At 37.7% G+C, this 280,657-nt stretch overlaps 36 protein-coding genes, 2 non-coding genes and 1 pseudogene across 43 annotated transcripts; 18 read left to right on the top strand and 21 right to left on the bottom strand.

The window, feature by feature from the left end:
- Nucleotides 1–5,121: 5,121 nt before the first annotated feature.
- Nucleotides 5,122–7,130, bottom strand: LOC125478546 (aspartic proteinase nepenthesin-1-like). The gene is made up of 2 exons (XM_048586805.1): nt 6,482–7,130; nt 5,122–5,942 (listed from the first exon to the last, which is right to left on the bottom strand). The coding sequence occupies exons 1-2, from the start codon at nt 7,128–7,130 to the stop codon at nt 5,122–5,124; spliced, it is 1,470 nt and encodes a 489-aa protein (XP_048442762.1).
- Nucleotides 7,131–11,303: 4,173 nt separating this feature from the next.
- LOC125478654 (bidirectional sugar transporter SWEET9-like) lies at nt 11,304–13,194 on the top strand. Its single transcript, XM_048587050.1, has 6 exons — nt 11,304–11,537; nt 11,704–11,740; nt 11,872–12,082; nt 12,203–12,364; nt 12,456–12,575; nt 12,681–13,194. Exons 1-6 carry the CDS (start codon nt 11,489–11,491, stop codon nt 13,038–13,040), a joined length of 939 nt encoding a protein of 312 aa, XP_048443007.1. The 5' UTR covers nt 11,304–11,488; the 3' UTR covers nt 13,041–13,194.
- A 1,683-nt stretch (nt 13,195–14,877) lies between these two features.
- LOC125478583 (rRNA-processing protein FYV7-like) lies at nt 14,878–16,213 on the top strand. Its single transcript, XM_048586887.1, has 3 exons — nt 14,878–15,178; nt 15,366–15,469; nt 15,616–16,213. Exons 1-3 carry the CDS (start codon nt 15,007–15,009, stop codon nt 16,027–16,029), a joined length of 690 nt encoding a protein of 229 aa, XP_048442844.1. The 5' UTR covers nt 14,878–15,006; the 3' UTR covers nt 16,030–16,213.
- Nucleotides 16,214–26,017: 9,804 nt separating this feature from the next.
- On the bottom strand, nt 26,018–29,326 carry LOC103967427 (protein TRANSPORT INHIBITOR RESPONSE 1-like). Its single transcript, XM_048586822.1, has 3 exons — nt 28,617–29,326; nt 27,020–27,512; nt 26,018–26,871 (listed from the first exon to the last, which is right to left on the bottom strand). Exons 1-3 carry the CDS (start codon nt 29,078–29,080, stop codon nt 26,074–26,076), a joined length of 1,755 nt encoding a protein of 584 aa, XP_048442779.1. The 5' UTR covers nt 29,081–29,326; the 3' UTR covers nt 26,018–26,073.
- Nucleotides 29,327–44,167: 14,841 nt separating this feature from the next.
- LOC103967375 (heterogeneous nuclear ribonucleoprotein A1-like) lies at nt 44,168–45,176 on the top strand. 2 transcript variants are annotated; one of them, XM_048586948.1, is made up of 3 exons: nt 44,170–44,427; nt 44,518–44,665; nt 44,947–45,176. In XM_048586948.1, the coding sequence occupies exons 1-3, from the start codon at nt 44,409–44,411 to the stop codon at nt 45,041–45,043; spliced, it is 264 nt and encodes an 87-aa protein (XP_048442905.1). In that variant the 5' UTR covers nt 44,170–44,408; the 3' UTR covers nt 45,044–45,176. The 2 variants fall into 2 exon arrangements, with proteins under 2 accessions (XP_009378899.2, XP_048442905.1); XM_009380624.3 differs by having other exon boundaries at nt 44,168–44,665.
- A 1,553-nt stretch (nt 45,177–46,729) lies between these two features.
- Nucleotides 46,730–50,536, bottom strand: LOC125478610 (sodium/hydrogen exchanger 2-like). The gene is made up of 12 exons (XM_048586947.1): nt 50,272–50,536; nt 49,685–49,803; nt 49,339–49,436; nt 49,176–49,235; nt 48,798–49,039; nt 48,568–48,681; nt 48,329–48,429; nt 48,078–48,179; nt 47,828–47,966; nt 47,683–47,745; nt 47,422–47,505; nt 46,730–47,322 (listed from the first exon to the last, which is right to left on the bottom strand). The coding sequence occupies exons 1-12, from the start codon at nt 50,434–50,436 to the stop codon at nt 46,972–46,974; spliced, it is 1,638 nt and encodes a 545-aa protein (XP_048442904.1). The 5' UTR covers nt 50,437–50,536; the 3' UTR covers nt 46,730–46,971.
- A 17,740-nt stretch (nt 50,537–68,276) lies between these two features.
- Nucleotides 68,277–71,167, top strand: LOC125478571 (tubby-like F-box protein 3). The gene is made up of 5 exons (XM_048586855.1): nt 68,277–69,190; nt 69,634–69,721; nt 69,949–70,078; nt 70,160–70,333; nt 70,497–71,167. Exons 1-5 carry the CDS (start codon nt 68,849–68,851, stop codon nt 70,969–70,971), a joined length of 1,209 nt encoding a protein of 402 aa, XP_048442812.1. The 5' UTR covers nt 68,277–68,848; the 3' UTR covers nt 70,972–71,167.
- Nucleotides 71,168–72,913: 1,746 nt separating this feature from the next.
- On the top strand, nt 72,914–74,497 carry LOC125478545 (aspartic proteinase nepenthesin-1-like). The gene is made up of 2 exons (XM_048586804.1): nt 72,914–73,520; nt 73,689–74,497. The coding sequence occupies exons 1-2, from the start codon at nt 72,914–72,916 to the stop codon at nt 74,495–74,497; spliced, it is 1,416 nt and encodes a 471-aa protein (XP_048442761.1).
- A 3,691-nt stretch (nt 74,498–78,188) lies between these two features.
- On the top strand, nt 78,189–81,396 carry LOC125478473 (protein NETWORKED 3A-like). Its single transcript, XM_048586651.1, has 2 exons — nt 78,189–78,344; nt 80,219–81,396. The coding sequence occupies exons 1-2, from the start codon at nt 78,257–78,259 to the stop codon at nt 81,169–81,171; spliced, it is 1,041 nt and encodes a 346-aa protein (XP_048442608.1). The 5' UTR covers nt 78,189–78,256; the 3' UTR covers nt 81,172–81,396.
- Nucleotides 81,397–82,336: 940 nt separating this feature from the next.
- On the bottom strand, nt 82,337–83,158 carry LOC125478620 (classical arabinogalactan protein 26-like). The gene has a single exon (XM_048586981.1). It carries the CDS (start codon nt 82,994–82,996, stop codon nt 82,592–82,594), a length of 405 nt encoding a protein of 134 aa, XP_048442938.1. The 5' UTR covers nt 82,997–83,158; the 3' UTR covers nt 82,337–82,591.
- Nucleotides 83,159–85,319: 2,161 nt separating this feature from the next.
- Nucleotides 85,320–85,400, top strand: TRNAL-AAG. Its single transcript has one exon. It is a non-coding gene; the product is annotated as a tRNA-Leu (tRNA).
- A 201-nt stretch (nt 85,401–85,601) lies between these two features.
- LOC125478602 (protease Do-like 2, chloroplastic) lies at nt 85,602–92,451 on the bottom strand. Its single transcript, XM_048586926.1, has 21 exons — nt 92,172–92,451; nt 91,948–92,082; nt 91,793–91,843; nt 91,307–91,380; nt 91,157–91,220; nt 90,797–90,841; nt 90,580–90,687; nt 89,911–89,988; nt 89,675–89,741; nt 89,475–89,533; nt 89,247–89,346; nt 88,505–88,584; nt 88,105–88,161; nt 87,564–87,667; nt 87,126–87,213; nt 86,928–87,013; nt 86,797–86,821; nt 86,605–86,676; nt 86,340–86,390; nt 86,198–86,258; nt 85,602–86,112 (listed from the first exon to the last, which is right to left on the bottom strand). Exons 1-21 carry the CDS (start codon nt 92,382–92,384, stop codon nt 85,868–85,870), a joined length of 1,863 nt encoding a protein of 620 aa, XP_048442883.1. The 5' UTR covers nt 92,385–92,451; the 3' UTR covers nt 85,602–85,867.
- A 4,660-nt stretch (nt 92,452–97,111) lies between these two features.
- Nucleotides 97,112–101,870, top strand: LOC125478438 (auxin response factor 23-like). The gene is made up of 14 exons (XM_048586599.1): nt 97,112–97,226; nt 97,608–97,720; nt 98,031–98,126; nt 98,236–98,292; nt 98,424–98,579; nt 98,834–98,918; nt 99,230–99,320; nt 99,431–99,595; nt 99,713–99,838; nt 99,926–100,001; nt 100,099–100,237; nt 100,366–100,985; nt 101,211–101,401; nt 101,503–101,870. Exons 1-14 carry the CDS (start codon nt 97,112–97,114, stop codon nt 101,594–101,596), a joined length of 2,124 nt encoding a protein of 707 aa, XP_048442556.1. The 3' UTR covers nt 101,597–101,870.
- A 1,974-nt stretch (nt 101,871–103,844) lies between these two features.
- Nucleotides 103,845–105,539, bottom strand: LOC125478501 (secoisolariciresinol dehydrogenase-like). The gene is made up of 3 exons (XM_048586686.1): nt 105,378–105,539; nt 105,213–105,287; nt 103,845–105,081 (listed from the first exon to the last, which is right to left on the bottom strand). The coding sequence occupies exons 1-3, from the start codon at nt 105,395–105,397 to the stop codon at nt 104,280–104,282; spliced, it is 897 nt and encodes a 298-aa protein (XP_048442643.1). The 5' UTR covers nt 105,398–105,539; the 3' UTR covers nt 103,845–104,279.
- Nucleotides 105,540–107,314: 1,775 nt separating this feature from the next.
- Nucleotides 107,315–108,289, bottom strand: LOC125478544 (F-box protein At3g56470-like). Its single transcript, XM_048586803.1, has one exon. The coding sequence runs from the start codon at nt 108,287–108,289 to the stop codon at nt 107,315–107,317; it is 975 nt and encodes a 324-aa protein (XP_048442760.1).
- A 2,993-nt stretch (nt 108,290–111,282) lies between these two features.
- On the bottom strand, nt 111,283–111,354 carry TRNAP-AGG. Its single transcript has one exon. It is a non-coding gene; the product is annotated as a tRNA-Pro (tRNA).
- Nucleotides 111,355–112,002: 648 nt separating this feature from the next.
- On the top strand, nt 112,003–116,181 carry LOC125478565. 2 transcript variants are annotated; one of them, XM_048586842.1, is made up of 7 exons: nt 112,003–112,206; nt 112,344–112,646; nt 113,017–114,908; nt 114,983–115,252; nt 115,347–115,620; nt 115,693–115,759; nt 115,927–116,181. In XM_048586842.1, the coding sequence occupies exons 1-5, from the start codon at nt 112,152–112,154 to the stop codon at nt 115,452–115,454; spliced, it is 2,628 nt and encodes an 875-aa protein (XP_048442799.1). In that variant the 5' UTR covers nt 112,003–112,151; the 3' UTR covers nt 115,455–115,620; nt 115,693–115,759; nt 115,927–116,181. The 2 variants fall into 2 exon arrangements, with proteins under 2 accessions (XP_048442799.1, XP_048442798.1); XM_048586841.1 differs by having other exon boundaries at nt 115,344–115,620.
- Nucleotides 116,182–116,274: 93 nt separating this feature from the next.
- LOC125478566 (U1 small nuclear ribonucleoprotein C-like) lies at nt 116,275–118,775 on the bottom strand. Its single transcript, XM_048586843.1, has 6 exons — nt 118,630–118,775; nt 118,484–118,526; nt 118,205–118,246; nt 117,879–118,119; nt 116,834–117,108; nt 116,275–116,525 (listed from the first exon to the last, which is right to left on the bottom strand). Exons 1-5 carry the CDS (start codon nt 118,635–118,637, stop codon nt 116,846–116,848), a joined length of 597 nt encoding a protein of 198 aa, XP_048442800.1. The 5' UTR covers nt 118,638–118,775; the 3' UTR covers nt 116,275–116,525; nt 116,834–116,845.
- Nucleotides 118,776–119,710: 935 nt separating this feature from the next.
- On the top strand, nt 119,711–123,012 carry LOC125478516 (mitochondrial substrate carrier family protein ucpB-like). 2 transcript variants are annotated; one of them, XM_048586716.1, is made up of 8 exons: nt 119,711–119,901; nt 120,646–120,707; nt 120,789–121,025; nt 121,118–121,279; nt 121,412–121,461; nt 121,580–121,634; nt 122,037–122,074; nt 122,249–123,012. In XM_048586716.1, exons 1-8 carry the CDS (start codon nt 119,784–119,786, stop codon nt 122,343–122,345), a joined length of 819 nt encoding a protein of 272 aa, XP_048442673.1. In that variant the 5' UTR covers nt 119,711–119,783; the 3' UTR covers nt 122,346–123,012. The 2 variants fall into 2 exon arrangements, with proteins under 2 accessions (XP_048442673.1, XP_048442672.1); XM_048586715.1 differs by having other exon boundaries at nt 121,580–121,712; nt 122,249–122,984.
- Nucleotides 123,013–126,848: 3,836 nt separating this feature from the next.
- LOC103938793 (RNA-binding protein BRN1) lies at nt 126,849–130,993 on the top strand. The gene is made up of 9 exons (XM_048586959.1): nt 126,849–127,116; nt 127,332–127,414; nt 128,634–128,685; nt 128,843–128,968; nt 129,070–129,149; nt 129,512–129,688; nt 129,892–130,222; nt 130,315–130,458; nt 130,540–130,993. Exons 1-9 carry the CDS (start codon nt 126,942–126,944, stop codon nt 130,665–130,667), a joined length of 1,296 nt encoding a protein of 431 aa, XP_048442916.1. The 5' UTR covers nt 126,849–126,941; the 3' UTR covers nt 130,668–130,993.
- An 11,173-nt stretch (nt 130,994–142,166) lies between these two features.
- Nucleotides 142,167–142,676, top strand: LOC108866549 (probable DNA-directed RNA polymerase subunit delta). The gene has a single exon (XM_018645358.2). The coding sequence runs from the start codon at nt 142,167–142,169 to the stop codon at nt 142,674–142,676; it is 510 nt and encodes a 169-aa protein (XP_018500874.2).
- A 4,755-nt stretch (nt 142,677–147,431) lies between these two features.
- Nucleotides 147,432–150,223, bottom strand: LOC103938782 (rho GTPase-activating protein 2). The gene is made up of 4 exons (XM_009348824.3): nt 149,690–150,223; nt 148,893–149,013; nt 148,455–148,805; nt 147,432–148,354 (listed from the first exon to the last, which is right to left on the bottom strand). The coding sequence occupies exons 1-4, from the start codon at nt 150,019–150,021 to the stop codon at nt 147,761–147,763; spliced, it is 1,398 nt and encodes a 465-aa protein (XP_009347099.2). The 5' UTR covers nt 150,022–150,223; the 3' UTR covers nt 147,432–147,760.
- Nucleotides 150,224–155,288: 5,065 nt separating this feature from the next.
- Nucleotides 155,289–158,876, top strand: LOC103938783 (NPL4-like protein 2). The gene is made up of 2 exons (XM_009348825.3): nt 155,289–156,542; nt 158,362–158,876. The coding sequence occupies exons 1-2, from the start codon at nt 155,550–155,552 to the stop codon at nt 158,614–158,616; spliced, it is 1,248 nt and encodes a 415-aa protein (XP_009347100.2). The 5' UTR covers nt 155,289–155,549; the 3' UTR covers nt 158,617–158,876.
- A 1,035-nt stretch (nt 158,877–159,911) lies between these two features.
- LOC103938784 (sister-chromatid cohesion protein 3) lies at nt 159,912–167,416 on the top strand. Its single transcript, XM_009348827.3, has 21 exons — nt 159,912–160,048; nt 160,142–160,340; nt 160,807–160,919; nt 161,123–161,215; nt 161,609–161,772; nt 161,865–162,101; nt 162,247–162,391; nt 162,483–162,661; nt 162,757–162,902; nt 163,007–163,134; nt 163,565–163,738; nt 164,164–164,325; nt 164,408–164,608; nt 164,691–164,828; nt 164,923–165,120; nt 165,237–165,381; nt 165,631–165,737; nt 165,963–166,100; nt 166,220–166,485; nt 166,587–166,711; nt 166,941–167,416. Exons 1-21 carry the CDS (start codon nt 159,995–159,997, stop codon nt 167,195–167,197), a joined length of 3,369 nt encoding a protein of 1,122 aa, XP_009347102.2. The 5' UTR covers nt 159,912–159,994; the 3' UTR covers nt 167,198–167,416.
- A 632-nt stretch (nt 167,417–168,048) lies between these two features.
- On the bottom strand, nt 168,049–169,959 carry LOC125478622 (protein SLOW WALKER 1-like). Its single transcript, XM_048586983.1, has one exon. It carries the CDS (start codon nt 169,870–169,872, stop codon nt 168,223–168,225), a length of 1,650 nt encoding a protein of 549 aa, XP_048442940.1. The 5' UTR covers nt 169,873–169,959; the 3' UTR covers nt 168,049–168,222.
- Nucleotides 169,960–170,840: 881 nt separating this feature from the next.
- LOC103938794 (pentatricopeptide repeat-containing protein At2g22410, mitochondrial-like) lies at nt 170,841–173,049 on the bottom strand. Its single transcript, XM_009348840.3, has one exon. The coding sequence runs from the start codon at nt 173,015–173,017 to the stop codon at nt 170,987–170,989; it is 2,031 nt and encodes a 676-aa protein (XP_009347115.2). The 5' UTR covers nt 173,018–173,049; the 3' UTR covers nt 170,841–170,986.
- An 832-nt stretch (nt 173,050–173,881) lies between these two features.
- Nucleotides 173,882–179,948, bottom strand: LOC103938786 (serine/threonine-protein phosphatase BSL1). The gene is made up of 21 exons (XM_009348829.3): nt 179,572–179,948; nt 179,416–179,476; nt 179,221–179,299; nt 178,951–179,030; nt 178,746–178,840; nt 178,523–178,622; nt 178,368–178,437; nt 178,138–178,239; nt 177,786–177,867; nt 177,516–177,686; nt 177,215–177,398; nt 176,921–177,122; nt 176,673–176,840; nt 176,303–176,541; nt 175,966–176,050; nt 175,777–175,875; nt 175,490–175,689; nt 175,330–175,405; nt 174,660–174,795; nt 174,450–174,589; nt 173,882–174,340 (listed from the first exon to the last, which is right to left on the bottom strand). Exons 1-21 carry the CDS (start codon nt 179,774–179,776, stop codon nt 174,257–174,259), a joined length of 2,658 nt encoding a protein of 885 aa, XP_009347104.2. The 5' UTR covers nt 179,777–179,948; the 3' UTR covers nt 173,882–174,256.
- A 519-nt stretch (nt 179,949–180,467) lies between these two features.
- Nucleotides 180,468–183,687, bottom strand: LOC103938787 (protein tas). Its single transcript, XM_048586781.1, has 11 exons — nt 183,542–183,687; nt 183,256–183,464; nt 183,070–183,158; nt 182,919–182,975; nt 182,566–182,674; nt 182,371–182,472; nt 182,211–182,275; nt 181,982–182,085; nt 181,815–181,879; nt 181,448–181,502; nt 180,468–181,115 (listed from the first exon to the last, which is right to left on the bottom strand). The coding sequence occupies exons 1-11, from the start codon at nt 183,597–183,599 to the stop codon at nt 180,901–180,903; spliced, it is 1,128 nt and encodes a 375-aa protein (XP_048442738.1). The 5' UTR covers nt 183,600–183,687; the 3' UTR covers nt 180,468–180,900.
- Nucleotides 183,688–185,171: 1,484 nt separating this feature from the next.
- Nucleotides 185,172–186,231, bottom strand: LOC103938788 (histone H2AX). The gene is made up of 2 exons (XM_009348833.3): nt 185,928–186,231; nt 185,172–185,483 (listed from the first exon to the last, which is right to left on the bottom strand). The coding sequence occupies exons 1-2, from the start codon at nt 186,120–186,122 to the stop codon at nt 185,262–185,264; spliced, it is 417 nt and encodes a 138-aa protein (XP_009347108.2). The 5' UTR covers nt 186,123–186,231; the 3' UTR covers nt 185,172–185,261.
- A 1,499-nt stretch (nt 186,232–187,730) lies between these two features.
- Nucleotides 187,731–189,235, bottom strand: LOC125478655 (protein VAPYRIN-LIKE-like). Its single transcript, XM_048587051.1, has one exon. It carries the CDS (start codon nt 189,218–189,220, stop codon nt 187,766–187,768), a length of 1,455 nt encoding a protein of 484 aa, XP_048443008.1. The 5' UTR covers nt 189,221–189,235; the 3' UTR covers nt 187,731–187,765.
- Nucleotides 189,236–219,568: 30,333 nt separating this feature from the next.
- LOC125478564 (gibberellin receptor GID1B-like) lies at nt 219,569–222,049 on the top strand. Its single transcript, XM_048586840.1, has 2 exons — nt 219,569–220,173; nt 220,504–222,049. Exons 1-2 carry the CDS (start codon nt 220,135–220,137, stop codon nt 221,503–221,505), a joined length of 1,041 nt encoding a protein of 346 aa, XP_048442797.1. The 5' UTR covers nt 219,569–220,134; the 3' UTR covers nt 221,506–222,049.
- A 4,865-nt stretch (nt 222,050–226,914) lies between these two features.
- On the bottom strand, nt 226,915–231,069 carry LOC125478505 (annotated as a pseudogene).
- Nucleotides 231,070–232,805: 1,736 nt separating this feature from the next.
- LOC103931519 (LEC14B protein-like) lies at nt 232,806–237,346 on the top strand. The gene is made up of 10 exons (XM_048586951.1): nt 232,806–233,135; nt 233,621–234,034; nt 234,266–234,385; nt 234,634–234,711; nt 235,317–235,496; nt 235,702–235,779; nt 235,936–236,111; nt 236,505–236,663; nt 236,866–236,926; nt 237,005–237,346. Exons 2-10 carry the CDS (start codon nt 233,639–233,641, stop codon nt 237,194–237,196), a joined length of 1,440 nt encoding a protein of 479 aa, XP_048442908.1. The 5' UTR covers nt 232,806–233,135; nt 233,621–233,638; the 3' UTR covers nt 237,197–237,346.
- A 2,632-nt stretch (nt 237,347–239,978) lies between these two features.
- On the bottom strand, nt 239,979–241,675 carry LOC125478506 (LRR receptor-like serine/threonine-protein kinase ER1). The gene has a single exon (XM_048586690.1). It carries the CDS (start codon nt 241,415–241,417, stop codon nt 240,200–240,202), a length of 1,218 nt encoding a protein of 405 aa, XP_048442647.1. The 5' UTR covers nt 241,418–241,675; the 3' UTR covers nt 239,979–240,199.
- Nucleotides 241,676–245,414: 3,739 nt separating this feature from the next.
- Nucleotides 245,415–247,784, bottom strand: LOC125478587 (histidine-containing phosphotransfer protein 1-like). 2 transcript variants are annotated; one of them, XM_048586894.1, is made up of 6 exons: nt 247,514–247,784; nt 246,910–247,040; nt 246,637–246,705; nt 246,390–246,461; nt 245,976–246,048; nt 245,415–245,828 (listed from the first exon to the last, which is right to left on the bottom strand). In XM_048586894.1, the coding sequence occupies exons 1-6, from the start codon at nt 247,574–247,576 to the stop codon at nt 245,577–245,579; spliced, it is 660 nt and encodes a 219-aa protein (XP_048442851.1). In that variant the 5' UTR covers nt 247,577–247,784; the 3' UTR covers nt 245,415–245,576. The 2 variants fall into 2 exon arrangements, with proteins under 2 accessions (XP_048442851.1, XP_048442852.1); XM_048586895.1 differs by having other exon boundaries at nt 245,415–245,725; nt 247,514–247,768.
- A 2,713-nt stretch (nt 247,785–250,497) lies between these two features.
- LOC125478522 (autophagy-related protein 18g-like) lies at nt 250,498–256,629 on the bottom strand. Its single transcript, XM_048586731.1, has 9 exons — nt 256,147–256,629; nt 255,015–255,479; nt 254,443–254,880; nt 253,593–253,838; nt 252,667–253,506; nt 252,424–252,581; nt 252,071–252,201; nt 250,981–251,547; nt 250,498–250,870 (listed from the first exon to the last, which is right to left on the bottom strand). Exons 1-9 carry the CDS (start codon nt 256,315–256,317, stop codon nt 250,866–250,868), a joined length of 3,021 nt encoding a protein of 1,006 aa, XP_048442688.1. The 5' UTR covers nt 256,318–256,629; the 3' UTR covers nt 250,498–250,865.
- A 3,506-nt stretch (nt 256,630–260,135) lies between these two features.
- LOC125478617 (receptor-like cytosolic serine/threonine-protein kinase RBK2) lies at nt 260,136–262,985 on the bottom strand. The gene is made up of 8 exons (XM_048586969.1): nt 262,807–262,985; nt 262,072–262,501; nt 261,698–261,949; nt 261,380–261,537; nt 261,180–261,259; nt 260,955–261,090; nt 260,679–260,828; nt 260,136–260,459 (listed from the first exon to the last, which is right to left on the bottom strand). The coding sequence occupies exons 2-8, from the start codon at nt 262,430–262,432 to the stop codon at nt 260,274–260,276; spliced, it is 1,323 nt and encodes a 440-aa protein (XP_048442926.1). The 5' UTR covers nt 262,433–262,501; nt 262,807–262,985; the 3' UTR covers nt 260,136–260,273.
- Nucleotides 262,986–270,347: 7,362 nt separating this feature from the next.
- On the top strand, nt 270,348–272,712 carry LOC125478635 (probable LRR receptor-like serine/threonine-protein kinase RKF3). The gene has a single exon (XM_048587006.1). The coding sequence runs from the start codon at nt 270,566–270,568 to the stop codon at nt 272,516–272,518; it is 1,953 nt and encodes a 650-aa protein (XP_048442963.1). The 5' UTR covers nt 270,348–270,565; the 3' UTR covers nt 272,519–272,712.
- Nucleotides 272,713–275,612: 2,900 nt separating this feature from the next.
- Nucleotides 275,613–279,295, top strand: LOC125478539 (sugar transporter ERD6-like 7). 2 transcript variants are annotated; one of them, XM_048586787.1, is made up of 18 exons: nt 275,850–275,928; nt 276,050–276,112; nt 276,198–276,404; nt 276,580–276,669; nt 276,778–276,837; nt 276,944–277,009; nt 277,101–277,166; nt 277,269–277,344; nt 277,436–277,500; nt 277,591–277,764; nt 277,864–277,948; nt 278,039–278,082; nt 278,167–278,229; nt 278,319–278,378; nt 278,464–278,517; nt 278,625–278,684; nt 278,775–278,889; nt 279,004–279,295. In XM_048586787.1, exons 4-18 carry the CDS (start codon nt 276,616–276,618, stop codon nt 279,117–279,119), a joined length of 1,158 nt encoding a protein of 385 aa, XP_048442744.1. In that variant the 5' UTR covers nt 275,850–275,928; nt 276,050–276,112; nt 276,198–276,404; nt 276,580–276,615; the 3' UTR covers nt 279,120–279,295. The 2 variants fall into 2 exon arrangements, with proteins under 2 accessions (XP_048442743.1, XP_048442744.1); XM_048586786.1 differs by lacking the exon at nt 276,198–276,404 and having other exon boundaries at nt 275,613–275,928.
- Nucleotides 279,296–280,657: the final 1,362 nt, after the last annotated feature.

Genomic DNA, 280,657 nt, shown 5'->3' with positions numbered 1-280,657 from the left:
TTCTTTTGCTTTAAACTTCGATTCCTCATATGGTGATAGGAGCATATTCATGCGACTTAAATGGCTTGTTCTCGTGCATTTACGTTATGTTTCTTTAGTTATTTTAGTACTTTAAGCTATTTTCGTGTGTTTATAGGTCCAAAGGGCTAAAGGAGCAAAAAGATGCATTTTGGAGACTTTTGGAGCACTTTTGGGCTAAGGATGGATAACTTATGCTTGGAGCCAAAGTGTTGGACGAAATTGAAGACCAAAATGTTGGAACCTTGTTCTCTTTAGTTTTAGGACATTTAAAACCTTTCCTAATCCCAATCATGCCATGCATAACACACATCCATTCTAACACATTGTCATTGCACATGCATTTCCTTCATTAGTTAATTCACATGCTCCATACTTATCATCACCACTCATTACTTATCACATATCATCACCACTTATCATTTATCATTCACCACTTATCATATCATACATTCATTTATCACTTATCATAATCATTCACTTATCACTTAACATATCATACACTTATCACTTATCACTCATAATCACCTACAACATCCACCTTCTTCACATACAACATCCACCTACTTCACCTACAACATCCACCTACTTCACCTACAACATCCACCTACTCACCTACAACATCCACCTACTTCACCTACAACATCCACCTACTTCACCTACAATATCCACCTACTCACCTACAACATCCACCTACTTCACCTACAACATCCACCTACTCACCTACAACATCCACCTACTTCACCTACAACATCCACCTACTTCACCTACAACATCCACCTACTCACCTACAACATCCACCTACTTCACCTACAACATCCACCTACTTCACCTACAACATCCACCTACTCACCTACAACATCCACCTACTTCACCTACAACATCCACCTACTTCACCTACAAATGACATAGTCATATGTTCCCTCCACTACTCCTATAAATACCCTTGCATTCATTCATTCAATTGACATCTCATTTTCATACACAACACATTACAAACACATTCTCCCTTCCCTTTCTCCTCCATTTCTTCCATTTCCATAATCCCCCAATCCATTCAACACACCAACAACATCCCTTAGACCTTGTGCTACAACAACGAGGAAGATAAGAGGGCCTAAACGTTCATACAATTCACGTTTGAGTTGTTGGAATGTTTACGCGTTTCTTTGATTTCAAAGTTATGAGGAACTAAACCCTTTTTGGCTAGGGGTGATTTCAATACCATGATTATTTATGTGATATGAATTGATGAATTCCGGTTATGAACTCTTGATTCGTGAATGCAATTGGTTTAACTATTTGATGATTAACTTATTTGTGTTTGTTGATTGAGGGTCGACACTTAATTAGCATGCATAAATATGTGGCTAAAGTTTAAGGAGGTTTCACATAATCGTTACTAACTTATACTTGAAAGTAGTAAAAGGTCGCTTGTCACGATCGCGTTAAGTTTAATTCTTAGCATGAGTAACATGATGTCATAGTTGCAAATGCTTTGTCAATGCTTATGGTTTTCATTATTCTTAATGATCTTCGATTGTATCTCTATTATGATGACATGTAGGGAACTTTTGAGAATGTTTTGGGTTGTCGAATGATGCCATCCAATCCAATAATATAAGGAAAATCTAAGGGTTAACTAGTGATGTCACGGTTAATTTGGGGCATTGTCATTCATAATTCAATGAAGGAATAACTGGAAATTGATTCATATGCATAAATATCATGTGTAGAGAAAGAACCCTTAGCTAGCTTCCCATCCATTCATTTCCGTCAAATACCATATTTACAATTGGTTTTGTTTCCAAGTATTCATTTTAGTTTAAATTCGTCCAAATCCAATTCCCCCCTATTTCGTTGAAGTCTTAGTCTTAATCTTTCTTATTTTTAGTTTTGCTTTCTTCGAGCATTAAATAGTGTTTTATATTGTGTTTTTATGTTTTTAAGTCAATTTAGAAGGTTTTAGCAAGCCCTCCTAATCCCCGGTCTAGAACGATCCCTCACTTATCCATTCTACTACAATTGTCAAACGAGGGTTTAATTTGTGCGCGTATAATTCTCGCATCATATGGCAATTGGTGTGCTTTACCATACTGGCATCCTGCATATACTGTGTCTGTTCACACGTCCAGTTGAGGAAGCCCCTTAAGCATCGACTTTTTCACCATCACACTTAGCTTGGAATAGCTAACGTGACCTGACCGCATGTGCCATAGATCTGATGTCTCATTTTTCCTTGTCCTGTCTACATATGCAGATTCTGCTGACATTACGTAGACTGACTCCAATCGTCGCCCCTCCATTGTTGGTGTTTCTGAGATTTTGAGGTCACGATACACCTTCACATCTCGTGAACCGAACAAGACATGGTGGCCTGATGATGTCAATTGAGCCACAGATAGCAAATTTTTCTTCATTCCTGGGACATGATAAACATCTTGAAGTGGCACCTGGTTAGAATTATATCGAGGCTTAACTATTGTCTTACCGATGTGAGTTATCGGTAACCTTGAGTTGTCGGCTGTCACCACTACACGACCTCCCTTGTATTCAGATAGATTTTGCAGCTTCTGTTTATCACCCGTCATATGATTTGAGCAGCCCGAATCTACGATCCAATCATTTTTGTAGTCCATGCGTTCTGGTGTTGTTACCGTGAGGGCTAATTCTTCTTCGAACTATCTGTAGCGAATAATGCTTCAGCATTCCAGCCATCTTCACTATTCTCCTTCGAACTGGAAGTAGCAGTATTACTTTCAACAGGCTCTTTCTTGGTCCAACAATCTTTCGCCATGTGGCCCATCTTCCCGCAGTTGTAACACTTGCCACTAAACTTTTTACTATTACCGCGATTCTTCCAAGCTCCCCCAGAACGAGAGCCTCCATTTCCTTAGTGACTTTGCACCTTTTCTCCATCCTTTTTAGATCCACTACCAGTGTACCGCTTGAAGGTGCCTTTGCTTTTGTTGGTGTAGAGCGCTTCCTCTTCACTCTTCAGTGAGACTCCTCCCATTTGCTTGGCCATAGCTTCTTGACCTGCAAGCAAATTTTCAAACTCAACAAGCGATGGTTGTGTCGGCCATCCTTGTATAGCAGCAATGAACCCTCGATATTCGGGTCTCAAACCATGGATAATTATTCTCTTCATCCTGGTTTCCCCAATAGGAGTTGTTGGATCTAATTCTGAAATTTTGCGGCATATTGACTTCACCTTGTGAAAGTACTGGGCAATCGTCATGTCGCGTTGTACCATCGATATCAGCTCATTCTCGAGAAGTTGCAATTTTGTATCGTTCCTCTTCGAAAAGAGTGTAACAAAAGTGTCTCATGCTTCCTTTGGCGTTTTAGCATCTCGAATGTGCTCCAACATTTCTTCTTCTATTGTGGTCTTTAAGGCAAACATTGATTTGTCTGCTTTAATTTTCCACTTCCGCAAGACGCCGTTAGCATCTTCCGCTGCCGGTTGTGTAACTTCACTACCACCGACAACCTCCCACAAGTCTTGACCTTGAAGGTAAGACTCTATACACGTTGCCCACGTGTTATAGTTTTGGTTGTTGAGCTTCTTGATTCCTCCAACAACTTGAAGATCACCCATCGTATCGGCAAGACTTTGACTACACCGAACAAGCTTGAGTGACTACCGTGCAGAGTTGAAGCAAAAGTGAAGGTTTCCTGTCCCATAATTCCACTCGCTAATAACCCTTGACCGTATGCTTTTCGGAATGTACAGGACTACGACCGCTGAGGATTGGCTTGAAAGTAGATGACTGACCGTTCGGGAAGATGGGTTGAGTCTGGTTGAAGCATTTGTGGCCCTGTTTTGCACAATCTTCACATTGTGTCCATACAAGATCATCGCCAGTATCAAAGGATAAGAAGTGTGGTACGTATTTTGGGGTCCTAGTTGCGATGTTGCCAATGCCTACCTCAACCAGGAAGGATCCAAGCAAAGCATGAATCTCAAACTCGGCTTTTGGGCGAAATTGTTGGGGACTTATGGTGGCATAGCTAATACTTTTGGAAGAACGAACGGTAGGAAGGTAGTACGCGCGAGCTTTGTTCGACAAACAAGTAGGTCAACGGTTTGAGCACGGGTAAGGTTGCCCAGGTAGAAGGGTGAGTCGGGCGAGTCGGGCGAGTCGGGCGAGTCACGGTGGACAGCCTCATGGTGAAGCCATTGGGTTTGTTTCCAAGTACAAGAGTACTGTAAAGTTATGTGAATGGCAATGTGTGACAATTGGTTTACTTGAGGAACAAATCACTTGATTATTCAGTGATGTGCAATTCAAGTAAATTAAGAGTCCTAGTTAGGTAAGAATTGTGGAGTCTTAAATCATTGCAATTAATCTAGGAGAATCATCTAGAGGTTCAAATACAAAGATATTGCATTATGATAGGACTCAATCAAGGTGATAGGGTTGACCTTCTTAGCTATTAATAGGCCGGCTAATAAGGAACCCTAATGGTATATAAACACTAGGTTAAGTCCCTGGTTCCACACATTGAATTTCTCATAATACTAAAAACCTATTCATATAGTAGTGGGATAGTTTGGAGTATTGGAAGGAGAAGACAACCTAGAGTTCATCAATGGCTTCACATAACCATGTCTCAGAATTCTACAGGTAAGTTTATTTCCTTTTCATGTCGATTTCGTTATTGTATTCGTGATCTTAATGTCTTGTTGTTGTTCTTATGATTTTAGAATATATCTTACAAGTAGTACTACTGATCAATAGGAACATGCTTGCACATAAAATGAAGCGAAGGCTTATTGCTTTGGCCATGGCTTCTATCTTTTGGGTGGTTGTTGCACCTCAATTTAGTGTGTGAATTGTCGATATATAGATGTAGCAATATGCTTATAATTAATATGAAAATCTTTACAGTATAAATTAAACTTAATTGATTAGCTTCCTGGATTTAATTTCTATCTTTTCCCCTTTTCTTTTCTCCCTTTCTTTAAATTTCAAATCACAACCATTTAAAGAGAATGAAATAGATCAACGAAGATTGTCTAATGATTATTATTATTATTGAACCAAAAGGTAAACAGAAGATGAAGAGACTGCATTTTAATCAAGCTCGATAGCTCGATCAAGAATTCTTATCACAATCCTCAGGGGTAAATTTTAGTTGCCTCCCATTAAGGTCATATATGAATCTGTAATTCGCTTGCTGCAACGATCCTATAATAGTACGAACATCATTCGGCATGATCGCCAAACACATAACTTCATTCCCGGGCGTATCACCGTCCAACTCAATAAATCCGTCCTCGTGTGCGATCTCAAGGTTAGCATTATTTTCGAAGTGAAAGGTAATAGGAGGCAGGTCCTCGAACCCCAAAGGTGGCGGCGGCGACCATTTATAGCACAAGTCGAGCTTAAGGTCAGAAGGACTGGGAGCCCTGACGAAGTCATGAATCTTCGAAAAATAATTCTCCAAGAACGCAATCACTGCATCATAAGCAGGCCTAATGAGAGAAGTAAATGTACTGCCATTGTCCATAACACAGCCTCCTTCTTGACCCTGCTTGCGTATAGCAAACACTGATGGATCGATTTGAAGCCTTTGTTCATCCACGCTTATGCCTTGCAAATTGACGTAGTAATAGGGAATGTCTTGAAGGAAGACTAATGGCGTGACACTGCCGCTGCCTGGTGGCGGTTGGGGGATGTCCGCACCAAATCGGAGATACGTTGTAGTGTGCAAATCACGACAGAGGCAGAATGAAAATGCTCCTTGAATAAGATTGGAAATTTGGACTGGAAACGAATTGGGAGCATATCCCAAACCCAAAACTCCCGAAACCTCCCAATCATATTGTGTGTTTTTTGCATCATATGCACAGCCGAACACTATGCCTTCAATGGGCTCCGTCTGCCCGCTGGTTGACAAAAAATGGAACGTTTCTCCTGCAATCAACCAATCAAGCAAAATCTTATGTTAATAGATACTCTAAAAGCATATGTTATGTAAAAAATAATAATCAGAGATCCTCTTCAAATCTCATTTTCTGGAGCCCAATGACTAAGCAATCTCTTCAAATCTCACTTTCCGAAGCCCAAGGAACAAGCAATCTAGATCACTCAAATTGAATCTGATAGTCTCCATTAACTCATTCCGCTGACCACCTCACACGAACCAAGGGGTCTGATTTCTTTTTCACACAAACCAAGGGCCCGTATTTCTTGGTCCTTGAGCTCTGGATACTAAGGTCTAAAGAGAATTCAAATCAGAAAATAATATTCATCCAAACACACAAAATTGACCTCTATGAGAGAGTGTCATCAACCGGGTTAGCTTTGAGTGTCTAAATAGTTTACTCTATAAAAGGGTTTGTATCTTAAATTGTTAAAAGCAGACAATCACTCTTGCACCGAGGTCCCAACATGTTATCTGTATCAAAAGAAGAACGTAATAAAAAATTAATATTGCGAGAGGATTATCATGCCTGCGAGAATGGTACGGATGGCGGAGCCACTCAGGTACGTAATGTCTTGGGAGCAGAAATCCCCGACGCATTGGCCTGGTTTGCAAAGGGGATGCCTACCGCAAGGGAGAGGCTTATAAGATTTGGACTGGCTGTTAGGGTAAGGGGGTGCCTTGGTATGAAAGCATTCGTTTGGAGGCTTTTGACAATCCTCACAGAGATTCCATACGAGGCTGCTCCCGGTGTCGATGTACAAGTAGAACGATTTGAATGGATCCGCAGGAAAAGCCGCATCGAAAGTGCCAAGGCCAACTTGTATAATGTAAGTTGCAATAAGCTGAAATTGGAGCTTCGGACGGATCAAATTGTTGGTGATCGTTTGATTTGTACTAATATATGTGTTGAGAGCCGATGAAATGGTAGAATCGAGGTGTTGAGCTCGGGCAGCGGATCGGTTTACGAGTCTCCGAATTTTTTCCGTATAAGAAATATTGCCAGGATAGAGAGGTGATGCTGGTGAATGAATGTGTATGAGTCCCATGGTCAAGCCATAGGGCTTGGCTTCAGCAGTAGTAGTAGTACTAGAGCCATCCCAAACTGAGAACAGCAAGAAGCTAGTAGATAGGAAGATGCAAACAACATCACGAACTGGTTTCATTATCTGCGTCATGGGATTTTGATTAGGGAGAACTTGGTAGAAGGCTTAATATAATTTTCTGCAACTCCAAAGCTGCTTAAATAGTATACGAATATTTAATAGCCATGGTTGGTAGGCTGCATATTTGTTAAGTTTCTTAAAACTTTTTTTAAGGAAAAATTATATACTTCTCCATATGAGCAGTTTTTTCCTTTAATTGCTTAAATTTCCTTATTAGGGTTTTATCAAATAAAGAAATATAACGTAGTTTTCCATATTAGCATAGCAATTAATTACCCTGCATAGTTTTTCCTTTTCTGTAAATACAGATGAGATGCATACGCATGTCTTTGAAAAGATGCATTGCAATACTGGTTTTGAGTTACATGTATATTGGTTGGTAAGACGCTTTATATGGAAAAATGAGGGCTTTTTTCCATACGAGCAGTTTTTGTCTTGCTTAAATTTTTTTGTCAGACAATTATCACCAAAGAAATATATATATTATTTAGGGACACTCGCTTGTGACACACACTTATTTTGACACATGTTTATGTGGGACTTACTCTATAATGTATTTCAATTATTCAACCGTCTATCTTTTATGTCCTCCCTCAAAGATCATGTCTACCAAAAATCACCCAAATTCAAAATCATATGACCGTTGGATTAAACTTAATGTTTTTTTACAGAACCGTATTCGTTCATTTTCTTTATTACAAATGAATGTCTTAATGTTTTGAATTTGTCTATTTTTTTAAGGATGATATATGAATGATGTGCTAAAATATAGACGCTTCAAATCATTAAAATACATTATAAAGTGGCCTTTTAAAAGCATGTATCCCCAAATCTTAACCCATATATATATAGTAGAATGCATGTATGTGCAATGAGGCAAATGACGAACCATTTTAGGATGCACGTCTCTAGTAAGTACATACCAAAGTGGCTTAGAAGTATTAATCAAAGGATAAACAACAGAAAACATTGAACTCAATATTTAAATTTTGTTTTTTTGTAAATTTATGAAAACTGCTAGCTAAGAATAGCAATATTATTGGTTTAGTGATTTTTATCAAATTGGAAGATGTCCCATGTTTGAATCCCTCTCTTCGGCCATATCAAAATAAAATATAAAAAAATTCTACTAAGAGAGTAAGAGCAACGGAGCCAGCTAGTGGCTGCCCTGAAATCTAGCAGACCCCAAATATGAAAAGATGATTTTAGTGTTAGAAAAAATATGTATTATGGAATATTAAGTCGATTGTTGCACAAAACAAAAATCTAGCCTACCCTTAATTAACACTTAAAATTTTTCTCCATCAAAGAGACTCATGAATCGAAAGAAATCAAGGTCCGAATTTCAAACCGGAAAATTTCGCTCCATACTACAAGGAAAATAAATTAGCCCACATACCCAATATAAATCCTAGCTACAACCTTGAGCAAGAGGGGTTTCTGTTTCCTTTTCCCACTCTGGTATGATTCATGTTCAATGACATGGTTATTAATCACATATTGCTTAGAGAAATAGAAGATTAAGCCTTGTAGGTATTTTCCAGCTTCATCATATTTGTCAGTTTTAATTTACCCAGAAGAAACTTTTCGTTCTTTTTATGGTCTCTTACTCGTACCAATATATTACTTGCAAGTAAACTTCTTTTCTTCTAAGAAAAATAGTTAATTGCTTTCTTGAGTAACATTTTTTTTCTACGTGGAGAAAGATTAGGCTAGAAAGATATACAGTAACTTGATTCTTCATACACTACCAAAAAAATAGATGTTTAGGGAGGAATTGTTTCGTCACTAGAAGTCCTCATTTCGTCCACGGAATGTTTTTAGCAAGAAGATTGAGCTCCTCACAAGATTCTCGTTGTAGCACCCTCAGGAAAAGTCTACGGTGAGGATCTACACCCGACACTGGTGAAGCTTTTCGTTCTTAAAGGCCTTCAAAGCGCCAGTGAAAGTAATTTCCTCATCGTAGGATAGAAAACGCAAGAAAATTGAAATTTATACAACAAAAAGGTTATTTCTTCGTTATATAGTAATTGTTTCAACCATATCAAAATAATAGGAATTTATTTACGAAGTTAAAATCCTATATAGTTTTAATTAGACTTTGCAGAGTATATTAATATATATATAGATATATATATATATATATATATAAAAGATAATATATAGATGATATACACACACGATAGTTCTAAAAGACTGCATTTTCTAACAAATTAAAAACATGACAAACAGAAAGACGTACACTTTCTAACCTCTACGCTGCAAGAGGCCCCTTCTGTTGTATTTATAGTTTGTTTCAGGGCCACTGCGGATGCACTAGATTACAAAGAAAATCCAGAAAGACCAACCAAAAAAGGAAAAAGTGTAAGATAAGTGTATTGGTATAAGTTAAATACCCACATACATGCATATATTTACATGGTTATATGATTATGAAAACTAATCATTGGGCTCGTTTGACATTTACTTTGTTTTGAAAACAAAAATATAGAGAAAACGAGGGATGAAGAATGAAAACAAATCTTGATAGTGAAAACACAACTGAAAATAGGTTTTGGTTCTTATTTTGTGAGCTTTTCTTTGTTCATTTATTATCTCTCGCATCGTCTTTTTTCTTTATTTTTCCGAAGATTCTGTAAAACCAAAAACTAAAATTGAAATAGTTTTAAACGCTGTCTTAACTTATATAGCGGTATAACAATTCTGAATGAAATATAAAGTAAGCCCTTATCTGAACAAGAAAGAAACCTAACAAGTTAAGTGGACATGCATTGCATGGCTGCTAAAAAAGGTTTATGCGAAAATCAAAACGTTGCAAAGTGGTATCTGGCATGCACTACGCTGCGCATAACACACACAATTCAAGAAATTGTGCTGGTTTTTCAACATTTGATGGATCAATATTAAATCTAGCCGCAAATTCTCTCTTTTCAATGTGGAAATCTAATTACCTAATTAAAGTTGCCATTCCATTATAAGCACGATTAAAGATTAAAGATATAGCTTTTGCAGATAAAATCTTAACTGGCATATGGCAATACTCACACTATTGGGTTAAATAAGTTGCCAACTTCTCACATGATGTGTTAAAAAAAGTAGCACACAGGACAATAATATCAAAGTTTTGGATTTCATTGTATGACAGATTAATAGTGTGATAGTTCGCAACCGGTACGTTACTGTTATTCATTCGCTTGTTTTGACATGAATAGACGACATGGTTAATATTTTATTAAAGAAAAATACTTATTTCACTAGAGCAAGATTAATAAAAGAAGCTTCCATGGCACAAGGATGGTACCATGGTGTTATTATGTGACAACGGAGGAAATCTTGACAGTAGTATCTCCAGTGTAAGTCAGCTTCTCTCATTTTGTAACTATGATATAGTATTGTACTAAAAAAAATAAAACAAAAACTATGATATAGAATTAATAACTTGTAATGTCATATAGCAATGTGACTGTCACACCAAAACTACAATCAAGACGCGCAAAATGGATATTTATTATGTTAGTGAATTGGAGCATACACATAATAAACTGCTTTAATTTGGTATCATACGCTAGTATATTGAGTTGACAAAAAGACCTCTTGTTCATGTAAGAATACAAAAGCTAAGCGTGCTCCAATTGACAATTGGCAAGCAAAAGTTATGAAGTGATCTACAACACACTGCATATATACAATACAACGAATACACATGACAATACATTTTGCATAAAGGCCTTGAAACGTAACCGCCAGTGGCCTATCAGGTATCCAATGTAAACCCTTTTGGTTTTGTTGTTGCTCAACGCTCAACTGTTTGCTTCACGAAACCTCATGGCTCAAGCTCCACGAAACTAAGGCCAATAACAAAATATTAAACTCCAAATTTATTAAACTCTAAATCTCTGTCACCTCATATTTTTGCACAATGTTTTATAATATTGATACGATAATTGATGTTAAACTATGAGGTGACAGATAATTTATGGAGAGTCCCATTTTTAAAAGAGTCCTCTTAGCATTTCTGTTCTCAAAGATTAATTAGTACGTCTAGTAATTAGCTAGCCGGCTATGAGTTTAATTTCCCAATTCACGATGGAGCTTTCCAAGCTCACTAATTCCTTGCCCAAAACCACAAGACACCCAATCAAACCACACAAATACAGTGTGTTCACAGCTAGCTCCCAAAACAGTCAGCTAACTTAACTCATCAAGTCGGTTTCTTTTTTCTTCTCTCTTCCTTTTCCTTTTCCCTTCTACTCTCTTGTATATAAGCGCATACTATGCAAGAGTTATAGCAAGCTCTGAGTGTTTGAGTTTTTGGAGAGCCCTCGGCCTCAAAACTCTCTCAGTCATTAAAGAGCTTCATCAAGCTAAGAATGGCAGCCCCTGATGCTCCTCTCTTGGCCTCAGTTTTTGGCATTCTAGGTAGCCCTGGCTACTAACCCTAACCCCTAGCTTATTAATTTCTAATTTTTCTATCTCCCTTTACCAAACTTCCCCAGTTAATCTGATTCTTTCTTCTATTTCGTCTTCGACTTGGTTTCAATTCTAAGTTCTCTCAATTTTCTTTTTTCTTTTTTCATTTCTACAGGTAACATTGTGTCCTTCATGGTGTTACTAGCTCCACTGTAATCCCTCTCCCTCTCTCTCTCTCTCTCTCTCTCTCTCTCTCTCTCTCTCTCACACATATATGCATATGGGATTTTCATGTATCATCTGTAATTGTTATCTAACTTTCTTTTTCCTTTTTTTTTTTTAGGCCAACATTTTATAGGATTTTCAAGAAAAAATCAACAGAGGGATTCCAATCTATACCTTATGCAGTGGCACTGTTTAGCGCCATGTTGATGCTCTACTATGCCTTCCTCAAGGGACATGCTTTCATGCTCATCACCATCAATTCCATCGCCTGCGTCATCGAAACAAGTTATCTTGTAATCTACATGATTTATGCACCAGCAAAAATCAGGGTACATAATAATAATACGCTCTATCTTGTAGGGTTAGGTGCGATCCGATTTGGCGTACCTATAAAACATTTCACGTTCAGCTTTTATTTATTCGCTTACAATTTTGTTCTGGTTTTGTAGATTTATACGGCTAAGCTACTTATCCTTTTCAATGTGGGGGCTTATGGTGTGATCTTATTTGCTACTTCCTTAATCCCAGATCCTTATCTGAGGATTAAAATCGTTGGGTGGACTAACGTTGTGTTTTCTGTATGTGTATTTGCTGCTCCTCTTAGTATAATGGTAAGAGAATTTATTCACACTAAGCCAAGTATTTTTGTTAATATATACGGATCAATTCACCTAATTTATCATCTCCTTTTACCATTTTCAGAGGCTAGTTATTAAAACAAGGAGTGTGGAATACATGTCCTTCCCTTTGTCGTTCTGCTTAACTCTATGCGCTGTAATGTGGTTCTTCTATGGCCTTCTACTAAGAGATTTATTCATAGCAGTACGAATTCTCGGTTCCTTGACCTCTAAGTAACATATGTGATGTTGCACTATAATACTGCCCCACTGTTTTAAATCTTTTTTGCGTTTTTTCTTCCATGTTTAGGCACCAAACATCCTAGGGTTCGGGTTCGGGATTGCGCAGATGATCATGTACCTAGTGTTCAAGAACTCAAAGAAAGCCGTCTTACCCCAATATATTCTCAAAGAGATACCAAATGGAAATGGGGTTGCAGAAAATGACAATCAGTCGAAGGAAGAAGACACAAATGACAGCCAGGTTGAAGATGTTTGGTCGGAGAGCATGACAAGCAAGGTTGAAAATGCTCGGTCAGAAAGCATGACAAGCGAGGTTGAAGATGCTCGGTCGGAAAGTATGACAAGCAAGGTCGAAGATGCTCGGTTGGAGAGCATGACAAGCAAGGTTGAAGATGCAACTACAGAAACAAATGAATCAGTTGTGTGATGACTTAGAGTGGATGAAATACCTAATTATCCAAATGAATACATTTTAAGACTGCCATTAGGGTTTAGATATCCTTAAGGCCACTATGGATATTGCAAATTGGAACAGCTGCTGTTCTTCTAGTTCTAGCTAGCCAGTTCCCCATTAATGTTTCTATCTTCTCTCTCTTTTTCTTTGCCAATACTGTTATTGGTTGGTTCTACCATGTGGCCTTTTCGTACCAAAGTAATTGCATACCGCAAATAGAATGGAGAAAACCTAATCTGATCACAAATGTAGCGATAAATCTAATCTAGTTAACAAATGCTGTCAACTTAATCTACTAAGTAGGCAGACACATACCCTTACAAAACATATTGCTCCAATAAAAAAAAAATGATGATAAAATGTTAACATCTTTCCTAATCTAATTAACAAACACTTTTCAAATTGAAAGTTCCGCTGGGAGAGACCATGCATCCAAATCATTCTTTATATTGTTGAGAGTATTGGAGTAAGGGAACTTTGGTCCAATTGGAGATTTGGTCTCAAAACTAAAAATTCGTGAATATTTGTTCACGAAGTTGTTATAAATGTGGAGCAATGATATTTTTGGCTAACTCTGTTAGAACTTTCATTTATTTTTTGCCCAACATTGTAAATGGTTTAAAGGGGCAAATACGAGCATAGCAACATGCTAAAGAATCCGTGGATGTACCCAAGGGGTTAAGCGGATGTGCTCCCTATGCACATGAGATCAAATCCTCTGTTGAGCATCTCCAACAACCTAGCTAATGAGACTTTTTGGCGACTAAAACTAAAAAAAAAAAAAAAAATGTGCTCCAACAGACTAGCTATCTTAACTTCGTAAATAGTAACTAACAAGATTAGCTAGGAGGGGAAAGAAAGTTAAATTTTTACTAAACATTAAAAACTATAAAATAGCTAGCAAGGGCGGATGCATTGAGGGGCAGGGGGTCAGCTGACCCCCTGAACTTTAGTGAATGTCCACGAATAACTTGAGTGCTGACCCTCTGAACTTCAATGAACATTTATAGATGACTTGGGTGCTGCCCCTTTAAAGGTTGGAGTTGCCCTTCATATATGTATGTTAACTGCTTGATAAAATGCATTAGAGAGGTGTTTCCCATTTACAATCTATTCCTAATATTATTTACCTCTGACTTGTTTGTTGGTTGTGATTACAATTGTAGGCAGAAAAATAAAAATAAAAATAAAAAAACAAGTAAAAAACTATCTAAAAATGCAAAGTAAATGAAATGTGATCTTAAAGAATAATAAAGCATCATTATTATTGGACAAATGTATTAATGGGATGCGATGATATCAAACATTGTTAGTGTGTTTCTTTGTTAAGCATTCACATGGGAGCAGCCTTGGAGCATGTTAGTTAACCATGCAAATGAGGCATTAACAGGTGTGCAATATACATTTCCAAATGACTTCAGGCCTACCAATACTCGATGAAATGACAATATGCATGCTATTTATGTTAAAAAAAAAAAATTGCGCGCTGTGCGCATTATTCTTACTGACCTTCCTAATATTATTTCCTAGATCCGCCACTGATAGCTAGTATTGTTGGATCATTTGGTTAGCTACAATAATAAAAATGAACTGTTATCAGCACTCCCAAATATCTCATTCTATACTTCTCACAAATGTATTTTTCTTTCTAATTATAGAAAATTTTGAATCCAAAATGAGATTTTAGAGTTCCAGTAACAATTGTCTAATCGAAATTTAACTAATATTGTTGTAGATTCTCTGACCAACAAATCATAGCCGTCGATGCAAATCCAGCGGCTTACAAATAAATTTGTGTTGCCTGGGCAAATCCTCTGCAAGTCTCTCCTTTGCACTTGCACTAGCTCACACTTTACGTACCCCTAATCCGCAAATTAGGGTTTCCAATTCGTCCTCTTTCCTCCCCAATTTGTCAATACTTCCCAAATTCCGCTCAACAATGAAGAATCAACACCCAAAACATGAAGGAAACGGAGAGAAATTCAGCGGCTCGAGATCGAATAGCATGAAGAAGAAGAAGAACATGAGGAGGATGGGCGGTCAAGGCCTTTCGCTCGAGGCCTTTGCGAATGCTAAATCGAACAGCAGCTACTTCAACCCAGCTTTGATTAGTATGAAAAACCCCTCTCTTTTGATTTCATTTCGATTTGTTTTTATTTTTCTTCAATTTTTATTTGTTTCTGATTCAATAATTTTTCTGTTTATATGATCTTCTTTTAATTTTTATTTATTTTTTGCTTGTTGGGTATGATTTATTGTGATTTTAATGAATTTGGTTGGTTCTGTTTATTGTATCAGAGAAGCAGAAGGAGTTCTACAAGAATTCCAAATATGTGAACAAGTATAAGAAGTCACTGAAACAACAGCAGAGCAATCCTCCGTTGGCGATAAGCCGCTTCGAGGTTTGATTTCTTTGGCTTATGTTTTGTTGGATTTTATTTGAAATTAGGGACAAGGATTGTGTGTGAAGAAAACCCAATTGAAATCTTGTTGTGAAAACATTATTTGGGGATTGAAGTCTCAAGTTGTGTATTGTTTCGGTGTACAGGAGGAGATGGAAACCGAAGATGGTAAAAAGGAGAGCGAAACGGGATATGTTAGTGAGAAGGAGAATGAGACTGAATGTGGTAGTAAAATGGAGAATGGAGCTGGAGATAGTAGTCAAAAGGAGAACGAAACTGGAGGTGGTAGTAAGATGAGGAAGAATGACAAGAAGAAAAAGAAGTACGGTGCTCGTAGTATAATGAAAATGTATAAGATGAAACATGAAGATGAACAGAAGGAGAGAATGGAGAGGGAGGCGATTATTCAGGCAAAGAAGGAAGAACGAGAAAAGGCGGAAGCGCGAAGGAAGTCTGCTAGGGAGAAGATGCTTAAGAAAACGCATAAAGGTCAGCCTGTTATGAAGTACAGAATTCAGCATCTTTTGGAGACTATTCAAGGTTCTTCGAAGCAAGCATAGTTTGTGTAAGTTTTCGAACTTGTTTTGATATTTGGATAATTGTAATGTTGCTGATTGAATTACTACTCGAGCAATGTAAAAACAGTTTTGATACCGTGAGGGTAGTGAATCGGTTCTCTACATGTTGTTGTGATAGATTTTTTCATCATTTTCTATGAACGTTTAGACGCTTATCTATTGTTTATTTACTCAGTATGAAAAACTCATCTAGCTTACATCCAGAATAAAACCCGTTTAGATGATATGTTACGACTGAACCAACCATATACCGAGCAGAACACCATTTCCATCATCTTATCACACACACAAGCACTCGGAAATGAACCGAGCCTGTGCCACAATGTTCGATTGAGAAGATTTCAGTGAATGTGATGCGCAGCAATTAGAGAGCGCTTCGGAGGTGGTTTGCAGATGAACATGAGTATAACTGTATGAGAGAAGTTGTTCGTTTCGGAGGCTCGCTGCTGGTTTGCAAACTTGCAATGCCAAAGCTTCCCCTCCATTGTGTTTTGCCAAAGTTGAATTTCCTCGATATCCATACAAAACATGCTCTCCAAAGTTGAATTCCTGGAAATTTCAGAAACTCAAAATTTGTGGATGCAGTCCCATCAGTTTCCAGTTCTACTTGGGTTTTTTTGTTGGTAGGATTAGGATGAGTCTTTGTATGGTGAAAATGACACGAAAATAGGTTCAATAAAATATGAAAATTGATTAAATATTGTGAATTAACATAAGTTCACGGCTTTGAAAATAGGTTTTATAATAATTTAGTAAAAATTGAAAATTGATCAAATATCATGTGTTAACAGAAGTTCACGGCTTTGTTAAAGATCTTGCTTATAATTCATCGCATACAGGTGAATGAAGGAAAATGTTATATGTTCTATCAAACCTATAGGCTTGCTATAATCTTGGTCGTCCGTTTAGGCCATTTTCAACTGAAGGAAAGCCAGAGGGCTCCCTTTAGCCCTATAGTCCTCCAAGAAATTAATATTTTAATGAACAGTGTCATGTCATATTTTTTACCATCTCCAACCGAGAGGGCGAAAGGATCATAGGACAAACATAGTCCTGTGACAAAAAACCATCTCCAACCAAGAGGGCCAAACGGCCATAGCCGAAACATAATTCATTATTTTAGTTGAATTAATATGGTTACTTAAATTAAACTACTTCAATAATTTTTCAAGATGTAATCTCAATAATTTTTCAGATAGGATTTCGAGTGACACGTGTCGCTAAAGTGAGTAACTTTCCAGATTTCTTGTCGATATGTATTCTCAATAAATTTTTTGATAGGATTTCAAGTACCATGTGTCGATATGTGAGTAACTCTCCAAATTTCTTATCGATATGTAATCTCAATAATTTTTCAGATAGGATTTCGAGTGTCACGTGTCGATATGTGAGTAACTCTCCAGATTTCTTGTCAATATGTAATCTTAATAATTTTTCAGATAGGATTTCAAGTGGCACATGTCGAGATGTAATTGGTTGTGCGAATTTTAGATAGGATTCTTATATGTGTGACACTTCTTACCTTCAGCTTCAAATGTCCATAAATAGGGTGGATATTGGGTTATAATTCATACACCTTCATCTTTGCCCTCTCTATTATCTCTTTCAATTCAATCTCCTTCAATTCAAGTTTGCAGTGAATTCCAACTTTGAATCCTTTTTGTATTCCAAACATTAAAGAAACGAAGCTATCAAAATGGATTAAACAACATTTTCTTCATAAACATGGCTGCAAAGCTGATATAAAAGTATCAATCCAAGCAAAACGTAACAACAAAATTCATCACCAAAACGATCTCACTCTAACTATTTCTTGTAATTTATTATATGAAACCAACTTTAAGCTTCCTTAGTCTTCTCCCTTTTGAATCTTCAAAAACCTGCAAAAAAGTCATCGTACAGTTTCGGTTCCGACAAATCCGCATTCCCACTTTTTGCTGCTCCATCACCGTTGGCTCCGCTGTTTCCATCCGACTTCCCACCGTTTTTGCTGCTAAAGTTCCCAATACCATTCTTGTTGTTGAACTTGTTGTGTGATGCTCCATCGCCATTGGACTTCCCAAAGTTGCCCTTCCCGTCGCCATTGACTCCACCATTTCCCTTCAACTTCCCACCATTCTTGCCGTCGCCATTAGCTCCGCCATTTCCCTCCTTCGACGGTGCTGGAGAACGGGGAGGAGGAGGAGGAGGACACCCCTTTGGGAGTGAGTGTTTTACAAGATGCTCTGCCACCTCTATAAGGTATTTAATCTTAAGTGAGTTTTTTCTAGATTCCACAAGAAGATATTCAAGGGGGTCATCCATCTTGAAAGAGGATGTATCACCCTTTAGAATGCCCTTCGGAGCTTCATTCACCCCATCTTGAAAGAGCTTGTGGGGTTGAATGAAGCTCTTTCAAGGTGAATGAAGCTTATGATATGGCCAAAAGTATTGACCATATCTACTTGTGAGGTGAATGAAGCTCTTTCAAGGTAGGGTAAATGAAGCTCTGAAGGGCATTTTGAAGGGTGATGCCTGCTCTTTCAAGGTGGATGACCGCCTTGAATATTTGCTTGTGGAATCTAGAAAAAACTCACATAAGATTAAACACCTCATAGAGGTGGTAGAGCATCTTGTAAAACACTCCATCTTAAAGGGGTGTCCTCCTCCTTATCCCTATCCTTCAGCACCGTCGAATGAGGAAAACGGCGAAGCCAATGGCGACAGGAAGGGCAACTCTGGGAAGTCCAACGGCAACGAAACATCACACAGTAAATCCAACGGCAAGAACGGTACTGGGAACTCCAACGGCAAGAATGGTGGGAAGTTAGATGAAAACGGCAGAGCCAACGGTGACAGAGCAGCAAACGGTGGGAATAGGGATCGGCCGGAACTAGAACTGTATGATGACTTTTCTGCAGGTTTATGAAGATTCAGAAGGGATGAGGCTGAGAAATGAAGCTTAAAGTTGGTAAAAGTTGGTAGTGTCGTATAATAAATTACAAGAAATAGTTAGAGGGAGATCGTTTTGGTGATGAATTTTATCGTTAGTTTTGCGTGGATTGATACTTTTATATCAGCTTTGCAGCCATGTTCATGAAGAAAAAACTGTTTGATCCATTTTGATAGCTTCGTTTCTTAGTTTTAATGTTTGTAAACGGACGGCCAAGATCATAGCAAGCCTATAGGTTTGATATAACATATAACATTTTCCTTCATTCACCTCTACGTGATGAATTATACGCGAGATTTTTAACAAAGCCATGAACTTATGTGAACTCATGATATTTGATCAATTTTCAATTTTTACTAAATTAATATAAAACCCATTTTCAAAGCCGTGAACTTATGTTAATTCACAATATTTGATCAATTTTCAAATTTTATTGAACATGTTTTCGTGTCATTTTCACCATACAAAGACTCGTCCTAATCCTACCAACAAAAAAACCCAAGTAGAAATTGGAAACTGATGAGACTGCATCCACAAATTTTGAGTTTCTGAAATTTCCAGGAATAATATAACTAAATTACCCAAGAACAATCCTCATATATCTTGCGCAACAAGAAAGTTTAAGCATGATTTTCTAATCTAAATACGTTCTAAACAGGGTACACAAATGAAGCTGGTAACCCGTTTAACGTTTTGCTTGAGAGTCCAAAGCTTTTGGGCTATACTACAAAGTCCAAGTTTAGAGCAATCAATTCGAAGCCCATACCTTAATCTTCATTACGTTTTCCTTTACAAAGTGATGAGTTGGGAGACGCAGACGTTGGCGTAGAGACGTACTGGCTAGAGTGGGTGTGCTTCCTATTATGCGCTTGAGTACGGATCATCGTCTCTCCCAACTTGATTAGTTTAAAATAGAATATCGATGTAGACGCGGATGTAGCTATATTGGCTAGATCATATGTACTCCCCTTGTAGACCCGATTTTAAAACCTCATTCCTGCAATTTATATTAGTTAAATTATAATACCGCTCGTACCAAAAGGTAAAATGTCGCTTTTATTGGAAGAGAAAAAGAAAAGGCTTTCAGTTGGGAGACTGATAAAGAGAAATGGAGCTAGGGATTGTCGTTCGGCCGATGAAATGGGCCTGCTAGAACCCAAGAGGCCAAAACCCAAACTATTTTACCCCGAAGTGACCTGATCCGAATCTGAAATTATATTTATTTATTTTTTTTAACAAACAATATCTACACTAAGAACATCTCCAACCCTTGGGCTAAAACCTAAAATTTTTAGCTCAGAAATAGTTTTTTTGCTCCAACTCTTATGGCCTAAATTTTTTAACCTGAGATTATTAAAGAATAAATTTAGGCTAATTTTTTCTTTTAAAGTAATTTAAAAAAAAAATTTATGTACACTATCATAATTTAATTTTATGAACATTTTAACCTAAAAATATTTAAATTCCAATAAATATTGAAAAGTCACTAAAATTGGGTGAATTTTGAGTTAAATAATTTTTTTAATTATTTTAGCTGTTGGATTTAAATTTGGGCCGTTAGATATTTTTCTTACCGTTAAATTTAATTATATTCGATCTCAGCCGTTAGATTCAATAAATCCTGAGTGACATGCCCATGTGGGTGGGGTCCCACTAGTGGTGCCCACACCATTTTCTGGGCTAAATCCTGGGGGAAATTTGACTTTTGTTTGGTTTTTAGCTTTTAGCCCACACATTTAGCATAAATTATGTACACTATCATAATTTAATTTTATGAACATTTTAACCTAAAAATATTTAAATTCCGATCAATATTGAAAAATCACTAATTTTGAGTTAAATAATTTTTTTAATTATTTTAGCCGTTAAATTCAATTTTAGGTCTTTAGATCTTTTTTTTTACCGTTAGATTTGATTATATTCGATCTCAGCCGTTAAATTCAACAAATCTTGAGAGACATGTCCATGTGGGTGGGGTCCCGCTGATGGTGCCCACACCATTTTCTGGACTAAATCCTGGGAGGAATTTGGCTTTTGTTTTGCTTTTAACTTTTAGCCCATACATTTAGCATGGGTTAGATTGTCACATCCCGGCCCTGGGCGAATCACTTCCCGGGCCCGACTCCACCACCGTAGCACGATATTGTCCGCTTTGGGCTTACCATTCCCTCACGGTTTTGTTTTTGGGAACTCACGAGCAACTTCCCAATGGGTCACCCATCATGGGATTGCTCTAGCCCCTTTCTCGCTTAACTTCGGAGTTCCTACGGAACCCGAAGCCAGTGAGCTCCCAAAAGGCCTCGTGCTAGGTAGAGATGAGAATATACATTTAAGGATCACTCCCCTGGGTGATGTGGGATGTTACAATCCACCCCCCCTTAGGGGCCCGACGTCCTCGTCAGCACACACGCGGCCAGGGATTGGCTCTGATACCAATTTGTCATATCCCGGCCCGGGGCCGAAATTGTCACATCCCGGCCCGGGGCGGATCACTTCCCGGCCTCGACTCCACTACCGTAGCACGATATTGTCCGCTTTGGGCTTACCATTCCCTCACGGTTTTGTTTTTGGGAACTCACGAGCAACTTCCCAGTGGGTCACCCATCATGGAATTGCTCTAGCCCCCTTCTCGCTTAACTTCGGAGTTCCTACGAAACCCGAAGCCAGTGAGCTCCCAAAAGACCTCGTGCTAGGTAAGGATGGGAATATACATTTAAGGATCGCTCCCCTGGACGATGTGGGATGTCACATAGATTGGGTTAGGTTTGTGGAGGGGGGAATAAAACCTAAAAAATAGCATTTAGCTTAGGGATGAGTTTGGTCTAAGGGAGTGAAGAAGTGGGCTAACCTTCACACGGAGCTAACCATAATAAAGTGGTTTAAATTTCTCTTTCGCGAAAATCAAATTTAAAACTTCTTACTTACAAATAAAGATGAATACCGCTATGGATTATTGTTGGCAGTGAAACGGACTGACTAGAATCAAGCGGGGCAAAACCTGAACTGTATTACCCAAATATGACATGATTCGAATCTGAAATTTTAACATACTTCGATTCCACAATATTCACTTTCATCCCCCTTTTTTTTTTAACCTTTCCACGACACTCACTTGATATTTTTTTTTTTTTTTTTGGTGGGAAACCGTCACTCACCTGATTTACGTTTTGGGCAGCAAAGGATCTGAGCTGTAGATTGCAGGTGCAGTAAATAATTTGGGTACAAACTTTAAAATCAATGGGGCCAAGCCACGTACTGAAAGCCTGAAGCATTGCAACTTTAACTGAGGGCATTTTACCACTTTACATCATGATACAACCAACGCTTACTTCGATGGATAATATCATGACAGGTAGGGTTGGTTGGGGGTGAAACAGTATAATCATAAGGTCAGAGTGTGACGAAATCACCAAAAGAATTGTGGTAAAAAAAAATAAAAAAAATAAAAAAGGAGGGGAATAAAAATGATGATCTTCAATCAATACCCTCAAACGTGCGGCCATCATCATCCAATAAAAATGCCTGCCAAAACTTTGATTGCCCCACATTCACTCACTCATCTCAAGAAATGAGGTTATTTTCGGATTTTTGTGTTAAGAATTGTGGGATTTTAAAAATCAGACCACTTAATTTAAATTATACGGTCTATATCAGCACATTTTAATGTGCCACTTGGGCCACTTCATAGAAACTAAGCCCTTGAACGGCCCAGATTTCTCTTGAACGATCCGAATTTTCGAATCCGTCGACTCAAGACACAAAAATCCAGCGGGAATCTCAACTATCATCTCATGATCTCAGTCGTTCACCAACTTCTTTTTTTTTTTTTTTTTTTTTTTTTTTTTTTGACAATATATGATTTTGTTCTATGAAGTTTCACTTTAATCACTGTGGTAGAGACTTAAATTTTTATTGTTTCTAAATCGTGTAATTCAAGGATAATGACTTGAGTTAGTCAATTTTCATAAGAAATATGAATTGAGAGGTATGCAAGTGAAATTTGTAAAGTTCTAAAAAGACTAAGCAACCGTTACGTCTCACGCGCATGTTAATCTAAGTAATTTTGGTAATAAAAATTTGACAAAGACAAGTGATCCATGAACTGTAACAATTTGTCAACTTCACTAAAATTATCGTGTCCCGATCTCGAGAATACACTCAAAACTCCTTATTGACGTCAAAACATTTAGTGAAACAACCTATACATAGAAATTCACCATAACTCAACGTCAAATATACACGAGAGAATCCGCAGGTAAACTAAACATCAAATTAAACTATGAAATAAAACAGGGTCAAAGAACCCTACTTTGTAAGCATATTGCCCACAACTACACCACTCCAAATCTCTCTTCTATGGTCATAATTTGTCACTTTGCTAAGTGAGGACCACACAGTAAAAAAATGTGCCGATTAAGAACTTGGATTCCGACAATTTAAACCACAAACGCTATCGTGAAACTTCTTCCAAATTATACATACCAAAATCAAACTTTGACCTTATTGTTTTTATTCTTTTGTTTTGTGTTCTGGCTTCGTTTTGTTCTTTTAAAACTTTAGGTCAGTCTTCAGTATGTGGTGGGGTTGAGGGTGTCTGTGTTATGTTGTTTTCAATCTATATGACCTTATTATCTCTACTGTGTATTATGAGGTAAAGAACTTCTCCAGATTTCTGTGTCCAGAACATGCAGATTCTAAAATTTGGACCACTCAATTTAAACATTGCATTTTCCATAGCTCATCCTATTAGTCTACTTCACATAAAACAAAGTCTTTAAATAGGCCAAATTTTTTAATCCAGATGTTCTAAACACAAAGATTCGGAGACAATTGCAACTCTTTAATATATATGCGCTCTCTCTCTCTTTCTCTCTCTCTCTCTCTCTTGTTAGATTATCATATTATTATATTATATTTGGAAATTTTGTTTTGTTTTTTTAGGGTAAACTGTCATTTGGCCCCTTGAAGTATTACTCCAATTGAAATTGACCCCTTGAACTATTTTTTTGGCAAATTAACCCCTTGAACTATTTAAATCAGTTAATTAACTGCTTGTCGGTAGATTCCATCCACTATTTCGTCAAATTCAAAGGAAAATTAGTGTTTGCTTCATCAATTCTTACTTGTCAACTATAACCACCAATGAACTTATGATATTTGAAAACAAAATAATGTGTAATGATAATGTGAGATGGTCTATTAGGTAAACGTTTGGTTTTTTTTATATTTTCTCATCATTCTATATGTTTTTGAATTTTTCTGTCTATTATGTCAAAATTTTATTATTAGTTATAGCTAACAAGTAACAATTGATTATAAAATGAAATTGATTCTGCAATTTAACAGTAATGAGTTAATTGACTGATTTAAATAATTCAAGATGTTAATTTATCAAAAAAATAGTTTAGAAGATCAATTTTAATTGAAATGATAGTTCATAAGTTCAAATCATAATTAGATAGCTGACAAGTAACAATTGATTATAAAATGAAATTGATTCTGCAATCTAACAGTAATGAGTTAATTGACTGATTTAAATAATTCAAGATGTTAATTTATCAAAAAAAAAATAGTTTAGAAGATCAATTTTAATTGAAATGATAGTTAATAAGTTCAAATCATAATTAATTCTTTTTTAAGTAATTGATATTAATTAGTGTGGCCAGGCGGGAGGGAGGGGACTCGGGGAGGGCTATCTGAGATTCTGATGTTCAAAGGAAAGGGAGGAGAGAGAGAGCGCGTGAATGAAGCAAAAAGTTGTGGACGCCATCCAATGTCACCGAATCTATCACGTGGCTCTACAGTCAAGTCCCTCTCTCTCCCCTCCCTTTCTCTCTCCTTTCTCTCTCCCTTCTTACCCAATAAGATAGGAGACAGATTGTCTGCCCTCCTGTTTGGATGCCCTTTCTATTCCTTCTTATTTGTGCGGTTACGGTTAAGCACGTCAACATTTTATATTTATATTATTTTTTGTCTTATTATCTTTATTAAAATAAATCAATATAAAATGTTGACGTGATTTAACCGTGGTCGTACAAAATAGAAAGAAATGAAAATGACACCCAAACATAGGGCAGACGATCTGCGAGAGCAGGTTGAAGAGACCATTTACCAAAGGAGCTTGCTTTTTCTTACCCAACTCCCTTTCTTCTAATTTTTCCATTTACACAAGAGAAGCTTACCAACATTAGGGTTTTCACTTTGTCAATTGGTTTGACATACCGTCACAACATTTCTTGTTTGAACGCTCTTCCAAGTTTACACTTACACCAGAGACATCACTTAACAATCCATTTGAGATATCTTTACAGTGACTAAATAAACCTTTGCAAGAGCACATACTTGGGGCAACTCTAACGTTGAGTAGTGTTTGCATGGAGTCGAATGCGATCAAAATAGGTTTATACTTTCTTGAAACGTTCCCTATGAACGACGTGATGAAAGCGTTGCTACCAAACTAACCTAAATTCAAAATGCTACTGTAACATTATCTCGATTGACAAGAGATAGCTCCCGAAATTAATCTCTCCCATCAAGGATAAGCTCCAAGAAAGAAACAAAGACGCATCAACATTACAAACAGTACAATGGATGAAAAAAGGTTATGCGCAAAAATATGAAGCTTTATTTGCTGAGAAGGCTAATATTGATACATTTGGGTCCGCATGGCAATTACTTCCTGTTGAAAAATAAAGAGCCACATAACAAAATGCATAAAAACATAAGCACAAGTCTGCATCTGCTAGCATACAAATGGTGGCTACGCAGAATCGAAGAAAAAAATGCACCTCTGTTCAGTTCAATACATTACAACAACAGGAGTTTCGAGTTTTGAATCTTTATTAATCGCTAACTGGTATCCCATAGCTCAGCCAATGGTAAAACGATGGCGATCGAGCTCTCGAGCCTCTGTATACCTCTCCTCCCTACCCCCGCTGCCTCACGCTCCAATCAGAGCTGCATCTATATTAAGCTACCGTACCAATGAAATTAAATGCGAAACAATTTAAGTACCAAATATTAAGCGTGTACCTGCCGCCATCCATCCAGTACATCCAAAAGGTTTGAATCGTGGGATTCGTCCATTTCAACATTCAAGTAATCCTCAATGTCGAATCTTTATCCATGGTCCATACAAAGCCAGGCATGTCAAACCTAGGCCCTGCAACCGACCTATAGATGTAGAGCTTCTCAACGGGAGAGTTCTCCGGCCTGGATTCTGGGTGTCCCCTCTCATCAATGACTTCCACATTAAGCCTCGGTAACTTCTGGCCTAGCAGCTTACATGCTCCATAACTCACTGAGCAAGAAGACATCCAAAGGGATCGCATTGTCTCCAGCTTTGCAGCATTGGCCAAAAGAGCCTTGTCACCAAACGGACAGTCCCTGATCTCCAGCTTACGAAGATTATCACACCCAGACAATATATGATGAAGCCCCAAGTCACTATCTCCGGCAAAGGCTACAGACAGCATCTCCAAATTTTTACCATAGGTTCCGATATAATCAAACACTCGATCAGTTAGTAGACCAGAGATGGACAATCGCCGGAGATTCTTGCAGTTCTCAACAATGGCCCCAAAACCCACATCAAGAGGCTGAAGGGTCTGGTAGTCAGGAATTTTGGGCTCAATTATACAAAGACGAAAACATGTAAAGTTCGGCTGATTCCTAGCAATGGTGATTAATGCATCATTGGACATTTGCCGGCAGAAGTACAGAACTGAGCGGAGCTTTGGACAGCCCTCAGAGACAGATACGAGGCCCTGCTCTGTCAAGGAAACATTTGGTTCCACCACAAATGGATCTGAAGGGAACACCCTTAACTCTCGTAGATCCTTGCAAGATTCCGCCAGGGCATTAAGGCCAACGTCTTCAATGTAATCCAATACCTGTAGTCATGTCCTTAATTAGCTACAAATCCGAATTACAATTAGAACATATTTGCATCTGTAAGCATCCAACCCTTTAACCCTCAGAAAAATTAAAATTTAATTAAACTGACAGGAGACTGAAAACATTACATAAAAAAGGACATACCCAGAGGCGCTGCAGATTCGGGCATTCGCTAACAAGCTTTACAAGATCCGGGCTTTGAATATTGGAATAACTCAAATTTAGTGATGTTAGCCCAGGGCAGATAGAATAAATAGCCGTAAGATACGGTGGTACCACATCCCAAAATCCAGATAGGCTCTTGAGTTCCTTGCATCTTGAGAAGGCACCTGATAGGATTGTGAAGATATCAGGCCGCAACTCAGCCGAGTACGCCCCTGTGCCTAACTGAGTCAGCCTAGGTGCCTGGCGAAGTAGATTGGCTAGCCTGTCAAGAGGCACAGAACGATTGAGCCGGAGACTCCTCAGGTTGGGACACCTACCCACCAGGCGCTCCAGGGCAGAGAAACTCAACTCAGACCCTAGACATGCAATGTTGAGGGAAACAAGTGATGTGTACGTATCAGGAAAATGGCTGAGCCAATGCCCACTCAGGTCCTCCACATCACTCTCATGCAAGTCCAGCTCCTGCAGATTCCTGCATCAGCAAAGCGAAAGAGTGCATCCATAAGACAAGGTATATCTCACAATTTAAGCCAAAAAAAAAATGAAGAAAAATTTACTAAATTAAGCAATTGAATAGAACAAAACAAGACTACCTACAAAAACTAGATTACCGATAATAATTAGCAACTCATCAAATGACGGCAACTAGACTTCTAAATTTGTTCAACTTTTCCACAAACTAAAGTTTACAAAAAAAGTAAGTTTTCTATTTTTCACTGAACCATCACCACCACACAAAAGTTCACACTTCTTTCCAAACCTAGCATTCTTACAAGTAAAAAACATCACCGCTACGAGTAATCTCCCAAAAGCAAAAGCAAAAAAAATGAGAAACTAGATCAAAAAAATCTTCGAGTAGCAAAGAAAAATAGAATCTAGTGGTAAGAAAACAAAAGTAATCCACACAACATCCAAAATTTTGAAAACAACCTCACATCCACGGTACTCCATATCAAACAAAGTAGCCCAGATAACAAGAAAGTAAAAAGTAACCCAATTGATCTTGACTGGATTTTGCAAATTAACCATTCACATAACAAGAAGTCCCCACTCAGATCTATCAGAACAAAAGCAGAAAATAAATAATTCGGATCCAAGTATGGTAACCAACTGGGACTACCCAAACCTGGGAAATCAAATCCTGCAAACCACCAATAAAGGCAACAATGTGCAGCTCAAAACCCACCAAATCAGATCTCTTTACACACATTTACAGACTCAACACTCCTCACAGAGCAAACATGTTCAAATACAAAATCGAGGGCAAGAAATTGAGCATTTTTAAATCATGGGTGTTCTACTATTCGAGCAATCCCAGTTCATGTGCTCGTGCTGTAAGAGTAGAGTCCAGAAATCTCACCCAACAAAACTCGAAAGATTCAAACTTTAATGCTTTCGAACTCTTAAATCATCCTCAGCAACCAAAAGGAACCCACAAATTGTTCAAATAAACAAAGTAAGATAGAAACTAATCGAACCCGAAATTTACAGCTAAAGTAACACAGAACAAGCAAAGCTCAAGCTTTCATTTCCCAAACACACTGCAAAGCAAAGATACAGAAGCAAAGCGAGAAACCTGCAATTGGCAGCAATGGCGGCGAGCCCGTCAGTACTGAACCCCTCACAGGACGAAAGCACGAGGAGCTTGAAATTCTTGAAGGACTTGGCAATCAGCTCCAAGGTCTCGTCGGTGACGACCATCCTCTTGAGCTTGATCTCTTCGAGCCAAGGGTAGGCGCTGGCCATGGCGGCGATCCAGGGGTACACGTACCCACCCCAGCCGTCGGGGACCAGATTGAAGTCGGCGAAGTGAGGCTTTCCCTTGAGCTCGATGGATCTAATGTCCGGGAACCGCCTGATCACCATCCTAGGGCTGACAGCGTAGCAGTTCCCGATGAAAATCCGCCGCCTGCACCACCGTTCGATCTCGTACCACGACTTGCACACCGTCGAGATCGAGTTCCGGTCCTGGTCCGTCTGTATGAATGAGAACACGTGCTCCAGCACCTCCTCGGGAAACGAGTTCGCCATTTTCGGCATTTCCCGCAGCTCAATCTGGTCCAAGAGCACTAAAACGACGTCGCTCTTCCGACTTCTCTGGATTCGAAGCACCTGGAGAAACAGCGAAACAGAGAAGGAGAGACGAAGCAGGGGGAGTGAAACTGCGTCGTTTAGATTAGATCTGAGACTCCATTAACGAGCTTATTCGTTGCAGAGTTGCAGAGGAGAGAGAAAGTATAGAGAAAGAGAAGTGAGAGAGAGAAAGAGAAAGAGGATAAGGATTTTATGTTGAGCTGGAGTGAGGTTAGATTTTAACCGGGGTTAAATATAGTGGTGGGGTTCTGTGCGACTGATGCTGGTTAACGGTTGAGATGACAATACCTGTGGGGTGGGAGTTGAGAGCCGTTGGATTGCGCGGTGGCAGTGGGGTGGTCTTATCCGCTGGGCGACCAAGTGCAGCCGCAGAAAACGGGTGTACGCAAAGGGGGTGGAGCCCGGGGGGTGTCTTAAGGCAAACGAAGATTTTGGAGTACAAATTATCTGTGGAAATAGGGCACAATTCCTTTAAATCTTATAAACGTCACGTTAATTAATAATTTTATCTTGTTTATTTGTTGATTGAACACGTGTTCATGTGGTTTTCAAAATGCGACAAATAATGTATGAAACCTACGTTAATTAACGGTTTCACTTTTTGTCAAACTGATTTTATTTCATTTGTTGTTTATTGAATTCATCACGCGTCACATCATGTGATATTGAATTGTAGTACAAATATGTTTAAGCCTAATGGTATTCGAGGGATTGAATTGGGTTGAATTATATAATAGATCAGTCTTTGTTATCTATCCATTACGTCTAACTTTTAAGTGGAGAACACCACTAATTTGTAATGCAATTGGTCGTTGCATGACTATTTAGAACTACAAAACTAATACGTTTGTCAACATATTATGTAATACATACTTGTCTCGAATGCAATACTAGGGTTCGCTCCAATTATCTCTTTTTCTTATACAAGGAGCAATGAAATGGTGGAATCGAACTCTTATAACATAAAATGTACAAGTATGAATACCACTCTTAACCAATCAGGTAACACTGTAACCAATTATCTAGGACAAGATGAAATAGGGTTGATTTTCTTTTTTTTCTGTAACATAACATGTTGTCTAGCTGGATAATCAAGCGCTCTACCAAATTAAATAGTACTAAGATAATTTAAAACCAACCCAAATTAATCTTCAATGGGAGGTAGGAACCATCATACAAAACCAATCTATGGAGTTGTGTTAATGGAAGCATATAGCACCAAACTTTGTTTTGCATGCAAAGATTAGATGGGTTATAAGCCATTTTTTCAATTTTTGGTACACGTCTTAACCTACTTTGATTTCTTAATTGGATTGTTTATGTCAACTATAGTTGAAAAAAGAGACAAAATTTGGGTTTTCTTTCTTCCGGAGATTATTAGACGAGACATGCTATTGGAAGTTCAAAAATACATCGTCGCCGTCAACTGTTTAATAGTCATACTATTATCACATGGAATTACTTATTTACGTGTTATGATAGAGGTGAAAAAGATGATTGATATATTAAGTAAAATAAATTCATGTGTTATAATATAAGTAAATTGGTAATCGATCATGTACTGGTGCAGAAAATGGACGGATGTATATTGGGGCCAAGGTGGTCCCAAGACCACCTGGAGTTTGAAAAATATACATATGAAGGTCTTCTGAGGACTCTGAATGTTTGGTAAAAGTCTGTTTTGTGCTAAACAAGTGTTTGATGTAATCTCTACTAACATATCTTGACAATTGCATTGACAATACTCAATAATACTCAACAATTGCATCGACAACACTAAATAGATGACTCATCAGATTGCTCCAATATATGAAAGATATTGGCATATGCACAATATAATTTGATTGACGACAACAAGTCCACCAAGTACTTGACAAAACTGTCTCAGTGAATAACTGAATCTATTTTTTGCGCTCTATTTATATCTAAAAATCTAAAATTTTTAACACTGATCCCCAAAATTTGAATCTTGAATCCGTCATTTGTGTAAAACACCAAAAATTCATTTGCTTTTAAGAATACCTACATATAAAATAATAATGCTAATAGTATCCTTACTTATTAGTGAACTTTATCGAAAAACTCCCGGTACTGTTTTTTTTAACGAAAAATCATATTTTTACATTAAAAAATCAATTATGATATTATTTATTTTACCATTTATTTTATCCTTATCGTTAAAACTTAAAATTTTCAAATTGTTTTCATTAATTTCCTTTACTTATTATCCAACCAATAGAATGGTCATGGGCAGAAAATTTGTTCAAATGTGCAACAAACAACTGCACGTTGCATCTTAATCAAGTCCGTACGATGTGGCCTTTTCCCAGTGTACTGTCCGATGGTAACATATAGTTATATAAATGAGTAACATTACTCACCTATAAAAGCATCTAGTTAATTTACTTTTTTACCCATAAACGGTGAGCACCCCTACAGGTTCACCCAGGGCCGCGTACGTACTTTTACATGGGCCTCCTCACAAAAATTTAAATTCTGAGTGTACGAAATTGCCCGCTTGAGAATGCCCCCCAATTACATTCGTTCCCATGTATACGAGGGGTACTATTGTCAGTATAAAAGGACATGGTATTATTTGGATCCACTGCCTCGGCATGAACTCAATGAGTCGTGTCCCTTTTAATGTCGACTTAAAATCGGGTGTATTTTAGTTCACTGGCCTTAGTAAAAATCTGATAAACGAAATGTGTTTATTGTGTTCATGTTAAACATGTTATTTTATCAGATTATATCGTATTAAATCTATTATCTTAATAGATTTTTAACAAATGACCAAATAATGATTTGATTCGTTAACGTGTCGTGTTGTTGGTACCATGCAAACAAATCATACAAGAAATTGTTATACCTAATGTCTAGATCTTACAAACGATATGCTATAAAGTGTTAATAGGTGCCTCAATAATGAACGGACTAGTTAACGAGTGATCTGATAACAATCCGATTCAATTAACGGTGACTTAATAACGATCCGACTATTTAACTGCGGATCCGAAACTTGTTATTTTTGTCTTGAGTTAACAAATCGTGCAAAAAATTATCATCTCTTCAAGCGGTGCTAATACTCATCATTCTACTTATTATTATTGGATGAATTTAAATTTTGAGATTTTGGTGTGTTTACTTAACATATCTCTAAATTTAAATTTATCTAATGATGATCAATATATTAGTGAGCATTACTATCACTTGAGATAAATAAGATAGTGAGCATCACCATAACTTCAAATTGATATGCGAAAATATTTCCTTTAAAATCGACGGCCCAGAATTGGTGCTTGCCAAGAGAAGATCTCAGCCCTTGGTTCGAGGTCGTGTTTATTCAAAATTATCTTATTAAAAAAAGGAAAAAAGCGTTTCGAAAAAATGTATATTTTGAAAATTCGCTCAGAAACTTAGGTCTCAATCAGTTAATTATTTTTTTAATCCAATAGTTTAATGGTGAGCTGGCCTGCACGTAAAGTTGATTTTCATTGGTGAAAAATCGTGAAAAATAATTAATTAGTTATAAAATCAAAGGAATTAATTATTAACCCCACGCATGGTTCTCCGAGAATCTCTCCTCTCCTCGAGTGTACTCAGCTGCATATATTTTTGCCCACTTATTCCACGATCATATTAATGTTGATATTTTATTCAAATTATATTACATAAATTTGATCTTTGAAAAAAAATAAATAAAAAAAGTTTAGTTGATGTCTTCACCACGGTATGCATTTTTTTTTAAAGCTAGGAAGACTTAAAAAAGGATTTCAACTGTCCTCTAACAACGATTATGTAATTCACCAGTATTGGAAGCTGAGTTTAAGACGTGTCGTGTGAAGTATTGACTTGAAATTCATCTTTAACCACTGAACCTCCACCATTTCGTTTCAAATAGTTTCTCTAAGACCAATTCTAAGATTCCTCAAAAAATAAATAAATAAACCAATTCTAAGAGATATAAATAATAGAACTTGTTTATTTTATAAAAAGAAAGATCAACTCTACACCTTCTTCGGTGCAGATGTAGAATTATAATATTCCGATCTTATGACTTTGTTTTAATGTTTCGGTCTCAATGGTTGATAGTATATTCTTCTGAACCACCATTAGGTGATCTAGTAATTTTGAAACGAAATTCAGACTCGTATTCCATACAGTATATTTAAGATGTAAATTCTAACATTGGTGAATCACACAAGAATGATTAGGAAAATGCTGAAATACTTCTGTAAGTCTTCCAAACTTCTAAGAGAATAAATTGTAGTAGCAAAAACATCATCTAATCCTTTTAAAAATATAAATATTTTTCTGTATTTTTTATTATCTCTACCTACTAAGATTACGATGCATTATTTTTTGTTTACACCCACAAATGAAGTTTGCAGTTCGATGTCGATGATTAATTAGAGAAGAACATTTAATGCAGAGGCAGTGGCAGTACTCGTATGAGCAAACCAAAATTTGTGACAGCGGAGCGAAAATATGCATGCCGGCACATAAAGCTACATACGAGTCATTGTTATTAGATAGCTTAACATGTTATACTTTTGAATTGTCCTAGTCAATGAGCATCAATCAAGGTTAATGACATAGTTTAAATGTTGGTTGGTAGATAACATGCACGTTAAATTATCGAAAGTTGGGTGAAAATTTGTCACATAAAGATAATACACATCGAACTATTAATTCTAATTGTGTTACTGTGAAACAAAAATATTTACATAGCAATTTGTCCTATTTAGATACTCAAGATCGAGAAGTATATTATGTATAGATATTGTTCATATATGAAACTTGTGCATTTTCTTGCAACAAGTTGGGTCATTCGTTTGTTTATACATTATAGGTTTAGAAGGTTATTATTGCATCAGATAGTCTAGCATATTACGTTATCAAACTATTGAAGTGAATCAAACAAGTTTTACGATATGGTTTAAATTGTTGATTGATAGATAATATGCATGCTAGATTGTCTAAGATCAAGTGAAAGATCGTCTAAATTAGTAAAATATTCAATTGATCGGTCTATTGATCCTCTATGTTGCTCTAAGCAAATATTTTCATTGAGCAGTTCATCTTATTCAAATATTCGCGACAAAAAAGTATTGTACATATAGTTTTGGTTCATATATATGAAACTTGTATATTTTCTTGTAGCACGTAGGGTCGAGTAGGGTTTTCAATATCCGAACTATGAGCATTTTCAATTACGTTCTTTACGATAAAAGGGGTATATAAAAATGTAGGCCCTTAGCTTACATGTATAAGTGTAGGTCCCTATCTATAGCTACGCACTTTTTTTTTTTTCCACTATCAACTTTATTATTGTCACGTGGGTCACAGATTTTTATCTCCTCTTCTACTGTTTTTTCATTTCCCTCGTTGGCAAAATTAACCTAGCACAAGAAATTATTTTTTTATCGTTATATCAAATGAATTAAAAAAAAATTAAATGACAAAAATTAACTAGGTATGTGTAAATGATAAAAAAGACGTGTAGATAGCACAATCCTAGATAAAACAATTAAATTAATCTAACAATAATGCAATATTTCAACATTTTTCTGATGTTCCAATCCACAATATTTGGAATCCGAGATATTTGAAGGTCGCACTAATCATTCACTTTTATTAATTAAAAAAAACCCCTTAACCGTAAACTTTGACGCTTCATTTTCAACTTTGGGATATGATTTGAAAAATGTAACACCAACTTGCAAAAGTAATTAAACACTAACTTGCAAATGATGAGATGTGTCAAGACTCAAGAGCAATCCCTAATGAAATTTAAGGAAACACTACTAGGGAATTAATGGCAATAATATTACCCAAGGCCATCATTTCATGTGCCATTATTTCAATGATATCTTGTTCCCATCAACTGATACTGATTCATATCATATATATTACCCTTCACTTGATGGAAACCCTAAGTTCGATTTGTTAATTAATCACCTTTGTGTATTAGCATTTCTTATTAATTAGTAACTAAAGATGAGTACTTTTTAATTAGCTAAAGCAAAAGCCACCTCTCTCTCTCTCTCTCTCTCTCTCTCTCTCTCTCTAATATTCCATGTGCAATTACTTGTACATGCAATTACCACCCAAAAGTCTAAACAGTATGCCTTATATGATTGATCACCTAATTGTGCCTTCGGTAGCTGAAAAATCAAGCATCTAGCTAGAGCGGTGGCTAGCAATTGGCCACCATATAGAAAATGAAGCAAACTTTTGTTGACTACAGTTTGAAAAAGAATAAAGGTTGATGTGTCCATTTCTCCGTTTAGATGGCGGGTGGTGGTTGTTATTTTATGTTGTACTCATGCTTATGATTTGACACTGTTTATTTGTAATAAACGTTTAATCCATTCACATGCGTTCTTTTACTTTGATTACTTCACTTTATGACTTTGTCACATTTCGAATCTGGGTATGGCTCCCACACTAAATCAGTGAGTATTAAAATTATTATGATTTTTGACTTCTTTTTGTTCATTAACATATATAAATAGTTACAAATTATATGAGTCGCACATTATTTATATCTTTTTTTTTTTTATTTGAAACTGAGAATGTGTGCATTTTTCATAATTTTAAAAAGTCGTACTCCATATTGTGGATCAAATAATACAAACAAATAAGACAGAAAAACTTATAAATTAATGTGAACAAATCAAGACTGCTAAAATGTGTCCAAAAATAAGGATGCCAATAGTTTCAAATGATGATTGTGTTCTTGTAGCCTTCAACATATTGGCATAAAATACGCTGATTGATTCTCTACAAAAAAAAAAAAAAAACAAAAAAAAAAAAAAAAGAAGAAGAAGAAGATGCAAAATCTGGTGCCCATTAAATCCTAAATCGACAAACCAGGCAAAAGAAGAAGCTCACATCATTAGTTTTCGTCTTGCTCATACCCAAGATTGAAGAACACATTCGGGTTAATCGGGAGTTGGCTCCTCACCGATATTCTGGTTTCACCTCACACCAAAAATATATTTTCAAAAAATGAACGTGAATAGTTGAACTCAGACAAATTTCTATTCTCTCCAAGTCCTCACTTTTCAATTCACGATCTTTTGATTGTTAAGAGACATATAAGGACCGCTACTATAAAGAGTACTGCACCCTTGGTTGTGAAATATTGATTACTTGTTAACCCTATAGATGTGAATTGCGTGAACGTAGGAAACTCCGAATTCAAGAGTCTAAGAGTTTTATAAAACGTTATTGTCTAAGGATTCGCCGTGATTCATTAGTATCCTTACACACTAGGCTACCCTTCTCCGAGAGCTCAACGGGACCACCTACCACTGGTCTTCGCCCGGAGGGGGTTTATTGCACAAAAACGCCGGGACGCGGGATGATTATACAACTTTGAAAAGGGTAGTTTGCCATTTAGAGAAAAGGCATATATAATTAATTTGAAGCTGCCATATAACCAGAGGATAAAGCTTTCTAATAGCATATATGCAAATATGGAAATGAAAATTGGCTGGAAGTAGTGCCTCCCTAGTCCCACTTTCCAAATTTGAAAGCAGTTCATAAGCTTCCACCATTTAATCAAATGAAAATATTTTCCTCATATTACAAAGTGTACCATATACAGTGTAGTCTCTCTGTCTGACCCCATGAATTTCATTAGTGGTAATATAACCTACACTTGTAAGGTAACCCAAAAAGCAAATGCCTAGTTACGGCACAGCAGACGCAACACGGAAGCATCCAAGCACAGAAGCCCAAGAATCGTGGGAAATTAACTTGGCTTCTCAATGGACGAAGAAGAGTTCTTTCTCAAGATGTTTGTTATCCATTCACGAAATTTTGTGTTTATAAACGAAATCGTTCATATTTTAAATCACTCTTTAAAGATCTTATGTGCAAAAAATCAATAAAAATAAGATCATTTAGTTCTCAAACAGAATAAAAACAAATGTTCAGATGCCATAAAAGTGTATGAACCGGATATTTATTTTCTATAATTGATTAATTAAACGATTTTATTTAAACTGATTATTTACAGAAAATTTTTTTATATAAATAATTTTTGTTATAGGCACAAAATTCCGTAACTCGCTAAAAATTGACTTTTATAGTGAAAAATCAAGGTAATTCTCTTATGGGTCCCTCATGAAAACAAAACATAGAGTTGTCTCTGGGAGAGAGTAGGGGGTGGCCAAAGTTCGGAAAAAAATTTAGTTGTGACAAGAACATAAATAGTACATTATGTGTTTTAATAGAAGTGGTAGTTAATTTTATTTTTTAAATTATTAAATTTTTAATGTACATATCTTATTATTCGTATAATAACATGTGATTTACTGTCTAATGTACTGTTAAAAATCTGTCCAAAGTCCGCCTGCGCTAGTGTGCCCGACCTGCGCTGTCCAATCAAAACTACAGTGGCTCTCTCTCTCTCTCTCTCCCTCTCTCTGTAACTTTTGTATCTTTCTACTGTCTCTGCATGGTTTTGACGCAAGAAAGAACTCACAAGGAAGCTTTGCAAAAGTGACGGTTTTTTAGTTTATCTGTTTATGCAACGTGAGATTCTCTTGCATAGTTACATGACATCGACTTAACGTCATGTTACGGTAAATTACGTCGCTTTAATGCAAGTTATTATCTTCTTGTTACTGAAAGAGAGTCTTAATAGCATTGTTTGTCTGATAAACGCTAACAGTTGGTGTTCAAAATGAATTACTTCTCTAATAAACGCTTGACAAGAGATATGAGGCAAATTAGTTTCCGACTTACAATTAACACCGGAGTAGTTACCCTCTAATCCTCTCCTCTTAGCTTTTCTATGTGTATTAGTACGTAGGTGGCGACACCTAATTGGCTTGCTTTTTTTTTCTCTTTTGTTTTTAACAAACTATAATATATACATAAAATGGATGGGGAAGTAGACTAAGTTCCACACTGGATCAACCATAATAATATGGTTCAATTTCGTCTTTTGCAAAAATCGAATTTAACTTTAAGACTTCTTACTTAGAAATAAAAAAAAAAAATTATTAAACCGTATTATTAAGTGGCAAACGGTTTTTTTTGTTGTTAACTTACATGGTTGACTGTGGTTTAGGTTAGGTATATTGCTCTTATCATTTCTGAGGGAAACGTGTTTTCTTCTTTTTCTTTATTTTCTATTACTCTTTTTCACAGTTACGAACTATGGAGTAGGCTTTTGAAAAAAGAAAAGAAAAAAGCTTGAATTTTACCTAATTTTTCGGCCTTACCGTGCGTGCTGCCACGTGGCGTAGTGGGTATCATTTGGCCTAATTTTGTACGTGTTTAATACACGATTAAAATGTGGTTTCGAGATTATCTTAAACAAAGATGATCAATTTGTCATTGTCAACTGCCATCCCTTTCTATGGAAAAATACTAACTCTTGATTTGTTAATCAAGATTTTGGCACGTCTGTATAAGTTAATTAAAATTTTAAACGAGTTTTTTATATACTTAATTTATGTAATAATTCAAAAATCAAAATACAGAAAGAATAGTAAAACCTCCAAACTATAATTTGTTACTAGTCGAGTGCATTTACAGTTGAGTTTAGGGCTTTTTTTTTTTATTTTTTATTTTTTTTATTATTATTTTTTTCAAAGTGTTGTTCCGTGTTTGTACTATGCAAGATAATTTGAAAATGTGTCAAATTATAAATTGCAAGTGAAATGTAGCAAATTACAAACAAAATCATTGTCTAATACGTACTCATTGCCAACGTTTTTCAGCCGACCGTTGAAAAAGACTGGATTTAGTGGTAAACCAAGCATATCTTAACTGCATGGGCTATTGAGTGTTTTCCACGACATAATTCAGGAGTGATTGCCACTTAATATTATGGTATAGTGATATTCATCTTCACTTATAAGTGAGAGGTCTTAAGTTCGATTCTGATCAAAGGTAAATTTGAATCACATTATTACTAGCATATTATGAGGTTAAGCTCATCCTGTTTTCTTTGTATAAATAATATAGTTTGTTAAAAAAAAAAAAAAAAAAAAAAAAAAACCAAATTCAAGGTTGATTGTGAGAATTCGAGTCTAGAATGACAAGCCTTCAATAACACAACGGATAAGCCCTATCTAAGAAGAGTCCCCCAACTTTACTTGACAATAACTACGTATATAAACGTCAATCAAAAACATGATTTTGACGAAGTACTTGGAGAGAAACGATTACAGTACGGAAGCTTATTTATAGAATTTGGGAGGAAAGGTCACCGCAATCTCTGGTTTACGTGCAAGTAGTTTTCGCTTTAGTGCACACATTTTTTTTCGAATACTACTTGATTGTTTCAAAAAGATGAACACGTGATTAAATAATTAAAATTATAAGCGTAAATTTTACATATGTTTATTTGTGGTTGGATAAAAACAGGAGGAGAGTTTTAACAAAATATTTTCAGTATGGTTCACTTTTAACGAAAAATCACATTTTTACCTTTTCTTGGTACTATTCATAATACTTTTATTTGTCATTTTTCTTTAAAACTAAATTTTTTTTTTTTTTTGAACATTTCGTTAATTTTCTTGAAAATTAAATAGTCATATCTGAGAAAATATACAAAAAGTAAAAAATGATTTACAAAAATCGCTTCCTAATTATAAACCTGTATCAATTAGTAAGGAGACAAGAGATGCACAAAATCCAATTGCATAGCAAAGAATCTTAAGATAGCTTTAGTTGACATGCACAATCAATCATATGTAGGGTGACGGTAAAAAAAAAATTATATATATATTGCAATAAAGTTGCTTAATACATGTAGGGTGATGTTGAATTAAAATCCTCTTGCAATTTTTGTGTCAAAGTCGATGGATTAGAAAATTTAAATTTTTCAAGAGAGAAAAAAAAGAGATTTAGATTGTTCGAAAGCTTAACTTTATATAAAATAGGCTAAAGGAATAGAATAAGAGGGATCGTAAAAATTAAATCAAGTCGTCTGAATTTTTTAGTCCGTCAACTCTGAACATAAAGATTCAGAAATGATCCGAATTCGAAGATGTTTTGATCTTACCAAAAAGTAGCGGCACCATGTTTTCCATCTCAGCAGAGCAGCCTTCCTAGAAACTTTCCCTGCTGCGTTTGTCTATGCAAGATGACAAACTAAGATTCGGCACCCACAGCACGCTTGAGCTGATGGTTTGGACTTCCGATTTCAAATCATTAGCCAATAGTCAATAGTCAAGGGATATTGCCTTGTGCAAATCTTGTTTTAATTACCCCTTATAATTTTTTTTCTACAATGCAACGGAACATTGGGTATCTCAAAATGAACAACGATAGTGGGGAAATAGATCATTTTCGAATCTCTTCTTTCTAATTCATCAAATTAGATAATCTAAACTATTGAAATTTGATTAAACAACTACAAATAGGGGGTCACTTTAAAAGTTATAATAACTTCAGCCACTGAATCAAATTTCAATAGCACGAATTTCCTAATTTGATGGATTGGGAGGAATGGATCCGGAGATGATCCCTTTCTCGATCCGGACCCCTTCCTCGATATTGGAATCTTAATATCTAACTACTACTACTACAAAAAAAAAAAAAAAAAAAAAAAAAAAAAAATTCATATAACTACAAGTTTAGAGCAATCAATTTCACGAGAAATTGTAGCCAACTAGTCACACCCTCTTAATTAGGACATAAACTAAGTACAACGATACTTAGCTCCTATATGTAAAGAGTTATTTCTCTTTACATGGCGACGTACATCATTTCGTTCTACATATGTCATAATCAGAATTGTTTATAATATAATCAAAGTGAATTAATGGTTTTGCTTATGACATTTGTATGGTCAAATATAACACGCCATTGTGTAAAAGAAATAATTCCTAACATATAAGAAGCTAAACAATGTCCAACCAATTATATACTACACAAAAAAAAAAAAAAAAAAAAAAAAGGGCAACATCACATAAATGGTGCATGATCATAAATGCGAGAAATTGTATTATACGGTAGGTGCATGAATTTCTTTTTACTTTAGTAATTTTAGGTTCTAGTAGGTGAAACCTCACACCAAAGATGTTTGTGATGATTTTTTTTTTTTTTTTTTTTTGTGAATGGACCAGCTAGTATTTTCACCTTGGTAGTCAATTTTTCTGGAGGCTAATAAGACTCACAAAGTAATTTAAGCCTTCACCTGATCACAATCGTGTGATTCATCAATATTAGAAATCGAACTCAAAACGTGTCTTGTAAAATATGGCCTGAAATATTTGTCTCTAATAACTGGACCACATATCTTCATATGTTGCCATGACACTTGAATTATCAATTCCATCTGTAGGTTTCGAGAAGTTTATGTCATGGACCAATTGCACTTTTTGGTTGGCTGAAAATAACTAGCTAGCTGTCGTGGTCCTAAATCTTAAGTCCTCAAATTAAACCTAATCAATTTATGAACTGACGGATCTAGTTCAATTGATTAAGCTAACGGACGTACCTTTTAACCATTAATTAAATGGTCCAACGAAAGATGGAGTGGACCACTAATCCTTTCTCTTTCCAGAGGATACTTTATGTCAAAGCTTTGATTTGTGACATTTTTGGGTTTGTTCTTCTTTATGTGCCCTATTGGGGTAAGGCCTCACATTCATATTTGAAGGCCCATCTCCACAACCCTCACATATCTTGGCCCCATAGCCCATTTCATACATGGGGATCTTATTTAACGTTGATTGCTTTCTAAAGCTCTTGAATACTACTACAACAACAAAGCCTGATCACACTAAATAAGGTCGGCCATATGAATTGTAAACGCCACTGCGCTCAATTTTGCGCCCTAAAACTCTTGATTACTAAACAAAAACATTGCAACTCAAAAAGAAAAGTAGATCAAGCTTGTAGACTTGTAGCATATATAGAACTTAACATAAACAGTTTTGAGGCATAAATTAAAACAAGGACAAGATAACTACGTGACGTAATAAAGTAATGAACAAATACGGTTCATTTATAGCAATTTAAGGTTCACCATTTTAAGTTTAAATTTTAAGTATTATGTTACAATGTAGGTGATCATATAACATCATGTCGTGCTTCGTAGTTTTCAGGAGTATAGACGCAAAGAATCAACCAAATTCGAGAGTTAAGAAACGAACCAATTAGCTCTTAACTTAATGATACTTTTTCAGTTGGTATCACAGATGGTGGGAGTCTCCAACTTGCTACCCCTTATCTTACGTATAATTTCTAGCAATACCCTTCTTTTATGCATTGCAGATGCTTAAGTTTTGTCATTTATAAATCAATCAATTTCCTCCTCCATGTTTTGACTTGCAATCAATATCGTCCTTACTGTTATGATACGTAAAACTTTTCGTTAGTGTGCTGATATGACACATGGGCATCATAGAGAATCTCTAATTAATTATCCTATATATATACCACCACCAAAGCTTCTGCCACGACAGTGTTAGATTAACCAAAACCCTAATCGGAGTTCACTCACTGTGTTTTCAATCTCTGCGTGTTCTGAATTTTCGAAAGGTCCGGTCTTTTACTTTTGTTCATAATTTTGTGACGATAAAAAGTCGTCGGTTTTGTTCGATTAGGGTTTCAGAAGTAGATTTTTGGATCAATCACTAGATCGTGGCCGATGATGAGAAGCATGAAGGCCACAAGCAACGACGACGTTTATGCGCATGTGTGCGGATTCATACTTCCTGCACATGGTCGTTCGTTGGGATGAGGAATGTGCCAGTATGCTAATCTGAGGACCCCCTTTAATTTCTCTTTCTTTTTTAACTCTGTTTTATCAAATCCTAATAGACTGTTTGGTTTCCGAGAAATTGCAAGAAAATAATTCAACTTTATTCTTCTGGTTGAAGAATTTAAACTCCATGATGTTTCAATATAACACATAAATCACTGAACTTTTTATCTTAAAACGGCTTTGTAGAGTCCAAATCTAGCATGAATTATACTCAAACTGATGTCCCTCCTGGCTAAGGGTGAGAGAGAGAAACTTACATGCGACGAGGACACTGTATTACAGTCTCATGTGTCTCAATTGCACGTAAGTTGTGACCACGTGAGATTTTGTAGTTTGTTACTATGAAGTGTCTAATATTTCAAATTTTGTTGCAATGATCCCAATGTGTTGAATTGATTTCATCGTGGTTGGGTTTCAATGTTTGGATTCTAATTTCTTTGCTCTATGGTTCAGCATACTTGGAGCTTCCAAGTCGCGCATGATGCGAGTTCACCCTTTTCATTGTTGTAAGTAACACTTGGATTAGATGTGAGTTCAACCTTTTCATTGTTGTAACTAACACGTCAATTAGTAACACTAAGTGATCATCATGCTTAAATAATCTCACCTCATCCAAGAACTGCAGTGATCTCATAGGCGGGGAATGATCAATCCCACTAATTTTGTGTGGCCAAAAGTATCATTGTTTAAAGAGTTGTTTGTGGTTTGTTACTTAAAGTGTCTAGAGGTTCAAATATCTTGCAATCAGGTCAATGTGTTGATTTCATTATGCTTATGTTTCAATGGGTGGATTCTAAATTATTGCTAGCTTCATTAGGGCTTGCAAACCGCGGACAATGCGAATTCACCCTTTTCATTCGTGTTAGTAACATATTTATTGGTAACACAACGTCGACAACGATAGGATACCCCCAATTCATTTTGGCCGGCTCTGGGTGGAGGATATCCAGATTATGATCCGTATGGGGCTTGTATCGAATCTATGTCTCGAACTGACTTCAGCATCGGAGATTGTGCTAGTATTCACTAAGGAAGCCCGATGCTGCTATCTAATCGTGTCTAGTTTATGAACCTGTCATGCGGATTGACATTTTGTTGAAATTGCTTGACAGGTCCGCATGACATGTCGATAAACTAGACACGATTACAATTGGCTCTATCGACTCGAATGACTTGATTGTAAGTTGTAAGTATAGAGCAGTGATTTAAGTTAGAATGGTAGGTAGAAAGATTGTGTGGTTTGACTTGCAGGTTTGGCTGTAAGAGTTGTTAGAAGTGTGTGCACATGAACTTAGAATATGCTTTGACTTCGGGGGTAAGTAAGCTCTCAAACCGCCTGCCGACCTGCATCCGTTCCCCATTTCTCACTTCCGACGTTGATTTTGTTTAAATATAGTCAGCTGAAAAACTTTTTTAGTTAGCTTTGGTATTCTATTCTCTATTAGGATTAGCTACATCTTTGCATTCTTACTTTGTTACCTTGATCGGGTGGTGGCTGCGGCGGTGCAACTGTGAGATAAAGCGTTAGTGATGGGGCCTGGAGGACCTGGTGGAGGAGGAGGACCGGGTGGTGGAGGTGGTTGGGGAGGCCCAGGTGGTGGCGGTCCGGGAGGAGGTGGATGGGGAGGCCCTGGCCCTGGAGGACCTGGCGGATGGGGCGGCCCTGGGCCTGGAGGACCTGGTGGCTGGGGCCCTGGCCCGGGAGGCCCTTGGGGTCCTGGCTTCATGGGAGGACCTGGCTTTTTTGGAGGGTTTGCTGATGGGTTATGCAGCATGTTATCTTCTTGGTAATTATGATTTCTAAACGCACCTCTATTGCATTTTTGTTTCTGATCATTATTCTTATGCACCAGTTTGATGTTTATATGATTTGTTTTTTTTTTTTTTACTGCTTGCAAAGTTTATCGTTCCAGCGATTTTAACACTTCTCAATTAGCATCCCAAACTCTACTTGAGAATGCATAAAAGACGAGTGTTAAAATCGCTACCCTTTAAACATTCGAAGTTCAGAATTGAATCTGAAGTGTGTTCTTGTTCTCATTGTTGGTGGGAAATTGGAATATTGCAGCTTCTACTGCTTGTGCTGCTGTTGTTTGCTGCAGGAATGCTTCGGCGGCGGTCCTCGTGGTGGATTTGGTCCTCCCGGAGGAGGCCCTCCCTTCTGAATCTTGTGATGCCAATTTGTTTTACTACTACACTATCTTATGAAGTGTGTTATTTGATTCAGTGACCATGGTACATGTTGTGAATTCTGAATCATTTTGTTAAACTATTACTTTAAATAATCTTGTTCTTTAATTTCTTCCAAATTGACGATGTATTGATTGAGCAACCATGCTACAAAATCTACCAACCTTTATATCAAAGGAATTATGAGATAGAAATGCGTTCAACGTCTTGTTGAAGATGCTTATGTAGAAAGTGCTTCTGCTCTTAAGCATTTCGCTACAAGCACATAATTTTTGAAAATTCAAGTGCTATCAAGTAGGTTTAGTGTTATATCTATCGACCGTTGTTAGAAGTGTCATTTTACAAAGCACTTTACTTCTTCTGATCGATGAGGCTCAGAGGGATCTAGCACTGCCTAGTGCCCACAAGTTATAAATATTACTCTACGATTATTTCCTCCCCAAGTAGCGATTGATGCGTATTAGACAGGACTCGTGAAACCATCATCAAACATTCTCCAATAGTAATGGACAGAACGAGCGCTCGTTAGTAAGGCGGACCGGAATGCTATCGGAATTTGGATCTCCATCGTTAGCGAGGGATCATCTCACTCGTCTTCACAATTAACACATAGCTGGCACCTAGTAGTCACCCATTTGGGCCAAATGCGTACCATGACCATCCCCACCCGTTTGAGTTATGTCAATGAGTCGATCACTAAAGAATTCAAGAGCCAAATAAATCAGCAACAGTTCATACGCCACTACCAATACGCCACACATTAAGCGTGTGCCGCCGAAGGAGGAGGAAGAATCTTCAGCCTCCGGCGGTGCTGTCTATATAAATACAACATGTAGTTTAGTATGAAAGTTAAGTCAGTCAAGATGTAGCCATCAGTTTGTAGCCGTCTCGACAATCTTGTTTATTTCTTTTTTCTTTAATAAAATAATGTTCATAGCCTATCTTTCATTTGTTCGTAGTACTCTGATTTCATATATACGGCTCGACTGTAAATACATACCAACAAACAGAAGAAACGAAAATGTGTCTGACATTAACAAATAGGAGATTAATTGACAGTGTAAGAAAGGCTCATGCAGCTGCCTCCCCACACCCACTTGATTATTTGTTTACATATACATAATCTAACACAACTTATTGAGTATTCTATATATTCTTATAGCCTTATAGGGATTAGATTCAGAGCAATATCTCTAAAGTCCGACTTGAAGGTTGGTTTCTCTTTTGCTTGGCATTTGCCACTCTCACTTGTTTAAAGGGTTAGTGAGGAACCTGGTGGCGGCGGAGGAGGCGGTGGTATTGCAGGATCTTCTGCTGCTGTGGTTGTTGCTTCAGTGATACTCCCTATAGGCCTAAGGATGACACTTCCGACAAGCCCAGCGATGATTTTACCTCTAAGACTTTCTCGCCACTACGTGAGGCGAGAGAGATCAAAGAGTGTCAATCGTGTGAAATGAGAAATGAGTGTTGCACATCACATCGAGTTTATTTCGAAGTGATAAGTACAAGTTGATGCTGGTGTGAATTTGGAGTCGGATTGTAGTTTACTATCTTAATCTTGTTTTGTATAGCCTTTCGCTCGGGGTTTGAGTTTTGTCCACTTTATGTCTGTTTCCGATGAGGTCTTGGTTTTATGCATTAACTAAGCAAACACTACCATGTACGCCAAGGCACAGTTCTGTTGATCCTATTTCTTTCATGAAGTTCCAAATATACAATTCTACTGCTACAAGGCCAATAATAAATTCGAGGAAGGCTCTATACACCAAAAACATTGACGTTTCGGGGCACGTTATCGAGTTTGTAAGACCAATGAGGCTCGGGAAGAACTGCCTATAAATTATAATTTTGACTATTTTCACCGAAGTGACCCAACGAACAATCAATCCCCAAGTTACAAATATTACTCCACGATTATCTGCTCGCCGAGGAGTGATTGATGCATGTTTTCATTGGGTGAACCAGGAGCATAAGGAACAAACCCTCTACCGCCAAAGACAGGACGCATGTAACTATCATCAAACTTTCTCCAATAGTAATGGACAGAACGAGTTGGTGTCGTCAAGAACATGCGCAGGCTGGATGGACGGGGCATGTTATCACTAGACATACTTGACTTTGAATCTTCCCCATTAGCGAGGAGGAGCGGCATAGCCAGAGACATCTCTGACTCGGCGGACATCATAATGCTATCAAACTGTTTCTGTTGCGGCAACAAGAACCTTACGAGAGGCTTAGTCAATAATCCGCACACCTACAATGGCCAAAGACCGATTTGGAATTAACGAATGAACTCATGAGAAAATAGTTACTCATATGAACTGAGAAAAAGCTCAGTGATAAAGTAATATACCACATTAGTGAAGAGAACTACTGTGATCGTACTAGTGATCATGACTGCGTTTCCACGCTGTTGAGTATGCCCTGACATTGTAAACTGAAAAAGCACAGCATAATACGAACTTCGTTACATTAAAACACAACTGCAGATGAATAACAAGTGTTCGTACTTCACGTGGCGTGCAATCAAATTACAATCTGTATAAACCAAATAGAATACCGGGTGGCAGTAAACAAAAGCTAAGGAACACGATAAATTTGATCATATCCTTACCCAGTTATAGGCAAGAGCCACAGATACAGCACCACGCATGAGTCCTGCCCACCATACCGTCACCTGTTTTATGTCAAAGAGTCAGTCGCTAAGAAATTCAAGAGGCTGAAACTTTTTGAAGTAACAGATTCGGAAAATAGCTAACCTGTTGCTTAAACCCGATTTTGTCAGTCTGTGATCTCCTGGTTAAGTTTGATAAGAAACATAGAGGAAATACAAAAGCCGCTCTTCCCACCAGAACCAGGCCAAGTAATATCGAACTGACTCCAACTGATGTCCCGGGGCTGTAAAAGAAAAAGGAAATAATTAAGCTCGATTTGGACAAAGGAGAAACGCATGCCTGTTGTAACGAGTTACGTTTTATAAATTATATGATGTGCTTGTATAGTTGTTACCTCTCCTTTACGAATTTCCACTTCTCAATGTCCAAGGCATCCATACCAACATATAGAAAGATGAAGATCTCAGAAACAAACGAGAACGTTGCAAAAGCATGCCTGCAGTTGCGGAAATAGCATGTGAGAAACAGACGCATGACATCTTTGTCCAACTTCTGTATATTTATATACATATACATGTCTGCATTTGTATGAGAAAAAAGAAAACCAAGTTTCGCTGCTACGGCAAACTATCAAAGTTGGCTTACTTGGTTGTAACTCTTGAACTTTCTGTAACATTATGCCAGGTATAGTGTGACATAACAAGCCCGCAAAAGAAAACGGTAAGAATGCCACTTAGGTCGAATAGCTGGAAGATGAACAAAATTGGTCAGTATCGTTAACAGGGTGCAAACGTGTGTCACGGACTCACAACTGAACAAGAAACAAATATCTGAAACTAAACTAGATGGAGCTTTCAGTCCGAGAGGTTAAATCGAAATCTTACTTCTGCCACCATGTATGACAAATAAGCCATTAGAATCATAAGAGCAACTTCCCGATCAGTTGAGTGCCTGCCAAGGTACAACTTCTTTATGATGTATGCACTAAGCAATCCAACCTGCAAGTTGATATCATGCATGGAAATTGATTTTAAGTTACGTTTCATGAAAGGGAGATTTACATGTGCGCTCTTCATAGAGAGAGAGAGAGAGAGAGAGAGAGAGAGAGAATCACCGCTACACCAAGCACCATGCTTGCGAACAAGAGAACTAAGAAACTGCCGCTAAACTCCATGGCAATTGTTGAGTTGATGTGAGAGAGATCAAATTTCTGGATTGCGTTGAAAAGTGCCACAGACGTGGCATCATTTACAACACCTTCTCCAAAAACTAGACTGTAGAGCAAAGGTGTCTCGTCTTGATCAAGCACTTGCAGGGTGCAAACTGAATCAGTGGCCGAGAAGATCGCTCCAAGTGCTGCAGAAGTGAAACAAAAAATAAGAGTATACAAATGGCAAACAAAACGACGAATTTTTCAAACACAAAACAAATATGAGCGCAAACCGAATAGAAGTTGATGTAGATTAATATGAGAAGGTAACGAAGAGATTACCAAGATAATCCCCCATCTCGAGGAAACCAATGTCCAATTTTTTGAACAACTGCATTGAACCTGCATCAAGATCATCAAAGTTGCAAACATTATAAACCATAGCTTTTGTGAATTTATCTTGTAATGTCAGCCATATCATGGCATGCTAGGATATCTAACTAACCTAGCGATATAATGACGAATGATACCAAACTTCCGACAGCACCCAACAACGTGATTGTCATGAAGTTCTGAAAAAACCGCTTCTTTTTCACCTGAAATCTGGTATATATGGGAAAAGAATGAAACCAGGAAAGACATGTATAAACTCTGGTCACAGAAAAATCATCACAAACAAGCCGCGAGGAAAAAGTATCGATAACATGTTACTTAAACGGCTTGATCATAATGAACCTTCCCACCCTTTGAATGTATTGCCCATAACACACACACACAAACACACGCGCACGCACACGGGGATCACAATGAGAAGGCATTGATATGAAATAGATACGAAATACATGGCTTACCCGGCGTTAAATATAATGGGCGGCAGAAGATATATAAAGAAGAGATCTTCATTAAACACTAAGATGTGTGAGCTTTTGCCTTCGGTATTTAGTAGAATAACAATTCCAGTACAAAGACCCTGCAATCAACAATCATCCACAAATTTCAAAACAATTAGGCAATATCCAATTCTAAGGGATCGTTCGGGGCTTTTTTTTTCTATATAAAAAGAAAAACTTTTGCTCATAAGCGCTTCTGCTAGACTAGAAACACATTCAAATTCTTGTTAAAAACCTAAGTGCTTTTCCAGAAGTACTTTTAGTTTTTCTAACAAATGTAGTTAGAAGAACTTTAGAATTAACGCCTTGGAGAAGCAATCCCAAACAGGTTTTAATTCTAAAGCATAAAATTCGAGGAAACTTACGATGAGAAGCGCTTCTGCTAGACCAGAAACACATTCAAATTCTTGTTAAAAACCTAAGTGCTTTTCCAGAAGTACTTTTAGTTTTTCTAACAAATGTAGTTAGAAGAAGTTTTGAATTAACGCCTTCGAGAAGCAATCCCGAACAGGTTTTAATTCTAAAGCATAAAATTCGAGGGAACTTACGATGAGAAGCGCAGTTACTGATTCGGTCATCCATCGATTCTTCTCCAGAAGATGACCAATCAAAATGCATAAACATAGGAGCACCACGAACAAAGTGATCGAATTTACGGAAGCTTCGCTGGTGGCCGATCTCACCCCCAATCTCACCACAGCAGAGACCCCCATCGGGTGCCGAAATCTAAACGAAATCCTACCAAAACCTCACTGCGACAAAAAATTAAAAATTAAAATCGCACATTCGATCATATACATACACTAACGAAGATTTTAACCAAACGTTAACAAAAATTTAATGAAATTCAAACACAGAGAACAAATAAATTCACTAATTTGAGCCGAAGATTAAGTTCGACTTTCAAGTAAAGCATAAGGCTTTAAGGCGTCAAAACGAAAGCTTTCTTTTCTTCCTGAGTAAGAAAACTTTCTTTTCAAATTTTCTTCCACTTTCTCGGAAACCAAACAGAACTCAGAAAATAACATCGCTCACCTGTGATCCCAACCCGCAGCAGAAGGAGAGAGAATTCGAGCCGGGGTATAACCGGAGAAGGTGAAGTTTTAGAGAGAGGAGTCAAAGAGTTCTAGAGAGAGAGAGTGAATGCGAAGGAGGGAATAAAGAGTTTTTAGAGAGAGAGAGAAGGAGAACTTGAAGCGAAAGACCGCGAAAGGGAGGAGAGAGAGTAGCATTTATAGGGTGCGGCTGCAGGAACTGGCGAGAAAGTTGCAACGGAAGATTATGGACCGTTGGATTAAAGTGGGACCGAGGATCAAACCGTGTTGTGCAATCTACGCGATGGGGAAAGTAAAATATTCCCCGCCAATTGGGCAACTGACAACAACTGCCGGTTTAAAAGTTTTAACTCGGTTTTTTTGGTCAACGAAGTTTTTTTTAGTCGTTGTTGTTGTTATCAAGAACGACAACAACTCTTAACCTTTTTTTTTGTAGACCATTAAGAAAAAGGAGACTAATTAATTAATTAAAAACTCGCCCTTGTTGTTGTTTTTCCAAATCTATTTGTTATAAGGAAAATTAATGGAAAAAATTTGAAAACTTTGAGTTTTAATGATAAAGATAAAATAAATGGTAAAATGAATAGTATAAGAATTGACTTTTTAGTGTAAAAATGTAATTTTTCGTTAAAATGAACAGTACCGGAAGCTTTTCGTTAAAGTTCACTTTTTTATATCCTATTCCTATTTTTTGTGATTTTTTTTAATAAACGATAACGTTGATGGGTTAATTTATTAGTGGTTAAGAGAGAGAGAGGATAGTGAAGAAACTCGACTATGATGAATAGACATCGATATTTTCTACTACTGCGGTATTATTGACGTAGTCTAACATTCTTAGTCAATTCTTGACTAATTAAATTGCTTAATTATGATTTTTCTTGGAGTTTCCCAAACCACTAAGTGGTATAATATTGTTGATTCTTAGTTTTCAAATTCAAGAACTTCATTCTTTGGCTAAAAGTTGTGTTGGTTTTATCAATTTTTTTTTTATATGTTTTGATAGGTTATATATCAAGAACCTGAATATAAGGAGGGATTTTTTTATCGATAAATTTATAGCTCCGTCCCTTATTTTAGCTACAAAAGTATTAGAGCATGATAAACATGCATCACAATAAATTATGTGCAATACTTCGTTGTATTATCTTTTGGGTTATTATGTTGTGGTAATTATGTTTTGGCAAGTGGCCTTCTACCACAGTAAGAGATGAGTTTTACCTTTCCACCACGGTGTAGGTTCAAACTTCGTCGGCTCTCTAATCTAACAAATCTATGGTTTGACAAAAACGAAGAAAAACATTATGTACAAAATATCAATAATCCTATATATGTAATTAGTTATGATTAAAATTCATACCAATATAATTCATTAGAATCCTAATTGAATACACTATCTTAAAAGAGATGAGTCAAAAGTTCAAGAGAGAGTAATTCGAAGGGGGCTCATATCATAGTTAATACTTGTACACTATTATTAAGCGCTCATAACCTTTCAAATGGTCGAATCACATAAATAATATGGTGACAATACTTGCGCTTCATTAAACGGAAAACCTTTAAACGGTCCAATTCAAATAAACAAAATAGTGAATTTGTCAATATCTACTTATTGTATGACAAAATATGCATGCCATTAAGCATTTAAAACATTGCAACGGTGATACGAGCATTATACGCATACAAATTAAACCCTATTTGTGACAATTGTAGTAATGATGTAAGTAGGGATCGTTCTAACCGAGGATTAACTAGGGATGCTAAATACTTGACTCAAATAAATAAAACTAACTTTTAAAACATTTAACTTACTTAACAAGAATTCAAAACAAGTACACAAGACTCCAAATACTTAAAACACGAAAATAAAACAAATACGAATGATTAAGACTCAACGAAATATGGGGGAAATGTGTTTGGGCAAGATTAAATTAAATGGAAAGATTATAATTAAGGGCAAAACGTAAATAAAAAGGTGATAAAAATATGGATGATGGAATAGCCAAGGGGTTCTTCTCCACACATGTTACACTTGCATACAATATTGATTCTCAGTTGGTCTTTCGATAAGTTGTGAAACTCAATGCTCCAAGTTAATTAGGTCCGCTTAAATTAACTTTCAGATTTCCCTAAATTCATTGGATTGAATGGAATACGCATTACAACCAAATTATTCTTAATCAAAGTCCCTAACTATGGAATACACATGATAGAGACATTCAACAAAGATCATTAAGTTCAATGAAAATTATAAGTGTTGACGAGGCATTCGTTACTATGGAATACGCATGAAACTTATGCCAAGAATTCGTTTAACGCGATTGTTTATAAGCAACCTCCACTACTTGTGAATATAAGTTCATAACGATTAGGTGAAACTCACTTATATTCTAGCGTCATATTCATGCATGAAAATTAAGCTTGCAATCTCAATGAACATACATAAATACGTTATCAATCAAACAGTTAAACGAATTGAATCCACAACTTATGAAATTCCAACCAAAAGTAATCAATTCATATTGCAAATATAAACATAGTTTCGAATCACCCCCTAGCTAAAGGGGCTTTAGTTCCTCATAACCTTGAAATCAAAGAAACAACTAAACATTCCAACAACTCAAACTTGAATTGTATGAACGTTTAGGCACTCTTCTCTTCCTTTACAAAACAAAGAAAATTGAATTCAAACATTGAAATCAAAGAAACACCTAAACATTCCAACAACTCAAACTTGAATTGTATGAACGTTTAGGCAATCTTTTCTTCCTCGTTGTTGTGGCACAAGGTCTAAGGTGAGCTTTGGGGATTATGTGAAGTGTTTTGGAGGGATGGGAAGTGGTTGGATAATGGCTGAAATGGAGGATAAAAACTGCACAGATTGGAAGGGGATTTGCGGCACAAGGGTTGTGTTTGTGTGGTGTGAAGTGTATCAAAATGAGATCCCTTGAATGAATGAATGCAAGGGTTTTTATAGGGAGAGAAAGGGGTGAATGTGCATGTGAGTGAGATGTGTAGGTGCTGAAAATGCATGTGAATGCATGCTGGAAATGGGAATGAGGGCCACGGCAAAGTAGGAATGTTGTGGTGCAATGATGATGTTTTGTGGCTGAATTGGTGGTGGAATTATGATGGGAATGCTAGATTGGAAAGCATGTGTGTGTAGGCCACGACATGGTTGAATGATTATATGTGTTAAATGAATTAAAGGGTGCATGTGTTGATGGTTTTTGCATGTGAATTAAAGGGGGAAGGTATGTGCAATGAGTGGTGTTTTGTGATGCATGTGAATATGCTAATAAATAATACATGTAGGGTTAGGAAATAAAATCATAACTTAAAAGGGAATGATTAAAGGGTGTTGAAAGGTTTGAAATGCATGTGTAATGGCTGAAATTGTAAGAGGAATGCATGTGGAAATGTTTGGAATGTGAAGGAGTAATGCACGGCTTTGATGTGTTTTGGGTGTGTGTGTGTGAATGTGTGGCTTAATGATTAAGTGAATGAGTATGTGGATGCATGTGGATTAAAGGGGTGTGAATGGTGATGTAATGATGAAATGAAATGGCTAGAAAGTGGCAAGGGAAATGCACGACAAAGAAGAATGTTTGGTGCTTGAAATGCATGTGAATGCATGTGAGTGCATGTGTGTGTAAATGGGTGAAAATGTGGGTTAAAGTGATGCATGGCTAGGAAATGTGAGTGAATGATGTGCATGTGTGTGAATGCATGTGGAATAAAGAAGAGTATGGAAGTGAATAAATCATAATATGGCTAGTTTAAAGGGCTAGGGTTTAAGTACATAGAATGGGCCTAAAATAGGTTGGTTTGCATGGCATAGAATGTTTGATTTGGGCTAGAGGTTTTCCATGGCTCAAAGGATTTGTTTGATTGGGCTAGGCCCTTTGTTTTATGTCCCCAAAGAGCATACAAGGCTTCAATTTCGTCCATCCTCTTTGCTCCATGATTAAGCTATCCAATCCAAGCCCAAAAGTGCCCCAAATAGCCTCAAAATGCACATTCTTGCTCCCTAAGCCCTTAGAACCTGAAAACACACAAAAGAAGCATAAAGGACTAAAATAATTAGAGAAACATAACGTAAATGCACGAGAACAAGCCATTTAAGTCGCATGAATATGCTCCTATCAAACTCCCCCATACTTATCTTTTGCTAGTCCTCGAGCAAAACAGAATAAAAACAAATAAACAAAACGACACTAAACACGTAAAACACAACCTAAACCTTCCAACAACCGTCTTAGGGATTTCCAATACACATGACATGTTAAAAATCATCATTCTCACAGATTTTAGTCATCTTCACACTTAAGTACATTCTTAATCATAGTCACCATATACTAGTTCACAATTAAGCATTTAAAACCATGTTTTGAATGTAGTAACATGCCTTAGAGAATTTGCTCAATTCCTTACAAGATATGCACTCGATTTTCACACAGATTTTCTGACTACACTCCCTACACTAGGTATATGTGAGAAGATTGATGTAAACATGTAGACGAACACTCACATATGTTATAACAAGGAAAGCATTTTCTGGAATTATTAACATGTATATGATCTCATGAATGGAATGCTACTACTTAGACACGAGAACCAGTGACACCATAAGCTCATACCAAGTTCAAACTCCACATATTGAATACATAACATCAAGATAGAAGTTGAGGGTTGTAACGGGGCTAAGGGTAATGGTTTAACAAAGAAAGGTAAAGTGAAACAAAGGTAATAGAAAGCGAAGTAATGAAATTGACACTTAAACTCACTTTTAATGGCAGAAATCAACTTTTAAACACAAGGGAAGATTCATGCAACAACTAGGGTCAAATTCACTCTTTTGGACCCTAGTTTCAATAACCAATGCTTGTGAGATCATTCTCACTTATTTTTCAACTCTTTTTTTTTATTTTTTTTATTTTTTTATTTTTATTTTTTATTTCATTTTTTGGCCGTGCCCTATTATCTTCCCCCACACTTATTTTCTGCAGTATATTGATCAAAAGGAGTTCATTCTAAGTCATGCTTCACTATCCTTTAAGAACAAGGGGTTAACAAAGAAAATAAGCTTGAAAAAGGCTCAAAAGGGGTAATCCTACAATACATGTGAAAAAGGGATAGGCTTTTTGGCTTTGGCTTGACTAACAACTTCATCTTATTGTATGTTATGCAATCAATATCATGCTTTGAATGAAACGGATATAAGTTCTAGCATTTAGTTCTATCATGATACAATTGCATTCTAAGTAGTAACCAAGCAAGGAATAATGAGATCATGCAACGACTTTAGAAAACAAGAAATCACAGATTATACTCTCCAAAGAACGTTATAGGCTCAAGTCTCTCAGGGTTGTAGCGTTTGTTTGAGTTCCTTCCTTCAAACATGTTACAAAAACGAATTTTTCTTTTATGATTGCATGTGAAGTCATACATTATAACCATAACCAAGCATATACCAAGAGTAAATCAAACTTTCATCCATGTTTATAACTCTTTTTAACAGTCATGCAATTACAAACCAAATCCTCGTTATTGTGTTGGAAGGTACCCTAAGACACAAACACACAAAAACGACTCAAAACACTCTTTTTAGGCTTTTCAAAACAATTTCTTCAAATTTTTATGGTATCTTCGGAGTTATAAAAACAAAACATACTAAAACACTCTAAAACACTCTAAAGGGATAGGCTTTTTGGCTTTGGCTTGACTAACAACTTCATCTTATTGTATGTTATGCAATCAATATCATGCTTTGAATGAAACAGATATAAGTTCTAGCATTTAGTTCTATCATGATACAATTGCATTCTAAGTAGTAACCAAGCAAGGAATAATGAGATCATGCAACGACTTTAGAAAACAAGAAATCACAGATTATACTCTCCAAAGAACGTTATAGGCTCAAGTCTCTCAGGGTTGTAGCGTTTGTTTGAGTTCCTTCCTTCAAGCATGTTACAAAAACGAATTTTTCTTTTATGATTGCATGTGAAGTCATACATTATAACCATAACCAAGCATATACCAAGAGTAAATCAAACTTTCATCCATGTTTATAACTCTTTTTAGCAGTCATGCAATTACAAACCAAATCCTCGTTATTGTGTTGGAAGGTACCCTAAGACACAAACACACAAAAACGACTCAAAACACTCTTTTTAGGCTTTTCAAAACAATTTCTTCAAATTTTTATGGTATTTTCGGAGTTATAAAAACAAAACATACTAAAACACTCTAAAACAACTTAAAAACACCTTAAAACAGTAAGGAACAACATTTGAAGTTATTGGCGATAAAATCCCACGAATTTGCATTAACAACATTAGTTACCCCCCCACACTTAAATCAAACATTGTCCTTAATGTTTTAAGCTTAAAATCATACAAAGCATAAGTAAACACACAAAAAGCATTTAAACATACTAAACATGGCAGAATGTAAATAACAAAGAGAAGAGTTTAGAGACGCAAATCTGGTTGTGGAATGTAAATTCCATCTTCTCCTTGTTGATTTCATTGAGGCTTGATGTTGTTGATTCCACAGGGGTTCCTCCCATCGTTGATTTTCCTTTGTGCTACTCTTGAACTGGGCAGCAGAATTCTTTTGGTCTCCCCCGAAGGTCTGAGCCTACTCATTTGGTCTGTTTCTTTGTTCAATCTTTCCAATTCGTATTGAAAAGGGTTGGAGGATAACTCAGCCTATGTTTGTCTCCACATGCTTCAATGTATCATTTTCCCTTGCCTTGCTTGCTCCCCTTGCAGAAGTGGTCTCTTCTCTGGAAGTGTATCAACCGTTGAAGATGACTACTCGAGAGCAACGCTAGGTAAGCAATCAGGAATGGATTCCAGGCAGTCGGTTCCAGAACAGAAGACTGATTCCAAGTGCCTCTGATTGCTTTCGTTTACTTTGCCATGCGAGTAATAACAAAGACAAAGGAAAGGACAGGGAAAGAGCATGATATGAGATACTTTTGCTTTAGACCTTGATGATATGAGATACCTTTGCTTTGAAGAAGCGGTGAATGAATCAGCACATGCTTCAATCCGCCGTTTCCTCCTGGGTCATATGTACTCCAGTCATCTGGTATCATCTTTGGGGAAGAAGAAAGAATTGAGTATTTCGAAAGGCTTTGCGGCCTCAGAGGTGAGGAAGAGCTGGGCATTTTCTTCAGGTCTGCCTTGCCAAAAAAAAAAAATGAAGGTCGACATATATAGAGATAATAGCAAGTGGTGGTACTGTTCTTTTACCCTTGTCGACAAACGTTTTGATCCCGCAAATCCGGCTTTTTGAAATAGTGGCGCCTCTTCGATCTTTGAAGACGCCTCTTCGATTTCTGAGCAGGCGCCCCTTCGCTTTGTGAATGACATGTGGTAGTGCGGATGCGGCTCCTTTTGACAAAGCTGCACGCGTTTTCTGAAAAGCAGAGAAAGCGTCGCCGAACTTTGCGCTTGTCGGCTAAAGATGTGTAGTTGCGATGATGGCTTCCACGTGTTGTCTGAAAAGAAGAAATTTTTTGACAAAGTTGAACGCGCCTTCTGAAAAGCCGAGCGTCGCCTAAATTACGCCGGAAATTCTGGCTTCTTGAATCGGTGGACGCGTCGCCTTGGCTTTTTATAGAGCTATCGATCACCACAACAAACACACTCTGAAGAATTCCCATTCTTGAAAATCGACTCCGGCCCTTTGAAATTTAACTCCATCCCTTCTCTTTGAACACTTTTGAAAAATGGCAAACTCATCGAACCTTAGCTTGGAATTGAGCCTTAGCAGTGATACGGGCGCACCGCGTCAAGGTAACGTATGGCGCCCTTCTTTCTTATCTTCTAACGGTCTTCTCACAGGTGAAGACTCCGTGATGCAGGACGCCACAACAGCTACAATAGTAGCTAGGAACCTCCTCACTCCAAAAGATAGTAGGCTGCTGTCAGGACGGTCCGATGAGTTGGCCGTTCAAGAGTCCCTCGCACTTAGTGTTCAGTGTGCGAGCTCTGTGTCCAATATGGGCCAACGCCTGCTTGCCCGCTCCCGTCAGGTGGAATCATTGATGGCAGAGGTGGAAAGTCTCAAGCAAGAGATCAAGCAGCTGAAGTATGAGAATAGAAGTTTGCATGTGCTTGCAAACAACTATTCAACGGGCATGAAGAGGAAGCTTGATGAGCTGCAAGAATCCAATGTTCGAATGCAAAGTGACCGTCAAAGTGACCGTCAAAGGCTTTCGGCTTACTTCCAGAGGCACATTTTTCCTGGCTCGTCCAGCGTTTGGCCAAGTATTGGGGCCTGGAATGCTCTAGCTCCGATGCCTCCCGCTCCGATGCCTTCCGCTCCGATGCCTTCCGCTCCGAGAGTTTTGCCCAGTAGTGGGGCTTTAAGTAAACGCCCTTTGTGAAGGCTCCATCTTTCTTTGTTTAGCAGTGCCTATCAATAAACAAAACATTTTCTTAATGTTACAATCATAGACTCACACAATTAATAAACAAACAAACAATAACAACTAAACAACCTAACAAGGCAGAAACGAAATATCAACAAAGAGAAGAGTTTTTAGGAATCTGGAATTGGAGTGTTTCCTAAGTCTTCCTTTGTTGAATGCATGGGTTGCCTCCCAAGTAGCGCTTTCTTTTACGTCTTGCAGCCGGACGGTACCTCCGTTTAAGCTTGACTAGGTTCCACGGCATGGAGGGGTACCTCCTCCACGACATGCTCCTCAAACGTCTCGTAATAGGGCTTCAATCGATGCCCATTCACTTTGAATTCTTGCTGCGTCCTTGAACTTTTGATTTGTACTGCACCATAAGGTAAAACGTTAGTAACAACAAACGGGCCAATCCATTTAGAACGCAACTTACCAGGAAACAAACGTAGGCGAAAGTTGAAAAGTAACACTTTCTGCCCAACTGTGAAGGTCTTGGTTCGAATCATTTTATCATGGAATGCTTTGGTCTTGGCTTTGTACACCCGGGCATTCTCATAGGCTTCATTCCGAATCTCCTCAAGTTCATTCAATTGGAGCTTCCTATGAACTCCCGCTGCATCTATGTCCATGTTGAAAGTCTTCACGGCCCAATGTGCCTTGTGCTCTAACTCTACGGGCAAATGACATGGCTTACCATAGACGAGCCGAAAAGGTGACATCCCAATGGGTGTTTTGTATGCCGTACGATATGCCCACAGTGCATCATCTAAACGTAAGCTCCAATCCCTCCTTGTTGGTCCAACCGTCTTTTCCAAAATTTGTTTGATTTCTCGGTTAGACACCTCGGCTTGGCCATTTGTTTGAGGATGGTAAGGTGTGGAGACCTTATGGTTGACATGGTACTTTCTTAGCAACGCCTCAATGGTCCGATTGCAAAAGTGAGACCCTCCATCACTTATGATTACTCTCGGCATTCCAAACCTAGCAAAAATGTTAGTTTTCACGAAATCTGCAACCACCTTAGAATCGTTAGTACGGGTGGCTTTTGCTTCCACCCATTTAGAAACATAATCAACGGCTAGCAAGATATAAGTGAAACCATAAGATGGAGGGAAAGGGCCCATGAAATCAATGCCCCAAACATCAAAAATTTCAACATTAAAGACAGGGGTTTGCGGCATTTGGTCCTTGGTACCTATGTTACCCATTCGTTGGCAACGATCACAAGACATACAAAAGGTTCTAGCATCCCTAAATATAGTCGGCCAATAAAAACCACACTCTAGAACCTTGAGGGCAGTGCGTTGTGTGCCAAAATGACCACCACATGCATATGTGTGACAAAAGCTTAAAATTGAGTGAAATTCAGAATCATGCACACATCTACGTACAATTTGATCTGAGCAATACTTCCACAAATAAGGGTCATCCCAAACATAGAAACGTGCATCATTTTTAAGCTTATCACGTTGGTGCTTGTTTAGTTCATTTGGAAATTGTTTAGCCACCAAGTAATTCACTAAATCTGCATACCATGGTTCACTTACCTCAATGGATAGCAGCTGCTCATCGGGGAAAGTTTCAGGGATAGGTACGGCATGTTCATGCTCCTCGTGGATCATTCGGCTTAAATGGTCAGCCACTACATTCTCGCTTCCTTTCTTATCCCGGATTTCAATATCAAATTCTTGAAGAAGAAGAATCCAACGGATAAGCCTCGGCTTTGCTTCCTTTTTCGTGAGCAAGTACCTCAAAGCTGCATGATCAGAATAAACGATTACTTTAGTACCAATTAAATATGAACGGAATTTATCTAAAGCAAAAACCACAGCTAGAAGTTATTTTTCCGTCGTGGAGTAGTTCAATTGGGCATCATTGAGAGTCCGAGAGGCATAGTATATGACATGCGGCCGCTTGTCTCTTCTTTGTCCTAGAACAGCTCCTAATGCATAGTCGGATGCATCGCACATGAGCTCGAACGGAAGGCTCTAATCTGGAGGTACAATAATGGGGGCCGAGACTAGCTTCTCCTTGAGTTGGTTAAATGTCGAATTACACTCTTCATCAAACTTGAATGACACATCTTTTTGAAGCAATCGGCAAAGAGGGTTGGACATCTTGGAGAAGTCCTTGATAAAACGCCTATAGAACCCTGCATGGCCAAGAAACGAACGTACCTCTCTAACCGAAGTAGGAGAGGGTAAGTGACGTACAAGGTCTATTTTCGATTTATCTACTTCAATTCCTTTTTCTGAAACAATATGTCCTAAAACTATACCTTGTTTCACCATAAAGTGACATTTCTCCCAATTCAAGACAAGGTTAGTTTCAACACATCGTTTCAAAATTAAGGTCAGATTATCCAAGCAATTATCAAATGAACTCCCAAAGACACTGAAATCATCCATGAAAACCTCAATGATCTTTTCAACAAAATCGGAAAATATACTTACCATACACCTTTGGAAAGTGGCCGGTGCGTTGCATAAGCCAAATGGCATGCGACGATAAGCAAATGTTCCAAAGGGACATGTGAATGTGGTCTTCTCTTGATCATCCGGGGCTATCACAATTTGGTTATATCCAGAGTATCCATCAAGAAAACAGTAAAAAGCATGACCGGCTAACCTTTCGAGCATCTGGTCGATGAATGGCAAAGGAAAGTGATCTTTCCTAGTCATGGCATTTAGCTTCCGGTAATCGATACATACTCGCCATCCAGTCTGAATGCGTGTAGGCACGAGCTCATTCTCATCATTCTTGATAACAGTTACTCCGGACTTCTTGGGAACGACTTGAACTGGAGAGACCCAACGGCTATCGGAGATAGGGTAGATCACTCCGCAATCCAAAAGCTTGATTATTTCCTTCTTCACCACTTCCATCATCGGAGGGTTGAGACGGCGTTGAGCTTCTCGGGATGGCTTAGTCCCCTCCTCAAGAAGTATACGGTGCATGCATGTGGTAGGGCTTATTCCTTTAATGTCGGCCAAAGTCCACCCTATGGCCGTTTTGTGCTCTCGCAGCACCCTCACAAGCTTCTCCTCCTCCATTGCCGTGAGACTTGATGAAATGATGACGGGCAATGTTTCGCCTTCTCCCAAAAACACATACTTCAAATGGTCCGGCAATGGCTTAAGTTCAAGCGATGGTGCCTGAACAACAGAAGGTAGCATCTTAGTGGAAACTGAATTTGAAAGTGAGAGTGGAACCTTACCATATTGTTGTGGCAATGACTCAAGGGCTGCCACAACCTCAATTATTTATTCACTAGAACCCATTGCAAAGAATTCCTCCTCCTTGTCGTGGCCTTGCATTGGCCCAAATCCTTCATTTTTGCGCTCTATGGCCTTAGTGATGGTTGTTTCCAGGGCGTCCTCGTTCAATTCTTCAAGGTATACCTGCGCCAAAGAATCGATAACATCAATGGAAAAACAAGAATGGTCATCAACGGGATATCTCATAGTTTCAGAAATATTAAAATCAATCACTTCCCCATCGAATTCCATTGTCAAGGTGCCTTTGTATACATCAATCTTCGTTCGGGCCGTCTTCATGAATGGCCTACCAAGGAGAATCGGCAAAGATGTAGAATGGGCTGAATCCTCCATGTCTAGGACGTAGAAATCAGCCGGAAAAATTAAATGGTTCACCTGCACAAGCACATCTTCCAAAACTCCTTTTGGATACGCGTTAGAACGATCGGCCAATTGTATAATTACACCATCTTGTTTTAATTCACCCAAATCCATAGATGCATAAATAGAATAAGGCATGACATTTATGGATGCACCTAAATCAAGCATGGCATGTTCAAAACGATTATGTCCAATCACACAAGGAATCGTGAAACTACCGGGGTCTTTGCACTTGGTGGGCAGTTTACGTTGCAAAACAGCGGACACATTCTCGCTTACCTTCACTACCTCTTTGTTTGCCCTTCTTCTCTTTGTATTGCATAGGTCCTTGAGGAATTTAGCATACTTTGGAACCTGTTTGATTGCATCGAGAAGCGGTATGTTCACTTGCACCTTCCGGAACGTTTCAAGAATGTCATTCTCGCTTTCTTCCTTTTTTTCTTGCATGAACCTGCGAGGAAAAGGTACATTGGGCAGATTAGGACGTGAAGTACATGAATTTGAACTTAAATTACCTGATTTGGCCGAGTTAGGGTGATTGGGGGCCTGCGGCATTGGGTTTTTCACCCTTGCCGTGGGTGAACTAGACACTGCCTCAGGTTGTGTCGTCTCTTCATCTATTTTCTGGGCAGATTTGGGATTGTTTGGCTCGGTCCCAACTTCTTTTCCACCCCTTAGGGTGATAGCTTTTGCAGATTCGAAGCCATCCTTTGGATTGACCACCGTAGTGCTTGGTAACTTACCATTCTCACGAAATTGTCCCAAAAATTCGGCCATTTGTCCCATTTGTTTCTTTAGTTCATTCACCTCCTTTGCTTGGTTCTGCATTCCCTGCGCCATTGTGGTTAATAATTGATATGTTTTATCATCATTCATAGACGTACCTGAGTTGGTTTGGGATGATTGTGCTTGAGGAGGTGGTTGTGGTGCCATTGGCCTTGGAAAGAAACCCGGAGGTTGTCGGAATCCACTTTGTTGGGCAGGTTGTTGTGCATCTCTCCATCTGAAATTTGGGTGATCTCTCCAACCTGGATTATATGTGTTAGAATATGGGTCATTCCTTGGTTGGTTTTGATTTCCATAGCCCATGGCATTGGCAGATTCCCACCCTCCGTTCTCAATTAATTGAGGGCATGTCTCGGATGGATGCCCTTGAATGGAGCATACACCACAGATTGTAGCTCCTTGCGCTTTGGGGCCCTCCACAAACTGCGACAACATAGATGTAAGGTTAGCCATTTGGGATTGTAATTCGGAAATAGAACTTACCTCATTTACATGATGTGGCCGTGGGGCGTCTCTCTGCCCAACACCTTCATATTGTTGTGCATTTAGAGCACGGTTTGCAATTAGGGTCTTGGCTGCCATAGGTGTTTTGTCCACCAATGCTCCTCCCGCTGATGCATCAAGCATTTGACGTTCGATAGGAAGGAGGCCCTCATAGAAATATTGAAGGAGAAGTTCCTCCTTCATTTGATGTTGAGGACATGAAGCTACAAGGCCCTTGAAGCGTTCATAATAAGCCGGGAATGTCTCACCATGATTCTGTTGAATACCACTAATTTTCTTCCGTAGGAGAATCACTCTCGAAGTAGGGAATAATTTCTCCAAGAAAGCATACTTCATACTCTCCCACGAAGTCACAGTTCCCGGGGCTAGTTCGTAGAGCCAATCTTTGGCCTTGTCCATAAGTGAAAATGGAAAGGCCTTCATCTTCAATATACTCCCATCCACATTGACGGGGGTCATGCTCGAACAAACCACCTTGAACTCCTTCAAGTGTTTGTTGGGGTCTTCCATAGACAAGCCATGGAACTTCGGAATATGGTGTAACAAACTGGATTTGAGTTCAAATTCATCGGTCTTGCCTTGGGCAGCCGCGGGGTATTGAATGCAAAGAGGGGCTGCATTGGCCAAACCTGATGCAGAAAGCTCTTTAATGGTTCGATTGTCCACGGCCATGGTTGGTACTTCCTCTTTAACCCAATCCGTGGCTTCCTCTTCTACTTCAGGTTCGGGACTAGGAGGATTAGACTCTTGCAATTTCTTGTTCCTTCTCAAAGTCTTCTCGAAATCACTGTCAAAGTCGGAGATATGCTCACGAACAGGTTGTGAGCTACGGGTCATAAACTAGTACCTACACACAAAAGTAAACAAGATAAGTAACCAACTTAATAGACTTGGCACAAGTAAGAAAACAAGTTGCCACACACGGCACAAAAACACATAACACACGGTGCAAAACAAAACAGAAACTAAACAATTTAAACAAGACTCAAGACAAGGGATTAGCAACTTTGCCAATCCCCGGCAACGGCGCCAAAATTTGATACGAGCATTATACGCATACAAATTAAACCCTATTTGTGACAATTGTAGTAATGATGTAAGTAGGGATCGTTCTAACCGGGAATTAACTAGGGATGCTAAATACTTGACTCAAATAAATAAAACTAACTTTTAAAACATTTAACTTACTTAACAAGAATTCAAAACAAGTACACAAGACTCCAAATACTTAAAACACGAAAATAAAACAAATACGAATGATTAAGACTCAACGAAATATGGGGGAAATGTGTTTGGGCAAGATTAAATTAAATGGAAAGATTATAATTAAGGGCAAAACGTAAATACAAAGGTGATAAAAATATGGATGATGGAATAGCCAAGGGGTTCTTCTCCACACATGTTACACTTGCATACAATATTGATTCTCAGTTGGTCTTTCGATAAGTTGTGAAACTCAATGCTCCAAGTTAATTAGGTCCGCTTAAATTAACTTTCAGATTTCCCTAAATTCATTGGATTGAATGGAATACGCATTACAACCAAATTATTCTTAATCAAAGTCCCTAACTATGGAATACACATGATAGAGACATTCAACAAAGATCATTAAGTTCAATGAAAATTATAAGTGTTGACGAGGCATTCGTTACTATGGAATACGCATGAAACTTATGCCAAGAATTCGTTTAACGCGATTGTTTATAAGCAACCTCCACTACTTGTGAATATAAGTTCATAACGATTAGGTGAAACTCACTTATATTCTAGCGTCATATTCATGCATGAAAATTAAGCTTGCAATCTCAATGAACATACATAAATACGTTATCAATCAAACAGTTAAACGAATTGAATCCACAACTTATGAAATTCCAACCAAAAGTAATCAATTCATATTGCAAATATAAACATAGTTTCGAATCACCCCCTAGCTAAAGGGGGTTTAGTTCCTCATAACCTTGAAATCAAAGAAACAACTAAACATTCCAACAACTCAAACTTGAATTGTATGAACGTTTAGGCACTCTTCTCTTCCTTTACAAAACAAAGAAAATTGAATTCAAACATTGAAATCAAAGAAACACCTAAACATTCCAACAACTCAAACTTGAATTGTATGAACGTTTAGGCAATCTTTTCTTCCTCGTTGTTGTGGCACAAGGTCTAAGGTGAGCTTTGGGGATTATGTGAAGTGTTTTGGAGGGATGGGAAGTGGTTGGATAGTGGCTGAAATGGAGGATAAAAACTGCACAGATTGGAAGGGGATTTGCGGCACAAGGGTTGTGTTTGTGTGGTGTGAAGTGTATCAAAATGAGATCCCTTGAATGAATGAATGCAAGGGTTTTTATAGGGAGAGAAAGGGGTGAATGTGCATGTGAGTGAGATGTGTAGGTGCTGAAAATGCATGTGAATGCATGCTGGAAATGGGAATGAGGGCCACGGCAAAGTAGGAATGTTGTGGTGCAATGATGATGTTTTGTGGCTGAATTGGTGGTGGAATTATGATGGGAATGCTAGATTGGAAAGCATGTGTGTGTAGGCCACGGCATGGTTGAATGATTATATGTGTTAAATGAATTAAAGGGTGCATGTGTTGATGGTTTTTGCATGTGAATTAGAGGGGGAAGGTATGTGCAATGAGTGGTGTTTTGTGATGCATGTGAATATGCTAATAAATAATACATGTAGGGTTAGGAAATAAAATCATAACTTAAAAGGGAATGATTAAAGGGTGTTGAAAGGTTTGAAATGCATATGTAATGGCTGAAATTGTAAGAGGAATGCATGTGGAAATGTTTGGAATGTGAAGGAGTAATGCACGGCTTTGATGTGTTTTGGGTGTGTGTGTGTGAATGTGTGGCTTAATGATTAAGTGAATGAGTATGTGGATGCATGTGGATTAAAGGGGTGTGAATGGTGATGTAATGATGAAATGAAATGGCTAGAAAGTGGCAAGGGAAATGCACGGCAAAGAAGAATGTTTGGTGCTTGAAATGCATGTGAATGCATGTGAGTGCATGTGTGTGTAAATGGGTGAAAATGTGGGTTAAAGTGATGCATGGCTAGGAAATGTGAGTGAATGATGTGCATGTGTGTGAATGCATGTGGAATAAAGAAGAGTATGGAAGTGAATAAATCATAATATGGCTAGTTTAAAGGGCTAGGGTTTAAGTACATAGAATGGGCCTAAAATAGGTTGGTTTGCATGGCATAGAATGTTTGATTTGGGCTAGAGGTTTTCCATGGCTCAAAGGATTTGTTTGATTGGGCTAGGCCCTTTGTTTTATGTCCCCAAAGAGCATACAAGGCTTCAATTTCGTCCATCCTCTTTGCTCCATGATTAAGCTATCCAATCCAAGCCCAAAAGTGCCCCAAATAGCCTCAAAATGCACATTCTTGCTCCCTAAGCCCTTAGAACCTGAAAACACACAAAAGAAGCATAAATGACTAAAATAACTAGAGAAACATAACGTAAATGCACGAGAACAAGTCATTTAAGTCGCATGAATATGCTCCTATCAAACGGTCGAATTTCCAAAACCAAAATAGTAAAAGTACATCAGTATCTACTCATATTACAACAATACTTTTACACCATTAAGCGCTCAAAACCTTTTAACGGTCGAAATGAATCTAAACCATTTAAAACCAAATGCAAAAGTGTTCAAAGTTCAAAGAGGGGACTTTTGCATGTTCCACTCTCCATTCCATTATCATGTCAATTTTGTTCAAATGCCATTTTGATATTCAACATTGTTGGATCGGGCTAAACTAGTAAAAACCAAAACCTATTCGGACTATCCAAAACGCATTATTCAAATCCATATAGGACTATCCAAACTCGGAACCCAATTCGAATCGGAGTCCGGACAACAGAAAGTATATGGATAAGGAGGGATTGTATTGGTAACAGAACAGAACCCACTATCTGCCATCACTGTGGTCTCTCAGCGACAGCACCCACCCAGGCACAAGAACACTGATCACCAAACCCTAATTTACACCCTCCAGCGCCCAAAGTCACACCTATCTCGCAAATGGGTTTCGGTCCCTGACAAAAATCTGGTCCGGGTAAGCAGGTTTCTGAGGCTTGTCTGGCTCAATCTCTTTGAAAGTGTGAAGCTTTAATGGGTTATCAGAAGTGTTAGACTTTCAATTTCCCTTAGGGTGATTTTGTAACTGTTGAAAAGAAAGATCTGTGGGAAAATATCAAATTTTGATTCGATTTGGCGGTTTATTGTAGTTGATCTGTACTGGTTCTTTTCAGTTATTGGATTTATCAGTGATATATATATATATATATATATATATATATGTGTGTGTGTGTGTGTGTGTGTGTGTGTGTGTGTGGGTTGAATCTGGTTATCTAGATCTATAAACAGTGTATCAGTGGCTGAAGATAAGAACTTGGGATGATTGGAGTGTGGATGTAACATTTTGTGGTGAATTATACTGATTGATATATCATTGGAGGTATTGGAGAGTTGATATTTTGTATTGAACTGTTAATGATTGGCCGCTTTGACTGAAAGTATAGGACTTTGGCAGTTTAAGCTTCTGGGTTTTGTTTCTTAGGCTTGAGTAATTTGTATTTCGGCGTGAAGTTCGTGTTTTTTTGTGATGAATATGGGATAACCTGGAGAGGTTGGAGGATTTGTAGAAAGTTTTGCGGTTTTTGAGTTTTGCGAAGGCAAGGATACAGGACGCAGCGATGTCTTTTAAGAGTATGATTCAAGATATGAAAGGTGAGTTGGGGAGCATTTCGAGGAAAAGCTTTGATGTTAAATTTGGAATGAGATCGAGGTCTCAGCGGGTGGTTCAGGATACCTCCTTCAGGATTAATGCTTTGAAGCAGAGTTGTTGGGCAAACATGCCGCCGGAGCTTTTGAGGGACGTGTTGATGAGAATAGAGGCGTCTGATGATACATGGCCTCCGAGGAAAAATGTGGTCTGCTGTGCTGGTGTTTGCAGGAATTGGAGAGAAATCATGAAAGAGATTGTGAAATCCCCAGAAGTTTCGGGCAAGCTGACATTTCCAATCTCTTTGAAGCAGGTTTCTGGACTGGCCCATATCCTTCCTAATAAAGATTCTTGTTGTTTTCCAATTGTTCTTCATAATGTATTTATTTTACTGTAGTATGTTTCTTGGTATAACATAGAATTGATTTTCACAGTAAGGAAAATATCCTTATATCATACGTGACGATGCTAGCTGGTAAATGTGTATTCATGAATCATGATGGATAGCTGTGTATGCTAGTATGAGTACAGTAATGGTTATAATGCTCACGTTTTTGTGATCTCAATAATTTTGAAGGACCAAATCAGAAGTTGGAATATATAGGATAAGCTGCAACGCACTGGCTCAAGTGTTAATGCGGTGTAACATTTTGGACTGATTTGAAAGTTTTCCAAAGACCAAGACATTCTTGTGATGGACGTATCCGCCCCTTCTCCATTGAAATAACAGTTGAAATCTTTGTTTACATTTTGCAGCCTGGTCCAAGGAACTCCCTTCTGCAGTGTTATATAAAGCGATGTCGTAGCAACCAGACATATTATCTTTTTCTGGGTTTAAGTCAAGGTAATTACTGAATATTTTGTCCTGTGTGAATGTGCTTGTCAAGATTTTCTTTTATTTGGTTGTCTATGATGCTCATGGTTAAAGGTTGATAAGGTTTTGATTTCGGGTTTCATTAAGTAATGGGGCAATAGCAATTTACTTGCTAAAACATAGAAAACAAGATTGGGTTTTCTAAAGTCTTCTTTTCGGATGTAAATATTAATTGTTTTAGCTTTTGTACTTGCCAGCCTCAACTGATGATGGGAAGTTTCTTCTTGCGGCAAAAAAATGTAGACGCCCAACCTGCACAGACTATACCATCTCTTTGAACTCTGAAGATGTGTCAAAAGGGAACAGTGCCTTTGTTGGAAAGCTCAGGTATGTTCATCAGGCCTGTAACATGACTATTTCTTGGTCAACTTTTAGCCCTAAGATGATCGTCCCATTTTCCTTTAACAGATCAAATTTTCTGGGCACTAAATTCACAATCTATGATGCGCAACCTACTAATAGTGGAGCCAAAGTCACCAAATGTCGTTCAACCAGGCTTGTGAATAAAGTCTCCCCCAGAGTTCCTGCTGGCAACTATCCTGTGGCCCATATTGCTTATGAGTTGAACGTCTTGGGTTCCAGGTACGAGAAACTTCTTTTTGAAACTTCATGGTCTTGCCTTCAAATGAAATTAACGTTGAAGACAATTTACCAAAAGCATTAAGATTATTATTTCACATAACTTTCCTTTTTCTTTGGGAGTTTTTATGTGAGTAACATTTTATGTAAATACTGTCAATATCAGAGGTCCGAGGAGAATGCAGTGTGTAATGGATTCCATCCCTGCCCGTGCTGTTGAGCCAGGAGGTGTGGCACCCACACAGACTGAATTTCTGCATGGCAGCCCGGATAGTTTTCCATCCATCCCATTTTCCAGATCAACATCAACCCGCACAAAGAATTTCTCATCTCCGCTAGAGTCTGGTGAGAATGAAGGCATGCTAGTATTGAGAAACAAGGCCCCTAGGTGGCACGAACAACTCCAGTGCTGGTGTCTCAACTTCAATGGACGAGTAACAGTTGCCTCAGTAAAAAATTTTCAGCTGGTTGCTTCTCCGGAAAATGGAGTTGCTGCGGGCCAGGAGCATGAAAATGTCATCCTTCAGTTTGGAAAAGTGGGTAAGGATGTATTCACCATGGATTATCGGTATCCAATCTCAGCCTTCCAGGCATTTGCCATTTGCCTTAGCAGCTTCGACACCAAGATTGCTTGCGAATGATCGACAAGCAGGTTGCAATCCAGAGTCATAATGCTTGGACTCACAGTAGTTTGTACCTAAATCAAAACATTTTTCTTTTTTCCTTCTTTTTATTTGTTTTCTTTTTCGTGTTCTTGCAAAGTCTTTCGGGGTTAAATTATGGCTTAAACATCTGTTTCCTTTGAACTAGAATATGATGGACTCCTCTCTTTCTGTTTTTGTGGGAGTTTGTATAACAGGTTCAAAGAAGAGATGGGACACCATTCTCTGTATTCCTATCCCGCGAATCTAGGATAGGGCTCACTTGGGTTAAGTGGAGGCCTGTCAAACGGGTTGTGTTTATCGTGTTTGTGTCGTTTTCATGTCATATGGGTAGTGTCTTGTCAAACCTAGTATCTTAATGGGTTCTTAACAGGTGATCCAGTTACAACCTAATTCATTAACGGGTTGCGCCGTTTTGTGTCGGGTTAACAGGTTATGCAAGAAATTGTTATGCCTAATGTATAGGCTTAGCAAACGAAATCTTATTGGATTTTTAATTGGTGATCTGATAACAATTCAACATGTAACGGGTTCTTAACGGGTTATCCAATAACGACCCGACTCATTAACTGGTGAACTCAAAATTCGTTATTTTTGTGTCGGATAATTGATCGTGTAAGAAATTACCAGACCTAGTTAAGTGTCCAAGGCAAGAAAACCAAGTCCTACCTTGTGCCTCGCTTGGGTGAAGGGCCTCATTTTACAACACTTTGCTTGCCCAATACATTTGCCTTGAAGTGAAGGCCTCTCTGGTTTTTTCTCTTTTCATCTCAAAGAAGTCATTACAACTTTAATCTTTATATTGTGTTTAATATTTCAACTTTTAAGTTATAAAGTGAAGGGTTTTTGTTTCGATATGATAATCTAAAATACCATAATTGATTGAGAGAGGTTTGAATTTCGGTGCAAAGGGGACACAAACCGTCAATACCTAACTCATATATATATATATATATATATATTTTTTTTTTTTTTTGGAATGAATTGAAAGTTAACATTCGTATCAATGACGAATCGAATTAAGATTTTTGACCAAATTAGCTTAACTCACATCTGCACTATAAATTTGCACCTTGACCAAAAGTTAAAAACAAAAAACAAGAAAAAAAAATTGCACAAATTCATCCCTTCATATATTTAAAGTAGAATTACATCAAGGCCTAACTAGGATAGAAATCATATACAAATCAATTTACATTGAATACACAATATTTAGCTAAAGTTTAGGGTATCTAAAATCTTCATTAGTGTTGATATACTTAGCTACACATATATCAATATTATGTTTATGGGGGCTAATTCGTGGCATCACTTTTTTAACATAACTTTTGACACATTTTTTGTGGGCCAATCTGTAATGGACGAATACGATTATACAAAGAAACTTGAAACCCTTAATCTAACGGTTATATAGTTTCATATTTGTGCAATTTTTGGTAGATATAATATTTGATGGGAGACGTAAAAGATAAACAATACGGATTGTTGAAATACATGACAGAAAGAAATCACAAAAACTGTGTCAAAAGTTGTGAAAAAAAGTGGTGTCACTTGTCCCGCTACACTTCCCAATACTAAAACAAAGATAATCACCTCGAAAATGCGAAATAAATATGTAACTGAAAATCCGAAATAAATATGGGATTGGCTAATAATTGTAACGACTAAATAAAATTTCAAAGCCACTAATATTCCATCAAATACGATATGCAATATTCATGCATCTAACGGTTCATCGTTTGCCTCATTCACCAATTCAAATTTTTTTCATAAAAATGTAAATTAAATTCATCAAATAAATAATAATTTCATGCCAAATATATCATATACTATCAACTATAAAGCAGCAAGAGCAACCTTTGATCCAATTCCAAGGCACACTGCATTTGAAGCAGCAAGAGCAACCTTCGTCTAGCAGATCATGACAGCACTGGCTTTAGTTTACAAACTATCAACTAGTTTGTTCTTGCTGCTGTCACTACTGTGGGGTGCTGCCATTGCAGTATCAGCCAAACCAAATGGCTTTAGCGTCGAACTCATGCACATCTTTTCACCAGCATCGCCTCTTTACCCCGGCAACATTTCCTTCCAAGAAGAAATGCAACGACTCTTACAGCGATCGGATGCGCGAATGCGGCACATCGATGCTACCATTGCATCAGCCCTAACCCTAAGCAATAACATGTCACAAACTGCAAAGAACCGTCCTTATGATGAGTTTATTCGTCCACAAGTCGAGTATTACCCTATCGCCACTTACATTGTAGCAGTAGGCCTTGGCACTTTCCCAGACGCGAAGTTCCCGGAGAGACCATTCAAATCATACTACTTGTACATGGACACTGGGAGCGCCCTCACCTGGGTACTCTGCGCGGATTGCGAAAAGCAGAAGCCTCCGAGATGCTTTAAAACCAGGGAGCCCCCTTTCCCTAACGGCGAATCTCAATCTTATAAGCCTCTCCCTTGCAACAAACACCGCTTTTGCACACCAAACCTGTGTATTGGCGATCACTGCTCTGAAGCCGCAGGTTACGTGGGCGGCACCCATATTAATTCCATTCTTGCAGGCATGACTACTCTCACTTTTTTCCTACACTTGTTATTCATTTAACTAAACAGTTGTCGTTCATGAGATTTATAATTAGTTTTCGACAACTAATGTGACATGTAACATGACGATTGTTCGCTCGTTGCAGAAGAAACTTTCACGTTTTTGTCAAACAAAGGGCGGCCCCTGCCTATCGAAGACATAGTGTTTGGTTGTGCACATGACGTAAGGAACGTAGACTTCGGCAGCCAGGAAGACTTCAAGATAGCCGGATTTATGGGATTGGGATATTCTCCTTATTCCTTTCCATTGCAAATATCCCATCGTATTCAAGGAAAATTCTCCTACTGTCTATCACACAACCGAGAGATTCAAACATATCTCAGATTTGGCGGAGACATAGTCGAACCATTCAGCGGCCTACGCGTCACGAATTTAGTCCTCATTCCAGATATACCCTATTACTACGTGAACTTGAAAGCCATTAGTGTGAATGGACAGAAGCTCCTGATCGATCCATCGGTGTTTGCTCTACGATCCGGGGGTTATCAAGGAGGCTGCCTTATGGACAATGGCAGTTCAGTTACTTATCTCATCACCCCAGCTTTTAAGGCATTGGTAAAATTCCTGGAAATGTTTTATATGAGATATCCAAACTATGTTAGGCACCTTGGCCCCATTAGTCCCGCGTTCGAGCTTTGTTATAGATGGGCGCCGCCGATGGTTCCCCTCCCTGCTGTTACATTTCACTTTGAGGGTGCTGACCTTGAGTTGAAGGACGAGGCGTTCGTAACGCTGGAGGATCGAGATGGGAGCAGTATTTTGTGTTTGGCGATGGTGGAAAATACAGTTCGTACTATATTAGGATCATTGCAGCAAGCAAATTACAGATTTATATATGACCTTAACAATGCACTGCTCAAGTTTATTCCTGAGGATTGTGCCAAGTGGTCTTGATCATTAGTTCAAGCTTAGATGATCATGCATGTCTATCTCTCTTTTCGTTGAAAATAAATTACGTGCTACATAGTTATCAGTTCCCTCTGAGTTCTTTGGAAAACTTAGAGGGTCATCATGTTTGTTCTTGATCTCATAGGGTTGATGAACAATTTTCGCATGCAATTTCAATATTAGGATTTTTTTTTCTTGTTTAAATTTTCTTAAGAACAAGCTACTTAAATAACCAGTAAAAAAATAGTCCTATTCAATCGTCAAAACTTAAAGATAATTTTGTAAACAATAAAATAGTCAAATCTGCAAAGATTATTTCCTTTACTGGCCAAATCTGCATAAAATCGGTCCTATGAGAAACCAATGGAAAGCTTAGGACGTCATTTACAAAGTTGTAGAAGGAGGGTTTTCCGAGAAAGGCATCTTCAATAACTTATTGGTCAAATAATCCCGAAATGTCAATTTTATTTAGTGTACTTATACTTTTTAATCTCCATGATCAAACGGCTTCAAATTTAAGGGCGATATTTGAACATAATAAACTTTAATGTCTTCAAAATCCACCCCAATTGAAACTACTCAATAAACTTCATCGTTTCGATACTTTTCCATCATCGTAGATTTTGTTGCTCCTGTAATCAAAATACAAAAGAAAAGTATCAAGAATCTCCAAACGTATATATAAAATAATACAAACCATATCCTTGTATGACTGTTTGATATCTAAATTAATCTTGGAGATCTCTTATATAAGGAAGACAATTAAAAGTTTGGCCTTTTTTTCCCCTAAGTTTGGACTTATCTTTTGGTCAAATATTTGGTTCCCAAACTGTGGATTCATGTGCAAAGTTGACATTCCCTTGTAGTACACCATCATTGGCTAATAATTAGGACTAATTTGAAGAAACAAAAAACTCATGAAGTAAACACATGTGCAAAGTTTACTTCATGAGCAACTTCAAACTCAGCACTCTTGAAGAAACAAAAAACTCATCGTCCCCTCTCAAACTCAGCACTCTTGAGCAACTTCAAAGTTAATTAGTATACACAAAAAGAAAAGATTATGAAACCCTAATCACACAAATTGACCTCACAACTCATGCAATGGTTAAAACCATGACTTAAGCCTAAAGAGCGACCTTTTTAGAGTTGTTTGGGAATCGAACTTAAAAATCAAGACGAATGTCTCGATGGGCTTGCTTCATCCATGTGTTATGATTAGCTTTCATTTATCGAACAACTAACGTAAATTTTAAAAATAACCATTCACGTAAAAAATTCTCAGATGTATTGGTTATACACAATCACGTGTTTATATCTTTTATCACATTTTGTGTGAGACATAAATAAACCACACTCATACAACTAGTGATAAAACAAATTTTTTTGTCCTCGTAGAATCCAAACGAATTCTCTCCTCTCCTTTCATACTTTCCTGTCCTTCTCTTTTTAATAAAAAAGTCAACACAAGATGTTGACATAAATTAATTGCAAAATAAATATAAAAAAAGAAAAATTTAAAGGAAAAAGAATCCTACGATAAATATAGAAGTGTATGCAAATAAAGAAGCATATGTAACCATGGTGGATTCTCATACAGAGGACCGTTACACTTCCCTCTTTACAATCATATTCTTCTGCTGCTGTTGGGGCCCACACCACGCTCCCCCACCCTTGATACACTCAAACTCCACCTAGGATTTATATTTTACACGGTCAAATCTTCACAAAACCCTCAAATTCCCAAAATGCCCTTGAACATCAATGAAAGTAAAAGACAAAAGGTCGGCAATTTCGTAATTGCGAGAAGATATTAAATTTGTGTCCGCCTTTTAGGGTATGAAATCTTGTAATTTTCCCCGAATAAGACCAAAAACCAAAGGGCATGCATGTACGTGTCCGAACGGGATTGGATAGGAAGAAAATCCGAGGAGTATATGGTGACAAATAATTTCGAAGGTCGAGGAAGTTGTATTTAAATTCGAACTGCATCTCCGTCTTCTCCACCGCGCCCACATTTGAGAGAGAGAGAGAGAGAGAGAGAGAGGAGGAGGAGGAGAGAGAGAGGAGCTCCTTGGGAATTTAACCAGAAGCACAGGTAATATTTCACTGTCTGAGTTTGATTTTTCATTGTTTTGAGTTGGGTTTTTTTATCAAATTTTGTTGCTGCTGTGGTTTGAGTTGATGGGTTGGTTAAAGGTTTGATTTTTGTTTTTTATATTTGTCGAATTAAAATTTCATTTTTTGGTTATTTGGGGGGTTTGGGGATGAACTCAAAGAACAGTCTTTTAACTTTGGCGGTATTACAAATCAATCGACCTTTACTAAGCGGATAAACTAAGACTGTGTTTATGCATGATTGACTTAAGATACTGTTTCATAATATTTGGGTGTAGATAGATGCTAGTTGTGAAAACTGAGTATGCAAAGTTTTGAATTTGAAGGTGATATTTCACTCTCTGAGTTTGATTTTCGTGTTTTGAGTTGGGTTTATTTTTCCAAATTTTGTTTCTGCTGTTGTTTGAGTTAATGGGGTGGTTAAAGTTTTAATTTTTGTTTTTTATATTTGTCGAATTAAAATTTCACTTCTTGGTTATTGGGGGGGATGAACTCAAAGAACAGTCTTTTAACTTTGGCGGTATTACAAATCAATCGACCTCAGCTAAGCGGATAAATTAAGACCGTGTTTATGCATGATTGGTTTTAGATACCGTTACATAATATTTGGGTGTAGATAGATGCTAGTTGTGAAAACTGAGTGTGCAAAGTTTTGAATTTGAAGGTGATATTTCACTCTCTGAGTTTGATTTTCGTGTTTTGAGTTGGGTTTATTTTTCCAAATTTTGTTTCTGCTGTTGTTTGAGTTAATGGGGTGGTTAAAGTTTTAATTTTTGTTTTTTATATTTGTCGAATTAAAATTTCACTTCTTGGTTATTGGGGGGGATGAACTCAAAGAACAGTCTTTTAACTTTGGCGGTATTACAAATCAATTGACCTCAGCTAAGCGGATAAATTAAGACCGTGTTTATGCATGATTGGTTTTAGATACCGTTACATAATATTTGGGTGTAGATAGATGCTAGTTGTGAAAACTGAGTGTGCAAAGTTTTGAATTTGAAGGTGATATTTCACTCTCTGAGTTTGATTTTCGTGTTTTGAGTTGGGTTTATTTTTTCAAATTTTGTTTCTGCTGTTGTTTGAGTTAATGGGGTAGTTAAAGTTTTAATTTTTCGAATTAAAATTTCCTTTTTTTGGGTTACTGGGGTTTTCGGTGAACTCAAAGAACTCTCTTTTAACTTTGGCGGTATTATAAATCAATCAACCTTAGCTAGGTGGACAAACTAATATCTTATTTATGCGTGATTGGCTTAAGATACCGTTACATAATATTTGGGTGTAGATAGATGCTAGTTGTGAAAACTGAGTGTGCAAAGTTTTGAATTTGAAATTGATATTTCACTATCTGAGTTTGATTTTCATGTTTTGAGTTGGGTTTATTTTTTCAAATTTTGTTTCTGCTGTTGTTTAAGTTAATTGGTTAGTCAAAGTTTTAATTTTTCGAATTAAAATTTCGTTTTTTTGGTTACTGGGGTTTTCGGTGAACTCAAAGAACTCTCTTTTAACTGTGATGGTATTATAAATCAATCGTCTTTGGCTAAGCAGACAAGTTAAGATGTGTTTATGCGTGATTGGCTTAAGATACCGCTAGTTGTGAAAACTGAGTGTACCAAGTTTTGAATTTGAAGGTGAGAAAAGTCGGAAGAAATGACGAAGCAGCAGACGACACACTGGTGGTTGTACGACAGTCACAGCATCTCCAAACGCTCCCCATGGCTTCAAACCACTCTCTCTGGTACCAATTTTTATCCCTACTTTTCCTTTTTGCTTTCTCTAGATCGAGATTTGGGGGTTCTTTTAGCTGTTACTGTACTATTTGTGACCGTTGACACAGTTCTAAACTCCTCAAATTTGAAATTCTGATTGGTTAGTTTTATAATAATTGAGGTGGGGAAGTGGGGGGACCCTATAAAGTTTGTAACTTTTTGTGAGATTTGAGTGAGGAAAGTTGGGAAGAATGGTTGGTGAGATTGGAAATTGATTACCCAATTGGGGTTTTTTCAAAACAAAACATGTGGGTTTGTTCTCCTTCATTTCTGCTACTAATTTGAGAAATTTGATGCTAAGATTCATGGACCAGCTTATTGAAATTGTTTACTCCTTTCCCAATTAACAAAAAAAGAAAAGAAATTGAAAGTGCACAGGATGGTGGTATCCATAGACTCATTTTACCTCCCATGCACCTTTCTCAATTTCCGGTCATCGAATCGAATGAATTGAAAAATATCAAAGAACAAAAAATTAACAGGAAGTGTGTGTGAGTTAAAAATGGGTGCGTAAGTAGCCCCACCCTTGTGCATATGAATCCAAAAAGGTGACTTTTGCTCACATGGGAATTTAGCAATTTTGTTTTGTCCCTTAATTTAACGTCTTTAACTCTTTATTTTTTTTGTGTTTCTTAGATCAATCAACTTGTGTGCCGACCTATGTTTATGATATCTCCTTTAGTAAACTCTTATTTTTTGAACTTATCGACAAGTTGTTTAACCTCAAACTAGGTTTTGTAAGATAAACTCTGCCATTAGCAAACATTCTGATTTCAAACAAAATAATGTAACCGCTCTAGTTTCTTACACCGTGAAAGGAACTAGGAAGAGAGGTGTATGAAACGGGCGCAGGAAAGTCTCTCGGGTGGAGAGATCCTAATCCTACACATGATAGAATCGTAAACTAGGAACTAAAAACACTGAAATTAATAACATCACGTAACGGTCACAACAAAAAAAATTGCTCTAGGGTGGAGGGTTATCCCATTTACACATGATGGAATGGTTGACTAGGAGGAACTAGATGAGATAAGGGTGGGGAAATTAACCCTGGAGGATGTACTATATCTTATCATCATTTTTCTTTTTTTTTCTTTTGGTAAATATCTTATCATCATGTGGCTCTAGTTCTTCGGTCTTATGTAAAGTCAGGGTTTTGATGATTAGATACAGTGCAGTAGTGGATTCTAATTGTGGTCCTCAGTGCTGTTACTGTGCTCCACAGAAAAGTGTTGACTTCCGTTTTTTCTATTTGCCTTTCAGGATTGATTTTTCTCTGTAGACTTTATGTGCTGTGCTTATGTTTGTGGCCTCATCATGTTTTGGACCCACTTGCATCTGGTTATTTCCAAAAGAACCTTAAGAGGCACATAAACATCTACCAAATTTGTTTTTTAACATAATCTGTTTGGTAGTACTTTTAAAATGATTGAAAGCGTTTTTAGAGAAAAGATTTTGGGTTCCAAAAACACTTGAAGTAAGTCAAGTGCTTTTTTAAAATTCACTTGCCCTTTTACTAAGGATTGATTCCAAAAATGTTTTCACCAAAAAAGTTTTCGGTCATTTTAAAAGCACTCCAACCGAGCCCTACATTGTATCCTAAACTATCCTATTTTAAGGGGAGAGAAGGTGCAAACTCGGGTACAAGGGAGGGAACACCGTCTTAACTAACTAACCTAACACACATACGCAGCACCTAATGTAAATCTATGAATGTACCCACATAATTCTAATTGAAATTGTATCATTTACCAATTTGTTCATGTGAACTATTCACTTCACCAGGTGATGTTTTCTTTAGGAGAAAATTGATGGATGTTTATTTTTTTTTTTTCAATGCTAGAGCTAGAGCACAAGACGGATGCCATGCTAAAGCTGATTCAGGAAGATGCAGATTCATTTGCTCAGCGTGCAGAGATGTATTACAAGAAGCGGCCGCAGCTGATCAGCATGGTGGAAGAATTTTACCGCATTCACCGTTCGTTGGCTGAGCGGTATGATCAAGTGAAGTCTGATTCGGGAACACGCCTGCTGACAACGTTAGGGTCTCCATTCTCTTCAACGAAATGCCAGTCTGAGAAGGCGATGAGTGTGGTGGATTTGAGCTTCGATAGCCACTCCGAAACCTGCTGCGATGAACCTGAGGAGGAGTATTCCGAGTCTGAAGTTGATGATCCTGAACCGGTGGATGAACCCCGAGTTGATGAAGAAACAAAAGAGAATGCATTGTGCAGGATTAGCGAAGACGAGGTGGGGAAATTGAAGAAAGCGATAGCGAGGCTCGAGGAAGAGAACAGAACTCAGAAAGATGAACTGAAGCAGAAAGATGAAGAAAAGAGAGAGGCCATAAGACAGTTGAGTTCAGCTGTGGATTCGCTCAAAGAGTATTCCGAGTCTGAAGTTGATGAACCCGAACCAGAGGATGAACCCCGAGTTGATGAAGAAACAAAAGAGAACGCATTGAGCAGGGTTAGCGAAGGCGAGGTGAGCAAATTGAGGGAAGCAATAGCGAGGCTCGAGGAAGAGAACAGAACTCAGAAGGACGAACTGAAGCAGAAAGATGAAGAGAAGAGAGAAGTCATAAGACAGCTGAGTTTGGCTGTGGATTTGCTCAAAGAGGAGAATGTGGAGCTGAGAAAGAAGTGTTTCGCCAGAGAATCGCCAAAGAATTCGAGTACTGCCGGAGAATCATCGAATAATTCGAGTCCCTTCGAGTTCAACAGGTTCACCGGGACATTTTTGAGGAAGCTGTTTAACAGGTCTCCAAGGTCTCATGGTACAATTGTTGCACTCTAGATGTTGTGTGTTTACATGTTTGCAGTTTGTATAATTTGTAGTACACAGTTTAGGTAGACGTGTCTATATATAATGGGACCTTTCCCCTCTCATTTAGCCCAATTAGGAACTCTCTTAAGTGTTTTCTTTGTATTAGTTCTTACATTTTTGTGGTGTTCTTGTGTTAATTTCATTGCCTGTAACTGAATTATTGTCTTTATAAGTAATACTGATATAAATTATATATGGAAGAACTCTCAAATATCACTATTACGGTAGTAATTTTTCCAAGAGAAATGTAAAGAGGACTCAAAAGTCGGGTTTTTCAGGAATTCTCTCCTATCTCATATATTTAACGCAATGTTTTATAATGTTACAATAAAATCGACGTTAAACTGTGAAGCGACAGCGTTTATCAAGACTTCTACTTTGAGAAAGTTTTCTTAGCATTTCTCTTTTTCTGAATGGCACTATTTACTGTAGTAGATCTACAATACCGGCAATATAAATAACATATTGAAACTTTATTTATGCAATATCAAGGCTATCAACATATCTTTGACAACATTCAGTATAACGAGACAATTTAATGCAATGATTAGGGAATATTTACGGCAATGATTAGGGAATTGATTTTTCCACACTTCTTTTATACTCTTCTTTATTTTTGTCATTTAAATTAAATAAATAAAAGAAAATTAAGAGATTTAAATAATAAAATGTGCATAAGAAAAAAAATAAATAAGGAAAAACTAACGAAAGTAAAAAAAAAAAAACTTTAATTTTAATGAAAAATGATAAATAAAAGTGTAGTGAATAGTATCAGGGAAATGTAAAAATGTGGTTTTTCGTTAAAAGTGAACAGTCCCGGAAATGTTTTGTTAAAACTTCAAAAAAAAGAGAGGTGTGAGGAAATCATTTTTCTCAATGATAGTGCTGCTTAAGAACGATAATTAACAATACGATTTAAAAAGTAATTATGGTTTGAGAGGGAGGCAAAAGGGCAGAGAATGGAGAGATTTTTCAATGTACCCAGAATACGAGACGGCACGCCATATGTTATTATACAAGTGGAGGAAAGTTATTTTATGTGTCTCTCCACTTATTTAATGACATATAACTTATGTGCTCGTGTTCCAAGCACACTAAAAAATCTCTCTAAAATGACATGAATCATGAGAATACATGACAAAAATTACAACTTTTATTTTTCAAACACTCTTTTGGATACAATATTATCCTAATCACAATCCATATGAAATTAACAATTCCACCAACCTGCATTTACCAAACATCACACTAAATAACTAATACACTAAAACGAAAAATAGTTTACAAACATAAAAGTGTAAACCACTAGTTATAATAATTGAATTTCCCCACCACCATTTCTCCTTTTTTTGGTTTTCCTCCGCATTCATCACAAAAATCTGCATTACACTTACACACCAGACCAAACCAGCAAGCCAAGAAAGAACATTACATTTATAGGCAGAGATGAAGTGACAGAAACTGCATGGGAAACTGGGAGAGAGCCTGATGGAGCAAGAGCCAGGTCTGGTTCATGAGCAACATCGACGTCCGGGTCCGGCGGACTCTGGCTCGATGGGATGGTGGGGAGAGGAGACTCAGAGGGAGAGAGAGGCACACCACCAGGAGATGGAAACAATGGAGAAATATCAGGAGATAGGGTTGGAGAGGAAGAGAGAGGAGCACCTGGAAGAAATGCAGGTGCGGCTGATATGCTTGAAAACTGTGTTTCTGGTTGGGATTGTAAGGCTAGTGAGGAGTCAGAAGCCATGAAAACTATGAAGATTGCCAAGAATGATGACCAAAAGGAAGCCATTAATGAAGGTATGATTGATCAAGCTCTCAAGAATACTATGGAGCTTCAATAAATGTGTTTTGGAGGATGAGAGAGAGGGGGATGGAAAGAAAGAGTTAAAAGGAGTTGGGGAGAATGTAAGGCTTAAAAGGGTGTAGTGAGAGAGTGGTGGTGGGGAGAGAAATATTATTGTGTGATAATGGAACAAAGTTGCATTGTATAACCAATCAACGTCTTAAGTGGTAAAAGAACAATCAACTTAGTTGGGTAACTGAATAATTAATTGGTTATGTTACTTTTACAAAGAGTGAGATCGTGTGCATTATGAATTGTATTTACATAAGATCAGATGGTATAGAAATACAGTAAAACTCGTTTCTTGTGAGAGCACCTTACCCAAGTTTCTCTTTGAACGAGAAGGTTGATATTTTTCAATTTTAGAATGTAACACTAAAATGCGTTCAAATTATAACATGTAAACTGATTATATATACTTACTATGTGATTATACCTCCAGTGTTATATAATAATTACATAGTGGGGACAGAACACGAAGTGCCAAATATAATTGGAAAGCTGGCTTTGGTATTACAGATCTGTATGTTTTACTAAGGGACAAGCTTGATTTTTTATTTTCTTTCTGTACAGCATGAGGGTGAGGTGTCCATCTTTTTTGCCATTAAAGTCTGCAGCCTGGGTCCGTGGATCTGTTATTAGGGTTATAAACCTTGTCACGTAGACTTTGCAGCAGTAAGTGAATGACAGTTTTCATAGTTGTATGCTACGTTGGTAACTTGTGATGACTACAAACAAACAAGTTCATACTCTTTGTTTATTGGTTTTTCGAACATTGCAAATTGTAATGTGACATATATACGTATCATTCATACTTGTATGTTACAGTCTGACACATAAACAGAAATTACTTGTTACATCATCAATCAAATTTTATCCCACTAAGTGGGGTCGGTTGTATAAATCCTAAAACGCCACTACGTTTAGTTTTGCACCAAGTCTTATGTTAGCTCCAACTACCCTATATCATTTCTTAAAGTCTCTTTCTAAGTCTTCTTAGGTCTTCCTCTACCTCTTTTGTCTTGACCCTCTTTTTCATAATCGCACTTCTAGCCAGACCATTTGTAGGTCTTCAGTTCATGTGTCCAAAACATATCTATCCTTTTTGCAGTCCGATATAAACACCTATCACTCATGCTTACTTGTATGTTACAGTGTGACACATGAACATAAATTATTTGTTGCAAACCATAAAATGAAAAGTTTCAGGTGTCAAACTTCGATTTCTTAGCAAGGGGTCAGTTAATGGTCAAACAATGATGACCGACTGTTGTTCTGATTCCATTCCAATTGCTGTTGTGGGTCGAAATCTCTGGGTTTTTTGTGTATAATATTCTGATCGCTTTTCTGACCATTAAGCATGTTTTGATCCCGGTAGCAGGTAGAATATTAGATATAATAATTGGTTTATTGATGATGAAGAAAGAGTGAGCATCTGTGTATAGAAAGTAGACTGATGGGCTGTGGTATTTTGGAAACATATTGACAGACAGCTTAGCAGATCATGTGGGTTCTCTTTGTTTGCTCCCTTTTTAAGGGTGATTTTAGCTCACAGCCCTCAAGTCCTACTTGTTGTTCTTGGATAGGTTTATATTTTAAGATTTATGTTTGTTCACTACACAGATTTAGAAATTTAAACTCATCTAACGGTAATAAATAGGATAGTGAACATCTCCGTCACTTATTAATAGTGAGCAAAAATGGTCGCCTTTTTGAAAGTGCAGCTTCCTTTTGTTGTTCAATGAATACCTCTACTTTGTGGTACCAGTGATAATTTCAAATACGACATATATATATTACATGATTTGAATAGAAGATATACAACTAACTCTCAATAGGTAATATGAGTTATTAAATTATTATTTTTACATCATTTTGCATTCACCTCTAGGTCTATGAATTAGTTATATGAGAAATGCTAAGGGGTACTCTTTCAAAAGTGGGACTCTCTGACACCTTATAGTTAAACGTCAATTTCCGTCTAACATTATAAAACATTATGTAAAAAACATGAGGTAACATAAAGTTCAATGTTCATAGAGAGTCACTTTTACATGGACGTAACTATTAATATTATACTATAAGTTCATGACATATCAAATATATAGACTACTTATGTAATACATGCAAATTAATGACATCATGTAATAATATAACTGTCATACTAAAAAAAATTTGATCAAACAATGTCGTTAAGATCTCAAAAGCAACAAGTATGTGGAAATAAATAAATATATATAAACAATTTTTCAGACGCTTTGCATTAAATGTTGAGATGGCCGAGTTGGTCTAAGGCGCCAGATTAAGGTTCTGGTCCGAAAGGGCGTGGGTTCAAATCCCACTCTCAACATCCTGTTTTTCATTTTTTTTCCTTCCTTTTTTTTTTTTTTTTTTTTCTCTCTCTGAAGGCGTCTTGCTTTGCAAGGTCAGGAGAAACGTCTATCGACTGCAGCCTTACCTTACTTTGCACCGTACTAATATAATGCTGAAAAACCAGCATCACAATATTTATACTGAAACATCATTTTTTGATTGAATTGAATTTCAAATATATAATAAATGCCATTTCATTATCTTTGTTACAGTAAATAGTTCAATTACAAGAAATATTGCCACTCTGACTGAAGCAACTTATGGATACAAATTATCAAAAATGTCACACTTGCTAAGAAGTTACAAAAATGAACACCTTGTAACGGCTGCGCCGCTACGGCAGAAGCCAATCGATAAATCGTCCTTGGCCGGCGAATCATAACCACCATCTTTCTAGTTTTCTAGTGATGGCTTCTACTTCTCCAAGATGTAAGCAATGATAATTTATGCCCAAATAATTCCATCGAACCCGATTTCCAAATTTGAAACTGGACTGTCGCCAATTTCCTGATCAACTGCTTGGTTGTCCCCTAGCGAATCCACGTAGGGCTCCGATAGATCGGAAGATCTTTCGGATGGAATCCCATAATCTTTGAGAATGCAGGATGATGCAGCAAGAGCTGCTTCCCTTTCCAAAACGGTTATGTAGTTGTCTTCAAACTCGAAGACTAAGTACTTGTCCTTGCATGCTGATTGAGAGCACAGAAAAACAGTGAACACTGGAGTGGGGTGATAGAGTGAAGAGGAAGTATTTGAAGGGACATTATGACTTACAATCTACGAGGTAGGCCAAATGATGAATGTTCCTTATTTGAGTTCCGTTTAACTTCAAAACCTGAGGTCAATTTCTTCTGTTAGTGTGGGCAGCGTTGGCGGAGAGAGGTAAAAGTTTGTAAAGTACAGACAGGTAACTTACCTGCTGATTGCTCATGTCTTCGTACCCAATGTTTACTTCATTTGCTAAGACCTATCGACGCGAAAGATATGAGAACAGAAATTCCAATAATATATAGAGAAACGACAACCTTTTAAACATTTTAAGAGAGAGAGAGAGAGAGAGAGAGAGACGAAATGATGATTACAAGGAGGGCATGAAAGAATTTGGCATTAAATATTGGCATAACCACAACACGATCTCAAAATTTGACGCACATTGCTCAAGGAAAATCTATGCGACTAACCTGTGATAGGATTACAATCTGTTCCCCTTTGAATCTAGCCAAAGAGTAGCGCGCCTTCGCCAAGAGTTTAAGCTGACCAGAAAAGAAACCAAAAACTAATCAATTTTCAAACCAAAAGAGGCATTCTGGTTAGCAAACGAAAAGGAAATAGATAAACGCGAATTTTGTGCTTAAGAGCGTGTGGAAACTTACCCCTATAGAGTCTTCACACTCCTCACTACAGAAAGGAACATTAGAAATGGTGAGTTTGTAATTAGCACAAGAGTTATTAGTAAAAAGATAATTGCACATGTTTCTAAGTGACAGAAACGAGCACGACTTACTCTATCAGTGGTTCTGAGAGGGGGGTAAACACCAAACCGGCAATTATTAAGTAAGAAGGCTGACCTCCGTCGATATGAAAGGGAACCTTATCGGAAGACAAAGAACTCGAAAGAATCAGTATCAAGATATTCAAATAAATTATCGGACTGATGATAATTACTTTATGGCATCACAAAAAGCTCCAAATTTCTACTTACCAAATGCACTCGTGGGTGCAAAACTGCTTTAACTTTCATATATTCTCCAGCTCTAATAATACCAATATCTGCAACATCGCCAGCAAATCTGTATAGGAGCATTGTTAATCCATATTCGAACAAATTGTAACATGTACTTAAGGGGTGAAATGTTGAGTCGGCTTTATGTGAGTAGCGGTCTATTCTGACCCCTCTTGTTTCTTTTCTACATGTGTTAGACTCCCATTTTACCTTACACTTTTGAACTCTAGAGTCTATACAAATTGCATACTTGGTGTGCATTTAGGCATTTTAGTATAATCTTTCATTTATCCACAAAAACAAGTAGAGCCAGACCCTACTGAAACCAATGGACCAAGTATAGTTACTGAAACAATCAGAAAGTAAAAACAAATGCAGTGTTTAACTGAATTTCTTGTATAAGAACCAGGGATTTACTTTTGGCTAATGAGGTAGCGGAATGCGATGCGCTCATTTGATCGAAAGGGTACTGTTCCTTCACACCCTACGTGAACATCATCAAAGCTTACAATGACGTCCCCCTGAAAAAACACAGGAACCATCAAAGTTCGTAACAAATAAAAGATTCAAAGTTGTTCAATGTGCTTTAAATTCCAATAAATTTATAGTGAAACAACAGACTCTAGTAGTAGCAAATATGGCTATGTTAACTCCAACTTCTCATACATCATTAGCTTTTGACTCCTCAAAACTAGCTTAAGAACCTTTCCCATCCAACACATGCAATTGTTGTTACTTTATTTCTGGTTATAATAGTTTCTCGCATCATATTTCCACTCCCGTTTCATCGTATATCTCGAAGATATGTGAAAATATGATATTGCTAACACCTAATGGTAACACAAGCTGTAGCTTAGAAGCACCAAAAAGTTGCTTAACCATTCCATTGTTGACTGTTTAACAAGTAGAGTTACAAACGGCTACAGCAATCACTCAAGAATTCAAATAGCCAACATACCTCCTTTAATACATTATGTGCATCAGAAGTGGGTTCAACTCTTCGGACCAGTACACCCTGCACAAACCAGATGTGATGAGGACAAGCCTAAGAAAAATCAATAGCTACTAAGCCATCGTTATAATAATGTGTTGAAACGTGGCCTGATAGTATATTCTAGTTTCTACACGAGTAAAATCCTGCATGCTTTACATGGTCCTCATGTGCCTTTGACTGAAAGCCTTTGCAATTCCCTTGTTCACAAGATTATTTGAAAACATTTTCACTGCCAATCCATCTCTGATTCTTATTGCAAGAAATAATTTTAGTTGATGAAAGCTTTGCGCATATTATACATACTTTTACTGACACGGTTACACCAACGGATCCAAGAAATACTTGACCAGACAAAGAGACATACCTCAATAGACTCTACTTTCAGACACGCCTTTAATGCGGGATTCTCCAACTTCTGCAACAATACACCAAGGCAAGGGAAACCTGAAAGTCAAAGCCAAATTATTGGGATAAGTCCACAATAAGTTGGCAGGGTCAGGCTTCAATCATAATAAGAAGCATAAAGGTGAAATTAATTGAACTATAGCAGTAATACTAACAGGCCACCAAAGAAAGCAGCAGGTATTAGACAGACAAGTTCAACAGGTATTCAGATCAATTGCTTTAGTTCCATAACACTTGGCACTTAGTCACAGTGCAAGAAAAATAGACAACACGTAAGTATAACATATATTCATATATGTATAGAGGCATGCGTGCACGCATAAGAAGATAATATTTACAGAAAACATGACATTTACATGATGACAGGAAAGAAAAATGGAAGCACGACCTAATCCTTTGAAAAGACCCCCATTAGAAGGTAACCAAAACAAGTTACTAGAACCATGGTTCAAGGATGAAGGGACACTATGAAAGTCAGCATACTGAGTTGATTTTACAGATATACATGAATCTAAATTTCCTATATACAATATGATGGGATATTTATAATTCTGCTTTCTTGATACTTTGGAAGAGCATTGATGAGCAGTGTGTACAAAAAATTCAACACAAGTCGAAGTCATATACACCCCAAAGTTCATATACCACATGCATCAACTAATTTCCCTTCACACAGATGAAAGCTGGTAAGACTTTATTACCTGTGTACTTCCCGTTCCTCTCATAGTCATCCAAAAAATGGGACACAACTGTAGTAGGAATGACATATCCAATATTCTCGGCCTCCTCAGATCTGTAGACCTAAAGGAATTGTCTCTTAAAATCATAAAATAATAGTTTTCGTGTCACAGTATTGCCTATACAGCTAAGAAATCTAAGACCAAGTAAGCAGGGATAAACAAACTTTGACAGCAAGCCAACAAATTTACCTGAAATGCCACACCAATGCACTCCCCTTGATCATTGAATGCAGGGCCACCACTATTACCTACAATCTAGCAAAGTATAAGCAATAGCTATGACAAAGATAGGAGTAATGTCATATAAAGAAGGATGGTAATCTTGAGGCACCTAAATAACTTTCAGAAGAAGAGACTGTTATACTTGTACATTTGAGTTATAGACTGACCAGGATTTATTGCTGCATCAATCTGAATGCCCAGCAAATCAGATGACCCATGAGCATATGATGTAACCTGAGGATATAGTTATTAAACTGTAAGAACTCAATCCCGCATATTTGTGTAGCACAGCCTAGATAGGATGGAATATTTATCTTTTAAGGATATCAACTGAATATCAGAGCCATATCTATCAACAGCAAGCAACAAATCAAACAATGACATTCAGGTAGGGAAAACCAACCTCTATACGCGATACAACCCCCTTAGTTACTGAAATGGTATCTCCTCCAAGGGGATATCCAACAACAGTCACTGATTCCTGTCCATATAAAAGCCACAGATAGAACACCTTAAAGGAACGAATCAAAATGATCTCATAGCAGAACTGTAGAAAATTCCGAAATGTAGAAATCTAAACCTTCGTATAACAACCTCAACTTCTGCAGTTTCAGAACTGAAAAGGCAGACATTATTTTGAGGGTGTACGATAAGGAGTGACTTCTGTTAGATACTGTAACATCACTTGAAAATTTAAATCTAGATTTCGACATGCGGGTGGTCAGTTTATCTTGTCATATTAATAGTTTCAATAAAAAATTTGACTAGAGGGGATGCACGTGCCTTCTGAAATCCTGAAATTATGTGACGAAGTTAATTAACTTTCACACAATGTTTGCAGTCACACCCTCTATGCTCCACAATTAGTATCTCAACTAACACATCTAAAGTAACCCCAAGTCTCAGAAAGGTCCTCTGTTCATGTTAGTATCTACACTAACCAGATATGATATCCTGACGATAATTTACCTTCCAGATGACGCAAGGGCTATTACAAGTGCATATAACCAAATTGTAGATAGCATTGAATAATACAGAATAACTCACTATCTCCAAGAGACCGGAGTAATACCTGAAGATGTGGCAAGCTTCCCAATTGGAGTGGTTCTGCTCCTTTCCAGAATTCCTCACTTTCTACTGAAAGTAAGGCTATATCACAATCAACACCTCTGGCCAAAACCTGCAAATTAAGTCACTAATAGTAAAGCTAAATCATAATCCCCACTACTAATAAGCTGCAACATCATATTTATCTCCAAGATATCAATAATTTTATGAGGGTGAAATACCTTAGCCACATATTTGGTATCATCCCCTCTTCTCTTCACTTTGACCTGCATTTGTAAGGAAAATAAAAACATTATGATGATGAAAACAGTAACAATAAATCAGTACGTATTATAGAAAGAGATATGACAGTGCTAATGAGAACCCAAACCCTCAATGTAAAACACATAAAATGCAAGGTAGACAAAATATGTATGCTGACTGAATCCAAAGTTGACATGTGCCCGACAAGTGCACTTAGAAAGGCAAACCTATTCACTGACCAGGTAAATTTTTAATAATTTTGCATTTCTAAACTGCTAAGTAAATGATACTTATGTACCTTTTTCTACTAATCATTCACTATTAAGGATGAAAAATACCTGAGTATAATGCTCAACACAGTGGGCATTTGTCAAGAGTTTCCCGTCACCAATCATAAAAGCACTGCATCGAAAGATTCAGATTATAAGTCCGTTAAAATTGCAAACAGGCTAGTGAAATGGGTAACAGGATAAGATTTCAAAACTTGCCTGCCTGTACTTGTATATTGTCTTTGTTTTTGCCAAGGAAGGGAGTAGTCGGGCGCAGTATGGGTGCAGTAAACCTAAACAAATAATTGTTAGTGACCAACCAAATCTGTAGACTTTGATATTAAAGTGATAGGATTGATAAACACCAAACTCCCATAGATCACCAGGATAACAACAGATAGCAAATATTTTGTTTGACAAAACAAGAGATATTTCATTCCCGAGCTTCTATAAGAACCAACAGCCCGAGCTCAAAATAATTTACACACTGAAGAGAAGATTGTCATCAGTAATTCGAAAAGTTCAGCATCTAAGCGACTAACATGCACCGCAAAGCTCGATATACGGATATGTTACTCCAAACATGAACTTATGCACAAACTACACCCTGTAAACTTTCTCAAAGATACAATTTTCGGCTTCAATACTACTCAGAAGACATAATGCATTGCAAATTAATCTGGAAAAAGGGTAAACAAAATTTACCTTAACAACGGCATTGAGAAAATCGGCATCCTGGAGACTTTTCGGTTCAACCTGAATCGAAAAACCAGCAGAATTTCAAAATCAAACAGTGAGCATTTTTTCCAAACCCGAAATTGAATCATCACAAAACGAATTCAGTGCAACAATCATCAAACCTGCTGCTCTTTCTGATTAACTACAGACTCCTTCCGCTCTTTTCGTTGCGTTCCGAACCCTCTGTACGCCACCGATTGGGATTGCCCCTTCTTTCCTCTGCCATTTCCGCTAAACTTATTGGGAACGCCTTCTCTCTGCATTTCCCAAACCAAACACAATCGCAAACTACTTAATTACCAAAAATAACCGCACAAACGGCGCCGTATAAAGGTTAGGATTTTACCTCCGGTTGATATTTATCAGCGGACGACGGCAAGCCTTTTCTCGAACTGGAAGCTCGTTCTCTCTTGCTCCGGCTGACGGGCTTAAGAGATTGGTACTGGTAGCTGCCGGAACAGAGCCACGTGGCGAAGAAGGGTTGGACGGAGACGGAGGAGCGGATTTTAACGGCGGAGGTGAGCGCAGAGAAGCAGCAGTTGCCGACCGCAACAGCCATTTGAAAAATGGAAGCTCGGAGCTCGCCGCTGAAAGGAAGGTTTTTGGAAGACAAAGCTGCTTTTCCTTATCCGTAAATAGTTGGACTTTTTTCGGGCGTGGGTAATTTTGGCGCCTACGGGTTTGAATTGGGTGACTGCCGGCCCGTTTATATTTGGGTTTTTTTGGTCCTACTAATACAAATGGGCTTGAGTTTGTGGTTACTTGGGTTTGCAAATTGGGTCCAAAAATATTTTGAGTCGTTACGATGTCCTCTTTTGGGGTTGGCACGGTGATGTTTAGGTTAGTTGCACACATAAATTTTGGTCAAACCAATTGCCATATACGAATTTGATCTAGTTTTAATTCACATTGAGAGTAAACACCGAACTAAACCAAACTATTGTTATGCAGTTTGATTTCGCCAGCTTCATGGTGTTCGACGCCCTTGACTTGGCATCTACGCCATCCGTGAGGCGAAGCACACGTAAGGCCACCATTTCCCCCCCAACATTCCCAAATGACATAGCGAGGGGACACACAAGGTTGTGTGACGCCCATGCAAACATGCCCTCAACATAATAGCTTTAGACGAAACTTGCGTTTAGAGAATTGATGGTGAGTTCACACCAAGTATCGCAACTCGTTGCACTCTTCATCAATGCGTGAATCGAGATCTCCCTTGTTGGGGAGCTGTTTTAACACATTGAAGATGACGATGCCACTCGTATGCCCACCTCGGCCTAAGCCCCATCCTCTTGCTTTGCATTTATTAGCTTCTGTTTAAAAACCAAGAGATGGATTTTTAGCGCTAAACGCATAATAACTAAGTATTGATTTCATCAATTAAATGAGTTGAAATCGAGACTTCTCACTTACGAGTGGATGTTGATGTTACAATGGGATGTGTTCTTTTCTAGGCTATCGGGTTGCGTCTCGCAATAGCCCAATTGGTAAGCAAATGGATATTACGGACTTATCTAGTTCGGAACTGCCTGGTGTTGTCTGGTCTGGTTCATCTGCAGGTGGTCGGTGGGGCCACCGGCCGGTCACTGAAATTTGGGACGATGTAGACGTGGACGGTTAACGATGTAATGGAGCCGACTTTTCCATTAATGCGCCGCATGCTTAGAGGACGCGTCCCCATCACCACGTTAATTGCTCATGTCTCTTCTCATCATTTTCCACGTGCCTCAAATATTTCTCATCTGCTAAACACTCCTCCCATAGCCTTGATAATTTTTGTTTGCATTGAAAAATAACTTGCTAACGCTTTTTTTTTTTTTTTTTTTTTTTTTTTGAAATGAAAATTTTGGAAACCCAATGAGCTGTCAAACATCAACACATTTAAAATATACAGTTTTAACAAAATACTTTCAATAATTTTCACTTTTAACGAAAATGATATTTTTACTCTAAAAGTCACTCTTGGTACTATTCACTTACAACACATTTTTGTCCCTTTGATTAAAACTCAAAGTTTTCAAGCCATTTTCATTAGTTTTCCTTTTAAAATATGGAATGAGAATCCTTTCCGAATCCTCTTTGTGAGGATCCAAGGGATCCTCTAATCGTGTCCATTCATCTTACATCGTGCAATCAGAAATTATTTTAAAATTCTTATTTAAAATTAAATACAAATAGTACTTAACGAAAAATGGATGCATGATTTACGATTAAAGGATCTGGAGATGATCCTCATTCCAAAATATTAGTGTAGTAGAAATGAAAATGTTTTGTTGGATGTATGGGCATACAATAAAGAACAAGATTAAGAATGAGGAAATTGAGGTAAAGTAGGAGTGGTTGCAATTGGAGATAAGATAAGAAAAAATCGATTAAAGTGGTTTGGACATGTGAACCGAAGACTTAAAAATACTCTGGTTAGAAGATGCGATTATGAGACAGATGTTCAAGGCAAAAAGTACAGAAGAAGATCTAGGAAGACTTGGAGCTCACAAAAATTTTGACGTAAAATCGAGCGCAATGGCAAATTAGAATTCATACAACCGGATCACTTAGTGCAGTAAGGCTTTTTGTTGTTGTAATAACATTTAAATTTCGTTTTTGTTGAATATTTAATGTGTGGTGATACACTTTTAAGTACAAATGTGTTACAAATGTTTATGTACTACTCTATTGATTAAGAAAATGCATCCATTGTCTAATAATAAGTACGCAGTAATGAATATACTGAAATATATTAGAGGATGTTATTTAGTTTACAAAAGCTAGTCTATGCATTTAGTCTCCTTATCATTACCCTTATTATAAATATAGTAATAATGAGCTACAACTTAACAAAAGTTTCTCAAACTCATCCTCAGGGTCGACTTTGAGATTTTAGGATTTTGTGTGGAAGATAGTAAATGAACCCTTGTATTAAAACTCTTGCTACAAAGCTAATTTATATGTCTATCGTTGTATTAATAAGGGATCTAAATGGAGTATTATTACTTGAGTTATAGTTCAAATGAACAAAAATCACAAAAAAATATTTAATGTAAAGCCGGCTAAACCAAACTAGAAACATAAATTAAAGTGAATTTCTCTTATGTATATTGAGGCAATATTTCTCTTATTCACATGCAAAACCTAGAAAAGTTCTCAAAGATGAAGTTTTTTTTTTGTGTCAAACTAAGTTGGTATTTATGTAGATGATATCATCTTTTAAGGCCCTTTAGGATTGAGAGTCTTGTGCAAGGACACCTATTGTACATCCCCATAACAGCACCATTGCTCATCATAAACATGTATCGCGCGTTCAATGTTGTTACCACATTTGTATTGTTAGACCAATTGATCATGTCTTAGACACCTTACTTTTAAGTCTAAATGTGAGTTGAAAAATGCTAAGGAGACTCTCAAAAGTGAAACTCTATATGGACTATTTGCCACCTCATGTTTTTTTACACAATTCATATGTCAACGTTATAAAACTTTGTGCAAAAACATAAGGTGGCGCCTTGGCGGAAAGTCCTACTCTAAAAGAGTCTCGTTAACATTTATCATGTTAGTTTATAAAGATGTAATCCCATTAAACTACCTAGAATCTATACAAGGGGAAAATGATCCTCGCCGGATCCTTTTTCTAGGGATCTTAGGGATCCCGTAATCCGGACCGTTCATCGTATATCTTGCGGTTATAAATCATTTTAAAATTTAAAATTTAAAATTATATATAAATAGTACCTAAAGAAAATTGATCGAATAATATACGATAAATGATTCAGATCACAGAATCCTTAGGATCGTAGGAAAAGAATCCGGCGATGATCCTTTTTCCTATATGTGAACCTACCTAGAATCTATCTGGGAACCTACCTAGAATCTATACGAAACTATGTTTTGAAATTTCCACTTGTTGGACCGTCCGCCACAACAAAATTCGTACCATGAAGATCCTCTCGAATGTTCATTTCCAAAATTCGTACCATATCCAAATTCGTACCATATCTAAATGTTCATTCATGCAAAATAAACCAATCAAATCATAAATTATTTAACCGTTTGACACTTAGCATCATGATTGTTTATGTATCTAATCACTTGTATTATGATATTTGATATATCAGTCATATTCTCGGCATATTGAAACATCTCTTATGGAACACGGGCCGGTACTCCACATGTTATGATATAATTAGATGAATTTTTTTTTTATTTGTCCCTTCATAATAATATGTGTCGTACCGTCTCGTGTTTCCAAATAGATTTTTCAGAGTGCGGGTTTAACTACTTTATATTATAACACTTGATGTACCGAATCATATTCTGATACAGCTGAAATATTTCTCGTGTTTCGAACATAATGAAAAAATCTCTCGTATTATGCAAACATGTTAGCCACTTCTTGTATTATGCTAATTACAAGCCAACAATTAACAAAGTGAACATATGACACATTGAAACCAAGCAGCCGGTCTAATTACGCCAAATCCCCATGATTAACCGACGCTTGATCTCCATGGCCCCAAAAAAACACAATATTTAACTGATTAACCAACTAATTAATCAAGTAAAGGACAAAACAATTAAGTCCCGGACCACGACACGCAAGCGGGAAAAGGCGACGGAGAGAGAGATGCATGAGAGATTAGAGAGCATGCAAAAAGAGCGCATCGGACTCATCGGCGTAGATTAGCAAACATCGCCCAGCCAGCACAGCTCGGACAGAGAACGACTCGTGGAGTGTAGAACTGTGAGGGGAGAGAGAGAGAGAGAGAGAGAGTGTGTGTGTAGATAGATAGAGAGAGTGAGGGGGAGGGGAGAGAGAGAGAGAAAGGGAGGAGCAAAAAGGGCCTGGCAGGCGCAGGTGTACCGAATCAAGCAGGCATTAGAGAGAGAAAGCTGCTTTCTCTCTCCTCTCTTGCTGCTTCCATTAAACGTTACAACAAACCGAAAGATCAACGCCTCTCTCACGCCGCCAGCGTTTTTGTAGAGAGAGATAGAGAGGAGAGAGAGAAGCGGCGTGAAACGACCGGGCTGTGTGGTGGCGTGAAGTGTGATATAGCAGTGGAGGAAGAGAAAGTGTGATCTTAGAGAGAGAGAGAGAGAGAGAGGCCGTTAAAGGAAGCAGGTAACTTTACGGTGGACGCGGGTACACCCGATTCTCAACGCCTATTTGTCCACTTCGGCTCTAGCTCCTCCTACTAATTTCTCACCATTTTTTTTCTATTTTTCTGAGTATTTCATTCTGCAACTTTTCCTATTTTACAGACGGCGGAGAGAAAAAATTGATCAATAGATATGGCGCCGAGAACCGCTGGTGTGGAAGGACAACCGCCGACCGCCACCGTGAATGCTGGAGAAAGCAGAGGATGTACCGACGCTGCCGCCTTGCCGGCAGCTAACAACAACCAAGGTGTAGAGCTGAACCGGTGTCCTCTTGCTTAATTTGTACTGTTTTAGTTTTAGATTTTTAATTTCTAATTTTAATAATTTTTGTTAGTTACTAATTTTAATTTTATGTCCAGTTGTGACCATTATTAAATTTTAATGATTTTGTTTCAGTTTTTAGCATAAAATATGGTTTTTTTTAATTTTTTTATATAACTCTATTTTTTAATTATTAAAATTTGAATCAAAACCGCAAAATCTTCAATGGGGTGTTGATTTTTCAGAGATATCTGAAATAGGGTTCTCATGGTTTGAGTTTTTCCCCAAATTTTTTTTTAATATTTTGTTTTTGTGTTGTTATGATTTTTCTGTTGAAGCCAGAATGTGATTTGAATTTTGATGTTAGGTGAGAAAGATGATTTGTACACACACTTATGGTATGCGTGCGCCGGGGCGAATGTTTACGTTCCCCGCCCCGGCGAGAAGGTTTTCTACTTTCTTCAAGGTCATATGGAACAGGTTCTCTTCCTCACCCCTGATCCCCTTGCTACTTTTTCTTTTGTGGCAGCTCCATTGTCCCTTGGTCTGTCTTTTCCTAGTAAATTGTGAAAAACATTCACGCAACGGGAATGTCATTATAGTACAAGTATAATGTTATAGTGTCATCTCTGGCGTACGTAACTTTCTTTCTTACTGTTTTGATGGTCCATTGAGAATGGGGGCATGAACAAAAAAATACATCACGGATTATGAACTTCAGTTGATCCTTTCGATTTTTCGTGTGAGGAGTTTCAAATAGATGACATGTTTGCTTGTTGATCTAGAACAGGTTGCGGCATATGCAAATCAAGACGGTGAAATGGAAATGCCAAGATACAATTTGCCTCCCAAGATCCTCTGCAATGTTGTATGTGTTCAACTCAAGGTAAGTTAGTTCTCTCTTGATGTGTAACAAAATGTGCAATTGAAAATTCAACGGCTCGCGATTGATCTGAATTTGGTTGTTGTCGAATGACAACATGGCTCATTTGTAGGCTGAAGTTCACACAGACGAAGTGTATGCTCAAATCACCTTGCTCCCTGTGACCAAGGTTAGCTAATGAGTGCTAAGATGACTTTGTTTAGGGCCTCATTGGAAATCTACGTTATTATCTGCTTTGGAACTTCCTTCTGATATTTGAATGTAATATCAACATAAGTTTACTGCTTTGGCACCTTGCAGCAAGACCAGCTAAGTTTAGAGGAAGAAAATACTCCACCCTTGCCTCGGCGAACCAGTACACTATCCTTTAGCAAGACACTTACCCCGTCAGACACAAGCTCACACGGTGGATTCTCAGTTCCGAAGCGACAAGCTGAAGAATGCCTTCCAGCTCTGGTTGGTATCCTTGTCTTTCCATCGAAATAACACCCGTTTGAAATTACATGATACACATTAAGTAATCAGTTGGATAAAGGCCTTGATAAATTTGAATTAGGCGTCTATTGTTTCTATTACTTTGGATTATGCAAGTGTCATCGGCAGTCTTGCATCAGTTCTTCACCTTTTCCACTCATTTCTACCTCATGATATTTATATCAAATAATGTGGTTAAGAAGCTAGTTCATTTAAATGTTACAAATGTTTTGCAGGACATGTCTCAGCAACCACCGGTACAAGATTTGGTAGCAAAAGACTTGCAGGGAAATGAATGGCATTTTCGCCATATATATCGAGGTATCTTTAAATTCAGACGCTCTTGAACATTCATCTGTGAAACCAACTTAAGTGTGATTATTAGTACCTTTTTGTAGTAGTTTTAGAAAATTTAAAAATTCTTCATCGTGCCAAGGCGAAAAAAATGCAATTTCCATGGTTGGCTGATTCTGTGCAATACATTATGCAAAATAATCCAACTGCAAACGAGTTTCTGCTCATGTAATCACCTTTATGGTTTACAACTCATGCGTGTTTTTCGCTTAACCTTCTCAACTGGATTCATCAGATAAGAGTAATCTTAAATTTATGATGCATTCCCCATAATGTAGGTCAGCCAAGGAGGCACTTGCTTACTAGTGGTTGGACTACGTTTGCGACTGCAAAAAGACTTGTTTCTGGGGATGAATGTATCTTTGCCAGGTATGCTCTCTCTCTCTGTCGTCCCCCAAACCCTGCCCGGTGTAGGAATTTTCTTTTAGTTATTAATCTTCAGTTCCAGTTACCTAATGAAAGTTATTCTTACTTCACAGAGGAGAAAATGGAGAACTGCGTGTTGGCATACACCGTGCGACCAAAACACAAGATACTGCATCAGCTTCTCTCATTTCTGGCCACAGCATGCAGCATGGCATACTTGCGAGCGCTCTCCATGCCATTTCTACTGGTACCATGTTTACTGTTTACTACCGTCCATGGTAAGCTATTTGATCATATGAGCTAATAACTTTTAGTTTGAATGTGTAAAGTGTCATTGGGTACTACCATACACATTTTCGTATGTTTTAAGCATGAATCTGTTTTTGTGTCTGCAGGACAAGTCCTGCTGCATTCATAATTCCTTATGATCGATACGTGAAATCAGCCGAAATTGACTATTCCGTTGGAATGAGATTCAGAATGTATTCCGAAGGTGAAGAATGTGCAGATCAGAAGAAGAGGTAATCAAGCCATGCGAATGCAAGAATGGATGGATAAAAGTTAAACAGCTGCGATCTTTTGACCGAACATGTTATTGTATGAAACAGGTTGGAAGGAGCTATTATAGATATCGAGGACAACGATTATTTGAGGTGGCCCAATTCAGAATGGAGGCGTCTGAAGGTACCCAAGTTCCGTTTTCTGACCATTTCAATCTGATAAATAATTCTCTTAGCATCTGTTTCTAATCATTCCATTTTTTTTTTATGTGTCCTTCCAGGTGCGATTGGATACCGCATCAGATACATGCTTCCATTCTGAAAGGCTCTCTCCTTGGAATATCGTACCTCTCAAACCTAAAAAGAGGGCACGTTTACCTGGTTTGCCATCACCCGGGATTTCTAGCTTGGCCAGGAATGGTCAGTAACTCTTATATATCTCCTTGCGGAAAGTTTGCCTAGATTTGATAAACGCTTCATTCTTCACTTCAGTTTTAATGGAATTTAGCTCAGGGTTCTTCAACTTATCTCTCTTTTTCTCTTATTAGGCTCGTTGCTGATTTCAGTTGAGTCCACACGTCCAAGAAAAAAAAAGGTCTTTCAAGGTCAAGAAACTAGTGATCCACCTGCTCATGGACTGCGTACACCAAAACAGCTATTACAGTTCATTCCACCCTCAAATCCTGACTGGGACTACACACAGTTGGGATTGGAAAACAATCTCAACGTTCCAATGAACGACTCACTTTATCAATGTCCTGGCAGTCCAAAAGCTCCAAGCCTTACTAACCAATGGCCACCAAAGTTTGGTTTTGGAGTATTTGACAGCGGCGTGTGTAAAAGAAGCATGTCAGTTCCAAATATTTGGTCCTCGGGGTCCCAGAAATTGAGAACCTTCGAACTGAGGAACGAGACTCAATCGCCACTTGTCCAACCCAAGACCACAATGCTTTTTGGAGTCAATATAGTTACTAGTTACCCGGAGCTTCCTTCACCCCAAGTTGCCAATTCTATTGAACTTTATAGTCCTTGTTCTACTCCTCCAACGTATCATTCAAGTGTTTCTGAAACAATCCAGCTGTCAGAGACATCGAAGAGTATCTCTGGTGTTCGGTCAGAGAAACAATGCAGGAAATGTTGCTCTGTCAGTCACAGGAGTTGCATAAAGGTACATTATGCGTGAAACGTCTTCTGAGTTGCCTTTCCGAACAAGTTGAAGAAAAAATTATGCTAATTGAATTGTATTTCGCATTCTAAATTATTCAATCAAATTATACTTTAGCGATTGCACTTAAGATGTATTTGGATGTTTACTTAACAAGCAAGCATCCGTATAGGGTGGATTGGTTGCTGAAGGCTGGCTAATCTTGACAAGATTTCGATGCTCTTTCAGGTGCTCAAACACGGAGCTCCTGTTGGAAGATCGATTGATCTCACGCACTTTGATGGTTACAATGAACTCATTTGTGAGCTTGACCAGATGTTTGATTTCAAAGGAAGCCTGATCGGTGGAAGCAGTGGATGGCAGGTAACCTACATGGATGACGTCGGATACAGGATGCTGGTAGGAGATTACCCGTGGCAGTTAAGAACTAGAACTTATGCTGTGACTTAAAAGTTTTCGATATCTGTTGTGCTTTACCGTCTGATCTGTTACTAACTTGGTAATCACGCTACATATGCAGCGAATTCCTGTCCATGGCGCAGCGATTGTTCATCTGTCCAAAAAATGAAATCGACAATCTGAATGCAGGCTCCCTGAATGCAGTATCTGTCTAAGGATTCACTAAGAGGTCACAAGTGTTTATCTGCTCATATGAGATTGCGCGCAAGACAGCGAACACATGGTACCGGCAAACATGTCTACTTGAAACACCGATGTGCGCTTTGCGGTATGTATGCCAACGCAACCGTGACAATTTGCTGTTCAAGGGTAGCAATGCAGATTCAGTATGCATGTTGTTTAAGTTAAACCAAAAGCATAAAAATATCGTTGTTTGTTGTTTGAAGAATGCTAGTGTTTTGTGAGACAGGAAGCCTAAGATTTTACCATTGGATGATTGTTATCTTTTTAAGTTGCTAGAACGTATAAAGTACGAACGCCTACAAGTGACCAATTAGATGGCGTATTAAGCAAATCAGACGATATAATACTCATTAGATGTTGTAATAGACCTTTGAACTATCGCACTGTCACGTGATCTGACTGATGGACTCTAGAATTTGCATAAGTTTTAGTAAAAAAGGTCATTGAGATTGACACAAATCCTCACTTTGTTCACTGACAGTCAAAATTGATAGAAGTGGTATTTGAGTTTGTCCACTGTAAATTATTTTGATATTTCCATGAAATATCTTTCAATATCTTCTCTAAGTGGAGGGGTTGGCTTGACAAAAAGGTGGTCACGCAATCGTTCACGTGACAATTTAATGAGGACATTGACTGATTTTTTTACATAAGCATCATAACGATTTACGTTAGACAAATTCAGGAGCCACTTCAATCGATTTTATTGTCAAGGATCAAAGTATAGAGTTATGCCAATCTCATAGAATATTTTTACTAAATTTTTTTTTTCTTCAAGTTATGACATTTCAATTGTTCCTATTAAGTACGTGTTCATAATATAGAGGATTCTCGTTTATGTTGGGCCTAGTTTGGGCCCCCCCTCACATCGTAGTACCCATAGGCCGACCCTAATCCAAAGGGATCAAAACGTTACAAAGTTTACCGCCACCAACCGTTTTCTCACCAGACAAAATCCAACAGAAACAGAGGAAGAAAATAACCCAAACCAAACTCCCCCAATCTAAAAGCATGAAATCTGTGTGTCCAGCTCGACCAATCACATCCGTTCCAAAATTTCCTCCACCCTCTTCCACGAATATCTCCGCTCTAGTCAATGTCGCTACGCCTGCGCTCAATTTCCGGTTTTCACCGCGCCCGATTCGCCGTCGGAATGATCTCCGGAAGTCGCAAACTGCTGCAAGATCTCAGTTTTCCTCGAACCCACAGAGCAATGAGCAAGAAGAAGACGACCCAGATGCCCAAGTTCAAGACCTTGTGGTCCCACAACATTGGTTGACCCTTGTGGTCCCACAACATTGGTTGACCCCCTCAAATTCTTCGTCTACCAGTGCAAATGCAATAGTTGCTCGAGTTTAATAATAGTTAGTTGCAATAACACCGCCTGCATCGTGCTTTATTTCTATCCGCAGTAGTCTCATGACAACTGATAATATTAGCGAGAAATTCTTTGTCTATTAGTGCAAGTGCAATAGTCGCTCGAGTAACAATTGTAATAAGTGTGCTCTCAAAAGTTCAAAACATGCATAATAAGTTTAGTTTCGTGACAACTGATAATGTTAGTGAGAAATTCCTCGCCCTTTAGTGCAAGTTTGCCGCATGGTTAGACACAACGTTTTTCTTCAAAACGGTACTTCCAAGTGTTCTTTTTACTATGAAAGTGAGTTTCGAGGGACTTGTTTGTGATACTTTTAACTTACGTAAATGAAAATTCCAGGAATCAGAGTGGCTGAGGGCTACTTTGCACAAGTGGTTGGACGATGAGTACTGCCCGGAACCCACCAATGCCGAAATCAGCAAGGTTGCTGCTCAGTCCTACTACGATTCTTTACTCGGAAAACAGACGGATTAGGGTGATATTCTGTTGAAGATGGCCAGAGAATTGGAATCCATGTCCTACCAGGAAAGCTTTCACGGCGCGTTCTCGTCAGCCAACGCGGCCGTGAATTTGATTTCCCAACGGATAGAGCAGGCCTAATTGTCCCTCAGTCCAGTTCAAGGTTTACAAAATTTATCTTGTCCTGCGTTTCCTATGTAATAAAAGTATATGTTTTTCTCAAAACGTCTGTCCGAATAGTAAGTTTTATAGAAAGAACGGACGTCTTGTAGAGAGAATTTTGGACACAGTGAATATATAGATGTGTATCCTTTGTCACTCAGCATGATGCAAATGAGGGATACCAACATAAGCCCTAAGAACGAGCTATGGAGTCCACTAGATTTTGAGAGAAATCTCGAACGGTTGTTTAATTAACAATTGATAGATGATTACAACAGGAGCCAGACAATGGCTTAAATAAAATGATTACAAGTTTACTACACCTTGGAATAACTCAAGGCCTTAAGAAATTAAATGAAAGTAAAACAACGTTAATTGTATGACAAATGGAAAGTTCGATTTTTATTACAGAACTTAAAATGCAGTTTTGGGAGTCTAAACGATCTCAGATGGTCAAATTCTATCGTACATTACATCAAAGCAGTGAGTTTGAACCGTAGCATCGTTTTCTTTCCAGAGAGGTACCATGGGCCAAAATTGGAAAACGGACGCCAAATATGAAAATTCTTAGACTTCTGTCTGTCCATCTCCTCTTCAATCGACTTGCTATTTGTTCTACATCACCTTGCAAATAAGTAGTGACAATGAGTGAATGCTTAATGCACCTGATCTGGTGCAGGAAATTCCAAATTCTTGAAAGATGTAAAACCTCCATCAACAACCAAATTATGGCCACTAACATATTTAGCCTCGTCTGAAGCTAGGTAAAGTGCAGCGTTGGCAACGTCGTTGGGTTCGCATTTTGCGCCGGCCAAGACGCCAGCACTGTGCGTTATTTCCATCAGCCGTTGTCTATCAACCCCCGGGAAAATTTGAGTCAGTTCCTCGATCACAAACGGGGTTGGAATCGCAAATGGCGATATGCAGTTGACACGGATTCCATGCCTGCATAGCTCTGAAGCCACGGACTTCACAATGCCAATGACAGCAGACTTGGACACGGAATATGTGTGCTGTGCTAGTCCTCCCATCAGTCCCGTCACGCTGGCTGTGCAAAGAATGGAGCCAGTTTTACGCGGGATCATCACGCGCGATGCGTGCTTCATTCCTGCCACGACTCCACGCACGTTAATGCTCATGACGCGGTCGAATGCTGCTAGGTCGAGGTCCACCATGCTCGGGGGTGTGTAGCAGGGTACCCCAGCATTGCTGTACATAATGTCAAGCTGGCTATGTTTGGAGATGGTGAAATCGACGGCGTTGGAGATGTCGGACTCTTTCGTGACATCACAGGCAATGAACGTCGCGTTTGGACCGAGCTCTTTCGCCGTAAGCTGGCCGAGGTCCTGTTGGATATCGGCAATGACAACTTTGGCGCCATTGCTGATGAATTTCGATGCGGTTGCTTTACCTATGCCGCTTGCTGCTCCGGTAATCAGCGCCACTTTGCCTTCAAGTCTGCTTTGTCACACATGAAAACAAATCAACAAAAGGGTAAGCAGATGAGAAATGAAATCGAAATCGAAATCGAAAAAAAGGTATTCGGGAATTTGAACTATTCACCCGAATACCTATTCGATTTCGCCTACCTCCCAGTATGAGATGAAAACCCCATCTTGAAACTCAGGGAAGTCAAAATAGCTCTTGAAATGGCGACATTTTTTCTGCACTCAAGTTCGAATTCTTCATTATTAGATTAGATAAATTAGAATATCGCTCGAACTATAAAGAAAAAAAAAGAAGGAGAAGCTTACCTGAATGCAACCCTGAGCATACTTGAAGGACAAAGATGGGGTTTCTGATATTTGAGCTCAACTGGTTCAACTGGTTCAACTTGCACCCTTGAGTGAATTTCTACCCTTCTTCAAATCTTGGCCAGCTGTTGACTATATGTGCTTTTGGTTGGGGTTGGACCGACAAGTAGGAAGAAGGTAAGGAAGGAAGGCTCAAGAAAAATAAAGCATTCTTAATATATTGGTGCACATGTGGACGTGTGGTCCAATGACTGCGTTACACGTGCATGTGACACATGCATTTTGTTTCTTTGTTTTTGGTACAGAAATTTGTATATGATTTTGTCACATCTCCAACGGTTTCTCTAAGGTGGGTGCGGTGTATATGATTTCTATGGATTTTTGTTGAGTTTTAAAGTGAGAGATTTTGACCAGATTTTAGTACGCTTTTACCGATTATTATAATTTTTTTAAAGATTTTTTTAGACTTTTAATGTATGCTTTTTTGAAAAACAAGTAAATTAAATGATGTACTTTTGCTGAATTGTAGAGATTTTATATGGATTGTCATAAATTTTTCAACGACCAACTTATTAATAACATTACTATTTTTAAGTTTTTGTCATTGAAATGGTGATGATGGACATGACAAAATGGTCTCATAAGGTGGCGGTGGAAGTGTCGTTTCTCATGGTATTGGGATTTAAGTGCATTTTTGGAACAAATGTGGCATCTTTCCAAATTATAAGAAAGCCTATAAAATTGGAAGGTATGATTTTTATTTCTTATTTTCTCTAGAAAACTAATACAAAAGGGCTTCATAAACTTTTTTGTTTTTAATCCAAAGACACCTAACTTTCTTTAATTATATGGACAATGGGCGGTGACAATTTTGTATATAAGTTGAAGTTTTTGGTGCAGTGGTAGTATCGTAAATAAATTCGAATTTTTCATAACCAACAAGTTGAAGTTTGATGACACATGCAAATATTTCATAACCAACAATTTCTAGACTGATTCTTAAGACATTACCCTTCATGGCCTTCGTCCTCATCCACATTTCTTGCTGCACAAGAAGTATATATGGAATAAACGTCAACCTCATACTCCCCCACAAAATAGCGTTAATGGGTTAAATTGTTAGTTGTTAGGGGGAGGGGGTCCGTGGAAAGCAAACATGTACCAGGGTGCATAGACATGATTGTTTTACGCTACTGTGGTAAAATGCATTCTAGATTCAGAACTAATTCATTATGTTCTCGGTTAACTTTGTGATATTGAATGAGATTATTGTTTTACTTCTCTTGTAATGTGTGATCTTTATTTTTGGTACTTAAATTTTATCTTTGCTTCGATATACATTTTTTGTCTCTTTGAACGTTACCCCCCATTAAATTGATGAGTTTTTTTTGTTGATGTGATGCAACTAGCTTTCACGGCCCATATAAGAGTCTCAAGCTCACCACCTCATCAATTTATAATAAATTATCATACAATCAATTCAAACCAAAAGCACAGATTGATACAATTTTAATACCTTAAAGTATGTCGATCACGAAGGAAAAACATATACACAGGATGACATGGAATGATGAAGTTTTTGCCATAAGTTGTTTTGGGTTTAAACTGCATTCCAACTGAATTCCTTAGTTACGATTTGGCATTCGTGTATACGAAATAGTATGTCGATTTTCAACAACTGAATCATATGCACTTCATCGTCACCTTCTTAAACTCAAATTGTAGCATAATTAATAAATTAAATTGAACTTCGCCAACAAAAAATAAAACCCAAAAAGCAATTCAACATTTTAAAAGGCTTCTTTCGACAAGTAAATTAAGTTCCTCAGAGAACAGAAGAAAATCAGTATGAAAGTCAGACCGGTGGTAAGAGCGATCTAAAGCCAACAAGGCTCCTTGCTTTAAAAGGCTGGAAGAAACGTCCAACGTACACAGCCTTACCATATCTCATCTTTCAGAGAGGTTTGATAGAACATTTTTGGGTAGATCCATACCCCTTTGAATTGCCGGCTTTCAAGTTCTTGAACACGATTACTGGAAATAGTCTCATTGAAAACAAACTCGGGAAGGCCATCATACTGCTTTAGTGTCCCACACGTAGATATCGAGGCATCATCTGCCAACCCCAGCTTCTTCTTCATGTCCTTCGTCTGAAAATAACTGTCCTCGGTATAAAAATAATCCCGCGATGGCCTGCATTCAGTCTCTTCATTGCTAACTTCAACTAAATAATCACGATTCCAGCTCAAGTCTTTAGCAAACGTGATATAACCACTCTTGCTGTCTAGAAAGTAGAATTCTCCGTTGCGATAAGCAGCGCATTTGATTGTATCAATGGGACGATCATACTTGTGTTGTGTCCATTCATTGGCTCCACGGTGAAGCACATTCAGCTCAAATTCTCCATCACTCTTCCGGTTCATGACGCAAACCATGCAATCTTGGGAAGTTGGGGGAGACGAAAATGCAGCAACATGATCAGAGAGCTCTGAGGCTGGGAATTTCGGGAGGTCTATTTTCATTGGAACGAAGGGGCGAAAAAAGAACATTGAACCTCCTGGTTGGAACAAAAGAAGCCATCCTTGGTTCGAGGCAAGGCAACTTGTCGTTCCATCAAGTTGCGGAAGACATATCGGGTACTTTTCTCCACTTTTTTTTACCAATAACTGGCTTTGAAGATCAGAATCTTTGTTAAGCTCATTGTCCGTGATCCCATAGAGTAGAAACCAGGGTTTAATATCCGGTGCAGGTTCGACTTTGGCAACAGCTGTGTAAGAAGCTGAATTCCAAGCCTTGCAGACAGTGCGAAAACTTTGAAGCTCGTCGGTGCCTAGACGGTCTGCTATGTCCGAGACAAGTTCAGGGGGGAGATAGGACCATTGGCTTTCGTACCTTTTGGCACAGTTGCTCATTGCATATGTATGGCTGCTACTGTCAAGGGCCCCAACTACTTGTGTTAAATTTAAGGAACATGGCAAAAGACAGACCAAACACAACAAGGAGCATGTGAAAAAGAATTACACAGATTAAAGCGAAGAAGGCACATTCTTTATCTGTAAGTATTCGTAATTAATTGGTTTTTGGATTAATCATTCATAGCATATACCTAATTTCACCAAGAAAAAACACGTAAAACATAAAAGACATCATCAAAATTCAAGAATTTCAAGAGTTTCGTTGAACCCGAATTATTGTAATAGTACGTGGTGTTCAATTTCTCTCAATTCAAAGATGGGAAATAATTTCTGCACACCCGAAATATACCCTTATATCTACTCTCCTTGTTTCTGTCCATAGATTCTGGATTGATTTTATCTATCCAAAGACAAGAGAGAAAAGGGACCATGCGGAAAAGATAGACGTGTGTAAATCATAATTAATAGCGATCGAACAATGTATAACAATATTCATACCTCTGGGATTTAGGATGAAGAAGCCCTTGCAGAAAAAGAACAACGTCAATCGAAGGGTTGTTACTGGCACAAGAGTATTGCTATACCATTTTATAACTACAACTCGAGAGTTCTAATTTCAGTAGTTCACTGCAACTTTTCATTTCCTTCTTGAACTGTAAAAGTAAATAATTAAATAACTAATATAGCTTGCTTAAATGGATAAATTGACAATTAGAGTTGAACCCAAATTTATAAACATATTTTAGGAATAACTCACTGACGTAGGATTAAAGAAATTGCTTTGAAATATGATGCGTGCAGATCAGAGGCGTTCGGAGTTGTTTAGAGTTCAAAACAACGTTTTTATTAGTTTTAGGGTTGTTTTGTTAATTCCTACATTGTTTCGCATTTATTTCCTTCGAATTTAATTAGAAGTTTTCTCCTGCAAAGGCTTATGGCTTTCATCCTTCTCCTCCTCCATCTCTATCCACTAATCTGTCATGGAGTTAGTCAATCTTTGAATTCGTAGCATATGTATTATAATATGAATTCACGACATTATTGATATGTCATGGACTTCTGATGTAGAACCGCAAGTCACAATGTGACAGTCGCGATGAAATTACTCGTTAAAAGGGGGCAGATTTAATTGGTGAGGTTAAGTTGTCAAAGCACCCAACTTTGTCTTTGAAACTACTAACACTTTCTGGTAAACTGAAGCACAATAATGGTAAGAACAATGGTGAGAAGCTAGCATTCGATTCCATGATCGATGGATGAAGCACTGATCAAATTTTTACCAAGCCAGATCTTTTGGAGAGGTTTGGTAGAGTCTAGGGTAGATCCATATACCCCTTTGAAGTCACATTTTGTCCATTCTTCCGCATCATCATAGCTCGAAAAATAATTCGTCTCGTTATAAACAACACTCTCCGTGCCATTGAGTGCTTATTTTGATGAGGAAGAATGTTAAACAGTACTAAAAGAAGTAAAGTGTGGCTGGCAATGGCTACAATTATTGTGGCAAAAGTAGCAAAACCAAGTTCACCAACAAAAAATTAAGCAAAACCCAAAAACCAATATCTGAATCGATTTGATCTAGTAATTGATAAATATTACCAAGTCTGATCACTTGGAGAGGTTTGGTAGAACTTTGGGTAGATCCATACCCCGTTGAACTGACGGGTCTTCGACTCTCAATCACGTTTACGATCACTAAGGGTCTCCCTGTGGACAAAATTGTTCATGCCATCTGACTGCCTCTGAGTCACGCAAGTAGAAAATGAAACATCCTCATCTTCTGCAAACCCTAGCTTCTTCTTCATGTCATTTTTTTTGAAATAGTTCTTGTCCGGCAAAAAAATTTCCGACTTGGGTTTCGTAGGCTTTGCAGGAACAGATTTTGCATAGCGACAAGATTCGGGGTCTACCCCAATTTTACAAGCATCAACAATGAGCAGCCCCGTCTGTATGGTTGATGAAATAGAATTTTTGTTAGTGAGTCTGGTAAGCTGCACATTTTAGTGTACCTATTCCTGAACATATGAAGCTGTACTCGATCCACTCTCTGGCTCCGCGGCTAAGTACGTTCAGCTTCAGTAAATTGTTATCGACATGGTTCATGACACAAACAGTACAATCTTGGCCAACTGGGGGACATGAAAATGCGGCAACATGATCAGAGAGTTTCGAGATATGAGGGCTTTTCAGAAGGTTTATTTTTGTTCTTGAGAAGGGCCGAAAGAAGAACATTGAAGAACCTTGTTTGAATACTAAAAGCCATCCTTGGTTCCATGCCAGGCAAGTTGCTCCATCCAGTTCTGGAAGCCTCATGGTGAATTTTTGACAGGTTTCGGTTACCGATTGGCATTTGCCGAAAGATTTTTTATGATCCTCTTCCTCCCCGTATAATAGAAACCAGGGTTTAAAGTCTGGTTTAGATTCAATCTGAACTGAAGCTGTGAAAGAAGCAGAATTTCAATCCCTTGCAGACACCGCGGAATTTCAAAAGCTCGATCGGGTCTAGACGCTCTGCTATGTTTGACACGAGTTCGGGAGGAAGATCGGACCATTGCGAACTTTGCATAATTTGCATTTGCTTTGACATTTTTCCAAAGAACTAGCAAATATGTTTGCCTAGTAGAAGCTACATAAACAATAAATCAAGGCTAAATTGGCTAATCAACAAACAACATGCATAAACTCTATATGTTACTCTAGAACCTGTAGAAATACATATATATATTTCTATAGTAAAGAACCTGTAGAAATACATGAAAAATGTAGAAATACATGAACGTGTGTGTGTGCATATACGTACGTATATATATATGTGTGTGTGTGTGTGTGTGTGTATATTCACAAAGAACCTGTAGAAATACATGAAAAATGTAGATGAAGTTAAAAAGGATAAACTCAAGAAAGTATCCCAGTATGGCAAGAACTCTTGGCTGGCGGGGGTATATTTGTCCTTTTGATTCAGCCAAAAAGACATTAAAAAAGGAACAAAAGGGGCATTCCGAGAATTGAACTCGGGACCTCTCGCACCCTAAGCGAGAATCATACCACTAGACCAAATGCCCACTCGCTATTGTCTGTCAATTTAACCTTTTTGACCAAACCTATAGATATTTCCCTCCAACACCGTTTCCTAAAATCTACCACTCAGGCGAACATACCACTAATGGTGCCTTTGTCTCAGGAATGAGATCCATTTCGAATTTTTTTGTTGAAGTTGGCAGACTAAAAGATTAGGATTGTCCAAATAGGAGAGAAAAAAGATATAGGGTGTCAAGTTTATGGATTTTTACGAAGAGAGTAAGTGAGATTGACTAATAGCAACCATAGGATTGACATCGAATTGTCCGAATCCTTTGGTCATGGCTTCGTACATAGAAGTTCACAGTGAATCTCTATTAGTTGTCTCATTCACTCGAGTTTGAAGTAAACGTTCTTTTTATTGTGGATTGAAATAAATTTTTGTATAAAAATCAAAATTAAGCATTATCAGTTGTCATTACGTATCAAAATTCGCTATACATAAAAGCCAAACTTGAAACTTCTTATCAAAATTTCGTAAATTAATTGCTAGATTAGAATAATTTAAAACATCACACTTTAATCTAACAATTTTTGTTTTTGAATAAATTTTTAATGTGTCGGAAATACATTCTTAATGTAATATAATAACACAACTTTTATTCCTGTTTTGAGTTTTCCCTCCAATTAAAACCTTCTGGATTCCAACCACATTAGGGTTTTTGATTTGACCAAAAAGAAATAACATTTTCCATTTCATTTTCTCTGCTACAACAGCCATCTCAGTAATGAAAGAGTGATTTGTTCTCTCCTTCTCAGAGTCTACAACCCCTCTTGGGCTATGGCTGTTTCTCACACCGAGACCCAGAGTTTGGATTTTCTGTCTCACCGATCAGGTAATCACTGCTCATCTTCATGTCAATTTCTTCACTTTTCATCTGTTTTTTGATTCATTTCTTGCAAACCCATCTGTAATTATTGTTAATCAGAGTTTATAAATTGTTGATTAGAGTTTCTGTTGGGTTCTGATTAGGATATGAACTCAAAGGTGTTGATGAAGTTGATGAAGTTGATGAACATCAGCAGCAGCTACAATTTCAGGACACTGTGCCGCTTGAAGATGCTTTTGTGCCTGACAGCCCTTCAATGCAGGAAACCCAGTTGGTCGATTTTTTGGATTTTTCCAAAAAGACTAGGACTGGTGTACATGAGTACGAGGAAGAAGTTGTGCTAGACAGCGAGGACGATGAAGTGAATGGAAGCAGAATAGTGAGTGTTAAATCCAATGTGTTGTTGGATCAAAAGCTCGGTCCTCATCGCGAGCAATTCGCTGCAGGTTAGCTTTCGGAGTGTTCTTTTCTTCTTTTTCTGTGTTGTATTTTTGTTCATGTTTTATGTGGAATGTGTGATTAATGAATCTGTGAGGAAGTGCTTTTGAGAAAGCACTTTTGTTGGAATACTTTGTGTAATTGTATTTTATGTGGATTGCGTGCTTAATGAATACGTAAGGACGTGATGTTATGTGGAACGTGTGTTTGATGTATCTTTGAAGAATTGATTCTAAGAAAAAAGCACTTTTCTTTGAATACTTTGTGTGTGTATTTTATGTGGAATGTGTGAGAAAGTGATTTTATGTCGAATGTCTGTTTAATAAATCTGTAAGGAAGTGATATTGAGAAAAGCACTTTTCTTTGAATGCCTTGAAGGACAAGTTTCTCCAATTAATTATGGTACGACTGAAGGGGAGAAGAATGAAGGATCTCTGTCGCTTGCGAGGTTAAATTATATTGACTCTCAGGAACCTGGGGAGTCAGCCCAAGCCAATGCACTTGGTTTTGTGGACCTTTTTGTGTCATTGAACGACGTTTTGGGTGGCTCTCCGGAAATTGATGATCACAAGAAACCGGTTAGGGAGAAATCCCCTCCTGTCTCAAACACAAAGGGGTTTCAAAGGTTGGCTAGGATGAAGTCTCAAGTTGAAATTGAAAAGGCCTTTGAATGGGTTGATCTTCCTGAGGAGCATTGGGGAGTTGATCTCATTAACAAGAAGATCAATTCGTCTTCTGATTTTCGAGAGTGCAAGCAGAGATCCGTTGTACAGAATCAGAAAGTCAGGCATGGTGGTGGTAACAAAAAATGTATCAGCTTGGGCGGTAAGAGCAAAGAGAAGAAAATAATTCAGGGCCTCCATAAGGAAATGACAGAATTGGAAGGGATGATTGGAAATGAATCTGACAATAAGTCGGAACAACATTTGGATGCGAAATCAACAGGACTGCAGAAGGAAGCTAGTGACGCAAGAACAGATATGGTTGACATGTTTGATGTTGGCTTTAACACTCAAATTGCTGCTGAAGCTATGGAGGCCTTAGCTTATGGGGACCTTCCCGACTGCAATTTTGCTGATGCTTATCAAGGTATGGAGAACACAGCAGATGTTTCACGAGGTGCTCCAGAGAACAAAGCACTTTTGGAACTTCCTCTTCGAAAGAGTGATGTTCCTGATATAGGAGGCATTAACGAAAATGCAAAGCGAAGAAAGCGTTCAACTAGAACAGTAAGGAGAGTAGCTGCTTCATATCAAAAGCAATCTTCGAGTTGGGAGTTAGATCCTCATTTGGCAGCACAAACAAAAGGGAAAAGAAGCAGATTCTTTTCTGAACATTGTAGTAATTTTGCTGACGCCAATGGAAATTTTTGTAGACAATCTCCTAAGCGTACCAAGCATCGAAAGGTAGAGAGAGCTTCTGGAGGTAGGTCAGTAGGGACTGGGGATGAACCTAAGAATCCAGGAGAAAGGGTGAATGATGTTACAGGGAACGGTATTATTAAATACAGAAGAAAGAAGAGACGTTTAAATGCTCATCCATCTGAAATAATCAGTGGGAGTGAGGGCGGATTTAACAAGCGAGTAGAAAGCATGAATAAAGTTACGAAGGCGGATATTATTACATACAAGAGAAAGAAGAGTATCAGCCCTAAAGAAAACTCTTCCAAATCTTATGTTTCGTCTGAGCGAGATAAAAACAGAACAACCAGTACTTTGAACTTAGAACCATGGAGCCATCCGAAAGGGAAAAGAACACGTCTCAATGCCCGAAGAAATTCTTGCCTAGCTACTTTACTCTGCACTTCATTTCCAATAGTTGATGGAAAGGACAGCACTTCCCGTTTTGCTGAAAGGCCAGAAAGCAACAACAATATAAAGGGAAAGATACACTCATTGGATAAAGATTCTGGCAGATCCTTGCTAGTGTTACAATCCGGGAAGCTAGATGCCAGAGATCCTACATCACTGGTAGACGTAAAAAGCCATACCTCAGTAGTGTCATCTGGTTCAGAATATGCTGCTCAATCTAACTCTACCACTGGCATAAACGTGGGATCATCCAAACATGTGTCTGATGGTCATCACAGAAAGACATACAACAAAAACTTGCCCAAATCGTCCCTTTTGAAAGAGCTTTTTGGACTGGGTGTCCCTGAATCAACACCAGATTATGCATGGAAAGACTTAAGAAGGCGAAGAAACATGGCATATGTTCGTGTTCTGTTTAGCCAGCACTTGGATGATGCTACCATTAAGCAACAGAAAAAGGTAGATACTGAGTTTGTATGATTTTGAGACAGCTAGATGATCCACATCTAACGTTACCTCTTTTTTCATAATAGGTCATCACACGACTGGGCCTATCTGTTGCATCATGTTCTACTGATGCAACACACTTTGTAGCAGATCAATTTGCACGTACAAGGAACATGTTGGAATTCATTGCTCTTGGTAAACCAGTGGTAACTCATTTGTGGCTTGAGAGTTGCGGGCAAGCAAACTGTTTGATTAGTGAGAAAAGCTACATTCTGAGGGATGCCAAAAAGGAAAAGGAAATAGGCTTTAGCATGCTTGTTTCACTGGATTGTGCGAAACGGTGTCCACTTCTAAAGGTAATGCATGCGCTTTTGTTTATTTAAACTGATAACTGTTTTTCTTTCATCCATGTTATTGGGGTGTTCCTATATGATTGTGCTTAAGTAGCAGGGTCGAAAAGTCTTCATCACGCCAAACATAAAACCCGATAAAGAAATGATGATTAGCTTGGTGAAGGCAGTTCAAGGCCAGGTATCTGCATTGTCGTTACATACATAGTTTAATAGTTAGTATCCCTGGAGTGAACTTTTAATAATACAAGATGTTCCTCAGCCAGTGGAGAAGGTTCAGATGTCTGCAGCAAAGGATAAAAAGAATTTCAAGGACGTTTTGATTCTTTCTTGTGAAGAAGACCGTGCGGTCTGCCTGCCTTTTCTTGAGCAAGGTACTAGCATTCCATTCATTTATCCGTCTTGCTTAGTAACTTAAGACTCTTTGTATCTATCATGCCTCGCAGGGGCAGCAGTTTACACTTCAGAACTTCTGCTAAATGGTATAGTTATCCAGAGACTGGAATACAAGAGGTGAGTAATAGTAAAACATGAATGTAATATTCATGGTTTGAAGTTAATTAATTTCGAAGATTATTGTTTAGCAGATTGTAATTAACTTGTAATTATGATTATGCGATGCATAATTTGTGGGAATTAGTCATGACAAGTTCTTATTTCTCAAATACTTTGCTTCGCAGACATCGGCTCTTCACAACTGCTTTCAAGAGTTGTCCACCGGCCGTAGGCCCTTCCGTGTAATGAAGAAAACTCTATAAAGTCATGTAATTATCGCTGTTTTCGCAGTTTTTGTTCAGAACTTTTCCAGATTATGAATCCCTTCGGGATTGTAGTGAAGCCGCTGAATCGTGCCGGCTCTGGTTTAAACTGGTGTACATTTTGGAACATTTCTTGGATTTCAGTGGCATTTTGAATGGTAGCTTGTGATTATTCTCTAGTTCCTTGGTAATCCTTGTTTTGAACAGAATTTAGGCCTGGAATTGCTGCTTTTATCGGCGTTGTTCTCTTATATAAACGATTCAATGTGGTAAAAGAATGTTCAAATGCCAACATCATACGATCTTAAAATAACACGGGTAAGAACCACACGTTTTAAGTCGGTCTCAGACCGCACATTTTCGACAAATTGCTCTTATAAATACAAGAAGTCCAAATAAGATGTGCAACTTTAAATAGAGGATACAATCATACTCTCCACTTTTCTCAGCTCCTGGTTTGCATCACATGATGAAAGTCCCATTAGACCGAACTATGGCAGAAGACTTCTACGACGAAGGTGCTGCAAACGAGTCATTTTCCGGGTTTAGTAATGATAAAAACTTTCTTTTGTGCTACAATTACAATCGGTTTATCCCGTCTATAGGCTTCTTTTAGTACTTGTGCAAGCATAAGAACCATAGGTCCACAGAGGGAGAAATAATAATTTCTAAGCCGAATTCTTGCCAATACGCATATACTCGCATAATTTTGAATCGCATTTTTGTTAAAACATGATGTACACAACATGAACTTCATAAACTAGATAGTAATAATTAAAATCCTAACATATTGACGAAAGATGTTTTAAAGTATAGAAATACCACATACCAATTTGACACATTACTGACTAGAATCAGGAGGTTGAGTATTCGGATTGAAACTTTCATAGCCTCCACTCGTTGGTGCTGTTGGATTGGGTTGATACATCGGGGGTGCAGCCATAGGAGGGGCACCATTAGAAGCATTTGGTGCTGCGCTGCCAGGAACTGCTGGTGGAGGATTTAAAGCAGGAGGAGGCCTCATGGGAGCATTTAATTGACCAGGCATGCTGGGAGCACCAGGTGGAGCCATCATTGGGATCATGTGTGGAGCAGTGCCGTAACCTGCCACCACCAAGAAATTTTTTTTATATATCATTAGTATTAGATAGTAAGATTCTGCTGCCAATGATATATTGCTGTGTGTCTGACTGGAAAATAATAATCAATACAATACAGCAGCTATTGGACCTAGAATATAGCTGCATAATGGGGTAACACAATATCACTAACGTCCATAGCCATGGTAAAAAAGGGATGCCAATTGATCGCATAGGAAAAGATCGAAAAAAGATCACATTATGCAGAAGACTAAAGGACAATACTTAACCAAGCAAAAAATACGCATTCTGTTTTCCCTGCCTTCTAGTAACAGTAGTTTCGTAAAAAGTAGGTAGCATTATTAGCAAAACATCAAGTTGATAGGAACAGAATTACATATACCACACACCCCGAAAGAAAAATTCCAGAACAATAACGCAAACATCGTTTTGGTCAAGCAGCCAAAAACTCTATACATCAAAATGCAAAATACGTGCACTAATAAATCACAGAAACAGCCATCCATTTTCGAGTCACCAAGTCCACCTACAAGGAGATTATTGAGAAAAACCAAAAAAGGCTTGCTGCTTGGAAAGCCGAATCTTTATCTTTGGATGGGAGAGCTACTCTGATTCAATCAGTGACATCTTCCATTCCTATATATACTATGCAGTCAGTAAAGCTACCTATGTGTTTGTAAGCGGTTGGAATAGCGTCAGTTTAACGCAACAGAGCTCAGTTCGGTTCAGTCTTTGGTTGAAAATAAAGATTTTACTGTAAACATTCCAGATTACCTGGAGCACTGAGTACAGGAGGTCTTGGCAAAACAGGAGGCCTAATCCCTGGAGCCATCATTTGTGGCATGCCAGGAAGACGGGGCTGAGACATTAGATGTTGATTGTAAGCTGCACCAATATTCCCGTAAGGCTGACCACCATAAGCTGCAGAATTGCCAAGGTGCTCTTTGATCCGTTGGTCAATCAAACTTTGGGTTTGTTCCTGCTCAAATTGCTGATAGTACTCCCGCACGTTCGCCTAAATCCACACACAAAATCAGTAAAAGGCAACGCCAAAAAGAAACGGTAACTCACGCTAACAACACAAAATAAGCCAGTAATACCTTGTGTTTATAACCAGCATTGTGTTGCTTTCTCACTGAAGGCTGAAAAAATGGGAAAAACAAAAACTTGTCAGCAACCAAGATGATCACGATTTCACTAATTTACCGTGGCAAGTTTAACCCGATATAAACATCCCATTTCTTTTTTCTTCTCAATGTGATTAACTCTTGAAATTAATCAAAAAAATTATCAAGCAAAATCGAAATCTCAAACAGATATAAGGAAATAATCGAAAATACGATCCGAAAACTAAAAAAATTAGGGCAGAGAGAGTTTACCGAATCGTGGGTCAAATAAGTATCGCAGTAATCACAGTAATACCTGATAAATTGGAACAAGAAATCGATTAAAGATTAAAAATTTCATGAAATTGGGATACGAATCGCATAAGTGTAATATTGAATGAACGAGAAAGAGATGATACCTTGGCATTGCTCTGAATCGCTGGAATTAGGGATTTACTGAAACTGGAGTAATGCAAAAACCCTAGGGGACTTGAAGAAAGAAGAAGGTTCTGGCTACCCGCCAGTGCACCTGAGAAAGTAATGAATTGAAGGTTCTGGACTTGGTGGGCTTTTGGGCCTAACTTAATGGACTCGGTGGTCTACTAATCCTTTTTACTTTTAACCATGTGTTAAATTTTAAAGAGATCGGTTAAATCACATAATGAGAAGTCTAATTTAGTATTGAATTCATCATTTATGAGATTCGAACTTAAGACCTCTCATTTTTAAGTGAAGAAGAATACCACCAGACTATAGTAATGAGTGGCATAAGTCGTACTTTTAAAGTATATTAAAATACAAAAATATCAAACATATTTTTTTAGATTTTTACATATTTTTGTTTAATTGTATTCGTTGTTTTCTTTTGATTTGATGGTACAAAATGAATAGAGATGTGTGAGAATTAATAATAACGCATGAAACTCATTTTTCTCTTAGTAGAAAAATAGATGTGCTTATTATAATTTGAGTCCTCAAATTTTCACGCTTAAATCAAATTCCTTATTATGAATTAGAATTTGTTTAAAAGTGTTTTTATAATAATTGAAAACGTTTTAAAAAAAAAAATATTTTTATAATTAATTCTTAGTAAAAATACAAGTTAATATTTAAAAAATACTTAAAGTTCTTTCAGAAAAAAAACATATAACTGGTGCTTCTTACACAAAGACTTCAAGTCATTTTAAAAACACTTCTAATTCTTAGTAAACATTGAACAAAAATACTGAAACGACGCGTCGTTTCCACATCCTACGAGTCTTTCCGATTACGACAGAGGCAAACCGCAAGCCATACCTCGAAAGTCGGATTTGGACGGCAAAATCCGCTCCCGAAAACTCTGGCTTTCAGGTTCCGTTACGTCTCACCTTAATTTTCTGTTTGTTTCCCGAGAAAATTTAGGAAACGTAAAACACAGAATGCGTTTCATGAAAATGGAAGCTAAACAGCCAAAATAATTGAAGGTTTCTAGTTAAAAGCTTCAATTTCCTCGGATTCAGAATCCTCGGAGTTCCCAAATAAAGAAGTTTCGCTTAGTTTTTGTAATGTTTTATGATTGAAACATTCAGAGAAGATGAAAGTGAAGAACGAGAAGCAGAGTTGGGCGGCGGTGTCGCCGTCCGAGGTTGTCTATCATTTCGGCACCAGTGGACTTTCCGTTGCGGCGGCCACCGCAGTAACTCATCCTCTAGGTAATTTATGGAACTCAAAAAGTTTACTTTTTTCACCTTTTTGCAGCTTCCAACATGTCTGTTTTGTTTGCCTCAGTAAATTTTTCACCTTTTCAGCTTTTGTTGTAGCAGAATATTAAATATTTTGTTGTTTATTTGTTTGTTTCATGGATTGTTCAAACTTTGGTATGGTTGGTTCTGCATCGATTTCTCATTGTTTCGATTTTGATAGAGATGATGGTATTAAGATTTGGCAATGCATCAGTGTAGAACCGGAGAAATTTTATAGTTTGGCGGCCACATTTACCCGTTTTGTTACTAATTCACGTGATATATAGTTATGCACGATTTCTCATTGTTCCGAGTTTGATAGAGATTATGGTATTAAGATTTTGCATCAGATGTAGAATCGGAGAAATTTTATAGTTTGGCGGCCACATTGACCCGTTTTGTTACTAATTCACGTGTTATATAGTTATGCACGATTTCTCTGTGTTCCGAGTTTGATAGAGATTATGGTATTAAGATTTGGCAATGGATCCAATTTAGAATCGGAGAAGTTTTTTAGTGTGACTACCATATTGAGCCGTGCTGTTACACGACTTGGTTAATATCTTATGGACCTAGGTACAATGTGACTAATACATCTCTATGATAGTCACGCTCAAAAACTTCTCGGCATGATGAACAGAGGCTGTAGATTGTAGGTTAAGAGAAATTTTGAGAGATGCAAAGAGTTTATTTATCTCAACTGGTGGGATGCAGATGTTCTCAAAGTTAGGCTGCAAATGCAACTTGTTGGGCAGAAAGGTCCTCTCAGTGGAATGGTATTTTTCCCACCTCTTTTCGTGGGTGCATATCTTGATCCAATTTATCAGCGTGGATCATGATAAAGGTTTGATGTGCAGGGACGGTTATTTATCCATACTTTTAAAAAAGAAGGGCCGAGATTTTTGTATCTGGGATTGACACCGGCATTGACAAGGTCTGTTCTTTATGGGGGTCTCCGTTTAGGCTTGTATGAACCTTCAAAGTATGCCTGCAATTGGGCTTTTGGATCCGCCAATCTTTTTGCTAAGATCGGGTCTGGAGGATTTGCCGGTGCAATTGCAACTGTGTTGACGAATCCATTTGAGGTTTTGAAGGTAATGCCATCATGCAGGGCCTTGTTGAACTTTTTGTTTTCTATTTCTTGAGACTTGACTTCAAGATCATTTCATTTGCTTCCTTTCATTAGGTGCGGTTACAGATGAATCCAAACTTGAGTCCAACGGGAGAACTGCATAGAATTATTACTGAAGAGGGAGTGAAAACGCTTTGGAAGGGGGTTGGCCCTGCTATGGCCAGAGCTGCTACGTTGACTGCATCACAACTAGCAACATATGACGAAACCAAGCTGGTCAAGTTCTAAGTAATTTCCATTTGTTTCTAAATCATTAATGCTTGATTGGCAATAGGAAAGTGTTCGTCTTCATTTTTCTTTAAATCTGTCTGACTTCAAATTTTGTCCCAACTTTTTTTTTGAATGCAGACACTGATTAGGTTGACATCACTCGAAGAAGGATCCCATCTTCATCTCATGTAAGACACTGTTGCCAATGTTCTTATCTATCCCTGGTCTTTCATTTTTTCAACTGAAGTAGATTAACTTGGTGACAGTACATTGATCAAAACTAACTATATTATGCACCTTGAGAAGCTCAAGCACAGTTGCAGGCTTGGTGAGTACCCTCGTAACTGCACCTGTGGACATGGTAAAAACCCGTCTCATGTTGCAACAGGAATCTAATAAGGCAGGAAACTATAAAAATGGATTTCATTGCGCATACCAGGTATAGATTACGTAGTCTTTTCATTTCCGCTACAGTTTTCTGGTGTTTTTTCTTGGTGTATTTGGATTTCTTTTCTAGAACACAATTTATAAACACATTAAATTGGAATAGGTTGTCGGCATGTGGTTAACATTTGATTTGCCTTTGGAAAGGCTTTCACGACCTTAGCGGTTGGCAGCTGCAATTGGGCATGATAAATTGGTCCTGTTTTATCTTGCGTTCGTTCGTTGTAGAGTCTATATGGTCTACACTGACTCTTGGCATCCCAGAAATTAATTCCTTGCGTATATTTCTTATTTGATATGCTATGGTGTGTTGTTTCAGGTTATGCTTACAGAAGGTCCCAGGGGCCTTTACAAAGGGTGAGTTCTCTTCAAGCCTGAATACTCATGCCTTTCGTTTGCACCAAACTTTCCGATATTATAGTCTTTGGATTTTATAGAATCAGCAGTGCGTAGTTTGAATTTGTCGTGTAACCACAGAGAAAACGTCTGTCTGATTGTTTACAATTAGTAATTAAGTGTTAAACTTTTCAGGAGCCTTGCAACTTTTGCAAGACTGGGTCCACAAACTACAATTACCTTCATACTCTGCGAGAAGTTGCGTGAGCTTGCTGGATTGAATGCAATCTAAGCCTCGGCATTGGCAGTCTGCAATCGCCCCCGCTTCTGGCTGCGATGAGAATTTCTTCGAATCAGCAGGTAACGCACCCCACATTCCTGAAAACAACCATTTAGGGGAAGGGAAGTACTTGTACTTGCTTTACATATTGGTTCTGTTTAGGCGATTTTACAGAACAATGGCATTGGCTGGTTCTGGTCCCGTGTACCGTTGTCATCCCACATTTTTTCGCTCGAACCCATTCGTGTCGTTTTCTATCTACTGTTTGAAGTATTTCCAAAAATTGCTTGAGTTAGAATTTAGAAGCCTATTAAGCAACAATATTTGTCTGTGTATGGTTAGCAGGGCCCTTGATTAGAGATTTAGGTACAACTAACTTGTATGTTGACTTTAGGGAGAGTCTCTGGACCAATCCCTTGTGCCGACAATTGGGGAGAACCTTGCTTTGATAAGATGTCACGGTGACAGTATTACACACTCATCGTGCACTATCATGTGATTTGATTTTTTCTACATAACAATGTTGACTTTAGGGAGAGTTTCTGGACCAATCCCTCGTGTGCTGACAATTGGGGAGAACCTTGCTTTGATAAGATGTCACGGTGACAGTATTACACACTCATCGTGCACTATCATGTGGTTTGATTTTTTCTACATAACGTTGTTGACTTTTGATACCGATATTTATCCTTATTAGGTCAAAGCAGTGTTTAAAATATCCACAAAATTGTCATATTTCTGTTGAAATATCTTAAAAACCATGGATTATATGGAAACAGGGGAGGGGGGGTTGAAATGGAAACTTCACCTATTATCGGTGATATTGATGATAAAATTTGTCGGAGCTCATTGCTGGTTTCGAACTTTTGAATGTTTTTTGAGAATTTTTTCTCTTGTTTCGATTAATTCTGAATGAATTGATGTGCACACCGCATTACAAATTTTCATAATGTTCATCAAAGACAACAGATATCAATGGCTCTATAATTTACCTATTAATATTTACACTTACATTTATATTTTTAAAACTGGGTCAAAGACGTCAAAGTCTTATGGCCGATCAAATGATTCCAAAAAAGAAGGCTCAAGTCACCCGTCGGCCCACTTTTAGCAAATCTTGAACCGGGAAGAGATTCCAACGTGGCATTGCGTCCTACTCACATGTGAGCTGGTTCTTGGTGGCGTCCAATTAATAGGAAGAAAATCCTCTCTAGATTTATTTTGTGGGGATTTTAGGGATCCTCACATCCTAACCGTTCGTTATATATCGTGTGGTTAGTTTTTATCAGATACTATTTATATTTAATTTTAAATAAAAATCGTTAAATAATTTATGATCGTACGATGCACGATAAATGATTAAGATGTGAGGATCCTAGGATCTCTACAATTTGAATCCGAAGGAATCCAAATCCCAATTAATATTCTTCCTAATCATCAGCCCAAGTGGACTTTTAAATTGCATTTTTTATTTCTTTGGTCAACAAATTAGTTTCTTTGCTTTAAAGGAAATGAAATTGGATTCTATCCAGATTCAGTTTGTGGGGATCCGTAGTCATTCAGCGTGTATCATGCGATCAAAAATTATATGATTTTTTTTATTTAAAATTGAACACAAATAGTATCTGACGAAAATTAATCGTATTATGTATGATGAACGGTGAGAATGTGGAGATCCCCACAAAATGGATCCATTGAGGATCCTCTTCCAAAGGAAACTACCCTTATTGTCCCAAAGAAAAAAAGAAAGTAAATTAAAAGTAAAATTATACGAAACGACTTGGGCAAGATAGCAAATTTTATATAGATTTACGGTCACCGTAGCATCGCAATATAACAAATAGTTTGTAATTTTCACATGTAGAGTTGAACAACTTATATAAAATAATTTCAGTGTTACGTAGTGTTTCGGTTCAATAATATATTGTGACGGCGATGTGGTGTACTTTTTTAACACGTGATAAGTATTTATTAGACGACGAAGCCGCTAGAACCAGATATTGGCATGAGAAAATTCTCCAATAGATTTTTAGTCGAATAGGTGTTTGCAACATGTTTAAAAAATACACGATTCGTCTAATAGACACTTACCACATGTTGTCTTTAGTTATGTAACTGTCTCTGGTAGACACGCACAAAGAGAACCATTGCATTTGCATCCCAAACGCTTACCCGCAAAATTTCTTTGCACAGTGAAAACCAAAACAATGCATGCCTAATTTTAACTGAGAAATGAATTCTCTTCAGATCCTTTCCTCCTATTTCATAAAATCAAGGAATTCGTGCTATTGAAATTTGATTCAACGGTTGAAGTTATTATAACTTTTAAATTGATTATTTGTTTGTATCTGTTGAATCAAATTTTAATGGTAAAAAATAATTTCCTGATTAAGTGAACTAGGAGAAAGAGATCCGGAAATGATCTTTGCTTTTAACTGGAAGTCAGAAATTTTGTCTGCGTTAACGTAGGCAGTGCAAGCACTGCAACTTGCACCGTTAAAATAGTGACGTGGCACTGTAACTGTTGGACAACCTTGTTGGAGCCTTGGAAGAGAAGCAGCTTTGGCGGGACAGTCTGGCGTGCTTATACTTTTGCCGCGGTTTCCGAGCTAAATTACACTCCTACCATTTATCCTTTTGTCCAAACTACCCTCCCTACTTTCCTTTCTTTAGTAACCATCCTACCCCTTGCCTTGCAAAATTCTCACCAGCTTTTACTTTCAAAACACGGCAATGTCCGAATTCCTTGTGAAAACGACATTGATCTCATTTAGTCAACGACTCAAAACGCAGCTAACCCAAATTTTTCGTGAAAATGATTGTAATAAAAAAAAAGGGTTTGTATTGATACATCAAACGTCAATATATTCTTCACAATAATCACACGTGAATAGTCTATAACTTTTGGAATGAAATAATAAATTAAATATGACTATAAGTGACATATTTTTACAAAAATTTCAATTGAAGTAGCAAATTGATACATTTCAACAAAGCATATGATTCAGGTGACATGAGCCGACTTATAGTAAATTATTCTATTAAGTTGCCCGTATATCATTTATGACATAGGTAGGAAGTTTTATGTGATGAAGAAATGCAAAATCTCATCTTTTTAAAATGTTAATCATACAAACAGCGATCTGTTCGTTAAATATTAATGTATCTTTGTAATTATGACTTATTATAATCATGTGTTATTTTTGAGCAATGTCATGAGCGTGTGCTTGCACACGCACACTCACACTCGCCATACCTTTCATTTTTCTGCATACAATTTTGGAAATGTCTAGAGTTGTCTCAATACAAGAAAATGTGAAACACAATAGGGCCAACACATAGATGGCCATTGCCATGTGGGATTTAAGATTCTCTTACTCTTCCGTCCATTTGCTAGAACAATGGTTGGAGAATAACTCTTTGACATGTGATTGTTTGTTCAATTTAAAATAAAAAGGTCAAAAATTGTTTTCGTATTAGCTGTTTGGAACCTAAGAATTAAGTAATCAGGACCACTCAAATTGAACATAAAGATCCCTATTAACCAATTATGCTAGCCTGCCTAACACATTCTAGGAGCTCCAATTTCTCTTTCACACAAACTAAGGCTTCATATTTTTTGTCCTTAAATTCCAAACAGTAAGGTTCGTAGAGCATCCAAAATTGAAATAGAAACAAGGTGGGAAACTTTTTTTTATTTTTTTATTTTATTACAATAGTCAAGTTTATACACAAATATAAAGCAAGCATATTTAAATTTGTCTTCTGTCCTTTTCAGAATTTTTTTTTCTTTAGAATATAATTAGCATATTAGGACAATACTTCTATCTTTGAATAAAGTGTCCATATGTTCTTAGGAAAAGTAAAATATATACAAAATGGGTGTGAAGACGAAGTCTTTTTCACTATTACATGTTATAGGACATTTTAAGTGGTCAAATTATTATTCTTTTTTTTTGCTTTGCATGGTTTGTGGGCGCATTGAGAGTGTTTCATTCTTTTTGCTTGAGTGCTTTTAATAATTTTCAACATGCGTATGGTCTCAATCATCCTTTATCATCTATGTGATCGGAAAATCTTTGTTTAAGGTATATCGACAAATCTTTGTAGTCGAAAAACAACTTGTATGAAACTGTCAAATAAATATAATATTATTTGAGTATTCTTAAGTGATAACATCATGTAGCAATATTTCGAGCACAGTGAAAAATCTTAAACTCTTTGTAGAAGAAAATTTGTCGTAGGACAACTTGATCATAATTGTTATATTATTTTTTAAGAGAAATATTTCGGTAGAACAACAACCTCATGATGTGGCTAAGCTTGAAAAGGGTAGAAGGGTAAGTTCACTCAAACTCATTTCAACTGGTCTAAAGTGGCAGTCCTGTAAATAAACCTGAAATGCGCGGGTAAAGCCCCAACTTCTCCCTTCGACGACTCCGCGCAGGAAAAATAAAATATAAATAAATAAAAAATCCTTTTCACACATGAAGAGGAAATCTAGAGAGAGAAAATATTAGAGAGAGAGAGAGAGAGAGAAACAAAACGAAGAAACCGGAGAAGTTAGAGAGAGAAAGTGGAAGACAGAGAGAGAGAAGGCAGGCATTAATGGCGGAAGGAGGGAAGAAGGAGAGGAACTCGGACGGCGAGGACAGCGTGAAGCTGTTCGTCGGCCAAGTGCCGAAGCACATGACGGAGGCTCAGCTCCTCGCAATGTTCAAAGACTTCGCTCTCGTCGACGAAGTCAACATCATCAAGGACAAGGCCACGCGCGCTTCCAGAGGTTTCAAATCTCTCTCTCTCTCCCCTCCTCTTTCTCTCTCTACATTCTCTGTTCCGCTTAGCAATCTGGTTTGAGTTGAAACATGTGTGTATCTTGATTTGGTTAGTGTGTGTGATTTTCCGCAATTTGGAGGATTTGTGGCGTTTAGTAGCTGACTTGGTATTTGAAACCCTAATTTCGTGCTCGGATTTGTACTTGCGTGTGTGTGTTTGCAGGGTGTTGCTTTGTGATATGCCCGTCGAGGGAGGAGGCGGATAAAGCGGTCGATGCGTGTCATAACAAGACGACTTTGCCCGGGGTTAGTGCAATTTGCAGCTCTTTCCACTGTACTTAAGTGTGCTTCTTTTGTTGTTTTAGTTTGTAGGCTCGTAGCTTTGAATTTCGGAGAATGTTATTCAAATCTAAGCTGGTAAAGTATGAATAGATGATTTCGTAAGTCATTCGAAAGTTTATACAATTAATAGTAGGAAGAGTAGCTGCGTAGTGTCTGACTATTTGTCGATCGCAGATCACAGCAATTTGAACTTTTCACAGTAACTAAACTGTATCCACTTAATTTGAGAATGTTGACACTTGTGATCAAAGGGTTCTGCAATTAATATACCGTAGGAAAAAGGGAAATGAATAGCCTCATGGGAACGTTCCTTTGTTTTTATTCCTAGTTAAATTGCAATAGGCTCCTTTGGCATTTGCAGAGGGCTAGCAAATTTACTTCAGGTGAGATACAGACATGATGTTAATCCCAAGAGGGTGTTGTAAATCGATTTGATGAAATGGGTGTTGTAATTTGCATATGGTAATGCGGATTAGCCTAACGACTGCTGAAAGTAGAGTATCAGAGCATGACCATGCATGAGATATTGGCTACAGTGCCCACAAAAAAAAAAAAAAGGTTTAGGGTTAGATTATGAACTGATTTAATTGGCTCTGCCCCATGAAAGTTTTAAGGTGCAACCGGTGCCCTGAAAGAAAAAAGATACAATTTTGACAAACTTCGATATGGTTATGATGTCAATTTACAAAATAGTTAAATGAAGAAGGCTGCATGCTTGTTCCAGAAAATATGAGTATCAGTGACTGGGGTTACATCATGTGAGTAAAGTATTGAATTTGTCCGACATTGCAGGCAATCTTCTTTTGGTACAGTATATCCACTTGAATCCATGATTGGCAGATTGATATTTGGACAATTTTATATAAAATGTGTGCTTATGCAACTTGGCATTTTCCTGGCATAGGTCTTAGAGCGACTGGGGGAGCCTATGTAGGCCTTGCTGGACCTTCAAGTGGTTTCCCAGGCAAGATTCTCAGTTGGACTCTTGCCTATGCCTGCTAATGCGACTTTACACAAATGTATTACTTGATAAAAAAACATATAGTCAACTAAAAATTTGTTGTCTGTCCACTTTTTCCTAGGCTGGTGCTAACTTTTTGCAGTTTGTGCTTTTAGTTCCTCTTGTTGTGTTTGTTATTCTCAGCCTGATTCGAAGCTACCCTGTTCTTTCTGTCCGATCCAGGCATCTAGTCCTTTGCAAGTGAAGTATGCTGATGGCGAGTTGGAAAGACTAGGTATAATACATTTTCATGATTTAATTACTGATTTGTCTTGTTCCTAGGAAGTTTTGTTGAACCAATGCTTATTGTGTATTTTTTTTGTTCATCCCATTTATTTATTGATTATTTTACGAACCCTAATTAATAATCTTTGCCTTCCCCTGTAATCCAGAACACAAGCTCTTTATTGGTATGCTTCCAAAGAATGTTTCCGAAGTTGAAGTTTCTGATCTTTTCTCTCAATATGGGACAGTAAAGGACCTACAAATATTAAGAGGTTCTCAGCAAACGAGCAAAGGTATGTTTTTTCCCTCAGGGTTGGTTTATTCCTAGGCAAACACTAAAATATACTGATTGTCAACTAATAAATGAATTTTCCATGCCCTTTTCTTTTGGCAGGCTGTGCATTCTTAAAGTATGAGACAAAACACCAAGCTCTCGCTGCCCTCGAAGCCATCAATGGAAAGTATAAAATGGAGGTTTGTGTCTAATGCATATTTTGGTGGCTGGAAATGTATATTGAAAACTGTTAATATGCACGTAGTATTGGATGTTCTTATTCTATTACATTGGCAGAAACATTTTATTTTTTCTGATTGAAGGGGACCATAATGATGGATGATAAGTCAGCCATCAAAGACTTTGTCTAATTATCCTTGCGTATCAAATTAATAAAAAGGCTTGTATGCTTACTCATTGACTCATTGATTTGAATTTGTTCTTGACATTTGCTTATAGATAACAACAACTTGGTATTAGTATGGATCTATTGATACAACTTGGTAGTAGTATGGATCTATTGATACAAGGCTCTAACCCGCTCTTATGGCTCGTGTATCAGGGTTCAAGTGTTCCTTTAGTTGTCAAATGGGCAGACACAGAAAAGGAAAGGCTAGCTCGGCGAGCTCAGAAAGCTCATTCCCAGGCTGCTAACGAGCCAAATGGTGATTCACATCCTTCATTATTTGGAGCCTTGCCCATGGGTTATGTTCCCTCGTATAATGGTTACAGTTATCAGGTCAGTTTTTTTCCACAATTATGTCTCTGTAAGCTACTCTTTTCTTTGTTTCGTTTTTCATGGTGAGGAAACCATTAGCACTTTTGTAGTTGGGCTTTGGCATCTGAGTATAATGACCTACCCTATATATGAATTCCTGACTTTATATCCATGTAGGGTCTTATGTAGTAATGGAGTAATGTCATATTTCATTTCCTCTGTAGGCTCCTGGGACTTATGGACTCATGCCATACCGCCTACCTGGACTGCAGAATCAACAAGGCTTCCAAAATATGATGCCCCCCATAAACCAAGGAAATGCTTTGCATAGAATCACACCCCGCAATGTTGCCCCTAGAAATTTTCCTATGCCTCCTACGAGTTATGTGGGCTCTGCTTATCATGCGGTTCCAGGTCTTCGGCATCCGATGGTGTATCCTGGAGGAATAATGAGCCACCAGCCATTGAGTTCACCTGGTTCAGTGTCACCTACAGTTGTGAACATTAACCCAGCATCGCCTGGCACTAGTAAAAGCCCTGGGGGTCAGGTTGAAGGTTGTTATCTACACGTATATTTATTTTTTCAAATTAAAAATAAAGTTCTTGGTTGTGGTATTTTGTCAGTTACTCTTATCTTCTTTGATTAGGTCCAGCTGGTGCTAATTTGTTTATCTACCACATACCTCAAGAATTTGGAGATCACGAGCTTGCCAATGCTTTTCAACCATTTGGTAGGGTTTTGAGTGCCAAGGTTTTTGTTGATAAAGCAACCGGCATCAGCAAATGTTTCGGTGAGAATATTCTCAACTTACTTTTGATTGCAATGCAAATTATGTGGAAATATTTACCTCTAATCAGTCTCTGGTTTGCAGGATTTGTAAGTTACGATTTACCAGAGTCTGCTGAATCTGCTATAAGTATGATGAATGGATACCAATTAGGGGGTAAGAAATTGAAGGTCCAGCTTAAGAGAGACAACAAACAGAGCAAACCATATTGATTTGAAGGTGAGTTACACAAGGATTCGAGTCCTCTAGTCTTATGCAAACCGGATGTATGGGAGTCACGTCATCAACATCGTAGGGTGGATTTAGCTGATCTGCAATTATAGGGCTATTCCATCCTTCTTGTAACTTCCTCAAGGGATTGAAAGCCTTCAAACTTGTAATTCATGGTGCATACTGTGCCAATACAATCTGTAATTTGGGTATCATGAAAGTTCATTTAGTCAGTAACTATCAATTTATTCATTCTTCTCTCATGAACATCTGGATGTATACTTGATCCCTAATTCTTTCATTTTCACAGTTCAAAGTCATTTTCATATTTTCTTTTGTTTCTTATCTCATTTGCTGTATCCCGGTGACTTGTTTTAATGTGGCATACCTTGAAGTAAGTAGGTAATCAACAAGCAGTCTTCTATTTGAAAAGGTATGTTGTATACGCGTGCCAGAGTTACATTTTAGGTACAGTGGTTGTCTCTGCTATTTCTTAGTTATCATTTGAATGTTGTGCATTTAATTTATAAGCCATTGTGGTTCTTCTTTGGGTGTTCATTTTTTCTATATTCGCTATTTAGCATTTAAGTCGTAGATAGGAGGAGCACTTGCTACTAATATATTTTTTTTCCCCATGAAGGTTGGAAGTTAAATATTGATTTTTTTAGCGTACCAATTAATAGATACCTGTCTTCCAATATGTTATATATTTCATGGACTTTACTGCTGCAACGGTTGCGCTTTACATATATCATGGACTTTGCTGCTGCAACGGTTGTGATTTAAGATGTTCTTATCCAAGTTGTATCTGGCACTATGTTATGAAATTTTGGAGATTTGGCTGGCTCATTTTCTTGCAGATGTACGTTGGACTGAAGTTTGAGCATGTTTTATGTCTTCTTAGCTACATTCACGAGTACTAAACTGCCTAAATATTGCTGTTGTTGTAGGCTAAATGTAGACACTGCATCTGTAGTCTCAGTTTTTTCTCCTTTGCTATTAACTATCAAATTACCAGGAGATTGAGGCGTTTTCAGTAGCAGATGAAAGAATTCACAGCACCCGTATTCCAGTCCAGATTGTCGCTGATGAAGGTATGCCATAACCTTGGACACATCAATAATTCCTTTTGAAATTTTGAATGACTTGAGTATTATTATTGTTTCTAAGCAGAACTCTCTAACTTGTGTTATGGACATCATCTCTCTCTCTCTCTCTCCCTCTCTCTCGTTTACGCCTGTTGTACCCTTTCGTGCAGAGTCTGCTGAATGTATATGTTCCTTGATCATCGTTGTTAGGAGTTTGGTGCTTTTATATAGATTCAAAGATTGACTTGTCGCATACGGTGGGTTGACCTTTGTCAAAATAACTTGGAACGAAAAATAAGAAACGCAGAAACTTAGATCACTTCGATTGAATAATGAGTAGGGTTCAGGATGAACGAAGTGGAAAAGGTTGCCTAGGTTGAAGGTGCATGTCAAGGAAGCTGGATTGAGATCATTTGTTTGTCGGGAATGTAACTATCTTGTTGATGTTGTTAAAATGCATATGTTTGTCTATCATTATAACATTGATGTGGACCACTGTATCTCTACTGCTGCACTAGCTAGCTTTCTGCCCCCTTCTGTTGGATCTCCTTTTGAAATTTCGAAATGACATTTATGGAGTTCTATTGAATTGTGAATAGATGGTTTTACCGTGGAGTTCTGGTTGTCGGCCAGACTGCGGTAGGACCAATTTCTGAATGTTCTTTTATCGGTACTTTGATATCTGCAGCTAGCAAAGTTTCGTGGTGCTTCAGCTCGATGCCGCATCCCACCACCATTTTATGCTTTTTGATTGATGCATCTCTGAGGCCCAACGATGAATTCTCATATTTCCGTCGTCTCGTCCCAACGTTTTACTTTCCAGTCCTCCTGTAAGCACAAGTCAATTTACGTAGGTAAAAGAATAGTGGCTTTTTGTTTCGTTTTGTTGCAATCGACTTCAGTTTTTTTACGATATGGAACTCCAATTCTGCATCTCTAAGCTTCACTGCACAGAAATGGTAGATAGATTGTATCTCTCTACATTTTATGGTAATAGCAAAAAGTGTTCTTGTGAGTTGTAAAGGTTATATTATATATGCTCAATTTAACTAAAAAAAATCTCATAATTTGTTGTGAAAGAGTACGTTATAGTTGTTGTCAAGGCCCACTTTGGTGGTGGGGAAAAAGTTGTAATTGTAACGGATTTTATACTCTTCTTTTTTATGTCTCTCTCACTACGCGACGACTGATCTTCCATCAGCAGCCATCGGGTGGAATTCATAATGTTTATTTTTACGTGACGACTGATCTTCTTTCACCAACAAAATGTATATTGTATTTGCATGAGTGGATAGGGAGTTAGGTTTCCACCTATGCGTTCGGGTTTAAAACTCTTTCTCTCTCAAATAATAAAACAGTTTCCCTCCCTTAATAATAAATTTAAAAAAAAAAAAATGTGTTGTGTATTTTACGGCTTTGAAACATTTAAGTAAATATACAATATGAGCGATTCAAAAGTGACTCGATGTGATACACGGAGGGACTCAAACGACAATCTTGCAATCGAATACTAGCCTTATATACACAACGTTATATTGACGTATTGATACCAAATACTAAGATTATATCCACCAAATATTGATTACATATCAACGAACATCTTGGCAAGTTGTTTCTTTCTATTTTTCGTATCAAATTCCAAGCTCTCTCGATCACTCTCTTCGTGCCCCGTCCCCATTCTCTCTCATTGTCTCAATCTCCTTGCTCATGATTTCCCCACATCAGTACAATTCTCAAACTCAAAAGCTTGATGTCGAATTCTGGGCAATATTCTCTCCTTTTTCTGATCCTTTGTCAAGTCATTACAACTTTACTTGCACCATCTTAGATACCATTTTTTTTTCTTCTGTTTCTCTAACACAAGGAGAGAAACAAACAAAAGTTTTTTTTTTCTTATAGACAACAAATGGAATTTGGATCCTCTCCAGACTTTAGCATCCGAAGTCTAAGATTAGGAAATCCGAGCCCTTGATTTGTGTTAGGTAGGCTAACGAAATGAGTTAATTCAATTTCAGTGGTCTGGATTGCTTGGTCCTTGGACTCAGAACTGTGAGATACGGAATGGATTTCTGTCCCAAATATTATACTTATTAATAAGTTCTTAATAATACAAAGACACTTAAGAGAAGAATAATACAAAGACACTTTTTTCTATTTTTCTAGAACCGAGTATACTTTGAGTTGTGGATGGCCTTTTAATACTGAGGTATTTGTCGATTGGCATCTCTATACAAATTCAGGAGACAAATCGATAAATATACCTTTAATATTTGTGTTCATATGGTGTTGCACATGGTGTACTGTATTTATATGAACTTATGTTCTTAACAACATTTGACTTTTGATGAGAAGCAACTTTCAGGAAAAAGCTTTTGATGAGAGCATGAACTTATTGACTTATTAAATGAAATAATATATGGACGACTTCCTACGCCGAGAATTCTGGTGGTAGATTTACCAAAAATGGATCACAATATTACTTTACCTTTCTGAAAATCGAGTAGTAGATATATAGAGCGGAGAATTACAACGAGAAGGACATACGTATGTGTGTATTTAAATTTAGGGTTTGTTTGAAATTGCTTTTAAAATAATCGAAAACACTTTTGATGAAAATGTTTTTAGCAAGGTTCTAAAAAATGTTAGGCGTTAGTCGGGTGGCGAACTAGCGCCTAGCGTTTAGACGGCTAGGCGGGCGTCTAGACGGCTAGGCGGGCGTCTAGACGGATTTAGATAAATTTCTTATATATTTTATGAATTAATTAAGTTTATTATATCATAATTATTGACTAATATGTTATTTCTTGGGAAGTGTTATTGGCACTTCAAAAATCTCATTCTACACTTCTCACAAGTGTATTTTTCTTTCCAAATATAGAAAGATTGGAGTGTAGAATGAGATTCTTGAAGTGCTAATAACAATTCCCTATTTCTTATAGAAAACCATACATATGTGAATGTTTTTTTGTACATATATGATATACTTGCCTAGGAAAAAAATAAAATATTATCTAAATAATTTATAATTTATTTAAGATTTATATATGTGTGACACACACACACACCAAACTTTTAAAAATATAAAAAGCCCACATAGTGGGTGGTTTTCATTACTAAAACCATCAAACCGTCCACCTCACCTCTGCTCTTTCACATCATCCGTCCACCTTGGGTGAAACCATGTTAGAGTCCAAAAAAGAGTTTTTTTATTTATTAATTTTATTTAACATTATTTAAACTTGAAAGACTCAATTAATGTACCTAAATATTAGTACTGAAATGTGTGTACCGAAATGTATTATATTGAAATTGTAACATCCCACATTGACCATCGGAGAGGGGGTGATGTGCCTTATATGTACATGTCCACCTCCATATAGCACGAGGCATTTTGGGAACTCACTGGCTTCGGATTCCATCGGAACTCCGAAGTTAAGTGAATTCGAGCAAGAGCAATCCTAGGATGGATGTTCCCCTGGGAAGTTCTCGTGTGAATTCTCAGAAACAAAACCGTGAGGGCGTGGTCGGGGCCCAAAGCGGACAATATCCTGCTACGGTGAAGTTGAGCTGGGCTGGGATGTGACAGAACTAATGTATTTAAATGTTAGTACCGAAATATATGCACATAAATGTATTATATTAAATTAATGTACCTAAAAGTGTATACCAAAATGTATTATATTGAATTAATGTACCTAAATGTTTGTATATAAATATATGTACCGAAATGTGTGTACCTAAATCTATGCATCATAATGTATTATAATAAATTTAATGTACCTAAATGAAGAAGACAAAGTACATCGAAATATATTGTATGACAAAAATTAGTTTATCTAAATGTTTACAATAAATGAAATGAAAATGAAATAAAATTAATACATTAAAAATTAGGAAGAAAAAGAGAAATAAATAAAAAATAAAAATATAATTAATAAATGAGGTTATTAATGTATCAATGGACTAAAATTAGATTTTGATCTTACTCATGATTTTAATCTAAAAGTTATCTTTGTCAATGATTAAAATGAAGTTTTCTATAAAAATAAATAAGAAGAAATATCTTATTCTTTCAGAGGAATTCTCCAACTTTGGCCGACAATATCAGTCCATCCATTATGCATGGAAGCAAATCGCCCCACGGATTACCATATTCTATTCGATTTTTTACAAATGCACCCCTTGTTTTTTGTTTTCTGTTGACTTTAATCCCTTCGTATACGAGATAGGGTTGATCATAGTACATAATATATATAATTAAACGATACTCTAATTTAATTTAAATTACGAACAAAGAAATTCGAACTTGTTCAAGCTTAACTTAGGAATAAAACGTGGATTATATAACTAAACAGTACGTACTTAATTAGCTCAAAAATAGTTGTCTCAAAACGAAGAACGAGTGAGAAATAGATGACTTATCCAAGTTGGGGAGGTCAAGCCACTTCCATTTAAACCAATGAAACAGCTCCAAATGCTAAAAAAAAGTTGAAAGTTGTGCATATATCTACATCGTAAAGATACAGTTGGCTTTTTGTGATTGCAAATTTGCGACTCGATGATTAGGGTTTTTGCCGGCAGCCCGCCAGCCCGCCAGCGAGCTGCCACAAAAGTCAAGAGCTTCGTATTTGCAGCAAGTTTTGGACCAAATGACAAATAAGCTCTATGTACGTTCCCACACCCACACGACACATTCACCTACTGACAAAAGGCATTCAAATCTCGTACCTTGATTGAGTTTCTCTCTTCCCCCACCCACCCCGCGGGCGCCCCCAATATTGCATTTATATACGGGTTAAAATTGGAGGACACTCATTTTTAACACATATTTTGTAGGGTTGATTTTGTAATTTTATTAAGGATTCAAACTGTTTATATTTCAATTCACTATTCATAGATCATTTTTACAAAAAATTAGACAAATTCAAAATCATTATGACATTCATTTGTAGTAAAGATGGACGATACGGTTTTGCAAAGAAACATTTAAAATATTATCATTTAATCAGACGGTCATATAATTTCAGATTTAGGTGATTTTTAGTAAACATGATCTTTAAAGAAATACCTAAAAGATAGGCAGTTTAGATCCGTGAAAAAAATTTACAAAGTTTCCCTACAAAGTGTATCAAAAAAAGATGTCCCCGATCGTAAGCCATATACTTGAAGGATTATTTATAGGGGGTATTTCAACGACCCAACCATTCAGCTTTTAAGTTTTCATTCAAAGATCATCTCTACAAAACAAATCACACAAATCCGAAACCGTTTGACCCTTGGATTAAATAGTAGTCATAATAGTGTTTCTTTTAAAAACCGTATTCGTCTATTTTCTTCACTATAATTGGATGTTTAAATGGTTTTAAATTTATTTATTTTTTGCAACGATAATCTATGAATGATGTATTTAAATATAAATAATTTGAATCGTAGAGAAAAATTACTAAATGAGTGTCACGAGGTGACTCACATATAATTATTTAAGGAATCACTGTCTCGATCTCTATATACATCTTCGAAACTTGTGAAGGCTACGGCGTAAAATTCACGTTTGAAATATGTAATGCAAGATCATCATGACCGAGCTATCAAGTTGGACCTATTCAAAACCCTAATTCCCACTGCCTATTGTTCAAGGGAATGTAAGACGTTGATGTCAACACTAACAAACAAAGCAGATTTCTAAAAAATAAACTAGCACAGCTGAGCAGAGAAGACTAAGTACAACGACTTGAAAAAATAAGGGAAAAATAGTGATTAAGTATATACTAACCTTAATTTTAATCTAATTAACATGCAACTAGTTGCTGTCTGGTCCTGTGGAGTGTGGAGGCCAACCATTATATTTAGTTAATTAACTCATGACCTATTTGAGCAGTTTTTCCTTGTTATAGAATAGTACTAGTAGGGACTTGAAGTATTATTAAGTTGCTTAGAAACTCTTAATATTTTTCTCTAACAACTAATTAAGGGCAGAGTTTATATTGAAAATAAATATATAATTAAGGTACCAATGTGGTTTGGTTGAGTTGATAAGAATCATTCTCTTTGTTAGACTGAGCATTAGGTTCAAGTAAGAGACTTGTGGTATGTATGTCATAATCCTGGAACAGGGTAGCCTTCCCTCCCTCTAAACTTTCTGTTACCCAAAAAAAATATGAAAAGGCTTCGTGTTTTAAGCTGTGAGTTGGGTTGTTTTGTTGGGTTTTATCCTTTGTTGTAAAGAACAGTTTACTACAATTTGTTAGGGAATTTTTTTTTTTTTTTTTTTTTTTTTTTGAGTAGCTTGTATGTCAAATTCCCTTTTGTATAAAGACATTAACAAGCTTGAATTTGATTAAATTATGCCTTAATTCCCAGTCATCAAATTCGCAAGTTTGGGATCAAATGAAATATATATTTAAGATGCTTATAGAACGGATTTTGGAATATTGTGGAAAGAATAATAATATTGATGTATGGTAGGTTTTGTGAACACCAACGCGGCAAATGCCATGAAGGATCATGGGTGTTGTTCTGCTATGTTCCTTTTTCATTTTCTTTTTTAATTTTATTATTATTAAGGAGAGGGGAAATGATTCGAAACTAATACAATAATTTAAGGAATGAGAGAGTTTCGAACCTGAGATGTATGGGTAAAAATCCAAAACTCCGAGATGCATGGATGAAAATCCAACATCAGTTTGACAAATCTTGCGGGAAATGGAAGAAAGGGTTTTGGTAGACATATTTATCTCTAGGAGAAGTGAATTTGAAAATGATCTACATTGGTTTTTCAGCTGTGTTATTTTATTTAAATTATAACACGTAAATTTATTTATATTAGTATATTTTAAAAGTGAGATATCAATTAATCATGCCGTTTATCCTCCTTATAATAGGTAAAATCTGGTCAATTAGACTTGGTATATAGCTCAGTTCAACATTCAACAACCTCATTTTTGCCCAAGAATATGACTAAATATATTACAATTAACATCAGACTTCCTGTCTTATAATTGACACTTAATTTATGGAATATGAACACACATAAGAGTTCAACTTTTATGCCAAAATCCTTTGTGACCTATATGTGCTTATCTTATTTGTTGACATCTGACCATACATTTACACCCTACTTAATAACACTAACTGTTCATATTATAAAATAAAATAAAATAAAATAAAACTAAAGATATTTTAAGTCAATACGCATGTAACTTAAGTAGACAGAGCACAAAAATGTCACAGAGTGCATAAGATTTGAACTCCGCAGATATATCATGAATGTTTTACTATTATTGGATATAGATGTTCGAAGTGTAGGCTACACTTTTCTTCGTCGACTTTATTTCTTTGAAATTTATGCAGCAAAATCTACTAGTGCTTTTTATTTTCCCGGACGCGTTTTCTTAATTATAAGTAGGAAAGTTCATCATTTATGCATACATATATTTGAAACATCCAAACGTGGATACCCCAAATATGTAGGCTTTGACTTATCTTTGGTGATTGTTCGACGGAATTACATCCGTTCAAGTTTAAGTTTTTAAACTCGTGATTAGAAAGTGAAAGAAATTAAAAAATAAAAAAATAAAATTAGATTTGATAAACAAGGCTAAATAATTGCTATAAAAATTAGAAAATTAACATCTCAGACTGCACGTATTTCAAATAACTAGATGTAACGCAATTTGTAAATGAATTTGTAATAATCAACTCTAAGCAAACGAGTCATATCTGTTTTCTTTCGTTTTTTCATTCAATTCAAGCTTGACTTCTCTGAGTCGTAAACAAACAAATGCAAAAATGGTTTATTTTCCATTAGGTGATGCAATATTCTTGACTTGTTTATGAAGTCATCCTTAGGTTTTAACTACATTAAAATTGTTAGCTAGAAGGTCCAGTAGTAACACGTCGTAGAAAGAATTGAGTTTTGACCAACAATTTCCTCAATAGTTTTTTGGGATTGTACTGTCAACTAACAATATTGAGAACTGAATCTATAGTAAAAACACAAAAGGAAACTTCACTAATAACCCATAGTTGTAAAAACACTTCCAAACGAGACTTTCGTGTTTTAAGCTGTGAGTTGGGTTGTTTAATTGGGTTTAATCCATAGTTGTAAAGAAAACTTTTACAACAATTTTTCAGGGAAGTAAAATTGTGTCAGTAGCTTGTATGCCAAATTTCCTATTGTGTAAAGATGTTAACAAGCTTGAATTTGAAATTATGACTTAACTCCCAGTCATCAAATTTGGAAATATTGATGAATGGTAGGTTTTGTGAACATCAATGCGCCAACTGACTTGAAGGGGTGACCGATGATCATGGGTGTTGTTCTGCTGTGTTCCTTTCCCAACAAATCAATTTGACAAATCTTGCAGGAAATGGAAGTAAGGGTTTTGGTATATACGTATTTATCTCTTGAAGAAAGTTAATTTGACAATGATCAAATTATAACATCAAAATTAATATATAACACGCGAAATTTCGTTATTTTTCTCAAAACTATAACACGTAAAATTATTTTTATTAATATATTTTAAAACTTGGACTTGGTATAGCTCAGTTTCAACAATCACCAACCTCATTTTTGTCCAAGAATTTCACTAAATTAATATATAATTACAAGTAACATCAAAATTAACCAAGTGAATTAATTAGATAAGTCCAAAAGGACCTCCTGTCTTATAATTGACACTTAATTTATGGAATATGAAACACCCAAAACTCTTTGTGGCCTTAATTTATGGAATATGAAACACCCAAAACTCTTTGTGGCCTCTCTGTCCTTATCTTATTTGTTAATGCTTGTCCATACATTTAAAGCGCACTTAACGATGTTAACTCTTCAACATATAAAAAGTTTAAAAACTAAAAATAAATAAAGTCAATAAAATACGTGTAACCCAAATATACAAGGCACAGATATGACGCAAAAAAATTTAAGTGCAGAAGAACTCCACACATATATACGCATGTTTTAATTGGACAGAGATGTTGGAAGTGTTAGCCATCACTCATAATTATCAGGCTACAGACTTTTCTTGGTCGACTTTCTTTGAAATTTATGCAGAAAAATCCATGTAGTGCTATTTTATTTTCCCGGCCGGACACGTTTTCTTAATTAAGTAGGAAGGTTCATCATCTATCCATACATATATTTGAAACATCCAAACGTGGCCACCGAAATATGTAGGTTTTGACTCATCTTTGGTGATTATTCTACGGAATTACGTGTGTTAAAGTTAAAGTTACCAAATTACTCATGATTAGAAGGTGAAAGAAATTTGATAGAAAAAATTCAGATTTGATAAACAAGGCTAACAGAAGATTTGGCGTAAAAATGAGTGTAATGACGTTTTAGGATTCATACACTTAATCATACTTAGTGATATAAGGTTCGATTTTTGTTGGTATTGTTTTTTTTTTCTTTTTTTAATTAACAAGGCTAATTTTTTTCCATAAAAACTAGAAATTAACGTCGAACTAAATGTATTTCATATAACTACATGTTACGCAAATTGTAAATAGATTTGAAATAATCAACCTGACGCAAACGAGTCATTTCTGTTTCCTTTCGTTTTTTCTTCTTCAATTCAAACTTGACATGTCTGAGTCGTAAACAAACAAATGCAAAAATTGTTTATTTAAGCTTGAATAATTGATAAAGTCTTCCTTAGGTTTGTCAACTAAATTAAAACTGTTAGCTAGAAGGTCCAGCACTAACACGTCATAGAAGGAAACTTGAGTCTTGACCAACAATTTCCTTAATAGTTTTTAGGGATTGTGTCAACTAACAATAGTAAGAAATTACTATAGTAAAACCTAAAAGAAAACTTCACTAATAACCCGGAAAAAAATTTCTGAAAACACGTACGAGACTTGGTGTACCAAATCGTGTTTCTGGTATAGTAAAAAATCTCTCCCGCACTACCAGTAAAAGCAAATGCAAGAGAAACAACGTTTATATTTAGTGCTCTAAAACATACTAGAACATTTCAGAACCATGCATGAGCACAGTAAATCAAGTTGATGAAATTAGGCGGCCCACGTTTCAGACACGTAGAAGCCAACTAGGGTTAAACTGTTCCCTCCTTCTGGAAGATTAGGTAAATTCTGTTGGCCATTTTTAGCAGACAAAAGCTTAGTTGTATATCGTTTTCTTCTAGAAGTCAGCCAGCCAACTCACATGGTTTATATTCTAGTATTTATGCAGGTCTTTTTCAAAAAATACTCTCTTTTCCATTTATTTTTTATTATAATTTTTCCATGATTTTGATTAAAATTAGATCGACCTGGGAAGATAGGACCCCAGGACTTTTGAGTGTCAAAACAAGACAGCCCACGTTTCTCTGTAATATATATAGGCCTATACCCCTACTTTTGCACAGCCTTAAAGGGAGTAGACTTACTCTTCATGTTTCGAATATGATCCATAATTCATGGTTTCATGTGGAGGCGCACGTGAAGGACGACATTTTCGACGCGACGAGGATGCAGAAGAAGAAGAAGAACGTTATGGATGTGTCTTCTTTCATGTTGTTTGAAGCAACTGGTGATTCTGAGGCTGATGCAGTATCATCAGATGATGATCATCCCATGTTGTCTATGGCTGATGAGGATGATGCTCAATCGTGCAGTTACGATTCGTTTGATCAGAACCCTAGTGCTGATGATGTGCTCAATGATCTTAATGATCATGGTCACGATGACGATGATCGTGGCAACGATGAGGAGGAGGACGAAGAAGAAGAAGAAGAATGTTCATCAATTTATGATCATCATCAAAGATGGAGGAGTGGGGAAAATGTTGGGATGCCATTGATGGGGGGACACCAGCTGAAATCAACTGTGTCCGTTGATTCAACCAAAGAGTTTGAGTTGTTGAATGAGGTGGAGAAGAGCAGGCTATTTTGGGAAACTTGCTTGGCCTCATGAGACTTTGCTTAATTTCTGAGTGATCAATTTTTTCAATTTTGTTTTCTCTTTTTTCTTCAAAAAGTGGAGTGGAAGGGGAAAATTAAGCTTGGTTATAAAAAGCAGGTTTGGCAAATTACGGGAGGATTTGTGTTTAAAAAAATAATTCCTGTATTTTAAATGATATTGCAATTGTACATAACAGATTCAGATATATGAAGACATAATTGTTCTCATCATCTCTCTCTCCATTTCTATCAGATTGGCATTAGATTTGTACGTTTGGTTTTTGTGGGTGCTCACGGTGAATCCACTTACTCCAATGATGAAATTACGAGGTGCGTGGTGGCTGTGGCCGTGATGAATTGTGTCAACGGACTGAGTCTTGATTGGATCATCATGTGTTTCGCTTTGACTTTTTTGTTTATTTAGCCTAATTGCAGTTTATCTTTATGTTTATTTCTTGTAACATTTTCTTCTACCAATGAAGTTTATGTTTGCAAAAAAAAAAAAAAAAAAAAAAAAAAAAGAAGTTGACATACTGTTGAAAATGCGAACTATTTGGAGCTCAAAAAGCAGTGGTTTTCTGATGAGATTGCTTTCCACTTTCTTCAAAGTAAAATATATATTTTGAGGTCTAGTGGTAGATACAGCAATTGTTCAACAAATTACATGTTAAAACGAAAAGGCTAATTCCTTATATTTGTTTAAGGAGAATTTAGGTTCGCATCCTTTATTTTACTACTTCATTGATTAAAATTCTATTCTTTTTCAATTTCTGATCAAGTTCCTGGTATTAATAACATTATTAATTATGTCAATAATAAAATATTTTTATTTCTAAATATATTCATTTACTGTTAAAAATGTTACAATTAGTATCTTTATATTTATAGCTAAATTTTTTTACATATATTTTCATTTTTTATTTGCAACTCATTTTTAATTTGCAACCCTTTTTTAATTTGTACCCATATATTAATTTCTTTTTGCACCCATATTTTATAAAGTTTTATTTGTATTTGTACCCGTTTTTAATTTTGCTAAATGTAACCATGCTAATTATATGTACCATTCATGTAATTTTTTTCAAATTTTTAATCTTCAAATGTACTCATTCTTAAATATACCAATTTGTTATATGTAAAATGTACCATTTTGTTTTATTTAAAATCTATTCAATTTTTTTTTTCTAATCCATTTTTAAACTTATGTGGGTACATTCTTTTTTCTTTGATTTGAGAATGTATCCATGTTAAGTTTAATCGAAGAAATTTACTAAATTTATTTAGCCAAATATCTTCTTCTTTTTTTTTTCTTTTTTTTTTCTTTTTTTTTTTGTGATTTTGAAGAATGTACTCATGTTTTGATACAATAATTTTTTGGTTATTTTTTATGAATGTACCCATGTTTATACACACACACAAAATAGTATATTTATATTTTAATATTTTTAATCCCACAAATTATGGTTTTTTATTTAAAATCTCATTAATATAAACAACTATAAATTTCAATTTTTAATTTAAAATATATAGTAACGTATATAGAAATAAATTATCATATTAAATTCAGGGACTTGGATCAAAAATTGAAAACCAACAAGGTTTCAGTCAGATAATATTCATAGTTAGGAACCGCATCCAATGTGACAGCCTGTCCCGAATAGGTATATTATTTTATCCTCGAGAGTAATGGAATGATGATTTTGCCCTTAAACGTTGTGTGGTGTTGTGTGACATGCATTTTGTCACATCCCGACCCGGGGCGAACCACTTCCCGGGCCCACTCCACCACCGTAGCACGATATTGTCCGCTTTGGGCTTACCATTCCCTCACGGTTTTGTTTTTGGGAACTCACGAGCAACTTCCCAATGGGTCACCCATCATGGGATTGCTGCCCCCTTCTCGCTTAACTTTGGAGTTCCTACGGAACCCGAAGCCAGTGAGCTCCCAAAAGGCCTCGTGCTAGGTAGAGATGAGAATATACATTTAAGGATCATTCCCCTAGGCGATGTGGGATGTCACAATCCACCCCCCTTAGGGGCCCGACGTCCTCGTCGGCACACATGTGATCAGGGATAGGCTCTGATACCAAATTGTCACATCCCGACCCGGGGCGGACCACTTCCCGGGCCCACTCCACCACCGTAGCACGATATTGTCCGCTTTGGGCTTACCATTCCCTCACGGTTTTGTTTTTGGGAACTCACGAGCAACTTCCCAGTGGGTCACCCATCATGGGATTGCTCTAGCCCCCTTCTCGCTTAACTTCGGAGTTCATACGGAACCCGAAGCCAGTGAGCTCCCAAAAGGCATCGTGCTAGGTAGAGATGAGAATATACATTTAAGGATCACTCCCCTGGGCGATGTGGGATGTCACACATTTTGGTGGTGGTCCAATTCATGTTTTCCTTATTTTTTGGAACCAATTAGAACTTAGGTTTTATTTTAATTTCTTTTTCTTTGGTTGGCTGCCATCTGGATCACACACACACATCCAATCCCGTTGACTCTATCTCTCTACTCCCTCTCGAATTTTCTTTTCATTTTCTTACAACCTGCACAGACAACCCTCAAAACCCTTTCAAACATCACGAATCAAGGTCGTGAATGGTGTTTTTGGACTCCTTGTAAGCTTAGGAGTCAAATGATGGTGGTGGCTGGACGTGAAAACCTCGGAAACCTTTGAAACCAGAATTCCCGATTTGGGTTATTGTTCATGCAGTTGTGATTGTGGACTTTTCTCCGAGTTTTAAGGTTCTAGGGAGTTTTAGGACGCCTTCACGAAGCTCGGGGAGTAATTTTGAAGTGTTTTGGACGTCGGGAAGCTTAGTTTTGGAGAGTTGCAGTGGTGGCCGGATTATCGTGGGTTTCCGACGAGATCCAGTTGGATTTAAGTCCTAAAAGTGATAAGATTTTGTTTTACTCGTTGTAAGCTTCATTTTGGTACAAATTTCATGGATTTTGGTTAAGAAGTGAAGAAGTTATGACGATTATAAGTTTTTCCAGTTTCTGGCGACGCAAACGGCGGGAGGCAACGGCTCCAGCAAGGATCACTGGAGAAGACGAAGAATATTCCGTCAACTTTGACGGAATATACTAACGGCATCAGGTATATTTAACGGTATATTCTATTTTTGGACGGAATATTCCCTAATGCCGTTAGGGTTTCTGTATGTGTGGCACGCACGTGCCTGCGCGTGGGTAGTTGGAAAATTTTTCTAAAAATATGGGGATGTTCGTGGTGTTGAGTAGATCACGTTGGTATATTCAAACACCCCATTTAAGTAATGTATGAGAAGTTATTAGCTAGTTTCATTTATGTGCCTTAATAAATTAACGTTTATATAGTTGTTTTGTATATAGGTGAGACCTATCCTGAAGACGAGCGCAGTCAATCGAGGCTTGGGGGTTACGACCCTTCCACATATCAGTGAGTGGGCTTTTGGTTTTTCGTATATACCTATATACTTGAGATTTTTCCCAGAAAATCGATTAAATGAAATTGTGTTTATAAATGCCATGCATATTGGTTTATGCTTAGACTATGAATTTGTATGATATGTGCATATTGTAATTTGACGCAGTGGATGCTCAAGTAAGCACCAAGTGAGTTATAGATTGTTTATCAGAATTCATGATTATGTGAGACATGTTGAGAGCTCATAAACTTGAACCCCGGTGTTAGTGCTCCTGCTCAGAGTTAGGCACAATCCTTCACGTGATGTTCACCTCCAGCACCATACGCTCATCTTAGATCCAAGTTAGGTGCACAGTCTTGTCGTACAGACCACTGTAGGTGGTTCCGACTCGTAGATGACCCGCGATCATTCACAGAGTCTTCACGTGATCGTAGCAGTTGAGCATATTTATTTACACATAGTCCTGTTGTACAGACCACTTTAGGTGGTTTCGACTCGTGTGCAAGTATATTTGTTGAGATGTGGATTTGAGCCATACAGGTCACATTAGGTGACTCCGGCTGACATATTATTTGCATTGATTTATATCACCTGACTTACATATTTTTATGTTGAGATATTCGACATGGCATATATGTGAATTTTGCTATTCTAAGCATGGTTGTGGTATAGAGGTGTATTCTATTTTCTGGGAAATTACATAGGTTTTACGGCGAGGGGTTACTATCTTTGATAATTGAAATGGTTTTGAAAAGCTTTATTTTTGCCCACTCTTTCTGTTTTGCGCCCCTCCAGGTTCTAGTTAGGAGTGTTTTTTGGTGGTTTGCGAGGAATCCACGGCAGTTCTGACATATTATCACCATTGTATGGTCATCTTTGGGTGTTGTATAATTAGTATTCGTCTTGCTGGACTGCACTTAGGCTACTTATGCTTTGGTTGTGAATTCACACTTATTTCGTCTTGCACCTTATCTTATCTTATCTAGTTACTTCCACACTGTACACATGGCTATGTCACCTTCACGTGATAGCCAACACACCTTGATGTCGGTCGGGGTATGTCATCCAAAGTCTTCATTTGTTTAATTTTCTTTCCAAACATCCATGGATAATGTACATACGGCATACAACAATGTCTGATGTACGTTACAAATCGAACGGTAATTATTATTCTATTTTTAGGAGGAAAATGTGGACGTGTCCAATATAATAGATACAATCACCGATATATGTTATACATTGTTGTATGATAAAATTTTCTCGGAATATATTAAATTTCGAACTCACGAAAATGTTTCATTACGCATATTATGAACTACAAGAACATCAGGATACTACAAAAACACATAACAAGCAGAATTTCAGAAATAATGATTCAATCTCCCCATGATTTCAACAACAGACTTCCACACAAGCTATCCAGAACATGAAAGAGAGAGGTTAGAGTTCCTAACCGTAATGGTCCTAATTCTACTACAAATCCAGCATAAGTTCAGCCCAAAGCTGTACCCTAACTTGCTAATCAAGTCAGAATTCAAACCACAAGCAAGCTTTCCCAAGCTTGGTTCAACTAAATCTTCTCACAAACCATTATATAATATACAAGAAACTTGACTGTGGAGAGCAAACTAAATCTCTAGAGAGTATGCGAAAATGAAGCGCTGGTGAATTAGACTCCGCTTATCTGTCCACTGTCTCTATTTTATTCCTGTTTGAACTCGATGCTGACGAAGGGCTCTCCATTTGAACATTAGTTTCCTCAGCTGCCATACATTTCCCTGATGAGGCTTCCCCGTCACTCGTAGTACTGAGGGCGGAGTTCCCATTTTTGCTGTCACAAAACGATGTGCCAGAGTCCATGTTGAAGCTCATGCAACTTTGAGGGCTCAGATGTTCCCCGCACAATTCGCCTGTTGGTTGATCTGCCACCACCAAGCTGTTTCCGGCAGTTTTGTTCTCTCCTAAGTGCCTTAATAAACACTCTTCTATCTCACTTACTGATCGAACTTCATCTTCATCTTCGCTGCTGTGGATGGAGTGCGTGTTTTCATCATAGTCTGATGTTGGTCCCTCTAATTCAGATCTAATATCCATTTCCTGCTGACTATCATCAGAGTCTTCATCGGTTTGATGATCAGATGAACAAGATGACATTGGTGAATATCCTCCAGTTTCATCATTCTCTTCACGCTCTCTTAGCGTCTTCATAATCAGTGTCTTTAGCAAATTCATTACTTGAACAGCGTGCATCAAAGCCGTCAGAGGATCAGACATCTGGTGGGGAAAGAATTTGCAAAAAGGGCTTAATTGATCAACCTTAATCATTGAGCAACACTAGGCAAAAAAAAACATATTTTCGGCTGTTTTAAATTACCTGAGTCATGTTTGGAGCGAAAACCATAGCGATATTTCGCGCATTCATTTTGTTGAGTTCTTCTTCCTCAACAACATCAGCCATCAGATTGACTGCCCAGTTGAGCAACGCGGTCTCGGTTGGCTTTAATTGCTTCACAAGCTCAACGGATTCCTCCTCCGTGTTGCATTGAAGAACTTCTTCAGGAGACAGTCCATCCAGTATTCCCGAAGGAAGTTCTCGAAACCAGGCTTTGATTAGGCCTGCCAAACAATGGACTTCAATGTCATCAGGCACAATGCCCCTGTTCAATTGGCTTCTCACAAGCTCCTCGTGGCTGTTCTCAGGGTTTATACGAAATATTCCTTCTGCCTGAAACTTCCAAAGGGACTAGTAAGAGACTGATAAAGATAAAAGAATCAAAATGCGAAATTCACAAATGCACAAAAAATTTCTCACCTTCAATCCTTCCTGTGAGTATAATCTCTCCTGCATCAGCAAGAGAATAGTAGGGACACTATTCCCTTTTGAATCAAAAGACAACTGCATTGACTCCGCCGAGACCCCAAACACGCTTGCACTGTAAAATTAGACGATTTACAAGTTAGACAATGCATTAAACACACAGAAATAAATCAAAATGAACTTCTACTTCCCTTTGTTACCTCAATCGGAACATCTAACTCCCGTATAGCCCAACATCAGAACTTTTAGACACAGAGAAAAATAGGATACCCGAATACGATTATAATCCCATCTAGTCCTTGGGGTAATCGCGGGCTGGGAAACTACTGAAAGAAAAATTGCACATTTTTGAACAATTTTCATTGAATGGCTACTGAAGATGGCTACTACAGTAGGACACACTCAATGTAATAAAACAGTTTGGTCAAGTTTAAACCCTTGCCTGACACTACAATTTCTTCAAAACCCCACATCAGAAGCATAAAGAGTTAATTGAGCTGACTATGTGGGTTACGCCAATTGGCTATGGAAATGCGCTCGCTACTTTCTCCAAGTTAGAATCTCTCTCCTCGTAAATTAGACTTAGAATGTCGCCTTGTCGAAAGACAAGGAGAGCTAAAAGGGCTCAAAACTCAAATACACGCTCATCAAGCAATTTACTTTAATTCTCCAAGATTTATAAAAAGTAAAAACATCATAAAGAACAATAATTTGAACATTCTAAGAGAAACCCATGTCGAATTTCGTAAACCTAAGACTACCCAAAAAACAAAAACAAGAACTTTACTTACCTAGCACTGGGAACTCTGCCTGGGACCTCAACCTCGAACTCCACCGGAAGGCCCAGAAACCCATTGAACCGATCGAATGTGACATGGGTAACGTGCTGGACGTTCGTGGGCCACCCGATCTCCATGTTGTGGACGGCGGAGATGACTTCTTCGCCTCTTTCGACACGGCAGGCCACCATGGATTTCCTCACAGCAGCTAACAGAAGAGCAGCCACAGAGATCTGGTTCTGCTCTTCTTCTGAGCTCTTGTTAGCTCCTTTTGCTCCTTTCCCATTTCCGCCACCTCCGCCTCCGCAGCCGCCGCCCCTCGTCAGCATCACAAGCCCTGTCATCTCCCTCTCTCTGTGTTTCTCTCTGCACTGTAAAATCTTTTGGGTGTCTCTGAAATGCTTAGACCTTTGCTGTTGGGGTAGAGAGAAAGAGAGTACAAATCTCAGTCGTAGTGTGAAAATCTGAGGCTTGCTTTGAATCGCATTGAAGAGATGGTGCGAGGGTTTTTGAAGTTCCAACTTATTTTCTAAGTTCAAACGGCCACTCGTTTGAAATTTCACTTTATCTCCAGCGTTTGGTGACTTTGACCTCCTAGTTTATAGTAATAACAAATGTGCCACTGTACCCCCTCGCTTTCGGTATTTTTTGGCAACACAAATCTTCACTATGAATTCATTCAAGTCAATGGTTAACATCATTTAATTACATCACAATTAAGCATTGATAATAGGATAATTTTTTCTTTTTTACAAACGGTAACGTTAATAAGTTAAATAATTAGTTATTAGAAGGAGAAAGAATAGTGGAGAATCAAATCCGCCCCAGAGTTCATATGCATGATTTTTCTTCACGACTATAAAATGTCATATGCAAATTTTTACAATCTTTTGAAACGTGCCAATTTCCTCCTATGCTTAAATTTATCACTTTTCATCTTAATTTCCCCACTTGAATGGGCGAAGTAATCCATAATTGGATCAAAGGACTAAAATATTTGATCGTAGGATCTCATAATAAATTTAAAGAGGGCTTTTTAGCCAAAGTGGTCATTGAGATTTGCATAACTCATCACTTTGGTATCTGAGATTTGAAATCAATAAAAGTGGTCCCTAAGTTTGTTCATCATCAATCATTTTGGTCATTTCTTGAAAAATTAAAAACTAAAAAACAAAAATACCTTCAATTTAATAAATAATGAACCAAAATGATTTGACAAAAATGAGGATGTTTTTGTCATTTGATCTTTATTTAATTGAGATTTTTTAAGAAAATACCAATATGATTGATGATTGACAAACTCAGCGACTATTTCTATTGATTTCAAATCTCAGAGATCAAAGTGATCAGTTATGCAAATTTTAATGACCATTTTAACTAAAAAACCTTTAAAGAGTCCTTCTACCATTCATCAACGTATAATTACATTGCATTTTAAGCAATTTAGACTAACATGTTAAGGCGTTAATATAAGCAATATATTATAATATTTTAAGAATTCTTCAGCATACATCTAACTGTTAAATTCAATCTCAACAAAATACAATCATATAACATCACATCTAACTGTTTCATTTCGTCGGTCGTATCTCTTTAGTAAGATGTGTTAAAACAATAAATATCATATATCGATTCGATCATCGAATGTAATGTATTCCATTAAATTTACATCGAAAGAATGATTACAGTAGAAATTTTCCCTTGATACTTTGTTAGTAATAACGACCAAAGATGGAAGTCAAAATGTCATTTGGTCAGAAGAAATCATGTGGTCGTCGGTCCTTGGAATTTGGGAAAGAAAACAATTTGAATTTGTGGAGATCCGACCGTTGAGTGATGTGGCGGGCCCGCAAGTAACGACAAGTTTGATGTGACCATCAGTGGAGGGGCTTTTTAGGCCAAATACCCGAGTGAAGAAAATGGATTCAGCTTTTGTTTTTTTTTCTTTTATTTTTCCCCAATTGTATTATATTAATTATTACCTTTTTCTTTTCCAATCAAATATTTGGAATTATTTGTGTGGAACATTTTGGGACCCAAAGAAGATCTTGGTTTTATGAACATTTGATTTGAGAGCTCCATTGCTGTACTTTCAATTATATTTGGTAATGCCTAGAGAGAATAAGTTAAAATAATCGTGATAATTAAGGGTTTCGTTTGAAAATGTTTTTGAAATGAGTCAGAAATCGTTTATGGTAAAAATGTATTCAGGTTTTAAAAGTGATTCTAGGGTTCACTTACATTTTTATTAAGAATTTATTCTAAAAATATTTTGATTAGAAATATTTTTAGCCATTTTGAAAACATTTTCACACTAGCTCTAATACTTCCTGCATAGAAGTTTGTTATTTGTGCTTTTCTACTTTTTGTTTTAAGAAATTTATGAAATTCACTTGAGAATTAAAAAAAAAAACTTTGGTAAAAGAAAACAATTTTCACAAACTATTAAAATTTTCTAGTTCTACATACCCATGTTAATTTCTATAAATTAATCCTCTTTTACTTGTTCAATTCAAGGCTTAGAAATAAAAAAGAGTGTTGTAAGAAGAGAAAATGAGACTATGAAAATCATTTCCATTCCTAAAAATTCATTAGCCCCCAACTTTTCAAAGGCTAAATAGGATTCCGTACCAAAAAACATATACGGCATTATCAAACGACTTGTAAAAGAGTCGACTCATCAAAATTTTACTCAAGAAAAACTATATCGACAAAATTTAGGTAAAAAAAATAAAAGAGTGTCACAGATGCTAAAACAATATTAATTAGAAATCAAATGCTTATCAAAGATACAAATCTATAAGCCGTGGTGGTCCAATATCCGTCTAGAAAGAGAGACCCCGATTTCGAAGAATTGCAACTTAACAAAAAGATAATTTTATTAGCTCCTCTTTAACATGGCAGCCATGAGATGGGAGCGTACTGTAAGCAAGCCATGACCAATTTTAACTATCTCGGGATGTGTACTTTGTCCTCTCTAGCTCAATCGGGCCCAATTAATATTAGAGAAATCAAATTTGGTAAACTAAATAATGTGGTTGTTGATGTTTAAGTTATTATTTAAGTGTTGATTAACGTACTTATTTTCTATTGGTGACACATTTCATTTGGATTGCAAAGTTTATTTAAAATTTTAATCTTTTTAACATTACTTTCTTTCGTCAGGCGAGGAGAGCCCAGGGTAGCAAATGACTAATTTGATAATCATTTTGATTATCTCGTCATTATCGGGTGCGACCCAAAGTCCAAACCAGCCCAGGAAAAAGCTTAAGCCCAAGTATGCGTCGACCCAAAACAAAAAGCCCAATCAATTAAACTCCCTTAAATTCTATAGATTTATAAATCTATTAAAATTTCTCAAATTCTGAATTGAATATGAAAAATTTGGATAACTAGCAATATTTTGTACCACAAAATGAATTTAAACCTACTTTTTATTATTATTATAAATTTAACCAAAAATTCATACAAAAGTTCTAAATTGCCCCTCCCTTCTCCCTTGTCTCTTCCCCCTATTTCCTAGCCCCTAGAGATGGCAATTATAACTGTTAAACCCGATATCCGTGGATAACTGGCCGAATGGAACGGATTTGAGTATGGAAGTTTGGGTATTTTGGATATGGGGAAAAACAATTTATATTAGGTTATGATTTTGGATATGGTTATAAAGGTCCACAAACTGTATCTGTAACCGAATCTGACTCGAATAGTAAATAATATAATTTATATATAATATAATAGTATATAATATGTATGTATGTGTATATCCATTATTCTCCGAACCATTACCTTGAGAATACAAAAGTTGCATTTTGTAGGAAAGTAAAGTTTTGAATCAAAATCAATGCGAACTCAATGGTGCTTATGGGAGATATCAAGGACAAGCCAACATCATCAGTGTTTTAATTTTTATACTCAACAAGATTCATTCATTGGATCATTTTATACATCAAATGTTTAATAAATAAATTAATATCTACCAACTTATAATGTCTCAACTGAATGAATATATCTTTTGTATTGACAAAGATGGATATACCCGTTAACCGATGGATAATCCATTACTCAGTGGGTGTGGTTATGGATTATACTCGTGATTAATTTGCGATTATGGATATGATTAATTTTTGTGGTTATGGGGATGAACATATCATTTCCGTTCCCAAACCTAACCGTTTCCATCCTAGTTCCCACCTCACCCATCTCTTCTTTCAAATCCACCACCACCGCCGCACCCACTACAACCGATGCCAGTCTTAGGTATTGAATTCTAGACTGCAAACTCTTTCATCCTCCCAATCTTTCCTATACAGCCGTACGACTACTCTATAACATTATGAATATCACAAAAAACATTTTTTCCAAAAGCCCGTATTCGATTATTTTAAAATCGGATTTGCGGCATCTTGATAAGCCTGGGAAAGGCTTATGTGTAGTAAGGTCGATTTATGCAAGAAAGGAAACATATGCTTACATTGCTAACACCAAACAATAGTGGGGCAATCTTCCCGCTACTCCTTTCGTTTCTCTATATATGTTTTAATTCTGACACACATATTTCTTTGCATCAGTTTTGAGAGCCTAACTGGATTTGGGATTAAGAGATGGTGTGGTTGGGTGGCGGGGCTGTGGTGGACTGGTGGGAGTCGAAGAGAGGGGCAATCTAAAACTTTTGCTTGCATTTTTGGTTAAATTTGTAAGAATAATAAAAAGTAGCTAAAAATTATTTTGTGGTACAAAATATGATTAGTTTTCTAAATAATAAAGAGGGTTTTAACAAAAAAATTTACGGTACTGTTAACTTTAACGAAAAATCACATTTTTACACTAAAAAATCTATTTTGGTACTATTCACTTTACCCTTTATTTTGTCATTATCATTAAAACTCAAAGTTTTAAAGCCCTTTTCATTAGTTTTCCTAATAATAAGGATTTATTAATACTTTTACATTAAATTTTAGTTGGAATTATCGTATAATTAAAATGGTGGTTATAATAGGGAGCATTTTTGCTCACCACCAACACCATATTTATTACTTTTAGATGAGTTTGAATTTCGAGATTCATGTAGTGGATAAGCACAAATCTCAAAATTCAAAATCATCTAACGGTGATAAAGAAGTTGATGAGCATACACCACACTAAGGGCTGGTTTGGTATTGTTGTGCTTTGAAAAAAAGCTGTTTATGCTGTGATGTGAGAATAAGCAGCTGTGAAATAAAACAACATAGTGTTTGGTAAATTTTTTTTGTAAAAGTGCTTTTGAAATAAAAAAAGCAGTATTATAGTGTTAAAATTGTGAAAAAAATGTGAAAAATTGTGAAAAAAAATTGTTTTTGGTTTTTCAAAGATGGGTTTTGCAGCTTCTTGTTTTTGGTTTTTTTCACCAAAAATTGTGAAAAAAAATTGAAGCTAAATGTTTACCAAACACAAAAACAGCTCCCAACTTTTTTTTATATAACTTTTTTTAGAATCACCTCAGTATCAAATCAGGCCTAAATGATAGTGATAAAAAATGAACATAATTCTGCGTAGGGTTTAAAATTTGGTTACTTTTTCAAATTCTCCCATTGAATACACCCAATACAAGTCCAATTGATCTTTAGATTCGATACTCTTCTTCTTCTCCGCTTCTCTCTGTCTCTCACTTCCACTGTTCCACAACTTTCCCCTTCCCCAAGTTTCCACCATTATACTTTTCCCCCTTCACTTTCCCCAAGTTTCTGTAAATTCCCCACCTTTCCTCCCTTTCCCAAATCCCACGGCCTCCCGAATCCGAATCCGATTCCAATTCTAATCCCCACCCCCCCGCCACCGCCTCCTCCACCCCTACAAAAAAAACCCCATAACCCCACCACCCATCTACAGCCGAATGGCAAAGATGATGCTCCGAGTTCGCAGCAGAGACGGCCTCGAACGAGTGACTGTGGAGAACCCACAGGGCACCACCGTCTCCGAACTCAAATCCCTGATTCAAACCCAGCTCCGAATCCCTTTCCAGAACCAGACCATCTCCACCAACCAGAACCTCCTCTTGGCGAAAACCCAGGAAGAAATCGCCCGATTCACCGACATGGCCAATCCCAATACGCCTCTGACGGCGCTGAATCTCGCACATGGGTCGATTTTGTACTTGGCTTACGACGGCGAGCGCACCGTCGCCGGGCCGGCTTTTCACCCCGCGGGCTCTTTCGGGAGGAAGATGACCATGGATGATTTGATCGCCAAGCAGATGAAGGTCACGCGCCAGGAGAACCCTCACTGTGAACTGGTGTCGTTCGATCGGGATTGCGCTAATGCATTCCAGCATTATGTGAGTGAGACGCTGGCTTTTGCGGCGAAGCGGGGAGGGTTTATGTACGGTACGGTGTCGGAGGAGGGGAAGGTGGAGGTGGATTTCATCTACGAGCCTCCGCAGCAGGGGACGGAGGAGAATTTGGTGTTTTACAGAGACCCGGAGGAGGAGAAGGCGGTGGAGGCTATTGCTATGGGGTTGGGGATGAGGCGGGTCGGGTTTATATTCACCCAGTCAGTGAGCCAGGACACAAAGGACTATACTTTGTCGAATAGGGAGGTGCTTCAGGCGGCCGAGTTCCACTCCGAGGGCGGCTTGAAGGAGTGGGTGACCGCCATGGTTAAGTTGGAGGTGAATGAGGATGGTGGTGCTGATGTGCATTTTGAAGCTTTTCAGATGAGTGATGTGTGTATTAAATTGTTTAAGGAAGGGTGGTTTGAGACTGAGATTGGAGAGGGTGATGATCCCAAGTTGTCCAAGATGAAGAAGGATGTTGTCCTTGGAGTGAAGGATACTAAGGAGGTGGACAATGATTTTTTCTTGGTGGTAGTAAAGATCTTCGATCACCAGGTGCGCTTCGATTCAATTGTTTTGTTTTGTCTTAGTTTACTTGAACAATTTGAATTGCACTATTTGTTTAGATTGTTGTTTATCTTGATGATGATTGTTACTTTTTCGGTTTTCCCCCTAACAATCACTGTCCCGGTTGATAGTTGAAGCATGTCTATAACCTAGTGTGGCATTGAACTCTCTAGAACCTTGTATTGTTGTGAAATAGGCAATGAACTCTTTTGAATAGTGTTATTAAAGTCATGGAAATAATGTGAAAATGTGGTAGGAAATAAGAAAATTGGGGTAAAATCATGTTATGATGAAGGCAATTGCATAGCCTGTTTCCTTATTTATTCTAGTTGTATTCAATAGCTTACTTTGGTTTTGAATTGCCTGCTGTTCAGTAGATGTTTAAGACTGGATGTGGAGGAAATTTTGTTGCCGTTATATCTGTGTGTGGGTTGGACATTCCACTTTCCTAGTTAGTGTTGTGCTTTTTGCTGTTGATAAGGGTCTGAGCTGTATGGGTATATATTATAGGGTTATACACGCATTAGTTCTTCTGAATCAATTTTCCAAGAATTAGATCCCATTCCCTATACTTACAGTCGACACTGAAGCTTGACCAATTGACCGGATAGTTGAGGGTGCGGTGTTCACTCATATGTTGGTAGTTCGAGTATTTGCAAATTTAATTAGTGTACAGTTTTTCTTGTTTAGTTTTATTCATTTATTTTTCAATAAGCATTTGTCATTTCTTGGCTGAGATTTCAGTAGTTCGCTTTGGTTTTGGGTTGCCTGCAAGGACCTGGGGTTCCCTGGCTTTCTAGCTCGTCACTCGAGTAATAAGATTTGGTTTAGTTGATACTTGGTAGAGCAATTTTGAATGTGTTATATGTGTATGCAATATTTCCAGGACAGGAGATGAGCTCTTTTGCATCTCTCCAAACTTTTGCATTTCGTATGTTATATTCCTTTCAGGAACCTGTGTTTTATTTGCGGTAAATCTGCTATAGAGTACATATCTTCAGTGGGCATTCAATTCTTCAAAACTCTTGGCTGTTTTTTGGATCTCAATCATTTAGTGCCTTACTTTTGCCACGTGATCATTTTTTCTTGAAGTTGCTTGAACTTACCTATTTGGTAGACAGGGAACAAGAACAACAATATTTGATTCAGCAAGTCCAAGTTTGTGTGGACGATAGCACTGATGACCTATTCTTGGTGTAATGATTAGTGGAAACATATTTGGGGAGGGAAAGAAAAGAAAAGAAAAAATAAATTAGGGACAGAGCACTTTGATGTTTAAATAGCACAGATGGGATGAATCCACTCCAAGTGGTTAATCTTAAAAAAGGAAAAGTTGTTTGTTATCTTTAATAATTTGTGAAAGTGATCTCAGAAAGGTCTCTAGTAGTGACCCTATACGATTCACTCTACTAGGGCTCTTTAGCAAGTGTTGTTGAATATCTAATTTATTTGCGGCCAAAGTAATGGAAATACTAGGGCGCTAGTCCCGCAGTTATTACGGATTGACAAGGTTGAAGGTATCAAAATGCAAGGAGTATCGGGATGCATGGATTATAATCATTATCTGGGAAACACTTGCCGTATACGATGTTTACTGTTGTGAGACAATAGCTAACTTTCACTAAATAGTGAGATATCACTTGGCAATGATTTATAAATTAGATGGTTTCACCTTAAGATTTATATATCTTGTACAATCACTTTGCTGCATAGGTTTACCTACTTACTGCGTTTTCCGTTTGCTTGTGTTTCTTCCTGTGAAGAAGACATATCTGTTGTTCTGACATGAACTTGTATCACAATGCAGGGGCCACTTTCATCATCCTTTCCTATTGAGAATCGTAACACCCCAGTGACATTGAAGGCTCTGAAAACTCATCTGGATCGTGCTAAGAATCTTCCACTTGTGAAGCGAATTTCGGATTTCCATTTGCTGCTCTTACTGGCCAGGTTTCTAGACGTTGCTAACGATGTTCCTGCTTTGGCAGTGTGTGTCCATACACAATCACCCATACCAGAAGGCTACCAGTTATTGATCGAGACTATGGCCAATACTTCTTAGTGCTGCCCTTTCGGAAACTGGTAGATTCTATACCAATGATCCTTGGTCGCGGTTAGCTCCTACGCAATGCCATGCACCACCCGAAAAGGTTGCTTTGCACCTGACTAGCTTACGTTTTAACGTGTCTTTTCTCGGGCAGTTTAAGTTATGTATTAAAAGTTTCTGGTCTGGATGTTTATGCTTGCCAGTACTAGGCTTGAGTCGTCGTCGTTGTCGTCGCCTGTATTATAATTTTATGATTTATAAATTGATCTTCTAAACCATGGTGCTAATTGCTTATCGGTTGTCGATCGTCGGAGGTGAGCACCGATGAGAGTCGTGCAACTTTTGTGTGAGTGGTAAACTTGGGAAAGGTGGTGGTAAATTTAAAGGGAGGACAACAAATACCACTCGAGACATTTTATTCGATGATTCAACACCCACATTTCACTTTTACTTTAGGATGCTTAAATTTTCGACAAAAAAACTCACGGAAAAAACCATATCGTGCCGTTTATATAAGGACCAACGATTTTTATTAACTTATTTTGCTGGTCTGATCTCTCGTTTATACAAATCAAGAGTCTGAATTTCTTATTCTTTAGACTTCGAACGGAATCCAAATTCCTTTATAATGATAACAAAGTCAAATAAAATAAACGTAATTATGTTGAGAGGACAAGTTTTAGTCAACGCAATGTTTTACCTAAGTCATCCATAGCTCAAAGAAGTGGCAAAAATATTCCTAAGAAAACGGTCCTTAACACGTGATATTTACTTCCATAATTTCAAATGAAAATAAATGGGATGTATTCGCGCAAATTTCAAACAAAAATTAAGCGTGATACATTTGCAGTAAAATTACGTTATAATAGTTGAACTATCATAAAACTTCTTTGAGTAATATTTTGCAAATTTTTAAAAGTCCAAGTGGCGTTTGTGCGTAATCCCTAACTTATTAATTAGAGTTTTAAGATATTTTTTAGGGAACTTTAATGAAAAGATTTAGGTACTGTTCATTTTAACGAAAAACTATATTTTTACACGAAAAGGTAAATCTTGAATATACTATTTACTTTACCCTTTATTTTATTATTTTCGTTAAAACTCAAAGTTTTCAAATCATTTTCATTAATTTTCTTTATTTTTTATGATAATGATTAATTTCTCACGAGGTTTGGAAGGAAATTCAAATTTCATTCTAATTAAAAACTTTAAAAAATGAAAATAAAAAGAAGTGTTGAAATATAAGAGGCCCTCCGATCTAGATGAAGAAAAACTCCTTTTCACTTATAGGCGGGAGATTTCTCTCTCCCTCTCTCTCTCTCTCTCTCTCTCTGTCTCTCTCTCTCTAAGTTAGGGCAAATCTCGTGCTCACTGAACCAGTAGCCTGTAGCCCATGGAGGAGCCACCGTCAGCCACCGCGGCGGAACCGTCGACGACTGTCCTCCGCGTAAGTTTCATTTCTCTTTACTCTCTGTCTTCCTCTCAATTCTGTGAAATTGGTTGTGTACCTGATACGGTGCGTTTCGTTGTTGACTAGCAGAAGAGGACTAGGGGTCGGACTCAGACCACTGAGAACCCTGAGAGGACCACCACCGGGAGCGACCAGGAGGAGCGCGAGAGCTCACCCGATGACTTCAAAGAAGCTCGTCCTAGAGCTAAACGAGGTCGACCTGCCGCTGCCGCTGCCGCTGGCCCTTCTGCCGCCGCACCGCAGAAACTCGCCGGCCTCACCTTGATTGGTACTTCAATTCGTACACTAATTATATGTAACCATGTGAAACGCCATGATTACATTGATATATTACCTGTTCTCTTGATTTCTTGCCTATTTAGTTAAATGGTTCGGCTGGATGATTTTACGAGTGAAGAAATTTTAAAGGATTGAGATAAACTTTTTTGACTGAATTCTGTATCTATAAATTTACGATTCCCACTAAGTTGCTACAGGGTTTCCTGCTTCATTCATTCATTCATTCATTCCCTACTAAGCAATCATGTAGGATGGTAATGTTAGTGTTGGGTCATGGCCTTGGCATGAAACCATTTGAACTCGTTTGTTCAGGACCGGAGTTCTTGTGAACCGACTCAACCTTTAATTTTTGAATGATTCTTTATAATTTGGGTCCTAATTTCAAAGCCACACTGTATGAGGATTAAGGATGGTGTGTGTAGAGAGTTTAAATTTACTCTGGTGATATTTTGCAGAGGTCATCAAGGGCAATGGGAAACTTATCCCTCAAGCAGTCAAGCTTTGGGTTGAGCGATATGAAAAGGATCCAAAACCTGCTATGGTTGAACTTTTGATGATGCTGTTTGAGGTAATCTGGAAGACCTTTTAGTAATTAAATCAAAAGTAACAGAATGTCACTGATTCAGTTAATTGTTGATTGCGAAAGGCATATCTAAAGAATATTATAAAAGAGGGAAGCACCCCCATCTCAGTTGGACATATATTTTCCTCCAATCAAAATACTAGTCATCCCTGAGTAGCTTGTGAATGATGAGACTTAAATATGTGTAGGCATGTGGGGCCAAGTATCAATTCAAAGGAGAGTTGCTGGACGAGATTGATGTTGATGATGTTGTGGTTGCTCTTGTCGAGCTTGCTAGAAGTGTATCCTTCATTTCTTTATTGTTATGGTCTTTGTGGTTTATAATTGCTCATAGTTCTGTCTTATGTTAATAATGGATGTGTTAGCAGCTGTAAAATGAGCTTGAGGTCAAGTTTGTCTGGTAATTGAGTCCTTTTTGTACTATAGCCTATAGGTTTGTTGTTAGTTAGTGAATTTATTATCCACTTTTTGTAAGCCTTTCTGTTTTCAATAAAAGTTTGTTTCTTATAAAAAAGAAAAAGGGCTCTGTCTTTTGTGATTCTCTTTTACTTGTGCTTTACTTTTTTCTGCCATCTTTCAGTTCCTAGTGAGAAAATAAGTTTCTAAGCTATTAAGTGGTTGTATATCAATATCTTTTTGGTCCAAAGTTATCCTTCACTCCTCTGACCTCTTAGGGTAATGTTGAAGATTACCAAAGTTCGAAAAAGAAGGAATTTAAGAACTTCAAAGAAAATCTTCAATCTTTCTGGGATAATTTGGTCCGTGAATGTCAACATGGGCCATTGGTTGATCAGATCTTGTTCGAGAAATGCATGGATTATATAATTGCTTTGTCATGGTTAGTGCTCAAATATTTGAAGTTACTATAGTTACAGCTGCATTTATCTATTACCTAAGCTCTCGTTTGAATGGTTTGGTTGTGTTAACCAGCACTCCTCCAAGAGTTTATCGTCAAGCTGCTACTTTGACGGGTCTCCAGCTTGTTACATCGTTTATATCTGTTGCTAACACCCTTGGTGCTCAGCGAGAAACTACTCGTAGACAATTAGATGCTGAAAAAAAGAAACAAACTGAGGGGCCTCGTGTGGAGTCACTGAACAAGAGGTTTTCAACGACTCATGACAAGATAACTATACTAGAACAGATGATGCGCAAGATATTTCAAGGGTAGGATATTCTGACTTGGCACTATAAGAAGCAACGAAAACTGATTCCGAGTCCTTTCTAAAAAAAATAAAAAACTTGATTTGGTAAAGTTCTGTCTTTATAATAATCCTGTAGTTCTTTATAACAGTTTAAGCCATCATTGTAGGTTATTTGTGCATCGCTATCGAGACATTGATCCAAATATTCGGATGTCTTGCATAGAGTCACTAGGCGTGTGGATTCTTTCCTATCCATCACTGTTCTTGCAGGATTTATACCTGAAGTATCTTGGCTGGACACTAAATGACAAAGTAAGTTTGTGATTATAGATTTTTCTAAAACTAATTTCCTTATGTGCTTGACAAACCTCGTGTATTATTCTTTTTTTTTTCTGCTTCTAAGAGTGCTGGTGTAAGAAAAGCTTCCGTCCTTGCATTGCAAAATCTTTATGAGGTTGATGATAATGTGCCAACTCTTGGTCTATTCACCGAAAGATTTTCTAGTCGGATGATTGATCTTGCTGATGACATCGACATTTCTGTGGCTGTATGTGCAATTGGCCTTGTTAAACAACTACTAAGGTGCCTGTCTGTGTTTGGAACTCTTTAAAAATTAATTATTCCCTTTTTACTATTTGTGTGAAAGCTGATTGAATTAAATTCTTTCTACGCTGCAGACACCAGCTTCTACAAGATGATGATTTGATTCCTTTATATGATCTGCTTATCGATAACCTACCAGAGATCAGGCATGCTATAGGGGCATTAGTGTATGAACACTTGATTTCTCAGAAGTTTAATAGCTCCCAATCTGGTGCAAAAGGTTTCACTTTTTCCAAACTCTATTGCACTTGTGGATTTTATTATTCCATGTTATCAACCAGTTCTCAGAACAAGTACATGTGTTGATGAAACTATTCTTTGCAGGAGATGGCAGCAATTCTTCTGAGGTCCATCTTGGGAGAATGTTGAAAATTCTAAATGAGTTCTCTGCCGATCCAATTCTAAGCATCTATGTCATTGATGATGTTTGGGAGTACATGAAGGCAATGAAGGTGTGTTTTTTATTTTTGTTTTTTGTTAAGTAGTACTTTTAATTTATGCCTTTCAACCTCTATCTTTATTGAAAGTTACTTCTTCCTCCAAAAAAAGAAAAACTCAAGAGGCTTATTCCTTGGAGAAGCTAATTGAGATATATTTTTCAATGGACATCATTATGTTCACGAAATGTTTACAGTATATGTCGAATGTGAACAAAAGGTAGTCTAGGTGGATTGACCTTCAAGCAAAATCAATACACTCCAATTGGTCAATATCTTTTATTCTGTAATGCTTGGGAAAGGGCTGGCCTCCAAGTTAAATTGAGAGGCTCTAGTCTAGCTTGCCAAATATTATTCACATGTCAATTAAAAGATAAAAAAAATGGAAGTCAGCGGGAGCCCTCCATATACTTTTATTGTTTCTTAGGCTGGTGATACTTTGCAGGATTGGAAGTGTATTATCTCCATGCTTTTGAATGAGAATCCATTGATCGAGCTTACTGAGGAGGATGCAACAAACTTGGTACGACTTCTTTGTTCATCTGTCAAAAAGGCCGTAGGAGAGAGGATTGTTCCTGCCACCGATAACCGAAAGCCACATTACAGTAAAGCTCAAAAAGTGCGTAAATTCACCTTATCTTTTATCCCTTTGTTTTCTGAAACACCTTTTCAATTAAAGTAGTCATTGTTCTTTTTGTCAGTATATATGGTGTTTACGGCTTGATTAGACAAGCCTCATGAATTTTGGTGCTTTTCAATTTTGATATTGGATTGTTTTTCCAGTTACTGTTGCCTGATTTGCTTATGTCTGACTGACGCTGCTGCCTTTGTTAAATAAGTGCTGAATGTTGTGTTATCTTTGTGTTGCTTGGTATTTGCCATGTTAATCAAGCATGTTTTGGGAATGAATTTAATAGTTGTCATGCTTTCCTTGAAGCTTACTGCTCCGTTTGTGTCTTTTCCTGCCAGAAGTCTTCATGCTGGTTTTACTGAAACATACAAAAGAGGTCTTGATTCTAAATTGCATTTTATTATGAATGTCAGGAAGTATTTGAACACAACAGACGAGATATAACTCTTGCCATGATGAAGAATTACCCATTACTTCTACGGAAGTTCATGGCTGACAAAACAAAAGTACCATCACTGATTGAAATTATCGTGCACATGAATCTTGAGCTATATTCCCTGAAGAGGCAGGAGCAGGTGGGTAGCTGATTGGTTTTTCCGTTGCTTGTTATATTTCTATACAATGTAGTCTCAAAGAAATTGCCATATGCTTTTCCAGAACTTCAAAACTGTCCTTCAACTCATCAAGGAGGCATTTTTTAAACATGGTGAGAGGGAGGCACTGAGATCTTGCGTAAATGCTATCAACCTTTGTTCCACGGAGAGTCAAGGGGAGCTAAAAGATTTTGCTCGTAATACACTAAAGGAACTTCAGGATGAGCTTATTGCCAAGCTTAAATCTGCAATGAAAGAAGTGGCGGTATATTTCAATCATATACTCTTTTCTTCCTTCCTTGCCAACTGACGGAAATGTGGTAAGTTAAATGTTATTGGAACTGCAGGATGGTGGTGATGAATATCCTCTTCTGGTGAATTTGAAAAGGTTGTATGAGCTTCAATTAACAAGAGCTGTTTCTACTGATACCTTGTATGAAGATCTTGTCTCAACTCTTCAGAGTCATACAAGCAGGGACCATGAGGTTTGTTTGTGGTTACTTTAGAATAGAAATCGTTGTCTGTATTTTCAGATTTTCTTGCAGTCATTTATTATTTTGCTGCTAATGCTCATTTCAGGTTATCAGTTTTCTGCTTCTCAACATGTCTCTGCATTTGGAATGGTCTCTGCAGTCAATCATCACTAGTGAGACTGTCTCTGAAGCATCTTTGTCTTCTCTATTGGTGAAACGCAATTCCTTGTCTCAGCAACTAGAGTACTTTCTTAACAGCCCTCCTGAATTGGAGGGTAATCCTGCTAATCAGCTAGCTTGTAGGGTAAGCATTGTTACCTGAATTTTTTCGTATCTCAATAAATTCATACTAGCTATATAATTTGGATTGGATTTGGAAAATTTATGGACCAGTCTAATGAAATAATTGCTGTGCTCAAGGTTTGTATTCTGCTATCAGAGTTGTGGTTTATGTTTAGAAAGACACTTTTTGCTTCAACAAATCTGGAAAGGTTGGGATATCATCCAGATGCATCCATTCTTAAAAAATTTTGGAACCTATGTGTGCAACAGCTCAGTATTTCAGGTTAGTAATATGTTCTTGATCTCCTCTGTAGCTAAAAGTAATGTTTCAATTTCAGGTTCTAATTTTATATAAGATTTGACTTGTAATCTCTGGCCGAAAAATAATAATTGGACTTTGAATCAGAACAAACTACATGTTAAACTTAACCTTTTGTTATGTACTCAAAGGTCATTTCTGCGTCAAGATTGTAGGGAGACATTTTTCCATTATATTCGTTTATAAATTGTCTTTCCGATTTCTGTTTCACAGATGAGACAGAAGATGAATATGCGAACCGAGAATATATTGAGGAGGCAAACAGAGAAGCAGTAATTATTGCTGCTGCAAAGTTGGTTGCTAACGATGTAGGTTCTAAGGTGAGGATAGTATTTTTTGTATTTGTATATATATCTATCATATACTGAATGGTAAATTTCATCCTGTTAGATACGAATCATGTGCAGTCTGGTGGGTTTGTGATTTGCTATCCTAGCATATAGTTGCTCATGATTAAGCAAGTAGAAGTCCCAAAATGTATTTATGCCTGCTTGAGTTTATATATAAAGCTTTTGTAGGTTTTCTATAATTGATTGTTAATGCAGGAATATCTTGGTCCGGAGATTATCTCTCGATTTTTGATACATGGAACATCTGTAGCAGAGATTATTAAGAATCTCATTACTTGTCTAAAGAAGAAAGATGATGATCTTCCCAAAATTTTCTTCGAGGCGCTGAAAAAGGTATGACTCGTGAATATGGTTGGGGTCTTTGTTGTTGGTGGGGGCGGTAGGTGGAATGACAGTTAAATTTACTGATGTGTGCTGATATAAGAAATGTCATTGTTTTTTTAATTGATTAGGCCTACCAGCGGTACGTGGTTCAACTTTCTGAGAGTGATGATGAATCTTCAGCAAGCAAGTGTTTTCAAGAATGTAAAGAATTGGCTGCTCGGATTTCTGGGATGTTTATAGGTGCTGCCAGGAACAAGCACAGATCAAACATTCTAAAAATTGTTAGTGATGGCATAGAATATGCATTTCTAGATGCGCCGAAGCAGTTATCTTTTCTGGAAGGTGCTGTGATCCATTTCGTATCCAAATTGCCAACATCTGATATCCTGGACATGTAAGACTTTTTTCTAATAAAATATTGTCCTCTTTCGAAATTTTCCCAAGTTATACTTTCGCCATTTGCTATTAAATCTTTATGATTTCTTCTGCGAGCAGTGTGAAGGATGTCCAGAGCAGAACAGAAAATGTAAATACGGATGAAGATCCCAGTGGCTGGCGCCCCTATCACACGTTTGTTGACAACTTGCTTGAGAAATATGCAAAGAATGAAGGTATCCAAGGTATGACCAGACAGAACTTGTCTCTGTACTTTCCTCGCTAATCTTTCATCTGTGCATTATGTTTACAGGATTTTGGTTTAACGAAATATTTAAATCCTTGATATGTTACAATCATCTGGAGCTTCTGATGCATGCAATTGAATATGCTGCATTTTGTTGATCCTTGAAGGCTTTGTTTTGCAAGTATGATATTCTATTGTGTTTTAATCCGAGTATTGTATAACTGCAGATGAACAGGATGCCCCCTCTGTAAAGCGCAGGGGTCGCCCACGCAAAAAGCGTCGGGGAAAGGGACTCTTTGATGAGCAGAGTTCGAGTGAAGAAGAAGATTTAATAAGCGCATCGGACCATGAAAATGCTCAAGAGGAAGAAAACAAGCAAGACGACGAGGATGACGATGAAGATGCTCCTTTGATACAGTCATTTAGGTCATCGGCCAAGTTGAGGGCATTGAGAGTTGCAAGAGCGGAAACGAAGGCCAGATGAGGGCATTGAGAGCTTAAAGGTAATTTCGCCGCGTCAAAGCGGCTGATCGATGGTTTTTCTTTCGCTGTGCAGCATGTTTAAATTAGAATTGCAACCTGCACGTCGTACACTTGAAGGCGTATATAGTTTGTCGACTTGCACATCTGTCTAATCGTTTTCGGGTCTCCCTATTGGCTCGGTGGATCTTTATTACTGCATAATCGAGATTAATTAACCTTTCGAAGTATGTCATTACGCATAAATACATGTTCGGATCGAGCAACACTCCACGACGAGTGAGGATCCTCGTCGGATCCTCTGTGAGGATTTCTGAGATCTTCAAATCATATCCGTATATCATGTAGTCAGAAATCATTATAATTTTTTTTATTTAAAATTGAATATAAACAATACCTAATAAAAACTGATCGCACGATATATGATAAACGGATATGATTCGAGGATTTCTGGGATTTTTACAAAGAGGATCCTCTCTCCTCCACAACAGAAAGAACTTGTATGGTAAGTTCGATGGACTAGGGTTGGTTATGGTCTGGTTCAGTTCGCTGCACGCCAAACCCGAAAACCAAACTGAATTAACAAATTTAGTTTGGTTCGGTTTCTGATTGGTTCATTTCGGTTTGGTTTGTGCTCGAACCCGTTAGATCTTTTCTTGTTGGGAAGTTGGCTTCCTAACTCCACTGCACAAATCATCAACAAAACTCACAGAAACACCAAAACGAAGTGGATGACAGTGTTGTAGGTGTGAATGAAGAATACTAAGGCGCAAGGGAGACGAAGGAGGCTGAGGCCGCGAAGGAGACTGAGGCCGATGGTGGCGAAAAATCGGAATACTTAACATGAGCCACATGTTTTCTATCTCGAAAATCTGAGATTGCTTAAAACATAGAAAGAACATGAGAAAAACAACACAAAATTGCAGATACTGTCTTTGCCATGACAAGTGAACTCAGGCAGCTATTAAGCAAACACATCGGAAAAACCTAACCGCCTCGTAAAATCAGAAAAAAAACCAACCTAAGTATTCATCTTCTTCCAGTAATTCTCAACAACGGAGAAATTATACCCTGCATCTCCTGCAACGACTGTTGTATCCGAATTTCCTCCTCAACTGACCGTTTAAGGTTTCGGATATGGACCTTCAACGCTTCGGAAGCTTTAATGTCCTCAATCCTCGTCTCAAGAACCTTCTTTGTCAACCCCATCAACAACCCTGAGTAACTTGGCACTGTCAAGTGCTTCTGCAAGAACTTCAGCAGCAATTCCAGCTCCTCCGAATCCAAATTCAACGTGCATTTCAGCAGTTTATTCCTCGCCACCAATTCCTCCATCACCGCCACGACATTCTCCGGATTCTTGCTGCGCAAGACACACACCAGAGCATCCTTGTGCCTAAACTTCTTCAATAGCTTGTCATGCTCGGCCAATTTCACTTTCTTTGGCCTCATTACCACATAGTCCCGCTCGGACGGCTTCTCCCCTTGCCCTCTATGGAAATACCGAAAATTCGAAGGCCTTAAAACCCGAATCTGCGATTCCTCCATCACAGGTCCCAAACCCCCAGCATCCCCCAAGGCCTTCAACCTTTTCTCCCTCTTCTCATACTTCGAAAGCGGCCTATCTAGCTCCTCATCAGAACCACCCCCTGAGCCTTCCTTGTACTTCCTCCTCCCAGCATAGATCATCCCGTTCGAAGTTCCAATCACCCTCGTCATACAATCGGGCGAAAACCCTACCGACATTAGCGGCGCAGGGAACCGCATTGAGTGAGTGACCTTCATCTTTGCATAATCAAACACCTTCATGTAACCATCCAATGCCACACTCAAAATCCTATATTGCTGCGCCTCCTCCCCACTATCCTTTCCGATTTTCGCGACGCAAATCGAAGTCACAGTCTTATTGTGGCTCTCCATTGAATACACCATTTTCCCACCTGCCATCAAATCCCATATCTTCACAGAATCGCCGCCAGCCGTTGCAATTAATCCACCGGATGGCAAGAAAATCACGTCCTCCACCGGCTTTCCGTGATTCACCTCCATCACCGACCCCGAATCTCTAACCCTCACATCCCAAAGCTTCACCGTGTGATCATATGACCCAGTAACGAACATATCCGAACTGACCGGCGAGCAATCCCCGCACCGCACGTAGTCCTTGTGGCCGAGCAAGTCGGAAATCGGAGTCTCGCCAGCGACGTCCCAGTACTTGACAATGGCATCGTCGCCGCCGGAGACCAAATGGAGCTTGTCAGAAGCTGGGTATTTGACGAACCGAGCTGGGCGCGAGTGGGATTTAAGTTTCCGAAGCGGGTTTCGGGTTTTGACATCGAAGACCTGGACGAGGCCAGAGAGGTCGGCGGCGGCGACGAGGAGGCCATCGCAGCGGAATGAGGCTGAAGAAACGACGTCGCGGAAGGCGGAGATGGTGGCGGTGGGCGAGAATTGGTTTAGGGGGTTGTAGAGAGTGAGGGAGGCGGAGTGGGCGGCGGCGAAAGAGTGTGGGGCGTTGGGGGAGAAGGTGAGGGAGGTGATGGAGGAGATGAGGTCAGGGATTTGCTTGGTTTTGAAGGAGGACCAGTATTTGGATTCGGGGGTTTGTTTGGGGGTTCGGGGCTTAGGCTTGTGCTTGGGTTTCACAGGGAAGGTCTTGGAGATTTGTGGTTCCGCCATTGATGGAGCTCGAATTGGGGCTGAGCGCTTTTGGGGTCAGGGTTTTGCTGGTGTTAGGGTTTTGGCCTTGATGAGGAGATCGCGAAACGACGCCGTCTTATATATCTCTTTTTGAGAAATTTTATTTGAGCCCATTTGTTTTGTTTTTAACAAAAACATTAGTTCTCACAATTCCCACTTGTACCCTTAAATAATTGAAAAACACTTAAAATCCAACCCAATTAGTATACTGTCTAGTGATATATCTGTTACGGTGTATTAGTATTTTTCTTCATTTGTAAGTGAGAGGTCTTAAGTTTGATTTTTACCAGATAAAGTTCAAAACCAAATTATTATAGTTAGCACACTGTGTAAGGCTTAGACCACTTTTTTACCTTTACCGTAGACCCTTACTATAGAAAATACCGTATATATCTTGTTGGGTAGATAATCAATCGTCTTTTATATTCATAGTGAGTAGTTTGTTCATATCATACACGACATGATTGGATCTTATCATGTAAAAAAATCAGCCCATCTTTTCTGTATGGGTTTACGCGGTGGTTAGAACAAAGATACATTTTTTTTGTTTTTTTTTTTTTAATTCAAATGCGGGGACATATATTTGCAAGGAATTGGATCCCCTTCCGAGCAAATGGTGGGGATCCTTAGGACTCACTAACACAAACCGTTGGATTTTGATCTAACGGCTACAAACAAAGTCTCTTTAAAAGTTATAATAATTGTAGCTGTTAGATCAAAATTTAACAGTCCGTGTTAACGGTTCATGAGGATTCCCACCATTTCCTCATGAGGGGATCCAATTCCTATTTGCAAGGCCCAATCAATAGTATTCGGTCAGAAAGTATGACGGTGCTATCTAATCTTCTCAAGAGAGATTTTTCAATGTGATCGGCACACAGAGTGGTACATCACGTGTCACTATATAAATTGTGAGATATGTGTGTTAAAATGTTAATAACTTAAAAAATAAAATTTCTCACCACTTGCATAAAAATACGTGATATACCACTCGTGTTCCGGTCACATTGAAAAATTTCTCCTAGAGAAAGTCGATTCGCCCAACAAGAGTCAAGAATATCCCAGATATGATAAGCCTTACACAATCACATTCCTAATCATAATCATAAGTTGTAAAATCGTCTGAAGAACCGACGTTCAGAGAGAGAGCGGGAATGTAATATGAGGGCAAAGAGACTAATTTGGAGAACGAATATATTTCATTTAGTACTTTATAAATCTCTTGTGAGTGAGCGTGTGATTTATCAGCAGCCAAAAACTCATGAAACTCACCCTCTACCTCTATCAAGCTTCGCCCCGGATTCTTCTTCACACCCCTCTCTTTCATCATGCTCCTAACGATCCGTACATCGTCCCACCTTTTCGAATTAGCGCATAAATTTGCAAGCAGTACATAAATACCACTGTCTTCGGGATCCAATTCTAAGAGTCTCTCAGCAGAAAGCTTAGCCATCTCAACATTCCCATGAATTTTACATGCATTAAGAAGTGCACCCCAAGCAGACTCCCTTGGCTCCATTGGCATTTTGTTTATCAACTCGTAAGCTTCTTCGAGCAATCCAACTCTTCCAAGTAAATCTATCATACAAGCATAATGTTCCTTTTTCGGCTCGATCCCATGATCCCTAGCCATGCTTTCAAAATGCTCTTTGCCTTCAGAAACTAATCCACCATGACTGCAAGCAGACAAGACCGCCACAAATGTGATAGAATCCGGTTTCAGTCCCGTACTTTTCATTTGGTCGAACAGAGTAAGCGCTTGCTTCGCATGGCCGGTATATGCAGCAATCATGGTGTTCCAAGAAACCACATTTCTCTCTGGCATTTCGTTGAAGAGTTGTGCGGCCGAATTTATACCCCCACACTTGGCATACATGTCCATCAATGCGTTCCCCAGAATCACGCTGCGTAGAATACGCTTTTGATCGATATAGTAGTTGTGAATCCACTGACCCAAATACAGGCAGCCCAATTGACCACAAGCAGATAGAGCACACACTAAACTGTCCTCTGTTGGAACCATACCTGACTCCACCATGTCATAAAACAATTTCAACGCGTCATTTGGTCGATTATTCTGTGTATAACCAGCAATCATCGCATTCCAAGATACTACATTTCTTTCGGGCATGTCATCGAAAAACTTTCTTGCAGAGTCCAAGTCCCCACATTTTGCATATCCATTAACCATGCTAGTCCATGAAAATACATCCCTGACTTTCATGTTGTCAAAAGTCTCTTGAGCCGCAAGCAAACATCCGCATTTCACATACATATCCAACAAAACATTGAGCAAATTTAGGCTACAATTCACACTCTTCTTTTGTATGTATTCATGAACACTCTTTCCCATACCAATATCTCCCCTTTCGGAACACGCTGAAAGCACTGCAATCATAGTAACCTCATTCGGCTCGACATTACTCAACAACATCGAGCCGAACAATTCCATAGCCTCATCAGAACAATTACTTCCTGCATACCCATCAATCATCGCGGTCCAAGTAACAACATCCCTCGCAGAACTTTCATCAAACACTTTGCGTGCAAGACTTAGAAACCCACCCTCAGCATAATAATGCAGCAACCCATTTCGTACCAGCAAATCAGAATCAAAACCCATCTTCCAAATCACGCAATGAATCGAATCTCCCTCCAAAACTCTCCCAAACTGCCCGCACGCCTTGAGCGCAAAAACAAAACTTCGGCTGTCCATCTCCACACCTTCACGAACCATTCGACCGAAAAACGAAAACCCAATTGCTGGAATTTGAGCCTTTGAGTAGCCTCTGATCATTGTGTTCCACATATACGTATTGGGCTTTCCAATCTGGGTGAAAAGAAGACGCGCGTATCGAATGTCGCCTCCGTCGGCGAGAGCGCAGAAGGCTAAAACCCTGCTGACCGGAAAGGTGTGCGTGATGAGGCCGGTGGTAGTCATTTGAGCTTGAATTTGCTTCAGCTGGAGCATGGTGGTGCAGGATTCCATGATCTGCAGAGTTGGGTTTGTGATTATTACGTTGGTTTTGGAGTTCCATGTGGGTTTAATGGCGGAGGCTGACGAGAATTGTCTCAGAATTTGGAGCCTGTGAGTAGAAAGCAGAGAGTGGAAGTGGGACTTCATAACATGGCAAATTATTAGCTCAAATGTAGAGTTAAAAAGGATCCAATTCATTCATTTTATTTAGAATAATACTTCACAACCCAAAGAATGAATAAGTTTTTCCTTAAAATTGTCCGTTGCCGATTTATAGAATTTCGTGTTTATAACAAAAAATGTTTATATTATTACTACGCTATAAAGATCAACTCTGCAAAAAAAAAAAAAAAAATCAATTAAAATTAAGGTCGTTAGTCATCAAATTGTATAAAAACAGATGAACGGAATTAGTAGGAGCATTACGAACCATGTATGTATTTGTTACAATAGATTAACCAAATGACCTTAGGTTTAGTTCCTTTTTTGTAGAGGCGATTTTTACAGCGTGATTTATAAAATGAACTGTTTTGATTATAAGAAAAAACTCTGTCATTCGAATACGAAGAGTTTTGAGTAAGAGTTTCTACTCATCCTTGAATAGCCAAACATTGTCTTTTAATTTATTGGGTAGACAAACGTGGTAGTCACATTATTGTATTATTCAGTTTAAAATGAGTTCTCTACCACACATTTTTAATTTATTGGGTAGACAAACGTGGTAGTCACATTATTGTATTATTCAGTTTAAAATGAGTTCTCTGCCACGCATTTTTTTTTAACGAGTGACCGCCTAAAATTTAACAAAAGAAGAATCGGATTTTTTGTTCCCGCAATTTAGAAGATTGGATTTGCAATGAGATGTGAATGATTTTAATTTCTTCAGAAGCCAAAAACTTGTAGCTCAGGCGGTTAAAAACATTTGTCGATGCACGGAGGCCCGGCGTTCGATTGTCCCGCTCCCAATTTGCTTGTATCAACTATCAAGAGAACAATTACAAATCTATGAGGTTGTTCTGAAACACCACTCCCCAAAAGAGAACAAACACTTATGAAATGATTAAACGTAAGAAGAAGTTTATGTTACATAAATCACAGTGAAACAAAACTTAAACAATTTCCCTTCCCTATAAGCTCTCTCTATTTAGCTTCAAAAACTCTTGTTGTACATATATTACAATCGATGAACGGGAAACGAAGAATTCGGTCCCTAAACGTCGAAATCTCGAGCATTCTAAGATTGTGTACACTAGACGAGGCTTCAACTTCTGCAACGATAACATCCAAGTGAGAGCACGATGTAATGCGGGAACTGCGAAAGGATCGGGCCTCGGGAGAAATGTGGATTGTCACATTCACTGGTTGGAAAATACTGAAATCTGTGAGCTATATATATGCAAGTGAGTTTCGATCAAGATCAGGCTGCGGTCGACCACGAGTAGGCGTTGGTGGTCTTTGAATGTTGAGCTCCTGCTCAACAGAAAAGATACGAGAGTATGTGAGAGGCAACAGGGGAAATGATAAGGGAGTTTTCCATTAAAGGTATATACATATTAAACAACGCTACAGATGTGCTTACCTGCATCCATGCGTCGTCTATGACCCGTTCAGGAGATGTCTCCGGTGACTGAAGAGGAGGTGGCAAAGGATGGATTAATTTTGGAACCACAACCAAACCTCTGCCAACGACCAGTATAGCACCAGCATTGTTTGCCGTCCCTGCAAGAAAAGGCCATATGAGACTGCGAGCACTGCAACAATGAAAGAAACTTACAAAGATTTTGCTTACCGCAATAGTTGGTTGCAGAAAAAAGAGTGATCAACTGTCCCTGGGCAAATCTTTCAAATCCATCCATGACACATTCATGAGCTCTTACAATGAGTTGTAATTTGTTTCTCTTACAAAATTCTGTGACACGATCAGGCTGCAAGTAGCAAGAATATATTAGTACGGCGGTGCAAGTATGTATACCTTAAGACTTAAAATTATGCACATGAGAGGGTTCTCGAAAAAACAAGATTGTATAGGACTCAGTCAACACGCTGTTGGTATTCCAAAAAAAAATTGACATTGACGTAACGCCAAACTACAGTAATGGTGATTATTAGGTATAACAAACCTGCTCTCAGATCATCAAATGTACAGTTCGTTTGATGTTAAAGAACGCAGTTTCAATCGGTTGCCTATACTGTCGCTTGGACTACAGTTCTCAAAGTGTTGGGCTTTTCGGTAAATCACAAACGGCTATATCTTTCCTATTGTATGTGAACTGTCAAAATTGTTATAAATTTAACGTCATATTAGTGGCTCCTACTTTTTGTTTTTTGATAAGTGACCCCCACCTAAACCCTAACAGACACTTCTGTGCAGTATCAATGCCAGAAAGAGAAAAACAAAGTCATATTTAGACGAGTAATGCTCGAGTACAAATTCAGAAAAAGAACACAAAACTGCGTACCCCAAAGGTGACAAGACCAGGTCCTCTGGCATTTGGTCTCAAGCCCTCTACACTGTCGTTTTCTGTGGGATCAGACCTGTGTACATAGATGTCAATAGGATCATAAACATGAGCAATTATATTAACAGCAAACGAACAGATGAACTGAGCAAGAGTGTACCACAAAAGATCCATTAAAATTATAGAGCCAGCATCCATTGTAATGGGTCTTTCAAGCTTCTCTATCTGTTCTACAGAATTGATAGATCTCCCAATGCCTCCATGCATACAGATAATTTTCTTTTCAATCAGAGCAGCAAGTGGGAGATAGTTGAAAAGTTGATTGAACCGAGTCCATGCCCAGATTCCATCATTCTCGCCCTACATGCACACAAGTTACTATTAACTTTTATTATTCTCAAATCCAGAGAAAAGACTGCATCATGTCTGCATAATTAAAACCCGTACCATTCTCTCAACGCATTCAATACGAAAACCAAAGAGTGCATTGATATCAGCAGCTTCATGGTTTCCACGTATTAAGTGAACATTGTCAGGATACTCGATCTGCAAAAACAATCAGGGCATATGGTCAAATATAAAAGTGGGGAGTACAAAAAAAAAATATAAATTTGATTACTTAAAAGAAGAACTTGCCTTCAGTGCAAGGAGCAAAGTTATGGTCTCCAAGCTGTGCTGTCCTCGATCAACATAATCCCCCAAAAACAAGTCGTCGATATACCTGTAACAATAATTAGACTAGCTGAAAAGTCTGATTTATTCTTAGATTCATAGTTTATATGGGTGTCATCAGCCAAAAAGCTTCTGAAAAAACTCTTAACACTTCAAAAATTTATTAAGCGAAGAATTGGAGTAAATTCTTCATATGCGACTTTACTTCACCAGTAAATATCCGAGTCAAAGTTCTGGTGTAAACAAATTCCTTCTACAAGTATATTGACAGATATGGAATGTGCACAAATAGTCATCTTACGTTATGTCTCCCGCAGCAGATGGAAATCCATATTCATCAAATAAGCGCATTAAATCACCAAACTGTCCATGAAGATCGCCAAATACTTTAACAGGGGCTTTCAGCTGAAGAACTGTTTGCTCCTGCATAAATATCTGCTCAGCAGCATAACAAAGTTCTCCCACTTCATAAGAATCCAGGAAAAACTTCCTATTGACAGGGGGTTTCCAGTTTCGAGGCCTCAACAATGTAGATATAACCTGAAAGGTAATAGATAACCCAAAAAAAAAAAAAAAAAAAAAAAAAAACCTGTCAATTAACAATAACAAAAATTCCTTCCAGAAATAGTGTAAAAAGAGAGGAAAAAGATCAAATGTTAACTGATGCTTGCCTTCTTATGTAGCCCTTGTGGAGACTTCTGCCTGGTGTACTTTTTGTTGGGATGTGATAAGTCATTGTTCATTGGTATCGTTCGTCTGCTCTCATTTTCAAATTGATCCAAAGACAACTGTCTCACCATCCCACCCAAGTTGCCTACAGCCTCTTTGGCAACGACAACCTACAACAACAGCAAATTATAATTTATGCCACTTAAAGATGAAAATTTCCCTCAATTAGGTTTTGATGTAAAAGACATACAGCTCTGTGATGAAGACGAACATCTGCCTCGGTGTCACTACCATCAGACAATGTTTCTGCAACTTGTGAGTTATCATCTGAAACAGATGTTTCTTCAGAAGGAGTAGCAGATGCTGATTGCGCAGCTTGCCAAACAGCACTGGCTGCCTCAGCTTCGGCAGCAGAAGCCTCCCGGAGTTTCTCCATTGAATTTTTGTCCATGCTGCCAAAAATAATGATGTTTGGCACAAATTATAAGCACGTAGCTCAGTCAAAGCACTTGGTAGAGAGGGAAAAGAGGATATGGAATGATACCTCAAGCCAGTTGATGAGGTACTCTCAGGTTCACCATCAGAAGATGTTCCAAAAGTACTTGTGTTAGCATGAAACATTCTGGGACTGGATACAGTTGGGGATCTCTCAGATGTTAAAACAGGCAAATTACCTTCAGACTGAACTGATGAATTTTCTGCAACCAGGAAGTCATCTAACAGGATGTCTGTACAAGAAGATAAAACAAAAGATATATTAAAACATGATTGAACCACATAAGCAGAGGAAGGCTGCATCCATTATTCAATGACATTATTCATATTTTCATTTAGGTTCTAAATACCTCCCTTAAGACCACCATAAATATATATACGAAAACCAAGAGATGCAGCTGCGTGGCGAAAACGACGCATGAGCTCCAAAGAAGGATCATGGTCATTCTGTCCCTTTCCTGTGCGTGAGGAAGTCACAAGCCCATTTCTGTCTAACCAAACTCCAGCAGCAGTGTCCAATACTATCAAATAAGGAGAAAGGAACATAGAAACAAAAGGTATTAAGAAAACTTAATGAGCTTACATAATCATGGTAACAAATTTAGCAACCAAAACATTACCTGCAATAGCTGCTTCACCTTCTATACCACGACCTCCCCTAAGAGCACCTCCTGTAACATGTAATCTTGCACCAACAAAAACCTGATGACAGAATATGCCAATTAGGTGCTAAAATAAGGTTCGAACTCAAAAGGGTAAAGATAACTCAGAGATAGGCAGCTAGTTGAGCAGAAAATGCAAAATGCAATAGTACCACAAACATTGTATGATAATTATGGTTTCTACTGCCAATTATAAGTTCAGTAAACCATGTGCTTCACTTCAAAGAAAAAAGAAAAAAAAACATATAAAGTAATCATGCAACATACAAATGGGTAACTTTGCATGCCTAGTTTATATATTAGCACTTACCGCCGCATGTTCATATCTTGGTGAAGGGGATACACCAGGTGCAAGGGTCCACTCCCACTGACCATTCCTATGCATAAGCAGTCCATAAGCGTCTGCTAGAGGCTGTGGGAGCATAGATATGAGCAAATCAAACAAAATCAGATAACCCGTTTAGCTCAAAAGACCCCCAGTATAAATTGATAAAGGCAATATACAAGAATGATAGAGAGGTAGACTCAGATTCCACATACCGTTCCAGAAATATCTCTTCCACCACAAAGCAAAAACATACCATCTGAGCGAGCACTGGCTGTTGCATACCTGCAAAATAATCTTGGCTCAAAAAACAAAGTCCACCAAAACTTTCACAACATTTCACTTCTCGACATATGAATTTTTTACTCACATTCTAGCAGATGGTCTATCACCTTCTGGGTTCAGCCTAGCCCATGCATAAGGTTTTTGAGCAGTATCCAGAGCCCAAGCATCAGAAAGAACTCTTTTTCCTAAAAAAAATATATATATATTAAATAAAGACAGTAAACATCAAATGCTTCAAAAAGGCCCTGCATTTGACAACAGTGAAGTGTATGGATAGCAAACACTTAGGGTTTAGTGAATACACACACCATCATTTCCGCTGACGGTAACAAGATATCTTTGAGCAACTAAGTCCATTACATGGCCGTAGCGAGGCCCGGGTCCTTGTCCTTGTACAACCACTCTACGGACAGACAACAAAAACAAAAGTACAAATGTTTTGTACTGCAATTTTGAGCATTAATCAATAAACTCTCAAGTAGAACAAGCTCAGTTAAAGTCAGTTATACTCACCTGTGCCATTTAAATTTATCGTTGGTTAAGTCCAGCACGTAGAGATCATCTGTGGAATGCCCAGCAGGACCTATGCCGCCCTAAGCATAGAAATTCACACATATCAAGTTTAACACTCATTCAACCCAGTAAGAAGTGATTCATGAACTTTGAAACTATCAGAAACCCAGTTAAAGAGAACCTCTAAACTTATAATCCATCTCTAAACCCCAGTAAACACAAAAGACTCTAAATTTCGAATCATTCCTCGAAATGTATAACTCAATTCACCTGAAATACAACCATAGTGCCCACCGCAGCTGCCGCGTGAGCTGCCCTCGGAGAAGGTGGCTCACCTGCAGGCCTCATTCTGCAAGAATTGGAACAACCCCGAAAGCAGAAAAACAATCGGTAAGACTCCAATTCAATTCCAACAAGTTTTTTGAAATACGAAAACCAAAAATTAATAAAGCAATTAGAAAATACCTAGTCCATTTCCTGGTGAGAATATCATAGGAATGCACCGAATTGGTCACCCCAGCTAACCCTACATTCACAATCAATCAAACTCCAAACAAAAGCAAAATCCAGATTCGAATTGAAATAGTGAAGCAAACATCGAGGAGGGAGAGAAATTTTAACTGATGCCAGGGGCGGAGGAGGGGCCACCGCCTTCAATGGCGGTGGCACCACCGAAAAGGATGAGACGGGGGCCGTGGGTCTTGGTGGCAGCGACGGCGGTGAGGGTGTGAGCGCAGCGTGGACCAGGGGCGTCGTCGTCGCAATCCCAAAAGGTCTCGAGAGTACGATAGGTCGGAGCCGGGAACAGCCATGGCTTCGACCCCATCAAAACCCAAACCCGGAAGCAGGAGCACCACCACCAGCAACTAGCAGAGCCGTTTGATTTGATCTGCTGATTCCCTCTCTCTCTCTCTCTACTTTCTCAGCGGGGACGATGATAAAGCCTTGATCGCTGTTGGCTGAGATTGTGGTGCCTCTGGGGCCCGGCCTTCGGCTCCGGACGCTTTAATTTTCTTTATTTATTTTTTAAATTCTTTTAAATACATTTTAATGAAATTTAATTGAATAATCGTGGAGGTCGGTAGACTACAACGACGCTACGTAGTACAGTCAAAACAGGTGACTCAACTACGATCCAACTCTTAAATTGTTATTTTCGTATCATTTCGTGTCGAGTTAAAAAATGTTTAGCTCACTTAGGATTAGTAGATTATACAATAGAAATATCTAGTTTCGTGGTATAATCAATGCACGTATTATGTTGATATTTTCTACTTTTATGAGAAAGTCGTGGATACTCCGATAAGTCGAATTTAAAGAATATCTACACTTGTATAGGTGTAATTAAGTATTATACGATAACTTTCAGTAGTATGACAGTCTATTGATATTTCTCTCACTTGTAAATAAAAAGTCTAACGTTCGACTCTTATAAATGACAAACTGAATACCTAATTACGACGAACTCATACTGTCACATAGACCAAATATCGTCATTAGAACGAAGAAGAAAAGTATTACTACGTGTAAAGCGCTCTTTCTCCTTGAAGACTATTAAAAAGTTGACATAAATGCATAAGGAAGTTCAAATATGGAAAAAGAAGTAGCAAGTCAAATGGTGTGTTAACTCAGAATCTAACGATGCACAGCACAACATTTTTCACCTCCGTCAATGCCCGTCAGTCGACGCCACCGGTCAGGTCACTCAGACCGGCAAAATTTTCGGACACTAGGCAGGAAGAATGTACAAGTGGCCTACTTTTCGGTGAGGGAGAAGAAGCGCACTTCCGTAAGTTACAAGGTGCTTTGAGGGAAACAAACTCTGAACTTTTCTAGACCAATGTCATCATTAAACAGCAGTTCAACTAATCCGACAGATGATATAATACATACCAGAAACAAGACGATTATATTCCCGACAAGGAAGAAATTTAATAGAATGAATTGTGATCAGGGGCATGGATTCGGAAACCTTTCATGAACCTTGTTAATTTCCGCGATTACTTCTGGTGTGAGCTCAACCTTGCATCCATCTAGGACCTCCCGAAGTTGCCACGACTTGGTTGCTCCAAAAACAACACTTGCAACGAGGGAGCGACTCAAAACAAAGGCTGCCAAATGCAAAGAACGTAGATACTGAGTACAAGGTCGATGACTGTAAACAACTGCGATATGAACATAGTTTAAGGACAACCACATTGTATATGTCAAATCTACAAAAGATGTGTTAGCTCAAGCAATTAAAAGAACTACGGTTTTAATCCAACAATTGAGAGCCAGCAATCATTCTGAAATCAGTACATGGCTGTATGGTTTAAGCAACCAGGTCAAGAAAAAGGGAAGAGGAACGAGCAGATTCGGAACTTATCTACAAGTAATACTTCATTTATAATTACAGACGTTGTAATTAGCAACATCAATTCTCTGAACTCAAAACAACAGTTCTACATGGACAAGTACAAGGAGAAACCATGAGAGAGAGAGAGAGAGAGCAAACCTATTGCGAGAGATACTGGATGAAGACTGTACTTTTCTGCAATCTTAAAGTATTCCTGTGAACATAAAAGAACAGAACTGTAGGTATTCATGAACTGCTATGGCATATATGCAGAAACACCCACCATCTACGTATGATACGCTAAACAAAAGTAACATATCACCTAAAAGAGACTGCTGGGCATGCAAAGTCAGGCATAAATTTGAGATCGAAATAAAATTCAGAAAAAAGGTATGATTACAATATTCGTACCCAGATTTTTATATGAGTTTAAAAATGTGTTTTCGTTAACTTTCTTAAAATTTCTTTGAAACCCTGGACTCAGTAACCTATTAAAGTTAAATTGTTAAAAGAAGAACATATGTACCATGGCTGCTGCTCTTATGATGTGATTAGACAGGTTGTATCTGGATTCCCCTTCCGAATATTTCCCTGGCGAAGAAACATAACAGTTTCGTTCATACAAGATCACCACTTGAGAGTGCAGAAAACACCTACGTTCTAAAATATTAGAGGGAAAATTTTAGAACTGACCTCTAAAAACATTCAACCGAGCATCTGGTGGACCCCCATCAGGCGAAAAATACTTCCCAGAGAGTATACCCATTGCAAGGGGGCTATAAGCTAGTAAACTGATCCTAAAATATTGAATTGAACTTTCTCAAGAAATGGGCAAGGGCAGGTCAAAGTTCAAACAAATTTTCCCTATAGTTTCATGCATGATAAATAGTTTAGTTTTTACTGAAATCTAACCCTTGAATACCTCTCATGATGACAGCATTCAGCCAATCCAGAATCAAAAGTTCGGCAGAGCAAGCTGTATGCGTTCTATCAAATTAACAATAAGTCAAATTAGTCCAAAAACTGATGGAGCAATACAGTAACCATTTGAGTGAGAGTATGAATTCTATCAAATAAACAACCTGCAGAGACACAATCTTTGGACGGTAAGTGCTCCTTTCAGCCACCTGAACAAACTTCATGACACCATACGGTGTTTCATTACTAAGACCAACATATCTGATCTACAAAACAGAACTTTTCAATCATTATGCCATCACCATGTTCTCAAAACATTGCAATAAAGAGGAGAAAAACACCAACAGTATGAAACTAACCTTACCCGAATCAACGGCTCTCCCAAGAGCATCCAGCTGTTCCTCTATAGGAATCGAACAAAATTGTCTGGTTGGATCATATTCAGTTTCTCCAAACATGGGAACATAGCTACAAAAACAGTCATAACTCAGCTGAAAGTTTTACTAAACGCTCGGTGCACATTGAAGCACAAGTTTCTCCAAACCGCAGTGAAGTCAAGCAAACTTCTTTGTGAAGTACACATATACAGCTGGGGGCAAGAAAGAAACTTTGAACAATATCTAGCAATGGGATATCCAGAATTAAAATTAACTTGAATTTTCCACCAATTTCACAAACAACTGAAAAAAAAAAAAAAAGTCTACATACAAACCGATCGGGCCAATGAATCTGATAAAGATCAATGTAATCCGTCTGCAACCGCCTTAAACTGCATTTAATCATTACATATCCCATCACTAAGCAAGTCATAACACAAAGTGCTTAAGCAGAACTAAAATTATGAACTATATGCTTGATCAAACCTGCCGTCAATGGCGTCGGCGATATTCCTGGCATCCAAACACTTGGGGCCATCTCGAATCCAAGCCATCTGCCCAGACGGTCCCGTAACCTGCATCAACACAACGTTCCCACATCAAAAACCAAAAGAAATCTAACATAATAACACCATTGGCGTGAATTGTTAGAACCAGAGCTTTATCAAGTACCTTGGTGGCCAAAACGACGCTGTTTCGAGGGATTTTGCTCTCTCTAATCCAACGGCCGAGGTACTCCTCGCTCCTACCCTGAGTCTCTGCTCGCTGAACCACCGGGTACATTTCTGCCGAGTCGAAGAAGTTGATTCCGGCCTCGAGAGCTCCGCCGAGGAGCCGAAATGACTCCGGCAGCGAGTTTTGCTCGCCGAAAGTCATCGTCCCTGCGAAGAATGAGTCGGATTCTCAGTGGGAATGCAAGGGACAGTATTGGAAATGGAGAAGGGAGAGTTTGACGAACCCAAGCAGAGCTTTGAGACTGTTAGATTCGGTGCGAGGTTGACGAGCGGCACCGCCATTGCTTCCGCCGGAGAAGCTCCCTTGGAGTCTGTGAATTGCTAGAGGGGCGGCGGGGAACGAGAAAATGGAAGTGACGGATTTCGGCGGTTCTTACTTTGGATGAGCAAAATAAACGTGAAATTTTGGTAAAAATTAGAATTTATAAATTGACAGACACCAATTCTCTTGTTTGGATTCATAAATATAGAAATTTAGAATTTCCTCATGAAAAAAAAAACTTGGAATTTGGGACCTCCAAATCCCAAGTTTAAATTCCATGTAAATAGGTGTCATTTCTCAATTTCTATGATTGAGAGTTTAAAAATAACAAATTCCGTATTCAATTCCATTGTTCTTTTAGGTTAACCAAACAAGAAAATTTACAAATTCTAGAAAATAAAATCTCGTCATTTCAATTTCCGTCATTTTTAAATTCCTTAATAATCTTAAATTTCTTCATCCAAACATAGTGTTATACTTGTTTTGGTCGGGATTTCAGGGGGTGGGTTGATAAAACGTGGGCAATGCTATCCGTACACTAATTTTTAATTTTCATCTGCTCCTCTCAAATTTTTATTGTCAAATTAAATAAATTGAAAAAAAATTAGTAGTAAAAATCTATGTGCATAAAGTAAAAGTGGGTATGTAAATAATATAATCTTAAAAAAAATAGGTATGTGTCATTTAATACTACGATTCACTTGTAAATGAGAGGTTTTAAATTCGATTCTCGTCAATGGTGAATTTAAACCATATTATTGCTAACTCATTATCAGACTAAGCTTATCATCTCCCTTTTAATGAAGATAATATCGTTTGTTCAAAAAAAAAAAAAAAAAGTAAGTGAATAATACTATTATAAAAATATAGAGCTATTATTTTTAAAAAAACTAATAAAAATAAATTAAAAACTTTAAATTTTAACGATAAAGACAAAATAAAGAGTAAAATGAATAGTACCATAATTGACTTTTGAGTGTAAAAATATAATTTTTTTCGTTAAAATAAACAATATCAGTAGGTTTTTGTTAAAATTCCCATTATTTTTACACCACTGCATATTATACAATTTAGCATCTTCACACATGCTAGTATGCTCTCGTTTGGCAAGTGTTTTTAAACAACTAAAAAATATTTTTAAAATTAATTCTTAATAAAAATATAAATTAATCATGAAAAAAATACTTTAATGCTCCTTGTAGGAAAACTTTAAATGCTTTTAAAATTCAAAAATATTTTCTTTAAAAAAACTTCCAATTGTTTAAAAACATGTCAAACGAAAAAAATTAACTTTTCAAAATTATTATATAAACCTTAAAAGGCTATTGCCCTAAATTTTTTTTAAAAAAATTATTATTAACACTTTAAAAATCTCATTTTAAACTTCAAATTTTTTATAATTAGAAAAAAACAAAAAAACTTGTAACGCTCTCAAAAATCCAATTACACATTGGGCAATTCTCAATTGCACCAATAGTACGCTTTTTTCAGAAAACCAAGAATACTCACAAATTAAATTGTTAAAATTGAACCCGCACCTAAATACAATATAATTCCGCTCTAAAACACAAAAAGTTGCAACCTTTTCCAGATACCAAACAAGACTATAATAAATCTGTATTAAGCCTGAAATTTCCCAAAATTTTACAACCCATTAAATTCCAGATTACAACAATACAACCCTAAAATTCTTGTGAGGCGGATCCAATTTCGCCTTTCCCTTTCACAACCTTCTTCGGCAGCAGATTCTGATGGATGTTGGGCATAACACCGCCGTTTGCGATCGTGACAGCTCCCAAAAGCTTGCTCAGCTCCTCGTCGTTTCGCACAGCCAGCTGAATGTGCCTCGGGACAATTCGGTTCTTCTTGTTGTCTCTGGCTGCATTTCCAGCAAGCTCAAGCACCTGTAAATCCAATCGAACCAAATCGTTTCAGTGCAATTCTGGCATTTTCTTAAAAGCCAAACAGCAACTTGAAGCAGAAAATGAACATAAGCTTAACAGTAAATTATCGAGTCCAATCAAAAGTCATTCACGATGAAAACAATTCAAAATGTAACTCGAATCAGAAGCCGAATTCAATTCCAGATTTTTCTCAGTAGCCAAACAGCACCAAGCGTCTAAAATCAGATAAACAACACAAAGCGCAGCAAGAAATTGTTAAAATTTTCGAACTTATGAAAGTCGAGTCCAATCAAAAGCCATTTTCAATGAGAACGATTCAAAATATAAAAAATCGCATTACAAACATTACTCGATTCAGCATTTTCACGGAAGACAAACAGCACCTAGAATCGGAAAATGAAAAGAGAAACGAACAATCGAAATGAAGCTGATTAGAGCACAAACCTCAGCAGCGAGATACTCGAGGACGGCGGAGAGGTAGACGGGGGCGCCAGCGCCGACACGCTCGGCGTACTTGCCGGCCTTGAGGAACCGAGCGATACGACCGACGGGAAACTGGAGGCCGGCCTTGGAAGATCGGGAGACGGATTTGGAAGCCTTGGGCTTGCCTCTGCCGCCCTTGGAGGTCGGAGAACTCATATCGAATTTTGAAATTCGGACCGGAATCTGCAACCCTAGCGGCGAAAAATCGAGAGGCAAAGCGACGGTGCGATCGGCGTGGGGCTTGAAGGTGTGTGATACTTTGAAGGGTTTGGGGAAGGGCGTGGGTTTATGTAAGAGCGAGTGCTGTGTTTTGATTGGCTGATGAGGTTCGGCGCGGATCGCCAGCGTGGAAATTTGATTTTTGGCGGAATTGGAAAAAGAGGGAAAATTTTTAGGACGAGGGAAACTTGGAAGGTGCGTCGATGGCTCAAAGTTTCGAAACTGTTCCTCCAAAACGGTGAGCTTTGGTTTGCTTTGAGAAACCCATTGTATTTGTGCTAGGCCCATGTAAAACCCCATCACGCTGGCCTGGCCACTTTTACTAACCCAGTCTGAGTTTTGCTCACCTGCACATTTTCTTGCATGAGTCATTTTTCTTCTACTTGAAGGGCGCATTTGTTTGTCCGTACTAGTTTTATTGCAAGAGTCTTTTCCCAAAAAAAAAAAAAAAAAAAAACATGTTTATTTGCCTGCATTAAGCTTTATTGGATTGGACTGGCTTAGCGAGGATTACAATTTTGTGTTTGGTGCAAGCAAGAAGTGACTTTAATGAGACTAAGTCGAACTTGTCTCGACTAAATGCTTCATTTGGTGGTCTTAGTGAGACCCCCGAAAAATAGAGGATTGCTAATCCTGTCTCCAACACATGCATTGTTTGCACGCCTACATCGTCTCCAACTACAACTCCCCACCCATATCAAGATTTAAAACTCAACTACGGTAACAAGTCCAATGAAACTAGAGAGGCTCTTGAATTTCCGATATTAGAGGAAACAACTAGCAGGCATTCTGGTGAAGGAACATGGAGGAAGTCGGGGATCAAAATCGTTCTAAATAAGTAAACACGTCATTACTCATCAGAGTGAGATTACTTCAAGGTATATAAAAAGGATAGAAATAGAACAAAGACGTGTCAATTAAAGCAAAAAATTCAGTTCATTTAAAGTGCTAGTAATCTTGATTCTCATAGTATACATGGGTTGAAGAAACCATTCAAACTCATCACCATTCTCATCCACGTGTTAAAAACACATTGACGGAGCTAGCTTAGGCTCAGCGGGGGTGGATGCCCCACTCAATTAGTATTAACTCTGCGATGCACTATTGTCATCGTTGGAAGAGCATATTTGGCCGTAAAATTTATGTTGAGAAATTAGATGGGAGATCAATGGATAAATTATAACATGATTATGTTTTTATAGAGAGAGAGAGATTTGATGGTATTAGTAATGAAGTTGTCATTCAACGTTTGAAAACATGAAACATGTCGAGGGCTATTGTAATAAGTTGTATAAGTGTTTTGTTGAGTACATTCTTGAACTTTTTAATTTGTGACTTTGTTATTAGAGGATGCCCACATTCGTGTAGATCTCTAGTTTCATCCTTGTACAAACATCAGAAAATTAACACAAATATATACACATTGATCACATAATGTAACAAGAAATTCGACAATCACAATGTCACTAAAAAACCTAATTATATCTGCAATGTGACGCTATTTTAAGTCAATCACACATTTATTATTGTGTTATCGATACAAAATACCATCACATTGACGTTTCAATTACAACGTAAGTTTAGCTCCGTGATAGGCGTTTATTTCCCGGCTCAGCTCGCTCTTTTTCATGACACAAGGGTTGAAAAAGAGCAGGGTGGTTCTTGAAGTCGAAACGGTCCAAATTGGTGGGAACAATTCCCTCCAAGCTCTTCACATTGGCTCGAGCCCCATGAGCAACCAGCAACAGAGCCACCTGCACATGCCCCGCCTCTGCCGCGCAGTGCAGCGGCGTGTAGCCAGCATCGTCCACGGCATCCACCAGAGCACCATGATTAAGCAACACCTTCACACATTCGATCCTCCCTTTGAACGCCGCCCTGTGCAAAGGGGTCCAGCCATTCTGGTCCCTCCCGTTCACCTCTGCCCCTTCCGCAAGGCAACTCTTTATCCCGTGAGCGTCGTCCAACCTTGCCGCCCGGTTCAGGACGTCGTCGTATCGCAGGAAACCCAGCAGGCTCGTGTGCCCGTTCGCGGCGGCGAGATCGAAAGCCGTCCTTCCGTCTTTGGTGACGGCGTATTTCACATTGGAGCAATTTAACAGACACTTTGCGGCCCCCAAATGCCCCTTCTCCGCCGCCCAGTGAAGCGGACTCCGACCTCTAGAGTCCATAACCTCCGCATTGCCTCCGACAGAAATACAAAACTTCAACATCTCGACGTGGCCGTGAGCGGCCGCGATATGAATCGGAGTTCGACCTTCCTTGTCAACCAAATTCACGTCAATTCCATCAAGAGTCTTGTACAAAATCTCAAACAAATCGACCGGGTTCATCGCCGCCGCGTCGTGCAAGACCTCGTCTGCTGAATTACCAATTTCACAGCCGGAGGCGATCAGAACCTTCACAATATCAATGTTTCCGGACCGAACACCGAGAGATAGCAAAGACCCGGAATCCGAATCTCTCTGATTCACAACCGCACCGGCGTCAATCAGGTCAGAGACCAAATTAGCATTCCCGGAAGCTATGGCGGGACCGAGCAACGCCGTGAGCTCAGCCCCAGAGCACCCAGAAATCGCCTTGTTAAAAAACGAATCGAATTCCGAGATCCGGGTGAGCTGAGAAATCAGAAATTCAACCACGTGCGGACCCACAAACGAGATGGGTATAGTAGCGTCCCGGAAAACGTGAGGCCCGGGCCGGCGGAACAGGCGGCGGAGATGCTCCTGGTCGGCTTTCCCTGTGGGGAGCATGGAGGCCTGGACGTTGATGACGTCATGAGGGTTGGTTGTGAGGGAGAGCGGGGGCTCATCAGACGGCTGAGAGAGGAGGAGGGTGTAGGAGGAGGAAGAGAGCGGCGGGATTATGGAGAGGGGGTGAGTGAAGGAAAAGAGAGATGGGTTAGTGGTGGTGAGAGAGACGGCGACGGACATGGTATGCATGAGGTTGCTCAGCCGGAAGGTTGTGCTGCACTTTTGGTCTCGCTTGAAGTTGAGCTCCACTTCCTTCACGTCTGGCTTCACCAGCCTGTCCATGGCGAAACTGAAACTGGAAATTTTCCGGGAAAGTGATTTTCTCGGGAAAATTCGGTGTTGGGGTTTTGGATATCTGATGAAAATGGTGATTGGTTTGGTTGTTTGATCTTTTTCTTCCTCCCTTATGTCCTTTTCATGCAAAAGTTGTAATATTATTATTTTTTTTATTATTTATTATTTTTTTGAGTGTGTAAATTCAATTTTTTATTGGATAAGCTATTAAGTAATCAAGTGGTTTAATGGTGTGGACTTTGACAACGAAAGAGTGGCTGTTGGCTTGTTTGAATATGGAACTTTGAAGTTTGAGACCTAAACTTCTTATTTTTTTCAAAAATTTAAGTAAGATGATATGAAGCTTGGCACGTGATCGTGTTTAGTTAATTTAGAGAAAAACTTACATACAATCGAAATATCATTGTATCAGTATCTTAATTTAATCACGTATTATTGTATGAAAAAGAGATTTAAAATACTTAATGTTGTTGGATTTTAGATACTATTGAAGTGTCATCCCAATCTGTTGAAAGTTCTTCTAGAGAGATTGATGCAAGAGTTGAAAGTTCAACTGGGATGACCCAATGAGGTAGGTTTCGTAGCAGGCTCCATGTTTTGATAATACAATATCCATAAAGTGAGATCATATTTGGTCAAGAATTCAACAAGTAGCGGCAGATGATAAAGATCGGAAAAGGATGATTCTTTTCCTAGAAATTTTAAAGATCTTGTAATCGTGTTTGTTCATCATACATCGTACGATCAGAAATCATTTAAAATTTAAAATTTAAAATTCAAATATAAATAGTAACTAACGAAAACTAACCGCACAATGTACAATGAACGAACACGATTGTTGGATTCTTAGGATCCTTAAGAAAAGAATCTGACGAGGATCCTCTACCATAAAGATAGGCTCCTCATTTATGGAATTGTTGACCCTAAAAACTACCAAGTCTATGTGGCGCACAGGTCGAGTAATTAATAAGCTAACGACGTCCTTCAATTGTATGCAAGGCGTGCCAACTTGTCGGCTGAGCTCGGCCGAGGAGTAAAATGTATTGATGTTGCGTTGAGCGCGCTGCTGACTTCTTAATCTTGCGATTGTGGCCGAGGAAGGAACACACATCGGCCTTCAGGTTCTAGAGCTTGAAGACAAGGCTACTAGTTCTGCGAAGTTCAATATCAAATTCAACTTTCAATGTGCCGAATATAGTAATTTGTAACACCTCACTTTGTCGAGATGACGAATGAGATGACATCTGCCAATAAGGATTCGAAAATCCTTCTCGACTAAGACTTTGATAGATAACCAGTTGGCTTCGACGCAATGCTGTTTATTCAAACTGAAGGTGCTCCAGGAACAGCTGATTCTACGGCAACGGTGTTGTTTATCTAAACTGAAGATGTCACTGGTTGCCTTCACAGTGCTGTTTATCCAAACTGAAAGTGTGTTGGTGGAAAAAGAAAATAAAAAAATCTCAAGATGTTTGAGAGGTTTGCACAAGGCAATTTGTGTGTTGAATTGAAGAAACTTTTCGTGTTGCTGCTACCTCTGTATTTATAAGTTTCAGTTCTTGCTTGGCACGGCCTGGACGATAAGCAGAGATTTCAATTACACCCAAAGACTTCGTAATGGAATATTCTGAGAAGTAGAACGATGACCACATACGAATCTGGATGACAAATAAGACTCTGCATGCTAACCCTATTTTATTCCAACTTTGACTTATCTTTATCCCATCAGAACTTATCTCATCATAGCCTAGCCTACCTATGCGTCTTTCCTCACCATCATAGCCTAGCCAAAAAGTAATCATTATCCTCCATCACAATTAAACTCATCCATGCATGCATCCTAATCAAATGAATTTCAAATTCATTTTTAGCCTCCAAGTGCCGTTAGACATCCCAAATTAAATCGAACCGTACTGGTTGCTTAGGATATAATTCGCATACCATTTATCTAGTTTAAGAAGATATAGATAATTAAAAAATAATTATTATGATAAAACCATAATATTATCCTTTAACAATAATAAAATTATCTTCATTTTTCCAGCCGATGATTGGGAGGTATGCCTACTCAACAGCCTTGATTGCACGGGCCGATGATATAATTTTGGGTCCAAACACAGCCCCCCAGTTTCTTTGAGGTTCGGCCTGTAAGCCGAATGGTTAAGGAAATTTGCGCTTGCATTTGAACTTTTGCAGCTGCCAAATAACTCCACCGAATAAATTGATACCGAACTCAGCTCATAGCGAAATAGATAGGGTGCACGGTTGGCTTCCTCTAAATATTCGATTACCACTAGCTTCTCGACAATGAAATATGATGTCATTCCCAATAGATCCCACTCTTTTACTTCAACCAACAAATTACTGTCAAACTGAATTGTGACATCCCGTCCCGAAATTATTTAAAACGTACATGTGAAATGACACTTTTACCCCTAGTTCGTTTTCGTTACATTATTGGTTGTTTTGTGTGGTGTGGCATGTGTTGGGCCACACACACACACACTGTCACTCCCACTCTCACTGTCTCTCTGTCTCTCTCTCTCCCGAGCTCTCTTTCTTCCCATTTCCCTTCCCATTTCACTATTCACGTACGGACACACCCACAAACACCCTAAACACTAGCAGATCGAAGGAACCAGGACCACATTCGAGCTCGTGGGGCAGAGAGGAGTGCAGCTGTACCATTTTCAGGTGAGAAAACCACCATTTTCACGTCGATTTCGCGAGCTCCGTTTGGGGTACTATTCATGCAAACATATTTCATCACGTTTTTGGGATTTTGAAGCTCATAGCTAGCTTGGTGGAGTCCCCAGGAGTCTCGGAGTGCTTCGTTGGAAGAGTTTGGACGTCGGGATCGCCCTGTTCGAAGTTGGCCGGAGTTTGAGTTTGGTGACAGGTAAGATTTGGTAGGTTTTACCTCTTAAAATTTGTATGGACGTGTTCTACTAGTCTAGGGCTTCATTTTGGTTCAAGAATCGTGAAAAATGGTTGAAAAACGTGAGAGAAATCACGATTTACAGGTTTTGCGATTTTCCGGCGCCGGCGACGGCACCGGAGGTTCGCCGGAGAAGGAGACGGAATATTCCTGACGCCGTTAACGGAATCTGTCAAAACTGACGGAATATTCCTAACGGCGTCAGTTGACGCCGTCAGCGTGCCAGGCACGTGCCTGCGCGTGTGGCCGTGCCTTGGCCGGCGCGTGCGGCGGTGGAAAATTTTTCTAAAAATTTGGGTGTGATCCTGAGGTTGTGTAGAGCACGTTAGTATATTCATTTGTCCAAATTGAGCAATGTATGAGAAGTTATTACGAGAAGTTGGTTATGTGCTTTAAAATTAACGTTTCTATAGTTATTTCGCATATAGGTGATATATATCCCGAGGACGAGCGTGGTCACTCGAGGCAGGGGGACTACGACCCTTCCACATACCAGTGAGTGGGCTTTGTTTTTCCGTATATACCTATATACATTTATTTCCCAGAAATTGTTTAAAAAGGGTTAATTGTTTTATGCCATGCACCATATTATTATCGTTTATGCATCATTGCATGCAATAGTAGTGACATACATATACATATGCATATTTGGTGCTGTGGACGCACAGGTAAGTGCCAGGTAAGTGGTATTCATGTTTATATTCAATAGTGGTTTGAGATGCTTAGAGAACTCATAACATGCACCCCCGGTGTTAGTGCTCCCGCCCAGAGTAGGGCACAGTCCTTCACGTGATGTTCACCTCCCGCACCACACGCTCAGCTTGATCCAAGTTAGGTGCACAGTCCTGTCGTACAGACCACTATAGGTGGTTCCGACTCGTAGGTGACCTGCGATTATTCGCACAGCCTTCACGTGATCGTAGCACTAGAGCGTATATATGTATTACACCCAGGCCTGTCGTACAGACCACTTTAGGTGGTTCCGACTCGTGGGCAGGTTCAATTATTGAGTTTGAGATTTGAGCTCTAGATGCAGCCGTACAGGTCACGTTAGGTGACTCCGGCTGCCAGATTTCATGTTATTGATATGATTATACCTGGGCACTTGCATATCATTATGAGATTTCGGCATGGCATAGTATTGAGCACGTTTGGCATATTCTTGAGCATGATTGGCATATATACTACGTATATTTATTTTCTGGGAAGTATACAGGTTTTACGGCGAGGGGTTAGAATGTATTTGATTAAATGGTTTTCTAAAAGCTTTGTTTTTGCCCACTCACACTTTTGTTTTGCGCCCCTCCAGGTTCTAGTGGTCTAGTAGGTTCGGTGGTTTCCCAGAGGGCTTTTCTAGCATTTCTGACAGACACTCACCATTGTAGGGTCACCTTCGGGTGTACTGTTGTCGCATCTTTTTCTTTTGGACTGCTGTAGACTTATTGCTCTGAATTTAGCGTCTCACTTACGCTAGCACTGGTTGTTATCACTTGTATGCTAGTTTTTAATTTATTCGTACTTTTATTACTATTTTATTAGCTTCCGCACGTGCACATGGTTACGTCACCTCCGTGTGACGGCCAGCACGCCCTGATCTCGGTTGGGGTGTGTCAGTTTGGTATCAGAGCCTAGGTTTGGCAGTCCTGTGTTTTTGTGAGTATTTTAATGGTTTTGGTGTCTTCTGTCAGAATTATGTCGCCTCGTCGGGAACCACGGCGCTCTTCTGAGTCTAGCTTCCCCGATGTTGCTCAGTTGGGGGAAGTTTTTGCTACAGCCCTTCAGTCAGTATTGCGCCCTCCCCAGAGGACTCCTCTGGAAACTATGTACAATTTGAAATTGGATAAGTTCGAAGGTAATGAGGGTCACGAGGGTGCAGAGCGATGGTTGGAGCACATTGAGAAGACTTTCCGTGTGTTGCACAATCAGGGGAACCTTCCTGTTGAGAGGTGGGTCGAGACGACCTCATGGTTTCTGGGTTCGGAGTCTGCAGCCTGGTGGGAACAGGAGCTTCGTCGTTTGACTCTAGCCGAGAAGACTGATTGGGACGTTTTCAAGGATTTGTTTAAGATGAGATTTGTGCCCCCTGAGTACATTGATCGTAAGAAGCAGGAGTTCACCGAGCTGAGACAGCGGAAGATGACGGCTAACGAGTACTATCGCAGGTTCACTGATCTGTCTCGCTACCATCCTGACGTTGCTGGTAATCCGGCGGAGATGCTTCGTCGTTTCCGCCTAGGTACTAAGAAGAAGTGGCGTTCGATGACAACCACTACCCACTGTGAGACCTACCAGGATTTCTATGAGATATTGTTGAGGATTGAGGATTCTGAGAACATGTCGAGCGAGAGTGAGGAAGAAGAAAAAGATGGTAATCAGAAGAAAGATGACAAGGGTAAAGGTCAAGCGTCGCTCAGGCCTCGTAAGACTCAGAACTTCAAGAGGGGTGGTGTTAGTTCGAGTTCTTCTAGTGGTGGTTTCAGTGCCACTGGTCAGGGACGAGGAGGTAGGTTTTCTGGTGGCGCTCGATGCCAAAGACAGGGTGATGGTGGTCGAGGCAGGGCCCCAGTTTGCCGCAGATGTAATAATCGGCATTTCGGCGAGTGCAGGTGTGGCAGCAGTGGTTGCTTCACGTGTGGGCAGATGGGACATCGAGCTGCGAATTGTCCCCAGAGTCAGCAGCAGAAGCCGCAGCAGACTTTCATGCCCCCACCTGCACCGATTCAGCAGATTCAGGGTCCGAGTAGTTATGGCCAGACAGGTCGAGGTGGTGCCTACCATTACCAGGGTGATGCTGTTCCTTATGCCCCGGGACAGTATCAATATCCCCAGGACCCCTATTCCCAGGGTGGTTATCCTCCATATCCTGGCAGCTATATGCCGTATCCTCCAGCACCGGTAGGTGGATCTCAGTGGTATCAGGGAGGACAGTTCCAGCAGGGAGAGATTGCCACTAGTAGTGCAGGGTCTTCGAGACAGTCGGGACAGCCCAGTCAGGGGCGTGGTACTCAGGGACGTGGTGTTCAGGCGAGCCGAGATCGCGGCGGACGACAGCAGGGCCAGGGGCGTATTCACAATATTTCTCTGCAGGATGCTCAGAACAACCCGGATCTGATTATGGGTACGTTAAACATTCTTGGTTATTTTGCTAGAGTCTTAATTGATTGCGGAGCTACACATTCTGTGATTTCTCATACATTTGCTCAAGTGACGCAACCTCGCCCCACCCCTCTAGGGTATGATTTAGAGTTCGCTATGCCTAGAGGAGAGAGATGTATTGTAGATCGTGTGTACCCAGGATGTCCAGTGATAGTTAAGGGTGTTGTTTTGTCAGCCGATCTTATCCCGTTAGATATTGTCGACTTCGATGTGATTCTGGGCACAGATTGGTTGCATTTCTATCGTGCCAATATTGGTTGTTATGGGAAAGTAGTTACGTTACACCGTCCTGGACTACCTGTGGTTACTTTTGTGGGTGAGCAGAGTGGGGTGAGACATGGCGTTATTTCGGCTTTGCGAGCGAAAAGGTTGTTGTCTAAGGGTTGCCAGGGGTACCTAGCTCATGTGGTGCTAGATGAGGCTGCTCCTGGTAGAGTTGAGGATGTGAGAGTGGTCAGACACTTTCCCGATGTTTTCCCCGAGGATTTGCCTGGTTTACCCCCAGATCGAGACATGGAGTTTACTATTGAGTTGCTTCCAGGTACTAATCCTATTTCTTTGACTTCTTATCGTATGGCTCCCGCTGAGTTACGGGAATTGAAAGTTCAGTTACAGGAATTGGTGGATAAGGGGTTCATTCAGCCTAGTACTTCACCTTGGGGCGCTCCAGTAATGTTTGTGAGAAAGAAAGACGGAACTTTGAGGCTGTGTATTGATTATAGCAATTGAATCGGGTGACGATTAAAAACCGTTACCCATTGCCTCGTATCGACGATTTGTTTGACCAGCTTCGAGGTGCTTGTGTATTTTCCAAGATTGACTTGAGGTCTGGGTACTATCAGCTGAAGATTAGTAGGGATGACGTCCCTAAGACGGCGTTCAGGACTCGTTACGGTCATTACGAGTTTCTGGTTATGCCATTTGGGTTGACGAATGCACCAGCTGCTTTTATGGATTTGATGAACCGGGTATTCCAGCCATACTTGGATAGATTTGTTATTATCTTCATCGACGATATTCTGGTGTATTCTAAGTCGAAAGCGGAGCATGTTCGACATCTTACTTTGGTGTTGAAAAGGTTGAGGGAACACCAATTGTATGCTAGATTTAGCAAGTGCCAGTTCTGGTTAGATCAAGTTGCGTTTTTGGGGCACATCATTTCTGCTCAGGGTATTTTGGTGGACCCTCAGGAGGTTGCAGTTGTGGAGAGTTGGGAGCAACCGCGAACCGTCACTGAGGTGAGAAATTTCCTTGGTTTGGCGGGGTATTATCGGAGATTTGTTAAGGATTTCTCTGTGATTGCTTTACCATTGACGAGATTAACGAGGAAATACGTTAAATTTGAGTGGGATGATAAGTGTGAGCAGAGTTTTCAGCAATTGAAGCATTGTCTCACTCATGCACCTGTTTTGGCACTCCCGGACGATAGTGGTGATTTCGAGGTTTATAGCGATGCTTCCTTGAATGGTCTGGGATGTGTGTTGATGCAGCATGGTAGGGTGATTGCTTATGCTTCACGACAATTGAAACCTCATGAGTTGAATTACCCTACACATGATTTGGAGTTGGCTGCCATCATCTTTGCGTTGAAGTTGTGGAGACACTACCTTTATGGGGAGAAATGTAGGATCTTTATAGATTACAAGAGTCTTCAGTATCTTTTTACTCAGAAGGAACTTAATCTTCGTCAACGGAGGTGGATGGAGTTGCTCAGCGATTACGACTGCACGATTGATTATCACCCTGGTCGTGCAAACGTAGTGGCTGATGCACTTAGCAGGAAGTCTCAGGGCCGTATCAATGCATTGTACGGTAGTCGTATTCCTCTTTTGGCGGACTTGCGTACTACAGGAGTGAGGTTAGAAGCAAAAGACCGAGATGTGGCTTTACTTGCTAATTTCCAAGTTAGACCAATTTTAGTTGATCGGGTGCTTGAAGCTCAAGTAGCTGATCGGGAGACTCAAGAACTAATTCAAGCTCGAGAGCAAGGAAGGAGGAGAGACCTCAGAGTTCGTGACTCGGATGGCATGTTGATGCAAGAAGGCAGAATGTTCGTGCCTAATAATTTGGAGTTGAAGAAATAAATTCTCGATGAAGCACATATTTCGGCTTATGCTATGCATCCAGGAGCTACTAAAATGTATCATACCATTCGACCATTTTATTATTGGCCGGGTATGAAGAGGGAGATAGTTGAGTATGTGAGCAGGTGTGCGGTTTGTCAGCAGGTTAAAGCGGAAAGGAAGAAGCCGTTTGGGTTGTTGCAGCCGCTTCCCGTTCCAGAGTGGAAATGGGAAAATATCACTATGAATTTTGTGTACAAGCTTCCGCGTACACATAATGGATTTGATGGCATTTGGGTGATCGTTGATCGGCTCACTAAATCGGCACATTTTATTCCTGTGAGGGAGAAGTATTCTTTGAGCCGCTTAGCGGAGTTGTTTATCTCGAAGATTGTGAAGTATCATGGTGTCCCGGTGAGTATTGTCTCGGATCGTGATCCACGATTTACATCGAAGTTTTGGGTGGCTTTTCAGGAAGTTTTGGGTACGAGACTACTTTACAGTACAACGTATCATCCACAGACGGACAGACAGTCAGAGAGAACTATTCAGACTTTGGAGGATATGTTGCGAGCTTCGGTGCTACAGTTTGGTGATGCTTGGCACCAGCAGTTGGATTTGATGGAATTTGCTTACAACAACAGCTTTCATTCGAGTATCGGCATGGCGCCATTTGAGGCATTGTATGGTAGATCTTGTCGCACACCGTTGTGTTGGTCAGAGGTTGGAGAAAGAGTTTTAGTGGGTCCAGAGATTATTGAGGAGACTACTCAGAATGTTCAGGTAATTAAGTCTAACCTGAAAGCAGCCTACGACAGGCAGAAGAGTTTAGCAGATCGGCATGCTACGGACAGAGTGTATCAGGTCGGAGATTGGGTATTTCTGAAACTTTCACCGTGGAGAGATGTCGTGCGGTTTGGAAAGAAGGGGAAGTTGAGTCCCAGGTACATCGGACCATACGTGGTCACGGAGCGAGTTGGTGAGGTAGCTTACAGGTTGGAGTTGCCTCCGGAGTTGGCTAGAGTGCATAACGTTTTTCACGTGTCTATGCTCCGACATTATGTTGCTGATCCGTCTCACGTGATACCTCCTCAACCGTTAGAGATTAACCCAGATTTGACTTATGACGAGGAACCGGTGACGATACTTGATTGGAAGGAAAAGGTTCTGAGGAACAAGACGGTGAACTTAGTGAAAGTTTTGTGGATGAATCATTCAGTCGAGGAAGCTACGTGGGAGACAGAAGATCGGATGAGAGATTTGTATCCTCGATTGTTCTTTGACCGCTAGGGGTTGTTATTTGGTTGTTTTGAATTTCGGGACGAAATTCTATTAAGGTGGGTAGGTTGTGACATCCCGTCCCGAAATTATTTAAAACGTACATGTGAAATGACACTTTTACCCCTAGTTCGTTTTCGTTACATTATTGGTTGTTTTGTGTGGTGTGGCATGTGTTGGGCCACACACACACACACTGTCACTCCCACTCTTACTGTCTCTCTGTCTCTCTCTCTCCCGAGCTCTCTTTCTTCCCATTTCCCTTCCCCTTTCACTATTCACGTACGGACACACCCACAAACACCCTAAACACTAGCAGATCGAAGGAACCAGGACCACATTCGAGCTCGTGGGGGCAGAGAGGAGTGAAGCTGTACCATTTTCAGGTGAGAAAACCACCGTTTTCACGTCGATTTCGCGAGCTCCGTTTGGGGTACTATTCATGCAAACATATTTCATCACGTTTTTGGGATTTTGAAGCTCATAGCTAGCTTGGTGGAGTCCCCAGGAGTCTCGGAGTGCTTCGTTGGAAGAGTTTGGACGTCGGGATCGCCCTGTTCGAAGTTAGCCGGAGTTTGAGTTTGGTGATAGGTAAGATTTGGTAGGTTTTACCTCTTAAAATTTGTATGGACGTGTTCTACTAGTCTAGGGCTTCATTTTGGTTCAAGAATCGTGAAAAATGGTTGAAAAACGTGAGAGAAATCACGATTTACAGGTTTTGCGATTTTCCGGCGCCGGCGACTGCACCGGAGGTTCGCCGGAGAAGGAGACGGAATATTCCGTCAAGTCTGACGGAATATTCCTGACGTTGTTAACGGAATCTGTCAAAACTGACGGAATATTCCTAAAGGTGTCAGTTGACGCCGTCAGCGTGCCAGGCACGTGCTTGCGCGTGTGGCCGTGCCTTGGCCGGCGCGTGCGGCGGTGGAAAATTTTTCTAAAAATTTGGGTGTGATCCTGAGGTTGTGTAGAGCACGTTAATATATTCATTTGTCCAAATTGAGCAATGTACGAGAAGTTGGTTATGTGCTTGAAAATTAACGTTTCTATAGTTATTTCGCATATAGGTGATACGTATCCCGAGGACGAGCGTGGTCACTCGAGGCAGGGGGGCTACGACCCTTCCATATACCAGTGAGTGGGCTTTTGTTTTTCCATATATACCTATATACATTTATTTCCCATAAATTGTTTAAAAAGGGTTAATTGTTTTATGCCATGCACCATATTATTATCGTTTATGCATCATTGCATGCAATAGTAGTGACATACATATACATATGCATATTTGGTGCTGTGGACGCACAGGTAAGTGTCAGGTAAGTGGTATTCATGTTTATATTCAGTAGTGGTTTGAGATGCTTAGAGAGCTCATAACCCGCACCTCCGGTGTTAGTGCTCCCGCCCAGAGTAGGGCACGGTCCTTCACGTGATGTTCACCTCCCGCACCACACGCTCAGCTTGGATCCAAGTTAGGTGCACAGTCCTGTCGTACAGACCACTATAGGTGGTTCCGACTTGTAGGTGACCCGCGATTATTCGCACAGCCTTCACGTGATCGTAGCACTAGAGCGTATATATGTATTACACCCAGGCCTGTCGTACAGACCACTTTAGGTGGTTCCGACTCGTGGGCAGGTTCAGTTATTGAGTTTGAGATTTGAGCTCTAGATGCAGCCGTACAGGTCACGTTAGGTGACTCCGGCTGCCAGATTTCATGTTATTGATATGATTATACCTGGGCACTTGCATATCATTATGAGATTTCGGCATGGCATAGTATTGAGCACGTTTGGCATATTCTTGAGCATGATTGGCATATATACTACGTATATTTATTTTCTGGGAAGTATACAGGTTTTACGGCGAGGGGTTAGAATGTATTTGATTAAATGGTTTTCTAAAAGCTTTGTTTTTGCCCACTCACGCTTTTGTTTTGCGCCCCTCCAGGTTATAGTGGTCTAGCAGGTTCGATGGTTTCCCAGAGGGCTTTTCCGGCATTTCTGACAGACACTCACCATTGTAGGGTCACCTTCGGGTGTACTGTTGTCGCATCTTTTTCTTTTGGACTGCTGTAGACTTATTGCTCTGAATTTAGCGTCTCACTTACACTAGCACTGGTTGTTATCACTTGTATGCTAGTTTTTAATTTATTCGTACTTTTATTACTATTTTATTAGCTTCCGCACGTGCACATGGTTACGTCACCTCCGTGTGACGGCCAGCACGCCCTGATCTCGGTCGGGGTGTGTCAGAATGGTGTCGATCGAATGGGTGGATACCACCGAAGTTGGCATAGTCAGAAGGAAAGGAATAACGTCTTGCTGAGCTCGGCGAATCAACCTTGAATTGTAAAAATTAGGTCTTTAAAGAAAATGCTGGTTGTAGACCCTCGAACCCCACCGAATTAATCATAGGATTGAGCTTGAATTTGTTTGATGCTATACCAAATATGAGCTTTCATCGAATAATTCACAAAGAAAAAAATATGTCATTAAATGACATTATCAATTGGTCTTTTCTGGACAAATCACCGAACTGCCCACTAAGTGTGTTCCACTAAACTCCACCGAGTAAACAAATGATATATATGCTCACACAACACAAACATGACTCGGCGAAAACATATCGCGAGCAAGGCAATTATAAATTTTCCTTGGCACATTAGCTCATGGCGATCTGTATACCAACGACAACGACCAAGAGAAACTCGCCAACAACAAAAACCTCGTTAGCTTAGTCTGCAGTGTTAGCAAAATGAAACCGACCCGTTTACCACCGAAGAACGTTGTCGAGAAACCAAACCTTTCCAATACATGACTCGGCAAAGACTTGTCTCTTTGCCGAGTTCAGTAAGAAAATGCCAAACATATCTCGACCATGAAACAACCTTTAAAGCCAGTACTTTTCGTTTGGCCGTCTTAAAAAACAAATGGACACCCATGGTGAAAACACAAAAAACACCACCACCACCACCACTGTATTGATAACAAGTGGGGTCTTCGAGATGAAACATAATCAATTCCTCCTTGATGTAGGACACTGAAAGAATAATGTAAGACACGTAATTCATTTCTTCAAATAGTCAATTCATGCAGATCTTGTGATGCACAAAAAGGTGACAATTGTTGCCATCAAATCGTCAAGCTCGGCTCGCCGTATATGAAATTCAAGTTAAAGACCAAAGTTCGTCGAAATATTACGGTGTTGGCAGTTGTGGGTTTCGACTGAAAGCAGTTTATCTGAGTCACACCAAAACCACCAATAATCAATGATTGAACAAACACATGATTCAGTCGGAAGTGAGAATCGACCGAGCCGTATGGCCGAGGGCAATGAAACCTAGAAATCACTGCCGATACTGGCCCAAATTCGTTGTTTCTGTCATGCATGCCTATTTCTTCTTTTTCCTAGATTCCTTCGCCATGTGATTGCATGGATATACAGCTGTCATGCATATACTTATGAGCCCTCTTTTCACTTTCTGGAGGACTCCACCGAACGCTACCTCAACGCACAAAAATACTAAGCCACATCATTTGCATTGATTCCATCATCGAGAGGTCAAATGCGTCAACATGATGACTTATAAGCCCCTTGACAAATAATCTCTCGGCGAGACTGAAAAAATGAATTTTAACCACATGCGGGGATGTGGCATTCCACTTTAAAACTTGGAAGTCAGACCCTTAATTGATTGCCGAGTCATGGCCTGGCAAATGAGACCCACGTTTTCCTCTTTGATCCAACCGAATTCTTCTCAACCCTCGGCCTAAGCATCACGTCTTTGCAGCAGAAAGCACACAATGACCTATGGTCGAGGGCAATAAATCCCAGACTCGGCCAACACTAACCTAGACTTGTTATATTACATGTTTTCTTAGCAAATATAGGCCTATCTGCCCCCCATTTTATTTACATCGGCTTGTGCAGCCGTATGTTTAAGAAAATAATTTATTCTTATTATGATTTTTTTTATTTTATTTTAGCAAACGGAAATAAAAGTGGCCAAACCATAATGAGAATGAGGTCAACGATGTTTTATTCCTAACCGATATCTTTTTATATCAAAATTATCAATTTGATTTCGCTTTACGCTGAATAAAGAATCATTTCCAAATACTTTTGGCTTGGCAAAATATTTTTGATTCTCAACCACCGAATGTGTTGAACAATTATTAAGCCCCCCGGGCATAATAATTTCGCCAATTTCGGCTTTTAACTTGAACAACTTAGCCGAATAGGATTTCTCTATATCGGCTTTATCGTTAATAATCATATCGATTGGCGTGGTTTTTCCGGCTAGGCCTATGTCTTGGCCTTGTTTGTCATTGGAGCACTCCTCTGACGAACCATTTTTTAAGTTGATTTTTGGCTTTGAAACTTGAACTTTTTTTTTCTAGGCTAACTGAACTTTCAATTTCGATCAAATAAATGGGTGGCCTATGTTTTTCTTCAGCCATCTTGACAATTTTCCTAGGCCGAATTTTGATTGTGGCTGGAACGGAAAATTGCTTCCATCTTCTGGACAACTTCTCAAGGAGTTTTGCTTTCTTCTTGTAGCAATTCTTTACTTGGCGCCAAATCTCATCTAATGGAACCTTGAAGACAAGACTGCTAGTTCTGCGAAGTTCAATATTACATTCGACTTTTAATGTGTCGAATGTAGTAACTTGTAACACCTTACTTCGCCGATACGACTAATGAGATGACCTTTGCCAATAAGGATTCCAAAATCCTTCTCGACCGAGACTTGGATAGATAACCAATCAGTCTCGACGCAGTGCTGTTTATCCAAAATGGAGGTGCTTCAGGAACGGCTGATTCTACGGTAATAGTGTTGTTTATCCAAACTGAAGATGTCACTGGTTGCCTTCACAATGTTGTTTATCCAAATTGAAGGTGTGTTGGTGAAAAAAGAAAATAAAAAAAATCTCAAGATGTTTGAGAGGTTTGCGCAGGACAATTTGTGTGTTGAATTGGAGAGAATCTTCGTGTTACTGCTACCTCTGTATTTATAAGTTTCAGTTCTTGCTTGGCACGGCCTGGACGATAAGCAGAGCATTTCAATTACACCCAAAGACTTCGTAATGGAATATTCTGAGAAGTATAACGATGACCACATGCGAATCTGGATGACAAATAGGGACTTCGCATGCTAACCCTATTTTATTCCAACTTTAACTTATCTTTATGCCAAAAGAACTTATCTCATCATAGCCTAGCCTACCTAGGCTTCTTTCCTCACCATCATAGCCTAGCCAAAAAGTAATCATTATCCTCTGTCACAATTAAACTCATCCATGCATGCATATTGATCAAATGAATTTCAAATTCATTTTTAGCTTCCAAGTGGCGTCAGACATCTCAAATCAAATCGAATTGTACTGCTTGCTTAGGACATAATTCGCATCCTATTTATCTGGTTTAAGAAGATGTAGATAATTGAAAAATAATTATTATGATAAAACCATAATATTATTCTTTAACAATAATAAGATTATCTTCACTTTTCCATCTGACGGTTGGGAGCTATGCCTACTCAACGGCCTTGATTGCACGGGCCGATAATGTACTTTTGGGTCTAAACATGAATACATACTAATTTATTAATTTATGGCATATGCCATTAAAAACAAATTAATACATTATAATTGTGAAGTGTGATCTGATTCAGCATCAGATTATTTCACTAAAAACATTTTCAGTTGTTTTAAAAGAATTTTCAAATACATTCGGCTAGCAGTTAGTTAAGGTTGTTATAAAGAAGTGAATTACTATTGTAACGAACCTTGACTAAATTGATTATGCATATAAAAATTCTATATGTTTTGTTTATTTTTACCTCAAGAAAAGACTAGTTGGTGTCTTCAACTTGGCAGTCCACCGTTTTGATGGTTTAGAAGACTCATATAGGCATTTCAACCTCAATTGACCACCATCATGTAATTCACCAGCGTTATGAATTGAACACAAGACATGTTGTGTGGAATATGGGCTTGGAATTCGTCTCAACCACTGAAAAATCCAGTAGTCATTCTATATGTTGTATTTAAGGAAAATCTTTATGAGAGAAATATTATGCCGTGTGATGAGATACAACTGTACGATTTAGTAGTATCTATTTTATAAAACACGAGTAAAACTACAGTTAGTTACCTTCATATATTCTAAAGTTAAATGATGATGCTATACACACATCTCTTTTTACTTATCATATTTTATTTTATTTTTATTTTTTATTATTTTTAATTTATTTGATTTGACTATGAGAAAGATGCATAAAAGGTCAAAGAAGATGCCCCTATAACAACCAGGTCAAAAGGCTTTCTAGATGTCACCCGTTTCTTGCAAAAAGAATAAAACGACGAAGCATTTAAGTTCACATCTATAACCGTATTTGACCATCATTGCCCTTTGACTAATATATCGATATTTTTATATTAAGAGAAGGGAAAGTTCGGTTAAACTACATAATAGACAATCTAATTTGGTATATAATTCATTATTCACGAGATTTAAACCTAAGATCTCTCACTTCCAAGTAAAGAGAAATATCATCAGACTGTAATACTGAGTAGCAGATTAACTTACGTATTAAATCTAATAAGATGTTGTCATTTCTTAATAAAAGATACAGAATATTCATATAAAAGGAAAGAGATCTTTTCGAATCTTTTCCATCAAAACCACCGAATTAAATGATCCAGACTTTTAAAATTTCATCAACGGTTCACTTGTTTTTATCCCTTAAAAGTTATAATAATTTTTTACCGTTAGATGAAATTTCACAAGTCCGGATCATTAGATCTGGTGACCTTGATGGAAGAGATCATGAGAGATCTCTTTTCATATAAATGAACCATTGATTGGATGCTTCTGTCCAATTAAAATACATTATTTTTTATTTTATTGAACCAAGCTAATAGTTATATCATTTTTAATTTTGTTAGCATATAAAATATAAAAATTAGTGGTCATCTTGCAGCTGGTTTTGTATTGTTTGATTTCATATTTTGTTCTTTCTTATGAGTTTATATGAAAATTAGTGGTCATCTTGTAGCTGGTTTTGTGTTGTTTTCATTTCATACTTTGTTCTTTCTGATGAGGTAGTGATTTTCGGCTTAATATAAAAACATTGAAAAGCATATTTGGCATATTCTAGTTTTCGTATTGAACAAATTAAGAGAAATCGATTGTCAAAAATAAAGAGTGTGTGTAAAGATAATAGAGATTTTGTCGATTTTTTCTTTAAATTTGTAAGGAGTTATCAATTTCTCTCATGAACTTTAATTTTAGTTAATTACTCCATGAACTTTTACAATTTGCTAATTTTCCATTAACTTGAATTTTACATAAACTTTAATTTTATAATTGCAAAACACATAATCTTATCCCTAATGTGGACAACATATTGTTTTTTCTCTTCTTCTGCTAATTCACTTAGTACACCTTTTTTTAAAATAAAATAAAATAAAATAAAAACTTTCGGGTTTAGAGTTTAGGAGGGGGAATTAAAGTTTAGGAAGAAAAATGGCCAATTATAAAAGTTCTGGAGGGTATACGGCTAATTAAAATTCAAGAGAGAAATTGACCAATATTATAAAAGTTCAAAAGGTAATCGGCTAAAATTAAAGTTCGTTGGCGAAATTGCCTGCTCTTTACAAGTTCAAATAGGAAATCGACCATTACCTCAACATAAAAGTTACTATTTTGGGTGGTTGACATTCTTGTCAGAGGTGGGCCCCACTTCCCATCAATCCTCACCTTGCCGTGGCCTCCACTTATTTTAGACCCAACCATTGGAGAAAAATTGTGTTAGTTTAAAACCTAAAATGTTTTAATCCAAGAGTTTCTTTTTTTCATTTTTTTTTTTTTGTCAAACGATAGATTTGTTAGATTAGGGAGCCGACATGGTTTGAACCCACTTCGTGGTGCAAAGGCAATACTCCTTTTCACTATTGTGGTAAAGGACCGCTTGCAGTTTTAATCCAAGAGTTGGTAATGGTCTAATAGTCAATAAAACTTTTGTTACGAAAAACCTTTTTACATCCAATGTTTGTTTAAAAATAAAAGGGCCTTAAGCTTTGGCAAATCAAACACAGTTTATGAGGAGGAAGCCCATCTTGAACAGGCTAAGCACTAACATTTTCAAACTCTTGTCCAAAACACAAAAGGGCCTTATTAAGCATGCAAATCAATTTATCAAACCTACTCTTAGACCTCGTCTGCTAACCATTTCGTTTTTAATTTTTTGTTATCATTTTGTGCAAAAAAAATGTATAAAGAAAAACAAGAACAAAAACTAAAAACTCAATACAATTTGTTGTTGTTTAAAAGTGAAACTAAATGATTATTGGAGGACTCTAAATGTCTTAACGTCTGATACGAATAGACCTAAATTGACTTAGGAACAAAACCACCAACGTCTATTTTGCTAATTTTCTTCTCTTTTTTCATATTACCAGAGACCGTATGCATGGCCAAGATTAGTCGGTTCAGTTGGTGAGGTCTCTATCTTGTGTATCGCCCCACCAAGATGAGTCTCGCTACCATCAGTCCTGTGTTGTTGGGCAATCTGTAAAAACCAACAAAAGGGCAAGAAAATACCTTATGCATGAGTTTGTGTTCCCCTCTCTACATTTACTTTCAAACCTCAACTCCGTAGTTTACACTGAATCAGAATATCGCTCGAATAAAACCAAACTTACAAAATGAAAAAGTTTGGAGTAGTGGATTTGGATTGTACCAAAAGCCCACTTCCTGAATTATGTCAACCCCATTTTATTTTGTCCAGCAAAACATTTTGAGTACTAGGCCCATCTTAAACAAGACAACACACTCCTTCACATTACCTTGTACTAGGACATGCCTGAAAATGCATTTTTAAAAAGTACTTATGTTTTCAAAGCCCTTTTATGATAAGCAAATTGAAATTTATTACATACATGAAAATAATTTCTGAAATAAGGATATAGCATGTGATTCTTTTAGAAAACACTTAAAGTAATTTTTTTTTCACTAATAGGCACTTTAAATCTTTGTGTTAAACGTTGATGTAAGCAATTTTAGTAATCTAAATACGTTTTTAGTTATTTTTAAAAATATTTCCAAACGTGCCTTAATAATCTGAAATTGCTTCATAAAAACCAGTAATACAAGAAATGTACTGTCAAAATTGAATTAAAAAAAATACTAATTTTGCTTACTTATCAATCTAATAAATATAAAGCCCGACTACTGACTACCATTAGTCTAGAATTCTTTAACATGTTCATAGCCTATATTTGTTGCAAAGTCTTGTCCAAAAACAAAAGGGCCCCAAGATTCCAAATGGAAAAATAAAACCCAACGCTAAAAGCCTGGTCGTTTGATAAAGACAGACCCAAACGGACTTACCAACAAAACCACCAACTTTATTTTCCTAATTTGCTGTTTTTCATATTACCAGAGAGAAAATGTTACGGAGACTAAATTTTTAGACCATTTTTTGTAGACCAAACGATGTGACGATTAATAGTTGGGCTCTTTTTGAATGATTTAAAAAAATGAGTTCAATCATCAACTGCTACATTATATAATAAAGATGGTCTAAAATTTTTGTCTTCGAAACATCAGCCTTACCAAAGACCTTCAATGCATTTTTGTTAGATTTATCCCAAAGAAGAAACAAGGTAAAAACCAAAGAAGCCTCTGATGAATCTCGTAAGGGAGGCAAAAACAAAGATGATATCTTTCGGGCACTTTTTAGTCTAAAGTTTGGATTTAGGGTTGTCACTACTAAAATTCCACGCCCATTTCTGTGAGCAGCTTCTTATGTCAAGATACTTGCAAGGTTCGCATGATCCAAAGTCTCCGTTTGAAATTGGTCCTATCCTTCGAAAAGTACTTAAACTCATAAACGTTGTTGTTATCGTAAGTATGTTGAAATTTTTATAAGAAACCTAACGTCTTTCTAAAAAAACACTTGGAAGTCCTCCTTGTAACCACAAGCACTTTATCTTCAAACTTTTCTCTTGTAGTTATTGGGCTTCAGTGGTCCTTAGCGATGTTAAATTGAGAATATTTAACGACATACTGATTGAACTGACAATATATCAATTAGATATAAAAATTGATTATTTTAGCAATTGAAATTTGTAAATTAATTGTTTCAACCAATTTCTCAAAACCATTCTCGATTTCTGAAGAAATTTAGGATGAAGTTGCAAAGTGAAACAACATAAACAACATTCCCATATAGATTGTACACCTTGATAGATAGGGAGTTTGGAAAAAGTACTAAACTAAGACTTCTATAAAATTATGTGACAGATCAGTTGGCAAACTGAAGTTTTAATATAGATATTGGCGTTCATGTCTTTGATAAGCCTCCCATTTGGACTGGATCAACGCTTTATAGATGATATTTCTCAGGTCTTTTGAACTCACTTTGTTTCCTTTAATGTTGTGAGTTAGCTTTTTTGTACCAAAAAAATTTGCATACAAATTATGTGTCATGTGTCATGTTTTATGTATGCACTCCACACACAACTTGTACTCAAAGTAGGGAACCACATCATCGTTGCCATAGTCGTTTTCTTTGCTTATTATTTTTTTCTTTCATTTCATCAATTCGTCATCAATGCCATCACCATATTTTATCATGATTTTTAATTATTTTAATAGAATTGGAAATTATTCAATACTAATTTTTATTAAGTTATATTTTGACAATGTGTCCTTTGACTCAATCCAATCCGTAATCTAAAGTTTATGCAAGATAAGCAAAGTTTAATCCATAAAACACATATGTTTATATTATCTTGGCGGTAGAGTTTGTGAGTTTGCAAGGGTTGTCCACGTTACTAATTGTCTTATCTCATGCATTACAAGAAATTAATATTAAAACCAACTTAGAATCCTCAAAAAAGAAAGTCAATATCTTTTTAAAATACAACGTTCATAATACGATCCAAATTGTCTATGATCTAGTGATAATCATCTTCATTTATAAGTTAGAAATTTTAAACTTGACTCCCATAAAGAGCAACAGATTATTATGATGAGTTCATGCTGTGACTTCTTCCATTGCACACCCATATAACTTATAGTTGTATAGAAAAAAGGATCAATCTATGTAAGAAAATATTTGTTATCTAAAGGTTTTGTCAACAAAATACTATGAATTTGTACATTACAATTATCCATTAATTCACTTGTAAGTAATATTCTTCTTCATTTGTAAGTGGGAGATATTATGTCTATCTTACTTTATAATGAGTTCAATACTTTATTATTATGAGATGTGATACTTTTATAACGAGTTCAGCACATGCTTCGGTTAAAAGATACAATTATGAGATAGAGACTCGGGTGTAAAGGGTTAGAGAAAGATCTGGGAAGACTTTGAGAGAAACTATAAGAAAGATATGTAGTACTTGGAGTTACCAGAAGACTTGACGTAACTTTAACCGCAATGACATTCTAAGATTCATAGACCTGATCCCACTCAATAGAATAAAGCTTTGTTATTATTGTTGTTTGTACTAATTAACTATTTAACTCAGACAAATTAAGCTTAGCTCCTTTAAACTTACTTCACTCCTTTCTAAGTTGAAGCAAATGGCTAATAAATTATCCTAATTTGGGTTAACTAACACATGCTCTGGTCTAGTCATCTAAATAACTGTTTTGGGACAAACAGACATTATGTCAACCTTCACCCCCCGGGGCCTATATTATATTCGATAACCACTTGCCCAAAAAAAAAGTGTATTCAATGAGTGTGACATGTGAACAATAACCCTATAGCAATGTCCAACATTAATGTGTGTGTGTGTGCATATAGCTACAAAATTAACCAAGAAATAAGCCACAAATGAGGTGATTGTTTGGTTGTTAAATAGGCTAAAAGAATCAAAGATTGATAGAACCTCAATCGTTATGGACGATTCTCCTGGACGATAATGGGTAGTGACTTAATTTACTAAAGTTTTAAGTGCAATTCACATATACTCTTGTGTTGTTCGTGTAAAACAAAAAATACACTAGTGTTAGTCATGTATGAATGTGTGGTTCAACAACAGTTGATCACGTGGCGTTTATGCATAACTAATGCTAACACAAATCTCATAATAATGTTTAAATTTTTTTTTTTTTTTTTTAAGAACAGGACCAGTTGGTGGTTTCGTCACGGCAATCCACATTTCTGAGAAGCCATGAAGACTCACATAAGCATATTAACCTCCCATTGATTACCATCGTGTGATTCATCATGTTAGGAATTGAACCTATGACGTATATTGTGAAATACATGCCTATCATTCGTCTTAATGTCTTTGGTCCACTGAGGCTTGTACTATATATCCAATAAAAACCCTAATAAGATTAATGTGTTGTTGTCACCTAGTTTTATAGTATAGTGACATTATTTTTCACTTGTAAGTGAAAAAATTTACATTCTATTTCCATAAACTGCTAATTTAATATCAATTTATTTTCTCGCTTCTTAGGCAAATATATTCAATGCATCAAAGATTAATGCTTTGTTAACAGTTTGGTAAAACCCAACAAATAAAGCGTCCGTCCTTGGCCTTTTATTCTCGACAGACAAAAGTTTTGGGGAAGATGCATCTGGACACACGCATGATTCGTGGTTCTTGTTTTACTTAAGACACATGCATTTAATCACCACATAATGTACATTCATATTCACATGCAATGTACATTCTTACCCTTTTTTTTTTTTTTTTTTTTTTTTTTTTTTTTTTTTTTTTTTTTTTTTTTTTTTTTTTTTTTTTTAAAGGATTAGCTGGTAGTTTCGCTACGACAGTTCATTCTTTCAGGGGTCATGAAGACTTATAGAGACATTTCAGTCTTCCTCTAGCCATTATCGCGTGATTCACCAATGCCAGAAATCAAACTCGAAATGTTTCGTATCGAATACGGGCCTGAAATTCTTCAATCACAGAACCACCTCGTGGTGCTTGTACATTCTTATATGTTATGTGGTTTATTTATCTTAATTGATCACACCTAATCATCCAAACCCTCATTCATTGTACATGATGGATTTGTCTTGTGTCTATCGAATTTAAATCTCAATGATCAAAACGAAGAATTATGATAACTTCAAAATTCATTTTCGATAAAATAACTTATATTAAAGTATAAAACCTCGTCCTCAACTTCTCGCATGTGTTAGTTGAACTCGAAATATTCTTTACCCAAAAGAAGACAATTCTCATTAGACAAATCGACAGAATAATCCACCGTCAATGAAGGGGGATTAATGTTGAATTATATATATTATGAAGAGTACGACTCAGAATCATGAACTCCGTTCATTAAGATTCGAATTATATTAAGACTTTCACCATAATTTCGTTAATTGAATTTATTATTTATATATATGTCTATTTCTGAATATATAAAGACTTGTTTGGATGTGCTTTTAAAATGATTGAAAATGTTTTTAGAGAAAATATTTTTAGGTTTCAAAAACATTTTAAGTGCTTTATACAAGAAACACATAACTGGTGCTTCTTTAAAAAAGTACTTTAAGTGTTTTTTTATAATTTACTTGTATCTTTACCAATAATTAGTTCTAAAAATATTTTTATCAGAAATACTTTCAATCATTTTAAAAGCACATCCGATCGATTTCTAAATTTAAATCCATCTGAAATTTTATAAAAATAAATATTTCTCTACTGTAATTCACCTCTCTCTCTCTCTCTCTCTCTCTCTCTCTCTAACTTAGTGGGATTGACCAGATCGACAGAAGAAGCCAAAAGCTGTTCCTCGTTGTTGACCTAACGCACAAAAGGCCAAACACAATGGTGGAGCCCCCACGTTGCTAGAAAATCTAGCTCCCAAAAGATACAAACACCCTATTCCCCTACTTAATGCCTAGTTTTAAAAGGGACAAGCATGATCTACTTCCAACCTTATCCATGTTATTTCAACTTGATCATTTAGAGAAATGGTGAGGTGACTTTCTTAAAAGTAGAAATTTATATAAATTATGTGTCAATCTCATATTTTTTACATAATATTTTACAACAATAGCATGGAGAATGATTTTGATACAATATTTTATAATGTTGATATGAAAATTAACGTTAAACAGTGAGGTAACAGAAAATCAATAGAGAATCTCACTTTGAGCATCTCTTTAGCATCTCAACCACCGATTATTAGGTATAGAGGTTTTACTACAAAGGTCTCGGTTGTATTAAAAGTAAAAAATTTCATATATTAATTGTATATTATGTTGTTATATGATTGATGTAAAATCATATTCGTCAAGTTCCAACATATATAAGACATACCTTAATGAGATGGGTGCATTGTAGTGACAACATTTTAGGTATTTTCCTTCTTCATATGACTTTGGATTATTGACTTGAGATGCTAAACGAGCAATAAATTAGTTACATGAAAGTTTATCTATGATTTTGAACACACCGTATTTTAATCTTGTTGTAATTAACCTATTTTTCCCTTCGAAGTGTAACATTTGAAGTCAATTATTTACTTAGTTTTTTTCTTTTCTTTTTTTCCGAACAAAATAATTTACTTAGTTATCATTTAAAGATCATTTTGTATAGAAAATCAATAAAATTAGAGACGACTAAACTATATGTATTAAATATAGAAATTATTCTCGTAATGTTACTAGTTATTTCCAAAATCATCGATTTTTTATATATATGGTGATCAAATAATTTCACAATTTATTAAATTTTACTTAGATGATTTTTAATTTGATAACTAAGTTGTTTGATACAATATCATGGAATTACACCCAATTCCAAAAAAAATTCTCATTTGTAGGGATAATTAATGTTGCAATAATTTTAATATCCTAATAGACACGGTGCTAAGTTTCGAACCTCCTTTCGTTATGTACATGAATCCTTTTCGCATTCCTTCCTCCTAATCCACAAAATCAGGAAATCCGTGTCATTGAAATTTGATCAAACGGTTACAAACGGAGGACCACTTTAAAAGTTACAATAACTTCAGCTGTTAGATCAAATTTCAATGATACGAATTCTCTGATTTTTTGGATTAAAAAAAAAGGATCCTCTCTGGATCCCTTTCCGCTCGTTATAATAATAATAAGAAAAATCTTCTTTATAATAATAATAAAATATTATTTTTCATGATTTCTTGTGCTTAAAAACATGTCAAAAGACAAGTGTAAGGAACACGGCATTATGTTTGGCTGGTTTGTTTGTTTGCGTGGGGTGTGGCGTGGCACATGCTTAGCCACCTCTCACAATACGACAACGTATACGTCCAAATATTACAAAGCACTCCCACAATATTCTTTTTATTTTATTTTTGTTCAATAAAGGTTCAAATGAATGGAGTTTGGACTCTTGGTTGGGTGCGAACGTTCAGACTATAACCATCTCGAAAGGTTCTCGACTTGTTTGGTGAACCGGTTAGAATAAATTATGATCAATTAAAACGAACTTGAATTCAATTTTGTAATGTTAAAATATAAAATAAGTATCACTGGGAGTAATAAGGAAGAACATTTAATAAAATGCGTTATTTAACATATCTTTGTTAATCTCATCTCATTCTATGACCAATTTTATCTAACCCACCAAACGAGCCACACATATGGTATTGGTTAGTCTTTGTAGACATCCAAAAGCCAGTCGGCAATTTAAATAAATTTGGTCATATGTTTCATTGTTGTTTCACTCGCCAACAATTTTTTTTTTGTTTGGTTGTTTTGTGATGAAAAATGAATTTATTCTTTATCTAGTCCTCGTGTCTTTATCATTTGCAATATCATATCACATTGTTTACAGCTTATTTATAAAATTGGTGTCGGTTGCATAGGTTATTCGTAATTTATAGAGTTAAAGAAGTTCATTAAAAACAAGAAAAGTTTTTTTTTTTTTTTTTTTTTTTTTTTCCAACGCGAAAGTTATATTAAGAGTTTTTTTAGTGAATAAATAAGCTGTAGATATTGAAAGCGAAACACATACGACCATCAACAGGAAACAATAAAAACATAAAAACAATTGGCTGAACTATCTAAGAATATAGCACTCAAGCTAAACTCGTAACAATTTCACTGAAGAAACATGACTTGATCAACCTAGTATAATTTAGAGTTAATTACATATAACTACTCAATCCTTTGAGGTGATTTAAAGTTTGTTTTTACGATCGTTGTCTTTGGAGCTCTAATCTCTCACCTCATTACCTTTTTAGCAAAGTTAAACTGTAAATTTATTTGGCTAAAATGCATTATTTTGGAGATCCAAAACTCCACTGATGACTTGAGAGTTAAAACACACTTTCATATTTTACTTGCCATCATAGTGACCTAATAGATGCCAATTTTTAGAAACGTTAGGTTGTTAGGTTGTTAGGTTGGTATTTAGAATGTTTTAGAAGGTCAGGATCAATTTAAAATCATCTCTAAAAGTTGGGTGTCCGGACTTAGCCCTCCAATATGTTTCGTCACTGTATTTCTTTCTTGTAAAAGTGGTCGAACTCCAAAGTGCTCAAAAAAATTAATCTACCACTATGCGTAAAACTTACATTCCGACAACAGAACATACAACACGAAAAAATAAAAAAAATAATAAAAAAAGTAATAATAAAAAAATCATCCACAATGACTCATGGTCGAAGAAAAAAAAATCGATGTTCTTTTAACAATGTACCCCATTACCGAACCCATTCATTAAAAGTTAAAGCAATCAACACCAACGGTGGAGATCGACCGAACTGTCGCACATCAAACGTCTCAAAGGAATATCTTAATCAATCATCTACTAAAAGCCAAACCATCAGGGCCACGTGGCGCTCTCACATGGTCTGGTGGCCATCACGGGGAGGAGCTTCAAAAGGTGGGTCCCGCCACCGAGTTCATCGTATCAACTTGTTTTCGGAAAGTGGGCCCCGCCCGGAAAACGTTAGTGATATCCGTTCGCCACGTGTCCGTAGCCCACGATGAGGATTGACGATAGAACACGCTCCAGATAATACGACAAAACTCAAAGCCCACGCTATAATTTCTTTATTTTGTTGATAAAGCGCCTCCGTCAATAGTCATCTCCAGAACCACCACGGTGTGATCTAATAATTAATAATGAATTTTAAGCTCATATTCATATGATACGTTTGAGTTCGATACATAATACTGATGAATCACACGATAATATCAAAAGGCTGAAATAATTTTATAGATATTTCGATTATTGGAAAAGTAGGTTATCGTGACGAAACTACGTGAACATCATAAAAAACATGTCATCACGCGCCTTCCGCTAGCGGACAAAAAACGTGTCGTCCTCCTCCTCATCAATGATAGGCTCGTGGTTTTGAGGATGTGACAAGGGTAAAATCGAGATTTTATCGTGGTTGTTTGGCAAAAGAATCGGGACGGAACCCTTTGTCGCCACGTGCTATCGCGTCGGCCGCACGCAGGTTGTTTTTATTTTTTATATATTTATATTGTTTATTTCTTTTGAATTTTCTAAAAGTATCTCAGTGCATCATAAATTTTGGACTTTAAATCTAATATTTAAATTTAATATGAGTCAAAGATTTTTTGTGTCCAGAAACTTAAAACATAAATATAAGTTTTCGGCGAAGTTGAGGGCTAACTGCGAGTTGGTGCATGTCTACAAGAAGAAGAGTATGGTGGTAGATAGGGATGAACAATGGTTATGACGGACAGATAACCGCAGTTATTTATTTATAACTGTTTATACTTATACCCGTATAATCGTTTACTTATTATGTAATTGCCTAAACGGTTATACCCATAACCATTTATAAACGGTTAACCATATTCATAACTGGATACGCATTTAACTGTAATCATATATCTGTTTACTTAATTTTTAACCCGTTTATTTATTTATTTAACCTATTAACCTCTTTTTTCAGCTGTCTACATATTTTTTTAATAACTTGAAAATTAAAAATAAAAAATTTGTCATAATTTTGAAAAGCACGGGCTGAATTGTTTCCTTGCCTCCATACTCTACTACTTGCTGCCTCTGCACTCTCGAGCACGGTTCTAAATGGAACATGCGGGCATAAGAAGCACCTATTGTGATAAGCACTTATTTTCTCTCTCAAATCACTGAGATCGAACAATTTAGGGTTTTTAATTTTTTAATTTTAATTTTTAATTTACATATATTAAAATAAACAGATAAATGAAACCCGTTATAACTGCAAGCAATACCTATAACCGTCTATTTAAATTTCAAGAGTGAACGGTTATACTCATAACTGTTTGTTTATCTAAGCGATTACTTCTAATTATAACCGTGAACTTTAAATAGATGGGTAACCGCGTTTATCCTATATCCGTGGGTATTTTGCCCATCGCTAATGACATATGACATTGTCAATTTGGAAGAAGGGAGTTTATAGGACTCAAAATATTTGTAATAACTCTTTTAGCTAATTTTTAGGGCGCTCCACCATCTTATATTACCAATAAAAAGTTGAGAGCTAAATTTGAATTTCAATATGATATTTGAGTCTAATGAGAAACCTACGCCAAGTGGAAAAAAAGTTATTCAACCAAGAAAATCAGATTTGAAATTTGGGTCCAATCATCTTTAATAACATAACCAAATGTTAATACTTAAGCATTAACTCAAATCTTAACCCTTTTCAAATTGAAGAAGAAGATCAAAATACGTAAATCCGTCGCGTCTTTAGAACTCAAATATAAATATGTAGGTCTAGATATTGAATCTTTGCAAATTTGTACGTTGCTGTTGTTAGAGCTGGATTTTCACGAAGAGATATGATGAACCAAATTTTTTTTTTTTTTTTTTTTTGGTTTTTGCACATCCATGTAAAATTAACTGGAATTTCAATAGTTATTTTGCTGGAAATATTTTAAATGTTGTATCCTTTGAAAGAATATTTATAAAATAATATAGAAAAAGAAGAATGAATATTTAGAAAATGTGAAATTAAAAAACATAGTTTGACTTTTATGAGGAAATTATGTAGTCATTAGCAGGGAATATTGTGGAACATACAACAGAGTAGAAAGTTGTTGACACTTAATAACGCAATGCACTGGCCACCGTCCCTCATTTTTTTAATTCAAAATAACATCATTTTATATTCACTACTCACAAGTTTCCCGGCTAGTATGAAATTGCTTTTAAAATATCTGAAAAAGTTTATGATGAAATGTAAGTGAATTCTGAAAAGCATTTGCAGCGTTTTTTATAAAGAAACACATAACTGTCACTTCTTGTAGAAAACATTTTAAATGTTTTTAGAACTAAAAATCTTTTTCTCCACAAGTTTTTTCAATCATTTAAAAAACACTTTCAAACGAGTTATTTCTTTTTACAGAAAAAATAAATAATTTAAATGTATTTATTCAAGCTATTTTGTAATATAATAGTATTCCGAATCTTCGATTAAGTAATCCTAAACTATACACCAGAAAGTTGAAGTTTAAGCTCTAATGGATAATTTTACCTCCAAAATAATCAACTAGGATAATACTAATCAAAGTTGAAGAGAACACAGTAAAAGGTAATGAAATTTGTTCAATGCTCATATATACTTAAGAAAGACAAGACTTCACTATGACACTCCACATCGTTTAGGGAAGTGGATCTTGTAAGCCTTATATGTGTATTCCTATTCCTATCTAGCACGAAGCCTTTTAAGAACTCACTGGCTTCGGGTTCCATGGGAACTCCGAAGTAAAGTGAGTAGCGTGCGAGAGCACTCCCATGATGGGTGATCCACTAGGAAGTTCTCGTGTGAGTTCCCAGAAACAAAACCTTGAGAGTGTGGTTGGGGTCCAAAACAGATAATATCGTGCTACGGTGGTGGAGTGAGCCCGAGATATGGTGGACCCCAAGCAGGGATGTGACATTCACACACAAAGCCAAAATGTGATCATAAACTAAATCATCCAAAATATAACAATGATATAATTTTTGAAGTTTGTAAATACCAAAATAACAAAACATTTACGATGACAATTTTATTATTTATGAGAAACTAGAAAATAATTAAATAAAAAAAAAGTGCAAAAAAAAATGTGAATCCATTATCAGAGAGATAGGCCATACAACCCACTTCCAACAACATTGATACTGTCCCCAACTTGGTAATTACCACCTGCACAATTCATTAGGTGTGGGGTTTTATCACAAAAGGTCTCGGTGTTAGTTGGAGTGGGGTTAGGATATTTAAACTCTTCTTTTCTCATTGATACGGTAAATGTGAGACATTTCAACACACCCTCTCACGTGGGACTTGGCCAATTAATGGGTCACATGTGGAAGATTCACACATCGCCAACCACGTAGAGCCAAGGGGACTCAACCTACACGCGGGGCTAAGAGACCCACTATCATCGTTCAGGGTCAAGGGGACCCATCCAACATCGAGTCAAGGGGACTCACCCTACAAGCGGGGGCCAAAGGACCCACCATCATCGCGCAGGGTCAAAGGGACCCACTCATTACGTGGCAGTACCGTACGACCCCACTCTCTGGTTCTGATACCATGTAGAATTATCAGAGAGACGGGTCATATGACCTACTTCCAACAATATCAATATTGTCCCCAACTTGATAATTACCACATGCATAATCTGACGTCAGGTGTGGGGTTTTATCATAAAAGGTCTCGATGTTAATGTGAGACATTTCAACAAATCCAAAAATATTTTTCAGTATACGTAAAATACATAATGATACCTTATATGTGATTGTGTAATGTAATGTATCACGCCGTATTCCAATTACACTCGAAGCAAAAACGGAGCTGTCGCTAGCCATTCGCACCTTTTTAACCCATTCGCGCTAGCGAACACGCCACAACACAAACTCCTCTGTCTGTCTAAAGACGACAACTCAGGAAAACCAAAAAAACGAAGCGGAGCTGCGGAAGGCAAAAAATAAAAGAAAAAAATATAGAAAAAGTAGGTCCCGCTGAACAGTTTAATTCGGCCGCCCGCTTTGTCGTCTCTTTCGTCTCCGTCCACCACCGTCGTTCCTAGGCGTTTGACTCTCAATCTCTCCCCCCCTCTCTCTCACTCTCTCTTAAATTTGTACTCTCTCTCTAAGCTGTGATATCCTTGATCTGTCTCTGCTTCTGCTCTCTTATAACCTTATTATTTCACAGAAGTGTCTTCTCATCCCTCTCTCTTGGTTCAGCAAAACCCAGAACGAGGAATCCAAAATTCCTCCGAGTGGGGTACAATAAACCCAGCACTTCCCACACCAGAGACCGAAAAAATCCACTGGTCCTTTGAGCAAACCCATCACGTCCTTTACGCAAACCCAGCAGCTCTGCTCGTACCCTTTTTATTTCTTCTCACTTTCTATTATGTTCGTCAAAGGGGGCGTTTTACTGAGGATAGTTGCTGGGTTTTGAGCCCTTCTTGCTGGGTTTCTGAAAATCTTGCTGGGTTTTGAGAGATACACAGAGATTGTAGAGCCATGGCTGGTAGTAATGAAGTCAACGTCAATGAATCCAAGGTTGCTGGTTCGCCTCTCTCCTTATTTTTCTCAAATTTGACCCCTTTTTTCTTCCAATTTCTGAATTGGGTTGCCTACCAAGGCGACGATTAACCATTTCGTTATTTTTTTGTTTTCGGAGTGTTTCATTTGGGGCAAAATCCAAAATTTTAATTGGATTTTTACCCCTTTTTGATTTGGTTTCAAGGGGCTTGAATTTTCAGAGTTCTTTCTAATTCTTCCATTTTTTGTTGTGGAAAGTACAAATTAGTCACATCGTTGTTTGTTCTTCCCCTTTTGTTTGTTTGGGGGCTTTTGGTTTGGTTGCTTACGCTTCTTTTCTGTATGCAGAAAGTTGTCCCTCTCAACACATGGGTACTAATCTCCAATTTCAAGCTGGCTTACAACCTCCTCCGCCGTGCCGACGGAACATTCAACCGTGTGCTGGCGGAGTTCCTCGACCGAAAAGTCCCCGCCAACACAGTTCCGGTTGACGGGGTTTTCTCGTTTGATCACGTCGACAGAGCCACCGGCCTCCTCAACCGTGTTTACCAGTTTGCGCCCCAAAACGAGTCTCAGTGGGGTATTGTGAATCTTGAGCAGCCCTTGAGCACCACCGAGGTCGTCCCGGTCATAATCTTTTTCCACGGCGGAAGCTTCACTCATTCCTCCGCCAACAGCGCCATCTACGATACTTTCTGCCGCCGCCTTGTCAACACTTGCAAGGCGGTTGTAGTCTCCGTTAACTACCGCCGTTCGCCAGAACATCGGTATCCTTGTGCTTATGAGGACGGATGGGCGGCTCTCAAGTGGGTGAAATCGAGAAAGTGGCTGCAGAGCGGGAAGGGGAAGGACTTGAAAGTTCATGTCTACTTAGCTGGAGACAGCTCCGGCGGCAACATTGCTCACCACGTCGCGGTGAAAGCGGCAGAAGCGGAGGTTGAGGTGATCGGAAACATCCTTCTCCACCCGATGTTTGCAGGGCAAAAGAGAACGGAATCAGAGAAGAGATTGGACGGGAAGTACTTCGTAACGATACAAGACCGCGACTGGTACTGGCGGGCATTTCTCCCCGAAGGCGAAGATAGAGATCATCCGGCGTGTCACGTTTTCGGCCCGAGGGACAAGAGCCTCGAGGGCTTGAAATTTCCCAAGAGTCTCGTTGTTGTGGCTGGCTTCGATCTTATGCAAGATTGGCAATTGGCCTATGTGCAAGGGCTTAAAAATGCAGGGCAGGACGTGAAGCTTCTCTTCTTAAAGCAGGCGACGATCGGGTTCTACTTCTTGCCGAACAACGAGCATTTCTACTGCCTCATGGAGGAGATGAAGAGCTTCGTGAATCCTGACTGTTAATACATTGATTCCACTTAACTTTACCCGCAAGGCAGCCATTGATATATAGCAAAAAAGCTTGTCATTTTTACTCGGGTGCCCTATCGTGTGTACCTGTAAGATTGTCTGGTATTTACTTACTTTGTTTACCATTTGTTGTTGTAATATGAGGGTTCTGTTCTGCTACCTCGGAACCGTATGTTCGGGTTCTTGTTTCGGCGGCTGGGAAGGATTGGAACTCGGTTATTGGATTCGGCATAGCCACCGGATGTAAGAGCTTACTTCCGGCCATGATTGACAGTAAGCGTCGGAGAAGAACTTGCCACGGGGATGCTACTCTGTCGGTATCCCAAATACATGTGGCAGTGCGTGATGACTTGGGATGCCGCCAGAGTGGCATTCCCGGTGTAGGCAAGTTCCTCTCGAAGCGTTTAGGGTAATTGCTTTGGTGGTTAATTAATATATTGTTTGGTGTATGGATTTTATTGTAAGCATTACTAATTTGAAAAACATGAAACTGTGGAACGGAATGCTTCTTGTCTATGAACATAAAATGTTAACTTAATCTCGAGTCCTAATCTTCTCTTAATGCTTTATTTAGCTAGTAATCTGGTTTATTTTACTTTTGATTTTTTTGAGTCAATTTTGCTTTTTACATGCAACCGAAGATATAATTCGTAGTTTTTATGATGTTTATCACATATATTCACGTTAAGAGACATGCATATACGTGAGAATAGTTGTAGGTACAAGATGATATATCACGCGTTGAGAGCTTTGAATGCGATCACGGGATTGACGATGTAGGCGTAAGGACACATTGCGTATAAGAGATGTAAATGCAAGATGACATGTATCTTCGATTACACAATAAAATCTTGCTTTAATTAATGTGAAATTTGGATGTAGAGCGTAATGAATCGTGCCATCCTCACCACCCCACAAATTATTCTAGAAAGTGGTTGAAAAATAGAGATAGTGGCATATGACTTGAGAAAAAGGAAGTGATTATTTTTGGGAAGAGATTCTCTCCAGATCTCTCTCACCAAATCCTAGGGATTAGGAGATTCGGGTTTTTGAAATTTGATCAAACGGTTACAAAGATGAGATCCTTGTAAAAGTTATAATAATTGTAATTGTTGCATCAAATTTCAGAGGTTCGGATCCTAAGACTTGGTGAGAAAGATCTGGAGAGGATCTCTTCCCATTATTTTCACTCTTTTGGTCGATGAAACATTTCTTTTTTTGTGTTCCATTTAAGGATTTAAAACCATTGAAAAATAAGGTACCAAAAATAAAGGGAAAAAGATAGGGGAGTTTTCTTTGTTTTTTTTTCTATTCATCAGAATGGACATGAAAATTGAGAGAAGAAAATGATTGGAGGCAGAGTTTGTAGTCATGGATTGCATCATCTCTATTAAGGAGAAGAATATCGAACAAGTTCACTATCACGTATTTTGATTCAATAATACTATATATTTTTATGAGTTAAGTACAAAAAGTTATCGAAATTTTTAAGGTGATTCGGAATTAGATTTAACATTTTAGAATATTTTAAATAACTATTTAACGTTTTGAAAATTAGATATCTGGTAGGTCATTGGGTACCAACATTAAGTGATGGCGTTACTAGTATTAAATGATGTGATGGACAAATACTAAAGTTGGTTTTTACTAATCAACGTCTTTGGAGTTCTAATTCTCCAAATTAACCCTTTTTAGCCAAGTTAAACAATAAAATTGTTTAGCTAAATGGCTTCAACTTGGTGATTCAAATATCCATAAATGACTTGAGAGCTAAAGTACGCTTAATATTGTTCACATCATCAATGAACGCTAGTGAACCTAATAGATGTCTATTTTTCAAAACCTTTAAGTAGTTATTTGAAATGTTTTAAAAGGTTAAGACCTAGTTAAAATCATTCATAATGATTAGATAATTTACCAGATTTAACCCTATGTTTATTATAAACAATTATTATTTGGTCATAACGCTATGATAACGGTGAATTTGTTTTATGTTATTTACTATCTGTATTTTGGGATTTGGGGAAATGGCAAATGCAAAGAATTGGGTGTCTTTTTTAGGTGGTGGGGAGACTCATCTGGTTGGTAGTGGTTGGGAGTTTTGGATGCATTCCAAAGGCATCGCATATGAAAACCCATTGGATAAAAAAAAAGGCAAACAAATTTAATAAGATTTTGGGGATTTGCTTTTGAGTGCTTAAAGTTAATGGCCACTAAGTGGTACAAAAACACAGCTATGCATTGGACAAGGACATGGAACCCTGTCCTTATTTGCCTCATGACTTTCTTATGCTTTAATTAGGTTCCAATTTCCATCAAATTCATTCATTCATTTTGGTGTTTTGATGTGAAGTATAGCTCGCTCTTTACTATTAATGAGTCATTTAAAAAAAATATATATATTTGATAGGATTCGTTTTGGAAACGTAGAATGTAAGAGAAATAAATGTTATGACTTCCCTACCAAATTAGTGGACTAGGTTTTTCTATTCCTTCGAGAAGATTTGCTGCTCAGCGCTGGAGCAACTCAATTTGTTGCAAAAGAGACTCACGCCCCTTCTGAAGTTCACGAATTTGCTCATGTAATCGATGAACCTTAGCATGTTCTTGGTTACGCCGACGCTTACCAATTGGTCTTTATCTTTTGTACGTACAAATTACAAGATAGTATGTATAAGTTGAATTGTTGAAATGACTTATTAAAAGTACAAAAAAAAAAAAAAAAAAAAATTATGCACATTTTAGAGTGCAAAAAGGAAATTCAGCCTCAACTGCGAGGAGACAGGTTGCACTGCCTTGAGACTTTTGACCAACCAACTAACATTTGTGTTTTCTACTATAAAGTATGTTCGACTCTTTTCCTTTTTAAGTCGTAATTCATTACGTGAGGATTACCATTCGATACTTATCTACAAAATTGAAAGATTTAAAATATAACAAGAAATCTTTCGCTCACGTATTAGACGAGCGCGTTTGAATGTGCTTGTAAAATGACTGAAAGCTCTATTAATGAAAATATTTTTAAAACAAATTTTTAGTAAATATGTAAGTAAATCCTGGAAAAATATTTAAAGTGCTTCCTAAAAAGAAACACATAACTAGTGCTTCTTGCAGAAAACACTTAATGTACTTTTAGAATCAAAAAACATTTTTTTCTAAAAGTGTTTTCAATAATTTTAAAAGCACATCTAAACAAATCTTACAATTTGTTTATAAAAAACAAAACCCTTATACGTAAACTGTAGTCCAAAACAAGAAAAACTCAATCTCAAATGCAAGAAGACGAAACACACTGTCAGAACCAAACGAGTTGGTGTGAATGAGAGCTTTCTTGCTCGGATTGTCATGGGGTTTTTTTTATTTTTTTTATCGATGTCGTATTCTGACTTGTCCTTTGTTAATTAGCTGTTAATGTTTTGAAGTTATTCCCTAATACGACACCTAAGTCCTTGTCAACAAAATGGACTTTTTCTTAATAGCTACGTGCAGATAACGACAAAACCCTGGTGGGTCATTCGATGCCCTACGTGTTCACATCTCCTTCATGTCTTATGTGGAAATTTTTTCAGGTTTATATTATTTCTATATTTTTTATTTTTTATTTTGTTGGTTGAAAATTTGACATGATAAGGAAAAAGATTTTCCTATTTATTGGATTTAGGAGAGCATTAATTGGTTAGGTCTTGTTACAACTTGTCACCCACATCTCAAGCAAGTTCTTGTTTTAGATCTTTCACTTTTCCTTGAGAGGAAAAATGAAAGAGTGGGTCTTTTCTTAATTTATACGTGTTATTGTTATGTATCAGCTTTATTTCGTTCTGATTTTGTTAAATATTAATGATCGTTATAACATTATTGAGCGTCGGTGATTTTTTCAATGTTCTTGGGATGTCGATGAAGATATTTGCTGTATCACCATGCCAATTGCCAAGCAAGTTCATTATTTGGATTTTCCACTTTTCTTCGAGAAGGAAAATGAAATATTGAGTTATTTTTATGACTTTATTGTTGGTAATCGTTTTAACTGTATTGGATATCAGTGATCATTTTAACTGTATTGAATGTCAATAATCATTCCAATTTTTTTGATGTTGGCGAAGATGTCGTATCACCATGACAAACAACTTCTTTATCTAGATGTTTCACTTTTCTTTGAAAGGGAAAATGCAAAATTGGTTAATTTCTAACTTTGTACGTATTGTTTTTATGTATTTGGCATTGTTTTTAGGTGTCGACGAAGATATTGTTGTATCACTGTACTAAACTTCTTTATTTAGATCTATTTTTTGGGTTGGTTACATATTTATTTAGATCTTTCAATTTTCTTCAAAAGTGAAATTGCAAAACTGGATCATTTTATATGTGTTATTCTTATGTATACGCATAGTCTTGCTCCAGCTTATTAAGTGTCAGCGATCATTTCAACTGTATTGAATGATAAAAATTGTTCTAAGATGTCGACGAAGATAATATTGTGTGTAGTTTACCAACATCATAACAAAGAGAGGGTAAGAATGAAATCAATACATTCGAATTAGTAATGAATCCAATTTCATCATAATTATAAAACTTTGGGAGATTTGTAATTTAGGAAAAGCAAAAGGGAAAAAGAGAGATTGAACCCATAAATTAAAGCATGAGAGAAACGACAATCCTTCATGTATGAAACGACAGATGACGGAATAACAATTATAATTAATTGGAATGTGCTTATCTTTTGCAATCTGATCCAGGGAATGGTATGGAGTTTCATGATTGTATGATGTCATTTTATCAACACATAAAGGTTTCATTTGCTTTCCCAATGAAAAACAGAGGAAGGGTGGAAAAGAAGAGAGCAGATAATGAGCTCATTGAAAAGAATATTTTTTTTGCGTCGGGTTGGCTCAGTTGATAAGATTCATGTCTTGTGGAATCTCATCAAAATTCGAGTTTTATTGCTTGCAGTTTTCGTTAGTGCGTGATTTATAAATTTATACGTAAATTCATACTGGTGACAGCTGACAGTTAGATGTCATACGTAACTCCTACCGGCTCGAGATTGTGGGAGTGGTCTAGCGCTGGTGATAAGAGTAACCAATCTTCCCCTAAACTTTTATGTACCTGAAAAAAAAAAAAAAGTTTATTTTGGCTGTATTGTATATTTTGTTATGATGTTAAATGTAAGACACGTCTCTATTTAACGGTCTGTTTACTTATTTGGAATGAGTAACATTATTGATGTTCCTTCGACCAAAAAAGCCCATAATTTTTCCTTATAATTTGTCAGTAGAGAAATGATTGTCACACACACTATTTTAACATTTTGCGCATCCATGTTAATTTACGTCCATTGATCTTCTTTTAATTTATTCAATCAAATTGTCAAAAATACCGAAAGATAAATGAAAAGAGAAAACAAGAGAGTGAAAATCGCTTCCCTTTGGTAACGATAACATGAAGTGCAAATAGCACTGAGCATTTTCTAAAGACCAAATGTACAATGCGGGTAAGATTTGATGCACGGAAGAACACTTTGTCAAGAATAAGAAGTTGTTACCTTCAACATTTTCATGAACACATCCAGCAACCGAAACAGGTCCGTTTACAAAGGCGTTGCGCATACAATTTAGCTGCAGCTGGATGGTCCTGCTCCTACAGGGGAAGTAGAAACAAATAATTTAACGCGCAACATCTGGAAATCGGCTTCCAAACATTATTTTGCTCTTGCTTCAGATGTAATTTGATACATATTCTACAGCCTACAGCCTTTCAAACAAGGCAAGGACTAACTCTTCACTGTCAATGTAGTTTCTAAAAGACATGAGTAGATTCAGTCACAAATACCGGAACTTTCTGATGGAAGACAGGCGGCAACCCTCTTTGAAACGTTTGAGGTCTTGGTGAGATGTATTTTGATTTCCATAGGTATTCAGCGCTTTGGTACCCTTGGTCCATGAAATAATGTACAGATTCTGCAACCCAGCACGGTCAATCAGCTGTATGTATATGTGAAACAAAAAGGAAATATAAACTGATGACAAACTGAAATAACAAAAGTTTCAAAAGCAATCATATCATTTGGCTTGATATATAGAATACGCATAAAGAAGTCGTGAGTGTCTAAAGAAATATGCAGAAGGATTAATTTCCTCATTTGGAGACGGTTACATGAGGGTCAATCATGTAATTACGGCATCCAAGGAATCATGTAATTACAGTATCCAACGATTTCAAGACGCGACAGCAGCAACATCCATAAGCTTGTTAAAGTTACCTAGCGTTAGTTGGAGGTAATGGCGTACACTTTGTTCTAATTGACTTCACTAACAGGATCTACACTTTGTTCCTTTGATGGCATCTCATGCACTAGTTATTACTGACTCAAGAAATAAGAAATTCAGGTTTAGCTGCGATGTACTGTATACACCACATCTAGGAGTGATCTCGTAGCAAGACTACTGACTACATATGCGCACACACTCACTCACTCTTTTAAGAAAACATTGTTCCACAATCAACGGAATACGGCTTACCAAGGTCAGCACATCATACTGTAAACGAAATGCACATCTAAAAAGTAATATTCTTGAATTCCAATGAATCCAAATTCAGCCAATGCCATCATAAATCAATAAGTAATCACAAAATCCACGCATAATTATCAATGAATCAGAGAGAAATTAAGTTTCTTTTCTAATATAGTCCAGTTCAACCAATGATAGATAGGCCATAAATCAGTCAACCGCATCTAATTGATTCTACAAATTGCTGGTTTATAAATAGAAGAAATTATTTCATTACTCCTAGCAATCAAGATGCGTCAGCACAAACTATTTCAATCAGATCGCACTTTGATTTCCCAAGTGTCTACTCGAAGCATGTGATCGGTAAATTCTTCCTTTCAATGATCATAGGATGCCATCAAGATCAGATCAATCTGATGGCTAGGGGATGAAAGAATAATTTTTTACAAAGAAAAACTTCTTGAGCTGATTTATGTTTTGAATGAATCCACTGTGGCACTAATCCAGACGATGCGATCAGAATACTCAGCCGCCTAGCATCTTAGAAAAGGGAAGGAGAAAGAAAGTGGACGCTGAAAGCAATAAAAAACTGTAGGATTCTTACAGTCGTATTAACAGGAAATAGTGTGCAATCATTCTGAGCAGATAAGCGTGCACATGCAACAAAAAATCTAGGCAACTACTGACTAAAGGGAAAATGAGTCATTTCCAACAAGCCACTTTCTGAGTGAAGATGTGTACCTGTAATAATGTTGAACCCCTGTTGTGTCTTATGAATTTGACGAACTATTCACAATACTCTCTGAAAGCTTTACGCAATTTCTGCCATTCAAAGATCTCTACCAAAGTGAGCTGGAGAATCATGATCAGAATGAATCCAAAGGAATTTCATATCCATGCTTCCACATTAATCCTAATACTTGTGCCACCTTATATCTTTGATCACACATTAAGTAGGCTTTGTACAGTATCACAAATGTTTTTTTGGTGCATGCAATTTTAAAATTCTCCATCTGAATAAGCACACTCTCCATTTCCTTTAAGCGCTTTTGTGATGCATACATGGCCATCTTACAATGATATAGGGATCTGCAAGTTCTCCACCTAGCAAATTCTGCATGCTTCCCAAAACTTTCAAGTCTATCCACTTCACTGCATCGGAAATAACTTGAAAGTATACATCTCATCACACCTGCAGTATGTATAGCGGTTTTGTGCTCAAATGCCTCATTTATTGACTTCTCCATTGCCTCAAAGCAACCCTCTTGAGCATAAACTCTAATCAGCATAACATTCAACCAAGGTCTATATTCATTTTCTGGAATAAGTTTCATTAGTTCGTGAATCTTTTCCACTCTGTCTGTCACAGAACTCTTGCAATATGCACAAATCATAGCTCTTATCAATGGGATTTCCTTGTTATCTATATGATGTTTTACCAACTCATATGTTTCCTCCATCTTTACCAAATTACCTGAATGAGCATACCCTCGAAGCATTAGCAAGTGAGTGCTAATATCGGGACTAACAGGACCCTCCTTCATCTTTTGGAAAGTTTGTTCCATACTATTCCACATCCAAGCTGTTATATATCCAGCAATCAAATGATTGTATGTGCTTAAATTAGGCGAGAGGCATAAATCCTTTAAACCCCGGACAGTTGCCTCCATATGGTCAACCAGCATCAAACAACCAAATGCAGAAATAAGAATGCTGTACGTTACAATAGTAGGACGGCAATCTGGTTCATTCTTGAGGTCCCAAAACAAAGACTGACATTTAGCAGTATGACCATTGAACATATAAACACTCATCAGTGCATTATAAATAGAAGTTGTCTTCATCCGCTTGTTTATAGCCTCGGTAAATAACTCAAAAGGAAAGTTCAACATTCTTCGCTTTACCTGCAATTATAATAGCCTTTGCATATTCCTCTGCGCTGATTGAAGTGCTACTAGAAACCTGCCGTCTTCTCCAACCAAAAACCTGTAACATAAGCAAAAAAGATCAAAAGAAAAATAGATAGTTAAACACCAACATTTCCTAAGCACGGTAAAAGATTAACCATCCCTTACATTCAATATTACTTGTCTGTAGTTGTTGGTTTTGATATTTTTCAAAAGACGCAAGCACATTTCACATAACCAAACCAAACCAATCCATTGTGTTTTTGTCTTTTAGATAGTCTTAAAACTCAGATTAATTCACCACGAACCCTAATCGGAATAGGCCAGTCTTTCATTTCATAACATCTGATTCCAAGTTAGTGCAACACAAGTGTGCATATTGTGAATGGCATACCGAAAATGCGTACTTTGAGCGAAATCTTTCGGAAAAAACAATGGACCCATATAGAATTACAGATACAGAATTAACAAATGCAGAACAATGGCCATTTAGTGGACTTTCATGCTGAATAATTGAACATACAACCTAGAAAAGAACACTAATTTACGAGTAGATTAATCGAAAACTCAAACTAAAACCGAAAAAGATTCAAACTTTAAAGCTGAAGTCTCAAACTTTTATATCAGAAATTACCTCCAGGGCCAAATGATGTCACGAACGCAGCTGATTCAGAAGCTCAACGACACCCTCTCCCCTTTTCCATTCACAGAGGGAGGAACATACCTTCTCTTCCAAAATTCTAACAATCTTCTCAGAATCCCCAACATTCTGAACCAGTTCGTCCCTCAACCTCGACACCGTGCGGGCCAGATCCTCCCCGGCCCTGAGATCTTGCGTCGAGGGCTTGTCGCTGAACAAGCCGATGATGCTTGAGAAAGAGATGAGCGGAGGAGAAGAAGACGGGGCGGAGGAGGAGTGGGTCTGAGCATTGACGTCGTGGGTGCGTCTGTAATTTGGGTAGTTGGTGCGGGTGAAAGTGTAGGGGGAGTGTTGTGGGGTTTTGGAGGCGGCGGCGGCGGCGACGGCGGCGGCGGATGAGGATCTGTGGTGGGAGAGGAGCTCAGATTGGGAGGCGTCGGATAGCTTCCAAACTCGCTTCATTGGTTGGTGTTGTGACTGGTGACCGTTGTATCGTCTGGGGTTTACCAAGTGTTTATCTAAGATTTAGGAATTACGGGATCCGGTGGATCTTGTCATGTCTACAACCATATTGTGCGGTGATAAATTATTTAAAATTTAAAATTATATATAAATAATATTTAACGAAAATTAACCACACGATTTATGATGAACGAATATAATCAAGAGATTCCCGAATCTTCAGAAAAAAGATTCTTCACCGTTTGTAACTATTTTGATTTCAGTTTTTATTATTTTAAAAATTAAAATTTTCGGTACATGAATCCGAAAGTTACTCTCTTAAGTTTTCAAAATTTGCGTCTCAATTTTTAGTTTTTAGTTTTTATTTGTTTTTTTAGCTTAAAAGTAGTAACAAACATTAGTTTATTTAAATAATAAAAATAAAATAATTATCAAACGATCAATAAATTAATTAGAATAATGTGCTTCTCAAATACTTTATATTATTAAAATATTTATTGGATTGTAGACAAATAATTGATGGATTAATTAAAGAGAACTAATTTCGTTAAGCTTAGTACTGGTTTGGTATAGAGGTGTTTTTATAAAAAGCAGATATAAAAAAAATTGAGCTCAAAAAGATGTTTGGTAAACACTTAAAAACAACTTATTTTCACAGTTTTGAGTAAAAAAAAAAAGCTGAAAATGTGAAGCAGCAAAAATGAACTTATTCTCACAGCATAACAAAAATAATTTTTTTCTTTCAAAACACAGCAATACCAAACCAGCCTTAACAATTAATCTATTCCTCAAAAAACGTCACTACTGAATAAGCATGCCAATTGACCTCTTATAATCTAAGAAAAGTTTGGATTTGAATTCGTTAAACTTAATACTGTTCTTACAAATTGACTTTGTCTATGTATGCATATTTTTGTATCACGTTTCAGTTTTGCATACGACAATATACAAAACGTGATAGAAAAATATCGTTTTTGGTTCACACAATTTTAGTAAATGAAGTGTTGGAGATTTTTCCGCGCATTTAACACATCAATGCGATATTCCAATAAATCTTATAACATGTATATTAACTTACCAAACACTGTACCCACGATTTTTGATACATCGGCATGTAGTCACACGGCGGGATCCTCTTCGGATCTCTTCTACCAAATCCACCAATTCAGACCATGAAAATTTAATCAAACGGCTAAAAACAGAGATCTCCTTTAAAAGTTATAATAACTTTAACCGTTTGATCAAATTTCAAGGATTCTGATTAATGAATTTGGTAGAAGGAATCGGGAGATGATCCCTTTCCATAGTCACACTTATAATAACATTACATGCCGATATTAGAGTTTAAAAAAGTCTGAAAGATGATATAGGATCAATGTTTAAATATTCATGAAAATATTGATATTTCCATTGAAATATTCGAATAATCAATAAGAAAAGGGGATGAAATGCAAATTTGGTCTTATATCGGCAAGAGATAGAAAAATCAATGAATATAGACGATATTTATCGATTCATTATAGAGATTTTTTAGAAATCAATTGTAGATTTCAAACTTCCGAATTTTTTGAGAATTTTTTTTTTAATTTTAACTAAATCTGAATGAGTTGATATAAACACTCTGTTACAAATTTTTATAATTTCCGTCAAATACAATCGATATTGATATTCTTCCATATTTTAATAAGTCTGTACATTTCCAACTAGAAGATAGGGATAGGCACATGGCCAACAAGGCCCCCAAAGCTACAAAAGATCTCACAAAAAGAGAAAAAGAAATGAAAAAGAATGAATGAAAGCATCTGAGGCGGCCACGTGGGCCGTCATTCCGTCAGCGACTCTGCGGAGGCGAAGGAGGCGGTGAGTTCTGCAGTCGGTGTCATCCTAATCGACCAAACCCAACTCCGAAGGAAGTCTCCAATCTCCATCCATGAATCCAATTATTTCACAAACTCCATTAATCCATACGTTATGTGGTAATAATCTGTACTACTGATACTATTAATCCTGATTATCCATTAATCCACCTCCCTCTGCTTGCTTAACCAAAAACCCAACATAAAGTCCCCATCCTTGTACCCAGTTCATCACTCTTTCCACCCAAAAGAGGTAAGCAAGAGTTTCTCTCTCCTCTCTTTTGTTCCTTTGATTTTGTTTACTGGCAATTGGTTCTTACTTCTTAATCCTCGAAAACCATTTAGTTTAATTTGTAGTCCGAGGATGACAGTGTTGTTGAATTTAAGGTTGTTGGGTTGGGAGCTTGTTCTTGTATTTGCAGAATTTCCCAAAAAAGTTAGCAGCTTGAGGTGCATGATAGAAAATATTTAGGACATATGTAGTTGATGGAATGGAAAATCTAGCAACTTGGTTGTTCTTATGTTACTTTTGCTGTTTTTTTATGGCTTAAATTTGTGGGATTGTGACATGATTGGGAAGCATTTTTAAGGTTCAGCTACGTTGTAAGTGTTTGTAATATATATATATATATATATATATATATATGTATATTATTTGCAGGATTGACATTTGCTGTTTTTATGTTACATACATTTGTTGTTTTTAATGACTGAAGATGTATGATAATGTTGTTACAGGCGCCGCAGCCGCGGTTGATGGATGAATTTGATGAGATGGGATTTTCACTCAGTAGATTGACACTAGAATCTGACCATTTTGATCATGGAAATGCTGCCCTCCATCCCAACAAACCATTGCATAATCTAGAGCATGAAGTAGCCCAGCTCACAAAGTTGAGATCAAATCCCAATGAGCGGCTTACCCGAATTGGACCTAGAAGGCAGGACTTACCCATTTCCACTGTCAGGATGCTGGCTGGTCGGGAGGGTAATTATTCGGGAAGAGGGGGAAGGTTCTCATCCGCAGATCTTTGCCATGTTCTAAGTAGATATTTGCCGGTCAATGGTCCTTGGCTTGTCGACCGAATGTCTAGCCGAGCTTATGTATCTCAGTTTTCGGCAAATGGATCTCTTTTCATTGCTGGGTTTCAGGTAACATGTTTATTGCTCACACTCGATACTAAAGTTGGCAAATTGAGAACAAGATGACCTCTATTCTTTATTGAGTTCATCTACCAAAAGAAATCAAAAGATAGTGGCGTTGTTTCTTCAGTTACGAAGCTGAAAGATTTTTGAACTTGGAAATATGTAAATTTCAAATACAGGGGTTGTCGATGATACGATGGGCTTGACTTTTAGTTATTGTTCAAATGTTCGTTGCAGGATAGCCATATTAGAATATACAATGTGGATAGAGGGTGGAAAGTCCAGAAGAACATCCATGTGAAAAGTATGCGGTGGACTGTCACTGATACGTCTCTTTCCCCGGATCAACGCCATCTTGTGAGGCCCTGTATATTGTTATCTTAATTTCATGAAAAATTAGTCCCTTGGCCTTCGATATGAACCTAGAAATCATGATCAATGAAATAATGGTGTAAGGAAGGATATCAAAGTACTATATATGCATATCAAGCACTAAATGTATGGAAATAGGAAACTATTAATAATCTCTCAAAACACCCAGAGGTTTACATAGCAATGTCTCTCAAAAATCTAATCTTTATTTAATTTGTGTTCCGCAATTTCAGGTTTATGCGAGTATGTCCCCTATTGTTCATATGGTAGATGTGGGATCTTCTGAAACGGAGTCTCATGCAAATATAACGGTATACAAATGTGCTTTCTTATGTTTTTCGAATTTTCTAGAGTTTGCATTTTCAACAATTTTCTTGTCTTCTACAGTTCTACTTGTTAGAAACACTCAGGGAAGATGCTGGTCATTTTGAATAAAATAACTAATATATAAATGGTGAGTGTTTTAATTTCTTGCAGCTTTAGGTAAAGGATCCTAGGCTTCCAGGGCTTGCGAAAAGTATACCTGTATTGATAGATAACACTACAGAAATCACTTGGTCACATAACCATATGATTGGATGATTGTCGTACTTACATAGTCATCTTATTTCGGATAGGAGAAAAGGAAACATATAATGAAATAAATAGGATAATGGTGTTGTTTTCAGCGGAATCAACATATCCTAGACTAGAGAATGAAGGAAATAAAGTAAGTAATGGTGAATATCTTTTGAACTCAGCAAGAAAAATATCAGTCTTCATTGCTTTATATGATATTACTTGAGATTCCATCTCTTTACAGGAAAGCAAATGATAAATTGTAGATATTGGGTTTGCAAACTTTCTTCTGAAACTGGGATTTAGTTTTGCTTTGACAATAAGTTTGCTGACATTCAGGGAATGATTTTATATGCAGGAAATCCACGAGGGTTTGGATTTTTCCTCTGGTGATGATGATGGAGGGTACTCATTTGGTATTTTCTCCATAAAATTCTCAACAGATGGGCATGAACTTGTTGCTGGAAGTAGTGATGATTCTATATATGTTTATGATCTTGAAGCCAATAAGCTCTCCCTTCGGATTCCGGCACACTCGGTATAAGCATTTCTGAACGCTTTAATGATTCTATCTTTTTGTTTTTTATTTCATCTATTGATTGTCCTTATTCTTCAATATTGTCGTTTTCTTTTACTGTTTTCCTTGTCATATTGAAGAATACTGAAGTGTAATGTGGTGACTGCTCTTTGAATGAGAGTGGAACCTTAGAGGTTGGAAATTTAAATGGTGCTTTATTTTGCAGTATGATGTGAACACCGTATGCTTTGCCGATGAAAGTGGCCATCTTATTTATTCTGGGAGTGATGATACTCTCTGTAAGGTAAACTTGTCGTCCATGTTACTTCTAGTTTTGAGTTTCCCGTTGTCCATAACTACGTCTGAGAGTGATGATACTCTCTGTTAGGTAAAATTTCTGTCATTATTTGATTCACATGAGATGCATCTGGAAACTCATATAAGGTGTGGCTTTGTGCAGGTGTGGGACAGACGTTGCCTTCAAACCACAGGGAAGCCAGCAGGAGTCTTGACAGGACACCTAGAAGGTATTGCATTCATTGACAGCAAGGGAGATGGTCGTTATTTCATTTCGAATGGTAAAGATCAGACCATTAAACTTTGGGATATCAGGAAAATGTCTTCTAGTCCCACTCGGTATGTTAACATCCTAGCTTCCCATGGTTCCCTTGGAATCTTATGAATTTAATGTTTCTACTATTTAATCATGGTCGGTGAACACTATGATATTGCAAGTGGCTTGTAGCTCGGTTAAGAGCATTCGCGCATGCATTTGAGGTCCCATGTTTGAATCCCCTTCCCCATAGTTTAGTGTAGATTGTCCTATCGTTTATCCCAAAAAAAAGTGAATGCTGATATTAATCCTGTTATAAACATCAAAATATCATCTTTTCATTCAAGATCAGGATAGTTTGGAAGGGCTTCGTTGTATAACTCTAAATTATTTTATTCGGGCCATGAAAGTTTGGTCGCTTGAAATTTCGTTATTTTGCTACTGCTAGAGAATAACAATCCTTCAATTTGTTCCAGCACTCCAGGGCTTAGGATTTCTGAGTGGGATTACAGATGGATGGACTACCCATCTCAGGCAAAAGGTATGAAACACCCCTCTGATCAATCAGTAGCTACGTATAGAGGACATTCAGTCTTGCGCACGCTTATTCGCTGCTACTTTTCTCCGGCATATAGGTAAGCGTTAGTAATAATTTTTTTGTTCATATTCCTCTAGAGGTCTAGACTCTGTTTTCAGATCCTAGTGAAGTTTTTATGTTCAAATGTAGTGTTCAACTGCTTTCGACTCAATTAAATTTCGGTACAAGTTTCTTACCCATTTGCAGTACTGTCATTTGTTCGAGACTGTTGACATATTTCATCTACCCTAAATTTGCAGCACCGGTCAGAAGTACATCTACACGGGGTCTCATAACTCTTACGTGTATATATATGATTTGGTATGTGCTGTACATTTTATTCTCTCTGCTAGGATTTCATTCCGTAGTTTAGGGTAAATTTCGGGTAAATCTCTGTAGGTGACTGGAGCCCAAGTTGCAACACTCAAGCATCATAAAGCACCTGTAAGAGATTGTAGCTGGCACCCCTATTACCCGATGCTTGTAAGCTCTTCTTGGGACGGGGAAGTTGTTAAATGGGAATTCCCCGGGAATGAAGAAGCGCCGGCGCCTTTCCCCCGAAAGAGAGTCTGGAGGAGACATTTTTCTTGAACAAACTGAACGGAGTTTCACACGATCCGGTGAATGTATGTGCAGTGGATGCGTGCATTAACAATTGCATTCACCAAATTCAGTTTTACATAAATAAATAGCCATGTACGTGCTAACTATGATATATCGATCTTCCAAACCATTCCTATTTGTACTGGTTCATGTTTTTTCGTTTGGTTACTTTCGAGTGCTCCCAGAATTTTGATCACATTACTGCAGTGGACCGGAAATTTTGAGTTTGATTCTTGTAACTCGAAACCAAATTCATTCAATGAGCCGGAAATTTGAGTTCAATTCGAGCCCAAGTTGCTAAATCTATTGAACTCACACCGCTATCAACGGTGTTATAGAAATAAATCTCGGGAAGTCAAATTTACGTAAACTACTGCGAACATGAGAAACAATAGCAATAGAAAATAAAATTAAAGTAATTTAAGAATTTTCATGCAACTAAATATTTACGTTAAACCGTATTTTAAGTCGGTCAAATATGTTTAGGGGAAAAACCTTAATAGGGAAAGTGGACCCCTTTCTTGGTTTCACTTTCACTCAAAAACTCTGTATATTATGGTTAATCCGGCTTCGTTCGTGTTGACGTGACAACTTCTTAGTAACTTGTCTTACATATCTGATCACGTGACGCCCCTACTGAAGTTTCTCTTCATTTTTATAGGAAAACTTTAAAATACATGTTAAGGTGTGATTCATCTATTATATTGTCACCGTGACGTCTTGCGTGCAGGGACTAGGGACTAAAGAAATTGGGTTAGTTTGACCTGCAGTGTGGCAAAAGACGTGGTAACCAAAACCCTAGAGACCAAGAAGAAGAGACAACAAATGAGTCAATTGGTTTTCTTTTTCTTTTAGTTGAAGTGTCATTACCTTGTTGTAGCTTGTGTTGCCTGCTAGCTTTGTTCTTCTCCTTTCATGTGCTCCCTCTCTCCCTCTCTCCTCTCTGTAGTTTTTGTCGATCCAACTCCCACCTAATCCCAGCTACCTTCATATGTCCTCTCCCATGGCTTACATAAGAAAGAAGGGCAATATTATATAGCTTTCAAGAGGAAAAATACAACTAGACTCTCTAGGTTGAACTAAATATTCCCTTGTTCTACTATTTTAACGTGTTCATTTTGCGACTTGTGAGCCTATATCCACGATTGCCACGAGATTCTTGCATAAAACTAGATATTTCTCTTCTTTTTCTTTTTTTTCTACCTGTTCTTATAGCACTAATCATGTGGCTAAGTCGTGTATAGCGCCCACTCATCAACACCGTACATGAAAAAATAATATATTATCCTGTAGAACTGATCACGTGATGAATGTCATAGGAAGAGACATATATATCTCCGGAAAGGGCCATGTCTTTCTCTATCACCACCCACCATTATAAGTGTTAAAAACAAGTCGTCTTATATTTTATATTGAATTGCATATATGCAATATGCAATACAAGTATCATACAGATTCGACGTGAAGATTAAAGTGTCAGCTGTCGACTATCTGATTGCAGCGTAAGATAAACTATTGTTATATGATGGAGTGAATAAAGCATCAGGTTCCCAAAGTGTGAAATAATGAGCGGCTGTTGAAGCAAGTGCATGATGAATAATGTAATGTTGCTTCACATTTCTTGCAACTAACCATGCAGCTGGCTCCAATCATGAAGAGTGTAATTTGGTCTGAAGCCCGTGCATGGCAAAAGCTGAAAAGCAGAAGCACCCCACACGCAGTGCTTCTGTGCTTCTCTATCTTCTTCTATCAGAAAGAAAGCAAATGAAGAGGAGGCTGATCATCAAAACAATCACAACTCGAAAAAATTTCAATGTGACTGTCACATCTCGAAGTTTGTAAAACAAACTTAGGGAGGGCTTTGTGATCAAGGTTGGGACATGAGGTTTGCATAATATTACCCAATTTCGTCAATCTCCCTACCCAATTTTTCGTTCTCATCAACTTTGTCATTTAGCAATTTATTAATCCTAAAAATTAAGGTCGTCTCCAACCGATGGTTAGCAAGAGAGTTCGTTTTAACTTTCTGGCCTTCCAAGATATTAATATTTTAATGAACAGTATAGAGCTATATTTGCCTCCGTTTCCAACCGAGGGCCAAAGGATCATACGATTCGTTTTAGCCTTGTCACAAAAAACCGTCTCCAACCGAGGGCCAAAAGGTCATAAGGCCAAACATAATTTATTATTTAAATTTAAAAACTACAACAACTTAAATTCAAATCCAACAACTTAAATTTAAAAACTACAACGATAACTGGCCCAAAAAAACCAAAAAAAATTAGAACTTAAATTTAATGAATGGTTTAGGTATTTATAAGGGAAAAAATTAGAATTTTTAAGAATTAAAAAAAAAAAAATTGGCCCAAAAAACCAAAAAAAATTAATATATATTTGAATACAATGGCTAGCTGACTAGCCATTGTATTAAAAAAAAAATTTAAGCAATCCTGTCGGTTATAACCGACAGGATTGCTCTATTTTCTGGCCAGCCCTCTAGCCCTCTCCGATTCTGTGGGGCCCTCTTAGATTTCACAGCCTTCTAGCATAGCCCTCGGTTGGAGACGGTTTTTCAGGTGCTTTTCGACCCTCTGGTCATCTGGATCCTTCGGTTGGAGATAACCTAATCATTCAGAATTCAAACCGAGCAACTGCACGTAACGATTTGTCTAGCAGCACACAACCTTCACTTTATTCCAAAAAAACTTCAGTTTAACGATTTGTCTATCGATGCACAGTCTCTACACACCACGAAATATTCATGTTCATACCAAAAAATTCTTTATATTTAATAACAAAATAGTGGAGCATGAATTTCCCCTACATAGTTACACTATTTCTGACTATCCACAATCTTTTCATTATTCATATTGCACCCCAAAATAAATAAATGAATCCTAAAATAACCCCCAGCCCACAAAATGTAACAAAATATTAATTCTCCTTTTACGAAAAATAAATAAAAAATAAACCCCATCCGAATTTCCTAATTTACCCTCTCCACTCGTTACACTGCGCCATCGGCCGAGTCTTCTGGTTCCCAGCCTTGAGCGGGCACGGCGTCTGTACTGGCGGGACCATGCAATTATACTGCAGACACAGCGAGCTGCTCACCGGAATCTCAGCCGTCGGATTGATCTGAATCCCCGTCAGAAAGTTGTGCTGTAAATACAGTATCTGAATGTTCGCCGCCAGTAGCCGGTCCACGAAGCTACCCGGAACCTGACCCATGAACCGGTTGTTGTTCAAGTAGAGGCTCTGTACGGTCGAGAACAACGGCGAGATTTCACCGGATAGCCGATTGTAGCTGAGATCAACGGTAGCGATTGAAACTTGATTCTCCGGTTGGATCCGACCCGAAAACAAGTTTCTCTGCAGTTGGAGGTTTGTGATTGGGAACGTGAAGATCCGACCAGGAATCGTACCAGTGAACTGGTTCATGCTAAGGTCGAGGTACTTGAGCTGGTCGAGCCGGTTCAGGAGTCGGTCGACCGGACCGGAGAGCCGGTTCCAGGAGAGAGAGAGGTATTGGAGAGATGGAGGGAGGGAGTCGGGAGCGAGCGAACCGGAGAGGTCGTTGTGCTTTAAGTCGAGCCGGGTCAGGGTTTGGGAGGTGAACGGAGGGAGAGAACCAGAGAGGCGGTTGTGGCAGAGCATCAGGTTGGAGAGCTCCGGGAGGGATGCGACGGAGGTGGGGATTGCTCCGGCGAAGAGGTTGTAGCTGAGGTCGAGCGTTCTGAGGTTGCTGAGCTGGCCCAGACTGGCCGGAATCTGACCGGAGATGAAGTTGCGGCTGACGGCGAGGAACCGGAGGCTCTTCAGCTGGGAGATTGACTGGGGTAGAGCGCCGAAGATCCGACCCGGAACGATTGATAGCTCGGCGAGTGCAGAAAGCCTGCCGATTGCCGGGTCGAGCCGACCCGTCAGACCCGGCGCACCGGCTCTTGGGTCTCCGAGATTGAGGGAAATAACCTTGTCGGAGTCGCAGTAGACGCCGGCGAAGTTGCAGGGGTCGGAGGTGAAGTCCCAGGAGGAGAAGTAATTTGATCCCGGCATGTCTTCCAGCGACTTCCGAATCGATTGCAGAGCCAGGAAATCAACCGGGTCGAGAATGGCGACGGCGACAGGAATGGGAATGGGATTCCATTGAATCAAACAGAGGAAGAACACAATGCACACAAACCCATTACTCCTCTGCTTTTCCGCCATTGGAAGCAAGCTCTGACACTCTGTGAGTGAAAGAAATGGATTTGGCGGTATGGTTTTATAGCGGGGAGGAAGAAAGTGCTTCTGGTGGGGAAGAAAAGCGCTTTTCCGTGAGAGGAGGCTACAGATTTCTCGTGGGAAAGGGGAAATCACAGAGAGGTGATAACTTTAATGGTGGGAAACATTAAGCATCCAGAAAAAAAAAGATGGTGGCTTGGAGAAGAAGGCAATCGATTGAATCTTGTATTGTAATTCTACTCGAGCTCAGATTTCATCCAAAGATTTCTGCTTTTTTCTGATTATTTTTGGGGTTTTGGCTTCTCAGAGAAGACGCATTCACTCACTCTGCTGCTATACTGTAAACAGAGCCACTGAAGGAGTTATTCAATTTTTATTTTTATTATTATTAATGTTACTGTTTTTCTTTCTTTATTGGGCGTTGGATTCGGGGTCAAACGGCTGTCCGAGCCTACGTGGAAGGCGAGGCCTCAGGTTCGGGATCCAGTTTGGCGCACTATGGAGGCGGGGATCACGTGACATTGCGGTTTAACATCCAACATGATCCTCACTGAACCTTTTGGTGAGAGCTTGGAGGTTTGTAAATTATGTATGTTTATCGTATATAATGTGATCAGTTTTAATTAAGTACGGTTTGTATTTAATTTTAAATAAAAAATTTTAAAATAATTTCTGACCGTACGATGTACGATTAATGTACACGATTTATGGATTCCCTAATCCTCGTGAAGAGGATCCAGCTTCATTTAACATGAGATTTTTTATCCGACGTGGAACTTGGAAGGCTGAAAAATGATCGCTGGATCATTTTTCTAGGGATCTTAAGAATTCCGTCATCGTGACTGTTCATCCCATATCATGCGATCAGTTTTCATTAGGTATTATTTATATTTAATTTTAAATTTTAAAATAATTTCTGACCGTAAAATATAAAATAAATAATCACGATCACGAAATTTCTAGAATTCCCAGGCAAGGATCCTTTTCCGCTAATTGTCAGCAGGGTTTGGTCCTTCTACATACAAGAAAAGGGCTTGGATTCCCACTCACAAAGGAGAATATTGTAATTTACTTTTTGTTTATAATACTTTCATGCGTTTTTACTAGGAAATGAATAGGTATGTGGCGTGTCATAATCGATAATCTAATTTTTTTTTTTTGGTTGAATCATATTTTAATTCGTAGGCAGATTGATTTGGGGTAGTTATATCGACTTATACTCCTTTATTATGTCTTTAATTTTTTTACTTTTTCTAATTCACGACAGTTCTCAAATAAGTAAATATGTCGTTAGAGCATCTTCAAAAGAGATATCAAATATAATATGTCAAAATTTTATTTGATCGCTGATGTGTCAAATTGAAAAATTCAATTAAATATATTTGATTCCTTCTTTATTTGTTGTAAAAAGAAAGGCAGATAGAAAACAATGAGTCAAATGACTCGCATGCCACATCATATATGGCATATCCATTGGAGAACACCTAAATGTCTTTCAATCCTATTTAACATATTTGGCATCTCCTTTGAAGATGATGTTAGAAATTACAATTACGCTACCAAAAAATTGCTCATAAAATATAATTGAGGTTTTTCCACTTGGGGAAGTGTTTTGGGAAAGAAAAAACTTTCACTAATGAATACTTAGATTTGATTTGGGATTTTGGAGTGTACATAAAAGCTCACAAAAGATCAAAGTTCCACAATAATAAGGAGAAATTTTCGGAACACAACCTAGTACACTAAGTATCATAATACAGATGCTTAAAAACTTTTTTTTTGTGTTCAACCACTTGTGTTATGATACTTGATGCATCGAACTTATTCTCGGCACATTGAAATCTCTCTCCACTAACAAGAGTTTATTACGGTGGTATGGGCAGAACTTACACTTTCTATTAATTTTTTTGTTACTTTTCTATTTATGTAGGCTGTCAAATGTTCTTCAAAACTTTAAATTCTTAGCTAATTTGTTAGAATTGCTCTCAACACCCACTCTTTTCAATTAATTAATATCCTACCAAAATCTTTTATGAAGTTGCATAATTGCCTTCACCTCTCAATTCAATTGTACAAAGAAATTATAACAAATTTAAAAGGAGAAATGCTAGGAAGACTCTTAAAAATGAAAAATTTCATAGACTCTCTGTCACCTCACGTTTTTAGCTTAATATTTCATAATGTTGGTACATAAATTGGCGTTAAAATGTAAGGTGACAGAACGTTCATAAAGAGAGTCTCACTTTGAAATTGAATGAGTCTCTTTAGCGTAGAAAAATGGCATTCATTCTTGAAACTTGCTCGCCATTTCGTTGGATGTTGGGAGTATTGGAGTATCCAACGAAAGATGGTAAAACAAAAGTTACTAACTTCTTGTCCACTCCTCCGTTTTGGTCCTTACTTGGTTTCACAAACTGCCTGGCTGGAGTAAAAACGTTTACCAAGAAATAAAAAATCATATTGGGTGATTACTTTAAATTATTACAAGATGGAATATATAACAATGCTCGACACTTTACGTGTATAAAAAGTCATTTATTCTTATAAGAGATTATTATCTTGTACGCATCTTTAATGCATTGTTATAGTTTTTTAATAAATAATATCTTTGATAATTTGCTAATGAAAATAATGATTACAAAGTACAAACTTGTCAAACTATAATTTGCAGTGAGTCGAAAACAATCGATGTTCACAAAATTACATGAGCAAATAGCGTGGGTGTGTACAAATATGTACCAATGTGGATGGTATTATTATGGAAGCATAAATTTGGTAGGTAATGTTGAGCAGGAAGCAAGAAAGCAAAGCTAGCAACCCCATCTGGCATATGCAATGACGCCCCACAGATGGAGAGATTTTTCTGTATGTGCCAAGAACACGGTCCAATACACTAAGTGTAATAGTACAATTGCTGAAAATTTGGAAAAAAAATTTCAACCAATTATTTTATGACACTTGACATACCAAATCATGTTCTCGACATACTGAAAAATTTCTCTCACAGATGACATAACCACTCCAACAACTAAAACACCCCCACATTCCTCCTCTTGGTTTTTGGATATGGTACATTTGCCATACTTGATAGAGCTTGCAATCTTTTTGCCTCCACATTTATTTAACTTCAGTAACATGTCATTTTCATCCAGCCACACCACCTTCTACACAAAATGAGCTTCCTCTTTCTTGAGTACTAGGAGGCGAGATGTGCGTTAGAAGGGAATTAATCTGTCCTACCATTAGAGATATCTCTTGTTGTTTATGAGTGTTGTAATCATAAAATAATTATGCCTCGGTTGCAACATATTTTATCGCCTGAAGCAAGTTAATACAAATGATGAGATATTTAAGTCGTCGATGAGTGCTCAAAACAGAACATTATTATCCTTGATAACAAAAGATTTTTTTGTGTGAGGTAAGTTGTCGAGTGCGACGTATGCGGTCTCTAGAGCAAGGAGAGAAACAAATACTACAATGTACATGATAATAGGGTTTTTGTCCACTCTCAAGATTTTTAAGCATTTATGGGTTCATTTGTTTCTGGTCATAGAAGCTAACAAAGACTTGAAGGATGACAAAAAACATGCTCTAACCGGTAGCCTTTGAGGGGAATCAAATCCACCCTGGATCTCTATGCCCGAATTCCACAAATTGAGAGATTTGGACGTTTCAAGAGAGAGATTTGGACGTTTCAAGTTTTTTGAATTTTTGTGAAGTGAGTAAGAGCAGGGTCTGGACACAAAGATCCGGTGTGGATCTCAATCCATAGGTATTATTTGTAGAAAAAATTGTGGCTTAACTTTCACCTTTGAGGGACAAAAACAACTTTCAAGAAAAGCACTTTTCTGGTTCTTAATCTTATGATCCAACAGGCCCAAAAAATTATAGAGAAAAATCAATCTTCTGATCCAAGTTTTGGTGAAATAGTGGGCTGTGGGGGAGCATTTTAACCAAACTGGATCATATGAGCTTTGCCAAGTTCAACGATATAAGCTTCCTCACTACCAAATTAACAAGAAAGATGATACATTGTTGCGTCCGATGAAGGGTTTCAAAACAGAGCCTTACATTACATACCTCCAAGGAAGTTATTACGCTACCTCGTTACGAAGGTGCTAGGCGGATTACACGAAAATTTTCACTACATCAAAGTAAAATCGTTCACGCTAAAGGACTTCGAAAAACTCTGATATCCATATTTCTTGACAGATTTCATAGCAGTGGATTCCATTGTAGGATTTACTCCATCGTAGGAATTGACCCGCCCGCAGCCACAATCTGTTGCTCCAACTACAGAAACCGAAGGGGCAAAGTCAATGAATGGACGAGATAATGGCAAAGAAGCTAATGTGAAATCCAAACTGAGATTGTTCGTGGTAGCAGTCCGAGGATGCTTTGGAGGATCCAAAGCGATGAATATGTCAAGGACAGAACATAAGTTATATCCCCGAGCTCACAAGCAGGGGTTATGCCAAGTAATTCCTTTAGATAATCAATCCCGGAAAATGCAAGCTGCCTAGTAAAATTTTCATGTACTTACGCTAAATAAAGTTTCGAGCTTGTTCTTCAGTGCAGAGCTTTCTTGCTGCAGTTGTTGCAAACATCTCAAACACCTACACCAAACATTACTGAGTCACAATTAGGTGCAACTGCCCTGCTACAAACCCTTTCTTCATCGCGAGAGTTGAGTACAAACACAAATGAAATATAAGTCGAACATAAGATACCAACTTCTCTTGAATCATAGTGGGGATGTTCAGAATTTTTTAAACATTATTTTAGTTAAACTATGATTTTCTGTCAATGAAATAACCGGCTTACAAATTTCTAGTCCGAATTGTGATTAATATTATAGTGTTAACGGAAGGAAGAGCATATACATTGACAAATTTCCGATTGCTGGTGTAATATAAATCAATCACTGAAAACATCACCACGAAGCAAAAACACTTACCCTTCAAGGTTCCGGGCCTCACAAAAATTTCTGAAGTTGATGCATGCATTTTTAAGTCTCAATGCACCTATCCTGCAAACCGACGAAATCAATTTCCAATTAGAAACCTCAAAAAAAACAACTAAGTACAAAAAATTAGCGTACCATATATAAAGAACGATCAGAACAGCCGTTCACAGCAAGTTAGGCATTCAAGTGACACAGAGAATTGACAATCAAATAAGTAAAGAAAAGAGGTTGGAATTACCAGGCACTGCTACCCTTGAATTGATGAACATAGACATCTACCTGTTTGAAATTTACAACGTTCTGTTCTCTACGAAAAATAAACGAAACCCAAATTAACATTGTTTTCACACAGCTACCAACAACAACAACATGCCTTTTCACACTAAGTGGGGTCGGCTATATGAATCCGCCATTGGCTCGGTTCTGTTTTCACACAGCTACCACCATAAAATTTGTCCAAAAGCGAAGCAAATCAAAGAATATCACTCAGAGTTAAGACAAGAGAACTCACAGAGCCCTGGCCATATTGTTGAGAAGCTTCTCAGAATCTTGAAAGAAAAGAGAAACAACTTCAACTACAAAATCTGGGCTGTTTTCATCCTGCAGCTTCTTTAGCTGAGCAAATTGATCGTCCAAGAATCCCTTTTCACCACCACCAAAAACCCCACAAAGCAAAATTACTTCAACGGCCCAAAATTCAAAAACAAAGGGAAAAAGAATTCCAGTTTTGAACCACAAATGGAAGTACTTCTGGGAAACTAATTCTGGCATCCAGCAATTTCTACAAACATTTCTTCCTTATAATCTGAAAGTTCCTTTTTTAATCAAAGTAATCTGAAAGTTCCTAACTTTTTAAGTTTTATGGTGAAATTAACAAAACCCATAAAACTTTTCCACTGAAAACAAACAGTTGCCAACAGAGAAAACCCAGAAAACTTTCCACGCAAACAAACAGATACCAGCAGAGAAACCCCAGAAAATTTTCCATGGAAACAAACAGAGGCCAGCAGAGAAAACCCAAAAAATTTCCATGGAAACAAACAGAATTCAGCAGAGAAAACCCAGTAGAGATAAACTAAAACATCAACGGAGAAAAGGGAAAAAATCAGAAAAACCTCTCGGCGCAGATACTGAGTGTAGTCGAACCACTGCTCCTGCCACTGAGTCACGGCGTCCATGGCCGCCTTCTCGCTCAGTTCCTACCTGCACAGCGGGCGAGTTTTTGACTCGGCAGACAACTTGGGAACGATAATGCGGAAGCGGGCATATCTTATATAATCTGTATACAGGAGAAAAAAGGAGTTATAAATGTGTGGAAATTGAAATGGAAAGGCTCTTTCTTTTTTTATTGAAAGCAAACGTTTCGAATAAAAACGTCTTTGGCGACAAAATACAGAGTAACTGACTGATTGACAGAATGACCTGCCACTGCCACGGAGGGAAGATTTTTGTCAACGTCACCCGAATAAGCTCTATGTTTATTTAATTTCCCCAAATAATTATAAATATAGGCCATCTTAGTCTACTACCAAATAAAAATATAAAATTTTAGCGAAATATTTTCGGTATTATTTATTTTTAACAAAAAAAAATCATATTTTTACCTTTATCTGATACTATGCATTACCTTTATTATCTTTTTACATTAAAACTAAATTTTTTATAGACATTTCATTAGTTTTCATATAAAAATAATGTTAAACTATAATCAATTGTTTAATATTTTTTCCACCTAGTATTGCATGGTACTAATATTCGTGTGAAGTTTTACGTCCGAATCGTATGAATGATAAGTTCAACACCAACTTATTTTTCTATTGTTCACGCAAGGTGTCTTTTGCAGCTAACACATGCATATTCAAAAGAAATGCAAAAGGGGACAAATTAGTGGCCTCTCTTGATCATCATCGTGCGATTCACCAGCGTAAAAAATCTAACCTAAGACATGCTAACTACTGGACCACTCTATAGTGGTTTAATCACTTTTGCAATTGGGATTTTTTTTTTTTTTTTTTTTTTTTAGAAACAAGTATGATATTCATTAAAGCAACATAGAATTCGTTCAAACTAAGGATATTGTGATCACTGGGCCTCGATAAAAACTATTTCAATTGGGATTTAATTATGATCATTTTAGACAAGTATTTCTATAAATTTTACTTTTTCAGGGAAAAAAATAATATACACTAAATTAATTTAAATTATTAAAAAAGTTTGAATTCGTGCATAAAGAAAGAAACACACTACTCTAACTATTTTTCGAATTTATCAATTTAAACCATGAAAGAAACATAGACTGCAGAAAAAGAAACACAGACTGCAGAAAAAGAAACACATTGCTCTAACAAATTTAAATACGTTAACGGACATCCCTATCCTAACGTTCCGGTTGCTTGCTTAAAAAAAGTCCGCGACCGGCTTTGTCAAGTCCATTTTTAGGCCGCCACCACCACCACAAGCCGCATGAGTTGTCCTCATGACTAATTTGGCATTATGCTTTGATTGAACACGTGTCAATTTTTTAGGCGTACAAGGAAATTAAATTATTCGACCAAAACACAAACAAATTAAAAATTAAGGATTTGAACCTATCAATAAAATTCTATATTTTGGTGGGGCGGTGCATGATCCATGGAGGATCCATATCCAAATCCACGTAAGCGGTCATATATTGTTGCCCACAGATTTTAAAAACTTGGCATAAGAAAAGGATTCTTTTCGGATTCATTTTATGAGGATTCTGAAAATTTTTATATCCTAACCGTTCATTGTATATTATGCGGTTAGTTTTTGTCAAGTACTATTTGTGTTTAATTTTAAATTAAAAAAATTAAATAATTTCTGATCTCATAATATATAATAAATGATTAAGATATACAAATTCTTAGATCCAAATCCTGATAGAATGTCAAGCCCACGACCAAATCCAATGTTGGAGATTCACTACTTTTTGGAAAGCTTCCACCGAAGAGGCAATCAAATCTATATTAGGATTTATGGATTTGACTATTTAAAGGAAATTGTGAAGTGCATGTTTGCAACGAAAGTGGAAGGAAACTTTTATAGGGAATAAAATAAGGTCATTGATGCTTTATGACATCAAATATTAGGTATTTAAAAAATAACATGTGCCAAAAAAATAAAAAATAAAAAATAAAGTAGGAGAGATGAGAATACTTCGTTAGATGTGTGGACACAAGAAAAATAGTAGGATTAAGAACCTGGACATTAGAGTAAAGTGAACCGAAAACCTAGAGATGCTTCAGTTAAATGATGCACTATAAGACAGAAGCTTCGAGCAAAGAGTATAGAGAAAGACTAAGAAATAGAATTCAGCAAAAATATGAAGTATTTGGTAGTTAGAATATTCGATTTAGCGTCATTTAGTCTATTTGTTGGATTTTTAATGATATTATGATGTTTAGTCTACTGTTGTTGAAAAGTTTCAAGTTAAAAAACAATTGTTGCTAGGTCTCAATTTTGTTCACATTATAAGTTTTGGCATTTGCCTGTTGCATGCACGCCCGTATTAATGTTATAAAAACCAACTAGGTTATAGTTTAGTTGCACTTCTCTTCCCAATGTCGAAAGATGTTCCGAATTCAACACCTCATCCCGCCACCAATTAAGAACGAGAGGTTCGGCAAAACCATATTTAGATCTTCGAATCAAAATCATTTGTAAATCTACTAGTCTCAATCAAACGTCGTACCGTAAATGGGAACGAGTTTTACGGTTACTTGTAGCATAACTTGTGAGAATGCACACCATGCAATCAAAGAAACTTTAACGAAAAGCTTCCGGTACTGTTCACTTTAACAAAAAAACTACATTTTTACACTAAAAAATTAATCATAGTACTATTCACTTTATCCTTTTGTCCTTATCGTTAAAACTCAAAGTTTTCAAACCATTTTCATTAGTTTTCCTTACAATCAAACCGTGTACTCCGTTTTGGCAAAATTGGCCTTACACACAATTGTGTAATTCCAACCAGTACAACAACCAAGCTTTATCTCACTAAATGAGGTCAATTGTATGAATCCTATAACGCCATTGCGCTCAGTTTTGCGGCCTGTGAAATTGCAATTTACAAAAATTACAAGTAATAGCATTTTCTTTTCTCATTTTTTTTTTTTGGGTTTCCATTTCATCATTTCAGAAGAATAAAAGTATAGGTGTACAAACTTGGAGAGAACTTTGTTTCATACCAAATTTATCTGTACAGGACATAAGAGGAGGATCGGCGAATAGTTCAACGCGAGCAATACCAATTCCAAAATCCACTTTCTACAAAGCCTTGTCAACCCACAGCTACCACAATCCATAAAACCTTTTGAATTTCCATCTACAATATGTACAATTCCGAGCGAGAGAAGAGAAGTTACCTTTGCTTTGGTGACATATTAACGTCGTGCATTTTTTATTGATCGTCGGAATAGGCAACACGCAGCTTGAACTTATAGATCAACCTGCCGGAAGAAAATACGAGGTCATTGCTATCAACTCATTTAAACAGACTATTGAATTCAAAAGTTAGCTTGTGCGATGATGTAGTGAAGCAATAGCTTTAGATTTTAACCTTCATCAGAAAAGGCAAACATGCCTCCAAGCATTTCACCATCTTCCTCGTTTTCGGGTTTCACCTTTTCGCAGTGGCTACTGTCGCTGTCAACATCCTCGGCTACGACTTCAGTTAACCCATTGCATCCGTTCTTCTCCAGTGCGTTACAATGCTCCTCCTGGAAAAACTGTGAAAGATCTATTGGATGCTGCAAAGTGGAAGCCCCCTCTGCAACAATATCGGTACTCGAAGCACGTTGATCAGAGTATAAAACTGAGACCTCCCTGATCCCAATTGCTTTCAATGCTAGGCCTTCTTCGGCAGAAACTCTTCCTCCTGGAATCAAGGTACTTTCTAACGCAGGCAAACCGTTGGTGACACAGCCGTTGATTTGAGAATCGATGTTCTTAAAATGTTCAGATGGAGTACACAGAATGCTGAAAGACATATGGTTTTCTAATGAAGGCTCAACAATTGTATTGGGTCTTCTTTCCGAGCCATTCAAGGTCTGATAAACTGTTGTGCGGGGCTTCTCATTGTTTATTTGATCGAAGTCAAGAAAATGCTCAATTCTTCTTGACGAACCTGATAGAGATCCAAAATAGTAATTATGCGGACACAATTAGTTAAAATGATCAGGATAGAACATCAGCTATAAGAAAGAATTTTGTAAGAGCCTCAACATATGGATTTATATATTTGGAATATTACTTGAAGACCTTGCCAAAACAAGTGTAGAGATTAAATTTGAGCATTTGACAAAGAATAATAATCATCAAGTCCTTTTTGCACTAAGAAAACCATTGCAGACTATCTCCGATCTTATTCCTCTCAAAAACAGAAGAGATGTTCCAAGTACCGGGTATTCAAGCGGTACTCCACGTCATAATACAAGTGAAGGAAATGATATATTTTTCTTTGTTCCTCCACTTATTTTATGACACGTGGAGTACCCACTTGAACACCAGGCACTTGGAAAATTTTCTCTAAAACAGATGGAGAAGCCACAACGTAAAATGGACAGAGAGTTTTCATTTATATCCATTTGGATGACAGAAAGATATTAAATACTGATTGAAGCATATTTTTTTTTATCATTGTATCATACCCCCATCTGAGCTTTCAGTGGAGCTAAGTGATGCAGGCTTCGAGTGACATATAACAGTCTCTTCCAAGATCTTGTTTTCAGCTGGATGAGGCGGCGAAGTATGATTGGGATACCTCCCACCAGCAAGGCCTCTGAATCATACAATGAAGGGAGAATTTAACAAGTATCAGAATTGTGGAAGGACAAAACACACAGAGGACCATGCTTAAGCATGAAACATATAATATAACAGTATCTTTACCCAGCGCCTGGTAAGCTCAGACGCCAGCATCTCAAAGGATCAAACCACTTATATTATTTAGATTATAGAGTTACAACAATGTGTGTGGAACTATAGATAAAACGGTCGTCACCTGTCATCCCAGCTTGATTTGATGAAATGGAACTGCTCGAAAACAGGTAACAAATCTTTCTGTCTCATTTCAATTTCATGATCAGGGACCTTTTCAATTTCAAACTCTCCACCGGTGAAACTATCAGCTCTTGGATCGCCCATCGTGTAAAAACAAATCTAGAACAGTGAAAAGTAAATTACCACCAAAACAGAGAAGAATGTTAACTGGATATGTAACTTTGAATTTTGAAATAAGAACTACCTTAGACTTTTGCCATATTGGTAATCTCAAAGAACTGATCTGCACCTCTGCATTAGAGAGGTACCAGCGGGACCCATCATGGACCTTCCCAGAATAAGTTTCCGGTCTCCTTTTCCCCCCAACAGCACCATTTAAATCTAGAGATTCCATTCCGTGAGTACCATCAGAACCTGATTTGTTCTGAAGTATGCCAGCCACCTCTTGTCTATCGAATGTGGTACCAAGACTACTATCCTCTCTTTCCTGCCAGTCTGACCGCCTACATACATCCCACCATTGAATGGGTTCAACTTTCACTCTCAGCTCTTCGTCCTGAATATGCATAGACGTGGCTGCCTGGGTACTTATACCACTATGACTCTGTTCTACCCCTATCCTTGGCTGAAGTTCATGTTGAACTACATGACCTGATGGAGTATAAACTAATAGATGTTCCAAGGTACTGGTCCTTGAGTTACTGTGCTGAAGACTTTGAGATAAGGAATTATGGAAAACTGCAGCAACAGCACCAGATGGCACAAAGACCTTCCCTGTCGCTGAAGCAGTGGCATTGTTGGCTGTGCTAAGCCATCCAAAACTACTGTACTTTATCCTGCTCACCACGGAAAGAGCAACAGATGGTGGTGGTGGAAAAGATTGTTGATTAATGACGCAAGAAGAAGCAGACCACCAAGGTAGAGATAAAACTGGACATAGGGAGGGTTCTTCACTGTGACTATTAAGAAGCCGAAATCCAACATCGCCACCAAAAGGGGATAAAACAAAAACATGGCAGGTCCCCTTGGATGAAACAATTGCAACCCACTGACTGTAATGACTAAAGCAAATGTCCTGGATCATCTGTCAGAATGATAAAAAATCAGGAAAATGTGGGTGGAAAATACAACAAAGATTACAGAACATCTCAAAAACTCATATATACTAACAGCTGATGTTATTCCACGATGCAGTTTGTAAAGATGCACATGAGAAGTGCTCCAATCGAAGTTTTGACCACCTGATCCAGTGCGTTTGCATGAAGGCATTATCCGGAAAACGTTAACATTATTTCCATACACTGAGGCAGTAACCAGAAGGGTCCCACTAGGATCGAAACACAGCGCAGATATTGGACTAGTATGAGCCTTAAACTGCGATATAACAGCTCGGGTAACAAAATCTTTGACAACAACCTGCAAGAAATTATTTTACCAAGTAATGAATAAGAGCTTTTGACTCAAAAGCATAACACAAAATTGTCCTGAACATCTGATAACCAACACGTAATAGTTTCATATCTCATTTCTTTTTCCTCAAGGTTATAGTTCTTATAGGCTAAAATATTAACAACTCAATTTACGTTTATATTCAAAATAGTAACGGCAAAGAAGGCAGTCTATGAGGATGCGATATTGCTTTGTGCTCTATGTCAGTCTTGAGTGTAATATAGATAAGTATCATGGTGAAAAGATAGCATCGTACGGTATGAAATCGTCTAACTAGTCTAATCTAGCAATCATACTAAAGATATATCAAGTATTGTCAAGGGCTATTTCAAGAATGAAATGAAGTTAAGAATTGTTATAAGAAAAACTTGCGCACATTATCATCCTAAAGCAAACAACAACAGAGTCTCAGACACCATTTCCAGGATAAAGAACAAAGAGAGACTCAATATGAGGAATAGATTCTCCAATTTCGTAGCTTCCAAGCCTAGACAAGAGACCATTGGTGAGATTTCATTAAGTTAATGAAAAGATACAGTGCTTAAATATTCATTCTGAGTAAAGAACTAACCATCCCTGCATTATCCATTTCTGTGCCTGCATGCCTGCTAACTTTCCAGCCTGAATTTGACGATATTGGAGAGTTAGATCCATCAGGGAGCATCTCTTGACAGTATTTATACAAGGTTTTGCATCCCATGTCACCCAGGTTAATTATTCCAGCAGCCAACTGTTTACTAGACTCCATTGCATAACGAGCCACATAACTACCATTGCCAGGTGATGTAGATGGACTAACTCCTGGGGAAGGAGTTAGGTTTTGGGGGCCTAAGCGACTTGCGTTTGACGCTAGAGGGCTGTTGGAAGCATAGGCTAACCACCTTGGACCCACAGCCATTGGGCCGTAACCAACATTAAACCCATTTGATCCTTGCCCTGCTAGCTGAGGAACAGGATAGGTAAGAACACTGAACCTGTTTTCAAGGGTGAGCGCGTCAAAACAGTAAATCTGCAGCCGAATGTCAGGAAGGTCAGTAATATGCATCCAATCTCTTTATACAGAAGGTGTAATTTAAAATTATTCAATCTCATAGTCTAAACTTCTCAAACTATATTATGTGTCACATGTAACCAAGTGCTTACTTGAGTTGCAAGACCCACAGCTACAATCCGAGGACTGCATCTAATCATACACACAGCAGACCGAAACCTCAGAACATGTACATAACCTTGGGACCTAATAGAGTAAAACCGAACAGCTGTAGGAGAGCTAACAGGGTTCCCTGGCCGAGACTCCAAATTACCATCTCTGCCTGCCACTCCCAAATAGCTAGTATTATGAACAGTTCCCGCACCATTAGTGTCATCTCCAGCAACAACCAGCAGCAAAGGATGCGTGGTTCTGAACCCTTGGTTACCATCAGAAGCCGCAGGAAAGGGCTGCATCTGTAAGAATGAAACCGAGCCATCGCGCTTTGAAACTAGTTCACTGAAATTAGAGGCATCCTCCATATCGAAAACTTGAAACCCATTTTGATAACCGAGTAAGAGAACATGCTTGAAGGTAGACTGACTAAACTCTAGCCTGTCAAAGCCAGCCCAGGTTACCTGTTTCACCAATGGAAGTTCACAAGTAGTCTAGTATATATGCAGTAATATCAAAACCTCGCTAAGAAAAAACATGATAGCAACCACCAAATCCAACAAGAAGTTTGCTAATTCACTTAAAGCAACATAAACTGAAGACAGCATTCACCATTAGAGTAAAAACATTCATTTTGAAGTGCTTTTAAAATGACTAGAAGTGCTTTTAGAGAAAATGTTTTTAGGTTCCAAAATCACTTGAAGTGCTTCCTGCAAGTGCTTTTTCAGAATCCACTTGCAGTTTTACTAAGGATTTCAAAAATATTTTCACCAAAAGCGTTTTTAGTCATTTTAAAAGCACTCACGCAATTCGACAAGAAGTTTGCTCATTCACTTAAAGCAACATAAACTGAACTAAACATTCAGACCACTACAACAAAAACAACTCGTTTTTTGCCAAAATCCAAACACGAATCCAGCGATTCGACCTACTTAATCCTGCCATTGACTATAACCTCTCTCCCGCCCTAAAATTTCATAAAAAATCACTACTCCAACAAACAATCCGGAAACTAAAATCCAACAATAATCTCCAGAATAATTACAACAAGAATAATCAGCACTTCAAAAGCTTAAATAGGAAACAAAAATTCAACTAAACAGAAGCAAAATTAGGAAATCGCTTTCACACCTGATCCTTCTGATCCTCGGAAGCAGAAATCGAAGCAGCTACAGACGCACCGGCAGAGCGAACAGAAGAAGCGACGGTGCTGGCATTCGTCGACACAGTTTTAAGGCACGACGAAATAATCCTAAGCGAGTTCGGCAACAAGCCATTGTTCTTCCCCTTACTCTTCTTCATCCTCCACCGCCACCGCCTTCACCTAGCACTTCGTATCTTCCTTCAGCCTCCACCGCTGCTTCCGGAGCTATCCTCTCCGCCGCCGCCGCTGCCGATGAGCATCTCCGATCGCCGGCGATCGGATTATATAGCATCCGCTGATTACAGTTGACGATTACGATTAGGAAGGTCTTTGACTTCAACTACACCAACAACAAAGCTCCTCAACAAGGCGTGTGTGGTCTCGTCGTGTTCAGCTATATTCTCTCTCCTCTCTTTCTCTCTCTAAATGATCAGAGACTCCGTATTTTTCTTTCTTTATTTATTTTTTTCTCTTTATTTATTTTTTTCTCGTCGTGTTCAGCTATATTCTCTCTCCTCTCTTTCTCTCTCTAAATGATCAGAGACTCCGTATTTTTCTTTCTTTATTTATTTTTTTCTCTTTCGCTTTCAGTTTATTTCTACTTCTTTTTCTCTCTCATCGTCTCTCTCTCTCTCTCTCGTTTCTCTCTCTTCTGTGCGCGCTGGGCGTTGTGGTTATGTCTCGCTTCTGTGGTGCAAATCAAATAACAGTCGGTAAAAGTGATTTTTTTTACTGTGTAAATTTTGGTTATTTACTGTTTGGATTTGGTTATTAACTAAGAGTTAAACGCGTTTTGTTAGATAGTCCGGCGTAATCATTGTACCTTTTTGTTTTGATCTGGTCATCGTATTAAATTTTAGTTTTGTATTCTAAGAGGTATTTAAAATATCGTATACAAATTTGTATATACAAAGAAAATTTTTGGTTCAGTACTTCATCTTAACGACATAAAAAAAAAAATTGATCAAATTCTGTTGAGTCTGACTCATGGTGATCATTTATCAAAGAGCGATTTTAGTTATCAAGTAATTGAACAACTAGAAGCAATTTACTTACGATACTTAATTGACATTCATAAAAAGTATCTAATGGCTGACCGGCAATTATTAGTGATTCTCACTTCATGTAGGCGAGTTGCAGCCTACAATCCAAACTGAGGACGGGTTTTTGGAGTTAGTTCACTCTTGCGGGATCACAACCCTTTGTCCTGGGCATTGTAGCACGTGTGTCGCCCAATATATTGATATCAATATCAATTGATTTCGGTAGAAATTTAAATGAAACTTTAGGACAATGCCAAATATTGGTTTATACAAATTATAAGACTGTCTCCGATATTTAACCGATGTATCTGACATATACATCGACGACATTTGTCGATTTTGGCTGAAATTTAAGAGTTTCTTTGATGTGGGGACTTCACCCCCTTCCATACATCTTTCTATGACTTTTTTGATATTATCACGGAAATACTGACGAAATTCAAACACTAATTTAGGTAACATAGGTAATAACTAGAAAGGAAAAAAGAACCTATGTAGAAATCTAAGGCGAAATTGTTATCATTTTTCGGTTAAAAAGTATGATTGTGTGTGACTAGTTGATCTAGCATCATTCAAGTTGTAGTTGGTTAGAGGATGTATAAGTTTCATTCGTACGGATACTAGATATATTAGGTTTGGTTAATATTAAGTTGTGACATATTGTGATGCATTGACGATGAGTTTATCATATGTTGTAAAAATCTTAGGGTAAATGTCTTCTGTTTGTTAGAGAATACGTATAATTACCGTATGGAGACTAATGTTGGGTTTGGTTTGTGGGCGTGTGAGTTTTTTTTTTCTTCTAAGAAACGATAGTAGATTCATTGATAAGAGTCATTACATAGTTTGCTACAAGGCCATTTAAGGCATCACACTCTCTTCAATAATTAAATCTGAGATTAAGGTTGGGGGTTGGTTATCCCAATCACGGGCGTTGCTCATTGAGAGGCCCCAGAGAGCGAGTCTATGTGCTGCGTTGTTTGCTTTGCGGCAAGTGTTGGTTAAAATAGCTCAAGTGATTGTTGATAGCAGCTCCTTGATATCCTCCATAACTTGTCCAATGTCAGATAAGTCAGTGGAGGGGTTCCTAGACGCTTGAACAATCTGAAGCGAGTCGCTCTCACTTTGAAAGTTTTGGAAACCCCTATCTCCTGCCCAAACCAAGCTCGCCCTTACAGCAACAACCTCTACCTGCAGAGGGGAAAAACAATCCTGAAAACTGCCACACTGTGTGAGTTTGAGAATGAAAAATTGTTTTTTTCTTGTATTTGGTAAACACATATTGAAAAATAATTTTCTAGCCCTTGAAAATTAAAAAATAAATAAATAAATAAAAAGGAAAACTAATGTAAAGGGTTTGAAAACTTGAAGTTTTAACGATAATGACAAAATAAATGATAAAGTAAATAGTACTAGAATTGACTTTCTAGTGTAAAAATATAATTTTTCGTTAAAAATAAATAGTATCGAAAATTTTTCGTTAAAATTCCCTAAATAAAAACATTTCGTCCACCTCAAGTTTTATTTTCTTTTTCTAGGCCGAAACGCCGAAACCGAACAATAGCTATTATTTTATGACCAATATACCTTTAAATTACCAAATAATAAGAAAACGTGTAGAGTGGATAATGAAGTGGCATGGAAACGGAGGGAAGGGACGATAGCGTCAAAGTAATGAGAAATTCGGGGGAGTTGTTTGGTTGGGTGAAATACGCCATCCGGCGTTGGGGTTACGTGCCAGCCGGGTCCACAACAAAACTTGCCGATACCACCTATGGCTACCTGCGCCGCGCCGCACCACTTCATACCACAGCCTAGCCTACCCTATCTTAGCAAATACTTGATTAGACTGGGCAACTTTCAACCGTCGTTTATTGGATTTCATATTGTTTAGAAGAAATATTATCATCACTCGTTCATGTTTTGTTAAAATTCTCTTATCATTAATTCGTTATCGACGTAGAAGTAAGATTTGTGATTAGAAAAAGTTAAAATATATTTGTGAGTCTTTTTAGTCCAAAAAGAGGTAGATAATCATGATTTGTCATCAGTTATTTTTCTTTTAAAAAGAAAAAAAAAAAATCTTATCATTGATGCATATGGTCCATTGGGATGGGAAAAGGATCATCGCCATATCATTTTTCTGGGAATCCTCGTTTATCGTATATCTGCTATCAGAAATCATTTTAAATTTAAAATTAAATATAAATAGTACCTAACAAAAATTTGACCGCACGATATATGATGAATGGTCACGATCATGGAATTCCCAAGATTTCCAGGAAAAGGATTTGACAAGTATCATTTTCCATTGGGAATGAGAATTCTAGGGATTCTCAAATCGTGTCCGTTCATTGTATCGTCAGACATTATTCATATTTAATTTTAAATAAAAGTATTTAAAATGATTTCTGACAGTAATGTACGATGAATGAACACGATTTAAGAATTCTCGAAATACTCACAAAGAAGATCCGAATAAGATCCTCATTCTTGACGTATGTGCTTTGATGCATGGATTATCCCACATGCGACTCTAAAGTTGCTTAATTAGTAAGAAATGTTGAAAGGTGTGCCTCACTAAAACAACTCTCAACCCTCTAGAACCAACATTGAATGACAATACATGAAGTCACATAATTATATAGGAAGTGTAAGACAACCAAAGTTTCTCCATCGATTGACCATAGCCCTTTAATTTTTGTTTTAAAAACGAGGACTAGCTGATGACGAAGCTACGACAGTGATGAACATGTCACATATAATTGATAAGTCAATATCTTAGCAAAAACAAAAATACAACCAATATTGTGGTAGGAAAACATAATGCTTTATCATTACTTAACTTACTAAACATACTTTTCTTTGATTATGATTTGTATCGGATTCTATCACGTACACGCTGAGTTTGGATACAACACATTGTTACTCTTTTCTCTCTTTTTTTCCTTCTTTCTTTAACTCTTATATGGTTATATGTACACATTATATATGTTGAGAATCGTATTCATTCATTTCCTTTGTTGGACGGGTTGGACTGAACCACAAAACTCCTATAGTTTCCATGTCCATTACTCCAAGTTTCTGTGTCCCGTTACTTTACCCGCTTCCACGTTTCGAGAACCCGCCCGAATCGTTGCGTTAAGGTCTTCTGTGTCGATGAGCTCTTCGCGCAATGCCTTCCGGAAAATTGGCATTGATATGCTTTTCTTCAAGGACATCAGGCAGCTAAGATCTCCACTCATAAGTTGTACCACCTGTAACCACAGTGCAATTTTAAAAACCCATGTGCTTGGTGAAAAAGTACTTAGAAATGCTTCTTGAAGAAGCGTTCGAATGTGTTTCTCCCGAAAGCATTTCTATTACCTAGAAGCACTTTTTAACTTTTTTTCAAAATGCAATCAGAAACGCTTTACCCCTTCCATAAGCAAATCCAAATAGGTCATAATTTATGAAACAAACAGAACAGAACATACCTGACTCATACTTGGCCGGCGTGTCGAGGACTTGTGTATGCATAAAGAAGCAGCCAACAATACGAGATTCATCTGGCGACGGTTGTACTCATCAGCTAGAGAAGGATCAGCCAAGTCTTTGATTGAATTCTTCTTCAGCAAGGGCCTTGCCTATAAAAGTACAGAAATAAACTGTGAGTTCTGAATATTGTTCGACTTGTTTAAGCAAAATTAACGAAACGAAGATATACAGCATATGCTTGTGGAATTCAAGTGAAAGAAAAGTAGAAAACTTGCCCACATAACAAGGCTTTGCTGCGAGTAATCTAGAGCTCGTCGTCCAGTGACTAATTCCAAGAGCACCACACCATACGCAAACACATCAGTTTTCTCATCTACTATGCCGTGCAGTAGGAACTCGGGCGCAAGATAGCTGTGAATTGTGAGAAAAATATATAAGAACAAGACAAGCTAAAATCTTTGATAGATAACAGAAGATGAAGCAACTATAAGATTATATACCCAAATGTGCCCTCAAAATTTGATACAATGTGGTGAGTCCATTTCTCCGGTAGCCATTTTGCAAGACCAAAGTCACAAATCTGTGCGGAAGCCATCCAGAATCAGTCGCCGTATTCATATAACTTAATAGTCGAAGCAGAAAGAGTACAACAGAACAAAGAAATTCAAGCTACAAAACATAAAAGTTCAAAAGATCATACCTTGGCCTCAAAATCGTCGGTGAGCAAAATATTTGCAGCCTTAATATCTCTGTGGATAATTCTCCTTTGACAACCCTCATGAAGATATTGCAAACCCTTAGCTGCACCTACTGCAATTTTATACCGGATGCCCCAATCGAGTTTCTCTTCCTCGGAACCTATAAAAATAAATGTCAGTAAACAGATATTACTTTTATATACAAGACGATATAAATATATTCTAAACTACTCTAATTTATCGGGAAAGGGGATTCAAAAACTGTGGGTATACTTTCTGTTAAATGAAAATTTTGATGGCAACAAAAACTTTGGACTAACCATAAAGAACAGAAGCCAAGCTTCCTTTTGTAGACAGCTCAAGAACCAAATGCATGCCACCTTCAACCCCATACCCAATTAGCCTGGCAGTATTAGGATGATTCACATGAGCCATGATTCCGATCTCCGCCATGAAGTCGCCGGCGATCTCCTCCTGCGTTCCCCGGGTTAGCCGTTTGATTGCCACAGGTTGCCCATTTTCCAGACAGCCCTTAAAAACTTCAGCATAACCCCCCTTTCCAATCAGATTTTCTGTATCAAAACACAAGGATAACAAGTTAACAACTATCCCAATGCGTTTATAAAGCGAAATCGCTAACTAATGTTTCCGAAATTGGGATGCTGAGATGGGAAAATGTGACAAGTCTACTAACCGTGGCTAAAAGATTTGGTTGCGGCCTGCAGCTCATACAGGGAGAAGTTCTTCCACGGTGACTTGAAAGGGTACAGCATTTCGGCATCATCTGCCTGAAATTTCGGCCCGATAATGTCCCTCATGCTGCTGCTCATTCTCCTTGAGAATTTCCGCAGCGGACGCACTGTCGTGGCTAAAGGTTTTATGGACTTGGATGTCAACAATTTAACAAGTCCACCCCACCTAGAACTCTGTTTTGAATTTTGGTTAGCTTCTGAATCCGGCGTGGGCTCTTTCTCGGAGCTCGTTTCGGAATCCGAGCTCCGAAAATAGTCCTCAAGAACTCCCTTGGGAGAGTAAGCATCAACCTTCTCCTCCATTTTTTAGAAAGATCAGAACTCGCCAAAAGTCCAAATCTTTTCAATTCACCGAGCTGTTCATCTGTTCCTCTACATTACAAAAAACTCAAAAATTAGCTGAAAATTCAGAAAATATTGGAAGGGTTGAGAAAAATTGCATAAAGTTCAAAACTTTAGAACAAAAGTGTGGGAATCCATAAAGTCCGGGTAAAATAATTAAGACCCAATTAAGATAAACAAAAAACTGAAGAATCCCAAGAGGCAGAACAACTAACAGAGCTCTGTCTTAGCATGCAATTACTCAGTAAGGCAAAACTAAAAACACAAAGTGTGCAAAAACTTACATGCAAAACTAACAGAAAAACGAATGAGAAATTTTGGAATTTTGAACACACCATGGCGACTGAGCAGAGAAGGTTCTGTTACATTCCCCATAGAAAAATGGAATCATTAGAGAGAGAGAGAGAGAGAGAGAGTGTGTGTGTGTGTGTGTGTGTGTGAGTTTTCAGAGATTTGGAAGAGGTGGAAGAAGAAGAAGGAAAACAGGTGGACTTGGATTCAGAGTTACTCCAACCGCTCCAACCGATGGCTTCCTTTTCAAGGCTTCCCGGGAAACTATTCACAAATCATTTTATTTTGGTTTTTTTATCCATGGTCATTGAGATTAATATAAATTCCTCAATTTTGTTTTTGAAATTAAAATGGATAAAAGTAGTTTTTGAGAATGTTCATCGTCAATCATTTTGGTCATACTATGAGAAACATTCGTTAAATTGAGAGTATTTCTGTTAAATCAATATTTCACTTTAAATTAATGGTTTCTTCAATTTTAAATCTCATAAATCATTTAAAAATAATAATATTTGATAATTAAAAATTGTGTATATATATATATGTATGTATGTATGTATGTATGTATGTGTGGTAGGCAGGGGCCAGGGGGGTTTCTGTCCTGTCTATGTGGAGCGTATAACCCTAAATACGATTTGGTCCGGACATACATGGGATTTTGTGGTCAAAGTCGTAATCTAGCACGTGGAATTTGACGCTAGACCTATTTTTTTTCTTAATTTAACGGTCGAGATAGTAGAATATGAAATTTGAATTCAGAATCTCTTTAAATTGAATAAAAAATAAACCAAAGGGTCATGGATGACTCTTACGTTCACTTGAGTGATTAACCTAGTTCTATTTGCTCCACGATATAATTTGTAATATTTGTTTTAATAATTCTATTCTATGTGGGGAAATTTTATAATTTGTAAAACAAAAGAGACTACGTAGCTTAAAGGAGATTGGTAAAATGCGGGTAGATATCTTAAAGCCAAATATCTGTGTAGTAGAAAGAAGAAGAAAAAAAACCAAATATACGTTGCATTTTCTCGTTATATTGTGGATGCAGATGATGCAAACTAATGAGAGAATCAAACTCGTGATATAAATGTGAATTCATAGATAAAGTGTTTTACAATCGACATTAGAATTTAACTAAAAAATTGTAATTACCATATGCGGCAAAAGTATGCGTTGAATACCAACTAGCTTTTAGTATAGCAGTGCTTATTTTTCCGATATTAAAATATCTCTCAAGTTCGAAGTCTTCTTGTATGATGAGATACACAAAAGTTTGGTTAACAATGTGAAACCTACCGAATACAACTACTTATAAAGGGCTTTGATAGAAAATATATTGCTTTATTACACTAGGAATCCTTAAAGATGTAGTAATTCAAGATCGGAAGTAAATTAAAGTAAAAAACTAATCCTAAAGATTTTAGGATTTTTTTTTTTTTTTTTTTCCAAGGGAACAATATTGGTTATGGGAATACCGACTGAGAATATGATTAATTTATTTTTAGGCAAGTTTCCGAATTTATGGCTCGTTTAGAAGTACTTTTAAAATGCCAGAAATCGCTTTTTGTGAAATTGATTTTGTGTTCCAAAAGCACTTTAGGTGCTTTTTGGAAGAAGCACTATAAATGTGCTTCATGCAGGAATCACTTAAAGTACTTTTACACGATTTATTTGCATTTTTAATAAACAATGGTTTCATAAACATTTTTTTCAAAAACGTTTTCAGTCATTTTAAAGTTACTCATAAACGAACTCTTAGTATGCATTAAGTGGTGCCGATTGGTGATGGCAGTCTTCACTCTTGAAGTTAGGGTTTTGGACCTTTGGTTGTGTAAGTTTACATACGATTATGCTAGATTTTAGTTATACGGATTATTTAATATTTGTGTGGTTTTAGCTTCGTTTTCTTAGGATTAGTGTGCCCTGTCGATAAAAAATCATCATATATATGAGAGATTCTTTAGTGTGTCAGTAAACGGTTTTGTACATCAATAATAATAAAATTAGTCGAAAGTTTTTTTTTAAAAGTTTTCAATTAATGTATTATTACACTTGATGTACATGGTTGTGTTTTCGACACCCGACACACTAAAAATTTTCTTCACATATAGGTGTGCCTATCTAATGGTGATGCGGACCTTTGCATAAGACTGTCCAAAGTCAATTCAGTTGAACTTGATAGGATTGGTAACCTAGCTTATCCCTGATGGTTGATGTTTGGTGCCTAATTAATAATTAATAATAATATAAATATAGAATTAACACACAATCTTAGTAAAATAATAATCATTATGTACAGATGCAAAAGCAATACTGGTCCATGATTAAGACTTTATAAGGTGGTATATGAATATTGCATTACTTTGTGGACTTTTGTGTGGAGCATACCATGAGTACCTGCTAAATGGTAGTAATCACACATGCTATACCTGCTAAAAGTCCGTAATACAGACACATACGTCATATATGATTATACAAGTGAAGAGACACTTAAAAAAAAAAAAAAAAAAAAAATTTCTCTCCATTTCTATAATGAAATATGACGTACCGTCCTAAATTTCGAGCGCATTGAAAAAATTTTCATTATCCGCACATGATTAGTTAATTTAGTAGAATTCGGTCTTCATTTAGTTAGAGATGTCATATTCAACTCATGAGAAGGACTTACGTTGCATAAGGTCACTACTGCTACGACGTTCCGTGCCATGTAAGTACGTTAAAAATGGGGTGTGATATCTACACATCTTTTTTTACTTCTCCCACATCTTTTTAGTTTTCAGCCGTTAGATCGGATAAATTGAAGAAGATCAACGGACATAAATTAACAAGGGATGTGTGAGAAGTAAAAAGGGGTGTGTGGATAGCACACCCCATTGAAAATTAGTAATTGTCCATTTTATTTTAAAAAAAATTATTATTAGCACTTCAAAATTTTCATTTTGCACTTCAAAATTTCTATAATTAGAAAGAAAATACACTTGTTAGGAGTGCAGAATGAGATTTTTGGAGTGTTAATAACAGTTCTCTTATTTTATTTTAAGAGAAATGTTGAGAAGACTCTTTTAAAAGTGAGACTCTCTATAGACTTTCCGACACCTTTTTGTCTTATCGTCATCATCCCCTTGAGTTCAGTAGACCGATCTTCTTGGCGAAACAAATTACCATTCATGAAAAATGATAAAGTAATTTAATGATTTATTAGGTTGGAATTTAACGTTTTTGTAACAAAATGAGGTGAAGTGAGATGAAATGAGTTGAAAATAACAATTTCAACTTTCAACGGACAATTGAATTAATAAGCCTAAATATTATTGGTTTCGACCCGACGAACACTTCCTTAGTGACTTTGTAATAATTTCAAATGCAATGATCACTTCAGTTCACTTTGCATGAAATATTCAAAACCCTCACGCAAGGAATTTAGATTATGAGAATGATTATGGACAGTCTTCAATCGCAAATCAAGAAATCGTTACAACTAATCATACCCATCACACAATATTAATACATTTTTAGGTTGTCTTACATAGACTTGAATTTTTTGTAAAACTCGATAACTCGACACAAAACGATACGAAAATAATAAGTTTCGGACCAATCTGTTAATGAGTGGATCGTCATTGGGTCACGCATTAAGGACCCATTAATGAATCAGGTCAAAGTCACATGTTACGAACCTGATAATATATCGTTTGCTAGATCTAGATATTAGACATGACAATTAATTTCTTGCATAACCCTTTAACCTGACACGAAACCACATGACCAGTTTATTAATCGAGTCACGTCACCTACTAAGAATCCGTTAAGATAACAAACTTGACATGACACGACCCGTTTGTTAGGCAATATATATATATATATATAGAGTTTGATGCATAACTAATTATATATAATCCTACAGAATCGCTTGTTTCTTAAGCTTATAGATCATACCACCAATCCATGAGTAATAATATAATTTTATGAAAAATAAAAATTATGTCGAAATGATTCAGAGACAGCCCTAAATTATGTATTCTGGTAGGTGGGAAATTTCAATCCAAGCTTATTTAAATCAGGTTCAGATATCCTAACGGACCAACGAACTCTCTTATTCTCCCATTAAAATTTAAAATAACAGAAAAAAAAAAATCGTTGTAAAATAAGTTTTAGTTTCGATTGACATGAATAGTGAAAGCGACATATATTTGTGATAGGTTCAGGATTTTAAGTGAAAATTATTCTCTTAGTTGTGATTTATCCCTGCTTATGTACCTAAGTCTATTGTGACACTGTTATTAACTGCATTATAAAATCTTTATATATCGTCTCGTTTGTTAAAAAAAATAAAAAATAATTGACGAAGTACTGCTATTGAAAGTTGACGTTTTAATTAATTAAATAAAATTAAAATAGCTAATTAAGTTATGAAGGATGAACAAAGGATGCATGGCTTAATAACATATTAGCAATGTCTATATAAGAATAATCTGGGATATTCAAGAATATTCTCAGAAGCTTCATGGCACAATTTAACGAGGATATCAACAAAATTTTTCACGGAATGACTAAAATAATTTACTGTGAACAAATTCATAAACCACTTATGCTGATTTTCATTGTGAGGGACAAAGTGCGCCAATCTCAAAAACCATTTTGGTTAAAAAGCCATTTAAATTCCTCAACAAATATGAAAGAAAAACAAGTTAAGCTCCTGCATTGCAAATGCTTATATTTGTTATTTGTTTATTGGATAACAAGAAATTGCAAGACACAGTATTCGTGTGCAAGTTAGCATAGATGATTCTTTTTTGGATTTTTAGTAATATCACACGCAATACCTTGTGGGGATGATGTCAAATAATTGTCCATGTGATGTGGGATATGTTGAGGCAATCACAAGATAAGGAATTTTCTTCCCATTTTTGCGATGACATAAAACGGTTTTTTGATCAATAATTAACTTAATAAATATTATAAAATCAGGCCCTTACACGAAAAAAATTTATATGTCTCATCGTGTTATGATATGAGTAGACGATAAAGTTGATATAAAAAGCATATATACGTGTTATTATTTAAGTGAAATAATAAATTATATGACAGTATTTTAGCTACAGCAAAAATTTGCTCCGCGTATAATGCCAAGATAATTGTTGAGCCAAGTTGGAAGTAGTTTGGTGTTGAAGTTGGTTCCTCGTATTTTACAACTTGAGTAGTGAGAGGTGGATTTTCCTCTTTCTGTTTATTTTGGTTGAAAAGAAAGCTGAAGGCTTCAAATCTTGGATAGGGAGAGAATCCAAGTCCCTTAGATAGAATCCAAGTTACTTGCATTGCTTTTATTGATTCACAAACAATTGGGTGCGGAACTAGTTTGTAACTCAAGTCGTCAAAAATACTTAATTTTATTTTGAAAATCCACGTGAATTGATTGAGATCTGTTGAGGTTTTCTATCAAACTTCTTTTTTGACGATCGGTATGCAATATACAATTGTATTCACCGAATCCGAATTCGATTCAACTTAATTTAAAAATCAAATAAGTTTATAGTTCAAGTAATTAAGAACATTCGTTTATACTTCGATTACAATTGAATTTGATGAATCGGAATCCAACCCAACCAGAAATAATGGTGAACAAAAGATAAAAGAGAGATCAAGCTTAGTTTCGTGCAATCTATAGAAGCCCAAAAACCAGCCGAAAGATCTTGTCGACCTTCACTTATTAAATCCATTGGGCCTAGGGTTAGTTACCGTTGCATATCGGATGAAGAAAGTTTCTCATTAAACCGATTATCCTATATGTCTCACTCATCACATGCACAACGAAATCCTAAGACATGTAGTAGGCAGTGGTAAACTTAGGATTCTAATTTTAGGATGTTTCAGTGTTAGAGTACAAGTTTTTAGATAGAAACAAATTTTGAAGGCGTAAATTTTTCTTAGTTTATTTACAGAGGCATTTCGTCAAATATTTGGTGGGTTTGTTGTCGTCAGTCAAATCATGTTGTGCACATGTTAATAGATACGACATTTGTCGAAGCAGCCTGATAAGTGATATCGAGAGTATTTGTCCAGTTCTGTAGACACAACTCTATTTTTGCTTGACAAATATTACATCAAACACTTGGTAAGCACAAAAATAACTCGTAACAAACATTCAAAGAGTCATCGAAAGACCTTCACATGTATATTTTTCAGATTATGAAAAGTCTTGGAACCACCTTGGTCCCAAAATACATATGTCCTGACAATAGGTCCTAATTAGACACAATTTTTTTCCCATGAGCTGAGTCACGGTGATAAGGTTGTAGAAAATACGAAACAGACAAACGCATCCATTAAAAAAAACGCTCATTGGTTGGCATTCGGGGTTTTTGGGAATATATACGCCCAGCACACACTCGTTGAATTATAATTAATCGGCATATGATTAAAAATTAAATGCATTATAATTTGCCAAATTGTTATGGAAACTGGGCATGTCTATTATTAATAAGAACAATACTTGACTGTTGAAAATTCAGCAACCATTCCTGTTTTTATCCAATTAGATTTGGACACGTGTCCAAATAATTAAAATTGTAGACGCAAATTAGACACATGTCCAAATTTTATTGGGTGAAAGAACCACATATTGTTCTTATTAATATTCGTATATCTAACTAGAGTCTCATAACTTTGTGATAATTTTTATGTACTTTTTCTTTCAAGCTTATGTTCTGTTGTCTAAAAAATATTTTTATTCGTATATCAATCGTGACAAGATGCTAGCTAGGTATAAGATCAACTTGGAAAGTGAAGACGACTTATCGGCTTACTGTATATGTTTGAATTTAAGTATCGTGTGCACGAGTGTTATATTTTAAACGTGACACTAACATTTTGTTTTGTTACAGTTAGGTGCATGCATATCAGCATGTGGGACTTTATTACAATGTATTATTCTATATGCTATGCATGGATTGAGATTAAGACATCAAACGAGACGATTGATATGTTTACTTACTTGAAATAAGAAGCAACAAACTTATGAAGTTGACAATACAATAGAGAATGAGCATGTACAAGAATGTGCATATATACTACGATCAAATACTTTTGTAATCAATCTAACTACGTATTTTTTAGTATTGGATTACTTGGGTTGTTTCATACGTGCTGATAAACTCATGAAAATCAAGAATCGAAACAACCTCAACCATCACGGAGTAGTCCAATAATTGGGATGATTTCTAACCCTGTATTTCACACAGTAAATCTTGCGTTCGATTTCTGACGTTGGTGAATCATACGATAATGACAAAAAAGAGACTAAAATACTTCTGTGAATATTCTCAATTCCCAAAAAAAAAAAATACGTGACGAAACCCCAACTGATCTCTTTTAAAAAAAATGGAAACAGCCCCAACACCCATTACCATTAAAGGTTAGAGAATTCAAATCTTCTTCCATGCAAAAAATGCTAAAGGACTACTTGTCTACCTTCTAGAAGGAGAATAGTTGTTAAAAGGTGGTTCTTTTTGACCAATTTTTTGTTTTACTTGTGTTAATATTTCGTTTAAAATATCGTTACAATGATATTTCATTAGGTATCTTATGCGTTCGGCTTCAGATGCTACAACAACGTTTTGTCACTTAACATTGTGTGATCAATTTTAAATACCGCTGCAATAACGTTTTCTCTCAGCCCGCCACCTACTCCAACTCAGTCATCGCCAGTTCCGTCAACCGTCAAATTGGCTGGCTGGACTAATTTATCTAGCCGCAGTAAGCACTTGTTCTCCGCCGCAGTAAGCACTTCTACTCCGCCGCAGTATGCCCATCCAAACAGCCCCTTATGAGACCGTAATGTCCTCCTCCTTCCTCTTCCTCTTCCTCTTCCTCCTCCTCCTCCTCTCCTCCCTCCCCACCCCGTCCCTCTCCCAGCTAAACGCCACCGTTCCGTGCCCCCTCAACTTCACTATCCTCCGCCAGTTCGACCCGGGCTCCCACAACCGCCAACGCTACGACCGCAACACCGAGTGCCAGTACCTCGTCCAGGGCCTCCGGTTCGTCGACTCCGATTACCTCCGCCGCACCGGCAACTTCCTCCCCCCGCTCAACGCCTCCGAGTCCTGCTGGACCGATTACCAAGCCCTAGTCAACGAGTTCGTCCCCAATTTCGACATTCGCGCCAAGTGCGGCTTCCAGACCAGCTGGATCTCCGAAGGATGCACGAACGTCTCCACCAGATCCCAATTCGAGTCCCAAGTGGGAGACACCTCGCTCAGCGACGTCACCGCCGCCTGCAACCAGTCTCTCGAAAACGGCTCGCCCTGCGCCCTCTGCACCACCAGAATGTCCTTGCAGAGCTCGCGGTTGACAGGCGAGTCCGTCGGAAACGTCTCCACCTGCACGGCGTACCCGTCCATTTACGTGGCGGCTTTTGTCGGACCGATCAATATGGGCACCGCCGTGTGCTTGTTCTCGCTCAGAAGCCCGGCAAAGAGCTCCGGTAAGAAGAAAAAGACTGTAATTTTGATTGTATTGGTTGTTTGCGGCGTTGGCTTGCTGGTTGTGGTCGGCGGCGTTTGGTTTTTGTGGCATAAATATGAAGAATTTATGATTAGGAAGAGGAAAAAGGATGCTAGTGATAAAATCGAGCAGGGATTAGGTTCTGCTTTAGATTCAATTAGTGGAAGTACTAATTTAATTAAGTTTAAATACGAGGAGATTAGTGCTGCAACTAAGAATTTCTCTAGGGACAATATAATTGGGAGAGGAGGATATGGGAATGTGTACAAGGGAATTCTGGATGATGGTTCTGAAGTTGCATTGAAGAGGTTCAAGAACTGCTCGGCTGCTGGCGATGCAAATTTCGCCCACGAGGTTGAGGTGATTGCGAGTGTTAGGCATGTCAATCTTGTTGCTTTGAGAGGTTATTGCATTGCCACTACTCCTTTGGTGGGTCACCAGAGGATCATTGTGTGTGATTTGATGAAGAATGGGAGTCTCCATGACCATTTGTTCGGTTCGTTTGAGGGCAAGCTTAGTTGGCCTATTCGTCAGAGGATCGCGCTGGGGACGGCGAAGGGATTGGCTTATTTGCATTACGGGGCTCAACCAACTATTATCCATAGGGACATCAAAGCTAATAACATACTTTTGGATGAGACATTCGAGGCCAAGGTAGCAGATTTTGGGCTTGCGAAGTTTACACCTGAGGGAATGACGCATTTGAGCACGAGGGTGGCTGGAACGATGGGTTATCTTGCTCCAGAGTATGCGTTGTACGGGCAGTTGACAGATAAAAGTGATGTGTATAGTTTTGGTGTTGTGCTCCTTGAACTTTTGAGTGGAAAGAAAGCGCTCCATGTGATTAATGATAATCAACCGTCACTTGTGACTGATTGGGCGTGGGAGTTGGTTAGGAAAGGAAGACCGCTGGATGTTATTGAAAATGATATGCCGGAGAAAGGTTCACCCGAAGTTCTAGAGAAGTATGTATTGATTGCCGTTCTTTGTTCTCATCCACAGCTGCATGCTAGGCCAACGATGGATCAGGCTGTGAAAATGTTGGAAACAGATATATCGGTTCCATCAATTCCCGAAAGACCAATGCCCCTTGTGGCAAATATTGACGACATTGAAAGATACAGCAGCAGTGGCTCAATCCAGCTCTCTACTACAGGTGGTTTTCAGACTTTTACATTCGAAAGTAACCTACATTCTAACCCTAATAGAGACGGGGAAAGTTCCGGTACCAGAGAGAAGGGTTGTGACTTGTGAGTTAATTAACTCGAAGAAGAAAGGAGTAGCGACACTCTGTCTTTGACAGTTCCACTAATAGGTATGTTCACCCAGATTTGTTTTGTTAGCGCAGATTGTGTGGTTTTTTATTGAAATTTCTCACTGTAAATATGAAATAGATGTATGATCAAACCCGATTCTTTACTCAAGTCAAATAGAACAAATTAAATGTATATTACTGTCATTGTCCTCTGTTGCTTGAGCCCCTAGAAGATAGAAAATATGGAAGCTTTGTCAATGTCACACTTAAGTTATTGAAGCGTAATCCGAAGATGTCAACTTCGTCCTCACATCGTAGGGTCATAGTTAAATGTTATCCTTTTGCTACGAGTATCTGATGTTCTTTTTGTTTACGGTGGATGCATACATGCTAAGATGCGTAATTAATAGCAGTCATCGTAGACTGGTTGGTTTAATGGTATTGATGTATATGTTCGATTGGTTATTTCACAGTCCAATGCAATGAAATCAAAAACCAGTACAAGGTAGGTAGTCTCATGTGACATGAATCGTCTTTTCAAGGACCAATTCTTACGTCCGGTTGCCTGTTTACGGCTCCACCTCCGTCACGTCTCTTGTGAGTGTGACGCAATATGTGGGCGGATGGACATAAGAATTTCTCCGTTCCCATAATCTTTGCCTATACTTTGTTTTGACAGAGTGGGCACTGGGGTATCAAAGCTGTCGATGCACATGGGAGGTAGATCTCTGTGTTTGTATATGCAAATTGTTTTCAAACGTACTTGTATGATAGGGCAGCTTCACTTGTCAAATGTCTTGGGCCCACAGCCTTCTCACTATAGAGCTTTGCTCACCCGCGCATTTTTCTTCACGTTTGAACGGTTGAGATTTAACCAAATTATTATTATTTTGTAGCGTGAACCGTTCACTTGTGATGAAAAAATGTGCAGGCAGATTTTCCACCATCAATCAAATTTTCTGTTTAGAGATTTTTTTGAAGTCTGAAGTGCGTGACTAATTGGACTGAAGACCGCAAATACTAGATTATCATTGTAATTACAGATACATTTTTAGATATGTCTAGATCAACAACTCTTTCATTTCATTAGAATTTGTGTTCCTATCTTTATTTTCTTGGTTACATGCAAATGGAGTTTTGTAGCAACGTCAATGTCTGATCCCTGCACCCTAATAGACCCGACGTGTCAACTCTGTCGACGTACCAACTCAGTCGTCTATTGATATTATGACACGTAGATTATTAGTCATTGATATTATAATATGCGGATTATTAGCATTGTCACGAGGGTTAGATAAGATCTAACAAAATAGAAAATTAAGAATCCAGATCCTCTAGGATCCGTGAATTGTGTCTGTTCATCGTACATCGTGCGGTCAGAAATCATTTTAAATATTTTTATTTAAAATTAAACACATACAATACCTGATAAAAATTGAATGTACAATGTATGATGAACGAATACGATTCACAGATCTTCAAGATACAAAGGTACAGCCTGAAAAGTGAAATAGAACCTTATGTTTTGTCTATTCCGATCGAATAAGGTGAAATTGTGAATTTGATAAATGACTCGTGTGAAAATGTTTTAAAATGGTTAAAAGTGTTTTTTATGAAAATATTTTTTAAATTAATTTTTAGTTAAAACGTAAAGGAATTTTGGAAAAATACTTGAAGTACTTTATACAAGAAGTACATAATTAGTGCTTCTTGCAGGAAGCACTTTCGTGCTTTTGAACTCAGAAATATTTTCACCAAAAGTTTTTAGTCATTTTAAAAGTACATCTAAACGATTCCATTAACATGATTAGGATCTCATAGTTGATATTTTTATGTATAATTTTTGTAATTAATTTAATTTAAGGGAACTTTAACGAAAAGCTTCCAGTACTGTTTATTTTAACGAAAAACCACAATTTTACACTAAAAAATCAATCATGGTACTATTCACTTTACCCTTTATTTTGTCATTTTCGTTAAAACTCAAAGTTTTCAAACCATTTTCATTAGTTTTTTCTTAATTTAATCAATTAATTTTGTTTTTTCATGTGGAAGCCAAAAAGGAAGCTCAAGGCTAACAATCAAAGGTGAACTTTTTCTCCAAAGAATGGTTGTTCAATGACTGAATTTTCCTTACTAAGAAAGTGATATTATCGTTAGGTTTCTCTTGGTATATGTTTTTCCTACCAAAAAAATAAATTTCAAAAAATATTAAATATCCGCTGAGATTTATTGGTCCGACAAATTTTCAGATTTTCGGCTAAAATTAATAAGAGCAAATAATCAATTGAATATTGGAAATTGTCATAAAGCTTGGATTTTTTTTCCCGAAATGGCCATTAATCGGACCACAAAATTGATTAATTTAGAAGTAAAAAAAAAAAAAAAAAAAATCAAAAGATTATAAAAAGAAAGAAAATTAAAAGATTTACTGGCGGCCACCTTGAGCAGACCAGCCACCAGACCACATGTTCCACACCTACATCAGCACATCTTATCTTCTCTCTGGTGTTTATCTGATCATTTTTCCTCTTATTCTTACGTGATTATGATATTTCAATCTAATTTTAACTTGACTAATTTTGAGGATGAGTTTTGGTATAACGGAAATATTATTTATTTATGACAAAAAAGTTACGGGTTTGAGCAGTAGAAACAGCTTATTTGCAAAACAAAAGTAAGACTGCGTACGAGAGACGTCTTTTCCCAACTCTCGTAAAATGAGAAACTTCGTTAGCCTAAGAGCGCCCTTAACTTGATCAATTTTAAAATGAATCTAAATTTAAATGAGAGGAGATTCTAAACTTAAATGCAGACAAAAAACACACTGCTCTATCCAGCTTAACTATTTAGTTGCTTAGACGACAAAGACTCGTTTGGATACGGCATGATATTCCGTTTTATTTTTTTACTTGCGCGGTGATTTTACTGTCTGCATTGTCTGGCATGCAATTGGTAGCAAAGCTTTTGAGGAAGTAAATTTGTAACTACTTGGAACACTACTGTCAATGTGAAGCAGTGCCTAACTTGACATCCCTTCTGGCTCGTTGAAATCTCTCTCTCTCTACCTAATAAGAAAGAGAACTTCCATTATTTCATACTTTATGCTCACACTTCCCATCTCTTTGAATCTTAGTTTGTTCGCTATTTATACAAGCTCTTCGAAGCCGTTCGAGTTAAAATTCCGTCAGCAGCCTTGTTGTTAACCTTGTTGCCAAATTCCATCTATATAACTCAGGCAGGCATGGCAACCAAGGAGGATGTGGAGAGTGATGCGCAGGAGGGAGTACGAGCGCCGTTCATGGCGAACGTAGCGGGATCAGCTAGTGGAAGCGGGGGAGGGAACCTGTGGATGGTTTATCTCAGCACATTTGTTGCAATTTGTGGCTCTTATGAGTTTGGATGCTGTGTAAGTGATTGTTGTGCGTTTTTTTTAGCTTTTTATTGAGATTTTAGAGAGACGGGCCAATGGTTCACTGAAAAATTGTGATGTTTAGATAGTTTATCTAACACTCTTGTATTGCTTTCAGGCCGGATATTCTTCGCCTACTCAGTCCGCAATCCAGGAAGATCTCAGTTTATCATTATCTGAGGTATGGAAGTGATTAAAACATCTATAACTCATCCAAGCTGTTTTGTTTGAATGGTTAAATTACGAGTCAAAATCCATATCTGCAGTGAGATATGAAGGACGTGACAAACTTTCCTACATCTGGGACACCATGGTAGCGGTTGGATATCCCGAGCCAGTGAACTTCCATGTGCTTCAACTTTTTCATGTAACAGTTGTGTTACTGCCTTGGGATATACAACCACCATGGCGTCCCAGGTGCGCTTCGCATTGTCTGCCGAGCCGGCAATACAGGCGAAGAAGACCTACATAGCGTGCGTGAATAGTTTCAGATTCAAGAAACAAAGCGTAAAAATTAGTATCTAATATGATTTAGAGATTTGACAGTACAGTGGGAGAATTTTCTCGAAGCAATTCGATTATACTTTCAGCACAATGCTTTTGCAAATTTTCTTTCAGTTAACCTGCTGGTTTTTCCTTTGTATGCAGTATTCAGTGTTTGGTTCCATTTTGACATTTGGTGCAATGGTAGGAGCTATCACTATTGGACCTATCGCTGATTTTCTTGGCCGAAAAGGGGTATGAATTCAAAATTTGTGTTCAGAACTTTTAGCACTAAACTTGTGCTGTTTTAATTGGTGTTCTATTTGCTATCTAACGATATCTTCACTGTAAAATTGTATGCAGGCCTTAAGAGTGTCATGTGCTTTCTGTGTTGGAGGTTGGCTTGCTATTTACTTCTCCAAGGTTTGTATCATTTTGCACTGGAATTTCTCTGTGCTTTTAGATACTGAGCAAATGTTCTACTCTGAAATTTGAGCTTATTCGTGTTCATCATTTTTCTCCATTGAAGGCTGCTTGGTTGTTGGACATTGGGAGACTGCTAACTGGATACGGAATGGGAGCTTTTTCGTACGTGGTGAGTTATTACCTCCTCTATAACTCGAGTATTATGTTCCTGACAAGTTATTAACCAAGTGTGATATGTTATTGGATGAATGATAATTAAGGTACCTATTTTCGTAGCTGAAATTGCACCCAAAAATCTTCGAGGAAGATTAACCGCTGCAAATCAGGTAAATACGTAGCAAGAAACACAATCCTTGAAGCTAGTTAGTAATAATATTTTGTGAGTTTGTTTGGATCCTATCTAACTTTTTCATTTGCTCATTGTATAGTTAATGATCGTAACTGGAGTGTCTGTTTCCTTCATAATCGGGGTAGTAGTAAGTTGGCGAACATTAGCATTAATCGGTCAGTTTTTTTAGACAAACTGTGTTGAATTTGAATACCCTGTGTTATCAAAAACAGTAGCAGAGAGGGATCATTTGTGTGGTGATTGCAGGACTTATTCCCTGCGCTGTGACACTTCTTGGTCTCTTTTTCATTCCCGAGTCTCCAAGATGGTTGGTAAGAACTTCGCTTTTGTTTCCGCATCTACTTAAGTTAGCAGCATTAGACGCAGTGAAGACATCGATTACAGCTTCATCATCAATGCAGGCAAAGACAGGACGCAATCAAGATTTTGAAGATGCGCTACAGAAACTGCGCGGCAAAGATGCTGACATATCTGAGGAAGCAGAAGAAATCCAGGATTATATTGCAACTCTTGACTTGCTTCCTAAAGCCAAATTTCTGGATTTGTTTCAAAGGAGATACTGGAGCTCACTCATTGTAATGGCTTCTCTATACATCGCTTGTACTGACAGTTTTGTTATCTTTCCTTCTCTTCCGAGTATAACTTTTCTTTGCTAACAAATTTTGTTCGATCAGATCGGAGTTGGGCTGATGTTCTGTCAGCAACTGGGAGGAATCAACGGGGTCTGTTTCTATGTGAGCGATATTTTTGAACAAGCAGGTATGAAGACCCCGCTTTAATCTCTTTTTTTTGGTATTTAAAGCAGATAATCTTGTTCTACAGTTGAAATGTAAACGTTCTTTTTCTCAGGATTTTCCTCCAGCATTGGAACTATAACTTATGCTATCCTTCAGGTTCGAAAGTACTACCATGAGAGCTCTTGAATTTGTTTTATTTTTTCTCCATTTGGTGCATCTTGACGCGGTTCTGTTTGACAGGTTATAGTTACCGGCATTGCTGCAGGCGTGATGGATAAAGCTGGACGCAAGCCTCTAATTTTGGTAAACTAGTGCACAGCTTTAGCTCTAAGAATGTTCCGAGACAAATTCCAATTCGTATCAGAAGGTTTAATTTTTCCTTTATATTCTAGGTCTCTGCAACCGGGTTGGTGCTTGGCTGTCTCTTGACGGCAGTTTCATTCTTTCTGAAGGTAATCCTCAAACGTTGACCCTAACATCTTTCGGTATAAGGTTATCCAACATAAGTCTGACAACAGATCGCTCTTTGTGGATCAGGTTCATGAATTGGCACTCGACGCAGTTCCCATACTTGCTGTAACTGGCATACTGGTACTTCATTACCTTTGTGGCGACATGTTTCCCACTCGCATCTCTCTTTTGAAATCAAGCTTTTGTTTCTTCTCCTTGAATCTTTAACCATTCGTTTATGGATTCAGCTCTACATAGGAGCCTTTTCGATAGGAATGGGAGCAGTTCCTTGGGTTGTGATGTCCGAGGTATAGGAAATGCATACAATTTACTCATTTATCCGTCCATGATTGCGTTGATCATGTCACCTATCTAAACAAATTTACTGTCTGCTGCAGATATTCCCGATAAACATTAAAGGGCAGGCCGGAAGCTTAGCAACGCTGGTGAATTGGCTCTGCGCATGGTTGTGTTCCTACACTTTCAACTATCTTATGAGTTGGAGCTCCTACGGTAACTACATTTTCCTTTCTTGTTACAGAAGCCAACTCTTTTGGAAGCTAAAAGTTCATGCTTAAGGATTTGCAGTTTTGTAGAGCTGATGATTTACTCGCACGCGATTTTCAGGTACCTTCATTCTCTACGCCGGAATCAACGTTCTGGCGATTTTGTTCGTGGTGGCGCTGGTGCCCGAAACGAAGGGGAAGACCCTGGAACAGATCCAGGCAGCCATGAATAAATAGAACTGAAGCAAGAACTGAAGAGCATTCTTTTTAGAAGTTAAATCCTCATTGAAAATATTTTGGCAGCTCAATTCAGAAAGATGGAAAATCTTTGAAGATGCTTCAAATTAAAACCACAAAATTATTGTACTGCTATTTTTACGATGATTAATTAAGTTTTTATTTATTGACTTAAATCGGGCATAGGCATGAGCTAGAGGGAGGTTGGACCTCAAGCACCAAACCTACCAAAATTTATTACAAAGGAAAAGAGAAAAGTACAAAGAAGGGGGACATGCAGCTAAAATTTCGGAGGAAGATTGAAACAACCTATATGAAACGATAGTTAGGCATGTCCAATCAATCACGATGACAGTTTTGTTTGCTTCTTTCTGGTAACGCCTGTTAACAGTGATGTTTTGGTGTGTCACGATGCGAGGGTTAATGCATGTCATGGCTTGTCTTGATACGATAACCTTCGTATCGTGGCACGACGGAACATTGTTGTTTGTCGCGATCGCGAATTGTCGGTGGAATGCATGTCATAACATGCCACGCATTATGTCGACAATTCACGAGTCTTGTTATGGCGTGACACAATGCGGGGGTTAGTGTGTCATGACAAGTCATTACACACCATGCATTTTTCTAACATTTTGCCTATTATTTCAGAATAAATTTTTTTTAAGAAAAAAAAAAGGGGTAAAGTACAAAAAACTACCTCAACTATTGGTGTCACGACATTTTCATACCTCATCTTTTAAAATTAACAATGTCATACCTTATCTTACGAATTTGTGCCAATATTATACCTTCCGTTAGCTTGGCGTGAATTTCTCAGTTAAATGCTGACGTGGCTTGATTCGGTGCCCACTTTCTATTAAAAAAATTAATAAAATATTATTAAAAACTTAAAAAAAATCATTTAATATTTTTAAAAATATTAAAATAATAAAACAAAGTAAAAAAAAAAAAAAAAAAAAAACAAAAAAATCATTTCGTCCCTTTCCCTCACTCCCTCCCCCATCTACCTGCTGCAAGCCTGCAACCCAGAAAACCCTCCCCTATCTACCTGTTGCAAGCTTGCAACCCAGAAAACAAAAGAAGGAAAAATATAAACCTTCATCCCTTCCCACACTCCGCCACCCCTCCCCCCAAAAAAAACCCCGGCGTCCTTATTTCTTCTCCCCCATCCCCCCTCCCCTCTTCTCCCACCCGAGCCCCTACCTGCAACCCAGAAAAAAAAAAAATCCCCCCTCGCGTCCCTATTTCTTCTCCCCCATCCTCCCCACCCTCCTCTTCTCCCCACCCAAGCCCCTACCTGCAACCCAGAAAAAAAAAAAGAAAAAAAATCCTGGTTCGTCTTCCCCTCGCATCCACCCTCTGCACCTACCCCTCAAGGAATCAGCCTGGCGAACGGGATTTGGGTTTTTTTTTTTTTTTCTTCTTCTTCTTCTTCCTCCTCCTTCTTTTTCTTTTTGGGTTGCAGGGGGTTGGATTGTTTTTTGTTTGGGGGGGGGGGGGGGCGAACTGGGTTGGGGTTTATTTTTATTTTTATT

Source organism: the organism of the source record quoted next, unplaced genomic scaffold (assembly GCF_019419815.1).
Source record: "Pyrus x bretschneideri cultivar Hongxiangsu unplaced genomic scaffold, Pyrus_bretschneideri_v1 Contig25, whole genome shotgun sequence".
In the NCBI taxonomy this organism is placed as follows: Eukaryota; Viridiplantae; Streptophyta; class Magnoliopsida; order Rosales; family Rosaceae; genus Pyrus; species Pyrus x bretschneideri.
The sequence above is the reverse complement of the archived record's forward strand: the minus strand, read 5'-3'. Positions and strand labels throughout refer to the sequence as shown.

Coding starts and splice junctions, on each gene's coding strand:
- LOC103938787 (XM_048586781.1), bottom strand. CDS start 183,599: ATGGCGGTGCCGCTCGTCAACCTCGCACCGAATCTAACAGTCTCAAAG. Junction 182,086..182,210: donor GAATGCTGTCATCATGAGAG/GTATTCAAGGGT, acceptor TCAATATTTTAG/GATCAGTTTACTAGCTTATA. Junction 181,503..181,814: donor TCATAAGAGCAGCAGCCATG/GTACATATGTTC, acceptor TTATGTTCACAG/GAATACTTTAAGATTGCAGA.
- LOC125478602 (XM_048586926.1), bottom strand. CDS start 92,384: ATGGCTGTTGCGGTCGGCAACTGCTGCTTCTCTGCGCTCACCTCCGCC. Junction 90,688..90,796: donor ATACCAAATATGTGGCTAAG/GTATTTCACCCT, acceptor CTTAATTTGCAG/GTTTTGGCCAGAGGTGTTGA. Junction 89,742..89,910: donor GGGTTGTATCGCGTATAGAG/GTTGGTTTTCCC, acceptor CTATATCCTCAG/GTTACATCATATGCTCATGG.
- LOC125478501 (XM_048586686.1), bottom strand. CDS start 105,397: ATGCTCAGGGTTGCATTCAG. Junction 105,288..105,377: donor ATGCTCAGGGTTGCATTCAG/GTAAGCTTCTCC, acceptor ACTTGAGTGCAG/AAAAAATGTCGCCATTTCAA. Junction 105,082..105,212: donor TTTTCATCTCATACTGGGAG/GTAGGCGAAATC, acceptor GTGACAAAGCAG/ACTTGAAGGCAAAGTGGCGC.
- LOC103967375 (XM_009380624.3), top strand. CDS start 44,409: ATGGGGCCTGGAGGACCTGGTGGAGGAGGAGGACCGGGTGGTGGAGGT. Junction 44,666..44,946: donor TGCAGCATGTTATCTTCTTG/GTAATTATGATT, acceptor GGAATATTGCAG/CTTCTACTGCTTGTGCTGCT.
- LOC125478544 (XM_048586803.1), bottom strand. CDS start 108,289: ATGAGCAACTGTGCCAAAAGGTACGAAAGCCAATGGTCCTATCTCCCC.
- LOC103938788 (XM_009348833.3), bottom strand. CDS start 186,122: ATGAGTTCTCCGACCTCCAAGGGCGGCAGAGGCAAGCCCAAGGCTTCC. Junction 185,484..185,927: donor TCGAGTATCTCGCTGCTGAG/GTTTGTGCTCTA, acceptor TTGGATTTACAG/GTGCTTGAGCTTGCTGGAAA.
- LOC125478654 (XM_048587050.1), top strand. CDS start 11,489: ATGGCAGCCCCTGATGCTCCTCTCTTGGCCTCAGTTTTTGGCATTCTA. Junction 11,741..11,871: donor ATGGTGTTACTAGCTCCACT/GTAATCCCTCTC, acceptor TTTTTTTTTTAG/GCCAACATTTTATAGGATTT. Junction 12,365..12,455: donor CTGCTCCTCTTAGTATAATG/GTAAGAGAATTT, acceptor TACCATTTTCAG/AGGCTAGTTATTAAAACAAG.
- LOC103938794 (XM_009348840.3), bottom strand. CDS start 173,017: ATGAAGTCCCACTTCCACTCTCTGCTTTCTACTCACAGGCTCCAAATT.
- LOC125478571 (XM_048586855.1), top strand. CDS start 68,849: ATGTCTTTTAAGAGTATGATTCAAGATATGAAAGGTGAGTTGGGGAGC. Junction 70,079..70,159: donor GCCTTTGTTGGAAAGCTCAG/GTATGTTCATCA, acceptor TTCCTTTAACAG/ATCAAATTTTCTGGGCACTA. Junction 70,334..70,496: donor TTGAACGTCTTGGGTTCCAG/GTACGAGAAACT, acceptor TGTCAATATCAG/AGGTCCGAGGAGAATGCAGT.
- LOC103938786 (XM_009348829.3), bottom strand. CDS start 179,776: ATGGGGTCGAAGCCATGGCTGTTCCCGGCTCCGACCTATCGTACTCTC. Junction 179,477..179,571: donor CTCCTCCGCCCCTGGCATCA/GTTAAAATTTCT, acceptor TTGTGAATGTAG/GGTTAGCTGGGGTGACCAAT. Junction 176,051..176,302: donor TCTGCTGCGGGAGACATAAC/GTAAGATGACTA, acceptor TTATTGTTACAG/GTATATCGACGACTTGTTTT.
- LOC103938784 (XM_009348827.3), top strand. CDS start 159,995: ATGGAGGAGCCACCGTCAGCCACCGCGGCGGAACCGTCGACGACTGTC. Junction 160,920..161,122: donor TTTTGATGATGCTGTTTGAG/GTAATCTGGAAG, acceptor AAATATGTGTAG/GCATGTGGGGCCAAGTATCA. Junction 166,712..166,940: donor AAAGAATGAAGGTATCCAAG/GTATGACCAGAC, acceptor GTATAACTGCAG/ATGAACAGGATGCCCCCTCT.
- LOC125478635 (XM_048587006.1), top strand. CDS start 270,566: ATGCCCATCCAAACAGCCCCTTATGAGACCGTAATGTCCTCCTCCTTC.
- LOC108866549 (XM_018645358.2), top strand. CDS start 142,167: ATGATCCATAATTCATGGTTTCATGTGGAGGCGCACGTGAAGGACGAC.
- LOC125478506 (XM_048586690.1), bottom strand. CDS start 241,417: ATGGCGGAAAAGCAGAGGAGTAATGGGTTTGTGTGCATTGTGTTCTTC.
- LOC125478620 (XM_048586981.1), bottom strand. CDS start 82,996: ATGGCTTCCTTTTGGTCATCATTCTTGGCAATCTTCATAGTTTTCATG.
- LOC125478587 (XM_048586894.1), bottom strand. CDS start 247,576: ATGGACGCCGTGACTCAGTGGCAGGAGCAGTGGTTCGACTACACTCAG. Junction 247,041..247,513: donor CTCAGTATCTGCGCCGAGAG/GTTTTTCTGATT, acceptor GGTGGTGAAAAG/GGATTCTTGGACGATCAATT. Junction 246,049..246,389: donor GAGGCCCGGAACCTTGAAGG/GTAAGTGTTTTT, acceptor TGTTTGGTGTAG/GTGTTTGAGATGTTTGCAAC.
- LOC125478564 (XM_048586840.1), top strand. CDS start 220,135: ATGGCTGGTAGTAATGAAGTCAACGTCAATGAATCCAAG. Junction 220,174..220,503: donor TCAACGTCAATGAATCCAAG/GTTGCTGGTTCG, acceptor TTCTGTATGCAG/AAAGTTGTCCCTCTCAACAC.
- LOC103967427 (XM_048586822.1), bottom strand. CDS start 29,080: ATGCCGAAAATGGCGAACTCGTTTCCCGAGGAGGTGCTGGAGCACGTG. Junction 27,513..28,616: donor GCCATTGCTGCCAATTGCAG/GTTTCTCGCTTT, acceptor TTGCTGATGCAG/GAATCTGCAGGAGCTGGACT. Junction 26,872..27,019: donor CGAATCTGCAGCGCCTCTGG/GTATGTCCTTTT, acceptor ACATGACTACAG/GTATTGGATTACATTGAAGA.
- LOC125478539 (XM_048586786.1), top strand. CDS start 275,764: ATGGCAACCAAGGAGGATGTGGAGAGTGATGCGCAGGAGGGAGTACGA. Junction 278,379..278,463: donor CAGTTTCATTCTTTCTGAAG/GTAATCCTCAAA, acceptor TTTGTGGATCAG/GTTCATGAATTGGCACTCGA. Junction 278,685..278,774: donor CTTGGGTTGTGATGTCCGAG/GTATAGGAAATG, acceptor TGTCTGCTGCAG/ATATTCCCGATAAACATTAA.
- LOC125478473 (XM_048586651.1), top strand. CDS start 78,257: ATGACGAAGCAGCAGACGACACACTGGTGGTTGTACGACAGTCACAGC. Junction 78,345..80,218: donor GCTTCAAACCACTCTCTCTG/GTACCAATTTTT, acceptor TTTCAATGCTAG/AGCTAGAGCACAAGACGGAT.
- LOC103938782 (XM_009348824.3), bottom strand. CDS start 150,021: ATGACAGGGCTTGTGATGCTGACGAGGGGCGGCGGCTGCGGAGGCGGA. Junction 149,014..149,689: donor GGCAGAGTTCCCAGTGCTAG/GTAAGTAAAGTT, acceptor CTAATTTTACAG/TGCAAGCGTGTTTGGGGTCT. Junction 148,355..148,454: donor TCGCTCCAAACATGACTCAG/GTAATTTAAAAC, acceptor TTTCCCCACCAG/ATGTCTGATCCTCTGACGGC.
- LOC125478655 (XM_048587051.1), bottom strand. CDS start 189,220: ATGGACAGGCTGGTGAAGCCAGACGTGAAGGAAGTGGAGCTCAACTTC.
- LOC125478617 (XM_048586969.1), bottom strand. CDS start 262,432: ATGGAGGAGAAGGTTGATGCTTACTCTCCCAAGGGAGTTCTTGAGGAC. Junction 261,260..261,379: donor CCGACGATTTTGAGGCCAAG/GTATGATCTTTT, acceptor GCTTCCGCACAG/ATTTGTGACTTTGGTCTTGC. Junction 260,829..260,954: donor AGCAAAGCCTTGTTATGTGG/GCAAGTTTTCTA, acceptor GTACTTTTATAG/GCAAGGCCCTTGCTGAAGAA.
- LOC125478438 (XM_048586599.1), top strand. CDS start 97,112: ATGGCGCCGAGAACCGCTGGTGTGGAAGGACAACCGCCGACCGCCACC. Junction 97,721..98,030: donor TTCAAGGTCATATGGAACAG/GTTCTCTTCCTC, acceptor GATCTAGAACAG/GTTGCGGCATATGCAAATCA. Junction 98,919..99,229: donor TTTTCGCCATATATATCGAG/GTATCTTTAAAT, acceptor CCCATAATGTAG/GTCAGCCAAGGAGGCACTTG.
- LOC103938783 (XM_009348825.3), top strand. CDS start 155,550: ATGGCAAAGATGATGCTCCGAGTTCGCAGCAGAGACGGCCTCGAACGA. Junction 156,543..158,361: donor TAAAGATCTTCGATCACCAG/GTGCGCTTCGAT, acceptor ATCACAATGCAG/GGGCCACTTTCATCATCCTT.
- LOC103938793 (XM_048586959.1), top strand. CDS start 126,942: ATGGCGGAAGGAGGGAAGAAGGAGAGGAACTCGGACGGCGAGGACAGC. Junction 127,117..127,331: donor GGCCACGCGCGCTTCCAGAG/GTTTCAAATCTC, acceptor GTGTGTTTGCAG/GGTGTTGCTTTGTGATATGC. Junction 127,415..128,633: donor ACAAGACGACTTTGCCCGGG/GTTAGTGCAATT, acceptor TGTCCGATCCAG/GCATCTAGTCCTTTGCAAGT.
- LOC125478610 (XM_048586947.1), bottom strand. CDS start 50,436: ATGGGGGTCTCTGCTGTGGTGAGATTGGGGGTGAGATCGGCCACCAGC. Junction 49,236..49,338: donor ATTCGTCATTATATCGCTAG/GTTAGTTAGATA, acceptor ATCTTGATGCAG/GTTCAATGCAGTTGTTCAAA. Junction 47,967..48,077: donor TGGAAATTCGTAAAGGAGAG/GTAACAACTATA, acceptor TTTCTTTTACAG/CCCCGGGACATCAGTTGGAG.
- LOC103931519 (XM_048586951.1), top strand. CDS start 233,639: ATGGATGAATTTGATGAGATGGGATTTTCACTCAGTAGATTGACACTA. Junction 235,497..235,701: donor TTCGGATTCCGGCACACTCG/GTATAAGCATTT, acceptor TTTATTTTGCAG/TATGATGTGAACACCGTATG. Junction 235,780..235,935: donor GTGATGATACTCTCTGTAAG/GTAAACTTGTCG, acceptor GGCTTTGTGCAG/GTGTGGGACAGACGTTGCCT.
- LOC125478565 (XM_048586841.1), top strand. CDS start 112,152: ATGGCTGTTTCTCACACCGAGACCCAGAGTTTGGATTTTCTGTCTCAC. Junction 112,647..113,016: donor TCGCGAGCAATTCGCTGCAG/GTTAGCTTTCGG, acceptor AATGCCTTGAAG/GACAAGTTTCTCCAATTAAT. Junction 115,253..115,343: donor AACGGTGTCCACTTCTAAAG/GTAATGCATGCG, acceptor GTGCTTAAGTAG/CAGGGTCGAAAAGTCTTCAT.
- LOC125478545 (XM_048586804.1), top strand. CDS start 72,914: ATGACAGCACTGGCTTTAGTTTACAAACTATCAACTAGTTTGTTCTTG. Junction 73,521..73,688: donor TCACTGCTCTGAAGCCGCAG/GTTACGTGGGCG, acceptor CGCTCGTTGCAG/AAGAAACTTTCACGTTTTTG.
- LOC125478566 (XM_048586843.1), bottom strand. Junction 118,247..118,483: donor CTTATTTGACCCACGATTCG/GTAAACTCTCTC, acceptor CCATTTTTTCAG/CCTTCAGTGAGAAAGCAACA. Junction 117,109..117,878: donor TCCTGTACTCAGTGCTCCAG/GTAATCTGGAAT, acceptor TGGTGGTGGCAG/GTTACGGCACTGCTCCACAC.
- LOC125478583 (XM_048586887.1), top strand. CDS start 15,007: ATGAAGAATCAACACCCAAAACATGAAGGAAACGGAGAGAAATTCAGC. Junction 15,179..15,365: donor CTTCAACCCAGCTTTGATTA/GTATGAAAAACC, acceptor TTATTGTATCAG/AGAAGCAGAAGGAGTTCTAC. Junction 15,470..15,615: donor TGGCGATAAGCCGCTTCGAG/GTTTGATTTCTT, acceptor TTCGGTGTACAG/GAGGAGATGGAAACCGAAGA.
- LOC125478622 (XM_048586983.1), bottom strand. CDS start 169,872: ATGGCGGAACCACAAATCTCCAAGACCTTCCCTGTGAAACCCAAGCAC.
- LOC125478516 (XM_048586715.1), top strand. CDS start 119,784: ATGAAAGTGAAGAACGAGAAGCAGAGTTGGGCGGCGGTGTCGCCGTCC. Junction 119,902..120,645: donor CGCAGTAACTCATCCTCTAG/GTAATTTATGGA, acceptor GGTGGGATGCAG/ATGTTCTCAAAGTTAGGCTG. Junction 121,280..121,411: donor CATATGACGAAACCAAGCTG/GTCAAGTTCTAA, acceptor TTTTGAATGCAG/ACACTGATTAGGTTGACATC.
- LOC125478522 (XM_048586731.1), bottom strand. CDS start 256,317: ATGAAGAAGAGTAAGGGGAAGAACAATGGCTTGTTGCCGAACTCGCTT. Junction 253,839..254,442: donor AAATGGATAATGCAGGGATG/GTTAGTTCTTTA, acceptor AATTTCTTGCAG/GTTGTTGTCAAAGATTTTGT. Junction 252,582..252,666: donor CAATATGGCAAAAGTCTAAG/GTAGTTCTTATT, acceptor TCACTGTTCTAG/ATTTGTTTTTACACGATGGG.
- LOC125478546 (XM_048586805.1), bottom strand. CDS start 7,130: ATGACGCAGATAATGAAACCAGTTCGTGATGTTGTTTGCATCTTCCTA. Junction 5,943..6,481: donor CATCCGTACCATTCTCGCAG/GCATGATAATCC, acceptor GGTTGATTGCAG/GAGAAACGTTCCATTTTTTG.